General features: G+C 39.2%; 8 protein-coding genes and 1 long non-coding RNA gene across 17 annotated transcripts; 5 read left to right on the top strand and 4 right to left on the bottom strand.

Moving 5' to 3' along the window:
- Positions 1-6156: 6156 nt before the first annotated feature.
- Positions 6157-9286, bottom strand: LOC115600635 (relaxin-3-like). The gene is made up of 2 exons (XM_030469835.1): positions 8870-9286; positions 6157-6843 (listed from the first exon to the last, which is right to left on the bottom strand). Exons 1-2 carry the CDS (start codon positions 9099-9101, stop codon positions 6476-6478), a joined length of 600 nt encoding a protein of 199 aa, XP_030325695.1. The 5' UTR covers positions 9102-9286; the 3' UTR covers positions 6157-6475.
- Positions 9287-49636: 40350 nt separating this feature from the next.
- On the top strand, positions 49637-64925 carry LOC115600929 (programmed cell death 1 ligand 1-like). The gene is made up of 10 exons (XM_030470399.1): positions 49637-49863; positions 50716-50838; positions 51629-51680; positions 54052-54120; positions 54796-55149; positions 55662-55943; positions 57191-57301; positions 60346-60396; positions 61456-61521; positions 62516-64925. The coding sequence occupies exons 4-10, from the start codon at positions 54066-54068 to the stop codon at positions 62536-62538; spliced, it is 942 nt and encodes a 313-aa protein (XP_030326259.1). The 5' UTR covers positions 49637-49863; positions 50716-50838; positions 51629-51680; positions 54052-54065; the 3' UTR covers positions 62539-64925.
- A 5700-nt stretch (positions 64926-70625) lies between these two features.
- On the top strand, positions 70626-80232 carry PDCD1LG2 (programmed cell death 1 ligand 2). Its single transcript, XM_030470565.1, is given in 10 exon segments — positions 70626-70715; positions 73039-73107; positions 74438-74542; positions 74545-74796; positions 76267-76324; positions 76326-76398; positions 76400-76544; positions 77095-77235; positions 77984-78025; positions 80156-80232. Coding segments are annotated over 10 exon segments (1002 nt in total). The 5' UTR covers positions 70626-70675.
- An 18871-nt stretch (positions 80233-99103) lies between these two features.
- Positions 99104-144714, top strand: RIC1 (RIC1 homolog, RAB6A GEF complex partner 1). Of its 7 annotated transcripts, XM_030512408.2 has the most exons (27): positions 99105-99374; positions 99800-99990; positions 110327-110434; positions 113053-113129; positions 123320-123427; positions 124518-124660; positions 124903-125039; positions 125545-125636; positions 126608-126696; positions 127708-127852; positions 128356-128404; positions 129523-129675; positions 130022-130222; positions 131315-131353; positions 131618-131728; positions 132321-132410; positions 132953-133113; positions 134255-134393; positions 136232-136348; positions 137272-138000; positions 138321-138479; positions 138589-138722; positions 139753-140039; positions 140803-140997; positions 141604-141781; positions 141920-142108; positions 142514-143860. In XM_030512408.2, the coding sequence occupies exons 2-27, from the start codon at positions 99850-99852 to the stop codon at positions 142797-142799; spliced, it is 4257 nt and encodes a 1418-aa protein (XP_030368268.1). In that variant the 5' UTR covers positions 99105-99374; positions 99800-99849; the 3' UTR covers positions 142800-143860. The 7 variants fall into 7 exon arrangements, with proteins under 7 accessions (XP_030368274.1, XP_030368268.1, XP_030368267.1 ...); XM_030512407.2 differs by having other exon boundaries at positions 99105-99990; positions 142514-144714; XM_030512409.2 differs by having other exon boundaries at positions 99105-99990; positions 124906-125039.
- A 3592-nt stretch (positions 144715-148306) lies between these two features.
- On the bottom strand, positions 148307-168333 carry ERMP1 (endoplasmic reticulum metallopeptidase 1). The gene is made up of 15 exons (XM_030512415.1): positions 167991-168333; positions 166812-167113; positions 163971-164098; positions 163487-163592; positions 162459-162605; positions 161033-161125; positions 158836-159048; positions 157732-157952; positions 155147-155321; positions 154402-154592; positions 153642-153794; positions 153024-153226; positions 152242-152357; positions 151611-151774; positions 148307-150468 (listed from the first exon to the last, which is right to left on the bottom strand). Exons 1-15 carry the CDS (start codon positions 168284-168286, stop codon positions 150304-150306), a joined length of 2673 nt encoding a protein of 890 aa, XP_030368275.1. The 5' UTR covers positions 168287-168333; the 3' UTR covers positions 148307-150303.
- A 13913-nt stretch (positions 168334-182246) lies between these two features.
- Positions 182247-190148, top strand: LOC115601041 (monocarboxylate transporter 13-like). The gene is made up of 4 exons (XM_030470564.1): positions 182247-182448; positions 185989-186132; positions 187277-188083; positions 189922-190148. The coding sequence occupies exons 1-4, from the start codon at positions 182247-182249 to the stop codon at positions 190146-190148; spliced, it is 1380 nt and encodes a 459-aa protein (XP_030326424.1).
- A 5077-nt stretch (positions 190149-195225) lies between these two features.
- MLANA (melan-A) lies at positions 195226-205887 on the top strand. 3 transcript variants are annotated; one of them, XM_030470586.1, is made up of 5 exons: positions 195226-195504; positions 196362-196460; positions 199043-199139; positions 200626-200727; positions 201606-205887. In XM_030470586.1, exons 2-5 carry the CDS (start codon positions 196387-196389, stop codon positions 201672-201674), a joined length of 342 nt encoding a protein of 113 aa, XP_030326446.1. In that variant the 5' UTR covers positions 195226-195504; positions 196362-196386; the 3' UTR covers positions 201675-205887. The 3 variants fall into 3 exon arrangements, with proteins under 3 accessions (XP_030326446.1, XP_030326448.1, XP_030326447.1); XM_030470588.1 differs by lacking the exon at positions 201606-205887 and having other exon boundaries at positions 200626-200888; XM_030470587.1 differs by lacking the exon at positions 195226-195504 and having other exon boundaries at positions 196301-196460.
- Positions 205888-207245: 1358 nt separating this feature from the next.
- KIAA2026 (KIAA2026 ortholog) lies at positions 207246-262521 on the bottom strand. Its single transcript, XM_030512261.1, has 8 exons — positions 261343-262521; positions 258678-258878; positions 249971-251406; positions 240072-240148; positions 234408-234497; positions 221845-221960; positions 217935-218122; positions 207246-215765 (listed from the first exon to the last, which is right to left on the bottom strand). The coding sequence occupies exons 1-8, from the start codon at positions 261930-261932 to the stop codon at positions 212119-212121; spliced, it is 6345 nt and encodes a 2114-aa protein (XP_030368121.1). The 5' UTR covers positions 261933-262521; the 3' UTR covers positions 207246-212118.
- On the bottom strand, positions 241101-241900 carry LOC115619641. The gene is made up of 2 exons (XR_003995077.1): positions 241429-241900; positions 241101-241377 (listed from the first exon to the last, which is right to left on the bottom strand). It is a non-coding gene; the product is annotated as an uncharacterized LOC115619641 (long non-coding RNA).
- Positions 262522-264079: the final 1558 nt, after the last annotated feature.

The raw sequence follows: 264079 nt of genomic DNA, 5'->3' as shown, positions 1-264079 counted from the left end.
TTGCACCATGGCTGCAGTGAAGATTGTGGCAGGTGGCAGGTAATTAATTTTGTGTAATGCTGTCATTAAGAAAAGATAAACTAATGTGAGCTAAATTACACTTGCTAGGAAACATCAGCAAAAGCTATAGAAAGCATAGCTGATCTTCTAACCCAAACTGCAGATGACTGGAGCATGAACTAGACTTCAGGAGCTAAAGGTTGTATTTAGAACATGAACACACAGTTTGATAAATGGGTAGCTGGAATTGAGATCCCCTGCTTTTTGCATCCATACTCTTGACTAATACTCTTTTCTTAGCAGAAGAAATTAGTGATAAATGGAAAGCAGAATAGTATCTAATGCTGAAAGGTCTCTATGAGATGCAACTTAAATTTCAAATCTGTGGAGAAGCTCTAAATAAAGAATACTTACAAGGTACTGGATATGCCCCTTATTTCTCAGGACTAAGCAAAATCTTATTACTTTGCTGTACAGTCTATAATTCAAAGGCTAAAATGAAATTGATATGGGGCTATCACAGCCTCTTTATGAAGGTTTTTGGGACACCCATGTTGCAAGAGTCTGGGCAACCATGCTATTATAGGAACAATATGATATGGAGAAAAGACACTGCCTCGGAGGAGCTTTAGCCCCCTGTATGGGACTGTTGGGCCCTTGGGGACCTGTGGCTCCAGAGCTGCTCAGTCAGCATGTCCCATCTAGTGCGCTATGTTGGTAAGTGTACAGAGATTTGGAGCAGGCCAGCCAGCATTGTGACCATACTGGCAAAGGTAGAGCCTTGCTTTAGGATGGGAGGGGAGCAGTACACAAGCACCCTGTGCTGTGGGCCAGCCCAGAGGCGTATGAAAGGGAATGTGGCAGCCTAGGACCAGCATCACACAAGGGCAGGATGTGGCTGACGTGGAGCTGTTCTATGTTGAAACCGAGCTGCTACTTAGAAGCCTTAGAGTGAGGCAGGAGGGGAGGAGTAGGACAGCTCCCAGGGCTTAACTCTGCTTTTACCTGGGGCTAATAACTGGGGCTGGTCTCAGCTGATTGCGGGTGGTTGAGATGGCTCTGAGTCAAAAGCCTATTCTACGCTTGGTTTGCTTAATACGTCAAGCTTAGCAATGTCAAGTGGCTTGACATTGAAAAGAAATGTACTGTTATTTTGGTGTGCATTTTCCATTACCAACATCAGTCCCTGGAATGAGGGCCTACAATCTGCTGAGGGCCCATCAGATGCTATGTAGGAAAACACTCCTGGCATTGAATTGAGCTTTGTCATTTGAAATTGCCAGCAAGCCACTCACTAATAAATGGTTTGGGGGCAGCAACAAAAGCCACAAGCCCTTAAAAAATAAAAATGTCTGTGAAACTGGGTTGGTTTTAAACTTAAGATTCAACTATGAACCAGTTTTAAAGATTTTAAGTTTAGAATGAAAGCCTAATGATCTTTTATAAATACCTTTCCCTTAAGCAAAAAGTTTGGATCTTTCCAAATCACCCATTTATTCAAATTATCATCTTTACCTTGCTTTCCTTTGTCTATAGTATCAGATCTTCAAATTGGTGGCTGAACAGAGAGGAAGATGTCAAACATACCCTGCTTGCATCAGAAATGATGGAATGGAAAATAAAATTTTCAGTCAATCTTGGATCTTGAACTAGTGCATCTGAGGAGATAAATCTGATTATATAGACAAGAAGTCTCAAATAATTTGTTTCTTTGTATTAATAAGCAATAATAAGAATGTAATTATGTCAGATAACTTCAAAAGATACACCTGCTACCTTGTAAAAGATTCACAGAAGAAATGGAAATGTGAGAAGGACCAAAAGACAGGTTAAGTATGCCATAAGAAAAAAGGATATTATTGTACAGTTATATCAGAATTGCTGCAAATCAGACCATCTAAACAAGGACAGCAAAAAAATCCTCTTCAAGATCAAATTGTGTGATCAGTATATATTTTAGGCACATCCAATCAATTTTAGCTGGGTGGTGTGTGATTGAATGCTGCATGGTGGGAGAAAATTAACATCGTATTTCATTCCCTCTGTAATACAGCTGCTATCATATTACTGTTTTCTTAGAAAGAAAAAAAAAAAAATCCTACAAAAGTAGTTGCTATTACCGGTCTTGGTTTGCTGCTATAATCTTGTCTACAGTTCTACTGAACCTAGAGAGCTCAATTCAGCTTTAGTCTTTATACACATGTATAACAATTATTACAGAGCTTTTGTAAAACTTTATTAAGAAATTAAATATTAATAAATCTGAGACTCTAATTAGTTAAATATAACTGAGTATATATCTCAAGTGTATTACAATTCATTTAAAATTGCAGTGATTTCCCCCCCTGCAAGAACTCCAGTTAGCAACCATCTAGTGCATTATTGAAGTATATCTAACTTGAACAATGAAACAACAAAAGCTAAACAATTACATCAAGAGGAATTGAAAAGAGCTATTAAATGTGGATGCTAGGTATGTCGCCTGAGCTACATTTGACTGAGCTCTAATCAGATCCATGGGCTTTTTCTACCTTTGTCATTAAAAACTCTCAGTCAGGTCACTGTTCAAAGTGGCTTCTCCTCAGAAATACTGATCTATCAATTAAAAAGTTAAATCAAACTTACTTAACATCTAGTCCATGCACGGCAGCTTCTGCATGGGAAGTGTGGAGCTGACAAGCCTGCACATGCAGGTTCTTTCCTGTCACCTCTGGAAATAGCTTGCATCCCACTCATCTGCAACATTAGCCTAGTCACAGTTCTCAATGCTAGATGACTGGTGCAGTTGGGCTAGTCGATGACACTTGGTAAATTCAGTAAATGCTGGAGAACAGGGGAGACGCATTAGCTAGATAGATATTTTTGTTTCTTTCTGTCATGATGTGTCTTAATGCTCCTCTCTTTCCTAAAAGTGATGATTGTATCATGGTCATTCTTTCTTATGTTGCCCACTGTGCTCACATTGTCAGTCAGATCTTTTCTAGTAGTTGTAATCATGTAGTACATTCTCCTCCAGCTGTTTTCTCCATCTTCTTCAGAGTGTTTCAAAGCCTTTCCAGAATTTTCTGGGTAGTCTGTGCCCTTCTGTATTGCTTTCTCATCAAAATGATAATTGAAATTTCCCATTAGTATGAAGTTTTCAGGCTTTTGATTAGTCCTTTAGTCACCCAGAGAAAGACTAATCTCTATTATCTTCTTTATTTACAGCCTACTGTAGTCCCCTTCATGACATCAATATTGCTTTTACTGAGAAATGTTTAGTCACTCTAGCATCTGATAGCCCTTCTGGACTAAGAATAAACATGTGCATCCTTGAAATAACCTTCTGGTCTTAGCTATCTTTCCTGAACAGACCACACTTGTCTGTATGAACTATCCAACCAAACCTCTATCATGCCAATTAAGACATTATTTTGAATATGATTTAAGACATCTAGCCATTCCTGTTTCCTATCTTCTTGCATCACTGTGTAAAAAAATAGTTGCAGTGTGTACGCGTGTATATATATGATAGTATATAATGTTCAGTACATATGTTCAGTATATAATGAACAATAGCATATAATGAATATATATTTGTATATAATGAACTAAGATGCTTCTGCTTACCTCTCTCAATACCACATAAAGAAAATAAAACTTCCCAAGTCTCGAGGCAGCACAGCTTCGCTGTGCTCTGGCCCCATTGCTGGGCTGCCCTTGTGAGCAAAAGGCTTCTTTGTATCTCCTGCCTGAGCCTCTGGTGTTCCACCTATCAATCACCTTTATTTCTCATCCTCTTGCTATGTAATGCTCTGAAAAGCCTGTCTCCTTGATGATCTTCTCATAGATAGCAGGGGGCTGTGCCATGGGGGGGTTTTTTGATCCTTCAGTTATCTATTCAGGTCAACTGATTTAGTTCAGCTGTATTCTAAGTTTATGGTTAAATATAGGCTCAAAGGAAAAATTTTAGAGATTTTTAGATGCTGCAAGTCTGAAAGAAAGACTAGTTAAGCCAACCTGGGAACACCAGTAAAGGTTCACTTATGTATACTTCCATGCAAAAGGATTGTGCTATGAGCAGGACAGGTGCCTTTTTGAAGCCCAAGTCACTGTGATCAGTGAGCTTTGAATTTAGAGTAGTTACATGGCTGTGATCATAGCTGGAGTCAATATTTTAGCATACTCTCTTCTGATTGATAGTGACTTTTAGCTTTAAATATGGCCTGTGTGGCCTGGGACCCTGTGCAAGCTCAAATCCCGCTCACTGACAAATCTTGAGATGGATGCTGTTTCCCGAGTAAAGTTTTGGACAAGCATGGAACTACAATAAGAGAAAAAGCTTGTGTGTGCTTGAACACAGATTGACAAAGCTGTAGCTGCTAAGGGTCTGCCAAAAGGAGAGTCTGAGGGGGACAGAAAGAAAGTGGAAGCCATGCTTCCTCCCATAAATTTTTGAAAGATTGCCAGGAATTGTAGGGTAGTCAAAAAAAATCCTTGAAAAGTGGACATGTAGACCTTAATGAGGTTTCAATGAATAAAAAGTCCTCCCCAAAATGAGTTTATCTCTTTGAAGGTATCTCTACTCCACACCCGTAAGAGACAATGCAGACAAGCAGCTGAGGGGATACACACAAAGGTGTAGCTACACACTCTTCAGCACCGGGCTGAAAGTTTCCAAACGCAAAGCTGCGAATGCTTCTCTTTTAACTTTGGTGTATCTTTTGCAGGCTCATCCACCTGATGCAAAAGTGATACACACGCATGCACATATGGTTCTCTCTTTCATGCAGCATTCAATGAGTGTGGAAGAGACCTGGCAGACCTAGTGCTGGGACATGTACGATAAATTTGGTAATGCAGGAAGTCTGACAAGGTATGGAAAATACCAGACTTCTCCTCTGAAGCAAAAGTGGAGCAGCACTGCTACAAACCCTAAGAGGTTGGGAAAAGTTGCCTGGTTGTTTAGGTAATTTGGCACACATTGTTCCTGGTATCAGGGCTAGAAGGATCTGAAGAACATACCTTCCCACCCCCCCAAAACCAGCAGGGTGTCCTAGCTGTCATCAGCTCATACAACACAGCAGCCCCTCACTTACATTGCTGAAAGACTCCAAAACCAAGACATTTGAGCAGGACAGGAATGTTTTGCAGCTCTTTAGCTGGAAGATGAAAGCATAGTGTTCAAGGCCAGGTTGGACGGGGCTTTGAGCAACCTGGCCCAATGGAAGGTGTCCCTGCCCATGGCAGGAAAGTGTAATTAGACGATCTTTAAGGGCCCTTCCAACCCAAAGCATTCTGTGATGCTATAATAGTGAACACTCACTCTGCCCAGCCTCCACTGAATAAAATTTGACATTGTTTTAAAAAAAAATGATTGTTAGATGACTAATTATTGGAATAACAATAGTATCTTAGGAAAAGCAATACAGGGATGCAATAATAGTTTCACTAAGCAGTAGTGAAATTCAAATTTCAATCGAAGAACAATGTGCAAAAGGCAACCTGAAGAATTAAGCCAAAGGTAGCAACTGTGCAGTCTGAGCTACGAAGTGTACTTGGAGTCAACAACTGCTACAAAGCCAAGCTACCATGAATATCATGAAGGTCAAACCTCAAGTTGTCAGCAACATAGCTAGAAATACAACTTGTTACAGCTGACAAAAAAAGCCAGGAAGGCAAAAAGACTAGAAAATACAAAGATTAAACTAGCTATTTACAAATACAGCAGCAATCAGCAACTTAGAAATACACCTAAAGTAAGACCAGCACACCATAAGTACACATAGGAAGATGTCTGAGTGTAGAACAAGTTACTTGAAGCATACCCAATGCTCTTGCTCAGCAGTAGTAGGGAAGGGGGAAGTAAAGTATACAGGAATAATTAAAGTGTTATTAATTCAGCTGCTAAGCCCATTTGTGAGTAAGGAGAAATACTTTGGCTGCAAGTGGTGTATTGTGGTAAAGTTTCTAGAAAGACAGTATTGCATAAAACGATTCTGCAATTACAAGGGAATTAGAAAAGTGTGTTCAAAAGTAAACAGTAAACTCAGTAAGAATTGAGTGGAATTTCAACTGGTGAAATATACTTTCTGTACAGCTTTGTACAGTGAATCTCATTTCAAGAACCTATCTGGATGTTCTTTCAGTTGACAGAGAAAGAGAAATTCTGTAACATTGAGTATAATTACCATTTAATGAAATATTGAAGTTCTTTCTAAAATGTTACAGAGATATATTTGTAGTAAGTGTAAAGGCTCAACCTTAAAATGAAAAGACTTAGTAAAACACATAGATTAAAAGTTACTGCAGCAAACCAAAGTCACTACAATTACACTTGAACATTTATTTTTTTTTTATCTTTAAAGAAAGCCAGCAGTATTGACAAGCACACAGAGACAAACAAAATACAGCAAGCGCTTTTTTCCTCCGTACATTATTCAATCAAGTAATACTGCAATAAACATTGATTTCATGCGTAAATGGAGAGAGGATTTTAAACTCTGCATATGGCACTAATTTCAGCTTTTGTACAGCCCCATTTGCAACATATTCCTGCCAAACCCAGAGATTCACGTTTTCTTCTGGGATACCTGGCCCAAAGGTAATTGTTTGACCCCATGGGGTTTGCAATTCCTGTTCCCCCCCTCTCTTTCTTAACAGCCTCCTCTACCTGGCGAACAAATTCTTTAAAGTCATCTGCCACAGGTACATTCTCATTATTGTCATTCAAATTATACAAGTCATTAATCATCTCCCATCCAAGAGTTTGGCTGCTTCTCTGTGGCTGCTCCACTTCAGGACCCAAAATTGATTGCAGCTTCAAGTTTCCCAGTAGTTTGTTACTTGCTGGCTGTGCAGAATCTGTTTAAAGAGAAGACTTTTTTTAAGTTCAGACTGTAGGAATATCAAAAGGAGCATGTAGCGCTAAAACAGCAATAAAACCCCTTCGATTAGTAATAAGCAAAGTCCTGTTAATCTAGGAGACCTGTCAGTATTGCAGAGTCTCCACTCCACGATTTACTTACAGCTTACTTTTATGGGAATCTTAAGTTTTAAAGACTATGCTGCCTGCTAGACAGAGAGCGCACAGCTACAGCCATGCATGAGGTACAATTATCTTCTCCACTTCTCCATAGCCTATGTTTTCCACTCATTCCTTTCATTTATTAAGGGCAGAGGCTTGCAGAATTTACTCAGAAACACACTTCGTCTCACTGACTGAAGTGTTCTCAAATATCCAGCTCTACTTCCTTTCACTTCATACTGTTTCTCTTGGCTTTCCTTCCGCAAGGCAAGTGGCATTGCTTACTTCAGCTAATGTGAAGAAAAGCAACTCTTTCATTTAAGTCAAAAGGAAATCCAAAGTGTTTGTCTTGTGGTCTTAATGCTGTTAGTATGTTTTTTTGTTTCAGAAAGCTAAAAGAATGTAAGAACATCCAGTGAATGTTATATTTACATTAATGCTGCTAATTTATATGGGGAAGCTAACTTTCAGATAGAATAGCTGCCTTACTATGTACAAAAAAAGTGGTTGTAGCTACTTTACTAACTATATGGTAACTGCTATTTAGTAATCTTTCTGGGCAGGAATGACTTTGACAGCATGCAGCACAGTGGGGGCTCCTTACTGACTGATGCTCTCAAAAGCTACTGTTAATAAAAGCAGTTTGCTGGGAAAGAACACAATCCCAGCAGAGGCTATATATATGTAATTTGTTGTAATTACAAAGATAAATTTTATCTTTTGCTCCATTGGAAAAAAAAAAACAAACCACCCCAAAACCCAAGTAAAACATTCCCAAGACACCCAAAATACTGGCTTCATTAACTGCCTGAGGTCCAGTGTTACTTCATTAACACTATGCTCAAGCAAGAAAAAACCTCTTCTGTGGCACATTTTAGCCATCATTCTAATTTTCTTAAAAGTGTTATTTTCACTATTCAAAATATCAGTATCAATGAGATTTTAAATTACCCTGTTACACTGCTGTAGTTACAGAACACTGCCCAAACCCCACTTGCTTACACTTTCTGAATATATTTGACTTGGAACATGAGACTGTAAAGTTATCTGAGGTACATTTTACCCATTATCTGTTCCATCACAGATTCCTAAAGCAGTTCTTGCCGTTTGAATTGAAGCACTAGAGTCCCATCTGCCCTCCAACGTGCCAACTCTTCAACACAGAGCAGCACAAGCGACCGATAAAAGCCTCGGACTACCCCACGTCCGGCAGCGCCCCTCGCACAGCCCCGGAAGGCGAGGAGCCGCAGCTCCAGCCAGGGAGGGGAAGACTGAGCCAGGTCACCCCGGACCGAAGAGTTACCAGCGTCGGGAAGGGAGCGCAGCCACAGCGAGGGGCATTCTCTACCGCTTCCACGGGCGCATCACACTTACCTGCATGCCCAAGAAGTGTTATTTATTGTGTGCTTTTGGCTTTTTTAAGCAAAGAGCGTTGCGGGAGCCTCTGCGGCCGGCAGGGCTGCTCATCCCCGTGCACAGCAATGTCCCTGAACAGACCCAAACTTCGCGAGTTACGCGGGCTAATAACGCCCCAGCGAGTGCCCCGTCTCCTCCTCTAGATCTGGGGGTTCCTTTCCTAAGTCACGAGAGACGCCGGACAGCGCCGGGAACGAGAGCGCCAGGGACGCTCCGACCGCGGCTCGAGCGGGAGGAGCGAGAAGCGCCGCGGGGCGCTCGCCCTTGCCCGCTCCTTCCTATTGCCCCCTGTCTCCTCACAGAGCTTCCCCCGACCGAGGCGCCCCGAGGGCTACCTGCGTCCGAGAGGCTGCCGCGCCGCCCCGTCTGTCCGCCCGCCCGTCCGTCCGTCCGTCGCGGCCGCTAACCTCGCCCCGCCCCACTTCCCGCCCGCTCCTCGGTACTCACCGGTCGCGGGCGTCGGCTCCATGGCCAACGCGGATAGGCGCTTCCAGCGGGACCCGCCGCAGGTGAAGATGACGGCGCGGATGAACTCCCGCCCGCACAGCTTCATCCCGTACCCATCGGGCCCGCCCGTAGGAGACACGGCGGGCGCTGCGCCCCGGGCACGGTGCGGACCGAGCGCCGCGGCGCAGAGCAGCGCCGCCACAGCGCACAACAGCCGCAGGTTGGTCCACATGGCTCCCCTCTCCTGCCCTGCCTGCCTGCTCTGCCCGCCCGGCTCTCGCTCAGCGGCACCTGCCCGCGGCCTCGCGCCTAACCGCCGCCTGCCCCTCGTGCCGAGCGCGCTGCCGCTGCTCGCCCGCCTCCCGCCTTTTATAGGCTGAGGAGGCGCTGAGTCACCGCCCGGCCCCGCCGCGCCCCCGCCCCCGCCCGCGCCCGCGCCCCGCTCCCCGCTCCCGCCGGGCGGGACTTGTGCTCGGAACCGGCCGCGGGGCGGCCCCCGGCAGCGCTCGTGGCTCTGCCTGCTCGCTGCGCGCGGCCGCGGCGGAGGTGCGCCTCGCCCGCAGCCTCCCGGCTCGGAGCGGCTCCGTCCGGAACGTGCTCCAACCCCTGCGCTCCGGCGCCGTCCTCGGTTTTCCCGTTTGCGGTACCAGAGAACCAGGTGCCGGTGCTCTCTCCAATGGCCCTTAAAATGTAGAAAACTCGTGCTCATCAGCGTTTTCCCTATGCAGGACCTGCATAACTACTCCTACATCCAGCTTGCTTGAAGCAAAAAGACAGAGCAAATAAAGTACAATAAACTCTGTTCCGCTATTTAAGCTGTGGACAGCTGAGGTGGGTTTTAAACGCCTGAACTCCTCTCAGGCTTGTAACTCTCAGGACCCATGTTCAGTGGCACATGTGTGTTGGGATGTGGAGCTCCATGCCTGTGCGTTTCACCAGCAGCCCCCAGCAGGCGCTCACCGACAACGGTGGCATTTTTCAGTCTCTTCAAACTGAGCTGTGTTGCCTCTCAAAGTACACCTTGGCTCTGTTCCGGTTTGGGTTTGTTTGAGGTTTTTTTCAGCACAATAGGACAAGAACTGTTTGCTCTCCCCTTTTATAAACAGTCACACTGTGGAAACCAGGGAAGTTCATCTCTCTAAAAATACAATGAAGCTCATGTCTGTACATCCTTCTGCATGAGGGCTGTGCTTTCCATCTCCTGAGTACTCTCAGTGTCTACCCTCAAAACACAGTCTAGAGGGAGAGCACAAAGAAGACACAAGTCCACAGCTGAGTGTACAAAGGAGAGTGATTTGCCTAAGTGGGCAGAAAAGACATAGACTCCAGTTACCTTCTGAAGGAGGACTTGGGTGTTTTACACTGCGCTGGGTCTAGAAACAAGCCATGGAGGGCTAAGATAGTGAGCAACCTGGAAAGCTGTTTATGCTTGGGCTTTCTTTTTGGTCCAGTCTTACATGTTTCAGACAGTGGTACCACTTCAACAGTAGATGCTGACAGAAACACTAACCACCATCCAGGCTGTTAGTAGTCCTCAGAAGTGGATGCTGCTAATCTGAAATTCCTAAAGAACAAAACATTGATCTGTTTCTCCCTCAGTTGAAGTTCTGTTACAGCCAAGCTGTTCAGGGTTAATCACAACTTGCATTTTTAAAGAGAGCAGCTGCTTGATCTTGGCGTCAGGGGCTTTTTCTGAAAATATCCATCACATCAGATGAACCTACTCATGGACTGTAAGTAATCTTCTACGCAAGGGAATTATTTCCAGTGGCTGGAGGGCTGTAGTCATGTACGAGAGCACTACCAGGACTTTCAGGGCAATAAGGAGGGTGCCTCCCAAGACAGGCAGTGACTGACCCGGTGAGTTACTTAGGTTGTAAACTAATATAATTTATTTTATACCCTACTTTGATGCCCACGCCCGATATTGGATCCAGTCTTTAAAAGCAGCAAAATGTTGGATATGTCTTTCTCAGAGTTTTTACCAGAGAATTTCAAGAGAGGTCCCCAGACAGCAGGCTGATTTGTCAGTCTAGCAGGGAAACTCTTGACTCTCCTCATGCTTTAGTTTCAGTTTTAACTGGACCATCAGTTACTGTGGCACTACATCTAACTCTCCCTAAGCAAAGACAGGCATTATGATGGCCACCTTTAGGGCTTTTTTGTAAGATCCTGATTTTTGCAACTGTCTGAAGCATGTAACTTCTGACTACAGCTGCTAAATACAAACCATCAAGACACTGGAAAACAAATGGTTCAAACTGTTTTTTCTGACCTCCCCTGCTTCGTCATCAGTGCTACTGAATGTGGAAGACAAGACTTCCTGTGCTTTCCATCGTGCTTGTTGGTAGGTGATAGAGCACAAGTTGTCAAAGAGGCCTCAGAGGGAATCTCTTCTCAAGACATTCCTAATTCCTCAGGGAAGCCCACAGTGCAGCACTCTTCATCACTCTTCTTGCTGAAAAGCATCGGCTGCGAATGCTCCACTGCTAGGATTAAAGACTGCAGCAACAGGCAGTGAGTTAATGAGTTTTATTAAGGATCATATCTGAATGAGCTGGCAGTAGTTCGACATTGCTTAATGTTACTATGCTTAATGCAGTTTCACTAGTAGGGTGTATTGCTCAGTATTTTTCCTGCGGCCATATTTTAGTAACATTACCTGTGCATCTAGGGCTTTCAACTACGTCTACTGTGACTTGTTATAAAGAAACTATGTTGGTCATATAACTTTAAATCATACAGGGCATGAAAAGCCTAAGTGTCAATCTCTCAGTAATTTGTGGTGAATTTAAAACACGTCAGAGGCTAGGTTTGTTTATGTGTTCCTCATAGCTAGAAAAACTACTTATATAAAAAAAAACACATGCAGAAGAAAATAATTCAAGTAGATCAATCTGAAGTAACTATACACCTTCTTACTCTTCGTATTATAAAAAACAGACAACAGCAGAACAAAGAAATGAAATTCCATTCATGATCTGTAGGATCTTCCAGTATAGTGAGGTTTCCCTCAGGGGTCAGTGTTGGGACCGATCCTGTTCAACCATCCTTTGTTGGCGACATGGACAGTGGGACTGATGCACCCTCAGCAAGTTTGCCCATGACACCAAGCTGTGTGGTGCCACCGACACTGGAGGGAAGGGATGCCATCCAGAGGGACCTGGACAGGCTGCAGAGGTGGCCAATGCCAACCTCATGAAGTTCAACAAGGCCAAGTGCAAGGTCCTGCATCTGGGTCGGGGCAATCCCAAGCACAACTTTAGGCTGGGCAGAGGCTGTATTGAGAGCAGCCCTGAGGAGAAGGACTTGGAGGTGTTGGTTGATGAGAAGCTCAACATGACCCCACAGTGAGCGCTTGAGCCCAGAAACCAACTGTGTGCTGGGCTGCATCCAAAGGAGCGTGACCAGCAGGTCAAGGGAGGTGATCCTGCCCCTCTGCTCTGCTCTCGTGAGACCCCACCTGCAGTACTGCATCCAGCTCTGGGCCCAATGCAAGGAGCACATGGACCTGCTCAAGTGAGTCCAGAGAAGGCCACAAAGGTGCTCAGAGGTCTGGAGCACCTCTGCTGTGGAGACAGGCTGAGTCAGGCTTGTTCACTCTGGAGAAGGTTCTGGGGAGACCATGAAGCAGCTTCCAGTGCCTAAAGGGGAAAACAATAATTCTGGAGAGGGACTTTCTACAAAGGCCTGTAGTGACAGGACAAGGGAGAATGGCTTTAAACTGAAAGAGGGGAGATTTAGATTAGACGTAAGGAAGAAATTCTTCACTATGAGTGTGGTAAGACACTGGCACAGGTTACCCAGAGAAGCTCTGGCTGTCCCATCCTTGGCAGTGTTCAAGGCCAGGTTGGACAGGGGTCTAGTGGAAGCTGCTCCTTCCCATGGCAGGGGGGTTTGAACTAGGTGATCTTTAAGGTTCCTTCCAAACCATTCTGTGATTCCATGGATACATCCAGTGTACCGTCTCAAGGCAAGTACTTCAAAATTTTTAGTTTCCTAAAATAAGGTAAGAATGACTGTAAAGATGATTCTCTCCCTTGCACTAAATTTTGAATCTGTTGGCCAACAGCAATCAAAGTTTATAGAAGATACAAGATGTTTCATGAAAACAGGTGGCTAAGTAGATACCCTTTTACAGTAACTTGATAGCTTTGAATTCCTTGAATGAAAGGCTTACTCACATGTTAAATGTCAGACAATCTACACGGAAGATCAGAGGTAGAACAGAAACGAACAGACCTAATTTATCTTTTTTTTTCTCAAAGACTTTATTTCAAATTCATGCAATTCACTGCTGCAAGAACTATTTAGTTTTTAAAAGCTTCCCAAACATGAACTTAAAATATTTCTTAAGTTTGTATTGTACCAGACAGGACTCTGCAAGACATGTGAAATACCATTGCATGTATGCAATTGATGACTAAGTACCAATGTTATCCAACTATCTACTTCAGGTGACAGTGTGTTTTAGGAAGCACTTCAACTTCAAAAAGTCTATAGTTAAAAAATGAAGAAATCCTAGAATTTTTACCTAATGAATTCCAAGACTGATTAAGCAATTAAGTAATAATGCAGAAATGATCTCATTGGAACTAGATGATCTTAAGGTCCTTTCCAACTCTAACTATTCTTTGATTCTATGATTCTATGTCCATATAAGTGCTCTCCTCCTCTACTTTTAAAAGCAGTGATATGCAGTCATAGTCATGAAGTAACTTCAAAACATTTAGGAAGGGTCTGTTAAGATCCAGCTTTCCCCATTGTAAGGAAGGATTCAGAAAAGGTAAATCATCCATCCAAGGAATGAAGGAAGGGCCCAAACTGGACCCCTCCCCCCAGAAAAAAAGTGACCTTTCTTCTTTCTCAACAATAGTCATGTATCCTATCAAAACCAGATTAACAAGAGAGGTGTGGGATGGGCAGTTGTGGTTCACAAGTAGCATGCACTTTTTTGGATTCTAAAGAAGATGTATCCATAATGAGAACACAGAGAGATTAATTCTGACATCTTAATCATGACTTTTCACTTTCCTGGAAGAGTCCTGCTCTGACTGACACTGATTCAGGATACATGGCTATCAGACATTACGACCAGAAAACCCAACAGGATTATGGTGGTAAGAGCAGTGCCCTCAGGTCAGAACAAGCTCCCCCTGCAGTTATTCGCCATCTATTCCCCCGTGATTCATAAAACCAAAGACAGTTGCTGTGATATATTCAAGTAAGCCTTAGAGCTGAAGCCAGTTAGGCTTCAATGATAGAAGGGAGCAGGATGTTTCAGGTGTTTTATTTATTTCTACTAGTACAATGGGTATGATTATTACAGGCAACCTGTGCTTTAAACATCAATTTCCCTGAAGTAGACTCTGTTAAAGGTAAGCTTTCCTGCTTTCTTTCCCTGTTCTCTGAAGGAAATCATACAGTTCAACCATGCTGTACCTTGATTACCAGATATGGCCAGGCTTGGCACATGCAAGCATTTCAATACACTGGCAGTAAAATAAATACTGTGTAACAAAGAACAAGAATCTTCAAAACAGAAGCATGTATCTATTGAGGAAAAAGCAAAGCTAACAGTAAAAAATAAAGACAGTAAAGGTGACTAACCCTTAGCTTCTTGACGATCTTTGGCACATTCTATGTAGCCTGTTCAAATCCACTTCTGGGCTTGACATTAGATTGTCCTGCTTATAGCCTGTTGCTTTTCACTTATAAATTTGGTAACTTTCATTGATACTGTGTAACACTGAAATAAACTTGCTCCATTTCTGTCACTTTTTAGTGTGGAGTCTTGCAATGGATTAACACTATTGATCTACGTTTAACCTTTGGGAGAAAAAACTTTCAAATTCAGCTAGGATGGAGCAATAAATAGCTATCGTATTATCTCCTAAAACTGCTATCTGGGCCATATCTGGCTTAGCCTGCTTGCTTCCTTTAACACCACCTTTTGATCCAACACCATAGCCAGCAATCAATCACAAACACTCAGATATTAATTCCGAATTCACAGTGGATAGGATTAGGGTATTTCCTAGGATTGGTAAATAAAACAGCTGTACAGGCTACTAAAACTGATCTCTTGTAAAAATGTCTTTCATAAGATTAAAAGGAGGGTTAAAAGGCACAGGTGGAGACATACAAATAGCAAAACAAGCTGGTTTACTTGCTTTTCTTCATTGGAAGAAAGAGTATCAATAGATGACAGAGATCAAACATAAAAGGCTGTTATAACTTCCTCAAATGTCTACCTACAGCAAGGTAGACTTCAGAACTTTGAAGAGAGGTAGTTGATGATCTGTTATTTAAAGCAAACCAAAGCAGGGATACATATGTCCCAGGAACAGTACGTAATGTAGCAGCAAGTAGTGATGGATTATGTTATAGGACAGGCAGAAAATGTGAGGTGGTCCTGCGCTGCATTTTGTGAGCTCAGGGAACACGGGGAGCACCATAGGCTGAGTTGAGGCATGCCTTCCAAGACAATTAAAATCACTGCTTTAAATACTGAACAGCCAAAGCGTAGACCAAGCTACTATAACCACACAAGCTATTATAACCCATTTTATCACTCTGCACATTAAAATATATCACATTTGCAACCTGTTACAGATTTTCTGTTGCGTCATTCACATGCAGATGACAGAACCAATTACTGAATGCAGAAGTGAGGGTTCTTTCAGAAATCAATTTTACACAGCTACAGAAACTGTGCTATTAATTTCTTCTATGTTTAGAAGCTTTTGACTTGTTATCTATTCACCTGTCTTTCTGTAACAATATTCTAATTTTAGTCAACTAGTTTTCAAAAACAGAATCAGGTCATTAACTCCATCTGGAATTTCATTTTTCACTCAAGAAATTGTTAATACAGACTTAGGCTTAATTCATTATTGGATGCTTTTTGAGCATTTGTATTTCATTCCACCATTAGGCTAATGCTAGAAGAGCTTCCATCTGAAACACAAAATAATCTGTTTTAAACAAGATTTCCAATACAGAAAAATGCATTTTTGCCAAGTGTAACATCAGAACATTAAAATACACTAAAATTATATTCTCAGTATATACCATACTAAAGGCATGCCAAAAATGCCTCAGATTTCATTACTTGTAAGGCTCCTTGGATCTACCCATTACAAGAACATACATCAATAATTTTGCTTGCTGTTAGCCTAAGTTAATATTCATCTTAGTATTGAAACTCTGATTTCATGCAAACAAATTATCCTGAGTTTCAGAATGTCATGAAAAAGATTCAGGAAATAGCTACATAATTTGTTTTCTCTTTTTGAGAAATTATCTCTGCTCATACTTCAATACAGTTTTTTCTAAGAGTAAAACACACAGTTAGCAAATGACGTGTTTACTTCTGAATCTACTCTGATAACAGCTATTTATTCCAGAATTTGAAGCAGACATGGTAGTTTACTGCCTAAAGAACAGCAAATAAAAAGTGTCTTATTTGTCAAAGAAGTTGACTGTCTACTCCTGACTTCAAATTCGGCTGTGTAGCCTTAAATACATTTGAAAATTACGGTCATATATATACAAATTTGTAACTTCCAATTAACTTACTTTTGTTGATTATAGTGAGTTTGGTCAGTACCAGACATTTTCACTACAGCTGAAAGTTATTTTCAGACTCTAAATAGACATTGTAAATTCAATTATTTCACTCTAAACAAGAAAAATATACTACAGCAACAATGGATATTTTCAAGGGATACACACAATATGAAAATAATTGCTTTAGAAAGCACTGATTAAAAAGTATATATTTTGATTTTATAAAAGGTCATAATTTTCTCAAAATTTTGTTTGTCCAAAACCAGCATTACAATCACATTTCAGACACTAAGCTTTAATACCATCTTCCTATTTTCCTACACGAAGAACTTGCTCTGAGATCATGTGATTTTCTCCAGTTCTTTGTAAGTCAGCAGTCCTTTTGGCAATTCTAGCAAAAAGTGCTCTGTGTGTTCAACGTTCTCTGCCTTACCTTAAAAAAAAAGAAATTAAATACATTTCCTCACACTTACTGTGAGAAAGCAGCAGAAGTAACAACAACAACAAAAAAATCACAGCTATGTATTTTACAAACAAGCTGATGCCAGTGTAGCATTAAAGTTGTCTTCAAAGAAGTTGGATAACTGCACACGGAAGTGTTTGGTCTGACTCAAGTACCTGCCTCAGGCTGTATTTGTCTGAAAGATATTCAGCCAAAACAATCAATTGTGCTGTTATTGTTGCTGTTCCTGTAGCCCCTTTCTCCTAAAAAGCACAGTGAGTTATAGTAATGTTTCATTTATAGAGATTTATAGAGGAGGGTCATGAGGATGATCAGGGGGCTATACCACCTCCCGTATGAAGACCAGCTGAGAAAGCTGGGGCTGTACAGCCTGGAGAAGAGAAGCTGCGTGGAGACCTCACAGCAGCCTTCCAGTATCTGAAGGGGGCCTACAGGAATGCCAGAGAGGGACTCATCATCAGAAAATGTAGCGACAGGACAAGGGGTAATAGGTTCAAAGTTAAACCGGGGAAGTTCAAGTTAGATATAAGGAAGAAGTTCTTTACTGTGAGGGTGGTGAGGCACTGGAACAGGGTGCCCAAAGAAGTGGTAAATGCTCCATCCCTGGCGGTGTTCAAGGCCAGGCTGGACAGAGCCGTCGGTGACATGGTCTAGTGTGAGGTGTCCCTGCCCATGGCAGGGGGGTTGGAACTAGATGATCTTAAGGTCCTTTCCAACCCTAACTATTCTGTGAGTCTACGATTTATTATACACGTGCTTTGGAGTGGAGGCATGAGGTACAGCAAGGACTTTGCATCACCACGTGGTTTATACCAATATCATACTGTATTTGCCTAATGAGGAATCTGAGAAGAGGGTGGATCAGACCTACACATAAAAGCATATATAAGCTTTAACAAGTATCTTAGACATGCCATATTTGGGCACAATTTTTCTTCTTGTCTTAGACCTAGGCTAAAAGATAGCAGGCTACAGGCAGAAAGTGGGTAGCACAGGACTTGAAGAAGCATTTGTCAAAGAGTACTGCTCACTAAAAGATTTGCTAAGGCAGTTACCTAAGTACACAGTCTTAACAGCATAGCAGGCAAAAACTGTAGGGTGCAGAATGCTCTGGGTAAGGCTGGAATGAAAACATCTAGGACGGAGAATCCAAAAAACAAAGATACAGACTGAACATCATACATAAGTTGTGGTCTTCTGACTATGATACAAGAAAGGACGAAGATTAGGCAAAGAATGTGTTTGTTTTGACTGATGCCATTTAGTGTAATACCAACAATCTTGTTTAGCTATGCCTTAACTCCTAGCTCTATGATCATTACAGCAGTGATTTGAGCTGTATTTATGTGCAATAAACCTGACTGAATATTGTAACACAGTGAAGACTGTGGTCATTCTTTAAACCAGATCTGAATGCTGAAATCTCCAACTGCAGTTTTGGTCATACTACAGTGCTTGGGATCTCCACACATCAGTAATATCCAGCAGGATGACACTGACTACCACTCCCAGTAACAGATAATAACACAATGTCAGTCAGTTGTATCTGGCATTGATTATGGAATAGCAAGAGATCTTAGGTGACAGAGGTGTTACAGATAGTCAAATCTCTATACCTGTCACACATGTGCTAGAGCAGATTGTCCAGTCATCATCCTTCTCACATGGCTCAGGATACAGGATGTGAGCTATCTAAATCCTGGAAAAGGTAGCTAGAGTCTCATTGCTGAATGAAAAGTTCTGTGCAGTTGGAGGCTGGCTAAATAATTGTCCCCTCTTCTAACCATTTGTCTGAAAAACACCAGCAATATGTACCTGGACTGAGAGGAAAAGCAGAATGGCAAGGCCAAGAACACAGGTCCATACTGATTCTCAGTGTTCTCAGCCATTCAGAAAAGACAGTGCACCTGAGGGCTGTTCTGTAATCCTGTAATGCCCAAAAGACTCAGTTCTGATACATGATCCTGGTACACTTATGGATTTTCAACAGCAAAAGCAGAACTCAAAACAGGTATTTCCCCTTGTGTGCTCAGTTTTTGCTTTAATTAGCCCAAGCTATAAAGCAGGAAAAAAACCGCTCCAATTTCAGTGTGGGAGAACAAGCAAAGCATGAGAAAATGTTTGGATAAGTAGGCTAGAGACAGAACAAAAAGTTAACTGTAAGCAAGATCAGAGATAAAATTCCTGATGAAAGAGAAATAGAGAAACCTTCCAGTTTAAACGGATTCCAAAGAATGGAGGGCAGCAGGTGCAGGGCTGTTTGATCAAGGTGGTTCAGATACAGGAAAGATTGTGCAGCAGAGAAATAATTGCAGATTAGTTCAGGAGAAGCAGTTGACTACAAGGCTGAAGATAGGCATATCCTGGAGGAAAGAGACCAGTTAAAAAGGAATAATAAAGGGAATGGTGTATACATTCATTATTTGACCCAGAGATGAAGCATGGCTTGCACCAACAGAATACATGGGCAAGCAGAGAAGTGGCTGAGAAAGCAGTAAGGGAGTGGACACAATGATCAGCTAAGTAATAAGAACAAGCATTGTGGCTGCAGGTCAATTGTGTCATAACGCCTTCTCTTCAACTAGTTAATTTTAATCTTCAAATACAAATGAACTCCTGAACCTGATTTCCTCATAATTATGATCCTTCTTTAGATTTCCAGCTGAGATTCATCCAGACTAGTTCACTTCATTTTATTCTAGCGCTGATATTAGTAATTAGTTTAATTTCCTTCTCTTACTTTCCTTTATCCTATTCTGTAAGTAGGACCTGTAGACCCAAATACCTCATGTCTTTTTACAAGGCTAAACAAATAATCACTTTGTTTCCTCTTGCAAGGGAGCTTGGCATTCTCTAGTAATTTTAACTCTTCAATAATTTTAGATTCCTTATATAGAAACGATCCAAATGATGTAAAAACTTCCAAGGAACATACTACTGTTTTCCGGCATGAATACCTTCCTACCTGTAATCTATATTTGTACTAAGGTTGTAGAATATCCATCCCTGGAGATATTCAAAAGCTGTCTGGACATTTTCCTGGGTAATCTGCTCTAGCTGATCCTGCTTGAGGAGGGGGCTTGACCAGACAACCTCCTGAGGTCCCTTCCAACCTCAACTAGGAAATCTCACTTTATTTTTCTAGACTTTGCTTGGTTTTCACGATTTCATCACAGTACTGGATTATACTCATTCTGTGATCATCTAATACATCAATTTTTCCTCCTTTTTCTGTCGTTTCCATCTGGAGAGCTCTGACAGCAGAAATCCCTCTTAGTCTTGAGCTTCTCACTGACCTTTTTATCGAATTGAATCCTATTTTGTTATCTCAGTTCTTCAGGTCATCAGTTCTTCTTGTACTACAGTTTGTTTCTTCTCTGTTGATGACACCAATCAAGTTTGCCATCCACAGATTTCACTAGTATAACCTACTCAATTTCAAATACAGACCAAAACAGATCCAGACCAAACCCTGCTAAAGCCAAGCTTTCCTGTTTGAACACAAACCTTTGACATCTTCTCTTCACTCCAGTGCTTACCTGCCTACTAATTTCCATGTCTCTGATGCTAACTTAATATTCATATGATGCCACACCAAATGCTTTTACGAGTTTATAGTAGATCTACCACATTTCTTTTGGAAAGAGAAATGATTTTCCTGGAAAAGAAAGAGTTAGCTTAGCATATTTCATTTTATTTTATTGTCCATTTGGCTCCATAGCTTCTTTTCTCCAAAATATTTTCACAAGCCTTGCATATTGCTGAAGTTGCCCTAGAGGCTCTGAAGTCACGAAGACAACTTTTCCTATTTGGAAAGCAATAGGATACCACATTGCTCCCTTCAACCTATACAGGACCATATGGTCCTCATGAAACATATTACATACTCTTGCCATGGGGTTTGCATTAAGATACGCTCACTCTTTCTGTAATGAAAATGACCTCACTTAAAAGAAAATATCAGCAAACCCTAAATTCCAGGATTTCCTTCTGCATTGTATGTACTAATCTCCTTTTCAACACTCTGATTTCCAAGATCCACATGGTTTTATTCCCTGTGCTTAACGTATTTAGTGAGGTTTAGGAAATGTTCACAGATATATATTGCTGCATCATCTAAATATATCTGCACCTGCATGCAGCAGGAAATATCTCAGTCTAATTAATCTACAATTATTTTCAATGAAGTTCTTATATCTGGTGGCTAAGACCATGTTTTAGTATGTTTGTGTCAGTGGCAGACAGGAAAATCAAGCTAAATAAGATGACCTGTGAAGGTGACAAGCCATGGCCCAATGCTGTCTTCACTTAAAGCTAACACTCTCTTAGCATGTCTCCTTCACTAGGAATCAGAGCTAACATAAATGCACCTCCATAATCCTCAATACCCACCACTTAGTGATATCTGCCACTGACAACTGTGAGGCAAGACCCCACTTTCTAGGTCTCATGTTTCTTTTTTCCATCTTAGCAAGGCACTGTGGCAAGATGATGAGCTGATGACTGTGTTTGGTCAGGATGGTGTAAGGGCATGATTCCTGTCTGTATTCCTGTCTGCTTTTATCATCACTACCCCTTGCCAAAACAGCAACATCGGAGTGGAATATGGAAGGAAATCACTATCTGTCATTTCTCCCAAATATGCAGTGCTTACTACAGCTGTATTTATAGCTTTAGAATTCATGTACTTTGAAACAAGAGAGCAGAAATTAACAGACTTAACTGGAGGAAAGGCCATAGAAGTGGAGTGAGTACTCTTGACTGGGAAAGTATCTGATTGTAACAGAGAAGAAAAATAATATGACTTTGTCAAAATCAAGGTGAGAAAATCTATTGCAAGTTTTCTTGCAGACATTCTAAAAAGAGGTTATCTGAAAGATTAAGCTTGGTTCCGTGTGTGAACCAGACTGACCTATACACACATACTTTTAGCCTTTGCAACAGTGTCCCATAGCCCATATAAATATCATAAGGCAAATACAAAGCTTGAAGAAGCTGTTGGCAGTAAAACTCCTGGGTTCTTCTTTTTTACTGCTCTGTTAAAAAAAAAAATAATTAAAAATTATTTAGAACATTCAGCCCATCAGCACTGTTTAGGTTGACCTTGACTGTCTAGAACTTGTCTATCCTTTTACAATCTCCAATCAAAGAAGAACACGTCTTAATTTTCTCAGAAGCATTTATTTGCTGGTTGCTTTCTTGCTCAACTCTCAACTCAAGGGTATGAAAAAAAATTGCTTCAAGTGAGTTTTGAATATACCCAACAAAAATGGGATTATCCAACTTGTGTAGCATGCATGCATTCATATATCCATCCAGCCACATGCAACATGTAGCAATCAAGATATGTTTAGTTCCAAATGCATCTGAGTCCACAAAGATTGCAAAATGCATACGGTGCATTTAATCTGTACTACACACACAAAGCCACAAATATTTCCTACATTCCATCTAATCATGTTATAGTACAAGAAAAACATGCTACCAAACGGAAGTCCTGTAAGGTGAATTCTTCCCCATGCAATACAGCTTTATTAGCCAGGTTTTTCCCCCTGGGTGAGTTTCTTGATTCAAGTTTCTAGTGAACAGATTTCAGAATATGTCTACTTGTTCATTGACATATTAAAAAACCCAGGTGATGGGCTTGTTCCTCATTAATAGTTCATTAAAAATCACAATACAGACAAGAAAATAGCATAGCTTTAAGCAATCCATCTTGTTCCACACACAACTTTTATGTTACACTAAACTTCTGGTACCTCAGCTGTATAATTTTATTGTCAGCTCACATGTCTTTGCTTTTATATAAGTCCACAGCACAAACATAACCAAAACACATGTGAAAGCAGACAGAAATCAGTCACTTTGTCATTTGATCAGCCTCTCAGCAGTTACTCAGAGAACAAAAGTACCTACCTGTTATAATGCAAAATGAAGATTCGGCAATATAGAAATATAAATGTACTGTATTTATATTTTCTGTTAGGAAATTAACTTCATACCCAGCTGTTAAACCTACAGCAGCAAGTCCAAAAAATGTCCCCAGATATTTGGGAAATTCCTGTGCCCAAGCAATCTGCATGGTTGGTTGTCTCTCTCTCATCTGGTTCTGCATCAGTAGTTGCCTTTCTAGCTAAAGAAGGGAGAGAAGTTAAACAAAATTAAGTTACCCATTTATTTTAAAGACTGTGTTAATCTCTCATAAATCCAAAAGGCTAAGTGAGAAAGTTTCTTTTTTGTTCTTTTACTTCAGTTATTCATAGCTTTTGATTGAAAATGGTCTTCTCCAGTAATAACTCAGAATAGTTTATGCCAAGAAAGCATTTAGGTCAATTAGCAAATGCCTTAATACAGAATCATTCTAATGCTGCTTTTCAAGGTCAAGAAAACCAACATACCAATGTTAGGTTTTGAGAGTTCCCCAAGTCTCAGCAGCACTCGCTAGGTTAAGGTTCTCTGACCTCTGCATGTCCATGGTGATCCAATGGGTACCGTCTAGCTGCTTTCCAATTTGCTTCATTTTAATTTAACTGATAGCAATGTTACAGTCAATCTTCACATTTCTTTGCCCTTTGAAGATTTCCGTGTGATGCATCATAAAGCTAATAACTCTTTAGAAACACCGTATTTTACAAAAAATGCTCTGAAGATATCAGATCTTTTAGAGATACTGGAATACATATCAAAAGCCCATGAGAAAATACTTCTGTAACTAGAATTGAAAACAATAATTTAAAAAGTACAATCTAGACAGTATAGTCACACATCAACGTAGAACTTTCTATGGTGCACAACAATAAAAAAGTAGACTATTCCATTTTTTATTTTTTCATTTTTAATTACATGCCTCATCTAAACATACTGGTACATTTCCATTAAGTAAAGGCAAATTTGCTATTTCTTAAAATTTCCTCTCTATAGAACACCAAAAAGAACAATGGTCTTTCCTCTTTAGAGTGATGCAAAAAATAAGAATTGTGCCAAAAATAAGCAGTCTGAAACCAAAGTACAGAAGTTAGTTAACACAAGAAGAAGTCTATTTCTTCCCATGAATGTTTGTAACTTATTCTGGAGGGAAAAACAGGGTACTTGAGTTGGTATGTCTAGCCTCACTAATTGACTTGCATATGAAGTCCAACAAGGTAGAGGAAACAGAATACCATCTGCCTAAAAAACAGATATTCTAGAAAAGAACGAACAAAGAGCAAATGCAGAAAGTTCTCTTCTCATGCATCTATAAAAGTAATTAAACCTGTTCTTTTTTTCCTGCTTTGTAATTCAAGAATAATTTAAAGGATTTGTAATTACTTAAGGTTTCCACCCATTTATTCATCTCCGTTATTATTGATTTAGCCTGAACAGAACAATTTCTGGTAAATTGTTACTAATTATTTCTTCAGACTATGTTGATCTTGATATCTTATTTACAAGCTCATTCAGTACCTAGATAGGTAGAATTAATTTTTTAGACAGCATAATAAAAAAAGGACAGATCTAATTACCTGTAATTGTACACAATAGGAAAAACAACATTCACTGTAGTCTCACAATACTTCTTCATCTGTTTCACTCTCCGCAAGACTTATATTGCAATAGTTGTTCTCACAAAAAGAAAAAAATCAACAGGCTCTACCTTCCTGATAGCCGTAATTTTCAGATCTACTTTTTTTTCAGAAAAAGTAATTATATAATGGCTGACAAGCCAGTTAATAAAATATCAAAATAATTAGATTTTATTTTGTCACCTATGAGACACTTGGAAATTCTAAAGTAAACAAGCCCCATTTCTAAAGTTAATTAGCCCCATTGTGGCCCCCAATATCCTAAGCCTGGTAAATTGCTGAGGGTTGACGAGACAAGATAAAATAATGACATGTAACATCAATTGAATGGCCTCTATTTTCCCATTCAATTTGATTATGTATGTAGTTCGCACATGTGTGAAAAGTATTAAGGGATCCTTTGTTTGCTTGTCAGCACAAAAAAGGAGCCTACACTTCCAAGAGGCACAGTATTACTCTAAATGAGCTTCAATTTGAAGAAGTACATGGGGAGGAAGTGGGACAAGGATATGCTGATGAAATATAGGTCTTGCTAAAAGAAAACTTAATGGAGAAGAAGAAAAACAGATAGTTTAATATGCGTAGAGTGTAGAAAGAAGCATGGAATAAAGAAAAGCTGTAAGTTTAAATCTACAAAAGAAAACTAAATGATCCTAATATGATATTTTTAAAAACAACAATAACAAAAGAAAAAAACAACAGAAATTCCCCTCAGACAAGCTATACTTTTACAGCTCTTTAAAACTCAAGTGCTAAAAGAAAAAGGTATTACTAAGTCACAGACACTGAAGTCAAACAAATTCCTTTCTGTAGGAGCCTCTCATATCAAATTTCAGAAGCCCAAGGATACTTACATGTATATCTACAAGTAGTTTATATAAGTAACTTAGTATGAATGAAAACAACTTGTTTTGTATATTATAAACAGCAGCCAGATAACATAATCAATTTTCCATATTCTTTTCTAACCTGAAGGATCTTGCTTTTTTCTTCCACCTAAAAAAAACAACTCTCAACTTTCTACATGGTAACCCACTCAAAAATAAGGGACACACACACATATACACAGAGAAAAACGCTCATTATTCCTTTCCTCTGAGCAAAATTCTTCAATGTGGTTGTAAAATCTTACATAGATGAAACACAATACTGTATTTAAATTAATTTATTAAAAAAAGATGTGTTGCAGGGAAGCTTTAGACTGATTAATGTTAGAGATAAGCATTTTATGTGTACATAGGGAAATATAGAATAGCCAAGATGAAAAGGTTTCAGATGCACAGGAGGCAGTAAAAAGTGTATCTAGAGACATTTAGCTAAATGAGTCATTTCACTCTTGCTATTACTGAAGTTGCATGATGTTACAATGACCAGTTTACTATACAAGATGCATTTTGTCCATAAACTTACAATGTAGCACCAAGAAAGCACCATGATGCTAAGTAATCTACAGTACTGCTGCAGAGTTTTGTTTTTAAATTGAATTTTATTTATTCATAAGTTACATGCAGAAAATCTAATAACAACACACAAATATCACTAAATGAGCTCCAAAGTACCTCTGAACCTATGCAATCTTATGCCAAACCCAGAAATACCTCTTTCAAACACCAGAAATTACCTCTGTTCTGTTCTCCTTTATTCTGAAAAGATCCTAATTCTTGCTTTCTATTTCCAAGATCAGTTTTCTCCCTTGGAATAGTTTCATCTTGCCAAAACAAAAGACCGTAGTGCTGTAGCAGTAGGACAGCAAGGGGAATCTGCACAACAAAGACATTTACTCAAAATGTTCTAAGACAATTCCATACTGACTTTACCGAATTTCAAGCTTAAGAAAAAGTAACAGGAAAACTGAGCAACCATCATGGCCAAAATCATCCCAGAACATACTGTTCCATCGCACAACTTAAACTTACTGGAATAATTGTAGAAAAAAGAGTTTGCAGTATGCCTGAGCTCTTTTCTGAGAGCCACTGCGCTGCTGAGTGACATGGGTCAATATTGCCATCACGTTCCATGTGTGGGCTCCATCAAGGTGTCTCTTCAGCACAGCAGAGAACACACCTCTGGCAGACTATGACAAAGCAGACATAAGGCAGGGCACCTATCTACCCTGTGTCATCAAAGACAGCTTTAAAATGTCCAGACCTAACATCTGATCAGCTAAATAGGTTTATAAGCCATGTCTGACGCTAAAAGAGTATCTGCATTTAAATGAATTTTGGATGCTCCTAAGTTGCAAAATTAAGCACCTACATGGGGAGTCAAGCAATTCCTACAAACCTGAATCTTTCAGAATTTATAAAAATTCAGGGGCAATATCCCTGTTCTTACTCGTTTAACATACCAATCTGAATTGAACATCTTGAGCTCCAACCATTTTGAATGACCAGGACACTCTGATATGCTGACTTTACACCACAACTATTGGTAGATCATAAAGTGAAACTATTAGATTAAGATTACATTAACGTAAAGCAAGTCAGGATTTGAAAGCAGATCTATATATAGAAGGAATCCAGAGCCCACCACAAAAGAAGATTCCAAATTAGATGAAAGATAGAAAACCAGATCATGTTTGACTGTAGTTCAAATCAATATCCCATTTTCAGCTGTTAATTTCTTAGTAATTGTGTCTTATTTTCCTCCACATGTGTTCTATTGAAAATGCCAGCCACACTGGAGTAGTGAAAGGGTAGAGGATACTTTGACCTAGTAACATGCAGATTTTATGACAAAGGCCAAGTCCTGCTCCTTTGCGTCTTTGCAATGACAGTTAACATGACTTCCCATTATGGCATATCAGAAGCAAGAATTAAGAACAGTATACATTTCACTGCAAACCATAACGTCACACATAGAACTTTTTAGGTGATAAGAGAAAACAAATGTGTATGATTCAAACTTAGCAGAGATGTGCTGTAGTTTATTTAGAATAATCTCACTGGTAGGAGAAGTTGATTATTGAGGAGACAAGCCACAGATGCACATCATACGTGTTAGGTGAACAACAGTTCACCATCCAAGTGCCATGTGTTAGGGAATAAATTCATTTTGTGTCATGTTTTAGGGAATAAATTCATTTCAATTACATAAGCCTCACATCTATATCGCCATACAAACTTTAATAGGGACTATTTACATGACTGTGCCTGCATAGAAACTACAGGTAAAGGGTCACAAGTGCACATTTACCATGGGAGGAAGGGCAATTCTGTAGTTTTCTCAGCCAGGTTGCTGTGCATGGCACCAAAGAGCTGAAGTTGTGATGTGGATGCATGGGTACACATTCAAGCATGCTTTTCTAACAAATCACATGCTACAACAATGAGACCATGTATTAAAGACACATATAAAAGTACAGTTAATATAGTATTCTAAAAAACCCTAACCAAACCGATATGAATTTCTGTGAGTTTAATTCTACAATGAACAGAAGCAACTTCTTTACTGGTAATAAATATTGATTGCATAATTTTAAAATTTAAGTTTAGTTTTTCAAAATAAAATGGGTACTAGCAACAAGTCACATTTTCTATTTCGTAACATTTTCAGGAGGACTCAATCAGAAATAACTTTCCCATTTTTCTTTGAATACAGTTAGTAGTTTCTCAGCACTGTGTGAGAAACTGTAAGGGCTGATTAGCATTTGAAGTCTGACACATACAAACTGTTATAGTAAAAGGAAATCAATCTGACAAAATGAAACATGACAGATGAAGAGAGGTGAGACGGAGAGGGAAAAGGTCAGTTAGTGTGAAACTGATAATGCTAATAAACTAGTCAGTGGTAACCATCCTTATCATTTCTATTGATTAATCTTCAGACTGTCACAATGATGTCAAACCACAGAAAAGAGCATTTATACCACCATTTCATTGATTAACATCCAGTGGGAGAAAATTCTCCTCTGAAATAATTTAATCAACGTCAGTAACTTGCAAAAAAAATTAACAGTCCTCTCAGGATTATAAGCCACATCAGCACTGGTAGACAGACTAGAAATTTCTAGTACTCTTAGCTTATTTTCTCTGTTTCTTTCTACCTTTTTGTTTCATGTTCAGATGCTGTAGGAAGGAACAGATGCTACTTTGGTTTTCTATTAAGGTAAGGAACAAAGCAAAACAAGTGGGATGCAAGGTGGTGTACAAAGGCTCAACAAAAATGAAAAGCAGAGCCAGTGCAAAATGCTCTCTCTTCACTGTCCATGTGTATTAAATACAATTTCTTTTTGTGCAGGTCAAGATGTATCTGGGAACTGGAAGACACAGTAATCGCCTCCGGATAAAGCCTCTATTTTTAACCTAGTATATTTAATGGCTCTCCAGGCTGATAATGCTGTTTTCCCCAACCCCTCTGAACTGGTGGACAAGAGGAAAAAACCTAGCTTGAGAGTAGTTGTAGCGGTAAACATATTTAGAGAACTGCATTTCATGTCACCATCATTAAGACAATTATGCTGACAGCCTGGTAAACAGATATTCAGTCAGAAAAGGAATTAACCTACTTCAGAAGGAACTACCAGTCAGATAAACATACATCATCTTTGCTTAAGTTCTGAAACTCACTAAATCTAAGAGAAACATGAGAAAACCTCATAGGAGCCTTCCAATATCTGAAGGGGGCCTAAAAGGATGCCAGAGAGGGTGTCTTCATCAGGGACTGTAGTGACAGGACAAGGGGTAATGGGTTTACACTTAAACAGAGGAAGTTCAGGTTAGATATAAGGAAGAAGTTCTTTACTGTGAGGGTGGTGAGGCACTGGAACAGGGTGCCCAGAGAAGCTGTGGCTGCCCCATCTCTGGCAGCGCTCAAGGCCAGGCTGGATGGGGCCTGGAGCAATGTAGTCTAGTGTGAGGCGTTCCTGCCCATGGCAGGGATGTTGGAACTAGATGATCTTAAGATCCTTTCCAACCCAAACCATTCTATGATTCTGTGGTTCTATTTCATAGAAATCAAATTGATGGCAAATCCTTAGACTCATGTTAAAAGAACCTTCAGTTTTGTCACAGGCTAATCTTTTGCACATCTGTTAACAGGCCACGGCTACTGTACCTGTAATAGAAGTTTATTTTCACTTACAGCTTTTTAGTGATCAGAGACTTTTGAACAACTAATAACTTCTGAGTACTCTGAGGCACAATGAAAATAAGGCTTGATTTTTAAAAAATGTGACAGTCACACCCACAAAACTTGCAAATCACTTACAAAACACACACAAAAGTTAGTGTGCAGGTAGTATAGCTAAGTAACAAACTCCTTGCAGTAGAATGCACCTGGCATTTCATAAGCTGATGAAAGATTAAAGGTTTATGTGACTTGTCCTAGGTGTCATCCTTCCTAATCTATGGGCAAAACCAATAGCTGTTGCTATTTTAGCAAAAATAAATGGAAAATAGCATAGTGATACCTATGTTTACACCGCCATTGTAAGCCACCAGAGTGCAATACAGAGATGATAACTTGTAATAATTACAAGTGCCTGCTTTGTTCTATGACCAATACGCACACAAAAGTGTCACAAAATGGGCCTCTAGATTAAACAGTTAAAATAAATCAGACTTAAATGTTTTATCCTGCTGCTTCAAGGCTTGTTTCCAAATATTGTTTACATCAAGTACACAGAGCAATTAAAATTATTAGCACTGCAAGAAACTACACTCCCTAAAAAGAAAACTCAATTTTTAAAGCTTTCAACTGCAAAGACGCATTACAAAATATTTACAGGCTAAGAACTATCACTGAAAGGAAGGGATCACGCAGTATTGGCTACAAGCCTGAATGTAAACTGCACTGAAAAAAAATAAAAATCCTTTATATTCCTGTTGTCAATAAGTTACTGAATTACATGCCATTTAAAAGGAAAATAATGTCAAAACCACCTAATCCATTTTACATTTTAAGCTGTGCAAAGGAGAGGCTCAACCCAATGGACTGTAGTATGAAAGTAATATTTCTTGGCAGTAAACTTGCTTTTCCATGCTTCTGCCATGGGGCCTTTGGGCAATGCCCATGCAGCAGAGTGAAGGCGGCTGTTCTCCACCTGCATTTAATAATCTTAACAACAGAGTAAGGAAAGTTTTAAGGTACTATTATCAGTGTTTAAAATTCTCAGGAGTTTTATACAAGCTCTATAAAGACAAACCACGTCATTTGATAGCCAGTGATGTAAAAAACAGGTATTCAAGCTATAGAAATAGTAAAATAGATCAGGCCATGTAAGATGAAAAGCTGACATTCCAGTATCAAGTAATTTTGAGATCTGACTAATAACTGAATAAGCAAGTATTATTCAATTTGTTATTTCCGTCCCCCAATAATGCCTGTAGGTATGTGCCTTATGTGCCTCATAAACCTGTTTTTAGAAAAGAAATACTCAGAGCACTGAATCACAAAGACCAGAAGAACTGGCTGTAAAAAACACTGCAGTATGGAAGGATTTTATAATACCAACAAAACCTGTAAATATGGTGATTCTTCCTATCCATTTCAGATTCTGACTTGTAAGATTACTGTGGCTCTCTTTACATATGTTTTTGTTATGGAATTAAAATACGTTTTTAATCTCTTTAAGATCTCTTCATTTTTACCTTCTGGGCTCTTATGAGTTCTTCTCAATACAGTCTCCCTTCCTCCTTTTTCTTTTTTTTTTTTTTTTAATTTAGCATTCAAGAAATAGTATTTCATAGAACACAAGTAAAAGGCCATATTTTACTTTAGTGGACTTAACAGCAGAAGACTAAATAGTAGATTTGCTCTACTAAGAAGGAAGAAACTATGGAAAATTCAGAGCATGAAAGGAGACAGCTTCAGAAGGCATTTTTTTATTCGAAGTCAGTTAAATCGCCCCAGCAAACTATGTGTGTAAGGATTACACATGCAAGGATTAGCTGCAGGTGCACCCCCAAGCAAGACAAATGTTTTACCTAAGCAAGCTGCATTCACAATGATAAGTACTAGTTGCACATATTCCCCAGCAGAAAGACTGATAGAATTGATTCCACTGAACAGATTTGATTAACATTTGTCTCATTACTGGTGGAGTAATCAGTCTGGTTTGCATCTTTTGCTGGTAGTCCCTGCATGTTAGAAATAGCTATTAAAATCTAGTCTTTCTAAACCACCGCATTTACTTCTTTACAGTGATCAGGCGTTGTACACAACCTCTCAGCTAATACCAACCAAACTGGCTTCTTTCCTGCAAGACAGATTGTTCTAATCTTCCTCAGTACAGGTATCATTCATCTTGTTCTGTTCCATTTGACTCACGCAAACTAATAAGGATATAGAATTGTTACCAGAGAGCATTTATTTCCTGAATTAAGCCCAGATCACCTAAGGGTGAAAACAATTTTTCTAATGCTTCAAGACAAATGCATTAGAGATGCCGTAAGCACTACTAGTATCTTGTCAATAAAAAACAAATCTAGCTATTTCCCACCCCAAAGGAAAAAGGATGGCAGTAGTCAAGAAAGGGAAAGCTTGCTTACATTTTACTTCACATAAAAGAAAGGGAACAATTGTTTTCAGTGTTACAGAACTTAAAAAAAAGAAATCCTTTTGACTAAGTCTCAGTGAAGACTTTTGAGAGGAAAAGGTTAGGGACTTCAAAAGTTACTCAGTGCCTAAGACATTAGGAAAAATTAAATTTTTCAGGTATATCATGGAGGTGGTTGATCTTTTACTAACAAAGATAAACTGGAAAATCTGTAGATGGAAAGAATGTCATCACACAAAGTTTTACTAGGCACAGGAAGGACTCCATAGAAAGCAGCCTATGCAGAAGCATGTGTCAGTTCTCTTTCTTTTTTGATTAATGAAAGTGAGAAAGCACAAAAAGAAGTTTTATTGTTCAGAAACTCACTGGCATTTTATAATTCGCTATTCTTCCTGCCAAGAGTCAACACACAGTACACGTATGCCTTTCAACAGCCATCTCATTTTATGATCAACTGATAAATCATCAATAATATATAGACTAATAGGTTAACTGAATTTATTAAGAAAAAACCCCACAGAATCCCACAACACTGTTTGCAAATATACTTCATCTTCAAACAAAACAGAGATCATCTCCTCCTACCCTTACTTATACTTTCTTATACTCTCTTTTCCATTCCTAATTTTAGCTCGTTACTCAGAAAGCATCTTAGGATAAGGACAGGAACATGTAAAAGATACAGATCCCTATCAAGAACAAAATGAGAGGCTTATTAGGTCAATTTATCTTACCTGTGTAAGATGGAATACTCTTAAGTCTACTAATATTTTCTCTTTTCAAAAGTTTTGTTTTCTTCTCCTCTGATTTTCATTAACATTTTGTGTTTAAGTTGAATTACTAGAACAGAATGTGGCCCAGTGTCTAGCTTCTCATAAAACTCCTACTGACCTATCTTGTAATAGCATCTTTACATTCTTAATCCATTTTTAATTTAACTGAAACAAAATCTATGCATATAAAACCTTCACCTCAAATATAAATTCTTTACCAGTTTAAAACTATCTGGGGAGAGGAGGGCAGATGGGAACTGCCCCTGCACTTATTTATCAGTCAAACTGCCTGATAAATAAGTCCTCATCTCCCCCTCAAAAAATTCTCAGTATTTGCAGTAATAAAGGAAGTTCAGCAAAATGTTACGCATTAACATATCCTAAGGACAGTACTTTATATTATTCAATTCAAATCTCACAAAAAGAGTAATTTAAGGGAAGTGTACATATTTATATAAAAACCGTGTATCTTCTTAACTATGCAAGTACAAATACTGCTTGTACGTTATCTATGCTGAGTAATTTCATTTTTCATTTGAACAAATGTTTTAAATGCTTCAGCTCTCTCTTTCATTATATCCTCTTACACATGTTACCACAGAAACTTCTGTTTCTTGAAAAGTAAGAGCTTCAAAAACCACTAGGAGGATAACTAGATATGATATCAGATACTTCCCAATAAGAAACAAACTTAAAACTCCTATTGAAAGGCTTGAAGTTCTTTCTTACTTACATAAACCTTACGGTTGTTTGTACATTGAGATGAAAACCAAACACCAATAAAAAAAGCTGCATAACTGAAGTTACAACATCTTGCAATCTTTGCTAGACAAAAATCTCACTGGTAACATGATTTAATAGCATTCACAAAGAAATCAGGGTTAAGTCTTGAAAAACAGGTATTTTCTGTATTTTTTTTTTAAAATAATGTCATGGTTTTTTATGTGTTTTAGTTGCTTAGAAATTGTAGGTTGAAAAAGAGATGTTGCTAAGGAAGAAACAGTATTAAGTATAAAATAAACCTAGAAGAGTCATTACATATTAGTCAGTCCTCGGTTAAATGGACCTGCATTCTCTTCAGGTACTTCAGCTTCTGTGTTTGCGTAATCATGAGGATAAAGCTAGAAAGTACATTCAGAGGTCCTTTAAAGTTAGCCTGAATGCAGGTAGCATTAATACACATTTAGGTACCCCAATCAAGACCACCAGTGACAGATTTCATTGCCTTCTTAGTAATCCATATAATGACAGTTAAGAACTCAAAGTCTTCTAATATTTATCCCAATTATCGCTTGCTTTTGCAATGGGAAAGGCTTAATAGCTCTAGGAGTATGCATAAGAAAAGTGAGTGGATTAAAAAACCACAAGCACACACAGACTTAAAATTCATAACAGACGTTTTTAACATGAAAAATACAAATTTTTCATCCTTTCCTCATAGGTTCTAATGCTTTTATTATTCTTTCTACCATGCTCTGAACTTCTCACAGCTTGTCTGCTTATTAAAAAATGCATCGAAATATTTTTTCACAGCAAAGTCATCAGTAGTGCAAATTGAATAATTTTAGCCTTTTGTGTAATTGCAGGTAGAGCTGAAAGAACAGACGAACGCACAGAACTCTAAAGAGTTATTTTCAGAAGTAGAAATGTTGTGATTTGTAATTTGGATCAATTAAGTATTTTATTTCCAGAGGTACAGAATCTGCAAGAGTCATGTATGGTTTTGCCATTTCTGTGCTGTGTCCAAAAGAACTTTTATTTTACAGAAGAAACTGTTATATTATTTTTCATCTTTAAACAGTCAGGCTAAGCATTATTGCACTGGAGGATGAGTTTACCTAGCAATGTTTTATAGTATCTACCCAGCCTATTCAACTTATCAATTTTTACTAACTGGGGGGAAAAAATGCCTCTAGTTTTTATTTCCCTTACTATTTTGCATCACTGCTAAAGCTTCAAAAGAAGCTGTTAAAGCATGGGGGCAGGACGGGGAGAGAGGGGCACCAAACCAACACAACAAAATCCCAAAACCACTCAAAACACATCACCAAGGGGCAGCGGGGAAGGGGGCGGGGGGGAGGGCGCGGAGGCGCAGAGAGAGAATGGAGCATGAATGTATCCAATTAGGTACAGATCTGCAGAGAGGCTTCAATACCACCGGCTGGTCCTCATTAGAACAGGATAATGTTTGTGCCCATGGCTCAAAATCTATATGAAGCTGAGAGAAAAGGTCTGAAAAACAAAGAGAGGCTGGCATGGGTTTTCAGAAAAGAAGATGTAATTGCACTGCATTGTCAAAATAGAAAAATCAACCCCTTACTTTTCCAGCTTTACTTGATATTGGCATTTTTTTTCACCAAGGAGTATGGAACCTTTCCCATGACCACACAGAGAACACACAGGGAGCAAGTCTATAAACTTCCAAAGACTAACTACTGTGAAAGCAGATCTATGGCTGCTTCCTGGCTATCCGATATTACCTGGGGAGAAGAATGCACTTTACAGTCCGACATAATAAAATAGGGAGAGAAAAGGGATGGCAGGAGAAGAGGAGTGAGACTATCCAGAGATTCATATTGCAGACAGGAGGTTATAATCAAAACATTTTTATTATGGGTAAAACAAGATTTGTCAGAAGTATATCATTTCCCTAGCCTGTTTATTTTCTCAAACGTTATGTGGCTCCCATGAAAGATTAATTTGCAGGATTATCTCTGACTCCTGAATGAAATTATGCTTTCCCACAGAGAAGACTACCTTGTGTCTGATAAGGAATTCTCTTGCTGGGGAAAAAACCCCAAAACTCAACTGAACAGAACTCCAAATCACTCTGAACTGTTATCCCAAAACAACAACAAAAAATCTTGTTGGCCACAGAAATAATGATATGCTTTAAGCACTAACTAGCCTTTTTTATTTCCAGCACTTGCAGTGATTTTTGCTTCCTCCTGTATTACTTTCTCCTAAAACTTACATTTTCCAAGAATTCCAGTCCTCCAGTCTCCCACTCTTATCAGCCTGATCTACCTCTGAGAATCTGGCAGATGCAACCTGCTGCAAAGCAAGAGTTTTGTAACAAGTTTTGCTTAAATAGTGGTTATAGCTTTTTTACTGGAATTGCTGGTTTTCACTGATTTCTGTATGTGCTATTGCTGGATACATAAGACTAGGCAGTGTTGCAGAAACGCACCTCTGACTACAGCAATATATATAATAAAATCTTCAAAATATACATGAGAATGTACAATACTTTTTCAAGTATACTACTCCTACAGATAAACAGATTTTTCCTTGGTTTTTGCAATCTGATATACAGGGCACACAGAGTGCAATTCTGAATTCCCTTCCTTGTGATGTTACTTCTGTATCAGTATCATTTACAGATACCTGAGGTCTATCTAACAACTGTCAGTTAAAAGAGCAAGTCACAGCTTCTTTCAACAGATTGCTGCTGTGCATATAGTGCTCAACAGGCGTGCAGATGTCAAGTGGTAACTCGTCACAATTCCCAGTCTAGGAAGAAGCAGATTTGAAGAAATCCTATCTTATAGGATCCACAAAATACAGTGGGCCACTCTGTCACTGCTTCCATGGTGATCAGAGCACCATACAATAAGTCGGGTTAGAAGTTAGATGAGACCTCAGCAGGTCCTGCTCAGAACAGGGTCAGATATGGTCAGACCAGGTTCCACAGCTTCACTGGGCCCCTGCTCCACTGCTGGGCTGTCCTTGTGGGAGAAAAGGTTTCTCTGTATATTCAATGTGAACTGCTCCCCTCACCCTGTTTCAGTGTGTATTCACTACCTCTCACCCTCCTGCAATCCACCGCTGTGAGCACCCTGACACTGCTTTCTTGACAGCCTCCTCACAGTGGCTGGGGGTCTGCTGTTGGATCCTGCACCGCAGAAGGCATCCCTCTCCAGGCTAAGTCCAGCTCGCTTGGCCTCCTCTCAAGAACTGCTCCAGCCCTTTACCATTGTGATATTCCACTGCTAAACGTGCTGCTTTTCATCTACATTTTTCTTGAGGTGAGGGAGAATAGGGACAAAACCTGGAAGCAGTGTTTAAATGCATTTAACAAAGCACTGAACACAAGGTGAGATTCATTTTCCTCAACCCACTGGCTGGAGTATAAAGCCATCTTTGTTGGTCCTTCTGCCAGGGCACACTGCTGGTTTATGCTCTGGTTGCTGTCTTGCAGTGCTCATCCCCACTCTCTGCAGAGCTGTTCCCCAGCTGCCAGCCCCCACCTTGCACTGTTGCTGGGGGCTCTGTCTCAACAGGGACACTAGAAGGAGGTTGTCCTTAACCATGTCAGCTTTCCTCAACTCCTTAAGGCTCCAGAACTGCCTCCTATGGCATCACACCTACCAGTTCCCCGAATAAGATGAAATCTGCTCTCCCAATGTCCAGGGTCTGCACTGTGCTACTTGCCTTCCTTAGGCCCCTCAGGACCCTGATCCTTCCACCACAACTGAGACTGCCTCTGATATTACATCCCCAAATCAGTTCTCCCCCATTTGTAACAAATGCAGGTGCACTTGAGCACTAGATGACTCATCCAGCACATATTGTATCCAACAGTTATGTACTGTATTTCTGTACAGCACAGAACTATTCTGTAGTACAAAGTTAATTCAGTAAGCTTTACTCTTGTCTGTTCCTAGAATCAAATTCACTAACAGTAAACAACTAAATTTAAAATCGTAGTCTTTACTATGTCATGACCTGCTACCATGATTTTGCTTAGCACTCTAAATAACACCATATAAAGAGTATACAAGGCTGTTTTAATATCTTATTATTTAAGATGGTTTTATATTATGCACTAATCATACTGAAGCTGTCTCATCACAATAAAGTCTTTAGCAAGCTTCAAAGTATTCTCTGAAACTGCATTTAGTCAGTTTTCTATGAAGAGAACTACCTGTTGGTCAAAGAATGTCACTGTCTAGAAATAGCAAATAAAAGAAAGTTATATTTAAAATGTTCTAATCCATACTGACGAATGAATGATGAGCCACAAATATTGCTGCATTCTTAGTTGCCAGTTTCAAAAGGTGCACCATTTTCCAGGTTGCCTTGTTCATCTTGAAGTGGCTTTCTTAGTAAATAGCCACTGAAATAGCTTTTTCAAGGTAGACATTTGGGTTGTTCAAAAAAATGGCAAGGAAGGAAGGTCTAACCAGAATAGAAAGTACAGAACATAGCACTTCAACAAAAAATACATTAAATTATTGCTTTTAATTTTATTAAGAGCACCTATGTAGCTCATGAAGATAAATGAGCTATAAATAAATCTGCTACGAATGCTCTGGAACCTCCTCTTACTCATTCAGCCATGCTAAAAGCACTTAAGGCCATATGCTAGGCATGAGCTGTAGATCTGATATATTAAGTGTTTGGAAAGAATTTTGCAAGTTACACTTTGAGAAGCAGGCTCATGATAAAAACGAAGCCTCAACAAACTTCTACCATAAACAGTCTGCACTTGATACAGACTGGTATTTCATTCTGGAGCCATACCAAGACAATACAAACAACTGGCAAGTCCTTCAACATCAGGGCAAACTGACAGTTGAGTTTTTATTAGGCTTCCAAACAGCATTAAGATACAATCTGCAAGGCCACAATCCTATCTTTTCAGAGTTATCCAAAGGTTATAGAGAAAAAAACATGCACACAACTTCACAACATCTTTTAACATTCTCTTATTCTGAAGTAGTCAAGCTCATTCTAGTGCGCAGCACACATCAGAGTGACTCAAACTGACAGAGGTTCAGCATGCACCAAGGCTTGTGATCTGAAGGGGTCTTTATCAACTTCTGTCATGTTAATCACCTTCCTCTCACCTTCTGTTTTTGGAATGGTCTCCTTCCAACCTACCATGCTGCACAGAACATAGTCAATAACTGAATAGCTATGCATTGTTTCTCCATTCAGAGGACAGCATACACCCCTTTTTTCTTTCTTTTTTTTTTTTTTTTTTTTGGAGGGGGTGGGGAGACACCGGAATAAAGTAAGTGTTCTGTCCTGAAAACTGACAGCACAGAAATCCTGTTCCAAACAATTTACAGGAACTTTATGACTCCTCCTCATCTACAAGGAACAGGAGAAGCCTTCACAGATTCTGACTGTGTCACCAACACCTGCTGTGTCTTGTTCTAGATCAACCCAAAGGCTTACTAGTTTGTTTCTGAGCAGTGTCACATCATCATTGCTAGTAAAGAGGACATTCTAAGAGAAACAGTTTTCTTGGTCTGCACCATTTGGCTTGGAGTAACAACAGTACCCTATTCCCTCAACACTGTTATCATGCGGCACTCCAAAGTACATTCAGAAGCTATGAAAAGCTCCAAGAGGTTTCAATCTCACGTATTGTTTTGGGATAGATGTACATTTAAAATAAATCAGTAGTTTTCACTCTCATAGAAATGCATCATAATGCTTGAAGTGGAAGCATCTGTTTTCTTGATAAATATGACAGTTTTCAGAGGAAGATGGGAGAACTGATAGCATGCACATCTCAGTATCCCACCACATGAGAATACCTAATGCTTTAAGTTAAGCTATTTCATTCTGGTCCTAGCACAAACTAACTTCTCCAGGGATTTCTAGTTACAATTTCTGTCTAAAAGGCAATAAATCAGGCTATACTATTTTCCACAAATAGCCTGAAAGTAGTTTTTCTAACACCAGGCTCCAGACAAGTTTTATTCGGATATGGAAAAAGACAACTGACAGTCTTCCTCTTCCCTACACTTCCCTTAAGCTCAGAGCAGAGCCATTTTCTTCCATCACCTTACGACGCAAAATTTAGTCCTCCCTTGTGCCCACTGCACCTGACACAAACGCACACTTTATGCATGTTAAACAGATGCAGGTTTTCTAACATAGCTGGTATGTCTGTAAATATAGTACAAATCAGATACGATCAGGCATTTGTAGTGTTAGAAAAAAACATCTATTACGTTGACTATTATGATTGACAGAAAGAAGAAATGCAACATAGGGAGAGTTCCTAAGAGCAACTTGCAAAAATTTTGTATGCAATCTTGAAAGGGCTTTTTTGTAACTGTCCTCAAAGAAGTTTATTTATTTATATTATCCTTAGCATTTGAGATAGAACTAGAGTTGTTAGGCATCTGGGGTCAAAATGTTAGCCATTCAAAGCCCACAGCTACAAATGCTAGTCTGAATTCAAGCTGTTTCCTCATCTCTTTCATTCTGTACAGCAGAGAAGCAGATCATGAAGCAAGCCTTCATTTTAATTTCATTATCATTCTCTCAAACTGAAAATCTTCCCGTCATTTGGATTTCCAAAAATTTGGGGGTGGAAGGAGCATGTCTGCATAGGGGAAAAAAAAAAAACCCATAAATTAACTGCACACAAAACTTGTGGTTGCATCTGAGAAACATATAACCTTGCACAGACAAAAAAAAAATGTTTTTACAAACTTGTAAAAGTTGATTTTCTTGAAACAATTAAGAGCTTGACAGTATTTTATTGTATCATCTTCTCTTACACTATTTTCCTTCTTCCAGGGTCATCTCCAGAGTTCAGTTTACCCGCGATACCACCTGCACACTGCTTTGAAAACTAGAATATGCCATCTACTGGCAATTTAATAAATTGGAAGTTCATCCATCACTACTTTAAACACTTCAGATTTACCTGTATTCAATTTAAATGCAAAACTAAAGGGACAAACTCCAGCTAAGTCCTTCAGATTGTATTCCAGCATTTAGTATATAGAAAAGTTAAAGATCATAAGACACCTAACAAATCAGAAAGCTGTAACTACCACTACACTGCAAGTTCTGTTCAGCACGGATTTCTGCACCTTAGTCAAACTGGTTTTCCTTCTCTTTCTCTGATACTATTCTATGATGTATGAGAGGGAACAAACAATCCCCTATGCCCTATTTAGTCTGAAGTTCCCGTAACAATGCGCAGCTGTGTAGTGCCTTCCTAGTAACATGGAATAACTGCAATTACCTAACTGAACCTAAAGAGCGAGCTGACTCTAAGATTTTGTGTAGTGGGAAAGCTGAAGCATGTTTAAGTCATACATTTTAAGATAACACCATCCCCGTTTTAGTAACCATGCTGTTACTGATTCGCTTCAACATGTACATGTTGACTGACACTGGAGCAGCCCAGCTGTGCGTCGGCGGACTGTTCAATGCGAGTTTCCAAAACTGTATTTTTAGGGTCAGCTACCATAATAGTTTGGACAACGGGGGATAACACTACTGGGTAGTTTCCACGCCTACAACTCGTTATCAGAGAGCTCTGCGGAAGTCGCTCTATCCGGAGGCGAGGTGCTTTACGCACCCGCGCCAGCTGTGCCGGCGGGCCTCGCCGGCGCTGCCGCCCACCGGGGAGGGGAGCGCTCCCCAGCGGAAGAGGCCTGGGCCCTGCGCTGGGCCGGGCCGGGCCGGGTGACGCTGCTCCACGCCACCGCCGGACGGTGCGTTACCTGAACCGCGAGCTCACGAGCGCAGCTCCCGCCGCGCTTTCAGGCTGCCGTTCACAGGCTTCGAGTAAAACAGCCCCATGTCGACCGCCACCGCAGCACTGACGGCAGCGCGGGCCCGCCCCCCCGGGGAGGAGCCTGCCCGGCGGCAGATGGGCGGCGCGGACTGCCCCTTCGCACCGGGCACAGGGCAGCGGTCGGTTGGCCGGCGCCGGCGGAGGAGGGCGCGGCTAAAAGTCCCGGCCCCGCCCCGGCCGGTATCTAGTGCGGTGGGAGGGCGGGGCCCCCGGGCGCCCCCTGAGGGAGGGACGCGGCCGTCCCCTTCTCCTTCCGCGCCGTGAGGCGGGAGCGGGAGCGGGAGCGGGAGCGGGTGTGGGTGTGGGTGTGGGTGTGGGTGTGGGTGTGGGTGTGGGTGTGCCTGGGCACAGGCGGCTTCCCTTGTGCGCTGTGTGAGGTGGTGTCGGGTAAACCCCCTAGGCCCTGCAGCGGCCTGAAAGCAGTGCCGTTCCACCCCAGCGGCACCGCTGCCGCCTGTGCTTGCAACCGAGGAGAACCGGGGCCTTGAAACGACACAACGGGCTTCAGGCACCTTCAAAACATAAACGTTCTGCGGAGAAGTGATGGGTTTCCTGCTGGTTCTTGCAGGAATTAAGTGGGTATTAACAATGCACTGGGTGGGAAGTGCCAGTCCTGCAGTGGGATATGCGTCATCTGCACCCCGCTTTTCTTTTCCTACAGAAACCATCCCAAGAAATGTCCAGGACTTCCTCTCCACACTAAACGCATACACAGGCCCTGGCAGGTTCACAACTCGGGCATGATGCAACCAGGTACCCAGCAGAAATTGGCAAATAAAGGAATGAAATGCCTTTGACACTTAGGCTTCTTGTATTACTTTGCCTTTCATCATGTGTCAGAATGTTTTCGTGGCACCATCATCCATAATTGAAGGCTGATCTCGAAATCCAAAGAAATTAAATTTTTATAATTAAAAAAATGTTGACACGAAAATTATGCTTTGTCAGTTGGCTTTTTAAACAGCAATACAAATGCTGGATAGGATTCCCAGGATTCTTTTGGCACTGAAGAGTAACTCGTTAAAATTTCCAACTCTAGTCGATGACAACATACCTCACGTCAAACACCGCATCATAGTGGAACTTGAAATCTCTCCTTAAAACAAGAATTATTCACCTTTTTCCACAAAGAGTCTTCCAGCCCAAGATTCAAATGTAGTGAGTGTCATTTTCAAATCCTTGCGTCTGCTAGTGTCTTGGCCTGCAAGGGATTCTTGTTGTTAGTGTTAATTTATGTTCTAAACGCGTAAGTTTTTGCAAAGATTGTGAGTGTGGGGAAAAAAGCCTACGAGGAAAGCTATCTTCCCATTTTTCCTCCTTGCCTTTTTGTTACTGGCACAGCACAATTGGGAGAAAAATAAGGAAAAAACCCACATTTTTTTCTTTTCTATAGGGGAAAACTGCTGAACATTCTTACTTCAAGTCTTTTCAAGAGCCTGATTTTTTAACAATTTGAAAATGCCTGTGACTCTTCAAAGTATTTCATCTCTTGACCACACGTAGTTTTAGTTTGTAAGGAGACACAGACTTTAAACACATGATGTATTTGTTCTGATGTATTGATGTAGGATGCATTTTCAGCTCCAGAGGTTTGACAGAATGTTCCAGGTCAAACTTGTATTGTCAATTTACAGTATAAAGTGAGTGTTGATTTAACTGCTTATAGATGTAAGAACTTGCAAGGATGAAGATATCTCGCTCAGGATTCTGAATGCACTTGTGAAAGAGAGGGTTTTGCCCCCAGTCAATAGTTCTGCCGAAGGTATACATTGCTCACTTGAATAAAAATCCTTATGTAAGTCTTGGTTTGTGTAGAATACCTAGCTGTCAATTATAGGGAAGGAACACTGAAAAGCCCAGTGTTGTCAAACTTCTTAGGAAGTTGTGCATAAGGCTGTACCTAGAGTCAAAACACTCTCTGTCATAAAGATACAGTGAATGACAGCAACAGCTGAGGGAGGGGGGAAAAGGGGAGCTGACTCACAAGCTGACTCACATCGGACTAGGTGTACTTAATTCTAATTGCTTGCAGTCCAAGAAGGTAGTAAGGTTTCGTGGAAGGATAAATACATCGGAGTCTGTTAGACACACGAGGATGGGCGGTTGTGTAAAAATGTTATGAAAAACGCAGAATCACATAATAGTGGGAAGGATCTGGAAAAAAAAAAAAGAAAAAAGGTGAAGGAGGAAGAGAAAATACTACGAGAATGGATGAGGGAGTGAGAAGGTGGGGGAGGACAGAAGAAATTACAGCTGATAGATGAAATGACACACTGCTTATAACAGGCCTGTCCACACGTGAGTATAAGAATCCATCCTGCAAGTGCGCTGCTGCAGTGGTCTGTGTGATGAACGTAAAGGCGGCTCGCAGTACCCTGGGGTCTTGCCTTACTGTGACTGGTGCAGCAGAGATCCCGGAGAGAAATTTCCTGCTATACTCCAGCTCTGCGTAAGATGGCAGTGCTGCACTGGCAGTCACTGACAGGTACTCCTGTCATTAGGTTTCGTCGGAGAAAATTGTGATTGGTGGGTCTCTCACCGGTAAATTTGAAAGAATGTAATTTTCCTTCAAAGCAGGTTACCAAAGATGTCGTTCACCCCGCCCACCGAGCCCCTTGCAGACAAGCAAACTATTTTGGTCTGTCCAAATTTCTTCTTTCGTTGAGCAGAAAGCTATTTCAGGGTGCAGTAGACCTCTGTATTGCAGAGGTCTGGTTTCTGTGGAGGGGCTAACATGATGGTGCAGCAGATTTCAATAATATAAAAATAAAGAACAGGGGGTAAACTGGCTGATTGCTAGGGAAATGAGACTAGTTTACGTAGAAAGGATTAAGGATGTAAGATGTAGCAGAGAGAATAGAGGCTAGTTTTGCATAGGGTGTCAAGAGCCACTGTGGTTTATGCATGTGGAAGAGGAGCAGGTGTGAGCTACACCAGATGCAGACACTGGAAGGGAGCCCATCTGCAACAGCGGCTGCAACTATTGCCTCTGCTTGCTGATACCTGCTTGTGGCTCCAGGCATGAGCTGAACAGTCTGATTTCACTGATACTGTGAATATTCATAGCACCATGCTGCGGGACATCGCCTGTCCTGTTCCAGTTCCCACACCCTTAGCCACGTTGCTGCTCTTCATCTGAGTAGCTGTCACAGGAAATCAGAAACACCCCAGAAGAGCCACAATCAAGTCCAAAATCTCTGTCCTGCTTGGCTGATTGATACATGGTTTATGTCTTACCCCTGCATCAGTGTCTTGCTACCCCGTGTTTCAAATGCATAATGAAGAAAAAGAGCTGGGTTAAGTGGTGTTGCCAAGTCCACTTCAGTACAGTGCCCTATTCATGGTGAGCTGGCACATCATCAGCATTGCCCTTGGGAGTACAGCAGTATAAAACCTAGGCTTAGGCACAGGCTCTTGTTCCAGTACTACAGGCCATGTCCTGTTGACCACCAATCTGCCAGGTCATGATATGAAGTTAACAGAAAAGTATTAGAACATATTATATATTGCATGGTGCCAATTCAGATGTTTACAGGATAAGTTCAATGCGATTTTTACAAGACAAGAAAGAAAAAGGAGCATAGAAAAACAAACAGAAGGAATGTTTGAAAGAAAACAAGCATTCTTCCTCTTATCTTCATATCTAGTGCATTTGGATGAATCAGTTTGAATTTTATCATAATGATTTTGGTGTAAAACAATTTATTATCCACTTAAGTTTCATAATTCAGGTTAAGAAGGACACAAATCATGTTAGAGATAGCCTGTAGAATAATGTTTGGAAAGCAGGTTACATCCGTATCAGTCTGCCTGATTGATTCCGTTGAACTGGAAACATTATCTGCAAAATTAAATTCTGTAATCTATCCACATTTTCCAAAATGGATCAGCAAATGCTTATGTAATACCTTATAATTTTAAAGCTGCTGGATCAAAATAGTTAAATGGATTGAAAGAGATAAAACTCTATGCCCTAAGTTCTCAATTTCTATCAAACCAATTTCCCTCTTTTGTTATAGCATATTTATCTGAGTACCTGTCATGGCTTAAGCCCAGCCGGTAACTCAGCACCACGCAGCTGTTGCTTACCCTTTCCCCCCACCCTTGGCCGGATGGGGAGGAGAATTGAGAGTGTACTAACTAAACATGAATGACTGTAAGACTTTCTCAACCCCATGATAATTATCTGATTTGTGACAATTGCTTGATTTTACTTTCACAGTGAGTGTTCAGCAAAAAATCATATTTCTACTATCTTATGTTAATGACAAAAAGTAATTTTTGTCTGACTTGACCTTGAAGATTTTTGGTTTTTGTTTTCCTCTTAATATTCGACTTTTGAAAAAAGGAAGTGTGTGCACATATTTATTAGTGTGCTTTGAAAACCCAAGCACATACACAGAGGAAACACAAACCTTCAACTTTGACACAGCATCTTTTGTTTGCAATAAGGGAAGTCCCGATGTTATCTAATCCTCTTAGTTAACTAAAGCATTTATCATAAACTAGAAGCTTCCTCTTCATTCTGGGAACGCTTTAATAGTTGTTTGTTGTTCTTACTGGAAAGAGAATTCTGAAACCTGTTTGTGACTCTTTTGTCTGGTTTTGTGACTGTTTTATAGCTTTATTTTTGTGTATAGTACCTGGCTGAATAAGTAAGTTTGCCATTTACAAATGGCATGTGTATTACTAAATAATTTAAAGCTTTTGAAAATATGAGCTGAATTAATAGTACTAGTTACCTTCATGTTTGGCACCAGTTCCCGTGACCAGTGTGCCTCTTTTCTGAACTGCAAGGACAAAATTGGATGGGTAATTTTGATCCCTACTCGTCAAGTTCTGGACTTTTTAAAAATCAAAATCCAAATTCCGTTGTTAATTTAGGTGGTGAAATCTGCAACTGGAGAGGAACCCAGTGGATAACAATATATGGAGTAGATTTGTTTCACCCTGTGACTTCAAAGTAAAGAAGTTACTAAAGATATGTGCCACTGCTTAATAATTCCCATGAATAATGATTCCTCAGCTCATATTTGCTCACTGTGGTTCTCCATCTGGAAAGGATTCTTGTCTCACAAGCGCTTCCATGATATGATTCTCTTCTTTTCTAGAGGGATTTGATTTAGAGTTTACTAGAAAGCATTTTCTTCACTGTAATAAACTGAAGAATAGAGAAGTGTTGAACATTTAATTTTTTGTTTGTACTGTCCTTCTCATGTTGTCACATTTTCCTAGGTTTAACAGAGCCCCTAAGTATCTGATCACACTTGATACCTTTAGAGAGGTTCCCTAGTGCTTCTGCATTATTGTTATGGAGTTTGTAGAGGTTGCTGTCACCTCTTGTATGGTATATCCAGAGGTCACAGACACTGCTGCTGCTATTGCGGTGGGCTCTGATTATGCTCTAAGCCAGTCCCTGTGGATGCTACAAAGACTTCCATAGAATCAGATATGCTCTGAGGCATAGTCTAGTAGGTATCGGCTACACCTCTTAGCCCTTCTGGTGATGAAGACAGCTTCAGGTTAACTGTAGTCACTGATCTGCTGTTTGACCTGCAGTCTTTAGATCCACAAAATGACTTTATTCATATGTAGCGCTGCATATTAAATACCAAATGTGACCAATTCACATACTATATATGCTAGGTATGCTACAGAACGATGTAACCACAACTAATCCCTGTAGTCCCCGCGAACTGTTGTTACCATATAGCCCTGTGATACTTTGTCTCCAGTCCTAGTAGCAGGCGATCAGCTTTTTACTGAGTTTGCGAGGTCTCAGGGTTGAGGTTTTTCAGGCCTGCTCTATTTGAACTTTTCTTGACCTGCCTGCAGCCTGGTGTTATTTGGCTTGTGTCTGGCAGCAGTTTCGCTAAGTGATCAGTTTTCTATGGCTCTTTTATTTTATTTTACTTCTGTTACCTTTTCATGAGGCTCAGAGCAACCTGGCCTATGGAAGGTGTCCCTGCCCATGGCAGAGGGGTTGGAACTGGATGATCTTTAAGGTACCTCCCAACCTAAACCATTCTGTGATTCTACGATTTTATGACTAACGCTATTATGTGGTGTAGACACATGCAGGCTTGTTATGATAGCAAAAAATTATTAGTTTTATATATAAGGTCTGTTTCCACTTTGGCCATAAACAATACGTTAAGTGTATCTGTCATTAAGCATAGTTTAATTTCTCCTTCAGCATAGTGAGGGTAAATGCACCTGTTTATACAGTTCCATTGAGGTACTTGTTTAAAAACAGGAGAGATGTGCAGCAAAGTCAGATGTGGCCATCCAAAGCTGCTTTGCTGTGCTCCAGAAGCCATAGGAAGGGTTCAGTTGTACTATGCATAAGCTGCTTTTAGTTCCTAATAAGGAAAATGTTTGCATATTCCATTTCCATATGGAAAATGGAATCAGTGTCAATAAGTCACACATTACAGACACTCAGACTGGTCTCTAATGTCAGATTTGGAAATAAAGTGCAACTAAAACTCCACACCAATAACAGAGCAGGGCATGTATTAAGGTTGATGTAGGTATCAATCATTAAGTCAGCAGGCCAACAATAGCAACAAAGGTGGGAGGATGAACTTCTGTGTAGAAAATACATCATTTTCAACTACAACTAGTAGTTTTGCATGCGTAAATTCAGTAGTAAATTTGCAGGTAAGTGCATGAATGATGTTCGGATCATACAGCAGAACACAGTAAAGCATTCCAGCAGTTGCATTCCAAATTTAGCTCTGTCTTTTGTTTTGGAAGGTATCAGCACTCAGAGAATGGGAATAGCAGTTGGTGCTGTGATTCTGACTGAACCGAAGAGTTCTGCATTTCAGGGACACCAGGCAGATTTGACAGCCCAAGAGAGGTGAGACTGCCACAGCCTCCTGCCCACAGATCCAAACAGTAAAAGCTGAGCGTGTATTGCCCTCAGGCACATGCACACAGAACTCATGTATACATCACATTGTATACATACATATGCATAAGGCCAGCCACACAGAAGCCACAGACAGATACACAGAGCACTTGCACAAACAGCATCAACAGCTTCATCCTATTCCTCTGTCTGGCTGAGCAGGACAGAAGTCTGCTGGTGGCAGTGTATTTACCTATGTACAAGGTGAATTCCTCCTGCCACTGTGCTCAGACATTCAGACTGTGCACTAGCTGCCCTTGGATCCCAGCCTCCTAGCCTAGCTTGCAGACACATGAGCCCATGAGATCTGCAGCCCCTCTCCAGCTGCTGTACTCACTCCTTTGTGTGCATAAACATTCCCCCCTCTACCAAAACTCCCCTGCTCCCCAGGTACCAACCCCCTTGGTCTCTCCCTTAGAGAATACACACACCCACAGCTCCAGGGGGTCTCTCCCCTAGAGTTTCCCCAGACCCTGTGGTCTCTCCAGCAGCTGTCTGTGACTCCCTTGGTCTGTGCAATAGAGTCCCAGCTCCTCCTGTGATCTTGCCTTCAGAGACCCCCACCTCCTGCCTCCCATGCCACCACACATACTTACCTGCTCATCCAGCTGGATCTCTGCTTGCACTCACATACCCTCTTGATCCAGACTTTGCTTGGAGAATAAGGGCCTTTGATCCCCTGTCCCATCCCAGGGGCTGGTGCTTGGTGTCACCCAGGCCTCCACAGCTGACAGCATCCAGGCACAGGGTCCCTCTGGCCCGTGCTCCCAGTCCAGCTGCTGCCACAACAGACACAGGGGCTTCTACAGCTGAGGTTTTGCTCCAGTTGCTGGCACTGAAGTCCACTCACTTCAGTGTCTAGTTGCTGCACCATGGACGCATGAGACCTGCGACCCATGGCTTAACCCCAGCTGCTGGCAGACCCCAGGATACCTCCCCGCCCAAAAAAAAAAATAAAAAAAATAGAGTCCCTCACCCATGAATACAACCAGAAGGCAATTTAACAAGAAGAGGGGATAGATTGCACTCACTAGGTGCAGGGCATGGCCAAGTGCATCAACCGGCAACTATTTATATACAACTGGTCCTTTTTATCCACTTATCCCTCTATTATTTCAAACTTGTTCTTCCCAAAATCACTTAGATGTGTCCCTTTCCCTTTGAAACCTTTGATCCTCCCCTAAGCATCTCAGATTTCCAGCCTTTAGACACACATCTTCCTCCGCTTAAGCAGATCTCATCATGCAAGCCAAGCGAAGGATATGATTTCACACATGAAACAACCATGAACCTTTCTTTAAAAACTAAAGTGAAACAAAAATCCCTGAGAAGGAAAGCAGCCATTTGGGTTCGGTTTTGTTTCCTGAAAGTCCGCGTCTTTCGGAGTGGGAAAATGTCCCGGGAGGGCTCCCTGCCCCGCTGGGGCTGAATCGTCGGTGAAGGCGAGGTCGGGAGCAGGGCGCCGCAGCAGTTCCCGGCGCCGGAGCCGCCGACAAACCCATATCGGCTGCGGCAGGGGAAGGCCCACCACACCGGCTCCACGGGGACGACGGAGAGGGCTGAGGCGGGGCCGCCGCTCCGCAGAGCCCCATCGGCCGCCGCCGGCAGCAGCCGCCGGGAGCGGCGGTCCGCAGCTCTCCGGGGGTCCGTCAGGTAGGGGGGAGCCGGGCTGGGGGTCGGCCGGGAGGGTCTCTGCCCACCGTACTCCGCTTCCCTGTCTGTGGAAGCGAGTGCTTCGCCCCCCGGCGAGGGGGAGGCGAGCGGTCCCGGAGCTCAGCCGGCGAGGTGCTGCCGGGGGCAGGAGCTTGTCCCCGTCCCGCACGCAGCTCCTCCTGCCGTGACGGCCGGCGGCGCAGGCAGCGGCCGGAGCCCTCCCGGGAGCCTGCTCCCTGAGCGCTGCTCCAGGCATTTTGCTTAAGAGCAGCCGGTGACAGGCAGGACCGACATTTTCGTCTGGGAAATCTGTTGCAGAAGAGAGGTCAAACAAACAAAACGCGTAAATATGCATACGCGTGTGTGTGTATGCATAAAACAACCTCCAAGAACAGAAGAAAACCAAACAAACAAATAATTTGTCCTGATCTTTTATTTGCTACTAAATACTTACATGTAAAAAGTAACCATGTGACCTCAGGCAAGCAATTAAAAAGAGGAAACTAAATTCATCACATTGAAAGCTAGCTACATCAGTGGCTTCTGTGGTCTCACAGTCACTAATTTACAAATTTATTTTCAGTTTCTTTTTCTTGCTCTTTTTTTCTGAGGAAAATATCACTAAACCTATTTTTAACCACAGAAGAAATCAGTGGAAATTAATGTTCATCAGTGTCAGCTATTGCAGAAATCCACCTCCTCAACCTGCTAGGGTAGTTTCAGATTATTAGAACCTAAATGTTACATTCAACTATTTCATATACCACTGTCTCCATGTTACTCCCACATATCGAGCAGAAAGGTTAACTCTTACCAATTTTGTGTATTACGTGTTTTTGCTTCCATGACAAGTGCTGTGAGTGGGCTGCCAAGTGCAAAGAAGAAAATACTTCCTGAAAACTTTTAAGTGGTCATTTCGCAGTATTTCAACTCTTCTGAGAATGTCAACCCTTTTTTGAGATATGAGAAGATAACGTAAGTAGGTGAACTTACGCTGACACATGTTTAAAGCTGTATTTTGTGCTGTTGACTAGGTCATGCCACTGTGGTCCTCAAGTTAGTGTGAGTATATCTTTTGGCTTCTAATACTTGGGGTTTTTTTTCTGTATTCTGGAATGAGTTCTAGAATCAAGAAAAAGATAGTGCTCTTTATTTTTTGCTAAGTTAGTGCATAGGCTTAACAATTTCTCTTGCACTACACAGCAGCAGGGCAAGGGGCTTTCAGGTGCTAAAATCTTGGGGAGATAATACTATTCTTACTGGAGAAGGGTGGGCAATACTCTTCCCATTATTCCTATTTATGGCCTTTGCAGACATGAGTCAGTTGTGTAGATATTTCCAGTCATTGTTAGCAGCTGCCTGGCACTGGCTGAGATTACTACAATAGGGACCCTGAGTTTGTGTAGATGGGTGACTTCTTGCTACTGGTGTTCCAAGGACTGTTGCTCACATATATCTTTGATCAGATGACATGCTTCTTAAAATGCCTGTGACATTTTATGTACTGATTTTCCCAACATTTTTGTCTCTGGTTAAAGCGAACCACTATTAGCAATAAAGAATTTTCCGTAGTGGGGAATTTTCAAGTAATGGGAAGTGTCCTAAAGAAGTAGGTGGAGTTATATCAACATTTAAGTTCTGTCACAAGAAGTTTTTGGGCAAATAGTTCTGTTTTTCCTGCCTTATTCATTTGATTGTGAGGTAAACATATAGCAGAAATACTGAAAATCATTTTTTCCCGGTGAATATCTTTTTGCTTTTATAGAACTGTGTTTGCCATAGATGTCAGAAGCTGGCAGAAGAGAAGGGACATTGAGGTAGGTTCTGTATGAAAAATGATGAGAAGTTTGCAGCTTTGGAGAAGGTCTTTGATTGGCATCTAGGTCTTGACCTGCTTTAACCAATCTCCAGCCAGGGAATCCTTCTGCTCAGGGTGAAACGGAAGGGTCTGTAATGGTTATTGCAGTGGGTTTCTTCATGCGCATCTGGGTTTGACCTGGACCTACTATTTTTCTCTCTGAAAGTGAAAAATTTCATCAGCAGACTTTCTCAGTCTTGAGGAATTTTGTAACAGCCATGCTTCTTTTTTGTGTAGTAAGGCTTGTTTTCCTTTACAGTGGAAGAAAGCATGTGAATCAAAGTTCAGCAATTGCAGGATACAAATATGGGCCTCAGAATTGTAAAAGCTTACTTGTTGTCATGTGTCTGCCAGGAGTTAATCAGAACCTCTCTTGGAGTTCATACCGACATTCAGATTTACTGACAAAAAATGGGTAGGGGTTGCATGCGTGTGTGTGGGCATGTAGTACAAATGTGTAGTATTTGTACTACAAATAGATTGTAGCACACATGCTATTTGTTCTGAGCAGTCTCTCAGCTACAGCCTCTGCTTCAAAAAAATTAGTATTTTGGGGCTGAGCATGCTACAACTCTGGTCTTTTTGTCACGGGGAGAACAGGAAGGTATGCACTTACACCCATTAGTCTCAGTGGCTTGCTCTTCTGCAGGCTTGCCTCTAGAGTAAGCATGGTGAGAGCGCATTTGAGAGATAAGTATGCATCTACTTTGCTTGAGAAGTTTTATTTTGGAGCTTGGTTGGTGCTCTGGACTGCTTGTTACTCAGGCTGGAATCATGACGGAGGCACTCTCATGTGTACATATCTCCAGAAACTCTCAGGTGTCCACAGGATTAGGCAGCAGCTTGCTAGTGCTTTTAAGAACATCACTTGTGGCTAAGGAATGATTTGGGCACCTAACCACATTAAGAAGCCTGTGATTTAGTTATCAATGAAACAGATCTTTCACCCTGACGATCGTATTTGCATTTTTCTGTCCCTGTTAGCAGAACATCCTTTTGTAATTGCTCATGCCTGCATAAAAATGTATTAGATTGACTCTCTTTCTTAGCTCCCTGTCTTGCCTTCTGCAAAACTGCTATTGGGATCAGGAAGCAGGAATCTGAGGATAAAAGTAGCTTGCATCCAATTCTTACGAGGAGTCCAATTCCCTTAAGCCACAACAATATAAAGGTACATGTTCCTTATGATTCAGGATCATATTGTCGCTTTATTATCATCTTGAAGTTGACAACCAGAAAAAGAAAGACAAAATGTTTTACAAAAAATGGTAAGAGTCACAGTCCAGATAGAATTTCATCAGTTAGGAAGCATGATGGTTATTACAGTTGCCTAATTTCATATGCAATGCTGAAACTATGACTAGAAAACAGTTGAAAGCAATGTTTCCTTATTGTTGTGGCTGTTTGGGTACCCAAAATGAGGACTTCATGTAGATAAAGTTCTACAGGTGCCTGTCACGGAAGACTTCCATTACAGTGAGTTTGAATTTTTCTTGACAGTAATTTGAAAAATGATGGTGGTGTTTCATACTAGTATTTCTCTGACTTTATATACACACTTAGCAAGTGCCGTGGGTGTGTGAAGGTTAACTGTATGAATTGACATCAGTCAGTGTTTTACAATGTTAGAGTGTTGTGTAGGAGTATAAAATAATGTGTCAATGAAAAGGGGAAAAACTTCTGACAGAAAATTGAAATAATTCACATGTTCAGAGATAAAGCATCAGGAATTCAGGAAAACAGGTTTTGTTTCTAGGCTGACTTTGTCACTGTTTTACAAAGGCACTATTGTGTAAATACTCATAAAGTGATTCATTACCACATGAATTCTGTTCACAACACATGACTTCATGAGCCCTGTGAGAAGTACTGTGAGACCAGGAGTTATGAAACATATTGCCAGGATGTTAAAGTGAGGCAAACAGCTGGGGAAGACTCAAGTTTTACTTCTTCCACTGAACATGTACAGAAAAATCCTCCATTCTCCTCCTAGCAGGAGCAGTACTCCCTACTACAGTTTAGGGGAATAATTGGGTATTTGTGAGTACTTATTTACTAACTGACAGATAGTGATAAAGCATGTATTTTGCCATAACCAAGGACAAATGTTTAAAGCACATAAAATTAGTTGTTCTTCCTGCATATACCCACACAGGAAGCTTTCTGCCTGATCATCTACTGTAGTTAAAGGTGCAATTTTGTCATGTTTTCAGCTGGAATTCAGTGCCTTCTGTCCAGTCCCTTGTATGGAGTGACTAAAAAGTGTATTTTGCAGTGCAAATTAGAAAATGAGCAGATATTTATGTTTGTCTATTATTTTATCATTTTAGGTTCTATCAACACCATGGAAAAGCTTTTGCTTTTGTATTTATTACTATTCTACTGGCATTTCCTAAATGGTAAGAAGTTGAGTCATAAGAAGCAGTAGAACTCTCTAAGTGTGTTTCCTTTCCATGTATAAGCACAGAAATGTCAATTCCTCAGTTTTCCTTCAGGAACTAACATTTTTTTTTTTTTTTTTTCCCCTTTAATGTTTTAAATAAAAAGGTCTTAGCATGCTTTTACATTAAACTAGGTATGTGCGCTTAACATGTGCGATTTGATACAAGGCCAGGTTGAAATCCCCATTGGTGCTTCAGCATAGGCACTATTTCTGACAAGGTACCATTTGCACTACACAAAGGTTTTACTGGCACTGTCAAACTTGGGAATTGCCATGTGTTCATTAACACTGTGTGTAAAAATAATTGACATTTATACGACCAGAACATTCCCATCTAAGGCACTAATTGCCTGTTACAGTGTCCTGAAAACAACAGCTGAGGGGCTGTGCAGACATATTCAACTATTTTTAGTACAGCATCTCAGTGTGTGTGTGTGCAAAGCCGGTATCTGCAGGTAAAAATAGCCATTTTTTCCCAATCTTGGGCAAGTGCATGCAAAAATGTTTAACTTTTCTGAACAGGGCAGATACTTTTGGTCCTTAAAACATCCTATGTATATAGAAAGACATGACTTTGAAGATTAGGCCTATAATTGGAAAATTATGTTTTCTTTCAAATGTTGTTTTTCAGCTTTATTCACAGTTGAAGCTCCCCAGTCACTCTACATTGTGGAACATGGGAACAATGTGACCATGGAATGCACGTTTCCAGTGAATGGGAAATTAAAGTTTAGAGATTTAAGTGTCAGCTGGGAAAAGAAAGATGAGTTAAAGAAGCAGGTTTACGTACTTCTCAAAGGCGAGGAAGACTTCAGAAATCAGCACAGTGACTTTAAGGGAAGAATAAAATTGTTGAAAGAGAATCTGAAACTGGGACGGTCTCTCCTTCAGATCACTGATGTGAAGCTCAGAGATGCAGGGTTTTACCAATGCATTATTGGCTATGGGGGAGCCGACTACAAGACAATCAATCTGAAAGTTAAGGGTGAGTATGCTGCTGCAGGAGCTACTGATACTGTTAAAAGATTTCAGAGGAGTCCCTGAAGTAAGACAAATCTGGGTTAGCATTTAAAGAAAGTTCTCTAGAGACAGGAGCCACCTCATAGCCCTTGTGCAGCTGTATAACTTTTTAGTTTCACTGAGGTTGAATCCATATTCTGTATAGCTTGTGTTTCTGTCTAGGTTGAAACCACGTTCTGTCCATAATGACATATGAGGAATGGTGTTGCAAAACCATTTAGACAGGACAAAGACCAGAAAGCTGATGCAATTTTCTAAACAGCGTTAAAATTGTAATACATCCTGTACCTCCAGTACTATGGAGACACATAATAGTGATATTTACTTTTCCTGTTGAGTATTATTTACCAAATCCAAGCTGATGTACAGAAACTTGACTGGGGGGGCTGAGGATAAAGAAAAGGTGAAAAGGGGTCTTGCTGGCACATGCTGTCCTTCTAGCTTCCTACTAGTAATCATTTTCTTCTATTTGTTTAGCTCCCTACAGGACTATAACCCAAGGAGTGGTGAGCACAGGACACAACGAATGGAAGTTGACATGTCAGTCAGAAGGACACCCACAAGCTGAAGTGATATGGCAAAACAGAGAATATGAAGATTTGACTGATAAGGCAAACACGAGTTATGAAACTGGAAGTGACCAGCTGTATCGCGTGACGAGCACTCTTACCATCAAAAGTAGAATTGATGAGATTTTTTACTGTATATTCTGGAATAAAGAGCTGCAAGAAAATACATCTGCTATTTTACACATAACAGGTAACATTTCTAGATTTCATTTGTGGTAATACACTTCATGTCATTTTGTCCCAGCTAAATCAGCCATGGTTTCTTTCTCTGTCCTATCTAGTTTTCAAAAGGCTAAAAAGAAATAGCTATGTTATTAAGTTTTGCTACTAGTGTACACTTACACTATAATAGCATGTTCATGATGCATGTGTGGAAAGAGTTCAAGGATAGGAATTCTGCGTGACCTACAGTTATGTGAAAATTGAGTCTGAGTGTTAAAAAAGGTCTATTATTTCAAAAGCATATAGCTTAGAGCCTTGAAACCCTCCCGTATAAACACACCTTCCAAGAATGTTCTGTATTGCTGATAACTGTCAAATGAATTTGAACAATATTGTCTTTTCCTGCCACCAGAGCCTTTGTTTTGAACAAATTTACATTTCACAAGTTTTACACAGACTTTTTTTTCCCCCTGATGAAGTCTGGATTGAAGGAAGATGCATGAATGGAGATGACCAATACAATTTCTCATTGGACTTTTTAACTGGGCATCACCCCTACTGCTTTTGCTTTTGGTTACTCTTTTAGTTTCTGCATTGTACCCTGATATGTTTGCACAAGCTTTCAACCAGATAGAAAACCTGATCCAACCGAAAAACAGTATTTCTTTTTATCTGACTGTAACTTGGTCAGTTCATTTCCCTGGTCCTGTTCACATGCAGTTTTAAAGACGCCTGTGCTGGCACACTTTTTGGTATTGGCAAGGGGTGGAAACTGGTAGCTGAGACTGAGAAAGCCAAGTCACCCTTTCAATAAGTGGTGAGCAGGCAAGTTTAGTTTTAACAAGAAATGCCTCTGGGATTCAAGAAGACCACTTGTCTTTTGCACTCAGAGCTTTATGACGTGAAAGAGACTCTGTTCTCTTTCTCAGTCAGCTCCTTCCTGCAGTCCTGACAGGAAACTAAGCTAGATGTAACACTTTGTACCTTGGTGACATACAGGATTCTTGGTAGGAATCAAAGGCGCTATCACATGGAATGCAGGAAACAAATATTACTATTAATATTAATAATTAATTAATATTAAAATGTTCTGTTTTTATCTTAATTGGGATGAAAAATGATGAAGTGTACCATCACATCCCACCTTAGACACAATCTAAAACACTGTTATCATGTCCAAACTGCTCATAGCAAAAATAATATCGTGAAAGTGAAAGGAAAAGTGAGAAGTTTATGCAAGTACGTAATACCTTCCCCTACTTGTTTTTCTTGAAGATTCAGCTGATGCTGTTCTGTGGACTGAGAGCAGACGGTTTGTTGGGGCATTTCTCATTATGACTGCTTTCTCTGGATCAGTGCCTCTATTTATGCTCTGCATAAGAAAAGGTATTCAAATTATTTATTTAGTGTATCTCAGCTATTATCAATCTCTTCTGTTAATTCATCCTTGCAGAGGTGGGATAAGATAATAAAAGTCTTCCTTAGATCTTCACCCTGAAACCACTAGATATTTTTTTTATCACATTGTCTATTTCTTTATCTTACTTTGTTAAATACTAGTAAATTAGCAGAGTGGATCAGGGTGTCACCTCCTCACAAACAACTTACCCATGCATCTCTATTAATTTTTGTTATCATAATGATGCAGAATAATAAGATTGGTGTCTAATCTATTCAAACATCAAAGCACAGCTTATGCACGTGCTGGAAATGGAAGTTTCATACAATCATAGAATGGTTTGGGTTGGAAGGGACCTTAAGGATCATCTAGTTCCAAGCCCTCTGCCGTGGGCAGGGACACCTTCCTTGGGGCAGACTACTTTGCCCCAAGCACCGTCCAGCCTGGCCTTGAACACTGCCTGGAATGGGGCATCCACACCTTCTCTGGGCAACCTTTGCCACTGTCTCACTGCCCTCATAGTGAAGAATGTTTTCCTAATGTCTAATCTAAACCTCCTCTCCACTACATGCCCTCTCCAGATTTCTCCTAGGTCCCCTTTAGGCACTGGAAGCTGCTCTAAGGTCTCCTCAGAGCCTTTTCTTCTCCAGGCTGAACAAGCCCAACTCTCTCAGCCTGTCTCTACAGCAGAGGGGCTCCAGCCCTCTGATTATCTTTGTGGCCTCCCTAGCCTCACTTGAGCAGGTCCACATCCCTCTTGTGTCGGGAACCCCAGAGCACAGTACTGCAGGTGTGGTTTCACGAGAGCAGAGTAGAAGGGGGAGAATGATCTCCTTTGACCTGTTGGTCACGTTCGTTTTGATGGAGCAGACAGGACATTGGAGTTTTTTTTGTATGTGTGGGTTTTTTGTTTGGTTTTGTTTGTTTGTTTGCTTGGTTTTTCCTGCATTCTCTAAGAAATTTGACTGATTTGTGAGTGCACTTTTTTTAAAGTGATCTACTTGTTATGAATTTCATGTATATCTTCATTTTCGTTAAAATGCCATAAAAATGGTGGACTACATACGAAGTGGCATGTTCAAGGTTTTGAGTCTGAAAGATTTTTTTTTCACTACAGGGAATATTCCCACTGTGGCTTCATACCATTTGATTCATTTCCTTGTGAAGTATTGAGCTTTTTCAGTTCTGACTTGAACTGGACATTTTCAGTATCACAGTGTGCTGAAGAGCTAAAGCATTGGTGGTAATTCATTTTCACTTGCTAGCTAACCAAAGAAAAAACCTAGAGAAATAATTTTTAGGGTATCTGAGCATGAAAAGAATATGATTTGCCTTCAAATTAAAGAAAAAGGTTTTGAAACATGTTACTTAACTTGAAATAAATACTCTTAAATTTATTTTTTTTGTTTGGGTTGGTTGGTTTTTGTTTGTTTGTTTGGAGTTTTTTGTTGTTGTTTTATTTTCTTGGAGGGAAGGTAGGTGTGTTTAAGGATTTTATATTTGGGGTTATTTTTCACTCTTCATTTTAACAGATATGAGAAAGACATGCATATCTCAGATCATCCATAGGATTAATTTGATGATGTCAAAATGAAAGTGGTTTTGCCAAAGGTTCTGGTTTTGGCCAGAACTTTTGCTCTGTATAACAGATTTCTGGATTATTTTTTTTTTTTTTAAATGATGCATAACTGCTAATTTTCTCCTGAACAGCTTTTTGAATTTTTGTTTGTCAAGTTGTCTGCAGAGAAAAAGCACAAGAGGCATTGAAGCTGTTACAGTAACTTAGTATTATAACATCTTACTGGCATGACTCTGTAAATTATTACCAGAAATGCCCCAAAAACCAGAACAAGATAGTTGACTAAATGCTCCTCTTGAAATTCATGAATCTTATAGGTGTAAATGCACATAGCAGACATAAAACTAAGCTGTAACTGGTGCAAAAGTAGTTGTACTGTCTTTTCAAGTGATATCTCAAAAGCTTCCACACTAAGAGAGGTTCACTTTCTGGGGTGGCATAGCAGAACTTTTGGTTTTCCTATCTGCCATCTCTCTGTTCAACAATGAAAAAAAGAAACAGCCCTAATTTCTGGCTGGAAATTACACAAAACCATCTATAAGCAAACTCTACACTGAGTATGTTCATGTTCAGTTTCCATAAAATAAATACAAGATAGAACTAAATATGGATATTCAGTGTTTTGGTCACAAACTCATCTCCTTTATTGGTGCTGTGGAAATGTGTCCTGGGAGAAGTGCTCATAAGCTTAACAGGCTTGCAAGTGATATTAACAGGCTGTGGAAGGCCTGTAGATAACCCTGCGTGTAGAAGAATACAATTGTCCTAAGATCATGGTACGAATAGGAGCAGAACATGAAAGTGGAAGAAAGGACAGCAAAATCTTTGACTTCTCAGAAGATTCCCACTGGGGATTTCAGTGAGGGTCAGAAGTTTCCTAGGTTGCCTGAGTAATATTTATTGTTGGTGTGTATATATACATGATTATGTATATACATGTCATGATGTATATGATTGTCACAATTACGTTATATATCTGTGCATGTCGAATGATAAGCTGATTCAGAAGTTAAGCAACAGGTTTTTGTTTTAAAACCCAAGCTGTCCTATATGACTGGACAAGTGACTTTTCAGGAACAGAACCTCCCCGAAATACGGGCTTTTTCCTCCCTCAAAAAGCACAGAGGAGGTGATCTCATTCTTGTTCCCTGTTGCCCAATCCGTTCAAATTCTGGGTGAATATATACCATGGAAAACCATTTGAACAAATATTTTCCAGTGATGTTAGTGTATCAATGGAGTTCTAACTTCAGAACAATGAAAGGAAATTGGAAAGGAAACTGATAAGCTGGGGGCACTGGAGAATATATGTTAGTCTTTGAAAGAATTGAGTGTTTTGGAACCAGTGATTACACTAAGCTAAGTGTGCCCTTCCCATCAGTGTGGTTAAATCCCCATTATATCAAAAAGAAGTATTTTGTTTTCATTTTGATAATTCTTATTTTCTTTCAGCTAGAGTAAATAAGGACCACAGAACACCTGTGGCTAATTCAGCAACAGCAGGTATGTTCATATGACATAAATCCAGCTCACTGTGATTCTTGTGCAAATAATTGCTTGAGAATTGACTGTGTAAATGGTGTCAACCTAATGCAATTTATATTCAACTTTTGCTTTGCTTTCTACTTTTAATTTGTAACTATAAATTCAACTATAAATTACAGTTGAAGAATGGCTTTTCATTACTATGTTAACCTCTTGAAAGGAAAATGTAAAATAAAAGCATACTTGTTCCAGGAGTAGATGCAGTCCTGGTATGCACAAGAAAAGGACAGAGCAGTGTGCTGTGTTTTGGAAAGCCTGTGATAGAATGGGACATGCTACCTGGAATGTGTACCGCAGGACGGCAGCACATCCTGGTGTGCAGACTCTATGCTGCAATTTGAGCCACAGTGGCATCATTCTATGTTTTCACACTATGCATTGTAGTATGCATTTGGGGGTCTTTGTCAAAACACTGAGGACAGAGGGTTTGGTTGTGTTCAAACACAGGAAGAAGCTTTAGCTTCCTTAACAGTTTACTTTTCCTCACGTTGAGATACTGATGGATTTGCTGAAAGCAAAACTCTGTGAATGGTTGGTACCACCATGACAGTGAGAAATGGAGGAAGGGGTGCAGACAGTTAATATTTACAGGGGGAGAGAAGAAACTAAAATCATTTAGGCTCCTCTAATGATGGCTCGTGGCTGGTTGTTTGGAGTTATTTTGTTGGGGGTTTTGGGGGGGTGTTGTTTGTTTGGTTGGTTGTTTTGGGGGGCTTGTTTGTTTTGTTTTTTTGTTTTAAATTTGTTTAATGGTTTTATTGGGAGACCACTTCAAATTAAACTGCTGTGTGAAAGTTAGCTCATACTGGCAGTTGGGGGCTTTCCTAAGAAAACCTCTCTTGAGAATACTTGCCCAAAATGGACACAACATCTAGTGTTAGTCTTTTCTCCTGATCTGTATTTAAGCCACATAGTTCCTGGATGGCCTGAGATCGCAGCTTTTAACTAAGATTTATTACCACATGGAAACTTCAAGCTATGCTGACTGTTACCTGTATGTATGTCTTTTGTTTAAAGAGCTGCCAAAAGACAAGGATACACATGACTACAGAGATGCTTCTTTTGAAGGAAAAGAGTTAAAATGTAAGTATAAATAATAAAGGGGAAAATAGTAGTAAACTGCACACAGCATAAATCATCCATGGTCATCAGAGCCTTGATTAATGGCTGGTTTGTTTAGTCACTTGTTTCAACAGATAGAGCTTTCATGAGAAGTACAGCCTCTCATTAGCTGCCTTACAAAATTGCTATCATAACTCATTGTATACTGGGAGTTATATCAAATAAATAATTTTAAAAAGAAAAGCCATGTGAAGGAAAATGTGATGTAGAGATATATAACAATCCAAATGAGTCTTTTCTCTAGCTCACGTTTTTGCTACAGAAACGGTTGTGCCAGCACAACTGAAGCAGTGATGACAGCAATAGGGAGAGAGAACTTAACCCATCATGGCCACTTAACCAAGTCTCAAGCCATGAGATTCTGTCTCAGCAAAGCATGAGTGAGATAAATGACCAAATCTGTGAAATCTCTGAAACATACTGTGGTATGGAACATAAGGGTGAAGTTATTGAGGTTTCTCTTTCATGTTCTTGCTGACTTCTAAAGCACTTACATTAATTGCATCCTGAATCCTTTCCTGCTACACTTAACTGTAGTAAACATACATAAAGGTAAGCCTGCTGGTCCTGCAGGTGTAGATCTCCAAGTCAAAGACTTAGGGCCCAGGGATATGCTGCTAGGGATACCAACAGACAGATAGAGCACTGAATGTACCTGGAAAACTTGAAAAGAAGATTTTAAACAACAGGGGACCTGAGCCACAGCAATTTCACTGTATTTCCTAGAGAGCACTTCCCACTAGTGTGTTTGAACTAGCACTTTATCTACTCCCATGATGATACTCTTTTTCTATTTGACCTTTTAATTAATTTAATTTTAGATCTTTAATTTTGACAATGAAGGAAAAATTTTTAGTACCTCCAAACTCTAGGAAAGAGTCCCAATGCCATGAAGTATTCTGTGATTTCACCATTTTGTAATTTGCTATTTTTCATATAATTCTTACTTTTACAGATATGCAAATTGAGAAGACCTAAAGAAAGTAGGTGAAGATCTCTTCCTCTGTGGTGAAAGTTTGACAGCTCAGATGTCCTGTGTTCTGTCTATTAAGGGGGATATTAATTTTTTGGTTTTATTCTGTAATGGCAATCTTCTTTTGTATTAACTCAGTTATTGTCATGTAAAAAGTCCTTGGAGTTTCTGCTTTCTCAAGTTCATGCACTTTTAGTTAAAAATATCTCTAAGGTAAAGCACTTTATGTCTATGATCATAATGAATTTAATATTTAGTTCTTGAATAGGGCTGCTTCTGGTCTTTTTTGGTTTATTTGTTTTGTTTTGGCTCCCTTCTTCCCTCACCTCCCCAACTTCCCAACATGCTTTTTGAGGCCACAGTCTGGGTGTCGCTGAAGGTGATCGCCAATTTTTATTTATTCCTGGAGTGCAAGAATGGCTTCGGAAATATAAGGGCAATTTGTAGAAAAAGCATTGACTTTCAGCAACACACAAATGTAGTTTCATATCATCACATAAATAATTCCCCTTCCAGACAACCTCTTCATTTTCTACTTCCTCTTTGAGACTGCAACAGCTACTTGCATATTAAAGTAAAAGTGAAAAGTCTGCTCCTTTTAATTATTATCAGCCTTTGCAAGGCAGTGCTACTAGTGCATGCTTAGTTTCATGAAACAAAAGCTGATGTCTTCACCAAGCTCCATGGACAGCAGGAACTGTTACATTTATATTTTCCCAGCAGGAGAAAAGGTAAGTTTCTATTGACAGTGCTGTATATCAGATGAGTAAAGTAATGAAATAAAGTAATATAAATATTTTTTTAAATTCCATATCTGAACCTTACCATCCACAATGCCAGTGCTTGGATTCCTGAGTGGTTGACAGGAAGCTCGAAATTTTGCTACTCCATTAGACAAGCAGGTTGTGTGGCGGATAACATGATGTAAAAAGCTGTACTTTATATTTCTCTGATATGCAAACCAGAACTTGTCTGATCTAGTTTTAGTAATATTACAAATAAGGCTTTTAGAATAAGCTAAATCTCTGGGCTTCATTTTTATGAATATAGGGAGACAGGCTCATAAGCTCTTCCTCCATGAGTAATTTACACAATTACTCATGTGCATCATTGCACGAGTGCCATGAGTTGTTTTGCACAATTAGTTTCCGCTTATGACAGAGGGGGAATACACACTAACTGAAAATATGACATATTTAGGTAATGAGAACTAGGTAAAAGGAAATCCTTTCTATCCTAACAGAAGAAATGTAGTTAAGCACCATATTTATAATAAGATTTTTTCCATCAGTTAACCATTTTTATATGCTACTTTAGAGTTTCTGGGTATCTGGAAAATGAAATCCAGCAGGAAACTAGAACAGACTCTGCTTCAGCAGGGTGCATTTTGCTTCTTAATGGCCACGCACTCTTAGATGCCAGAAAGTACTCAGAAAAGTCTGGTTCATGTGCACAGTCTAAACTGACTTACTGGTATTTGAGTTCAGGACTCATTTATTTGAAAACTGTAGTTATGAACCAGTCTGGTGGACTGTTTTGTGATGTGATATTTAATTTTGTAGAACATGAATGCTATTACTAAATAAAATTACATTAAAGAATAATAAGAAATATAGAATCATTGCTATTGACCTGCAGGGCTTTTCATGGAGCAGCCTGCAGGGTGCTTTTCCCTTTTGGCCAAAAGAGTAACTTCAGTGTTCTTGATTGACATGTACCAACAGTGCATCATCCAAGCACAGGCTAACCAGCAAAATGGTTAACAGTGGAATTACTGCTTTTGTGGATGTTACCGGTGGGACTTCTGGTTTTGCAGCACCTTCTCCCCAGTTCTCTGTTTCCTTCTCTATATTTCTCTGGTCCTGCCATCTAGAGGATTGTCCCAGCGAGGTACCTGTCAGGATTCATGAGATGCCCAAAGCAGGTCACTGACTCTTGGGTGGTTGCACTGAGCTTTTTGCCTCCATGTCGTATGGAGCATATGAAGAAAACCTACTGTAGCCAGAGCTGGCTCAGAATGATAAGAAGATGGTGATGGTGACTGTGAAGTAGCTTTGGGCTACTTTTTCTCTCAGGTGGGAAGTGATCAAGGAACTCTTTAATCTTCCTTCCAGAAGCCTCAATACGTGCAGGGAAACTAGACACCTAGGTGCAGGGGAGGTAGAGATTCCTCAACAAACAAGTAAGGAAGTTGAGGACAGCGTTAGGCAAAAAAAGGGCTAATCAGAAGAGAAGAACATAACAATCAACAAAACAAGGCTTCCCGCAGGACTTTATGCAGGTGGAGAGTCTCCCTTGGACACTGGTATTCTGCAAAGGCATTTGCTGGGAATCACCATGACTCCATCTGGGACATCCATCTTTTACAATGTCTCTAGTAGTGGGTTATCTCCCGCCTTTCCCACTTCAAAATGCCTATGGGCTCTGCATGACTTGCACATAATTCACATTTTTCTGCCTTTTTCTTTATTGTACTATTAACAAATCCTTTAAAAAATGTTATTAATTGCAAGGTGGGTTTGCATAGATACTTTTCCCTGAATAGGCTATTTGTCTTCGCGTGGAAGGCCACAAAGCAGACAAGGCCTTTAAGAGTTGGTGGCAGGTGGAGGGTGAAGATGGAGTTAAGAGAAACATAGGCATAAGAATTAGTCAGGAAGAAGCACCCTAGGAAGATTCAATTTCCCCACTCTCACATCCTTACAAAAAGAGCACTGATCATAGAAACATAGATTCCTGCCATGTTTTCCTCTTTGCTTTTACTGAAAGTGTTACAGGCAAACTCGATTTTAATTGTAAATCATATGTCAAGCTCAACTCCGGCCCTATGGGCCTTTCTCTCTCCTTTGAGTGTTCAGTCATTCAAACCATTGACTTCTGACAGCTGAATTCAAAGAATATATATTTTAAAGAATGCTTTGAATAAACTTGTTTGGATGCATGTTCTCAGCAATGCAGAACCCTGAACTCGAGTACATTCAGCATGAAACATCAAAATTAAACTGGAACTGCTCAAAAATTTCTGAGTAACTTGGTGATTTCCTCTTACGACAGTTGTTTTGTGACATAAAGCCTGAAAAGGTCAGCCTAAAAGCTGTGCTATCTGTTCATGTTTTAAACTGATCATGAGTTGCATACTTTCTGCTATCATGAAAATAGGATAGAGCTACTTTCTAAAAAATTGAAAATCATAGCTGCTATATGAACTTGATTCTTCCAATGACTACATAAAGATCTGATGCGAGTATAATGCTGCTAAAATGCAATTTGACATTTACTGTATTTCTGACTGATGGATTGCAGATTTTTTTCCTATATTCTTAAGATTTGCCTAAATAAAGTTTATTTTCAAGTGATTTGTAAGGAATGGACTCTGATTCTGAACCAGAGATTGGATAAATCCCACATTCTAAAACACAGGTCCATACAACTTCAGATATAAACAAAGAATAAAGAGTTTTAGAAACTGAACCTATCTTGCAACTAAATCTGTCATAGGCAAAGGCAGAGAGGAATGGTGGTAGCAAGCCTCTTCAGCTTATGCATTGGGATGTTGCTGTTTATAAATTTTTCATTCTGAATGAAGAGTTGTGTAGGGAAAGAAATCTGTATATATATGTGTTTATATGATCTTGCTTATCTACCTGCAGATGGTAGGTTGTTTTGATTGCACAGCAAGTAGGGGGACTTTCACCTTCTGCATTCCCCGGAGGAGCACAGGCTAGGAAGAGGAGAGTTTCTTGTGCTTCTCTGAAAAATCTTTCTTTCTGTAAAAGCTGGAGATATGAAAAAATTTGCAGTGTACCAAGTCAACGTGTTAGCTTGCTTTGTTTAATGCTGTTGCTAAGAGCGGAAAGGCATGTGTTCTGTAGAATACACAGCTGCATTTTAAATGTAATTGCATTTTCTGTAACAGAATTTCAACCCAATCTTACCCTAACATCTTTGGAAAAAAATATTCAAATTATTATAAATTATTGGATTTGACATTGAACAACAACAAACAAAAAGGCAGTGAAAAAGATACAACAGGTGACAAACAATGCAGGGAAGTGAAAAGTCACAGCAGGAGTGAGCAAAGAAGTGATAAATGGTATTTCTTCACCTTAAAGCTGAAGCAAGACAGAAAGCAAGCTGAAATTGTGCAAATAGCCTGTCATAGGTGATGTGAACATCAGTTATAAAGCCATGGACCTAGCAGCAGATGGACTGTGAGGTGGACAACAAGTGACCGCAATAAGGATGCAGCAGCAGAGAAAGAACAGCAAGTGAGAAGGTGTGTGGGTGAGGTGCGTTGGGGAGAATGGGGGCAGAAGACTACATCCACAGAACATACTGAGACAGGTCTGAGAAACAGACTTCGAACAAATGTTAATATGCATGCATAGCTAATACGCGTGTGGCCATCCAGCCACTTCTTTATCCACCGAGTGGTCCATCCATCAAGTTCATGTCTCTCCAGTTCAGAGACAAGGATGTTGTGTGGGACAGAGTCAAACGCTTTGCACAAGTCCAGGTAGATGACATCAACTGCTTTGCTCCTGTCTATCAGTTCTGCAGCCCCATCCTAAAAGGCCACGAAGTTGGTCAGGTATGATTTGCCCTTAGTGAAGCCATGTTGGCTGTCACCAACCACCTCATTGTTTTTCATGTGCCTTAGCATGCTTTCCAGGAGAATCTGCTCCAAGATTTTGCCAGGCGCAGAGGTGAGACTGACTGGTCTGTAGTTCCCTGGGTCTTCTTGAAAGTGGGAGTTATTTTCCCCTTCTTGAAAGTGGGAGTTATATTTCCCTTTTTCCAGTTGTCGGGAACTCACCTGAGTGCCATGATTTTTCAAATATGATGGACAGTGGCTCAGCAACTTCATCCACCAGCTCCTTCAGGACCCGCGGATGGATTTCATCAGGTCCCATGGACTTGTGCACATCCAGGTTCTTGAGATGGTCTCGAACCTGATCCTCTCCTACAATGGGCCTAAGGTCTTCATTCTCACAGTCCCTGCATCTGCCTTCCAATGTGGGACAGGATTTGGCTATTCTCAGCAGGACTCCCAGTGCTGTTCAGCTGATAGAAGGAGACGTGTTGGAACTTGTCGGTCGTAAACCATGGGAGGAATAAGATAAGGATAAAAGCTTGGCTGAGAAAGAATGGCCCAGTGTCTATTTATCAACCACGGGTTGGAAAGGTTGAGGGAGAAGGGAGTAGCCGACCTTGATGAAGAGGAGCTAACTCTTTGTGTAAGAAAAGATGTTGCTGGAGGAAGGTAAATGCTTGATTAATAGTTTGTCTTATGTTAGCTAGCCAATCAGTGTGTGCCTTCTGTAAAAGATAGACCAATCAGTATGAGACACGCTAGGTAGAGACAAGTATAAATGTATATGGATAACTGTAATAAAACGACATCTTGCTTGCATCAAGCTGCGTCCCGTCTCTCAATCGCGGCATTCCAAGACTTGGGTGGTGTGGTCAGAGCATTTGCTAATGAAGACTGAGGCAAAGAAGTCATTGAGAACCTCAGCCTTCTCCAAACCCAGGGTAGCCAGTTCTCCCGTTTCCTTCTAGACAGACTAGACATTATCCCTAGCCTGTCTCTTGTTAGCGGCATACCTATAGAAGACCTTCCTGTTATCTCTGACATCCCTGGCCAGACGCAGTTCTAACTGGGCCTTAGCTTTCCTGACCTGATCCCTACTTTCCCGGACTACATTCCTGTATTCTTCCCAGGCTGCCTGTCCTCATTTCCACCTCCTATAAACTTCTTTTCTCCTTCTAAGATTTCTCAGCAGCTCCTTATCCATCCATGGAGGCCTCCTGGCCCTCTTGACCCTTTTCCTTCTCGGGATGCATTGCTCCTGAGCTTGTAGCAGGTGATCCTTGAATATCGCCCAGCAGCCTTGGGCCCCCCTGCCCTCTAGGACTGTATCCCATGAAACCTTACTAAGCAGGTTCCTGCAGAGGCCAAAGTCTGCTCTCTTGAAGTCCAGGGCAGCGAGCTTGCTGCATGCTCTTCTCACTGTCCTGAGGATCTTGAACTCAACCATCTCGTGATCACTAGAGCCAAGGCTGCCCTGGAGCATCACGTTTCCAACCAGTCCCTCCCTGATGGTGAGTACGAGGTCAAGAATGACACCTCTCCTCATCGGCTCCTCTATTACTTGCAAGAGGAAGTTGTCTTCCACATAATCGAGGAACCTCCTGGATTGCTTGTGCCGGGCCGTACCGTCCCTCCAACAGATGTCAGGATGGTTGAAGTCCCCCATGAGGACCAGGACCTGCGAGCGTGAGGCTGCTCCTATCTGTCTGTAGAGCGCTTCATCCACAGAGTCCTCTTGATCAGGCGGCCTGGAACAGATCCCCACCGTAATGTTCCCCGTTGCTGTTTTCCCTTTGATCCTGACCCACAAACACTCTGTTACCTTATCACCCGTCCCCAGACAGAGTTCCATACTCTCCAGCCTATCACTGACATAAATATCAACTCCCCCGCCCCATCTGCCGGGCCTGTCTTTTCTAAAGAGCCTGTAATCTTCCATTCCAACACTCCAGTCATAGGAGCCATCCCACCATGTTTCTGTGATTCCAACAATGTCATATCCCTGTAGACATGTACACATCTCTAATTTCTCTTGTTTATTCCCCATACTATGGGTGTTTGTAATAGAGGCAAATAGTAATTTGTATAGAGGTAAATGCTAACGTGCTTACTGTTCTTAATCATCCAGTAAATGGAATACAAATATGTTAAAAGATGAAACAATGTTTCCAGGAGAGGGTTATGAATGATTTGTTAGAGTATAAGTCCCTGGAGTGTGGTTGTGTTCGTTTAGTGGACAGCATAAAGAAGATTCATCAGGCACAGGATCCTTTGTTATACTTTGTTGGCAGCAATCATAGAATGGTTTGGGTTGGAAGAAACCTTTAATGGTTATCTAGTCCAAGCCCCCTGCAATAAGCAGGGCAATTATAGCAAGGCTACTAACCAAAGGTAGTGCCTGAGGGTTTTGTGCTAAGCTCTTATATTAAGTTGCTCCTTTTATTTAAGAAAAGCACTATGATCTTTCAGATACATGAATGAAAGGAATGGAATTGAATTCACAATTCACATTATTCAGACTCGGTTTCAATCTTCATTACCAAGGAGTAGATTGCAAAATATTCTGTCATTCCCATGTTCCTTTGCTTACAAAGCTTCTTGCAAACTCTTCAATATTGCCAGCTTTGTGATATTTGTCACTAACCAAAGTCAAATCTGTCCTAACACTTCTGGCCAGATTGGTGCCAGCCTACCTCATCAACTCACTGTGGTTCACAACATGGGTGTTTCCCAAACGTAAGATCCAGCAGCCATAACAATAAAAGAGATCTATACAAAGCACAGCTACTTAAAAGAAGTATCCCAGCTTTTGCTCAAGAGCTCCATGGTTTAAGCATATAGGAGAGTTTGATGTTCCCCCTTTGCCATCACTCTTGCCTCCATAGACCATCTTTATAACACACAGCTACATTAAGACAAGCATGTTTCATTTCTGTCTGTAGAACTGAATGAAGTTTATACTTCATATTGAAAATTGAATAATATGTTGAAAACAATATTGTGGCCTGGAGCATACAGCTTCTGCCGTTTGGAAAGGGAATGCTGACTCTAAATTTTCTAAGGGAACAAAAATTATCCTTCTCAATCCTTAGCAGGGGAATTTTGGGCAACTCCTTGAAATTTCATGTGAACTGGGCATTCCACTGGCCAAAAATTACTTTTTTTTTCTTTTGAGTGTGGGTATGTGAGCTGGGGCCAGGACTGAAGTCATAGACATGATAAATTCAATCAAACGGAGGAAAACTACATAGTGTTGTTTTGACCTTTGGAGGAATTTTACCAACTTATTATCATTGCCTTCTGGATTTTACTCAGCATTCACTAAGAAACCTTATCAGAATATGTTCCTTTAGGGCCAGATAAAGCCAAGTATGGGTATCAGTACTTTCAGTAAAAAATCTGTATAAAAAGAGAAAATAATATTCTTCACTTTTTCCATTCATATTGTCATGCCTTTGTTTTCATTGTTCCCATACAGGTTTTTAGTCTTGGGCCCTACATCCTTATTGGAACTATTATAACTCATAAAAAGCCATGATGGTTTTTAGATGTCTGATCCTATGGTTTTCACCACCTCAACCCTCAAAGGTTTGCTCAGCTTCATTTTCATAATCACACAGCACTGTGTAAAAACTTGCTTTTTTCTCCTGCAGGTTGGTCTGGGAAATTAATTTACTGACAGGATCTGAATTGCTGTTGAAATGTCAGGCTTCTTCCTCATTGTCAGAGCCAAAGGACCAAGTTGCATGGGTAGATTGCACCCAGGCTATGCAATATGTCCGCTAGTAAGATCATGGTAATAGAGAAGGATGGTTTCTAATACAGATCCTTGCAGATAGATCCTTGATCATTCTAATTCAGATCCTTGCTGATCCCCACAAGTATTCCACTACTCTGCATTCAGCATCACAAGCAAAAATGTTTCTCTGTTTGGGTTTTTCTATTTATTTATGGTATGTGTAATGCTCTTCTCACACTAAACTATCTGGTCAGGCAAGATTTACTCTTATTTGATATTTAATAATTATGATTGCTCTCTGCTGGGATTTTGATTATGCTTCCCCTTCTTTTTGCGCTATCCGTTTACTCTGACTAATCTGTATATTTTAAAAAGCCCCATTCCCTACATTATGCGAGATGTACTCTGAGCTATAAAAAGAGAGCAGATCACCTCAAATATCCCACGAGGCTGATCCAGACGTCTAAACATTAATATGAGATACTGTTCCACTCTTTGTTCAGTTCTCTCCTCTATGTCCACCTGCTTCTAGGTGGGCTGTGTGGAGAAGTGAGCATAGCAGGAGACTGGGGATGGTAAATTTCTCTATAGTATTAATCATGAAACACTGTGGTGGCTACATAATGAGTGAAATTTAACCCAGCTGTCAGGGCAGTGCTGGATCTTTGTTTCTGCATCCAGGAAATGGAGATACTGATGCTGATATTGTTTATTAGCTGCTTTCTCATACAGCTAAAATAATTGTAATTTGTCACCCACTAAGAAGTGGTAACTCAGTGCCCTGATAAAAGTAATTATTTTTCATTTATATGTAATAAGTCTGCTTACTGTAGTTTGCATATCCACCGTTACGGTGTCATAAAGGTCATCTTTAGCTGTGACATTAAAAGGTTAAGGTCTAAATTTCCATGAAACGTCCTCTAATTCTGTCTGCTAAATTTGCTAAGGCTTGCACCTGATTTTCTGAGGTACTGAGAGCCCAAAGGTGGAAGAAGTCAGAGAAATGCAGTACCTGTGAAAATCAGAGCCAGAATGTGTCAAGCTGACCTGCAAGTGAATGGGGAAGTAAAATTAAAAACCCTCTCCAGCAAGCCTAGCTCTGGGGAAGTCTAAAATTGCTCCTTCTCTTCTTTACTTCCTTATGTTTATTTCTGGATCTACTTCACTAATTTTTCAGATTATACTATATGTTAGCATGCTTTCTTTGAAGTAATTATTCCTTCTTTTCTGTTATCTCATTGGATATTTTTGTCGGGATTTTTTTGTGGTCGTGTTGTGGTTTTGGTGTTCTGTTTTTTGTTTTTTGGTTGGGTTTTTTTGTTTGTTTGTTTTCTGTTTTTTGGGTTTTTTTTTAATTTTCAGTTATGATCTGTATACAAAAGTCCAAACAATAGTTTGCTAGTTACTGGAACAGGAAGATACTCACTCTGAAACTGGGCTTTCTTTTGCATTATTTCAGGGCTGCTGGATTACTGTCAGTAATACAAGGTTCTCTGTACATGCCAGGCACTGTCATGTGCAAAGTGAAAGAATTAGCAGCAGTAAGTTTTCATATCCCCATATAACCCACTCTGAAGCAAACCTTGATTTACCCATCCTGAGATTTCCAGTACCTCACACTGAGTTCCAGGTACCTGCTGGTCTTGAGGTTAAAGAACTCAGACAATAAATATCCTCAAAAAAGTACGCAAAACAGAGTTGAAACAAAATCAGTATCACATTAGTAGTATCACAAACTAGCTCAGGTGTTAGTGCAGGCAGTTAAAAAAGTCTGCTCGTGCATGTTTATGAAGCTCTCCTGCATGCGAGATACCACCTGCAATTGATTTTATTATTCACGGGTACAATTTCAGTGTGAAGTTGTTGTAAAAGCTCTGTCCTGTCAGACTATTTAAGACCGCCTGCAAGCTATAGATCCTGAAAGCCTCATGGATGAAGTTCTGGGAATGTTTTGTCTCCCTTCCTTGACACAGGCCAGTGGTTCATATTCCATGCATGTGCATGGGTTGTTTTAATTGGGATTTTCCTTGTTTCCAGTGGTAGCCTAGCATCTGTTTTTATTTTTGCTGGTTTTCAACCGTGATGGGTTTTGAACGCTAGCATGGCTCTAGTCCACCTCCGCAGAAGAAGGCAGCTGTTGGAAGTTCTGATGCAATCCTACTTGTGTTTCAGATCCACCTGAGAAAACATTCCACACCCTCATGGTGATGCTCCTGAAAACACAACTCTCTATGGTTTCAGGTGAGAGAGAAACTGCCTTTCAATTCCACCAGCAGAAACAATGCAGCAAATACCACTACACCCCCAATACATGGGCTTCAGCACCTCCAGCGACACTTGCATGAACAACCAGTGATGTCTGGAGCCTCTGCTTTGCAACATCTTACAGAAGGCAGTGTGTGCTAATTGACCACAGGACAGGTGTCCGTCACTTTCCACTTCTTTAAAGCACAGTGTGTTGACAGCTGGGGTGTCCAGCATTAGCAGGCATCACTGTGGGAGGGAAGATGACAAAGCAGCCTACGCCAGTTGTAAAGAAGGACAACTTCAGTGTGAGGCAGAGTGAAGTAAACCCATCGGTAATCTCCTGCACATGTCTGCAGCAGGAGCAGCTTGGCTAAAACCTAAACTTTAGCTAAAGGCCATAAAAGGGGGTTGGCATTTTTCATATTATTTTTGCCCTCATTAGGGTTGTATTAAAGTGAATAAACAACCATTGCTAAAAGGAACTGAAGCTTTCCCTGCAAGTATTTTACAAACATATGAAATATAAAGAATGCATAAACAGTTGTATAAACTTCCGTTTTGAATGTCACTATCAACACTTCCACGTGATTCTGAATTAAACCTACTAATGTATGGTACATCCAGTATAGAAAGTAGTTACAAGGTATACTAAATGACGTACCATAACAAACTCTGCTTGATCAAGCACACTAAAATGGCAAACTATTCATAACAATATGAATTTCAGATTTGGTGAATAGCTAAAAAGATTGGTTTTAAATACTTTCCTTAATACTGTTGCATGTATCTGAGCAGATGCATGGGATCAGTGGTACTCACATGGTCCCAGGCTTCCGAGGCCTCAGGAAGACTGTAATTGCTACACAGCAATTCTTCCAAGTTACATGTGTTTATCCAGTGCAGCTTTGTTCACAGGTGTTATACTGGATTTTCTCTTTGTAAAGCATAAGAAACTAGATTTACTATTTCCACAATTAACAGTTGCTTTTACTAGAATTTTAAGATGTATATAAGGTACAATCATAGTTTCACAGAAGTGCTCCCTGTGTAATCACTGGTTCAGCCTTAAGTTATTTCTAAAATGTGAAAAAGATCCTTGCTCATTTCGTCCTTGTCTTTCAGACTCTGTAATCAATACAGAATATAGATGATTACTACTGATGTGGTAAACATGTTAGCATGAGTAGGAACCAAAAATACTTCAAATTTTTAGTCAAGATAGAATCATACACCTGGATACATGACACCTTTTTTGCCCAAATTTAAAGAAAATCAGAACATATTTTAATACAACAAATGAAATTGTTTTCTTTTCCTGCTGTAGCTTTATTTACAGTTGAAGTTCCTTAACAGTTATATGTTATAAAGTATGGGAGCAACGTGACCATGGAATGCAGACTGCCTGTGAATGGCTTGTTAAACCTAGGACTTCTGTTGTTTGGGAGCGAAAAAGGCAGGGTCAGTCAAAATCAAAAGAGGCGTACACACTCTGCAATGGAAAAGCATTCCCTCCATTCCAGCATCATGATTTCATAGGAAGAGCAGCATTTCTGCACCGTGAACTGAAACTGAAATGAGCTATCCTTCAGATCACCACTGTGAAGATCACAGATGCAGGATCATACCTCTGTCTCACCGACTAGCAGGATGTGGACTACAAGTATATTACTTTGAAAGTAAAAGGTTAGTGGCTGAACAGAATGCAAATACATATTACTTGAGATGTCTCCACTAAAATCCTGCAAGCTTGTAGAAATTGATTCATTTGGAGGAATTTGTTGCTAATTTTCTCACCAAGAGCCTGTGCTCAGCCCCCATGTGAACGAAAGCCGTTGTCTTAGTGTGGGCTAGCCTTCATCCGACAGCGAGCTGAGCCTCTCTGGGAGCAGCCTGTGCCAGAGAGGGAGAGTAACTTCACCCCTGCTCCTTCTCCCCATACCTTCTTTTCCCGTGCCTCCACCCCACCTCTCATCAGGCCCCCTGCCCTCTTGGGCCACCCCGGCCCTTCCCAAAGGTTTCTCAGACATGCTTTAATTTACTGACAAGCCCTGCTGCAACTACTCAAGCCCTTGGGAATTCCCCAACTAACTGCAGCTTCCAGAGCAAGGACATGTGATTTTCTGTGTTCATCAAAGCAAAATGGATATTATTAATAAAGGCCTACATTTCTGAAGAGCATGATAGAGCAGTCATTTGAAAGGCCTCTGGTGTTTCCCATTAACTGCAGTATGTCCGTGTGATATAAAGGTGGCAGTCATTTCCTTCCCAGGCAGTTAAATAATGAGCTTTGTTAAATGCAACAATGGATCCAGCCATTTTTAAGACCCACACTGGTTCATCTGAATGGTCCTCACAGAAATTCTAAGTATTCGTTTTGTTCTAATATGATTAAAATGTCACACTTGTTTATAAGCTATGGTAAAAAAAGCATCAAAACCAGCCTTTTACTTGAAATAGATATTCAAAAAGTGAAAATAGAGTCCCATGAGACTTCACTTGTTTCCTCTGTATTGATAAATACTAAATTCAGTGTCAACTGCTGCCTTGTATAAAGTATAAGTTCTGTCACTGTAGGCATGAGAAGGATTGAGTAATGAATAATAAATTGTTCTACAAAACATCCTTCATTTCAAGTAAGCGTACCTCAGATACACTCATAAACAACATATGGCACTAAAGGGAAGGAGGGAAAGTGAAGTGGGAAGGTGACTATTGTATAAAGTAATCTCACTCAACTTCATAGAATCATCGTAGAATCGTTCAGGTTGGAAGGGACCTTAAAGATCACTAGTTCCAACCTCCCTGCCATGGGCAGGGACACCTTCCACTAGACCAGGTTACTCCACGCCCTGTCCACCCTGGCCTTGAATGCTGGCAGGGATCGGGCAGCCACTGCTTCTCTGGGCAACCTGTGTGAGTGTCTCACCACTCTCATGGTGAAGAATTTCTTCATATCTAATCTAAATCTCCCCTCTGCTAGTTTAAAGCCGTTTCCCCTTGCCCTGTCACTACAGGCCCTTGTAAAAAGTCCCTCTCCAGACTTTTTATAGGTCTCCTTTAGGCACTGGAAGATGCTCTAAGGTCTCCCTGGTTTCCTCTTCTCCAGGCCGAACAAGTCCAACTCTCTCAGCCTGTCACTTCTTCATATGCAACCATCCTACAAGAGAATAAACACTCAACTAATGAGAAAACCAGATGAAGACAAGTTTGTTTCTATCAAAAGCCTTTCCTCTGGCAGATGTTTTCTGGCAAAATGAGAAGAACTTCAATATCAGTGTTTCTGCAAAATACCACCTATACGCTGAACGCAGACGGCCTCTATGATGTCACCAGCATCCTGGCATTCACACCAAATATGAGAGAGAACTACAGCTGCGTGTTCTGGAATAAAGAACTGAATGGAGAAACTTCATTTCACATTTCCACTTTGGGTTTGTATCACCTTGAACTTGTACAAGACAGAGAGTATTTGAACGTACATCATGTCCTGTGACCCATTCCTGGAATTCAGTTCTAGAAAGCAATGTATTATTGATGCCCTGAAAAAGAAGCAAGTCAGTATTATTTACACCTTTGAAGCCTCAGCTAGCTTGCACTCTAACAAGCTAGTCTATCATTTTTCTGTATATTTAAATTTTACTGTAGCTCCATTATTTGACTGCCAGTGCAGAGGAAGTGCTTTAATCTGCACAGGTGTCTTCCCTTATCTAGACTCCTAGTTAATTGTTCTTCTAATGGGATACCGATAAATCGCAGTAGTGTTCACTCAAATGCCATCCGAATGCGAGATTTGACTCATTTTTTATAAAGATTCTCACAGTAATATTGGAGAATAAAGTATTCATAAAATGAGTGTAAAACACTATGCTGAAAAATTTTAAGAATCTTTTGTTCAGTCAGAGCAAAACTCTGCAGAATGAGAACATAGATGATGCCTGTTTTGCAAGTTACAAATTTACTTTCTTGTTGTGTTTTTGACAGCTTTAGTGAGTCCACAATATAGCGGACAAAAATCCCTGATCTTCTTTATCATCCCCACGTGTGTGATGGTAGCTGTCTTTCCCTCTGCACTAATAATATTTCAAAAGAGAAAATCATTCAAGAATAGTCAACCCCAAAAAGGTACATTTTATTTCAGATAGTGGATCTTTTCACTTATTCTTTACTTTTCCTGCAAACAACTTTTTGGAAATATTTGTACCTTTAGGCACACTTGTGTGACTTGGGTCATACTTTATTTCTAAATGCGCTCTGGTCTAAAATGACATCTTGGATCATTTGAGTTCGGTTTTATTTTCCTCAGCTTGTTACTTTTGTAAGACAAGGTATAGGGGAAGATAAATTTTTTTAATCTGACCAGCTACTATTCTGTAAAGAACACAAACAAGCTTTGGCTTGAGTAAAGAGGGCTGAAAAAACTTAGTTTGAATGGTGGTTTTCTTCATGGCTACAAGGACATTGTAGCTACAGCATATGATAGAGAACTTTTATTTCTGATCTCCATTAAGCCTCTATAACTAAAATGGTATGCTGTACTGGGCTATTACAAACAGTGTTTCTTTCCTTGTTTGCAAGTGCATTAGTGGAAAAGTAATAAAGGAAACAGGCTATTATTCTAGTCTTTTCTTACAGATGAATAGGCTCCAATAAACTCAGACAAATGTATTTATTGTCATGAAATGAAATGAAAGTCTTTGCTCTTAATGACTTTAGAATTTGATTCAAAATCTGTAAACGAAAAGAACTGTAGAGAAGTTGGTATGAGTTAAAAATAGACTTACATGTGTTCAAAGCTCATTTTAATCTAAGATTTTTTCTTTCAAATATAGAAATGTTTAAGCTAAATTTGTACATATTTACATTTAACAGAATGGGAAAAGAAAACTGAACACTAACCTGAAAGATGAGAACAGTATGTCATAGGGTTTTCTATATTTATACTTACAGCTTTTTCTTTCTTACAGCTAAAATCTTTATAAATCTGTAGACGGAAACTTAAATAATGTCACATCACAATAGAGGCTGGTTTTGAATTTAAATATGAATTTTCTTCATTTTTCTAAAAATGCAGTATCTAATGCTAGGATTTTCTTACAGGTGATGCAAAAATCTAAAAATGTTTGTTCCCTTTCACTGAGGTAGAGATAGCTTGCATACATAGCTTGGTATACACCTCTGTATACTAACTGCAGTTCTAGTAGCCTTGGCTGAGTAGGATACACACAGAAAGCTGGCTGTTTCTGTGGCAATAGTCTGTTACTCTTTTGGCTCAGGCCACAGTTTTTAACAACAAATAAAATGACACCTCATTAATCTGCAATATTACATCATCCACTGGGGCAATTCTCTTCTTATGAGTACGTGATTTTCCTAGACATCCAGGAATTTTTATATTGCAGAGGGAAGGTAATGCCTAGAAAAGCATCAGATACATACAACTGTCCTGTTCTAAAACTGAATTGAAAAAAAGAAACCACCACAGAAAACTATAATGCAACATGATAAGAAAGCCCCTAAAACACCTACTTATATAAACCAGTTTTGTTACCTAAGGTCTGATAGGTTAATGTATTGTCAGCAGAGAGGCTGGGGCCAGTGTTAGGTACACTGGTATTCAGCTGTCAGGTAGACCCTTACACAGCGTATTGAGGCCAGCCCCGAAGCTGCCTGATGTGCTTCAGGAATATGAAAGATTCTCTCTCAAGGAGCAAAACTGGAGCAAAACTGTGATGCAGCTGACTAAGCAGCCTAAAGAAACAATACATAGCAGTTTCTGGACACATAGGCAACTTTTAAGGACAGGATTTACTTGAAAATCCACCTGTGTTTCTCTCTGCTAAAAAAAAATACACCAAGAAGTCGCCAGCTTAAAACATAACTTCCATGGGTGAAATGAAAACTAGGGATTGGATGGAGAGCGCATGAATTCACCGATTCCCATAGCATCTCAGATTGTAGTGTTTGCTTCTTAAGTGTAGCTGTCCAATCCACTGCCATCAGAAGATGTTACAGTCAAAACGACACTTTCATAAAAACACTTTCACCTTTCAGAAGCCAGCCCTTGCTGCAATCAAAGTTCCCTTCTCATTTTCACATGATGGTGTGAAACTTCAGTGGAAATATGCCATGTGCAAATGAACAAAAGCCCAAAGCAATCAGTAATCTGGACAACAGTGCTGGTGCATGTCTGGACATAATTCCAGTGCTATTTGCCTGAGCTTAGTGTAGCTTCCCATGGCTTTTTGTACTCCTGTTGGAGAATTTTTCACTTTGAAGGCCCTAGCCTCCTCTGCGCTGAAATGCCTCCTCTATTACTGAAATGAAGAAATTAAAGGAGAGGTGACTGCTTTTTGTGGTTTTGTTTTACTTCTTCATTTTAATGATCGAAAATGAACTTAGTGCATGTTGCTTGCATAAAGAAGCAACATGTAGTAAGTCATATGACAAACACTTCCGTTTCTCAGCATCATATATTTTTAAGAAACACTGGAAAGAACCTTTTTTCCATGATGAGTAGACAGTTGAACATAAAAGCCACAGATACTTTACCAGAGATCCTTGGAAATGACCCACATGGCCCTGGTTACAGGAACAATGATTGTTCATGTTATCATCTTAACTTATAGCTCAAGCTGTATCAGCACTGGAGACGTAGGACATTTGACCTCACCACTGAAGTCCCAGTTCTGCAAACTTTTATTCAGATGCACAGATTTTACTGACAAGCATTTCCCTGGATGCTATCTAACCAGATTTCAGTTTTGTTGTCTCATTTACATGGCTGATAGTCAGTGATAGCTTTGATGCAATAGAAAATTCAGAATTTGGACCACAGATTAGACAGAGAGAGAGAATTCTTCCCTCTGAAAAGATTGCAATAGCATGTCTGTAATTACTGGCAGTGTTGAGGAGCCACTGTAACTTCAGCATGGCAGAGAAAAGCTTGCATAAAATGAAAATAGGGCTTTCTCTCTTTACAATCAGGCTATTCATTTGCTTAGTTTATTTTTAAAATAATACTATTCCATTTTCTTTCTTTAAGGAGATGATTTTAACTCTCAAACTGAGGCTTTATACTTGTCAACTGTCAAAGCCTCAAAAGACAGTGTGAGTCCTTGAAAACTCTTCATCTCACATGCCATAATTTGCACTTTGTATCTGGTTTTGGGAACTTCAAAGGAAAGTTACAGCACTTTAGCTTTAAGATGAACAGTGAACTCATGGGGATTTATTGGCACTGCAGCAATGGAAAGCTATGCGTCTACAGATCTTGAAGTTACTGAGAATTATGCTGTCATGAAATGTGGTTTACCATTGTGCAGAGGTTATCTGAGTGCCTCTGATACACTTTGCTTTTGGGCTTATTGTTGCCCAAGGAACTTTTGTGTCCCACCACACTCATAGTGAAGAATTTCTTCCTTATGTCTAATCTAAATCTCCCCTCTTTCAGTTTAAAGCCATTCTCCCTTGTCCTGTCATTACAGGCCCTTTTAAAAAGTCCCTCTCCAGAATTATTGTTGTCCACTTGAGGCACTGGAAGCTGCTTCACGGTCTCCCCGTAGCCTTCTCCAGACTGAACAAGCCCAACTCTCTCAGCCTGTCTCCACAGCAGAAGTGCTCCAGGCCCCTGATCATCTTTGTTGCCTCCTCTGGACTCGCTCGAGCAGGTCCACGTCCTCCTTGTGTTGGGGGCCCCAGAGCTGGATGCAGTACTGCAGGTGGGGTCTCATGAGAGCAGAGCAGAGGGGCAGGATCACCTCCCCTGACCTGCTGGTCACGCTCCTTTGGATGCAGCCCAGCACACAGTTGGTTTCTGGGCTCAAGCGCTCACTGTGGGGTCATGTTGAGCTTCTCATTAACCAACATCCCCAAGTCCTTCTCCTCAGGGCTGCTCTCAATACAGTCTCTGCCCAGCCTATATTTGTGCCTGGGATTGCCCTGACCCACATGCAGGACCTTGCACTTCACTTTGTTGAGCTTCATGAGGCTGGCATTGGCCACCTCTGCAGCTTGTCCAGGTCCCTCTGGATGGCATCCCTTCTCTCCAGTGTCGATGGCACCACACAGCTTGGTGTCATCGGCAAACTTGCTGAGGGTGCATCAGTCCCACTGTCCATGTTGCTGACAAAGATGTTGAACAGTGCCAGTCCTAACACCGTCCCCTGAGGAACACCACTCGTCACTGACCTCCACTTGCACTCTTTAAGCGTGACCATCCATCCAGTTCCTCATCCACCATGCATCACACCCATACCGCTCCAGTTTAGAGACAAGGATGTTGTCTGGGACCGTATAAAATGCTTTGCACTAGTCCAGGTAGATAGTGTCAGTCATTCTTCCCTTACCAACCAGTGCCATGGCCCCATCGTAGAAGGCCACCAAATATGTCAGGCACAGTTTACCCACAATGAAGCCATGTTGGCTGTCACCAATCACCCCTTATTGTCCATGTACCTTAGCATAGTTTCCAGGAGAATCTGCTCCATGACGTTGCCAGGCACTGAGGTGAGACTGACTGACCTGTAGTTTCTGGGTTTTCCTTTCATCCACACAGGCCTTCTGGTGTTCCTGTCTGACTTCCTCTTTGTTGGGATGCATCGCTCCTGAGCTTGTAGGAGGTGATTCTTGAATATTATGTCATAGGAAAGCATTTTAATGCACAGTCTACGTGAATCCCCGCTAAGTAAGTCAGGTAAAAAGCCATGAACTGTGATGCTATGCTACAGTTGAACTGATTACTCAATAGAATTATCTTTAGAAGGAATTTGGAAGCAAAAGTGAAAATGAAGCTCAGACACTGTTTATTTTTCAACCGTATTTGTAACTTTTTTCAGAGGAAAAGATGAGTCTTTTCCACGCCAGGCACTCATCTGGTTTACTTCCTGTTACTGGAATGCCTAAAAATGGCTCAGTCAACTCCAGATATGCTGCTTGCAGGGCGTAGCTTCTACAGTACCAGTTTTCAAAAAACACCAAACAGGAAACAACCTTGCATCGTAGATATTCATCATGTAGTTAGTCAAGGACACTGGGTAGGATTTGTATTATTGTTTTCAAAGAACACTGGCTCTGGTCAGCTGTGTTTTCTCCCAGGATAGAGGTAACAAGATTGAAGAAAGGTGTTCACATGGAAACTACTTTTGTCATTATCTTACTCTTGGAAGAGTGCTATCTTTTTCACGGAAAAATATCCTGTCAGTAATGTTAAGGTTTTCTTTATAGCACTTGCTCTGGATTTAGATCGGAGCTGCTTCTCCAGTGCCACGTCGCAGCGATTTGGACCTACTGTGCTGCTATGAGGCCAGAAAGACAGCATTCACACCCTCTTCTGTTTCACCCGGAGAGCCAATTTTAAACAGCAGGGCTGCTGTTGATTTTAGTTGTGGAAGAAAAAACATGATCTCTCTCTGTCATCACCTCTACTTTAATACCTATGTATATAAATATACATTTGTAGCCACTGGATTCAGCTGAGACAAATCTGCACCAGACTTGCTATGTCCTTGCTGACATGGCAAATCAGGTAGATGTCAGAGAATCAGAAGCAGCTTCTTGAGGCATTGGTTAGCTTGAGGCAAGCTTGCTGTAGCAAGATGCAACAGCAGCGTGGGGTCTGCACTGGCTTGCACCATCTAGCAATACTTAAAGGTCAGTACATAAGGTCAAGCAATTTCTCCCCATGCCAGATTTGTACTTCACGGGGAGCTATGAGCCCCTTCTATCAGCCATGGTGAAAAATCGGACTGTGTGCCTGGAAGGAATTAATTTTACATTTTTCTACTTCTTTTTTTCATGTAATCATGAAACAGAAGTAATTAAAACTGAATTTATGTGGATGAACACAAATAGGACATCACAGCCTTCGACATCAGATTATAGTAGTTATTGTTCTTTACTGAATTGAAAGTCATCCTGATGCTATCTTATGCTGCTGAGTAAATGTTGCCTTGGCATGGGCAGGGAAGAAGAGGTGTGGGCAGTACTTCCTGCCCATTTTATAGGCATAGCAAACACTGCTTTGCTTTCCCTTTTAACGGTCTGTACACCGAAAGGTTTCACATGGCACCTGCAGGCAGAGGCAGCTCAGCTTTGCACAATAATCCCATGGCCTAGCCACTCCATTTTGTATGAAAGGAGCAATGGGACTACTTACTGCAACAACCACAAGAGTACCTAGAAATGTATCTTGGTTTATAAGTTTCTACTTTTACCACCTATCACTTATAAACTACAATTAAAATAAATCAGGATGATTGATTGTCACATCTTAGTGTGCAAAAGTTAGCTTGTCAGCACCTTGGCCAGTCTACATGTGTCTATGAATTCATGCATGAGTTGTTCTTTACTGTAAACCATTGAGCATGTGATAGGTGTGTGATATTATGAGTCTCTCTTCTTTCTGCTTCAGCTAATGTTTTATATGCTGTTATCTTGAAACAGCTGAAGTAAGAGTTTCAGATACAGATAAACTGCCTGTAAAATGTTTGAAGGGTTTGGTTGGTTTTTTTAACAGTTTTGAAGCTTACAGTGAGTCAAGAGCTGATATTGTTAGATCATAAAATATTAAATATTTTTAGATGTAACACAAAGATTAGTTTGTAGGGATTGACTTTAAAACTTACTTACACTCTCAACTGGCATTTTAGAGTGGCATGGTGAATACCCTGCATGCCCGTTATCTTTTCTGACATGTACTTCCTCTATTCATCTCCCTGTGTTTGTCCCAATTAGAACATCACAAGCAATAGCCTGTTGGTGTACTGTAGAAAGGTAAGGATTCAGTTGAAGTTAGCTTGTTTACTCACAACCCTCTTTCCTTAATGGGCTTTTCCAAGTGAGAAGTGAAACTTCTTTCATGCAAAGTCTGTATTTACATAAGGAAATAAAACAACCAATATGCAGTAGAAATTTGAAGAGTGGGTTTAAGTGCATTCCCTACACACACGTGTTTTTCAAACAGTGGGGCAAGATGATTACATGAGTATCAGCTGGTGAAGACAGGGCCTCCTGTGGTGAGGGGTGGAATCTCTCTCGTCAGAAATTTAGAGTTCCAGTTGCAAGGTAAATGTTGCTAGCATGTTGTGCTACTGGATGACTGCATTTGCATATGAAATCCAACCTTTTTTTCAGATGAGATAATGAATATACTCTTTCGAGATCTAAAATAGACAACTGTCATCCCAACAATGCTCCAGCTTGCTAACAGTTACACCAAAATTCAAAGCTGACAAATGGTGAAATAACTTTTTCTACTTTGTATTCTCTGAATGGTAAAGTAAAAGCTGGCAGAAAAAGCAGACAAATATCGGAGAAGAGACATACACACCTAACAATGTCACTGAGAACAGAGAAGCTTTTGGTGGGAAAAGGGAAAGGAGAAGATGAACAATTTTTGTTTCAAGAGGGACCCAGAATTTTTGTGAGAATAGTAAAGTCAGATGAAGCCCTGTGGGCTCAAAGAATTTTCTGGTTCATAGAAAAAGCCATGAACTGCTTAGGGATGCTTCTGTACATCTCCAAAATACTGCAACCCTAGTCCATGGAGCTCTTCGACTGGTAAGAAAACAGGCAGCAAAACAGCTGTAAATTTATTGAGCAAAGGCAACATATTCAGACCTCCACACAAAGGCTTTGATTTTCTCTGTGTTTGACATGCACATACATCATGCTCCTAAAGAGTTATTAAGTAAAATGTAAACCACAGAATGTAGACCTTGTGAGACACTGGGGAAGATGTCAGAGATAGAGCCTGCTTCCAGACTAGTTAAATGCTCAAAGCCAGGAGCAGAATCTGCTTCAGCAAACTTAGAGACAGAGAATCTGGTGAATTCCCAGCTGAGAAGCTTATTTACATGAGAGTCTAAATTTCACAGAGCTGGATGAAGATTAGTATATGCTGTGAATGGAAACTTTTTCCACCTTCCCATACATTCTGCTGATGACAGATTTAACAGTTTAACTTCAGAAGAGACCACTGGATCAGTTGTTTTAATTGCCATTATGTTACGATTTATGAAGAATTCTTCAGACTCTCTATAACAAGCCTCAAACTTCTTCTCTACAAAGCTGTTCAGTTTTCCAAAGCTGAAAATGTGTATGACAGGTGCTACAAGAGAACAGATTAGAGCCCCAGTCATCGCCACTGGGAGGAAATGATTAGCAAAATTACCTAGACAGATGGACTCACAGTCCCATGTAGAGAAGGCCCACGATTTTCTCAAGTCGAAAGTCATCAACCTATGCATCTTCTCTGCATTAAGTCTTAAAATAAGTTGTGAATCCTTTGTTGATCTGCATTATTTTTCAGCTTCATTCTTTAATTGATCTGCCTCAGGTACCCTGTCAGTTACTGCAGCACAACTTAGCTCCAGCTCTGGGCTACACGTAACACTTGCTCCTTGACATGTTATTTCAGAACAAGATCTTAACTGAGATAGTTAAGCTTTCTGTTTCCGAGCCCGTTTCCTGCATAGTTGTAGTATTTAAGTACTCCTGGATTTTGCCTGCCTGCCTGCCTGAGAGGGAAGACAGTGTTGCTGTTAAGAAAAGTATCTCACTTAGGCTATTGAATGAATTGTCCACCAGGATGGAAAGGATTTATTTAAATGTCAATAGTGGCATAGAAACAAAGGTATAAAATTGGCACTCTGCTAAATGCAATGTTGAGATTAGGCTGCCTGAGAGCTTTAAGGTAGGGAGGTTCAGAAGCAGCTTTTCAGTGAAAGTAGTAGAGAAAAACCCAGACTTATTTCCAGCTAGAGTTCTGTTAGTTTATGGAAGGGATTTATGGCTTGGGTCTTCTGACATCAGGGTTCTGGACATGGTAAATCATGAGACCTTCTCCGATTCTGCACTCCTGTCTGAAAGATCACAGAAATCCTTTTTACTACATGATGAGGTCTATACCTGTGAGGGCACCAGCTTTCCTGGAGTTACAATTTTTGAGACACTGTTTCCCACATATTAAGTGTTGCCTATATTAATTTTGCTTCATAATCCCCTCAAATAAACAGCTATCCACTACTGAGTTCCTACTCAGAGATTCGACTGCTTAGGCCTATATATTAAAAAAAAAAAAAAGAGAAAAAAAGTCTGTTTTAATAAAAAAGTTTTGCCCTTCGTGGCTGACCAGACACTTGTTAAAATCTGGGGTCTTCCCAGGAGAACAACATATGCACTCTTTCGCTATACATCGAAAGCTTACTTGTCATGAGAAACTGACCTTATCTTGCAGCATCATGAAGTAAATGCTTTACCAGAGGGGCCTGCTGCAGGTTTAGAAACCAGAAGCCTCACAGCAGGAATAAGGAACAAGGTAAACCACTCTTCAGTCCTACCTGGCAACCGCTGCGATTCATGTGTAGGTAGATGCTCAGGCTTGCTCCATGCCAGCCTTTCACTTCATAGCTGTCTAACAGTGGGAGCACTCGTACAGGGCACAGGTATAAGTTACTGCCCAGCCTGCTGCTCCCATTGTGCAGGCACTGCCCAGCTAACAGAAGCACAACATGGCAGAATTGGGCTTTGTGCCATGGTATGTTGTGTGAAGAGTAGCTACAAAAGCATTGAAACAAATTGTTTCAATGCCAAGTCTGCAGGGGCAAAAGTGACACAACCTGGTTTAAACCCCTTCTTGTGACTATGAATGTCCCTGAACCTCTTTAGATGGTTAATTAAATCAAAAAACTCACAGGGAGCTAAGAAACAAAACTGGAGCGAGCTAGGGAATCCAGCTTGTATTTTCAGCCTAATTCTTTGAAATTTTCCACTTTGGTAGATTTAAGTTGAACTTTTCTTTTTATTAGTGTTTTAACTGTCTTTTAAAGGTTCACATTTCTTCATGAAAAGAGAGGTTCCTCCACCGGCTTTTTGTTGAGACAACAGGATAAGGTTGTGCTTGTTTTCCTCCAAAACCTGGTAACTGGAGATCTCAGTGCTGCAAGCTGCTTTGTATAAGCAGATGTGATATGTTTACACAAGCCCGCTGAAGTACAGCAGATTGTACCACAGCAAATATACTTGAATGCAGGGAAGCACTTACTGCTTCCATAAAGTGTCTATCCAAACAGCAGGCCATAGACCCCAGCATCACAGTCACATGTTTATTTGAACTTGTAACTTTGGAAACAGTTGCTGTAAAAAGCAGCAGCAAAATAACTGAAAAAGTAGGAGTAACTGCTTTCGGACTCAGACAACTCTCTCTCAGAAGGAACAAGGCGGCCTATTTTGACCCCTTTTTCTATCCTGGCTATAAGTTCACTTAAGAAGACTAACAAAAGGGACTACTTTTTTGTACTGAATTTTGCTATTTGTCAACTGATCTGTTTCATAAGAAGCACAGAAATTCCCAAGAAAGGAATTTAATTAGCTGACTTCATGGTTTTGTAAGCCAGCAAAGCATCAACACAGTTATCTCCTGAGAACCGGTGAGTGTTTTCCAAGCATGTATAAACACCCTCGTATTATTTTATTGATGGAGAAGGCAATCACGTGTCTTAATAAAAGCAGACTGAAGGACATCAGAGGAACAAAAGCCAAACCTCTTGAGGTTTCACCACCAATCCCATATACCTAGTTTTACCCTCCCTGCAAGGCAAACCAAGTGTCAGTGAGCTGCAAGAGCAGGGCTGCCTCGAGGAGCTACAAACCAGGAGTTCCAGGGCAACCTCGGCACCATGCCCTCACCAGTGTGGCACAGCCCCATGATGCCTAAGCAGGAGCAGGGCTGGTGGCACAATCTCTCAACAACTCCTCACCAGCCAAGGTGATGGGCCAGGTCCAAGACCCACCCAGGGTTATCAGGTTAGGCACACTCAGCCAGGCCTGGAGAGAGGACAATCTACAGCAGGGGCCATGGTTCAGCCAGGAAAAAGCAGTTAAGTCAGGACATCAGTGGACAGGGCTGGGCACAGACCTACCTACAGCTCAGCTCAGGCAAGGCTTGGGTGACTGGACATGAGCATAAAGGGGGCTTCTGAGCCCATGGGCAGATGGGCGGTCACTGATAAGACTGGCCAGGGCAGCTAAAGCCTCCTGTTGCACACAGCCCCCTGGCAATGAGGAGTCTGTTGCCTTCTGTAAAATATCCTGTGTTCATTATTACTGCTTTTAATAGCAATCATTTTTGTACAAGAGCAGGACATCTCCTGTGACTGCTATTCTTAGAGCAGACACTTCCGCAGTATCTGTGCTTCTGCTTTAACTGTTGTGTTTAACTGCAGCCCTGCATGTTGCTATTTTTAAATACTACATGATTTTTTTTTTGCAATGGGGAAGCACAGATGCAGAGAGCTATATATCATACTCAACTATAACTGTCTATTAGCAAAGATTTTAAGTCAGTTAACTTCCAGTTGCTCTTCTTTGCTAAGCAGCACAATTTTTGTTCCTTGGGAAAGCAGGGATAGTCTAAGTTCCAAGCAAAGGTATGCAAACTGAGCAGAAATGCAGCCAACTCAATCCCTATACCCACTCAAATGGACTTTCCTCCCAGAAAATAGGAAAGTAATCAGGAAACAAAAGTTGTCCACTTTCTCTGCAGTTAAGTTTCACTGAGCTGACCACAATGCTGCGTATCTCAAGTCAGATGGACTGGTTACATGCTTTAGTGACCTGTTCACTTTTCTCTTTTTCAAAACAAACTTGGTTAAATCCAATGAGATGCCATCTCAGGGCTGTTTCCAACATCTTCGCAGCACAACTTTCCTACTTCTCACAACACAGCAGACCAGAAGATTGGTACGGCTAATAAAGCAATAGTGATAGAGACCTTCCTTGCACTAGTTCTGGCTTTACTGAACAACCATGCTCAGGCAAGGCATTTTAACTTAAAGAGAGCGTTATGCAAAGTATCACTGTATGGAGGCAAGTGATTTTCAGTTGAATAAATCATCATCTCAAGTGGACAGAAAGGCCTAATACCAAACAGAGTAATGGGGAATTATAATCAAGACCTCATAAGAAGATCCCATCATTTACAGAAAAAACCCCACAAAAAAAACAACAAAACACAAAAAACATGGCAAAATGCAAGAACAAAGCAAGTACTATTAAACAAAGACAATGACAAGTGGTGACTATGATACTTCTCCCTTTCCCCCCCACAAAACAGGCAATAGGCTGCTAAAAAATTGAAGAATGTTTTACCATACAGCCCTGAGGATGTGAAAAGAGAATAGTTTCATAGCTAAGCAAACTGTGTTGCTATTCAGTTATTTAACCCCTGTCATGGCTGTTGAGCACGTAACCCTGGCATACTGTGAGTCTCAAACGGAAACAGGATTTCAATGGGGGTGTCTAATCAGGAACTTGTTAGCAAATTGGTAAAGGTTTCTTTGTATGCTGGAATAATGATATTCAGTCCTATTTTCTGTCTGGTTCTTCTCCTCGCCCCATGCTGTCCTCTGCATATTTCATATCTCAAACTTCTCCTGAGCTGTATGTGCCAAGAGCCACAGAAAAAGCAAAAGTAAAACGACAACGCATTTGTTAACATTTTTACCTACATTACATCAACTGAGTCATAGTACCACTGTCTGCCTGATGTCTCCAACAATCCCATTTTGCTGCTAAGTCTCCAAAGGCTTTATTTTACAAAGACAGAGGTGTGAGCATTTTATGCTATCTGACTAAGGTGCTATTTCAGGTCAAACTACAAATTCTATCAGACAAGCTGTCTGATGCCCAAGCACTGTGCTCTGTCCAGGGATGTTGAGGGTGTGTGAGGGTTGTTTCTGAACGCCATGAGAACAACAGCTCAAGTTGCTTCTTGTGGGAAACATTGAGGGAAAACAAAAATACCACTGACAGATGTTTTCTTCTAAATTTCCACCCCCCCCCCCCAAAAGATTATTTGCTCTGCATTAGCATCATGTATGCGTTTTGTAACAGAGAGACTTGGAATCCAGCTCTAGTGTTCTTACAGTTTTAATGACACCTAGCCCTTGTCAAACAGGCATAACAGTGGCAACTTCCATTGCTATTGACATGATGGAAGCTTATATTCTTGCCTGTCATTTACATGTTCAAACACGAAATTGCTAAGTGGTTCCACTTATTTTGTTAATAATGAAATTATAATGTCCTGGGTTTGGTGCAAAATCCTTTATTTCTGTACCACCTGCATATCTGTACCTCTTGCATTCTTCTGCTGGCATAAGTTCAGCTCCTTAATTGATATTTTCATGTCACTTTTGGGAACTTCGCTTCAGACCTCTACAGCTATATTTGCAACACAGCGCAGGACTCTGCCTGTAACATGGGCATCTTATTCTGCTGTCTCAGCAAGTGGTATAATATTTTGAAATCCAGCTCTTAGTGGGAGTATGAAGGAAGGAGGGATGAAATGTCACTATTTCAAGGACTGCTACAAAACTTGGGGAAGAGGAACACAAGACAGAAGCCTCACAAGGCCAAGAGTATCACATGATTCATAGATTTTGCAGTGTTTCACCCTCATCTCTTCTGTGCACGATTACCACCTAAACACAAACCACACTCACATAAGCATGGATGTGCAGGTGGCCTGATCCAGTTCCTCCTCTGGCTGGTCTGTCTTTAAGTCAATAGTGAAACACATGCATGACCTCACTCATATCTTACATGTACATTCACATTTGCAGTCCTTTTCAGGTCACGTACAATAATTTTCCACATCCTGTTCACTGAGCTTAACCCTGGGTCAGCTCCTAGTCAGCAGCCTGCAATCCTGAGGCGTTTGATCATTCTTTTTGCCTTTGGTGCCCTTTTTGAAATGAAAGGGTGAGAACAGCCACAGTGTTCAAGAGACAAGAACACCTTGAACTTACAGACCAATAAAATATTGGTCTTATTACAATTAGTAAAGTAATACTGAGCTGACATTTGTTAGGGCCATCAATGATTAAAAAAGTGTCAGTATTGTAGCCCTGGTTTAGGAATGCTAAAACACTTAAAAACATGCTTTGTTAATTTTCAAAGTGTGAATAAAAAATACTCCTCTTTACAGCAGGGCACACTGAAAGTCCTAAAGTGTTTAATGGATTTAATTACCATTGAAGCCAGTGTGAGTCACTGAGGCACTTCAAGAACATGCTTGCTAAACTAGAGCCTTCTGACTAAACATCTTGCTGCATCTTTTGGATTTTCAGTCACAGAGATTATTCCAGTACGCTCAGGGTTGGCCAGCAATTTTTGTTGACCTACATAAATAAACAGAAAAATAATTCTTACTATGGAAGTATAGTATTCTTAACAAAACCTAGTAATCATTTTTGATAAGACTGTAAATACGCCAGTCACTGTGAGACCTGTGTTTCCCAGGATTGTTTAAGAACAATTGGTGCTACCTTTCATCACACAATTCCAAAAGGATGATTAAAGGAAACATTTCTGCCTGTGCATGTCCTTATTTTGCATTAATTTTCCTTTATTTACTATAAGCATTAAGACAAGTCATAAAGTAGTATTCAAGCTGAAAAACTGGCACCCAATGATACATAACATGCTTACCAAACAAGTGTCAGTGTACAGAATTTTCTTTTGTTCTGTCAGCATTCCAGCCACTTTGCTTTCTACTCAGTAGTTTTGTGGGTATGGTCTACAAAAGCTGAAATGCTTCTCTTCTTTTTTATTAAGATAGTATCACTGAAATCAAGTGCTTTGATTACATTTAAGAAAACATCTATTTAACTCTATCAAGGAACTACTGAAAGGTTGTCATGGTTTAGTGACCAAAAAAATGTGACTACTGGAGTGTACTCTAAAAGAGAAGTTCATACAGCACTTCCCCTTTTATTCTGCTGTTTTGATGCTATCACATTTACATCTCCAGGAGAACAAGCTCTACAGCTCCACATGGTGTTTTGTCTGCTTACAAACGTCAAACCTCTAAACAAGCCACAGGATAGTTCTGAGATTTTTCTAAATATGGATAGTCAACCAACCCTCTGTAACTTTTCTAATGCATTCTTCTTCAATGGGTTTATTTTTCTGATATGTTATTTAATACCTGTCAGGTCCATCTAAGAATGTAACTAACAATATGCACCCTTTTTGTGTGCTTGTGTATTACCAGCTAGTTCTGACATTGCATTTTTGCCCCTTCAGATCTTCAGCTGAACTAACTAAGTACAAGCTCCTGCTTGACAAACAACTTGGAATCTGTCTCCTTAACTAATTTACACATATAATGGTTTGGTGAGGCACATATTATTAGCAGGATTGTAACAACAAAGACTTAGGTGGCTTCCTAGAGACCACACAGATTTCCCTGCATGGTTTCAGACCAGCAGTTAGAACTCTTGGCATGTAGTTGTCCTCACTGCTCTGAGCCTCCTGACTGGGAAACATGTTTTGTTTGATGTGCAAGAGAGAGGCATGAAGAAGAGCAATTTACCCATAAATACAGTAACGAAAAGGCTCTACTTTATGCTGTTGACATTCTTGCATTGAATGGGATGATTTTGGATGAGCAATCTGTGTTCATGTAATTTACCAAGCGATAAATGGTTTCCGAGTTTTATCCTGCAACTGGAAACTATTTTAAGGCACAATAGATAAATCATCACAAGTAGAAAAAAATCAAAGTTTGAAAATAACTTCTTTTACATTGGTCTTCAACAGGAAACAGCTCAAAATATGATGCCTTCTCTAACAGTGACAATTTCAGTTGTACTTGCAGCTGTATATCAGCTGTATTTGGGACAGCTCTACTGCAGTATCAACTTGGCTAAACCTGACACAGGGCCCCTATAAAACAGTTGATCAGTGTTGTCACTGATCACAAAGAACTAAAAACTGAACTGATCACCATTTCTTTCAGATACAGCCAGGTCAGAATAGACAAAGATGAGCTCCTAAGGGGAAGAGAGATGGAAACTGGAATTCCTGTTTCCCAGGATGTTGTATGGTTGAAGCATACAAACTGATAGGAAACCAGGCCCTTGAAACAAGCATGTAATTTGTTTGCATAGCACCTTGTGGATGTTCACTTACAGCACTTCGTGTTTGTTTCCAAGCAGCGTGGGAATAAAATTCTAAAGTTCAGATGATGTTCTGTTAGCAAAATATTTAAAAATAACTAGCTCAACCAGTACAAATATGTAATCAAAAGAAGAGTGGAGTTGCTCTCTCTTGGTTACCACGTAAAAGCCTGCAGAGGGCACTGCTCTAATGCTACAGGTACCTTAACATGCTGTCAGAGGTTACTAATGCATCTCAGCCCAGACAAGTGCCTACAACGAAGAGACACAGAAGATGAAACTAAGGTTAATATCCACTAATCATATACAAGAAAGTCCCTGGTTTCTTCTTTCATTTTGTTCCTTGTATATGCTCAAGAGTATACGTGCAAATGTGTTTTGCATCTTGACACCTTCAAGTCAGGATCCTGCTTCTTGGATAGAGATGGTGTCCCATGCTGCAGATGACGTCCAATACCCTACCAGATCAGACTCTTATCTCCAACATGTATGTTCTCCTTCAACCTCTACAGATTGAAGATATTCTTCTTCAAACTCAACAACGGAGTCAGGGTGTGATCTGTTAGAGATAATACTGTATCCGTAACACTTGTGTTATGCACAACATGTATCAATGTAATATGTATGGCAATATAATTCAACGCCACTTTCACAAGTTTCAGATGATACAATACAGCAAATGTTCACAAAATTACTAGAAACACCTAGTAAACCCAAATACTTAAATTTATAAAATACTATGAGACTAGGTCATCCTATCTACCAATGATTCCATAGGCAAGAGCTCCTATCTCTGCTACTGTTTTGCCCGGAATTCCCACATCCACTTAATAAAGTGTAACTGTTCTGTGTACACTATCCTTCATGTAGAGGCTGTTAACTGGTGAAAACATGCAGCCATCACCCCCAAAAAGTTTAATTACTTCCTTTCCACACATGACAGCTTGTACAGTTCTATGGTCAGTTTGTGAATAGAAAATGTTCTTCCAGAGCTAGTTTAAACTGAGTAAGATGTTAAGAAATGCATACCAGAGTAATTTAGCTCCTTCTACAACCCCCATTTCTTCTTGAAAGGATATATATATATATGTACCCTCTTTACTAATCAGAGGTGATCTAATCCAGTTAAATGATCTGCAGTTCATAATGTTGGTGCTTTCCTTAAGTGGCTGCATAATGTGTTCCAGAATCTAGAAGAATAAACAGACTTCCTAAAGCCAAGACTTTAAAAATGATCCATGATTCTCGATGTTTCAGCTTCCTACTATCAAATATCAAACACCTTCAATGAAGGCAATTCTCCAGACACATTCAGAACCCTCAACAGCTTTTGGTAAAGTCATTGTGTGCACAAAGCAAACACTTCAGTTATAGGCTACTCACGAAACTAAGAGTATATTCAGCAGTTAATGAACTCCAGACGATGAAGTCTGACAGAAGATAACGTATTTCTGAGGATATTTTCACTGAGGTAGAAGAATCTAAAAAAGAATAACCTCCTGCCAAATTTACAGCAGTTACAAAAAAGAAACTGGAGTTCTCGGGGTTTTTTCTTTATCAGTTTTATTCCAAAGAACCCAAACCTTCTGCAAATATTCCAGTAGCTATGTTAAATCTGATAGCCCATTTTCTGGCACATGTATTTACTGATGCTGACAATGATTAATCCAGTAAGTGATATGGGTTGCTTTCAGAACTTTCAGATCTTTTTCTCCCTTCATATTTGGCTTTATAGATTGTGTTTGGCTGTCAGTGTCTGACACAAGAGCTCTGCTTTGATTTTCCTTTCTATTTTCTCAGAGACAAGTAAACATAAGAAAGTAGTTTTGTCTCAAATTTATTTGATTTCTACCCTAACTATAACTACAACTTTATTGTGATATTTGTACCCATATATATTTCTGCTGCAAAATTCACTAGCAAATTTATTTACTTGCAAATTTTAGGCTTGTGTTCTTAATGCTTAGTGAAAACCACTTCTGAATAACATACACTTTTCCAAAATTCAGAATAAAAATAAGCCAGTTGTTGAGTTCATGCACTGAAAAAAACACAGAAACATTATTGCAAAACTCTATTGCAAAACTCAGGAAACTGAGTTCTAACGCTACTGGTTACACAAACTGTCCAGTGAGAAACTGAAAAAAATACTGTGGGACTGCTGTGAAACAACATACCAATACAAAACAGATCGTGAGTATATACAGGTAATTAGGGAATGATCTCAAGCCAGTAATCATAATTACATAATGTTATAAATTATCAAATGATAAATAATGTTGCCAAATGATTTTGTGTCCATCTCTGAATAACTGATTGCTAAGAAAATCAGGTGGAATGTATCCAATTAATTTTACTACTTGCACTTTTTTTTGCTCAGAATTAGTTTTTTAGCTACTTAATCATAGCACGACACAAAATCAAAAAAAAAAAAAAAAAAAATTGAAAGGAAATGTGTATATACGTAATGATTAATCCAAAAGAACTATACTGGCCTATTCCAGGATGATTGTTCTATGTGGTAAAATGACAGAGTCTAGTTATTGCAAGTAAGTATTGTCCCAGTACTTTGGGTCATACACTGTATATAAACACAGAATGCTGACTGTGATTTTGCAGTAACAATAGAACAAACTATTCTTCCCCTTCCTTCTAACAGTCTCTTCACAGGGATACTCTTTCCACCTCTCTTGGCTAAACTCAGAAAATGTCTGTAATAACCAGAGTGATTTTCCTCTGTGTTTTATTGAAACTCACAGCTTTGCAGCTGACTAGCCGTAGCATTTAATCCACTATCTGTTTGGTGAGGGGTTTTTTAGTTCGTTTGTTTTTTCCTTTTAAAATATGTAAGATCTTCCTGTGGTGTTACAGAAAATCACTTCTACTGCTTTTTATTTTTATTTCCGATATTATTTTGACACTTCTTTAGAGTTCATCTTTAAGGACAGTAACAATCATCATAATCTGCACACTGAAATCACACCTGGATGGTCTATAGCAAACTGAGTTGAATACTTGCCCTGTCTTGTTCTGTTTATGTGGCTCTGTTTTTAACGAAAAAGTACATTTTGGCTGGTCAAAAGATGACTAAGTAAAACAGGCAGTTTATATAACAGGCTAAGCTGTGGTAATCTTCACACTTCAGTAGCAGAAATCTACGGTTACATAACCAGTTCTAAAAAGTCAAGATGATTTGATGTTTTGATGTACATAACACAGATGCTTCTACATTGTCACAGACGTTCTGTGGTTTATATGACATACTGCCTGCATCCGTAAGCAGCATGGCAAAAAATTCATGCCACTGACTATGAGCATGCCCCACTAACAGTCTTTCTGGAAGGTTTTTGGTTTGGCTTTGAGCTATGCTGCTGGTTGTGACAATAGTGGGATTTCACATACAAGGACGGAACCTCCATACTTGTTCATGCAACAGCTGCAGTATAACACCAGTTGGGAGCTAGCTGTACAATCTAAATGACAGTTCATGGCAATAGCTGCGAATTGATGCCAGGAGTCTTAACAGTGGCAACTGTGAAGAGTATCTACCCTCTTGCAACATTTTCATCCTGGATCTTCTGCCACCAGCAGTCCTCGTTCCTTCCTTTCACTAGCCTGCTAATACTAAGACTTAAGTATCTAGGCTTACAATATTCCAATGTCCCTGGAGGTTCCCACGGCGCTGCATGAGCTCTTCCTTTCCAGGACACAGCTGTCTCAAGAGTCCAGATTCCAAAACAACATGACTGTCACCGAGCACGCAGCTGCAAGCAAGCCTTATCTTCAGCTAGGTGAACTTGATGACAACTGACAACTGGATCTCTGTGCATAAAGGCCTTTCACAATCCTGTTGAGCTTTGTTATCATAGCCTCGCTGCTATGTCCTGTAACTGAGCCTTGGTAGTCACTGCCAGATCTGTTAAGAAACTCTGTGAGCTTGGTCCCCTCCATGCATTTCATTTCTACACAACTTTTGAGTCCTAGGGTATACGAGTTAGATTCTAATACCACCACATTGAGAAACATGCTTATGTTTTTATACTCAAGTACAAACATGATTAAAAAAGTCTATTATTACCAAATTACCATTCTAGGCATCTGAGTATGTTCTTGATTTAGCCCAAAAAAAGGTATCAAAAGTGACAGTTCAGATCATATTCATATAACTGGTGTGAGGATTTTGATAGTTACACTCTTAACAAAACACTGCACCATCATGATTTCTAATTTTAAATATGTGCCTCATGCCTCTCCACTAAGAAAGCAACAATAGCAGCAATGCAAACATTACAAAGATGTTGGTCTCTTTACTTTGCACAATGTAGACACACAACAAAGTCCTACAGCGTAGTTGCTATTAACAGCAGCAGCTGTTTCCTTCATTAATGCTACTCTCAGCACACAACCTGACATTGTTCTGCAGGAACAGCATGAGCTGGAAGCACGTTTGTCTGTTATGCTTACACGTGTTAAGATGCTGTAGCATCGACACGCAGGTCCCTTGCTAATTGGATTTCATGGATTTTCCTGAGAAATTTCATCAAGTAAGAGGAACTTGGCAAAATGTAATTGAGCTGAAAGAAGGATGATTCTAAAAGTCATACCTGTTCTTCAGAATATATTTTGTGCTATTTCTTTTGTACTATCAGGAAGAGGACTTAATGAGATGGTGCCACACTAAGTATCATTTCCATCTCCTAATTTAGAAGGCTAGCTAGAAAAAAAATCAAGCCAAAAGAGAAGCACCTATAGTAAAGAGGGTATTTGTAACAGAAGCACTAACTGGTATCTATCTGAGAGCAGGAAATTTGATGGTAGGGCATTTCCAAGTTGCCCACTTAAAAGTCTAGGGTACAAAATACCTTGGTATTTTGCTCCTTTAATACAATTTTTTTCCAAGGCATATTATGGTTTTGTTTGGAGCCTGACATATACATTCTTACAACTCACTTCTGTGTTTACATTCAAATGGAAATATTTCAGATGGAATGTGGTATTTATACAGTAAGAACAATTTATTACGAAAAAGATATTACAAGAGAGCAGGCCTTTGGTGTGGGGACAGACCATGTTATTTGAAGGGAACTGGGCCACTTGCATGCAGCAAGACCTGTTTTAAGACAGCTCAATCCAGAGGAACTCCTCTAATAAGCAGTGCTGCATGACCGGTTCAGTAAGCTTTCTGGTTATTTCTACAGCAGCTACTCTTTCAAACACAGACACTGCCCTTGCAATGGTGTAGACATCTACCTTTGGTTCTGTTCCACTTCCTTCTACTTTTCAATTACCAGAGGAGACTAAAAAGCTCATTCACCACCTCCAAACCTATAGCTTTAGCTTCTTTTTTTCATCCTTCACACCTCAGGCTCCTGCTCTCTCCTTAATGTGTGAGAAACAGCATCTGGGCACCCTGCTGCACCTGCAGCTGTTCCCTGCGCCTGTGCTCACCTCATCCCCACAACACCGCCTCAACGGCAATATCCATGTGGCGACTCCCCGGACCCTCTCACTTACACTTGCCTCCACCACCTACAGCAGTCCTCCCCTGCACCTCTCTATCACCAAGGCACCCCTACACCTCCAAGGTAGCAGCCTGGGTGCGAAAGGGATCTATTTCGCGCAGAGGCTCCGCAGCACTAAGCCGGGGAGCACGCCCTGGCCTCGCAGCGTTGCGAGGCGTGAGCAGCCCACCGGCCGGCGGCTGCAGCAGGCGGCCGAGCCTCACCCGAGCACCACAGCCCGCTCGGAACAGGCTTTCACCGCCCCACGGACCCGGCCCGCACACCGCGCGCGAACCCCGATGGCGCAGGCCCCACAGGGCCGCCACAAGCCCCGTCCCGGCGGGGCGGGACACGACGCTGTCCCGCTGTCCCCCCGCCCCACGGCCCCGCCGCGCATGCGCACACCGCCACCGGCCCCGCCGCGACCGGCGGCCGGCACATCTGCGCGCTTGCGCAGAACAGCCCTCCCCGCGAAGCTCCTCTTCCGCGCATGTGTAAGAGCTGCCCCCGCCCGCTCCCGCCCCGGCCCCGGCGGCGCAGCGCGTCTTCCCGCTCGGAACCTTGACACGGAGTCTCTCGGGGCCGGGAGCCTCGGGCGCCGCTGACGTCACTTCCGAGCGGTCCCGCCGCCGGGGCCAATGGGCGGCTGTGCGCGCGGCCCCGCCCCGGCCCAGCCCCGTCGCTCGCCGCGGGGCCGCTGTCGCGCTTGGGGCCGGGGTGCTCAGGCGCCGTAGCGGAGGAGGAGGAGGGGGGGAGATGGCGACGGGGGCCTCGGCCGCGACAGCGACGCGGAGAGCGGGTGGGCGAGTCACCCGCGGGAGGGAGGAGCCTCCGCTGCAGCCGCCGCAGCTCCCGAGGGCCTGCTCGGAGCAGTGACCGGCCGCTTCCCCCGCCGCCTCCCTCAGGCTGCGGCCCGCTTGGCTCTCGCCCCACCCCGGACTTGCCTACACCTCTGCCCTCGGCGGCTGCGGCGCTCCCCGCGTCCGCAAGGGAGCACCGGCAGCGGCTGGGGGCGACGGCCCATAGCCCCCAGCGGCGGGGAGGCCTTAGTCGCCCCCCTCCCGGGCGGCCGTGGTGACCCGGGGGGTCCCGTCGCTTTGCCAGTGATTATGCGTGGTCGGCTCCGGGCTGCTGGTCAGAGCCCTTCGCGCGAAGGCCGTCGAGCGGCTGGCGAGCCCTCCTACTTCTCTCCTTCGGCTGATGTCCCCTCTGTCCCTCGGCTAGGCTAGAGCAAGCTGAGACCCCGCTTCTCGGGAAAAGGGAAATCTACAGCCATGTATTTCCTCAGCGGCTGGCCCAAGAGGCTGTTGTGTCCTCTGGAGTCCCTGGAGCAACCTCTTCACATCCAGACGGATCCCCAGAGAGCTTTCTTCGCAGTGTTATCCCCATCACAGCTAAGCATCTGGTACTGCAGAGTAAGTATTCATCCTCCTGTTAGCCTTCAGACCCAGCTCTCCCAGCTGAAAAGCCCCCTTCTTTTTTTCTCTGTAAAAAGAGAAGGGGTTGTAACATTTGGGACTGAAGCTTATAGAATACTTCGTTATTTGTGAATCAGAGTGGTTAAGCCACAGTGTTTACTCATAGCAATGTAGCGTAAAGAAAATACATAAGATCAATCAACTTTGGAGTTAACACCGGTTATTCCTGAAAATCTAATCAACTTTTTTATTTTATTTTATTTTGACTGTAAATTGCGCTTAAGCTAAATATAGAGTGTTTGTAGCAATGCTTATTTTGCAAATATGTTTCATGTTGTCTGCTTTCATATGTTGTATGTTTTATATAAAAGAACATATGAATGTAGGAGGTATGAAGCTTTTTATAACACACAGAACAGACTATAACATTCGGTGTAATGGTATAGCACAGAAGTTCAGAAACTTTTCTTTTCATGAAAAGTTGAAAAGTGTCATGGTCTTAAACAGAGTAAGTGCTATAGCTTTATATGGAAGTTGCTGAGCCAGTAACATCCAGTTTGAGACCAAATGAACAATTGACATTAAGTGCCTTGCTTTTGATTCACTTTGAATTAATGTGGTAACAGAAATGTTGTTTGTCAGTTTGATTTGGTGCAGTCAATGAAACAGCCGTGATACTGACTTTAAATTTTGATGCTGGATCCTTTTAAACAGCACCTAGATTAGACCCTAAGTCTGTCTATAACTATCTCCAACTCCAGATAATTTATAGAGTTCATCTCAGATTACAGGAGAAAACTATCAATCCATTTTTAGAAAGCTGATACTGGAAGGTGTCAAATGACAGTAATAGCCGTAAAATCTTGTTCTAAGTTATGCTGAGTTTTCATCACTTTACCATATGTTGAGCTCTGCTTGGCTGTTCATGAGTTCGTGGGTGGGGTGCTGATGCTGTGTTTTTTAACCTATACAAGCATCCAACTAGGACATACCAGCCCAGTAAATATGCTGGGTGAACGTCATCACGTGGTCTGTGTTTTCATAGGTTTGTGGCACACGGTATAGATAAAGTGTATGCTCTCCTGGCTTTTGCCAGTTGTTAAACCCACGGGGGTAGTCCATCAACAGATCACAGCTGCTCATCTTTTCCAGGAATATACATAAAAAACCCAACAGGCTTGTAGAATACTTCTAAACATGTGCCCTATTGTCTACAATGTAGTTTACTTTCTGGTCTGTTCCTGAGCGTGGTGTTCATTAACTTACATGCTTGGACTTGTTTTCAAGTATTAAATGTTGTATAACTGGGTACAGACAGAGCATGAAAAGAATGTGCTTGATGCAGAAAAGTTTAGCAAACTTACAGGCCATTATTTAAAAAAAAAAAAACATTTTAATTCAGTATGTAAAGGGTGCTTTTGAGGAAGGTGCTGACTTTGTCAGGATTGGTCACGGCCTGGTCTTAGAGTAAAAATTGTGTTACAATCTCACCACCTCTGTGGGCATCCAGCTATTAGAAAATTCCTCTAAGACAAAGGTTTCTGTTAAGGGCATTTTTAAGACAATCTCTTGTATTATTTTTATAACTATAGCTGAGGTTTTGGGTGGGGATTTTTTGTTTGTTTTGTTGCTTTTTGGTTTTGGTATTTGCTTATTTTGAAGGTGAAACTTTTATAAAACATACTAGAATTACTACATTCTATGTTTTCATTTGTCAGAAGTATCTTTGGAACAAGGCTGAGTTCTGGTCAGGTTGAACTGATTCAACTTCGTTAAATAGAAAACCCTTCAGGCTAATGTTCTTTTTAAGACTTATTATTATCTCAAATATAAGAGGTTTCATGTAAGAATGAGGTGATGATTCTGGTGAAGTTGTGTTTTGAATTTTTTCAAAAACGGGGCTCTTTAAAATACTTCCAGGTGTCTGAATTTATGTATGTGTATTTTTCAGGTGAAGTGGTAATGTTTAAAGCTCCTCTTCACCTACTGTGTGCTAAAAACTAATGGAACTAAACAAAGTTTATCCAGAATATGGATTGTTTTGTGGTTTGGAAACAATATAGGTATTACGACTAGAAACTGTGGTAAATGGTGTAGGTAAGAACAGCTAGAATTCTGTTAGTGGTTTAGAGCCAAAAAGTCCTTGAATATTTTACGTGTTATTTTGGATTGTGGTTAGAAGAGACTATTTGTCAGTGATGAATGTTTCTAATCATGTGCCAGTACTGGTGAAAGATTTTTTGAGCATGCACCCCCAATATGTGTTCATTTATTTATAAAATATATGCAAAGGCTACTGTACTAGTATGCATATTATCAAGCATACACAACATAGAAATTAAATAAATAGAGTAGGATAGAATAATTTCAGTTGGGAGCGGCTTACAATGATCATCTAGCCCAGCTGCCTGACCAAGTCAGGGCTGACCAAACATTAAAGCATGTTATTAAGGGCATTGTCCAAATGCCCCTTAAATGCTGGCAGGCTCAGGGCATCAACCACCTCTTTAGGAATCTTGTTCCAGTGTTTGAAAATTAATTAAAAAAAAAAAAAAAAAAAAGGTAAGGTTGAAATAAACACATTTTTTAAAATTTTTATTTATTGATGGTGTAAGAAATATTTTCTTGCACCCCAATGGATTGTCTTCAATGCATCCCACTTTGGAGACTACTGTTCCAAGTGTTTCTCTTAAATCAGAAGACATTTTGGCACAGGTATCTCAGAAGATTCTTTGACGCTAGTGAAACTGTTCGCATTGACAGCATTCGAATGTTTGTCAATGTTGTCAATTATGGTGATGTTATGTACTTGGATGCTTGAAATGAGAAACTTCAGTTCGTGTAACAAACTTTCTGAAATGCTAGAATGATATAATTGATGTTTAGTAGATTAACTGGGAAACTAAAGGTGAGGTTTCACGAGGCAGCTATGATCTTTCCTGCTTGCACTTGTGTTTTAGCAGCTCTCATGATGGACAAGTGGTGGCTTTCACAGGGTTGTTCAGCTTGCTGAACAAATAGAAGCCTATTTTTCTGCTCATGAAGGGATCAAAGGAGCATTGTAGTTGGCTTGTTGAAATTGTTATTCATTTAACACTACTAGTGTTTATTTTTAAATTGGTTTGGTTATCTCATGAAATAAGAGCATGAGGCAGTACAGAGATTTCTAGATATTCACTCACAGGGCTCTAGATATTAAAGGAAGATGTATGCAACTGAGGAAGGAGGTGTGATAGGTGAGTGGAGTTCCCCGTGTAAGTGTTGAAGAGTGAATTGTGTGCAACAAGAATGGTCTGATGATGTAATTGTATGTGTAAATATAGTTCATAATTTCCTTTCTCTAATATTAAAAAACTTGTGGCAATGACAGGAATAATGACAGGCCTTGAATATTTAATGAAAACTCCTGGAGGATGTTGGACTATCTGCTATGACTCTGCCAGTCAAAACCTGTTTTGTAAGCTCTTTGAAGCCAAGAGTAGGTTGCTCCAACTACTCATTGTGAGGAGCATTTCTTAATTACCTAAGTGCTTATCAGCTTATGATTTGCACTTAGCTTACCCTTGTTTTTAAACTTCCTGGTTTGGTGATTTTTTGGTTTTTTTTGTTTTTTTTTTGTGATGATCTGATGCTGAATCAGATCACCTAGATGAACTATAAGCTTACAGGAAAGGTTGCATTTCAGAAAATCACATTGTCAAATACTCTGTGTTCACTCTAAATGCTGAATAAGTCTATATAAACAGAGCTCTCATAACTCACTCTTTCATGCATTTCAGTCTTTAGCTATTGGAGTTGAACTTGGTACATGCTATAAATCTAAGCATACACGTTACTTAAATAGGACGAAACAGGGGACTGTTCTTCTGATAAAGAAGGGGTCTCCGTAACCTGGAATTTTAGCATGGTATAAATGGAGTAACTTGTGACACCAATGCTTATAGTTCATAGGATATATGAATAAATATACAAAAAAGCAGTTTTTAAGCAGGCCGTTAAAAAAAAAAAAAAAGTTTTCACCGTGTATTCAGGATCATGCTTTCATCTCAGAACCGTAAGCAGAATAATTACTGAATTATTCTATATGGCCTTTTCCTAGATAGGGTTAGATATAATCTCTGTAGCATTTTTATCTAGAGTTTGATTGGAAAATGGACAACAGAAGACTTGATAATGACATAAGTGGTTTTGTATTGTGAATGATATAACACGGATAGCATCAGTGCAAACTGAGATGTCTTCACTCTTCTGCTGTGTTTTTTCCTTAGTAATTTAATCCCTGAGATACAACCTCTTACTGATATCCATCAGACATTTGTCTGAGAAGGCCATTTCTTTTTATATGTCGATAGTAGTTGTTCTGTTGCTTCTGTTATAAAGATGTATTTGTGGTTACATAATTAGAGAAGTGAGAAATACCTGTTAGACTGATAGATTTATCATTTGAATGTAGAATTCTCATGGGAATATTTAGTATTCAGTAGGCCTGAACTAGGTTTTTGGTGTCTCCTGTATTAACATAAAATAGATGACCTCTGAAGGACTTCTCAGAATTACTTGCATGAAGAGAAAACCATCCTCAGTTATGAGTTCTGATTGTCCAGTTAGTTGTACATAGCAGAGTTGTTTGCCACTATGAGACCAGAGATGAAGTTAGAGGTTCTCATCACATGCACTTCCACTTAATCCAAATTTAAGCACTTAGCAATTCATGGGGCTGAGGAGTAGCAAGAATATGTAGAATATGTTCTTTCTTATTGGCATTGTTTCTGAGCAGCAGGTTAACTGAAAACTTTCACATGGGAGAGGTAGTGATTGACAATTCTGATGCACTTTGTTTTTTTTGGACTCTTTTCACAGTAGCTTATATGGACCACTGTACTGGGAGCTGTGCTGTGTCTGTTGGGTGGATACTCTGCTGATTCTAAGCTTTCCATCTGCCCTTAAAACCGAATTAAAGGTGTTACATTGTTATAATTAAGCTTGCTGTTAGGAATTCTTTTAACACTGTCTTGTATCTCTGCTACTGACAAAATGGGGTTTTGCGTTGGTGGGGTTGTTTTTTTGTGTTTTTTCTTTGGTTTTTTTTCTTTTTTCTTTTTTCTTTTTTTTCTCTTCTGGTCCTTACAAATACGTTTTCCCCTTCCTTATGCATATATGCTTTTCTCCATCTAAGCTTTCTGGTTTATTAGTTTGTAAACCTATAAAGCTTCAGCCTTTTAAGTGGAGCACAGACTATCTAATGATGAAATAAAGTGTATCAGGCTTTTGTTCTATTTTCTCTCAGCCTTTGTCACTTAGATCATAAGCTCATCAGAACAGCTTGTTTTTGATTCTTGTCTTGTGCCTACAGCCTAATGAAGCATTGAAGCATATGTCTTATAAAACTAAACAGAACATTTGTGGTTTTGAAAGAAATTGCCTCTTGATTCTAAATGAGATTAATTTTTCATGTCTAGAATACTAAATTGCTAGGGAGTGAGAGTATTTGGATTTTAACAGTTTTCTACAGCCATACAGGCTAGTGTATTGGTTAAATTAAAAAACCCAAACCCATACATAATACCATGTCGTCAGCTGCTAATATTGTTGCATGCTCTCAACAAATACAGTAAGCTTCTTCCTGGACATAATATTTGTGAAAGACAGTTAGTTTTCCAGATATTCAGTCTCTGAAAGCTATAATTAAATGTAAAAAATTCCTTGGAAAATAAGTTAATAATAGTGAATTGGTGGCATTAAAGATGAGAATCCTTTAAAAGAGAGAAGAAAGTATTAAGGATTGTGAAATTTAATTGGGTTTAAAATTCAAGTTACTTTAGATTTTTAGTTAAAATAGAGCAAAACAAAAAATGGAGTTCAGAGTTGAATATGTTGGCTATGCGTAGGCTAGACAAAACATTCAGAACTCGATGTTCTTGTGTATTATTTGCGCAGACATAGTGGGATTCAGTGCAACTTTATCAGTATTTAAAAAAGTAATTTAACTTTTTGCACTATGTAAGAATTTGAGTTCGACTGTATCAGCTGCTTGATGTATCATTATCAGAATTTAGGCAAGGATATGTTTTTGCTGTTTATATTCAATGCAGATATAATAACTGTTTTGTTTTGCATAAAAATTATGAGCGTGCTGGTGTCTTACTGGAACTAAATTAATACACCTAAAAAAATCATAGTTTTAGTAATTTTTTGGGTGACTGGAGATGTCAGTATTTCTGTATTGCTATCTTTCCTTCTGGGTCAAGTGAATTAATGGTAAGACAGCAACTAAAAATAAAGGAGTGCTAAGAAGTTTCAGTGTCTGAATGCATACATGCTGTTAGGTGTTTGCTTCTCAAACTTTGTCTAGTAGTTTTCCATTGTATATGGTGACCTACTTAACTTGTTAAATCCACTAAATGCGCAGTTTATCCTTAACCTGCAGCAGTCAAACCACAGAACCCAAACTAAGGAAAACTCAAATTTTCATTATTTTATATTCTGTCAAACAGTCAATGGTTGTACCTCTCTCCAATTGGTTAATGTATCCTTTCTTCAAAGCCCTTTAAACATCCCAATTAGGACAGACACTTGCTCATAGGAGAGCAGCTGTTCAAGTCTGTACTACTTGTCCTGTTTGAAAATGACCTGTTCAGAGCAACATTCACATTTTAGTTTAGGGTTCAAATGTCTACTTGATTTGCATTTTACATCAAATGTAGTAGAATGTGTTTAGAGAACTGAAGTGGTAATATCTCATGTCTAAGCTTGCTGGGAGAATTTGCTGCAGGGTTTATATATCTTGATAGATTTCTTCATAAAAACTAGTTTCTATGGTTCAGTGTTCTGAGACTACTTACGCTGCTCATAGTTACTGCTTTAAAAAGAGAAGTTGGGAAGATGTATTTGATCAGGTAGAGTTAAGTAAAATAGTATAAATTCTAAGTTATTGGGTTTACTGTTCTGTGTTGTTTTGTGGTTGTTTGCCTATGTATTTTGTCTTGATGCTGGTGTGTAGCTCATCTGTCATAGAGGAACGTCCAAAGGAATTCTTAATGTACAACAATTGATAAAGAAATGAAAGTGAGTTTTAAAGTAGTTTTAGTTAGGTGTCTTTGCTCATGAAACGAGCTTGCTACCTTACTGTTTTATAAATAGTGCAATTCCTATTGGTATTTTTGGTCATTGGTCTTCCAAAACACATTTGTTTTCAGCTGTCTCTTGCAAATGTCATCATGATCTCACATAGGTTAAAAAAAAAAAAGGCATGTTTAATGCTAGAAAGACATTGTTGAGAAACACAAAGGTTTCTGAGTAAGAGCTCCTGTGGAAAGGGCTCTTGTGAAGCCAAGGCAGTTGAATGATGTTTAAGAAGGGAAGAAGATAAAGTGTGTTGAACTGCAGGAACATGAAGGTCTGTTTGGGTATTTTTGGTAGCATTGACTAGAGCACTGGAGGATTTGTTTACACTTTGGTAATGATACAGCTCTATTCTTTTTAAAGTTATCTTTCTTTCCCCCCCCATTGTTGTTATCTTGTGAGCATTCAGCTCTGCTGTTCTCTGTCTGTTTTGTCTGACTCTACATGCCTTTTGAGAGGCAAAATCAAAATATATTGAAATGCTAGATTTTCTCTGCAGAAGATTGTAAAATGCCGGATAAGCTTCTTATCTATTTTGGGAAGCTTTTGCTAGTTTTAAGTCGCAATTTGAGTGAAGACTTGCTTACTCAGCTCTTTCTTCCTTAGTGTTTTGTTCTTTCTTCCTTAAGAACTGAAGGTGGTTTCTTCTGTAGTTGTGTAAAAATGTATGTGTGATAGCTTGCTCTGCTTGGGGCAAATAATTAAAATTAGGCTGATATACTCCTGTTTATAGAACATACTCCTGTGCCATTAAACATCTTTGGTCACTTGAGACGTAATAACTTCAGATGTAAAATTACTATTTCTCTCTGTTGTATGAGCAAAGCAGGATATCGAACTGCCCTTTTAGCTTTGTGACCCTAGTAGCGTTTCACAGTTTAGTGGGAAGCTTGTAAACAGGGGGATAAAGTTTATATGTTAGGGTTTTCCTCACAGATGAAATAATGCTTTTGAGTTGTGGAGTATGTGGAGATAAATTGTATCAGTGAAACATTTATGGTTTAACCATTAACTAGGTAGCCTTTGACCTATTGAATTAGAAATGGGTCTGATTTCTAATGAGAAAGTTTTCTAATAAAAGTTTAGAAAAGAAAAGTTTAGAAAAGAAAGTTTTCTAATAAAAACTTTAATTACAAAAAGGTAAAAATGATTGCTCACACTCTTAATGTTTACTCTTTTAGTCCTCATCTGTAAGGCACAAAATAAGATTAGTTTAAGAAATCCATTTGTATGAATTTTATATCTGCTATGTATGCAGAACGTTCCTCCAGGTTCTGAAGTGTAATAGCAGCTTGCCTGTGAACAAATGTCACAAGAACATTGCAGTATAAATACTGTCATCATGTTCTGTAAAAGCAGTAATATAGCAAGAAAATTGTTGTGCATTAATGAGCTTCTAAAACGTTTTTTTGCCTGCTGTGAAAATGCTTGAACCATGGAAGTGCTTTACAATCGGTCTCCAAATCTAAAACTAGTGATGCAGATTACCAAGATTGTACTGTCACAGGGCACTTTTTCCTCTGTATATCTAAGGCAATTAAGGTGGGTCTAGCAAAGTAGTGAAAGGCTATGTAGTTCATGAGAACAATCAATAAGAATCTGTTAAGAATAATTAGTTACTTATTTAATGTTAGATAGTTCGATTTGCAAATGTCTGCGAAGGAAGCTACATGAATTGAAAAAGAGGGGAGATTCAGGCTGGACTTGAGGAAGAAATTCTTTACAATGAGGGTGGTAAAACACTGGCACAGGTTGCCCAGAGAGGTGGTGGATGCACCATCCCTGGAGACATTCAAGGCCAGGCTGGATGTGGTTCTGGGCAACCTGATCTAATTCAAGATGTCCCTGCTCATCAGAGGGGGGTTGGACTAGATGGCCTTTGAAGGTCCCTTCTGACCCTACCTATTCTATAAATAGTTTTTAAAGATTAGTTTTGCTTGTTATACTTTTCAATATAAATTTTAATTTTTTTTTTTGGTAATTCATTTCTATGTGGGTGTGAAATTTAAGTAATAATGCTGTTTACAGGATGCAAAGTGGTCCTAGTGATGGATGACAAGCTTTACCAAGTGGTTTAATGATTACTTTCAGTAGAAAGAGTGATTCCTGTTCAGCCTGTTGGTTCCCTTCCAGGAACTGGAGAAGTGTGCTCAGTTTGCTGCTACAACTCTAAAAGAAAACCTGTCACTCATAAAGTTAGGGAGAGCACCTATTATGAAGATGAGGAGAAACTTCTTAGAAGGAAAACTGTGTCTGGTTTAAATTTATCTGAAAGCTGAGGAAATAAAGTTGTCATCTAATACAATATGCACATATTTCTCCATCCCCACCTCCGAATGGTGGAGAGTAGCAGAAGGAGCAATACCTATCTAAGCTGAAAGAGCAAGAATGAACAAACAGTTCTATAATATATTTAAGGAGGAAGAATGGTTCAAAGTATGGGAGCAAGGAAGGGTAATTTTCCATTAGGTTTTTATGTCACAATTCTCAGCTGCTTTTGTGAAAGGGAGTGAATGCTTAGTGCCTATGGTAGCTTTTTCTGGTCTTCATGACCTTAAAGCTCTTCTTCATTCCTAGGAGGAAAGATGCTAATTGAGTGCATCTCATCATACCAAAAATCTTTTCATCAAACTGTAGAGGTGGATTTTCTGCACAGTTTCTGGCAGTATGTTCTTGAAGAGATACAAATCAGATTTCCTGATTATGATTCTGTTAAATCCAGTGGCCCATGCATTTAGTAGCATCTTAGCAAATGGATTGAACCAAATACTCTGTAGAATATTTCATCCTAGTTAATTTGACAGTTGTTTGCATTATGGAAGTCTGTGTGAGTTGCTTCTGTTCACTTTGAGCATCAGTCACCCTTCATCTAACTTGAAACTACTTCTGTCTTTCTATACGACTGTTCTGTTGTCTCTCCTTTCTGGTCAAATGAAGTATTTTATTTGAATGTCCTGGGTTTGAAAGAGTGAGATTAGGAATGACAGTGTGGCAGGAGTTCTGCATAAACTCCCTTTTAAAGCACCATTGTGTGATGCATTGTCAAACATGCACTAATTTTTTAACCTCCCTTCTCAAGGGGAACTGGTTGTTGCTGTTAAGGGTGCATAGTTGTTTACAGTGTCACAGTATAACAGACATCCCATCCTTCTAGAGATGAGATGTAATTTTTCCTTTTTTTTTTTTTTTTTTTTTTTTTTTTCCCCTCCAGCCCAGTGTATTAATCGTAAGCTACAAGGAACTGTCAAAAGCAGCTTCTCAGTTTGGACCTTATGAACAAGCAGAATGGCGGCCTGACAGCACCATGATAGCGGTTTCAGTAAGTAGGGTTTTTACTTCTTACTCTGGTTAAACTATAGCAAATAAAGTTTCATACTACCAATTTTTGTGCTTATACAAACTTGCAAATTGTATATACACTTAAATGATATTTATCTTGTGAAAACATGTAATACTACTAAGTGTTGAGGTGTTTTTTGATAGAAGCTTCCTTTAGTAGTTTTCGTTCATTTTTCCCCTGAAGAATGAACTGCAGTTCTTTGTATTAAACTTTAGATGAATTGTTGGGGGTGATCCAGCATCTCACTACTTCAGTAATCTGATCATGAAGAATAAGGGAATTGAAAGACCTGTGAATGAAAGAAATAGTTGAGAGTTAGATGAAGTATATATATTTAGCTTGATAAAGAGGATATACATATGTTTCAGAAAGGTGGGTCTTAAGAGAATGAAACTGTGGCTTTATTAAGGTGCAGTGTCTTCTGGTGATAAAAATTGCAAGGCATTGAAAACACAGAAACAAGGGCAGTGATAGATGATATAGACTCTTCTTTTAAGAGTCTTAAAGGTAAAGATAAGAACTTATCTCACAATGGAAATAAAATCTGTACTGAAGGCAAACTTTGGTGTAGCACATAAGGCTTTATAAAATACCCCAGTTAGCTTTAATGGTATGCAGTTAAGCAAACCTGAGCAGTTCTCACACTGTCATCATCCCCTAGCAATTCTAACTTATTTTGCTACTAGTATCCTCTATTGATAAAGTTTTGGCACATTTTTTTAAACTAATCATCTTCCCCCCCACCCCGATATTTTGTAGTTTCTTCTCTCATATTGCTGCATTTGTAGTTTTTCCAGTGTTACTGGTAAATATTTAGTTTCTTGTCTGTATTACAAGGTAGCTAATTCTCATAGTTAAACAAACTAGTGAATTGGGTCAAGATGCTTGAATATACAGAAATATACAAGGCATTTTAGTCTTTCCCCTGCTACAGGCAGCCCTCTGATACAGGCTGCTCTTCAGTGTGCATTCCCATAGCTAAGGCAGAGCTTTGTTAAACATCATAGCGTATGAGAAACGATGTAGTGAAATCCCTTGCACGGTACTCTACGCTTTTGACTGTCAGAGATGAGAACGATCAGGGAACGGATTACAGTTATGGTTACTTTAGTAAGTTTCATTGCAAAACAGACATTTCTAAAGCAATGTAGAAACCTGAGTGAACTAATACAATCAATTTGCAGGAAGCATATGGTTGAATGCTTCTGCATTTTATGCAGCTCTTTGTGGAATTTGAGGTTCTATTTAGGAATGAACCTGTAACAATAGCAACTTTGTGCTTTGAATAGTGTTCAGCAAGGCCCTTTGTCCTTTAACACCAGTATAAAGATACTTCACAGTATTGTTTTACCTTTCCTTCCAGGATAAGATAACTTACAGGTTAAATATTTAATGATGTAATGGAAAGAACCTGTAAAGATGTTAGAAATGAATGCATTTCTTTACCACATAATACCTGAACATGGTATTACTGCACATAGAAAAGCTTCCATTTATTTCAGCCTGTCTGAAGCTCACAATTATGGTTTGGATTTTATTCTTGCACAAGAAAGATACTCACTTTGAATGAGAATAATTGTGTTTCTTGGACTTTGAAGCCAAAACACAAATTTCTTTTAATGATAAAGCAAAACATTTGACTGTGGAAAAACATGGCATCAGTAAACTCATAAACTAAGCTAGCAAGAGTCTTACTTTTTCCTTTATTCAAAGAAAAGGAAGCCAACATTGCAAAGCAATGCGAAACCATTTATTTCAGTGCTTCTTGCCTCCAGTAATAGTGCTTTGGGTACATGCCCAGCACACAGTAAAATGATTGGATGGAAAACCGTTTAACCAAAATTCATTTCATGATTTCCCTGAAGAATAAATTTGTGCTTTAAACAAATCATACTTCTTTGAACAACTAACCTGATCATCTGCCTCTCCTGTGCTTATACAAACACTGGATCAGCTTCTAGTCATGACTGGAACATCTGATAACTAAATGATTTGTATTTGTTCTCTGAATAGTCTTATAGTTTGAAGTCAGTCTTCCAGAATGACAGAATGACTTGGGATTGAGTTATAGTAGAAGATTTTGAAAAGGTGGTGTGGTATCTAAAGACACTGCATGACATAATGATTTTTTCAAAACTACCTGGGTGACCAACACTGAGAGGCAATGCCTAGCTGCTTTGCAGTCTGTAGTGTCCATATGTGTTGAAGCACCTGGAGGTGTTGTTCTGGAGGCTTGCTACCTTCTATTACATGGTTTCTGTATTAATTCTCTTAGTTGGTGGGAATTAGGTGCCCAGGTTCTAAATATCTGGTGTATCTGTCTGGTTTTATGTATTTACGTTAATCAAAGGAAAATTTCTGAAGGATGCACACAGCAGCAGAGGTGTTTTTCCATTTTTCTACTGAGCGATCTATTCAGTGGACTTAGTATGGATTTTACCTAGAATAAATTTCAACACAGGTTTATAATGTATCTGAAACTTGATGTGAGTATATATTTGTGTATGATATGAGACATACATAGAAATTGTAAAAGTCCATAGATTTTACTCATGCAGATAGACAAGCTACATATCTTATAAGTTTTTCTCTTTCAGACTGCAAATGGATATATCTTATTTTTTGAAATCCCATCAACAAGAGACAAGTATCTTTATGAGCCCATGTATCCCAAGTAAGTGTTTTAAACTTTATTTGCATCCCTGGTGTGGAAAAAAAAAATACAACTAGAGAAGTCCTAAGCAAATTTTATCATAAAAAAAAAAATGTATGTTTTGAAAATTCATGAGTACATGAAGCATCATTCCTATGAGTTAGAGATAGTTCAGAGGAGAAGTTGGTCTAATTGGTTTGCTGTCCACTGATTAGATTCCTCAGGTCCATTTTACAAGCTCTCAAAATCATAAGTAGCAGGGTTGAAGTTGTCTAATTTTGTAATTTGAGGTAGTCTGTTGAATTAATGATCTGTAACAAGCTTGTGTAATTCCTTTTGAGTAACTCAATTGAATAAGTCATGTTTCTTAGGAACTATTAGGGCGCAATTTTTTAAAAAATTCCTCTCTGCCGTCCAACTTTGTAATAACTTAAGAGATTTTTTAAATAGATGGGGAATAAATTCTTAATATTTTGGAAAGAATATGAATCATTTTTTGGTAAGAATATATAAGTATTTTAGCTGCAGTGTGTTATGTTGTCATTATCATATTTTTTTTATTGCGAAGGTCAGAATACATTTTATGTATTAAAATGTGACTCTGTATCGGATGTATTTGTGGTTGACTTAGTTGACTTTGGATTTGGTGGAATTGAGAAATACTTAGCTCAAATTAAAACATCAAGGGGTGTATTTGTGCTTGTCTATGTGTGTTTAGGTAGTCAGAATCTGTAGTCACTGATCGAACCAAATTTGTCCACAGGAATAATGAAACATTCTTGATTTCTCATTGGCTAGAAACTGTGTTTGTTTTGTTTTGTTTTGTTTTTTTTTCCTGCCCCAATGTATCTCTCTAGATATACCTTCATTATTATGATAATGCTAGTCAATTTAAGCTTTTTCATATTCATAAAAAGAATTAGTTGATTGGTAGGTATTTTCGAGTGGACATGTATGAGGAGTTTTGGATAACCTGTGATGTAACCTCACATAAGAGGAAAACATTCTGATGATTTTTTTTTTTTTTTTTTAAACTATAACTGTTGAACCATGAACATTTAAAAAAAATTAAATCAGGTCTTCATGAGCATTTAAATTTTAAACCTCTATTCTTTTAACAAGTGTGTACAGGAAGAAATGACTCGGCAGGTGGTAAATGATTTCAAAGTGAATTCTTGCTTCACTGAGTGGAAAATTTTTTGTATTACTGCTATAATGCATCATTTTGCCTCTGAAGTAGCCCTCAAAGCTCTGGAACTAAATGGAATTTACTGTTACAACTTGCCTGTTTTCAAAGAATTTAAGACTAATGCAGACAAGTTTACTTGCCTTTTCTGAAATCTGACTAGCATTTTTCGAACTGATTTTTAACATCTGAGTTACTGTTACTTCACCCTCTTGAAATAAAAGGAATAGTATATTTTTAGCTGTACATAATGCAAAAGAATAAACAATAGTTTGTGGTATATTCTTGTTCTGTTTGGAAAGTTGGTGGGGTTTTATTATTTGAAAAAATGAAAATACATGGAAAGATGTACAAAATATACAGTACTAACTAAAAAGAAGCTTTGGAAAGTTGGTTTAGGCATGCCATGTGTAAGAAAGTTAGAAAATATCTATCAGGCAGTTAGTGACTAACCAGTCTAACTTTTGTATAAAACATTGGTAATTAATTTGTGTTGTCAACCATGAAAAAGTCTTTGTTAGCTGTGTGTGGAATGGCCAGGATTTTAAGATATATTTGTATAGCCCAAAAGGATATAATGCTGATTCTGTGGATGACTAAACAAGGTGTTTGTTCCTAGAGTGTTCATGGTAGGTTGCTCACAATCTAAGATTAATGCATATGCTTAACTTTTAAGAAGATGGATGATCTCGCTGAATTTACTGGGTTTCCTAGTCTGTCCTTATTTAGCCCTCAAGTTTGAAAAAATACATAAAATTACTGCTGTTTGGGTCATCCTAGATGAAAAGAAAGATACAAGCATCTGTGTGTGAAATATGCCTGCTGTGATAAACATTAAATTATTCCGTAAGCTATTGTAATGAACTCTTTTGGTGCAGATGCAGTGTACTGACTTTAGGCAGTTACACTGATTTGCTTTGTAGATCAAAAAATTCTTCCCAAACAAGAAGCCAAACCAAAATAAAGAGACAGACAGACTGAACCAAATACCCAGAATTGAAACTTTTAAGTTTCCTCTGGCGTGTGTTCATTTTCCAAAGACATTACTTCACTGAAATGCTTGGATTTCATTTCTTCTGGACTGAAAAATACCAAATAAATTTTGTTAACTCTGAAGCCATTAAAAAAAATCAGTGAAAGGTCTCAGATGTGACTTGCCTTGTGTTGAAAGGAGACATAGTACTGTTTTCTCTCACTGTAACAGTTTGTTCTTGGCTCCTTGCTCTATGTTGGCAGCAGTAATTATGCACCTGTGTTTTAAGTAAAGTAAGGTTGCTAACACAATGGAGAAACTAAATCTGCTGATCTCCTGCCCTTCCCTGTTCCCTCCGCTGGATTCCAGTAGCTTAGCTTGTAAGTTGGCATATAATAAAAGGCTAGCATTAGAAAATAGTGACCTTGAAGTAGCACTGAGTAGCAGCACTGGGAAATTCAAACACATGGAGTGACTGCTCAGTGATATTCGTGATAATTCTTGTGTGATAGTTCATTATAAAGCAGTTCCTCCCAACATTGTAACTTTCATGCAGATATTAATTACAACTTGTCCAGCTCTGTTTTATGTGGTTGCTTACCTGTGTTAGACAAAGTGATCGAGAGGGTGGTGGTTTTTTCAGAGTATAAAGATACAAGGCTGTTCTTGCATTAGTGGTGTGATGGGGCAGCTGCTTGAAACAAGTTAGTAAAAATAATGAAAGGGATGGGCAACAGGTTCAAAAGTGGGTCTCCACACTTTGCGTATTTGAGATAAAGGTTGTTTTTTTTGTTTACCGTTCTTCTCTTTGGACACCTCCACAACATTCCAGAAAGTTAAGAGATGTAGAATATCATCAGTTGTGGAGTTTGAGTTTTGGTATAGGGTTGGTTGGTTTGTTTGTTTGTTTTGAATAGCTAGTGAGCACACTTCTGTCAGTGCTTGTAAACATCCAGTCTTATTCTACTTTTCAAAATTATTGACTAATTTTTAATATTGATGAACTGCCCATATCTACTGACTTTTTGTAAGCAGAATGAAACCTGTTCTCGACTATTATTTCTTTAAATAGTAATGTCCAGTTATAACAGAAACATAACATGTCAATGTGGTGACTACAAAAATACAAATCTCTTACTGCAACTACAGATTGAACAGAATTCTAAGAGTGCAAGTCAGCATAATGAGGTGGTTGTGCAACTGGGAGTGCACGCCAGTAGCGTCCTCAGCTCCACCAAAATCCTGGTGCAAGATTTTCTAGTTTAGTCAGTATCCTGAAGTTGAACTTGCAGCTTGGTTTGATCTTATACAAATGAAAACATTGAGAAAGGTTGTGTTTAAATTCTCCTGTCAGCCTAGCTGTCATTTAAATGAAATGTTTATATTTTACTGTAAGTAAAAAAAGCTTGTCAGAGAAGCAGGTGATAAGGTATATGATAGACATCCACTTTCTTGACTTCAGTTATTTTTGCAGTCTTCCAGATTGGGACTTTATATCTGTGGTAAAGTTACAGCTTTACATGGTATTGATATTTTTTAAATAACTGCTTTAAAATTTGCTTGATAATGTTTTAGCCTTAATTTGAATAAAAAAGACCAAAAAAACTTGCTGAAAATAAAAATCACTTCTGGTTTGTCCAGATGGGAGAGAGTTGTTTGTGGAGGAAAAGTACAGTCCTTCCAGGAAAGTACAGTCCTTCCAGTTTATAGTTGATACTACACAGATTTATTACTATATATGGCTGTTGAGCAAGATGGTCTAAAAGAGTTTGCCTGTATTTGATCTGTTAACAGAAGTATTCTAGCATACAGTTATTGCGTAAACTGTAATTACACTTGCAAAAGCTTTCTGTGATACAGCTTGAACAAAATACCTCAAAGTGAAGGGTCAAAAAAAAAAAAAAGGCATGGCAAGTGACAGAAACACTTTAGCTGTTTGTAACTCAACATACATTTAGGGTGTATCTAATCACAGTATGGTTTGGTTGGGTTGGTTTTGGTTTTTCGTTTGTTTATTTGGTTGTGGAGTTTTTTTGTTTGTTTTGTTTTTGTGTTAATTTTTTTGTTTTGGGGTTTTTGGTTTTTTTGTTTCTGTTTTACAAAATTGAGAATATATGAAATACTTTAAGGTGGGTGAGTGGGAAATTCTTCTTAAACGCTAGTTATTTTATACCTATGGAGTTTTAATCGGTTTAAAATGTAGCTGTGTAGATATGATAAGGGTTAATGGAACTGACCTTTTCAGCATTATGCACGTTTTATGTAAAATCTATTATTAAATTAATATCATAAAACAAGTGCTCGTCTCATGAGCACAGCATTCTGTCATGAATTCTGAGTATTTATTTATAAATTTCTGTTTTTTGATTTTTTTAATTTTATTTTTACTTTTGCTGGAGTCAATTAATAGTTTTTGTTAAAATCATAGTACTTCAGGAGTGTTACGAGTTGCAGTTGTTCCACTGAAGGAAATATTTCTGGCTTTGTTGATACTTGGCCAGGAATTGCTACTCTGTTCTTGGAGTGAGCAGATGTTCATGCTCAATGAAAACCTAAAGTATCCTGCTTAATTTGTTAGTCTAAAACCAGGAAAAGATGCAGTAATTCTGTTTTCTGTTTGTTTTGTGCCCTTTTTTAAATTGAGACAGGATAGTCTGCAGCTTCATTTCAGCCCTTAAGACTTTCCTCCAGTTCAGAGCAGACTTGGAAGAGAATCAGTAGTGGCCATTAGCCTACATTCTGGGATACTTTCCTGCAGTGAGCACAAGTACAAAGTCCTGCTTCAATCAGTCTAATTTTACCTCCATATTACTAAAGTCATTACAAGGTAAAACATGAAGAAAATGTGCATATGGAAAGATAATAGAATGGTAAAATAATCATCTTCATCTGTGATACACTTACAAGAAGTGGCAGTGCATATACAAGTAAATTTGTAGCTTTGTAAGCTGTGGCAAGGTACTCTATTGTTTTTTGAGGAGTTTCCAAAGGAATTTGTACAGGTATTCCTTTGTTTTACAGTGAAGAGATATGTAACACCATCACAGTAGAGGATTCCCTGTACTGAACTGGGGACTTATTTCTGTCTAAGAGCTTTGGCAAGGACAGAGACTTGAGATTTCTCACTTGAAGAGACAGTGTGTGGTGACTTAATGCTGAGGATATTTTTGCCTTTGAAAAAGACAAAACCCAAAGAACTTTACATGGCTGATAAACTAAACATGATAATTGGTGATTCTTTTGCCTCAGTTTTCTTCATATCCTCAAGTGGAGCTTGTGTTTGGGAGGTGGAGTTCGGGGAAGTGATAAGAAAGTTGTGTAAATTTAGAATGAGACCGCAATGCTGGAGGTTAAGTACCTGAAAATGCTTTAATTTTAGGTTGTTTTTTTTTTCCTAATCGGTATGGGCACATCGACAAGCTAGTGTTTATATGCTGTTTAACAATGCTGTGTTGTTGTTTGTATGTATGGTTACTGTATTCATGTCTTACTCTTTTTGGCCCTTTTCAAAGCTTTTTCCTTTTCAATAGCAAGGTGGTTTGTAGGTGCCATAAATTACCTCATCAGTAATCAGGATTTTTTCCTGATTCAGCAGACTTAAGATTAGTACGTACACAAGTTTTGAACTTCAAACTTTGCAAGGGTAACTGATGAGGTGTACAGTTAATTAACTTACTAAATAATCTTTGTTTGGAATTAAGCTTGTGCTAAGCTTTAACACTGTGGTTTTCCCTGTAAGTAGTAGTTGGCATTTGGTGGAAAATCTGTTTTTAAAACTAGATTAGTTGTAGAATTTGTAAACCATTATGGCACTTGCTAGCCCTTGATGTGGTTCAGGAGGTTTAAAATGTCATCAAGAAATCTTTGCAACTGGAATAGTAATTCAGTAAACCATTTAGCTTTTTTACATAAATAGTTGATTAAGAGGCTAGCTAGTTATTTCTACTCTCAAACCACAGAAACCTGTTATTACTCAATTGGGTAGAAAAGGCTGTACTAAGAGTTACTTTTCTAAACCCTTACTCATTCTTCATAGTTGTTTTCATAGACTCTCTTTAAATATTTGCCCAGCTCTTGCCAATCTGTGTGCATATAGCTCTGGATCCAGCTGGACATATTTCATCTTCACCTGGTGGCTGCCTGCGGCGTATTTGGGGTGAGAAGACAATGGTAGTTGGGTGGAAATCAGAGCTCATATTCTAACTTGGCTTACTGGTTTGAGAACCATTCCTTAAAAGCGTGGTGGGCAGGAAATAGTGAAGAATCACATGTTCAGAGGCTCTTTGAAGCAGATATTAAAAAAAAGTCCTCAGATGTACAGACAGTTGACTAACTGAAGTCTTCACAGGAATCGTTTTAAAATGGTTGATAAGCATTGTGTAATTGTGCTAATGCAACAGTAATGGCGGCTGTCAGCTTTTTGCTTTTGTGCCTTCAAGGAAAGCAACTCGGAGTTCTTGGGGGTGTAAATTCATTAGAAACAACTGTTTGCCCTGTGCTTCTCATCTATAATGCTCTTAATAGTTGAAATATCAAGGTGTTGGGATCTTTTCCCCTTGTTACCAAAAGACACTATTTCAGCAGCAAAAGTTAAGAATATTATCATAGTCCCAGAGTAATTTAAAAATATTTTACCTTGTTTGTGTAAATTATTTGCTCTAAAGATATTTGTTGGCTGTGAAAGCATCTATGAACTTTTCTAAACTATTATACAGACATACCAGCTACCTGTATTACTATGATTGCCCCAGATAGAAACTTAAAAATAGCATTAGATTAAGATTTATCTCTTAGAATTCTCCAGTATATAAATATATAAGAAATATATATGAATTCTTCAGTAATAAGCAGAAAACTGTACATTATTTTGAAAAATTAAGCATTATTTTGAAATTCTCAGAACAGACTAAAATAGATGATTAAATATTTTAATTACAAATTATGAAGAAGTCCTTAAATACATCCTTTCAGATTCTGCTGTGATTAACTTCGTTAAGTGTTTCTTAGTTGCTTCTGTTAGCAATGACTGAGTTTGGTAATGATATTTCTGAGTGAGTTTTGACTGTGGATCATGCTGCATCACTTAACCACTGTGCATGTAGTGGAGGACCTGAGTGCAGAACTGCTCAGCCAGAAAAAATAGCTGTCTGGTGTCCTGTTTCTTCCCTGAACCTCCCCCCACCCCGGATAACACACTCACAGGAAATTCTTCCCACCTGTGCAGCAGAGGCTAGCTGACTACGCTTTGGCATGGTGCTGCCTCTTACTTGAATTTAGGTGTGTTGTTTGGTGGGAGGGGGGTTTAGTGTGGGGTGGTTTTTTTTTTTTGTTGTTTGGTTGGTTTCTTTTATTGGGGGGGTTTTAAATACTCTTCTCCATTTTCTTATTGTTGCATCTTGCATCATAGTTTGAACTTACAGTTTTTTCTAACAGAATCAGTGTTACTTCCAGAACCAGTTCTTCCCTTGTAAGAAGATCAAATGATTACCAAAAAAAAAAAAAAAAAAAAATTACTTCATGCTAAGAATTTTGACAATTCACTTATTTATAGGCTCCTCTTTCATTTTGGGGAAATCAGGTTAGACCTAATCAGCAGAGAGTTGGAGAAAGAGGGCAAGCTGTTAAGGTGGACTTACATTTACCACTCTCATTACCTATATTCATGAGATACAGTTATGAAGGCTTTCAACACATGAAAGACATTTTGTTACACCTTATAGTGCTCTGTTTTGTGTGAACAAGCATATCAGTAATGACATGCTAAATATGGAACAGAGAATGAACTGGTGATTTTAAAAGTACACCTTGGTCTTCAATGCCAGATATGGAACCTCCCCATAAACTTTGTATTCTACCTTTCAAAACCAGCCTGGCACTCCTAATCTTGCCATGACTGGGACTTTCTTGGATCGCAAATGTACTGGGAGATATTTCTCAGTGCTGCATGTTAGGAGATTTTATTCACAGTCTTAGTTACAGTAACAGATGCTGTGTGAATAGAAGTAATTATATTTGTTTTGACATGCAGCTGGTTGGTCATTGGAATGTGTCTGTTTCAATTCTTGTGTAAAAGTGAGTTACTTGAAGTTTGTCTACAAGGGTAGCAGATGCTGATGTGGCAACCCAGGCCAAACATTCTTTCCTGCTTTCATCAGCAGTGTACATTCTTCGTTTAAAGGTCAAAGTAACTTAACTAGTAAGGCTGACTCACACAGATGTGAGCTCTGTGAATGCAGAGTACTTTTGATTGTGCTCCATTCACACCTATAGTAAGGGTTTCTTTTTGAATTGACGAACTTGATGTAGTCACAGGCAATGAATTAAAATATCGACATTTTGGGAGTTTCAGTCATGATGATGGTGCCTCAGTGCAAAAAAAGGTAGTCTCTGCAGATGGCAACAAATTTGCTGAAACTAGCTCATGAAACTGAAAATATTCAAATATTCTTGTAAACTGTTGTTATCAAACGTGTCAAAAGAAAAAGAAGCCTGCCCACATGGAGACTTGAAAATTCTCTTCCAGAAAAAGATGTCTTTTAAACCATGTTGTTCTCATTCTGGCTTTACAGGTTGTGCTGTGGGGAAACACTGTGTTTATACTTGGTTATGTATCTCAGTCAGTTGCAACAGGCATGGTACATAGTGTGTTATTTGTACATAGACATGACACAACCCATTTGCGCTCAGTTTTCATTGTTTTCTTACAAGATTCAGTTTTACAGCTTGATTCCAGAGTCATTTGATCTTGCGATACTTTCTGGAAGCATACCATCTGGATATTTAGGTCTACGTGGGTTGAAAGACATGTCTCCAAGCACCTGGGGCTTTGCAAGTGTTTCTTGAACCCCTAGGTTGCGATTCTGCATTGCAGGTAGTGAAGGAATTAATCCTGTATGGTTTTTTTTTTTTTTTTTTTAACCTGTGAAATTCCTGACTCTAAAAAATACCAGGCCAAATCAGGTGGATTTGGCTTCATGAACTTTTAAGAAGTGCAGCCTCATTTACTGTTTAAAAAAACCCAACAACCCGCAGTGCTAGTCTTAGTCACCTTTTTATTTCAGGCCTCCTGTCAGTCCACAAGAGCTAGCTTACGTGAAGGCCTATTCTTTCCCAAGACAGCCATATTTTGTAATTACCAACCATTTTACTAATTTAATGTTTATATAGGTTACCCTCTGTGGATGGTAGATTAACTAACCTTACAATATTTTTTCTCATCTTTTGCTACAATCTTTCATGGCCGCCATGGCTTTGTTCTGGAAAGATGGTACTCCTTCCATCTGCTAACTGCATAATGTCAAAGGTTACCTTGGGCCTACCTTAGCTAGCATGTATCTTTGTTCTTGCTGCATAAGAAAAGGTGAAAGAATAGCAGATATTGAATTTGTGTTTTGCTATAAAACGGTAATGTGTTGTGGTCTGTTTGAAGGAAGAGAATCAGTGCTCCATCATCTCTTTTCTTAGTAGGTCTTAGGTTTATTGTTGATTTGCTATAGGGACATATATTCTTAAGAATTATTATAATGTGTACATGTTGGGTTATGCATGCTGAATTAATAGTATAAATATTGATCTGGGGAAAGGAACTGAAAAAACATGAACGTTTTACAGTTTATAATATCTGTAATGTACCTTGGTAAAGAATGAATTGGAGATCCTTAAAAATTCAATACCTATTTAATTAACAGAAACAGTTGAATACCATTTTTATTGTACCAGAATTTGCATTCATACATATAACTTATTAACATGGGCTACACAGCTATCGTTTTGCTCATTCTCTGTTCGTTGTCTTATTTTACATACATACTCTTTATAGGCGTATAGGATAATACTGGCAGACTAAATTTTTTGCTCTAAAACTACGTCTTAGATATCAAGTGCTGCCTGTGGCAGGTTGTGCATGAATGCTTGGCATGTGTGTGTGTATATATATATGTATGTATGTATATGGGGGGTGTGGGATGCAACCATGGGACTGTAAGTCTGTTGCTCTTGTCTTTTTTTGAGGGACATCTTGTCTCCAGTGCAGTATTTCTCTTTTTATTTTAGAGGAAGCCCGCATCTGAAGGGAACCCCACACTATAAGGAAGAACAATGTGCTCCTTCATTAAGTCTAGAAATGAAGAAAGTGCTGGACTTGCAAGCCTCTATCACAAGGTATGCTCTCTAGTAACATCTTAAGAATTTTTCTGCATGTAGAGGTTACTTGTTAAAAAATGATGGGGAAACTGGATGGAATAAACTTCTAGTAAAATTTTAGACCTATTAATACTAGGGACTAATAGTTACTAATAGTAAGTGTAAGGAGGTGAGAAAGTAAATTGCTATGTAAGAATTCTATCTGTGCTTGTCTATACTGGTATTTTATATGTGCTATATACAAATATTCATTATGTTACTATAAATGAGTTTGTACTTGGGCTCAAAGTATGGATTAGAGATTTCATGGAGACGCAAGTACATAAGGGCAAAACTGTATGTAGCATTTCAGCATTTCTCCAGCTGCCTGCAGAGAGTCCTATTTGTCCTGGAAAAACTTTTTGTTTACCTGTTCCTTTTTTTTTTGTGGTGATTTCCCTTCCTTGTAAGTAAGCTTTGTACGTGCTAAATACGTGTGTGTGAAAAGTTGGTGAAACCTTATAGCGTTGGGGTAGAGTGGAAGAGTAACAAAATGCAATATGAGAAGAGGCCTCATAGGAGAAAATTGATGTATATGCTGGAAAAAGCTTTCCTGAGAAGCTGCAGGTTTTTACCTGCACGCAGATAGATTAACAGTAGTTTTCAGAATTTTAGAGATGTTTGGGGAAGGAGTTAGGAAAGGTCTAATTTTTGCTTCATTAACGATCTTAGACCATGGGTAAGAAAGTGTTGTGAATTATTTACAGCCTAGGCAATATCGGTAATTTTCTAGGACAGGTGAAGTTGGTAGTAATGGCAGTCTTGTGTTAGTCAAAAGTATTAAAACGATCTTCAGCAGTTCATGTACCAGTTCAACAATTACTCAACAATACAGACCTGTTCATGAACTCTGGTTCCTGGAGGGAAATAGAAATGCATACTATATTTTGTCAGCTTGGTACCTTCACTGTCTAGAGGACTTAGGTGCTTGGTTTGAAACTTACTTGATGTAACTTCTTAATGTAGTTGCTGATACAGTATGGAGTATGGTGTTTGTTACATTAATTGATTTTTCTGTGACATTGGTAGGAGATGCAGTTTTTTAGAGAATGACAAATACATTTGTTAGTTTGCAGTCCATGTTAGAAGATCTACTTATTGCTACTGCTGATGGATTTCTCCATCTTGTTCATTGGGATGGTATGACCAATGGAAGGAAGGCCATCAATCTGTGTACAGTTCCATTTTCTGTGGACCTGCAGTCTTCTCGAGGTAGGTTTTGGGGAGTTTTATTGCTTGTGATAGTTAACTATTGGTGAAATACTGTCTGATAGGAAATATTGAAATATTATCTCTGTTCTCAAGCAGAGATGAGAAAAGCCTTTTGTAAATGTGAACAAAATAGCCTTTTTAATGATTTTTTTTTTTTCTGTGAAGTAATAAGTAAACAAGTGAAAAGTCTAGGTTTGCAATATCACTGTGTTCACATTTTTAGATTACTGGTGTTTTCTCAGCAGGTTCATTTTTGGGCTTTGAAGATGTTTATATCAGAGATATGGAATACTGTGCTACGCTTGATGGTTTTGCTGTTGTTTTTAATGATGGCAGAGTTGGTTTCATTACACCAATGTCAAGTAGATTAACTGCTGAGGTATATTTCCTTTACTATTTCTATCACGTACTGTGTATTAAATGTGTTTTTCCTGGGTGTCTGCATTTCACTTAGCTTTCTACTTTAAATTCTGTTCAGCTGCAAAGAAATTAAAATTTAGCAGCTGCTTAAGGATAGCATATGACAAGACTGTATTTCATACCATATTTTGAACTGGATTGTTCTAGCACTAGTCCCTGTCTATGGGAGAGCATAATTGAAAGTAAATTCAATTTTTGTTTATTGCTTCAAAAGGTCATTATAGTTCTTAGATCTTCTTATTATTTCTGCGACAGAATGCCTGTTGTTAGTTAGAAGTGGGCTGGTAAGAAGTGTTTTCTCCTATGGCAAAGTATCATAGGTGCTGTTTCTACCTTTGAGCCACAATCAAGTCTAATTTTTCTCATAGTGACAAGCATACTTCAGGATTTGTTTTAGATTAACCTTTTCCAAGCGTTGTTTAACCAAAAAAAAAAATAAAATCTGTGGATTCCGTTCTTTACAGCAGCTCCATGGTGTTTGGGCACAAGATGTGATTGATGGAACTTGCGTGGCAGTAAATAACAAATACAGGCTAATGGCATTTGGATGTGCCAAGTAAGTTTTGTAAGTCTGGATCGATCGGGGGAAAAAATTATTTCATTGTCAAGCTTAAATACCACTGTCTTCTTACCAAGTTGTATTGCAAGAGCTGTAAAGATGAAAATGATCAGTCTTTCTAGAGATTGTATAATCTGCTGTGTCAAGAAGGTAGGAGGGGAGAGGAAAGAAATTATTGTCTGCCTGAACTGCAGTTGAAACTGACGCTTGCTGTTCACATTTGTAAAAAAATAAAAAGGTGGCTGGACCAATGGTGAGGTTTGGAACGTGCTGCTGTCCCAGTTAATCTCACAGCAGGATTATAAAGTCAGTTTTAAGCAGTTAATCGTAATAATAATGGGCAAGAATCAGCATTTCCACACCCAGCTGAGAAAATGCTCTGTGGAGTGTTGATTTGGTCAGGAAAAATGTTGCCTGTTTGAATAACTGTGAGTATTTATAAATTAAATGTTGCAAAAGTGCCTTTAGTTGCACTGTTTTGTTTTCTGCTCCTCAGGATAGTTCCTTCTGTATAACACTGCTTTAACTAGTCTAGAGTGCAGCTTTTTTTGGTTTTGTTTTGTGTTGGTGTTTGAAACAAAATAGTTACTGTAATTCATTGATCTTAGTATGCATTTGTATTCTCCTGATGAAACTTTAGCACTGAGTGAATACTGACCTTTCTCATTGACTGTCTTGCAGCTGGAAGCCATAAATATATGTGGATTGTGTGTGCATCTGTATTTTCAGAGAATGAAATAGTCTTAGTGCATTGGTTATTTCAGGGCTGGTGTTTTGGGTCCTCCACTGCCTCCTGGAAAGTATCTTAAAAAGTTGCTTCATAACGTTCTTTGAGTGTTACTTGACACAATGTTTCTGTTCTAGATAAATTTGGTATTGGTGAGAAAAAAAGCAGCTTTTATTAATCTCTTGAAAATGATGAGAAATCCAAATGGGCTGTAGTCTAAAGCATGTGTAATCTCTTCCAGCGGCTCTGTGCAAGTTTATACGATAGATACCACCACTGGCGCCATGCAGTTTTCTCATAAATTGGAGCTGACACCAAAACAATATCCTGGTGAGTTACTTTCATTGCTAGAATTTTCCAGCTGGTCTTAGGGTATTAAAGAATATTTTTATCCTTGGCTAGATAACAACTATTTGTTGTTTGCATTATCACTGATGGGGTTAGTATTTACTCTTGCATGTCTGTAGTAATTTATTCTTGTGCATTTATTCTTTCAGCTGCCTGGATTTAACTGACTTTTGGATGCGTTCCATATGTGAGGGTCTGGGGTTGGGTTTTTGTTTTGGTTTGGGATTGTTATTTTTTCTAGATTTGAATTTGAGTTAGCAGTTTACAAGCAGTGCTGCTTCTTGTTCATTTTTAAACGGTGCACATCTTAGTAGTTCCCACGTGTAGTCTTAACATTATGTTTCTGTTACTCACCTGAGAAAATGAGAGGTTATTGTCAAAACTGATAATGAATATAACAGAGGTTGGAATTAACTTGAAACAGTTGCCATATAGGGTACAGAAAAAAATTGAGTAATCAAGCACCCTGCCTAAACTGCAGAACAAAACCTCAGTGGAATTTTTTCATGTAATAATGATGAGTATTACAGGCTTGCGAGTCAGGAACATATGAAGTGGGTAAATTGCATCCTCAACTGAAAATATGTGTGCCTGTTAGGTTTCAACAGAAAATTCAAATTTGTAAATAACGGAGTTTTACAGTTGTGCTAAGTGCCAAAGGAAAAGGCTTCAAGGGTGAATAGAAAATCTTCTCTTGTCCTAAAAACCATTTTACTAGAATTACAATTCTAGAATTGTGTCATAGCACAGTTTATTTCTGGCCTGTTTTTACGTATTCTTAATTTCCTATGAAACCAAGCATGGAAAGGAAATGAGAATTCTTCATTGCTGCCTATTCGTTTTGAGATGGTTAGTTTGATGAATCCAGCAAAAAAGTTAATAGAAAAATGAAATACTTATTTCCATATATTTTCGTTTCTACTCTTATGGTGAAAGCAGTTCAAGGGCATTTAATTTTTTTTCACGTTATTTTATTGTCTGGTTTTTAAACAGATATTTGGAATAAAACAGGACCTGTTAAACTAATCAGATGGTCACCCGATAGCTGTGTTGTAATGGTGACCTGGGAATGTGGAGGCTTGTCGTTATGGAGTGTTTTTGGTGCTCAACTTATCTGTACTTTAGGAGGTGATTTTGCGTGAGTATCTTTAATGAAATTGTAACATGTTTTATTAGAAACCTTTTTTTCTAATCAGTAGCTGCTAATGAGAAACTAATTCACTGAATTAGCTTTTAAAAATCCTTTTCCATTATAATTCCTTAGCTATTGGAATAGTTGAATAATATTTAGGAGGGGGTCATTTGAATATAAATAAAATGTATTTTCTTTTGCAGTCACCTTTTTGGCTGTAAAAGCAAATTACCCTAAAGATAGGGTTTAGCAGGCAAATACTAAAATTCCTTCAGTGCTAGTATATATTTGCTGAAAATGTGCTGACATCCAGAGATCACAATTCAAACAGTTAATGCAGTTGTCAGATGTCTAGCATAGCCTTTTATGCAATGTCATATATCAGATAGCCTTTATAGTTTCAAGTGACATTCAGTATAGAACCATATGACAGTACAAAGATAGCGAGATAATTTCTTATTTTGATTAATTTATTTCCAAACTCAAACTTGTTCTGTTCTGGTTTTAAGGTATCAGTCTGATGGTGCCAAAAAGGACCCTCTAAAGATCAGTTCTATGGTAAATATGAACGTAAAAATACTGTAATAGGATGGCTACTAATTTTTTAAATTTTTAGTAAAACATTTTCAGAAAATCAAACTGGCTTTCTTTAGCTTTATTACTTTTAAAGAGTAAGATGCCTTTACTACACTTCACAAAAATGTTGTATTGAAGGAAGAGGAAAAAAGGGACAGTTGATTTTCCCCCACGTCCCCCCTTTCCCACATGTATATGCCTGATCATGAAGTGTGCATGACATGCCTTTTCTTGGCTTTGCTTTTGATACTAACAATCAACACTTTTGGTTTTCCTTTATCTCTCTCTTTTCTTTTTTTCTTTCTTTCTTTGTTTTTTTTTAATTTGGTGCTGTATTTCAGAATACAGCCAGACACAGAACAACACTAAGTGTAAACTTACTTACTTCCCTAAAATTACGAGCTTGCCTTTGGCGTTGAAGTAGCTTAACTCAGAATATGAATTCAAGAGAAACTTAATTGCTGTTTTAATACAAAATAGTTAATAAGAAATCCTGCTCGTTTGTCAAATCAGAAGATGTGATAACTATCAATCACAATCTTCAAGGCCTCTTGTGGTTAATTTTGTACAATAATTTTAAAACATTAGATTTTTTTTTTATGTGTAGCCTAGTTGCTATGAAGATAGCCAGTTTTAAACTGGAATCCCAAGTGGAGATATATATATTTGCAAGGACAGTACAATGTACCTTTTAAAACCCCAGAGATTTAAATTCTGGTATTATTGAATTTAATGAAAAACCACCAATGTGACTTTGGGGATAAGGATCTTTTCATACCTGATTCTGAATTATGGACTTTTAGTTCCTTAAGCTGCAAACTAAGCAGTCTTAATTACTCGTATGGATGTCTCGTAGTTACTTTTCATTTAATCAATATTTTTAATATAAAAAAGAAAATAATTTAAGATGGATTCTTAGTGGATTTTACTGCTATGGATTATTTGTGATTCCTATGATACCTTTGAGAACACTGAAAAGTGGTTTTTTACCAGTCGTGTCAATCATAAGATCAGTTACAGTAAGTTTCTGTAATTCTTGTTTTCTGAGAATATGTAGTGCTGGGTTTGGGTTTTTATTATTGTTACTCTTTTATATTCAGACTTGGGGATCAGAAGGGTATCATCTGTGGGTTATTGACGGGAATTCTTCTTCGAACATGAAGCTTGAAAGAGATACATATAATGAAGCCCGCCAATTTGGTATTCTGCAGTTTCATTTCATCAAGAGTGCTCTCACTGTTAATCCTTGTATGGTAAGTTTTTGATAAATATATCTTTATTTTAGAGCATATTTCCAGTTCTCAGGTGACCTCTGAGTTACTCTCTTAGCAGGTTTTAAGTCTATTTTGCAGCCATTAGACTGGTCTTCATTTTTTATCATAGAGCCTTTAAAATGATGCTTTGAAAATATTGCTATGCAATACTGTAACATAAAAGCTACTAGTACATTGTGATACAAAAACTGAGAACTGCCTTAAAGCTTATTTTTCATATTGTTTATATAGAACCTGTTATTATATCAGTCATGTGTTTTACTTTGTTTTCTGTACATGGAGTTCAAGGTTGCTTTTGTTTTCTTGTTGTTTTGTTTTAATGTAGAGTAACCAGGAACAAGTCCTTCTTCAAGGAGAAGATCGCTTGTATTTGAACTGCGGAGATGCAACACAGGCTCAGAGTCCCAGAAACACTTCACACTCTGAACATAAGCCTACCAGGGAAAGAGGCCCATATTCAGATGGCAGTTTAGATTCTCAGGGTTTAAGCACTTTACTAGGACATAGGCATTGGCACGTTGTACAGGTAATTGTTGCTGGTTGCCCATATGTGCTCTCTGCGTGTGAGAGTTTATAGGACTGGAATTTGCAGCTGATCTCATCATTCTCTGGCACTAGTTTCCTTTAGTATGAGGTCATTGAGTTTCCTCTTGGGTTTCTCCTGGTACAGCTTTTTGTTATTGGCAAATGGTAAAGGAATGTCAGCCATCTCAGCCTTGTGGCATGGAGTTTGTATCCTAGCCAATAATAAAAAAAAAATTCTAAATGTCTTTTTAACTTCAGGAAGTAGTTAAATTACTTTCCTATGCTTTGAAAGGGAGAATAAGTGCAATATGCAAGAAATCCTTTAGGGATTTGTTCTGCTGTTTTTGCAGATTGCTTTAAGAATATTCAACTGATGAATACAGACTTTGGCTGTATTTTCAAGCAGTCTTAGGTGGCATCTGTTTAAGCATGTAGTTAAAACTTCACAATATCAAGCTTGCAGAGAAGATGATATTTCTAAGGGCAGTAATGGGACAGATTTTGTTTTCTCTGTAATACAGAGGAAGAATTAAACAACTTTTAATCTGTAATTCTAGTGTGTGCTCCATGCTTGAATTGGCACGTATTTTTCTAAACAGAGGATTCTAAAAGGTCCCAAGATTTTGTGTTTTACATGGTAAATGAATCAGTATTATTAAATAGAATTTGATTCTAGGCATATATGTCAGGTTCTAGATGTTGTTGAATTTCCTCTTCAGCTGGCTAGGTAGCTGAAGCTGGCTTAGGAGGGGGAAATCCTCATTCTGCGTAGGAGTAAAACTGACACAATTGGAATTACTTTGGGGAGCAACATACCCATGAGAACAGCCAGTGTTTGGGTAATGAGAACACCTGCCTGCCTTGTGTCAGACCAAGGGCAAGACGGAAGTAATTGTATTTAAAAAAGAAATCGCAACATTAAAAATGTTGAAGCCAGTGTTGTGGCAAAACATGCACATATTGCAGATTCCTTTAGAACATTATAACTCATCACTATTTTAATGGTTCTTATGGTATAGATATGCTTAATGCTTTTAATGGTATAGTTATGTGGCTTTCATTTTCTCTTTTGTTTTCTTTTTTATTTACTTAGATTCATAGTACGTATCTGGAGAGCAACTGGCCTATAAGGGTGAGTTATTTTAAGAATATGTTCTTGGTTCTTTAAAAGTATTGGGTTTTTATAACTGTCACTTAGGGTTGGATGAGTGTTGAAAGATGAAATCATTATTTTAAATTACATAAGAATATATGTTGGGCAGTAAAGTAGAAAACAGGCACATACTTTACAGGTTTTGACTTTGACATTATATTGCCTTGTAGTGATGTACTTGGATAGGATATATAATTTAAATAAGTTCTATCATGAGGTTCTGGCTTTTTTTCTCTTCTACAGTTTTCAGCGATTGACAAGCTTGGACAGAATGTAGCTGTTGTTGGCAAGTTTGGTTTTGCACATTACTCTTTACTCACCAAAAAATGGAAGCTGTTTGGAAACATTACACAGGTCAGTGGTTATGGTACTTTATTCAGGTTGGTTTTGTTGTAAAGTGACTCTTGGAGAAAATTCAAAAATATATTTTTTCACATAAGCAACCTGTAGACACACTTGGGATTAGGGATGCTGGTTTTGCATGTGTCTTTCATAAAATGCCAGAAGCACTTATGTTGTGGCTTTGGCACAATAATATGTGTCTGATTATTAAAAAGTTTCTGAATCTGAGTGTGTATAGGCAGCCACTCCCATGTGTCTTACCTGAATGTTTGTGTGAGACATAGCTTTGCGTGCCAAGCTTTTTAATTCTGGACAGGAGCAGAAAGCTAATTTGAGAGAGTTCAAGGATGCCAGTAGCATAAGGAACTGTGGAGCTGTGTTTTGTAAGATAATGTTCGTCCTTCATGTATTATTCTTCAGTACTTTGGTTTTTTTTTTTTTTTTTCAAACAACAGAACTTCATATACATAGATTGCCTTGCCATTATCTGTAAAGCTTATAGCTCATGTATGGCTTTCAGAAATAACCCATAGAATGTACATCTGTATCTGTAAGTATATAAAAATAAATATATGTATAGATGTAATTTGCTTGCTTTTTTCAGGAGCAAAATATGATGGTAACAGGTGGCTTAGCATGGTGGAATGACTTCATTGTTCTTGCATGTTACAATTTAAATGATCATCAGGAAGAGGTAAGTATTTTTCTTCAAAGTAAAATAATCATGTTTAGAATATCTGAGGTGTTCTGTGCTAGTATTATAAATGTGAAATGTAGATACATAGGTGGCTTTTGGTCACGTTCAGAAGTTATTCATTAATATGTAAATAATTTTCTGCGGACTACCATGAATCTACTCATTGTTCTGAAAACTTTGTGATGTTTTTGCATGTTACCGTTTCAAGGTATCTAGTTACAGTTTTCTGCGACACTTTTGTAAGATTTAAAATTAGATGGGCAGAAAAGCTGTGCTTACTCTTTGCTTTTTAAAACTAATGAATAAAACTCCTTCCTTATGATTGTTATTCATTACTTCAGTTTTGGCTCTACTGTTCTTTAACCACCTTGGATGCAATAATATAATGCAATGGACAAAACATTTGATAAAAACCTTATAATGTGTCTTGCTAGAAATCCTGACACTCATTCTGCAAAATGAAAGTAATTGAACATGGAATTATTTATTAGTCTGTGGGTAAACAGAACCTGTATTCAAACTACTCCTTTTTCTTATAGCTGAGAATCTACCTGCGAACATCCAATCTTGACAATGCATTTGCGCACATCACCAAAGTGCACGCAGACACCTTACTACTGAGTGTCTTCCGGGACATGGTAATATTGTTCAGAGCAGATTGTTCCATTTGCCTTTACAGTATTGAGAGAAGGCCTGAAGGGTGAGTGTGAGTATTAAAATGCTTTAAAGTCACTGATACAAGTGATATACTGGTAAATCTGTTGTGACTAAAGTCTTATAATATAAAGTTGTTTGATGGCTTGTGGAGTCAGATTTTTAAAATACAGAGGGGTAAGTGTTACCCATGTGCACAAGTGATAGTTCATGAGTGTTGTCACTTGCATGCCTACAGATACGCACGTTAGCTTTGGAGATAGTGACTGAGATACGCATGTTTCCAGCTGTCTGTACAAATATGTCCTAGCTGATAGGAACTTGAAAGCTGAATGTAAATAGAAGAAAAAAGGTCCTAAAAGGCACCGACATATTTGAATATTTGTAATTAGAAATGTTTACAACATTAGAAGTGGGAACGGGTGAGGGTGGTGGTGGAGTAGCAAAGATAAAGAGAGAAAAAGTTCAGTCTGTGATGTGGTTGTGGGGAGCTATTTTGGGGCAAAAGTAGCAGCAATGTAAGAGCCAGATACTTTCAGACAGTTAAGATTAGAGATCTAAAGGAGGAGATTCCCAGGTAGTTGTTTGAAGTGCCAAAGCAGGTTATTTTTCTTACAGTTATGGGATCTTCATTTCAGCAAGAAGGGACCTTTTCTTTTAACAGAAAGCAAACTGTTGATCCACTTCAGAGTAAAATATTTTCAATGCTTTTCGAAGAAAACTCCTAGAAAATTCTCCTCCTGAAATTGTCTTTTTGAAGGGTGAATAGAGTCTCACTCTGAAGTATCTGAAGGTGTCTTCTGTACGCTCATAGCTGTATTCCCCAGAACTATCAAGATAAAGTAGCCCAGTTTAGGTTTATTTGGTAACTTTATGTATAGTAGATATGTGAGCCTGTGGGATTCCTGGTTAAAGGAAGGTCATTGCTCCATCCCTGGCAATGTTCAAGGCCAGGTTGCACAGAGCCTTGGGTGGCATGATCTAGTGTGAGGCTTCCCTGCTCATGGCAGGGGGGTTAGAACTATATGATCTTAAAGTCCTTTCCAACCCAAACCATTCTATGATTCTGTGATTTTGGTCTGCAGAGTAAACTGTTTGCTGAGGTTAAGTTGCTTATTTTCATTAGATTTACTTCAAGATATTAATTTTATGTTAAAATTGCTAAGCGTAGTAATCTTTCTTTTCAGTCTTAACCCTACTGCCAGTATCCAAGTTCTTCAAGAAGTGTCTATGTCTCGGTATATTCCTCATCCTTTTCTTGTAGTGTCTGTTACATTGACGTCAGTGAGGACAGAGACTGGCATCACCTTGAAGATGCCTCAGCAGGTAACAGTGCTCAAAATTAAAAGAATTGGTGCCTGGAATTTTTACCTTAATCCTCAAAGGTTACCTAGCTGATAAACGAATCATACATAGATCAGTGGTTCTTCTATGTGGTAAAATGCAGAACATGTTTTTTCTGATGCTTGTTGTACAGACATTTTATGTGTGAATTGAGGGTGGGGGTGTGTAGAAATAAACCCCAAACTCTTACTTAGTCATATCTTATTTTATCATCTTGTAAAGTTTGGGTCCGAATCTTGTAAGACAAACTAAATTTAACTGTGTCAAGGCTATGTATCTCTATTGTGTATCAAAAGTTGAACACCAGAATAATCCATGGCATTAGGATGTGACTTGCTTGCAGCAGAGGGTCCATTACTCAAGGAGAAGCAGAGGAAAGGAGAAAAAAAACCAAACAAAAAAAACCCGAACAACTCTATAAGGTTACTTCTAGTCAATTTCTTGCTGCACTAAAATTAAGTAAGAAAATCTCTCCCACTAGTTATCTCAGGAGATAGGCCAACAGCTGAACAATGACTAAGGCGTGAAGGTGAAGCCCTGTCCAAACTCCAAAAATTATTCAGGCCACTGAAATCACAGTGCAAAGACAACTTGCATTTTTTTTCTCTCTATAATGTAAGCAAATTAAGCCAAACTATTTAAGTAGCTGCAGTATGAAGTGTATTTTTAATCAGAGCAGCTGCCTTAAGATAGTTAGGAAGTTGCATTGTCTGTGAGGCAGACCTGTAGACATTTTGAAGGTGCATATTTTTCTCCATATACCAAAGACACTGGCAGATAGGAAAGCAATGGCAAGATGTAGAATTTGAAGTTTTGTGCTTCCTTCCTTGAGTTCAGTCTCATTTAGTGTCCCACAATGCTGAATATGTTTTCTGAAACTTATATAGGATCTTAGACAAGTGCATAAAAGGCGACATGCTTGTGGTTTTCTGGTCCATCTTGCAGTGAGACAGTGTCCTTATTCCTGAACTACCTGGCCTATAGTGTTTCCTAATTTTGAGAAAAAGCGGCTGAACTAGTAGCATTTTAAACTTAGCTTCAGACTGAAAAAAATATTACCCCTTTTATTTCTAAGAGCCTAGATCCTCAGACTTTGTCAATGCTCTTGATCAAAGAGAAGTATTAATTTTAACAATGAATATGACACTGCACTGTAGACAAAGCAATGTGTCTGACTTAGCAAAGTGTGTCAGTCTGCAGTGTTGTTTCCTGTTAGTGATCTTAACCGCTGGTGCTGCACAGGCCCTCTACCCAGGTGTTTTAAAATTAAACTTCATAATACAGTATGGTATTAGCTTCCGTGACTTGGTTTAAAATTAACATGAAACAACTGTCAGATAAATCTTTAAAAAGAATACTTTTCTTTCTTGAAAGTTCTAGGTGCTGTGCAAGTGTGGCTACGCTCTTTTTGGCTCAACTCTGTGGCTTTTGTACCAGTGTTAGTCTTCGGAGTCAGATACTGGCAATCATAGTGGTGATACTGATAAGAATACAGAGCTTTATTTTTCTTAAAATACTGATGGCTTGCCCATGCCAAGATACATAGTTAGAAAAAGTCCATATCTAATAAACACATTCAGTAAGTCTAGTGAACAATAAACCTTCCATTATTTACTCTATTGCACAAGAGCTATATAAATTAATCTGTAGGTAATTAGTTCTACTTGATTTTTCTGAGTCCTTCCGCACTGAATTTGGTGTAATCATGTCTGTATGGCAGTACAGTTAATTTACTCTGTTTATTCTGGGGTTTTGTCGTGGTTATGTGTGAAATAATGCATTCAAAAAGCTTAAGTTGCATAATACTTTTTCATTTTTAGGCTTGTGAGGCTGAAAGCATTATGCTGAACTTAGCAGGACAACTCATCATGTTGCAAAGGGATCGATCTGGACCCCAGATACGAGATAAGGATAATAATCCTAATCAAAGGAAGCATGTGAGTAAATATTTGTGGAATACTGCATATGGCTTCAAAGATGTCAGTCAGTAGAGAAGTTGTGGGAGAGAGTGGTCCAGACATGAAGAAGAGAGGTCTATAATGCAAGGCAGAGTTTACCTTTACAGGCTGAATTATTAGCTGGGAGTAAATCACTACTCCTGCGATTTGTTTTTTTCTCTAAGAATCTGAAGTGTGAGTACTTAACTGTGTGCGTGTTGAACTGAAGTATATACTATTTGTATTGCAGTGAAAGATAGGAGTTCTAAGCACAAAGGTCCCGTGCAAAATTTGGTATGCAGTAATGACATAAAATCTCCAATCTGTCTAAAGTTGTTCTGTATGTTTATGGAACGTTAAAATTTTTTTGCAGAGTGTGTTTACAAAGTTCCTAAACCCAACAATAATAGAAATCAGTGACTAAATTTTTCAAATTTTCTGTGCTGAAGAACAACAGTTTTACATTAAATAAGTACTTCGTGAGAGTGAAATCTGAAAAGTGTATATGAAGAGTTGTTTGCAGCTCAAACACTAGCAAATTTGATGTTTGTAGGACTTTCGTCAGTTCTAGATTGGACTCTTGAGTGAACTGAAGAAGCAGAGAGTAGGTTTTTATTTTCTTCCCTTATTCTTACTCCTCTAGCTTCCTGGCCAAGTATAAGGAGCTTAAAAAAATGAAAGAATTGTCTTTTGAGTTAATGCAAGTGTAAGTGGTGTTTTCCCAGGTGCTAGGGTGCAGTTAGGGATAAGCCCATTTGTTTCTTCTTTGTATGAAGAATAACAAAGAATAACATGTTGAAAGAGAGCAGTTCTTACCTGGAAAAATAAAGAGTTCTTAGGAAGATGGTTTAAAAAAAAAAAAAAGGAGGAATAATGAATTCTGAGGTTTTTTGTTTGGTTTTTTTTTTTCCCCCCCCAAATAGCTGCCTTTTTGTGCTCCAGTTGTCCTAGCCCAGTCTGTTGAAAATGTGTGGACTACTTCCAGGATCAACAAGCAGAAACGCCACTTACTGGAGGCTCTGTGGCTCAGCTGTGGTGGGGCAGGTATGAAAGTCTGGCTTCCCCTATTTCCCAGAGATCATCGAAAGCCGCATTCCTTCCTGTCAAGACGGATCATGCTGCCTTTCCACATCAATATATACCCACTGGCTGTTTTGTTTGAAGATGCCTTGGTTCTTGGTGCTGTTAATGACACTGTGCTCTATGACTGTTTATACACTCAAACCAGTGCTAGAGAACACTTAGAGGTTCTCTTTCCTTTCTCTGTTGTTGAGAGGACCTCTCAGATCTACCTCCATCACATTTTACGCCAGCTCTTGGTTAGGAACCTTGGTGAACAAGCCTTGCTTTTGGCCCACTCCTGTGCCACATTACCATACTTTCCTCACGTACTAGAACTGATGCTTCATGAAGTGCTGGAAGAAGAAGCTACCTCGCGGGAACCCATTCCCGACCCTCTGCTTCCCACTGTGGCGAAGTTCATTACAGAGTTCCCCCTATTCCTGCAGACAGTTGTTCATTGTGCTAGGAAGACGGAATATGCCCTGTGGAATTACCTTTTTGCTGCTGTTGGGAACCCGAAGGACTTATTTGAAGAGTGCTTAATGGCCCAGGACTTGGACACAGCTGCCTCTTATCTTATTATTCTACAGGTAATGATACCTCATACATTGCAAAAGAGGTGATATTTACCAATGTTATAATGTTTAAAAACTTGTCATAACAAAGTTGTGCGTGTTAGATTTTTAATTTAACAATTTTTTGTTAAGATTGTCCAGTTATGAAAGGGGGGGAGGGTATCATGCAAAGTAAGTAGTTAGTTTACTATCATAAAAAGGAAAATAATAGCATGAAATTTGCCGCTTCTAATCTCTGGTATACTCAAAAGTGATATGGTGTGGCTTGACTTAATAGGACTTCTGTTGCATGATGGCAAAAAGCAAATGACTGAATTATGCTTTGTTACTTGCAGAATATGGAAGTTCCAGCAGTTAGCCGACAACATGCTACTCTCCTATTTAACACTGCCTTAGAGCAGGGAAAGTGGGATCTTTGTCGTCATATGATCAGATTTCTTAAAGCCATTGGCTCTGGGGAAACAGAGACACCTCCAGCAACACCAACTACTCAGGTTTGTGATGAGAATAGTAAATACTGGGTATCAAGCCTTGTTTGATTCATCTTGTGTCATATAGCATGCTTGCTCATTTGACTCCATATTTGGTTTTTCTTGGTTTTAGGAACCTAGTTCAAGTAGTGGCTTCGAGTTCTTCAGACATCGCAGCATTAGTTTGTCCCAGTCTGCAGAGAATCTCCATAGCAAATTTAATTTGACAAAAACACTGAGTATGCCCTCTGGCCCATCTGGAAAAAGGTAATTGGTGGTAATGTCCTCTTCTTCCCCGCTTTGTTAGTTACTGTATTCTCTTACTAATTTGAGTTACAGAAGTACTTTATATAATAGACTTGTCATAGGCTCCCTCCACATCCTTCTGCGTTTGTCTTTTCCCAACTTTCGTAATGTCTGTGTCTCTCTCGTGAGTTCTTGGGAGAATATATTCTCACATATGTCATTATGTGTGTGTGTGTGTTTGTCTGTATATATACACGTGCACACTTACATAGATATTGCCGACTAAAAGCCTCGGAATCCCCTGGATGAACATGTAGTAATTTAAGTAGTTAGTAAGACTGCATGCTTTATATTTGAAGAGTCTGTTTTGCTGAAAGATACATCTTGAAGAGCTCACAGTGCTGCACCATTATAGTATACACTGCAGTGTCATAGCATGCATATCTTGATCTAGCAGTGTGTTGCTGAGCCATAAATAGAGTCTTTTACACTTTGGAGTGAATCCCTTTTAAACTGCTGTATACAGAATTCATATTGATTGGTATTAATTTTCAGAAGCAGCTCTTAGCTGGGATTCATTATTATCTTGGGTTTGGCTTTTTTCCCTCATGTAAGACCTTCAAAATGATCTTAGTACAAATTCAAATGCTTTTATTTAGTAATTTTCCCTAGAGAATACTGTCTTAAAAGTGTTGCTAGGAAGGGTTCTAGACTAGTACTTGACTTGCTCTCTAAACTTGTTTCTCAGAAGTTACTTTGTGATGACATCTACATTCTTTCACTCCTTTTTTACTCTTTTTCTGCGCTGCTAGTAGTTTAATACTCTAAGGACACTGCTGCTGTTGTAACTTCCTTCCCTTATTTCATTTACCTGTTGAAGCAGTGGGATCATTCAAAGAACATACATAGCAAGGAATGGTGGAAACTGCGTTTGTTGGTATATAGAAAGCTCCCACTGTTACTCTGGTCGCTTGATGTACTGTGGTTGTGGCCAACGGCCACAACTCTGTTTAATCAGTCTTAATGTCACTGCTGTCTGATCTGTCTACAGGTGGAGTAAAGACAGTGACTGTGCTGAGAACATGTATATTGACATGATGCTCTGGCGGCATGCTCGGCGTCTGCTAGAAGAAATCAAGCTGAAAGACCTCGGTTGCTTTGCTGCACAGTTAGGCTTTGAGCTGATTGGCTGGCTGTGCAAGGAGCGAGCCAGAGCTGCCCGTGTGGAGGATTTTGTGTTTGCTTTGAAAAAGCTCCACAAGGATTTCCTCTGGCCTTTGCCAGTCATACCAGCTTCATCCATTAATTCACCTTTCAAGAACGGAAAGTACAAGACAGGTGCTGTAATCTGAGTTGATTTGGACTAGGTTTCCCTCTTGCAGTCCTACACCCATCAGTCCGAATCTGTCCTTCCTCATTTCCTAAGCCAAGCAAAGAACAGGCTGAGGCTTGCCACCTGCACAGTTTTCTCACACAGGGTGTGTTTTTTGAAGGGATTCTGTTTAGCACAGGCAGTATCTCTTGTGTAGTCTGATTACTATTTTGGTTTCTTGCTTTCTCAGGTGCACTGAATTGGGTATCACTTGTGCAGATGTTGAGTTGAACATGGATATTGCTCTTTTTATACCAACATTCTTATGTAGTCTCTAGATGAGGTTTTGATTAACTTCTTTAAAAAAAGTAGTGTTTCTCACATTTGAAATTCTTTATGTTAAAGGTGAGAATTTTGAGGACTTCTGTAAACCTTCTTTGTATTACTAATATCTCAGTTCACTAGTTTATCTTCTAGGGCTTGATACTGGCTGCCAAGTCTTCCTTTTTGTTACTATCCTTCCAAGGATAGTAACAGCTCCATTATTTAGTTCTATTAATGCTAATGCTTTATCAACTGGTATTTCTTTTATGCCACTGCTGAATAGAAAAGCTCATCAGAAATTCTTAAAATACCTGCTTGTTGCATTCTTTTACTTTTGGTCACCCCCCAGCAAACTAATTGAATATTGACTTAGATACAAGTTTTAGCTTCCTGAAATACCTGGAGAGAACTTTCCAAATTTCCTTTTTGATTACATGACTTTTCTTTGGTGGATTCTTTTTTTAGGTGTAGGGGAGCAGCTGCTAAAATCTCAGTCTGTGGACACCTTTGTAAACATGGAAACGGACACAGGGGTTTCAAACACACCTCGGAGTCGCAGCTGGCTTGGCGCTATCGGCTCCTCTCAGAGAGACATTGACACTGTTTCATCCCATGGACCACACATGCAAGATGCATTCCTTTCTCCTTTGCTAAGTAAAGGTTAGTCACTCGTTCTTCTGTCTGCTTATTGCAGAAATGCACCTGGAAGTACACACTTTTATTTTGCTATTTGCACCCAACCGCTGTATTGTTGCTTCTTAACTGCTGATAACCATAATTTGGGGAGGGAGGGGAGGAGAGAGAGGGAGGAAAAGAGAGGGGAAAGAGGACTTGTTAAAAAGTGAATTGATTTTTATTTTTTTTATTTTTTTTTTTTAACAACAGAAAGATAATGCCCATGTTATACATCTTTAAGCACTTGAACTAGAATATAAAATTGGTACTTGCTTAAGTTCATGTCTGTGGTGGTAACTTGAAATTTAGTAATTTTACAGTCTGGGAAGAGTGTTTGTAAGTTTTTTAGCTTTGTCTCTTGCAAAGTTGACACTGTTCTAAAGCATGAACTCTGTGCTTCTGGATTTCTTTAGAAAGATACTAGATACATTCTTTATTGAGGAAGCTGAGGAAATTATAGTCCCATATAGTTTTCTTCTTTCCTACATTTTTGTTTAAATAGTCAGTTTCTGTAGGAAGTAGTTAGAAATTTTGAGTCTTATTAAAGGAAGTAGTTTCTTTTTCCCTTACATTTCTGAGTGTCTTTCATAGGTGATGAATGCAGCATTGGTTCAGCAACGGACCTGACTGAAACAAGTTCTATGGTAGATGGTGACTGGACCATGGTGGATGAAAACTTCTCTGGTCTAAGTTTAACTCAGTCAGAGCTTGAACATCTCTCTCTAGAACTGGCTAGTAAAGGGCCACACAAGTCACAGGTCCAGCTGAGGTAAGTAACGTAATTTTTGCCTTTGAAACTTAAAACTACTAGTATGCAGCATTAGGAGAAAGCACTGTCTACAGAATCATACTGGGATTTTTGTATTCAGGTTGGAAAAAGTAGTAAGTAGATTGTTTTCCCATGTAGGTACTTGCTACATATCTTCATGGAAGCAGGATGTCTGGATTGGTGTGTTATCATAGGCCTTATCCTCAGAGAATCATCAGTGATCAACCAGGTTTTCAGTGTAATGCAATCCTCTGATATTGATGGAGAAATCTGTCAGAATATCAAGACTGGCCTATATGCTGTTGACAAATGGGCTTCTACAGATTGGTAAGTGTTACTTTCCACCTTCATTTTCATTCCACTTGCAGATAACTCAGAATTGGGTTTTTTAGGAAAGTAATGATCTCAGCCCTAGCTGAAACAATTATTTAAAAGCACTTTTGCAAAAAATTTCAGAGTAGTCACTTATTACGGTTGTGATCAAACTGGAATGAAAAAAAAGGGAAAAAAAAAAAAAAAATCAACCAAATCCAGACCAACCAACCGCCTCAACTTCTGTTACTTGGTTACGGTTGCCTTTTTGCTACTCTTACTATATTAAAAAAATGAAAGTTTCTGTACAGGAAGGACCAATTTATATTAACGTCTCCCAAGAAAAGCTGCTTTTCAGGCATATGACTGAAGTACTATTTTTTAAATCACTCATGGTATTCTGTACCATTATTTTCCTAGCCCTGGGTACAAGCCATTTCTAAATATCATCAAACCACAGATCCAGAAACTAAGTGAAATAGTAGAAGAGCAAGTACAGCCTGAAGCTTTTCAGCCAGTGAATGCTTCTAAGGTTACTGAACAAGTGAACCCCAGAGCTGAGGAAAGCAGGACTTCATCTAGCCACGGCACTAATCCTCAGAGTGATGCTGGCAACATCAGTGCAAGCAGGCATGAAGAGGACAAGTCTAAGACAGAGGCTGAGGATTCATTCCAAGAAGGCAGTTATGACTGTATTGTGTCTTAAATGGAAGATGAACAACTTCCCAAGCATCAGGGCTGAAAGGAAGCAAACCAGCTCTTAGACATGCTTCCATGTTTTAGATTTGAACTTTCTTCTTTTTTCTTTCTTTCTTTTTTTTTCTATATTTCAAATCTTTGAAATCTTCAGTGGGGATAACTCGGCAGCAGTTTCATCTGATAATTTCAAAAGGAGTCAAGATTTTTTTTTTTCTTAATGCAATCTTCAGACTGCAACTTTAAGTTTTGATACTTAATAGTGCTGAGAGACAGCGAATACATATGGAGACAGGTTCAGCTAATATTCATCAGTACCTTTACATCACCAACACATGTTCTGGAGAAACTACTTATCTCTTGCTTGAGTTTAAAAGGTAAAGGGGATTAAATTTAAAAACTCTTACCCTTTGCAACTTGCCTGCCTAAGAAATGTCTGATCATTGCAGTTCATATTGGTTTGATATTGATATTTTGTATTAAAGGACTGTAAAATATATTGTATGTTTTTGTGAATACTCTTGTACAAATACTCAAGGTTGTACCATATTTGAAGGTACCTATATGTACTGTGCATGTTTCTAGATGACTAGTAAAGTTAAAGCAGAGTTGCACTTCTTTCTGGGTGAGGCATACTTTACTGACCTAACATTGACACAAGGTGGCTCTCCTGTTTTTAGTCCCACTTACAGATCTTGTGGTTGGATTTAAGGGATTGGTGAAGGTTATTTATTTAATTGTAAATTCTTTTCTGAAAAAGTTTTTTAATGTAAATAATCATCATATACTCTTGCTATGGAAATTAAGTTTAACAGCTCATACTTAAACATTTTTCAAACATTTTATAGTATGCATACTTGTAACTAAGACATATTTAACTTTCATACAGTGCTATGGAAAGCTGGCTGCAGAAGTCTGTTGCTTTGAGGTACTTATTTTTTCTAGCTGCTGTCCCTATGTAATAACTACCTGTAACAGTATTAATTTAGATATTAGCTTGTTTGTACTGTGCAATCTGAACAAAAATGCAACATTACTCATTTTATACAAAATAAACTAGTTTATTTTTTATAACATCACTTGATTACCAACATGGACCAAACTAGTCATCATAGAATAGTTACAGCATCTATTGCTTTTCTAGTGTAGTTACTAAATGCACATCCATTTAAACTTTGAAAATCAAGAATATTCACAATTAAGTTTAAAATAAATTGTGGTTTTATCTTTATTTCCTTTGTAGATAAGATCAAGTGCTTTAAAATGTACAAATATTAAAATGTTGCTTTAGAATGGCTTAACTAAGCCGATACAACCAGTACAAGTGCAATAACTACAAGTATTACTTGGAAAGCTGGAGATTTTAGTGAGCACAGCTTGAACTTCCGTTTAAGAGTTGAACTAACATTGAAGCTATAGGGAAGAGATCTGGTTCAGGAGTCCCAGCATTAAGCTTAGTCTGCATTGTAGCTACTGGTTACAGATAATGACTATCATACTTACATGCCTGTTGTGAACCATCATCAAAAATCCATTATTGTTTTAAGGGGATACTTAATGCTTTTTTATGATAAAAAAAACCTGCTTAAACTATGTTAAAAGAAATAAAAACTGTGCTTCAAGTTAATATTTTTCTGTGGTTCTGTGGTAATGATGTAAGCGAAGCCCATCCTGATCAGCCTTCTGCTGTTCAGGTTTTGGATCTGTACAAGTAAAACCATACATTAACTGATATACCAACATTAATATTAGTATCTTACTACTGTGCTAGTTGTTTAGCAGTTAAATCTTTTTAGTTGCAAAATTTTGGAAGTTTGTACTTCTTTAGTAGTAATTCTCTATGCAATCTATCTGATGTGCTAATTTTGTATTTCAATTTCACTGCTGTTATACCTGTAATTAAAGGACAAATGTATTCAACTTTACTTGAAGTTACTCCTGTGGCAAATAACTATTTCTAACTTCAAGCCATTGATAATAAGTTACCAGAATTCAAGTATGTTGTCTCAGAGAAACAAAGCTCTGAAAGAAACTACCTGATGAATCTTGTTTTAGTTTGCCACACTGTACCCCTATGGCCTGTTTAACAGGATCAAGGTAACAAGCTTCTAAGTTAAAAATTTCCTTATTAGTGCATCTTTGAAGTTACATCCACGTATTGTTTTTAAAGAGGTGTGTCTGGTTTAGATGGCAGGGGTGTAGTAGCAAGCTGGGGGCTGCAGGGGTAGCCTCAGTGCATAGAGCACGTGTCAGACATGGCCAGTTCCAACAGAGCCACCATGGGCCACAGCTGAGCCCGTCAGCCAACCTGGTATTGCTCTGCAATACACTTACCAAGGGGTATAAAAAAAATGCTGTGCAGCAGCTGTGAGAGATCAGTGAGGAACAGGAGGAGCTCCAGGCACTGGAGCGGAGATCCTCTGGTGCCTGTGGACCTGTACAAGTAAACACATGCAGTAACTGACAGACTAACATTCTGAGTATTGATGTCTTGCTTCTGTTGTTTAGCAGTTAAATCTTTTTAGACCATGGTGAGCAGGCTGTCCCCCTGCATCCCACTGTGAAGCACCTTGGAGCAGATAGCCATGCTACAGCCTGTGGCAGGCACCACAACAGGGCAGCTGAAGGAAGGTGCAGCCCAGGGAGAGTCCATGCAGGAGCAGTCTGGCAGGAACTGCAGCCTATGGCAGACCAATGGTGGAGAAGTCTGTTTCTGAAGAGCTACCCCATCCAAAGGAGGATCCACGCTGGAGCAGTTCACAAGAGACTATGTCCCATGGGAGGGGCCCCATGCTGGAGCAGCAAAACAGTGTGAGGACGAAGGAGCAACAGAGAGAAACTGGTATGGACTGACCATCCTAACTGACCATCCCTAATCTCTCTGCACCATGGTGGAAGAGGAGGCAGAAGAGTGAAGTTGAGTCTGAGAAGATAGGGGAGGTTGGGGTTTTTTTCTTCCTTTGTCGCTATCCTCCTCTATTTTTAATTGGCAATAAATTAAATTAATTTTCCCCAAGGCCAGTTTAGTTTGCCTTTAAGGGTAACTGGTGACTAATCTCCCTGACTGAATCCATGAGCTTTTTTATCTTATCTTCTCCTCCTGGCCTGCTGAGGAGAGGGCTTGAGAGTGCAGTTTGGTGGCACCTGGTAGCCAGTGAAGGTTAACCTATGACAATAGGTTTATTCATCTACAACTGTGCACTATTACCACAACCTAATTGTCCATTTAACGAGTTGAGAGTCAACGTTTTCTATGGAATTCCAAATCCCTATCTCTCCTCTCACTTTGCTTATGTTTGTTAACTTTTGTTATGGGTAACTTATTGAGGGTGGTAAGATGGCTTCAACTGAAGGAAGGAGAGTCCCCAAGAGAGAGAAAAAAAGAGGCCACAGACCCCAGTTACTGTCTCATTGAGCTGAAGACTGTTAAAATGACCTAGTGTGCAGCCAGATGAATGCCAGCTTAGGGTGAGTGGCAAAAATAGTCCCAGTGCTTAAACACAGAAAAGGGAGGAACTTTCTCACAACACTCTGAAAGATACAACTTGCTCTTGCTGAGTTTTCTATTCATCCTGTACCACCTGAAGCAAGTAAACTCAAAGGAGTTTCCTACCAGAGAGCTCTTAGGAGAGACCTTACAAAATCCCCCAACCGGAGGCTGAAGCTAGTTGAACAGTTCAGACATCAGGCACCTAACCCCACTTTCATAACTGTTTTCAAATTGTTTCTATCAAAAATGGAAACACCCTACACAGAAAAAACCAACCTTCCTGAATAAACTTTGCATAGGCAGCTTCCTAGGACAGTTAGTTAAACCCAGATGTACCTATTGGGCTTCAGGCTTGTATGTTTCCAGGTCTCGGATCAGGCTTGACGGAGCTATTCCCTTCTTGACAAACTAGTGCTAGCTTTCTAGATTGATTAAGAGCTTTCTGAAACTGCCTTTTTTAAACTGTCTTGTTAATGGCCAGTGATTGACACCCTGCTTGAAATACAGGTAGCAGTAACTAAATCTCCCTAAATTGGATTATACTTCCTGCTCGAGCTTTATCCTTGGCATGTCCTCAAGGTTTGACAGAACCACGGAGTGTTGTAGCCCAACAGATCCTCTTCTGCAGTGAAAAGGGAAGCCTAACTAATTTCTAGGACTAATTTATCCTTCGAGACTGAAAGACTTCCGTGAAGACTGAGAATCCATGTTCTATCCATGTTCTGTCTTCAAAACAGAAGTCACACTTAGGCAACTTCACACTAATCACCCAGTTTTGTGACAGGGTTACTGACCTTGCATGGCTTTTTAACCATTCTTCACTAAGACTGCATATCAAGTTCTAAAATGGGTCATCCTGCAGCCTCCTTCCGGATTATCATCAAGAATTAGATTAAGTTTAGCTCTCAAGGGAAGAAAAGAAAACCCAACAAAACCCAACAATATATTGAACAGCATTACCATGCGGGCAAACCCTTCAGCAGCTCTGTCCAATGCTACAGTTGGCTCTGTATGGACTTGTTAGATCTTGTCTATTTGATTAATGTTTTTCCAACAGGCTTGCAACCCAACCTAGATTGAACAGACAGTTAAAAGACAGGCCTTGCTAACACAGAACAGCTCCACTCAGCTCAACAGTATGTATGTCACCTTGCCTGTAATAGCTGAAATTCTCCCAACACTTTCTTCAAATGCATACATCTACTTGACAGGCAATCTGAAGGTATGGTGACACTCTAATGCTGCATTTGGTTGTATAACCACGACATGTTCAGGCCTCCTTTGCAACCACATGCTTAAATTGATAAAATGCTTATTTCCGAAGTCCTTTTCCTACAGATATGTAATAAGAGTACTATGTATGTTACTACAGAACATAATAGATTCTCAAAGCCATCAAAAGTCAGGGAAGAACTCTAGCATTAGGGAAGAGTAGAGGAATTTAGAAAAGGCTGTGCATGTAGATAGGTTTAGATAAATGGAGGGGAATTCCAATCAACTAGCTGCTTACTGCCCCCATTAAGAATAAAGACTTTCTTTACTCCTGTACCCTCCTATCTTCTATCATTAGAACTACCAGCTGCTTGCTGTTTTTGTTTCACAGAGTATGACACATAATAGAAACTACAGTAGCAGAAGACTAATCTTGTGCTGAATGGGGAAGCAGATGGACACTGAAACAGAAAAGTTTTCCACCTGGTTTTTCTGCCTTTGATAACCAATAAATTTGCTCTCAAGTATCAGTTTTGCAAAGAATACTTAGCTTTGCTACCAGCAACTGTTCCATACCACATCCTGTTTCAAGAACCACCCTCTTCTCTTCCACCCTCAGCCAGGGTCCTCATTTTAACCTTTCTCAGGTAATTTTGACATTCTTCAGCCATGCATATCTTCCATGCAGCGCTAACTCTTAGCTGTCTAACTCAAGCATCACTTAACATTATTGCTACCCAAAGCTTAAATAAAACATTAATGGAATGAATAAAACTGAATCAAATACACCTTTAGTCCTTTAGTTAGAATGAAAATCAAGTTTCATTCATTAAGTTTCACTTTTATTTACGGAGACAGAAATTTTCAACAAACTCATAATTAAATTACTTAATAAGGGTTAAATCCTGAGTTAACAAAAGTTATTGCTTCACTGAAGTTTCAGAAGTTGCTAACAGGCATTTTATATTTTTGGCTCCCAGTACGATTTCTTCAGACAGCACTTCTTCCATTAAATCAGATGCAAAACACCAAACTCACAACTGAGGAAGGCAGTAATTACCAGTGCAACTTTAGTTAACTAGCTGTGCATCAGCTAGAGTACAGTACAAAACATTTGTTGAGATTCAAGACACAAGAGTCATGAACTAAAACTCCGTCTTTCAATAACAAAAAAAAAAGTGTAATATAGGGATTGTAGTTTCAAATTGGATACAATCAAGTGAGTGATGATTAATGCACATGTTAATGCAGAAAGACCCACTGGTTTTCAGACACTGATGACCAGTTCATTATGATTACAGTAATTAAACCTCTTACCCTAGTCCATGAGTCAGCTGACAGTCTGTCTTTGTGAATGTACCTTGCAACAAATGAAACTGGTTCTTGCCACTACCATACATAACTACAGAACATTTTGAAGGAAAATACCTGGTCAGGGAGCGGCTGTCCACCAAAGCTCACACAAATTAGTGTCACAGTTTTCTTTCACATGCCCTGCAAGCTTCCCAGTACTAGCATGCTTTTACTCACAATGATGATGCATGCACAAAATCTGCTTTGCATGCAATTTGGCAATACTCATGAGATAGATGAACAAAATACTGATCTGAGTAATTTTTAGTGCAGTATTGATGTCTCATATAGTTTGGAAAAAAGCATGAACAAGTTTCTTCAGATACAGAGAGTTCTTTTTGAATTTCAGAAACTAACATTAACTGCACTCAAAAAGACCTGGGAGTACAAAACAGAGAGACTCTAAATCACTCAGTCATTTATAAAACCCATCATGTGGAAATAATACAAGCACAAACCAAAGATATTAGATATCTTTTTAAAGATTACTCTTCTAGGTATTTTTCTTTATGGAAAGCAAGCCTTATTTTAAGAAACAGTTAAATGTATTAGCAAAGTGCAATCTGTCTGTTATCAAAAGTCTTTCCAGAGGAGATGATACCAAATATTAGCCAGTTGTGGTAAGTTAGAAGATAACTTGAAATTTAGAGTAGATTAATTGTAAGACATCTACATAAAGGAGCGGGGACTTAGCACTCTCACATACAAGAGAGCAAGTCATGCTTTTACGCTGATACTGAAAGATCCCAACAGGAACTACAGGATGACAGGTGAAACTTACCAAGTTCTAACACTGAAGAGACAGGCAAGAGGATAGGAACTAGTTTTTAACAGAAAGGTATTATTTGAAAAGATAATCTAGATAAATAATAACCACATTCCATCATAACACCGATTTTCTGCATTGTGTATTTGCCAAGGACTGGAAATGCAATCCACACAAGCATCATAGCTTTCAGTGACTTCATCCAGTGACAAAAGTAATGTTTAGGACTTTGCCATCTCTGCCCCCACCCCATGTGGACAAACATCTTTTAGCTGAAGGTCTTGCTTTAATGGGATGGATAGGATTGGTAGGTAACAGTCCCCACATGTGCGTGAACTACGACATATTTTACATGACATCAAAATAATTCCATGAGGCTCTTTCATTACGATTGCCACCATATTGTGCTAACATTACCTCCTCAACTGCAGTTTTCATTTTAAGAAACCCACTAGCCAAACTGCCATTTCAGTGGAAGAACCAAGGTGAACCGTATTCACATTGACACAAAATATCACTATATCCCCAAGACAGCAGTAGTCTTTAAATAGTCAAACTGCCAAAGAAACACTATTTGTCGCCAAAGTACTTTAAATTCTTGTGAAAGTCTCTGGCATCTTCTTAGAAAGTGTTTGCTGCAACAGCATTCTGCACCAGAGAGATTACCCTATTAGCACTGCGTTACTGTCAACATTAAAAGACAAACAGGTCGTAAGTGCAGGACCAACCAGAAGAAAACGTCCAGTTTGGAAACCTTTCCAGTAAGGCATGGAGTTGAGGGGACTTTTGATCTTCCCCAAAAAAGTAATGTGCTGCTATGGCGAGGGAGACTATTCCATCAGAATGTTTTTCTGGGGCCTGAAAGTGAGAAAAGAACAACACAGTCCTTATCATTATTTCTGGCTTTTAAACACAGGACCAATACAGATGTACTTTCTACAGGCTTTGTATGCAACAGACTATATATCTATCTATTCAACAGACTTTATCCTGCAGCTCTTTGTCCTTTATGTTAGAACACTTATCTTCAAACATACCATGATGAGTTCAATCTGAATTGAACTTGCAACTAGGTATTTAGATAACAGTGCCTTTGACATGTTATGTATCTCGCACATCTTCTAACTTCAACATTTGTAGCTGTTGGTTTTGCTGACAAATCAAGACACGGACTCCAGCATAGTCTATATACCGATATTTCTATTGTGAATCCTTAGGATGAAAAGCCTGCTCTGCCTAGCTTTGCTACTATCAATCTTGCATAGCGTGTCACGCTGCAGATTCCTGTCTGCCTTTATTGAGTATCCTCAGAGTATTATTTGGTGAATCATTTAGACTGCCTGTTCCAGGAAGGAACAAGGGACTTTCTGAATTTTCAAAGATTCCTGTAGTATTTACTCAAGGAATAGGACACTGTTAAACCTATAATAAGAAACCATACAGCACTGTGAAAAGGTCTTTGCTGGAGCGCCGCAGTTGATGGGAGGACTATTGTAAATCCCACTGGAACAGCAATGCTGGTAGCCTTGCTTCCAATTGAAAATAATATAAAAGAAAATCTACAAAACAAAGCTATTAAAGGTCTTCAGCTTCAAGACAGGTGAGTTTCCCACCAAACACTCCCTGTAATTTCCCAAAACTGAGCAAACAGAATACATGAAAAAGAAACTATTCACAATAGGAAAAATAACTCTCAAATAACACTAAGAGATAAAACTTAAAGAACTATGAGGTTGAGATCAGAGAAATCCAAACTTATGACCTAAGACATGAACATATTTTCCCTTTGGCTGTTTGGCAAGTTAGGAGACTAAGCATCAAAAATATGTGTGAGCCGATATGTAAAGTTCAGGGACAAAGTAAATGAGGAAAGCTATAGAGTTAGGATCTATCAAACACAGCTTAAGACAGTTCTTATTACATTTTTCACCTAAGAATGAAGCGAAGGGGACACCAGCGCAGAGCAGAGGCTTGCCAGTTCCCAGCAGCAGCGTACTCACCATCAGCTCTACCCAGAAGTGCCATGGTGTAGCCTGCAGCCCGTGGGAGTAAAACACAAAGTAGTCTCCTCCTATGCTAGCAACCGGCACACCGTCCCCGAGAGACCAGGTGGACAGAGTTGAGCCCTCGTGTGGCCGAACATACAGAGACATGTGACTGGGACCTGCAGGGACATGGGTATGTATCTAGATGTATCAACAGGTAGAGGCAGAATAACCATCTATTTTCCTATATAGTAGCATGTTATCTGCGTATTACTACTTGTGTCTCCCAAAACATGATAAAACTGTCTTCTCTACTGAAGAAGCTTAAATTATTTAGAAGCAGTGAGATAAGTGAGATGATCATATAGGAGAGGCACAGAGCTATAAAACGACTAAGAAAGGACTTGCTGTAAAAAGATCAAGGGCTTACTCAAAATAGACAAGGTTATCAGTGTCCCAGATAACAACTGCAACACAACACCCAGAGCTTCTAGTGTGTTATGAAACTGCATTAATTCATGCTAATCTCACAAAGCTTACTATCTTGGGAATGGCACTGGAACCTGCAGTCTTGGAGTCAAAACCAGATTTATTACAGGCATGAAAAATAAAACCAAATCCCAAACCAGAAGTTTCAGTCTCTCACCAGATACTTCAAAGCTTAACCTCACGGAGTTCTGGGGCATCAGCTCCCTGGACAGAACTTTAAAGTGAACTGGGCTTCTCAGAATAATTTCTGGAGCAGGAAGGTACCAGTTTTTCCTGTGTTTAAAAATAAGTGTTAAGTTTTTGTATAATACAGCTGACTGTGCTGTTACTAAATGAAATATTCAAAAGCTACTGATTCTAGCAGAAGGCAGGTAAAATCAGCAGCTTGTGGCTGGCAGATACTGGAAGGGTACATTAATAGAAAAATAGTAACCAGTGTGCTCATTCACTACTTTTGTACACCTTAATTTACAGAACAATAAAATAAAGAGTATTTGCATCTTCAAACTGCTACATTTTGTTCACAAGATTCTTGGGCTATGAGAAATAGTCACAGCAGCTAGTTTTCCTCTGTGGAGACCAGCTATTCCAGACTTCCTCTGCAGTCAGCTGAGGTGAAGGGAGGAAGAAGGGAAGAGACATACATATGCCTACTCTGAACTGCCCTTTAGAAGCCCCATCCTTCACCTTTTTCTCCGCTGGTGCTGACACTGATTTTCCATACATCAACTTTTCCAGCTCCTGCAGCAGACTAGCAATCTCCTTCCAGAGATTCTGGCAGAAGACACTGCACCTAGACAGAAGTTTGTCTTCTGAAGTGGAATGATTATTTACTTTTATACCAAGATTAGTCTTACTTTTCTTACATAAGTGAGATTGCATAAATGACCAATTGTGCTTTGGTAGTAAGTGCTCAAGTGACGCAGTGTTCACACCAACCGGAACATGAAATGCACTGGTAGAATCCAAGGAAGGCCACAGAAAGGTGCCTGCTCCTCACATGGAGTTCTAATGGTGTCATTGATTTCAGGTACATGGGGAGTTATGTGAGATATGCCATTATAATCAAATCCATTAATCCATATACCAGAGTCACTTTTAACCACATTTCCATCTAGATCATGAAATCTTCTGCTTGTGTGCTAGAAGACAAAAACAAAAAAAACAAACACAAAAACAGAAAGATGATGGAGCATGTGCAGCTCTCAAGAGTCAGAAGTGATTCTGAATTATCCTCTATGTCAATCCTTAAGGCTTACTCCATTTTCAGTATGCACTAAACATGTATCTGAGTATTTATGATTATATAGAGAGAACTACTCAGATGAAAGAAACATACCATAAACCACCTACATTCAGAAGAGACTGTGCCTGTACGTATTTGCTCACGTTCCATCGAGTTTGCTTTTTAAATTATCATTGCTTACTCAACTCTCCCACTTAAAACCCCCTATAAAAGGCCCTGCTCTTCTGACACAGATGAACTAAACACAGAGATTGAACAATGGAAACATTAGCAACCAACAGAGGCAATGCAATATTCAAGGCTTTTCTTACCTGTAGAAAGACTCGCTTAGGCCTTGGATTAGCTGCATCAGAACTGTAAGGAAAGAAGATTCCACTACAAACGAGAATCAGAGTGACTACAAACACAGCAGTTAAAGTTATTAGCGTCGTTTTTGTGCTTTTGACAAGGTAAATGAAGTTAATCTAGAGAATAAAAAGACAGACCAGTTATAAAACTGCAAGACTTAAGAAATAAGACACTATTTGTATAATCTAAAATCCAATTATGGAACTGAAAGAATATTAAAAAGATATCACTGCAAGTACTACCTGACACAAGACACTTCTTTGTAATCTTAGTATTGACAACCAAAACGAATAAAGTGAGTACTTCCCCGAGCCTTCAAAAATTTCCTATTTTTGAAAACATTTGCCAACAAAAACCTAGAACCTTTGTACCAGCACAGCAGAAAAAAAGAATGCTGAGATTTATTTTTTTTAAGTGTAGTGAATGTATTGTTCAGCCACACACTATACTTCACATAAAAATAATGCCTTAAATATGCATTAAATTGCATATTTTACAACAATATTTACTACATCATTATAGAGAAGATAGATACATTTTTGTAACCCCTGCCTCAATGACTTTTCTTTGACTAACACAAAACATGGAATCTTTGACATATTTCCTGTAAGTTTCCTGTAACATTTAAGATATTGCCAAATTACTGTTAACTTCAAATACTAACTTAGAAAAACTCTAGAAAAAATTTTAAAGTTTTGAACAACATTTACAAGTTCTACTTACAAAATAGGATGACAGAATCATAGTCATGACCACAATAAATCCTGCCAACACCACATCAGGTAGAATTTCTGAACCGCTTCGTCCCATGATAGGTGTAAACATTTCAAACACAGTCCAACTTAGATACATCATGTACACATAGGGAACAAACATTCCCAGCATGTACATTGTGACAAACTTCATTGTGGCACCTATAGGGTACAGGGGAAAAAAAAAAAAAAAACAAAACAAAAAACAAAGAACCCATCAAAGCTTGAAAGGACATAAACCTGCAGCTTTACCAATATACCCACCCATACACTGCTGCAAGGCCCAGTATACAACACTGGTCATCCTCCCTGACATGGATGTGGAAAGAGGATCTCATTTTGCACAGCCAATGCCAACGTAACTCTTCCAAAAACACCATAAAACTACAAAAACCAAAATAAACAGGTGTTCTGTCCCAAACAATGTTTGAATATTACAGTATTTTCTAACAATCTTTACTGTTCCTCAAAGTATGCGATCACTTACTAATAACCCCACACAGGGTTGTTCTTTTCAGCCTGACACACAGGATGTTTTTCAGTGTATTTTTCAGAAAGAACTGTCTTTAGTTCAAGAACACTTCTTTTTGTTACAAAAATGTCACACAGTTACTTTTTGAATATTCAAATTCAAGTTTGGGATTTCTTTTGCTTAAATAGTGCCCTTTCGAAGACAGAGGTTTCGAAATACAACCTCCTCCCCTCAGAACTCATACCTTTTTGGCTGAATTCTTTATGGATCATCAGCTTAGCAAGTAAAGGAAATGCTACCCATAATGTACAAACGAATGCAGAACAAAGGCCCATCTGAGTAATCACAGCCAATGCTATAGACCAGATCATCAGTGAGGTGTCGAAAAAAAGATCTCCCAGGTACTGCTCATTCATATTCTGTAACAAAAAAAGCAGATTACTTATTACTGAGCATATTCTATGTATCACATCTCATGAGAAAACATATAAAAATCCTTCTATCTTGTATATCATGGAATTACAGAATGGTTAGGGTTGGAAGGATCCTTAAAGACCACCTAATTCCAACCCCCCTGCCATGGGCAGGGACACCTCCCACCAGACCAGGTTGTTCAAAGCCCCATCCAACCTGGCCTTGAACATTGCCAGGGACGGGGCAGCCACAGCTTCTCTGGGCAACTTGTGCCAGCGCCTCAGCCCCCTCACAGGGAAGATTTTTATCTCCACTCTCTTGGTTTAAAGCCATTTCCCCTTGTCCTGCCACTACATGCCCTTGTAAAAAGTCCCTCTCCAGATTTCTTGTAGGCTCCTTTAGGTACTGGAAGCTCTCTACGGTCTCCACAAAGCCTTGTCTTCTCCAGGCTGAACACGACGACACACAACCCCTCAGAACAATGTAATTGTTTTCCTTGGCTAAAATAATTTTGACAAGCATCATCTCACCATTCTGTTACCACTCAGAGCTACCCATGACAGTATATTTTTTTTTTTTTTTAAATCTATTCTGGCGCACCTTGAAAAAGAGATTACATGGGCTGGGGTAGAGGAAGGAGAGAATGTACAATTGACAATACCAAGAAGATGGAAGGTTGATGTTTCAGGTTCCCAGGGCCTTTTTATAAAAAGCGTTAGTTATTTGTGAAGCATATAGAAAAGTTACGTAGTACTTATGTGTGAAAAAAGTATCCATATCTCCTGAGGTTCTAAACATGGGTTCTAACAGCAACTGTTTATACGCTTCTTAGACAAGCACTGTTATCACTGCACAAATATGTGTGTGGTGCCTTTATATGTCATGCCACAGCTACCACTTCAGAAATCTGCTTTTTAAACATATTATGTGTTTTGAAGAAAAGATGTGCATGGATCAGACAATAGCAGATACATTTTCAAAACAGAAGGAATTTTAACTGTCAGAAATCTGGTTTGGTTTTGTGTTGTTGTTTTGGGGGTTTTTTCTTTTTGTTTTGTTTTTTTAAGTTACGTTAGAAATGCTGCAGTGTTTGCAGTGCAAGATTCTTTATTGTGAATCCTGCTAGTAGCAATAAGGACTGCTTGCATGAACAAGCTATCAGAAAGCACCTAGTTCAGTTTCGGGCTTGGGGGTGTGGGGAACATGACTATAGCCAAACCTATTTCAAAACAAAAAGCTTATTAATTCACAAGTTCTTGAGCCTCTGACAGAAAACACCCAGGCATTGCTTGTGATAGCCAAGTAAGAGATTAGCTTCAAAAATTTTTTATGCAACTCTTAAGTACAATGTAAGTTAAAGAGGCAGCATGTGTATGGTGTACTGCAAGCTACAGCATGCAGGAAAATTAAGAGACTCATGATATCAAGTTGGATGATCTGCTGATCAGACAATTAGCAGGCAAGAAGTAGATCCAGAGCCTGGAGCAACTGAACAGTTAGCAAAAGTATACTCTCCTGTCAGTTCTTCCAAAAGACTGGAAAATGGTAACACTGCATCTATTTTATAAATGGCTGATCTTTTCCACAGAAGGACACCACCACATACATATGTTTGTTAAGCTACACATACAAGCTAACACTCCCCTTCCCCAAACAATTAAAAAACCCCACTTCCAGATAAGGACATGATGCATCCACCCAGAAGCTGCAATACAATCAAATTTCAGTAAGTTCTTAAAACTTCTTCAAATACTTCCATGAAGCTAGATTTGACTGACAGCTTTCCTCAATTTCCTTGCCCAAAGCTTATACACATGGTTGAGAAGACAAGTAACAGCAAGCTGAATGATTAAATATTACTGCCCCTAAAACCTAAACCTAACAGGCTCAAGTAGCTGACTTCTGCTCTGGAAGACCATCATCTGTCAGGTACCCTCTTGTGTTGGGGCCCCAGAGCTGGACGCAGTACTGCAGGTGGGGTCTTTATGAGAGGGGAGAAAAGGGGCAGAATCACCTCCCTTGACCTGCTGGTCATGAACGAAAACACTGAAAGATATCAAAAAACCTAAGTTCTCCAACTGTTGTTTTGCTCTCGTATCACTGAAATCACGGCAGGAAGTGAAGGTGCAGATAAGGAAAGAAGCAGTGCCTTATAATGGATTATGCTAGGTTTTTGACTTTTTTCCTTAAGCAGCTCCTAAATGTCATTAACAAGGAGAAAGCCTTAAATCATGAAGCTCTTAACTCTCTGATTCAGCAGAACAATCCCTATGCTTAGACGAAGCAGTTATTACAGCAACATTTCTGTCCGATACAGAAAACCTTTTGCATCCTTTTTAATCAACTCAAAAATTAAGTCTTCCATAGATGACACACTACATTACCCTTCAACATTAGCAACAAAGTCAAGCCTACCTTGTAGAAGAACTTCTTGGCTAGTGTATGCACAAGAATGAGATTAGCTGCAGCTGCAGTGCCATACAGAAACACAGAAACATAGAAATGTGTGTACCAAGAAAGAGACCGTCCAATGACAGAGACAAACACTGCCACTATAAGGACTGTCACCAGTGTGCAGATCCAACTTATCAGTGTTAAGCCAAATGCAGTAAAGAATTTCTTCAGGGTATGAATAGCTATGAAGAAGAAAACAGAAGTTTCAACAGTTATGTATTCTACTGCAGACTATCATCAAGACTGTAGTTATTCCACAGTATAATTGCTTTAATGACAAGACAAAAATAAACCTGCATGAGGAGTCCACTCTGAAGATTTCTCAACAACAGTCTAAATTATTTCGCCGATTTCTTTGCAAGTCTTTTTGAAGTCTTCCTCACTGCAAGATTTATTCTCTGACTAGTAGTGTATTATGTGGATTACCATGTTCCCAAATCTAAAAATTTCTCTAGAGAACCAGCTGATCCACTCTGCCAGTTTTAAAATCTCTAAACCAAAATAAAATCGGAGTTGTTTTTGTTGTAGCTTTTTCTTACTTGAAAAATGTTTGCTGGATTTTGTGGGGTGGTGTTGGAGGTTGTGTTTTGGTTACGTTTTATTTTTCTTTAGCAGGTATGTTCCTACACATACCTGAAAAGGTATAACTAGAAGATTTCAGTTGGTTTATATCCTTTATTAAGCTTTGTTATCTTTTTCCCCAATTGTTCTTTTCTCATTTGCTTCTGCCTACAGATGTGTGCTAAAGAAACATGATTCTGAAGCCCTCCCTGTGCCAACAGAATTTCTACAGATAGTAAGTTTTTTTCATTTTCAGATCTTTCATAGGATTCTATTTTAATCTTCAGGAAAGGGTAAGAGACATGATTCGTAAGTGCTAGACATCACAGACCCTCATAATCATTCACAGTTGAGAAATGTAAATACAAAGAAACTCCTATGGCATGCTGCACACCTGAAGTTTATTTCTGAAGTTCACCTGAACACTTCTCCATCTACTGATCGTTATTCATTAAAGAGTAATAGGATTGATTTTTAATTTTTTCTCCCAAGAACTAGACTTACCTCTGGTTTTGGGCTGTATTACTTTCTTGCTTAGATAAAAAAAAGCAATAACTGCTGTAATATAGTTCATGATAGTGCCAACACGAGCAGGATAAGCCAGGACAAATAAGCCAAGTACATCAAAGAACACAACATTTCCATGTCGATACTCAAAGGATTTAGCCAACTTATCTGATGTTGCTAGGTATTTCAGGACAGCTAGAATATTGTCACCTATTAAAAAAGCAAATACACAACATATCAGGGGTGACGAATTAGCACACACCATTTTTTATATGTAAGCATTCTTAACGAAAAAACAGAACTGTACTGAAATATCCTCGATGACATGAGTATACAACTGACTATTGTGAAATAGGTATTCAATGGTAGGCACAGCATAGTATTTTCATGAGCTGATCTATACAGCTAAAATAAGTATACTTGGGAAGCTTCATGTATTGAACGCTGCTGCAATGAAAGGCGCAGTGACGCTTTCAGCCCTTGAGTAACAGAATCATAGAATACTTAGGGTTGGAAAGGACCTTAAGATCATCTAGTTCCAAACCCGCTGCCATGGGTAGGGATGCCTCACACTAAACTGTGTCACCTAAGACTCCATCCAACCTGTCCTTAAACACTGCCAGCGATGGAGCTTTTACCACTTCTTTGGGCAACCCATTCCAGTGCCTCATCACCCTCACAGTAAAGAACTTCTTCCTTCTATCTGCATCTCCCTGTTTGAGTTTGAACCCGTTACCCCTTGTCCTATCACTACAGTCCCTGACGAAGAGTCCCTTTCCGGCATCCTTGTAGGCCCTCTTCAGATACTGGAAGGCTGCTATGAGGTCTCCACACAGCCTTCTCTTCTCCAGGCTGAACAGCCCCAACTTTCTCAGCCTGTCTTCATACAGGAGGTGCTCCAGCCCCCTTATCATCCTCATGGCCCTCCTCTGGACTCGCTCCAACAGCTCCATGTCCTTCTTATGTTGAGGACACCAGAACTGAACACAATACTCCAAGTGAGGTCTCACAAGAGCAGAAGGGCAGGATCACCTCCTTTGACCTGCTGGTCACACTTCTTTTGATGCAGCCCAGGATACAGTTGGCTTTCTTGAGGTCTGAAATTAAGCACTGGACTTCACGGTTAACCCATAGAGGAATTTACAATTTCCCAATCTTCCTCCTCTTCTCCTTGCCATTAGCAATCCCTCCATGTTTCAATGACTATTAATTACCTGCCTTGCTTTCCCTAGATGACTGTAAGATAGGAAACAAGGAGGTTTCCTTTGTAGGAAACAAGGTACCGAACAACTTTTTGTTTCCCACAGTACAGCAAAAACACGTACTTAAATGAGAACAGTAGTGTTTCTTTATTTTCATTTTGCTTCTACTTGACCTGTAAAAGTGCTTATTGGCTGAAAAGTTTGTCTTTTTTTTTTTTCTCCTCAGCTGTGACACATTAAGCAAGAGATGTTACATGTGACCACCATGATCAAATGGTAAAATCATCTTTCAAAAAGGAATTTAGAAAAGTTACTTTCTGTCTTGCAACTTGCACTTCAAGAAAACGTTTAAAACTCTTACTCATGCTGGAGATCTAAGCTGACTTCTGTATAAGCTTAAAGAGCGAAATGGTCAAAGTCCCAGAGGCACTTAGGATTTCATTAGTTTTCCTGGGAAACTAGAGGTCTTGCTGTAATTTTCTTTACTGCAGTCTGTCAAATAGCCTGCTATGAGCATGACCCGTTAGCAGCAAATAGTCCTGTTTATCAACAGTCCGTGTGCTACCACTTGAGTTTGACTGAGATCCATTCATCAAGAAAAACCCGTGTTGGCAGATCAAGTCTCTATGCCCCCAACTTAACCATAAGCTTCCCACGATGAACATTAACCAATAAGGGGACTTACTGAGAGAAAAGGAACGCAGACCACTGAACAATCAGGTATCAATAACTAGATTTTAACCTTCATTAGATTCCACAGTTACTCTCAAAACAACATTACTGGATGCTGAAAAAGTTTATCTTCCTAAATTGAGCAAACATATATCCTTTGTATTTTAAAGACACGTATTCAGTTAATTCTTTGTTCTTTAGAATATGTCTAGCATGTTCTAAATGTGTAATTAAAACCATGAATTTCTTGCGGTGGTAGTCTCATAGCAAAATGAAAAAGCAGCAAGTTTAGTAAATGACCAAATTCTTGAAATACCAACCTGCTCTCTGAATGGAATCTGCTAAAATTCTGTCTGATGTGTCATATTCTGTATGATAAATGTAGCCATTTTCAATAAAAGCCAAATCTATTCCTACAGAGACAGAAAAAGCATATGTGAAATTATGTAAGCTAAAACCTCAAAACAAACATGTGAAAGCCTCAGATATATTTTAAGCAAAATGTTGTGCTACTTTGCAGCCCACTCACTATCCTTGAAGATAAACAAAATAGTCTGCTTTGCAGAAGGAAGACTAATTGGGATTCCGTGTGTATTTAAAAAAGGACACTTTAAAAGCATTTTAAAATATCTGTCCTTTCTAATGTACTGTTTACCGATGTCATGCAAATCAAACTGATCTTCACTGAGAAACACAAGAATTACTAATCATCTCAGCTTCAGAGAATATGACCAAGGTGATTCCAAACATTTACTAGTAAAACATCAATAGGGATACATGCTGAAAAGTAATAAAAAGCAGCACTGTGGAGCTATAGAAACATCTTCCCAAAATACCACGTGTGTTATTTTTATTTCCCATTTGTAAGCAGCTTTTCAAATAGCCAGTCTGAAAATTCTTAAATTACCGAAAAAGATAATTACTTAATTTGTATTAATTACTTAATTTGTATTCGTTTAGAAAAAAACAGATGTCAGTGAGAATTCATTTACTATTTATGATCCAGGTATAATTCTGAACAAACAAAACCTCATTGTACAAAATCAGCTACTGTATTTTCAGGCTAAAAGCGTACTTTGGAACAGTTCATGCCAACAGTTCATGCATATTCTTTGGAACAGAATATGCCAGCAAGTTTTGTTCTAAGAATCATTTCAGAGATATCACTGACAACTGAAGTCAACAACCTGTGCCAGACAGCAAGGATTTACAGAAGTTTACATTCCCTTGAATTGTGTTTGCACTGTGTTCTCCACATTTTCTTCCACTGATAATTCTCTGTAGAATTGATAGCAAACTATAAACAGGTTAGCAAAGCTAAAAAACTGCTGTCCTGTGCTTGATTATGACCAAATAAAAGTTATGAAAATGCACCCATTACTAAGTCAGTATCTCTAAAAGAGATGATTTTGGTTTATCCATTATGTACAAACATTTAATTCCCACAAGCAGGTTATTAGCTTCATCACCAAAATGTTTCTAAACAGAATGTTTGATAGCATACTGTTAACTCCTGGAAACTTTCTGGAAAACAGCAATCTCCAAAAAAGATCCTTTAACAACCTGCACAACGAAACAAATCTAAAGGCTCTTGCCTTAGAACATAAGCAACAAAATTTGCTCCCAAACTGAAAGACAAATCAAATTTGTGGACCTCCACATAGTGAACTGCAGAACAGCCTTCTTGTTATAAAATTAAAATAAATGATTGCATAATGCACATTGACATGTCTTTTGGTAAGATACCTGGAATGTTGCCAAAGTCCCTGTAGATACGGAAGTCTGTATCTGCTGGAATAATACCACTCTGAAATACTTCCTGTGCTACCACAGAGGCAAATGGATGTTTGGCTGCAACTACGTATGCTTGTACCAACCAAGGATTCTCAGGTCCTAACAAAAGATGAGCAGAAAGTTTACAACAAATACTTATCAAACTCCAGTTAAGATATGTATCTTTACGGTAACAGGTATGTAATGCAAAGGAAATCACTAGTTTCAAAATGCTGCTGCTCCACGGGTGATAAACTAAGTGAATTTGTGTTGGCTGAATTACTCAAACTTGAGAGAAATAATTAGTTACACTTGGGGGAAAAAAAAAATAAACCCAACACTGATGCCTTGACCATTCAGTGGCAGAGTAGATGAGCCATCTCCCAAAAAAGTCCCAGTATGAAGAAGACATAATCTTTAGCAGTTTCCAATTTATCATCCATGTATCACACCTCAAAATTGTTGTTTAGAGAAAAGTCTCTGCACAAAAGCATTCCTGCAAGTAAACATTTAAGCAGCTCCAGCAGTAGAAGGAAGTCTGCAGTCCAGCTAGGGTGGAGCAGAAGTTAAATGCAGCCTGCAAAACACAGTTCTGCTGCATCCTGGGCAGCAGATGGAGTTCTAACGCCAACACCTCCCTGCAAAGATTTTGAAAGAACTGCTGTGAAAATGAAATAAAGCATATGAAAGCATGTGTATGCAAGATATACGAGATATCCAAATCTCTTTTCCTCCTTATTACCTAGATGTAAAAGGGAAATACACCTTCTGTAATTCAGTTCTACGCAGGCTTCCCACCGACTAGGCAACTTCTGTGGCAGTGCTTTAGCCTACACACATCTAAAGATGGAGAGCAAATTATTCGCTACACAGGGTTGGGAAAGAGGCACAGAGGTTCTCCCATCTTTTGCTTATGAGTCACTTTCAATACTCCTTCTAATCTATATTGTTTATTATCAAATTATCCTAGTATAGAAAGTAGACATAATGCAAGCTCATACCTGTTTGAAAAACAAGTTCTCTTCCTCCTACACCTGCTGCCTCCAGGTTAATAAAAGCTCTAATTGACTTGGCCCACTCATGTTGTGTAATGAAGCCGTGACTAGCCTTGATGGGAAAACAAAATTAAAAAATACAGGTCAAATATCTTTCAGACCAGCCTAAGTGTTATTTTCTATCACGTATGATCATAACTCATGATTGGAGAAGGCATATCACTTACAACACAGATGCAGAAAATCCAAGTCCTCTAATTAAGCTAATATGGTCAACATTATTAATCTAAACACATTTTTCCCTTTGAAATCAAATATATTTTCCTCAGAATGTTAAGAATGTTAATGTTAACTAATGCAACTAGTTAAATGGCATTTAACTATTATTTCAACAGATTAAATACAAGCCATACCTGCAGTTACTCTTTCCTTTGTGAGAGTCTTAATATACAGCTTTGATGTATATTTTATAATTCCGGCATATTCTCACCTGCAAAATATTTTCTTCTGCACCATTGAATAAGAATATGACAGCATGTTGCAGGGGCTCTGATGATTTTGAAAGTATGTTAAGTATTTCAAGCATCACCGCACAGCTAACAGCATCATCACTGGCACCTTAAAATAATCAGAATAATATGGCTTATAACAAACACACAGAACTGCAACAAAGACAAGAGTATACGAAAGCTTTATGCTCTCTTAGTCACTTAATCTGAGGTACACTTATGTCAAACTTTAGTATATTTTCTGCTACTGCTTGTAACCTGTGTTTATACTAGTTAAAAGCAACAGCAGAAAGAAAAATAATGTTCAGAAGTTGAGCAGATCCAGTATTATTGTTCAAGAAAAGCAGACTAACCAGGTCACTGAGCAAGCAAAGTGATCACTGGCTATTTTTCTAAGAACAATACGAATAAACAAGGGCACAGTTTTCACTTACAGCATACTAAAATTTTGAAAAAAAAAAAAAAAAAACCCACACAAAGCATCCCGCTAAAGCATCCAAGTGGACAAAACCTCCAAGTAATGTAAGGCCAAGGTTGCAAAATAAAGCAAAGGAAACACCAGAATTCACACCTTTAAAACATTCTTAAAATGCAAATATACATTATAATATAGTATTTTCACTACCAGATGTTTTCCACCATCCTTCTTTCTTCGCAGAAAATGCCTTTTGCTCCGAGCTCAGTAGTCTGTTCCTCATGCAACACTACTCTAAACTTACTCTCACTTCCTCACACTTCCCATGCCCCACCATTTTTTTAATCTTGATTAAGCATCCATGTTTTATCCAAGGTATCCTCATTTCCCTCGCTTTGCTGCAAGCTGTACCATCTCCCTATACCACTCTAATCCACAAAATCTGGGAGCAAACAGAGAAATTTAACTTCATTCCTTCAGGCCGGGGTGCATATATGATGCCAACATGCACTGAGATGTCAGTGACACTCTGTGCAGGCTGCAGTGTGCTATTTGGCCAGACTTATTAGCTGCTAACTCTTTGATTTACTCAAAAAAGGAGCTTTTCCAAAGCTTGTAACTTGGCAAAATTCAGACATACCTGTCCCTTCCGTAAAAAGATCAGATTCCTGATACAAACACAAATCTCAGCCTAAACTTTAGCCTTAGCTTATTGTACAGAGGTGATTTAGAATAAATACATAAACCAAAAATCTTTACTATTTTGTATGCATAAGCATCACCATTAGATTACGTTTTACTATCTGATTTTCAAATACACTGATCACTGAGTCCTGCTGATTGTGGTTAAATAACTCATTTTTTGCAATGAAAAAAACTGTAGGCAAATAGCTTACAAAAATACAGGAGAATAGAAAACAAAACGTTCTTGCTTATGTTATGGGCACTAAGAAAATGAAAGACAGAGCAGTTCCTCATTGTTGTGGTGAAGGGTGAGGCTGCTTTGCAATTAGGGGCAAGCATACAGGCTGATTTCTAGCTCCTCCATGAGTTTCTGTATAATCCTATACAAAATACTAGTACTTTTTGGCACCTTTGTGCAAGGTTGGTGAAGTGTTTTACTGTCTGAGTAACTGTGAAGAAAGTAACTGATGTAGACATAAGCCTGTTTTACAACCCTCAGAAACACATACACAATTTACATGGGGCATCGATTTAACGACAGTTTCAATAATCATTGTATTATGCTTGTGCAATATTCTTTCTAAGTCTAAGCAGCCACTTTTAGACTACAAATACAGTAATTAGCATCTCTGTGGTTCGTAAATCTTAGAGTGTGTGTAACAACAATGCAGTTATTAAGCTTACTTTGGAAACTCGTCTCACCTACATATGACCAAGGAGAAAAGGAAGTTCTGCATATTATTTCTTGACAAAAAAAGGCACAAAGAGTAGGGAGAAGGCATTGTTTCTCTAGCTAATAATTGTTTTCTCAGTAACAAAGACTACTTGCATGTGCTAAAGAACAAAAGGTTTACCTGTCAAAATAATATATCGCGGGGTGTAAATGAAGAAACTTCAGTACAAGCAGTACTGTTGGTGACTGAACTCTACAATAACAGGCACACACCCGTGGCTGAGTGTTACAACAAATGTTTTCATGTGGTTCTCAGTTCCCTACCTTCCTGGTACCGTTAAAACCATGTATTATAAAGCTGTTTACACCCTTGCTGCAATAATATTTAACATGATTAGATTTATAAAATGCAGAGGGATAAGTGTAAGAGAGTAAGCAACAGTGAAAGTAGTGGCGAGATGTAGACACTACCAAGGCAACAGAACCTTAATCTTTTATCGCTAAAAAGTCTTTTGAGACAGAAGCTTTGAATGCAAAAATTAAAAAAGTCTTAAGGGTATCACACAAAAAATTTGAGATAAAGAGATAAAGTATGATAGCAGCAAAGTGAGGAGTAAACACAGATTGGTTAGTGGGGGTGGGAAAAGCCTGTGGCACAAACCATCCTTTGAAAGCAAAACCAGGATTAAATCAGTACAGAAGTACGGAAAGATGAAAGACCTGAACAACAGGTGGAAGCAGCACATGAACTACATGCATAAGCAGGGAATTATAAGAAAGGTAGATATAACCAAACTTTCTAGAAGTCTAAATATAGTTAGAATGCAAATCTGTAATTTGCTGCCTCCCATAAAGTGAGAGTAAAATCCTTACTTTAACAGAACCAAGATGTCACTCTAAATATTGAATCTCACTGATATCAAGCAGACTAGTTGACACATGCAGTATTCTAGCATGTGGCTTATAAGGCTACTTGATAGGAGAAGACAGCAAGCCAAGCTCTGTGGCTCATGTAATGTACAGAAATGCAGAATGAACATGTGGACCTACCCGGGGTATTTGGTACGGAATCAAAGTGACAATTGGATAACACTGCATGCTCAGCTCCATTTCGGGGTTCCAGCTTCACTACGACATTGGTTATGTTTGCATAGTAACTAGTAAAGCCTCCTAAAAAGTCAATGCTGAAGGAGCCTGTGGGCCTCTGTATGTCTACAGATATCTTGTGAGCATCTGTGCTTTCTCTTTCTATTGCCCTAATTTGTTCTAAGAGGTAGTTAACTGCAAGAACTTCATTTTCTGGACTTCCAACTGTTCTGGGCCCAATTGCTGTTATGTTGTCAAGATATCCCCTGTAAGAAATAAATTACACATTCAGCATCAACATGTTCAACATTTGGTATGTGACTTATCTACAACGGTAACATTTTTGGACATAGTTCTATTTCAAAACTCACAGTACATGGAAGAGACTAAAGACAACTAGAAAGCAATGCAGTTGAGATGCTAAAGATCATTATGGTAATGGCCATATAGTACCAACCTTTACTGAGGGCTCCTCACCCTATCTATCATGATGTTAAACCAAGCCACTGGTTTTCTTGGTTTGCACATACCAACCCCAAAAGAAATAAAAGGGTGAATGCAGAAGCTAAAGATTTTCTCTTTAGCAAGGTTCTGCATATGCATACCTGCTCTTCCCTGGATGTCTGAATAAGCACACACCAGCTAAAAATCTGCAAAGAAGCTTTCCCAGACACCAAGTACTTTATAACAGTACCAGAATTAAACTATGTAGGATGCATTGCTTGACGGGCCGAAAATAGCACCCTTAAGAGGCAGCCAACACGAGAGCTGGCACCCTTGCAGTATTTTTACCTACTTTCCACAAGCGCCCCACCTCTCGCCAGGGCAGTGAAAGACACACGCACTCCGCAAGTGACACGACCCGCAACTGATGGGAAAGGCCCGCACCGGCTCGGCCGGCCGCAGGACTCCCCGAGCACACCCGCTGCACCCACACTAAGGACCGGACGCTGCAAACCAGGGCTCGTCCGCGCGCCCACCCGGAGCCAGCGCCCGGCCGCCGCTGCGAGCCTCCCGCCGGCGCACAGCAAACGGCAGCCGCAGCCACCGCCAGTCGCCCTCAGGCTAACCCGGGCGGACTCTGCCCCGCGGCCGGCGTGGCACGGGGAAGCCGCGCCGCCCTCCGCCGCCCGCCCGCCGTACCTGGCGCGGGGGGCGCTGAAGTCGCGGGGCCCGGCGGCGGGCGGCTGGCACAGCAGCCGCCGGTGCGAGACGTGCACCAGCGCCCGCAGCCCCAGCAGGTACAGCAGCACCAGCGACGCCCCGCGCGCCTCGGCCAGCGCCAGCCGCCGCGGCCCTCCACGCTTCTTCCCGGCCATATCGCGGCCGCCGTCCTCCCGCGGCGGCGAGCGGCGGCGGTCCCGGTCGCGGTGGCCGCCGGTCGCGCGAAGCCGCCACACAGTCGCCGCCGCGCCGCGCTCCATGGGCCACGCGCTCATACCCGGCTGCCGGCGCCGGCCCCGACGAGCAGACGGGCGGTACGGACGCCGACGAGGGTCAAAACCCGCCCCGGCCCCTCCTCGGCGGGGCACGGCGGGACGGGGGGCGGGGCCCTGTCACCGTCTCCCCGCGCAGGCGGTTGGGGTGTCGGTGGTGGTATCTTCTCGGTTTTCAGGCCCGGGCGTGCGTGCCCCGGCTGGGGAGCCCTCCGCGGCGGTTGCCGGTGGAGGGTGCGCGCCCGGTAGCGGTGGAGCGGTCTGTCCTGCCGCACAGCACCCGGGCGAGCAGCGGCCTGACCCTGCGCCTGAGCCAGGGTCACCCCAGCTTTGCGGCAGCACGCAAAGGTGTACGGGCGTTCGTGTCTTCATGGCGTTTTGTTAAAGCTTGCTTTATTAACACTAAAGCGCAGGGGAGAGCCTGCACAAGTAACTGTGGTGTCAGCGGGGGAGCGCTAGGGAGCACCAGAACCCCCCCACCACAGATGGAGCCGCGCAGACATGAAGTCAGGGCGCCGGCGGCGTGCGGGGTTGCTGTTTCCACGCACTGCATTTTGGCATTTGGCAGCTGCAGCGCTGCCCTGGCTGGAGCCGAGGTAGCCCCGGGTGAAGCGCAGGAGCGTCTGGACGTGCCAGTGAACAGCAGCTTCCCGTGAAGCCATGCCAACGAGAGCACCCCTGGGGGTGGGGGCCTGAGCCGTGACACAGACCATCACCCCTGCGGCACTCCGCTTGCTTCTCCCTGCTGGAGCATTCTTGTTCCTGCTGCCCTGGTGCCTTCCAGTGATGGGGCAGAGCTATTTGATGGTCATTTTTCCTATCTTTACCATGCTGCTTTGCAATGTACCTGGCTACTCCTGAGTATATCCTAAAAGATATATATATATTGTTTCTAGTGCTCTGTGGCATAATCTGGAAACAAAATACGTAATGACATGATCCAGAAAATACTGTTTCAGTATATCCAGTTTTGCAGATAAACACGGAATGTTGCCTCTTCCTGCCTCTATCTTGCCACATGAAAGCTTCCTAACAGGAGCGGCAATACTCTTTGGCATGAAGAAGCCTGAAGGAGTGGTGCATGAAAATGTGATGACTACGCTCTCTGCACAGCTCAGGTTTTTTTAGTAAATTTCCATATTCTGGCTTAGTGAGTTTTCTCTTTTGCTTCACTGCACCCTCAGTACAGGCAAGATTACTGCTTAAAATTTATGATTTACAACTCCAGATTATGCTACTACACTTACTACAGCTGTAAAAGAATTTAATCCTTAATGGCCTTTTCTCTTTCATTCTTTGAGCAACATTTGAACATTATAAGCCCCTCAGTTAAGGAAAAAAACTGACTACTGATTTTTTGTGACAGTCACACTCTGCAGGTCAAAACCATTTTTACTATTCTGTCAATTCAAAATTCAGAAGTAATTTTCTGCTCTAGATCAGAAGGATTTCTGATGTTTGGAATACTGACAGCACTTTTATCATCTGTTCTGAGCACTGCATTTGAGAGGGTGCTGTGTGATGTGAATTAAGCTGGTAGTATAGACATGTTTTGACAAGACTGGAACATCAGAGTTAAATACATCAAGAAATACAGTGCCCTGTATTGCTCTGTTAGTCTGGAATGACCGATTTAAAGTAATTGGATCTGATTTCCAAACAAATGATTCAGCATAGGTCAGTTTGACTTTATGTGAAGAAGGCTGATGCTTAACCTAGTATCTTGCAATCCATACTGCCTCATTTTGTCATTTAACCACGAAGGGAAATCCCTTCTTCACTGAGCATGACTTACACTTGTAAACTATGTTTTACACAGAAAAAGTGAAAATCCAGTCTCCCATCCGCAGGGATTATGGGCCTGCTTAATTTTAGCAGGATAACATTCTGGCTTAACAGATAAATACAGATGTGAATGTTTTATAGATTAAGGCCACTGTCAGCAATTTAGGGTAAGAGAATTAGGACACTGTCTTCAGAAAAGTATTTAGTTTTGATTAAAAATAAACGATGATGAAACATCCATCAGATGATCGGTAAATTGTTCCCATGGTCACCTTTCTCATTCGATATGATTTATGTGTGGTACTCATTTCTTAGCTTCAGTTTTCCATCCGTTGAATCCTCTTATACCATTGACTGATAATCGAAAATCCCTTTGTTACAAGACTTTTGGTCCACTGAAGGTGTTAATATATCATGATCAAGACTTCTCTTACATTCATTTTCAATCTTGAGCTTCATAAACTGTTATTTTTCCAGACCTTTCACCCTCCCACTAACTGTTCTCTGGTGATGTCCAGTTTTTCAGTAACTTCTCTGCATCGCTGAACCAAAAGGAGAAGTGGTATTCCAGCACCACACCAGTGCCAAACACAAAGGTAAAATAATCACTACCCTGTAGGGAGGCAGAGCAATTTGTTTGCTTTAACATAAGCCTGCCGCCACAGTTTTGAAGTGTCAGTTTTGTCAACTGTCTTGTGAATCTGTTTCTGTCACTACAGCATGTTCCAGCCATCCACTCAGTGTCCCATAGCTTCTCTGACAGGCAGGATCTTCCAGACCAGCTTTCAGGGAAATTGAAACTCGGCAGGAAACAGGAAACCCTGTGAGGAGGAGAAACCAGATTTTACATCCTGAGTTTCCAGGGCCTATTGTGTCAACCTTTCCTAGTGACAGCTGTGGGTATGGAAAAATATAGCTTCCCTGCACTGGAGCCAGTGTTGGATCATAAACCTACCAGTTACCTCACTCCTATAGCTAATGTTGTAACTGGAAGCTCATACTAAATCAATTTTCAAGGTTGTTTTTTTTTGTCATTACTACTCACAGTCCAGTCCCCATTCCTTTAACTATGGCCTGCCTCTGACTCTGTATACTGCAAGCTTGAAATGTTTGCCTTGCAAACTTGTCGAGCATTCAGTATTGCTCTGAACCAACAGGTGTCCTTCTTTGTTATCTGTAGCTGTCCTACTCTGAAAAATGAAACCAGGAAGAATACTGTAAGAACTCAGTGCAAGAATCCACCTTTGTGAAAACACACAGCAGTTCTGCATAGCTTATGTTTATTTCAGATATAAGCAGCTCTTCCCTTTGAGAATGCTCCTGCATAGGCACTCTTCATGCTGTCAAGGAAGTTTGCATTTCTTCTTCTTAGTCTTTACTGTCTCACATCATCACATAACTCCACAATACAGCATTTAGCCATGGATGGCATTGTGTATGGTAGTCCAGTTTAAGAAAATGCCACAGACAGTCTAATGAGCTTATCTCGCTTGATGTCTGTACTCCCAGCAGAACCCTTGTAAAAATCTTTCCCAGACATCAACCAGAGGACATTTAGGGCTCATTCAGCCAAGTCTGTCTGTCTAGTCCTCAGTATCCAAGGACAGAAGATACGTCATCAGCACTCCAAGAACTGGGCATTTCCCCTGTCATCCGATAATTAAAGCAGAATGATTAAATCCTGGTCACTCATTTCAGAACTAGAAGTGGAAGAACACCCTCAGATTCTAAATTGATAGGGCACAGACAAACCATTGTGTGCATCAGCACTGTAATTCATGATTTGTTCTGATAAGCTTACGCTGTGCTTTTCTGTCTTCCCTCTGTAGCAGTACTCATTTTCTGTGCTCCTTCTCTTTCTCACCCTGTTATTTTGTAATGGGAGCTGTAATCACAACTGATAATAACATGGAGAAGATTAATTGATTATTGCTTGTCAAAAAACAAAACAACCTTTCTTCAGATAGACATGCACACCTGTCTGTCCTGGGTTCAGCTATAGCAGTCATTTTTCTCCTTCTTAGTAGCTGGTGCAGTGCTGTGTTTTTTAACTTTCAGCCTGGGAACAACGCTGATAACACCGATGTTTTCAGTTGTTGCTAAGTAACGTTTATTCCAACCAAGGACTTTCTCAGTCTCATGCTTTGCCAGGGAGGAGGGGAAGGCAGGAGGAAGCAGAGACAGGACACCTGACCCAAACTAGCCAAAGGGGTATTCCATACCACAGCACGTCATGCCCAGTATATAAACCGGGGGGAGTTACCTGGAAAGCCCAGATCACTGCTTGGATCGGGCTGGGTATCGGTCGGCAGGTGGTGAGCAATTGTATCCTCTCCCCTTGTTATTTCCCTTATCATTATTGTCATTGGTGGTAGCAGTAGTGGTTTTGTATTATACCTTAGTTGTGGGACTGCTCTTATCTCAACCCGTGGGAGTTACATTCTTTCGATTCTCCTCCCCATCCCTCCGGGAGCGGGGGGAGGAAGAAGGAGGGGAGTGAGCGAGCGGCTGCGTGGTTCTGAGTTACCAGCTGGGCTCAAAACACAACACCGTCACAGCCAATTCAGGCCTTATGAGCTTTAAGAGCATCCAGCTCTTTCCTGCGGATGCTCTACTTCTTTTTCCATGCAGGCTCAGCATTCCTTTTGATTCAAAGGGAGGCCAGGGCTTGATGTTGCCCAGTAGAGAGGAGAGGGGAGTGATGTGTGCTGTGATTTCAGGACAGAAGGCTTTTTCTTCCTTTGTGCCCAGCCTGGAAAGGTTCAGTCAAACTTACAATAATTTGTGAAGCTGATAATAGGATAATTGGAATCCAGTCCAAATGTAAGCCATTTATTTTTCCTTTATATCTTAACTATCTCACCTTGCACAGACTGACAACTTCTGCCAAACCATAATCAATCACTTGATTTCTACCTCTTCTCTAGCTCTTTGGATATCTGCCAGCTGTCACTGCCAGCCATCCTATCTCCACAAAATGCAAGCACAGCAATTACTTCCTTCATCAGCCTAACAAAGTTATGCAACCAAGTCACCTCCCTGGTTCTCCTTCTTTAATCAGCTCAAGATCAATCGATTTTTTTTTCCTTGAAGACCTCAAGTCTCCCCACACTTACCTACATTTCATACCCGGTTTGGTTTAGCATCCTGTGTCAGCTGTTTTGGCAGTAATGTCAGCCTGTTTATGTCTTCCATAATAGTCTTCCAATCCTTTCTTGTGCTAACATCTCTCCTACACATGATCCTTACACAATTCTTGTTCAGGCTACCCATATTACATCAGCAATCATTTAACACCACAAACCAAAGATACAGTCATTTTGATTTAGTCATGTTGATAAATATTCTCCTGGTTGAGAAATCATGTAATCTGGCAATATTTTATCTTGCCTTACTATCTGTTTGTATAATGCTCTCAAAAAGCTTTAGAGCGTGTATGTGATAAGAGCTAGTAGTTCCAGATGGAGAGGCAAGCATGATCACCACCAAGGACTGCTGAGTTTAGGAGGCATGGTTTCGAAAGCTGTCTGCCGTTTTGCCTGAGCCCAGCTGACTGCTAGAAGACTTTGCCAGGCTCTGTGTGTTTTTATGGCAGGCTGGTCTTTTACATTTGTGCAGTTATTTAATTATTAACTAAATTCCAGAGACTTGTTTCCCACATCTTATATATACTACAATAATAATAAACGGCCAATAGGTAGCTATCTTGTATCTTCTTCAAAAGCAGCCCTGAGAAGCACTGAGAAATTAGTGAAAAAATTCTCTGGTGGTGAAGGCGCTGAAATAACTTGGAACCATTTACAGCAGCAGAGAACACAGTCACTAACTTCAGGTTTGAGATTATTGAGAAAAAGGCATTTCAAAAAGCATGTGTAGCCAGCCTCTGTTTAAAACATTGCCAATTTTGATCTGCAAGCCTGAAAGTAAAAGCCAAGAGCCAGCTAACTTGTGAATGATTAAATAATTCTTTATGACTTGGCTGGATGGAATTTAAGCATAATCTCTTCTTAAACGTGAATCACTGTTATTTTCTGAAGTACAGATGTTCCAGGCAGATTCTCGTTTTAGTTCTCACCAAATAATTCGTGTAGCAGTGTGCCTATGAACATATTTTGTGCTTACTCAAGCACTTAAAGTTGAAGCTAGCCAGTGGACTTAGTGAAAGCTGAGCTGACAAATTAAATCTGAACAGAAGTGACTCTTCTTGCCACCTGGAATAGACTGTTTTCTCCAGTGTATGAGTAGAAACCTGAAAGCTCTCGTTAGAGTATTCTAAAATGCTTGAATGCTAAACAGGGAATAATGTAAGTAGCATTCACAGAAGTGTGGTCTACATTTTTTTTTTTTCTTATTAAGGAGAAATGAGGGAGGCTTAGAATTAATTTTGAAATGTAAAATGTGGAGAAAAACAATAGATGATTAGGGAGAAGTACTGTACAAAGATGCAAGTGTAGCATAAAGATTACATACATTGACAGAAAATTGTGAAAATAATATTTTAGCTTGATCAGCTGAGCAAAAGCTGTTATGGTAGTAGTTCATAATAGTAGTTCTGGATAACCCAAACTGAATCATACAACTAAAGATTAAATGCATGTAGTAGAAAGGACTGTAGAAAGCGTACTATCAATAAGACCATTCTGTTTTTAAGCCACAGTCATGACAGGCCATGACATTTTTCCTTTGCACACATTCGCCAATAATTTCAATACCCATGGCAGGGGGGTTGGAATTAGATGATCTTAAGGTCCTTTCCAACCCTAACTATTCTATGATTCTATGATAATGAATATAATATTAAAACCTAATCTGATGGACTGATGGGTTATCCCACACAGTACTGGAATAATGAAAAATTCTTCAAGAATAACAAACTTAAAATCATGAAGTCTTTCCAGGGATCTTTATGAGAAAGAATACTGCCCTTGTCCTATATATTTTACCAGACACAAGAAAAAACTTCGAGGTTGTTAACATTTAATGGCTTCTTCTCAACTGACTTCTGACTTAATGTCTGATTCCTAAGTGCTAACACATCTCATGCATTTAAAATTAATACAAAAAAAAAAAAGGGTGCAAACTATTAATGGAAGTCTTGTAATTTTGATTACATGGCATGTCCTTATTTAGTAGTTCCTAGGATTGGCAGTTACAAGCAACCATTTTTTCGTCATTCACCAGGCTGTCCATTATACCTCATTTTTGACACTGCAGTATTTTCGGAAGCTCAGTGCAACTGGCAAAACAGTCTTCAGAACCTCCCGCCGGCGTGCAGTGGGCTTATGAAGAATTGTCTTTTGCTTTCCTTTGAGAGGCACAGGAAAATGACAGAAGGCCAAAGTCATAAGCCACAGCAAGGAAAATTCAAATTAGATATTAGGGGAAAAAGCCACAATGAGAGTGGTACAACACCGGCACAGGTTGTCCAGGGAGGCTTCATCTCTGCTGTGATCAGCGAAATCTGTTTGGATTCCTGTTTGTCTCCATCTGGTTTACTGCTCTAACTATGTATGAAATGTAGTCTTGTTTGTCACTGTTGCTGTCACATGCATCTCTGTCTTGGACAATATAGCTTAGTGTCTTCCATCTATGCACATACAATTGTTACATAGTTTATTTTTTTAACAGTGGGGTTGCAGAAGGTTACACAGGCTTATGGAGTTAGGAGGGAAAGTAAGCCTGTAAAAGAACCAGACCTACCAATCCAGTTTATATACATCAGGGTATAAGAAAATTTGGCATAGAGACATCTTTCCTCTCGCGGCCTCCCAGGTTTCTCAGAAGCTGTGCAGCAGCATAGCACATAACTCCCTCCAGCATGGGGAGGAAGGAAGAAGGCAGACATGAGCAGTGTCACTGCTGACAAGTTACCCTGAACCTTTGTCTTAAAGTACGTCCACAACTCAGTTACCATTCCTCATTGATACCACCACAGTCACCTACCTTTGCTTTTCCATAAGACAGAGTTTTTAGGCTCACAGCTCTACAGGGTGTGTGAATATAGTAATTGTGCTACAATTGCCACGTGTATTTCTCCTCTGGATTAAGCGGCCCCATCTGCCAACTTTTGTTCCTGGCCTTTTTTTTTTTTTTTTTTTGCCTTCTGCATTGTGAAGGCACACAATGAATTTCTCTGAACTGAAGAACTGCCCCAGCATAGTGTTTGCCCAGCTGGGTCAGTTTATCCGTCTCGTTCGGTGCATAAAAGGCCACATGGTATCAGGAAAGTGAAGAAGGGATGGCAGCAACTTTTCTGTCATCAGTGCACACTTAAATACACTTCAGAAACTACCCCATAATTTTTCTTTGCCATGCTTTTATTTCTCCAGCCCTACAAAGCAGCCATAGAGAATCCTCCCAGTGAAAGAAAATTAGGATGTCATCACAGAAACCTGCTGACTTCCCACTGCAGTAATGCCAAAAAATGACATACGTCTGTTTCTTAGTTATGTAGGTCAACTACCAGTCCATACATTCCTACTTCCCCTTAGCACACACGAACTGCACAGATTACAGATCAAGTCATCAGGTAAGATCACAAGCATTAAAATAAAAAGATTACAAGAAAGTGACAAGCTACTGCGACAACGCACCCTCCCCCCCAACATTTACAATAGCAAGCTGTAGCCATCACAATCTTAACAAAAGGCAAAGTGTTAGGAAACATAGAATCAGTTACAATCAACTAGCAGTGAAAGCTGGGAGATAAAACGTTTACAAGATCCAGTGGTATATAAGGGATTGGGGGCCTTCAAAAAACACAAATCACACAACAAAGGCACTGCTCTGTGCTGGTGAAAGATTCCAGCCATCCCTGTTGCAGACTTGGGACCTGGAGAGCATATTCAAACTTCCTATTATTTCTGTAGTTGCTGTAGGCTATGTGATGGCTCAGCTGTGACAACATCTTCCCAACAACACTATCATAGAGAAGCCACAAAAGAATTTCATATTTGAACAAACATTGGCAGTAACTGCCCCAGAACACCAGGGAGTTTGAGGTTGGCTGACACATCTGAACTTTCTGGTTGGCCCAGCAGTTGAGTTCAATAAAAACTGTGGGCAGCAGTCCAAATCTAGTACAAGTACAGTGGAGGTATATTATAAAATTTGCCTGCCTTCTGCTGTTGTTCCCCCCAGCCATCCCTGATTTTGCTTTCTCTAATGTCTAGTCAGGACAAAACTTTGTTTTTCTGAATGTAGGTGGAGTCAAATGACTTTTGGGGAGGGGAGGAGAGGAATCTTATAAAATCTGTCAGCTTACACATCGTGACTGAGACAGATTGGTTTGTTCAGATAGACTGTGCATACAAGGTACAATGAGTAAGATGACCTGGTGGTTTGCAGCACAGTTAAAAAACTCACATACAACTGGAAGGTGAAAGAAGAGCTTCATATCCCATACAAGCCTGGGTTACCTGAGTAAGGTAATTTCTTCATGCAATACTTTATTTTTGTTACTTCAAACTGGTTGCTCTGAGCATTCAGCCCCTCTTTTCCATCCTGATATGCTTTGTCAGTAATTTGTATTACAGATCATATCCATTAGACTGGCTCTTACTAAATGATGTTGATGAAGTTTGAAAGGAGGATTTTATTAGGAGCTCCCCTTGAGTTTGTGTCTGAAGACCATTAATTAGCATGACTCTTGTATTTGAAGCATGAGAGCATCAGCAGGGACAGTCTGTTAGATGAAGACCAGGTTTGTCTGAGTGGGACGAACCTGTTCCATGGCTATGTACCAAGGTACATGTGTAAAAGAAGTTTCAGCATAAACTGTAATTTATCTCCATGTTTCTTTCCATCTTTCTTCTAATACAACAATTAAAACAAGATTATATTGGTTAATCTGTTGTCAATTTGTTAAAGATCTACTTTGTATTTAGTTTTATGTAGTTGATTTTGCTGCATAGTTCCTTCGTCAAGGAAAGTGAAGGATCAGACAAAGTCTAGTTGGTGATCCAGTCCCAATATCAGCCTTTGGTAGAAGTAGCTTTTTGCCTTTGTGCATATCAAGTGTGTTTTGCTTCTTTTTTTTTTTTTTTTTTTCCCCCTCGGTGAGTCCAATTCCAAGGTAGAGTATCGTGCTTGTAGTGGAAACCCAAGCCAAACCCCCACTAACAAGTCACCTTTCTTCCTCTAAGGTGGAAAAACTCAATACTTGGTTTTGTCTTCTTGGGGAAACTGTTTCTGCAAAATGCTAAGTATCACCAGCTCGCAGGGAGTCCACTCAGCCTCTAAGAGAGTGTTATCTGGGAAGCCTTATGTATGAGTTGCATGAAAACAAGAAGACGAGGATTCATGACAACAAGTCTTCTATTGATTCCACCATGAAGTTATTCTTCAGTGTGCAGCAAATGTATTAAACTCATTTGCTCTTCTGTAAAAAAGCAAATTGGAACATGGAACACGGAACAGAAGATAAGCAAGTAATGCAACTACCAGTCTTCACAAGTTTATATGGCGCCCTAAAATACAAGCTGTCAGATAAGCTTCATAGAATTTACTTTTATTATTGGCTGGTAAGCCTTCCAACATTGACATGAATAAAGCAGAACTAGCTTGGAGAACTTGAAAGCAGGGATAGAGGAACACCACCAGTGCCACAAAAAGTGCCTTTGTAGCTTGTGTAGAAAGTGCAAGGATAAAGGGTGCACTTTTGCCTGCATGTTCTTGCTGGCAAATTTTGCCGTAAGGGGAATGATACTGCTGGCAGAGCTGTCTGCTCTTATTAATGCACACACCAATCGCAGATGACAGCATTGTGGCTTTTCTAGTTGAAACCTCTGTCTCAAAGGGCCTCCATTCCAGCTGCCGTGGGAAAGCTTGGAGGTCGGAGGCAGTGGGGTGCTAGGCAGAATGCTAATGCTTCTAGGCATGGCTTTACATTCTTTGCGGGATCTTGTGTGTGGTCAAGCACAACAGGAAGGGCAATATCCCTACAGGTTTTTCCTTCTTTCTTTTAAAGGTTAGTTTCAGGGGCAAGGGGAGAAAGTAAAGATACCAATACCTTACCATTTACTACTATTCCTAGCTAAGAGCAAAAAGAGATCCTGGGTGTTTTTCAGTTTAGGTTTTGTGGGGGTTTTTTTCTCAATTACATGTTTATAGCAAACTTTCACTTGCAAGTGAATGACAGAAGAAAGCAGAGCATGGTGTCAGAAGCATATCCACCCATTGCAAGTTCTGTGCTTTCTGCTCTGTTCCAGCAGTTCCCTACAGTATGTAGCTGCGCTGCTTTCAAATCTGTAGGGCTCCTGGGAAATAACCTCATTAATTAATCACATAACTGAGACAAGTAATTTCATTTTGGAGTTGCAAGTAATACTGTGATCATTAAAAGAGACTGGAGGCTGAGTTCTGGGCTGTGACATGAAACATGTATTTGTGGTCAGGAAAAAGACATTTAAGTCTTGTGAGTGGTAGGGCCTGATTTATACTCCTACTAGGGAAGATTTTGTCTAATGAAAGGTGCTGGGTGGTGTCAGGAAGCAGTAGATTTTATCATGCCTGCTTAGTCTGGGTGCTGCCTTGTAAGTAGCAGGATTTTTTCTATCTGTCTTGTGGCAGAAATCATAATCCTTTGCCCAGGCATGTCCATGCAGAGTGTAGCAGTAGCAGTATCACTCTGCCTAGGCAGGCTTATTAAGCCCGAGTGTTGCATCCTTTTTTATGTTCTTCATTGCTTCAAAACAAATTATGACCATGCCACTTGAGCCCAGCAATATCAGAAGACATGGCTGTTGCTTGATCTAGCTTCTATATTTTCTTACAGTATATGAGCACTAATACAAGTATTAATGTTTTCAACCTCACAAAATTAATGAATTTTGAAAGTGTTAGCTGCATTTGACAATGGAGAAAACAGAGGCAAATGAGATCAAACAACTTTCTCAAAGTCACCCAGAAACTGGAGGAATGAAAACCAGATTCCTTCATATAAACATCAACCACAAGGCAGTCTGTCTCTTGTGGCTGAATTTCAAGATTTTCAGAATGCTGTCTGAGACCTTGTGCAACTGATAAACCTGTCTGGCTATGTGTCTCATGCAAATATGTCCAGTGCCACATGTTAGTCTGGAGTTTGAGCCAGACACAGCAGCAGAATTATCTTGCTTCTGATGCCTACAAGGCTCTGATGGCTTCTTTCCCCCACACTGCTGTAGTGTTTTAGGTCCTCCTGGCATCAGGTACCCCAGTGGAGCAATCATGGGACTAGTGCCTGCTGCTTTGTACCGGATGGTTTCTAATGCTGTGGATTCCCTTAATTCTCCCCTTTTCCACCTGCATACAGGGAAGGGAATTTTAAGTATAGTACATCTTTAGCTGTCTTTAACTCGCGTTCTCCGTCTTAGAACAAAACTGCTTCCAATCTTTTTTGATCTCCTGCATTTTGTACAACATGCTAGTTCAGAATTTAGGGCCCATGAAGAAACAAGACAAGAGTAGGAATGTTTCCTTCCATCAGCCAGATCCTACATCCTCTGTGTACTGCATGCTTACTCTGAGTTTGTCACAGAACTTCTAAGGGGAAATACACTCTCAGTTTTGCATTTAGTAATATGTGCTTGCCTATTTAGATGCCTTCATAAGGAAGCATGTGCCCCATTTAGGCAAAAACGCTTTGTAGTGCTGGAACCGTGAATGTAAATGCTCAAATGTTGAGGACCCTAAATTTGTAAACAGTGTTCCTTGCAAATTGCTTTATGAAAATGGCTATATTGGATCAGGCCAAAAGGGGATGTTTAAGATTAAGACTAGACTAAGCATAAAGTGATAATTCCCAGTTTCTGACTTCTTGCAGCTTGGAGACTTCCTGAGCCAGGGACCAATTTTAACCATTTGGTAATCCTCAATAGTTTTATACGGCACAGATTTATCTAATATTTCCATGTAAAGTTTTAGTATCCATAGTGTTACATGGCAGGGAGGTCCAAAGTTTCATAGTGTACAGGTAGTGTTCAGACATCCCGTACCATATCTAGTACTGGTTGCCTAATACATGCCTCAGAGACCTCAGAGACTGTAACATTCAGTTTCACGCTGAATACAATTTTTGAGATTACACACATCCTGTTTACACTGGAACTACTAAGAAATTATTGTCATGGTTCTGAATTAGAGCGTGGCTTACAGCAACAGCAAGAGTTAGTATTACATTTATATATTCGCACTCTTTATTCAAAGTTGCCACATGGGATTTTAGAGACAAAGTACAAACAGAAAAAACAGGTTTGCAGTATACCTGGAACTTGTTCAATGATTAAATAGAGCATCAGGGTTGAGAGAAACCCATAGTCAGTAACTTCAACTTGAGTTCTTCTGTTTTTAAATATCATTTTGGTATTTGCCGAACGGAAAGTGAAATCCTTCTTTGAAAGGCTGCTGTTTCAGGAACGGAAAGTCCCCTAGGTTTAGACTTCCAGATAAGTGAAGTAGTTTCCATTTATTTCCATTTATATAGATACTCAGAAGATTGAAACTGACAGATTTCCTGCCCTCTTCAGGTTAGGAATCTTATTTTTCTACCTCTTGTTCTCTCACACTAGTGATATCATGCAAAGGAGCAGCTTAGCAAATATAATTATGCTTTATCCATGCCCACAATTATGACAAAACTCTAATGGGTACTAACAACTGCCTTGATGGCTTTAAAGTTTGTGAAGTTTATTGCAATGTCCAGAAAATGTTAGAAAGTGTGGTATCCTGTCAGGCATTTAATTTTCTAATTGATTACAATAATATATTGGTTTGAAAAGTGAGTGGGATAAGGTTCCTGAAGGTGTTAGAATTGGTAAGACCCTAGGCCTGTTTTTGAAAATCTTAGTGTCTGCATAATCTCTTATCCCACAGTCTTCTCTCCTATATTCATATCTGTATGCTGCTTTCTTTCTTCCCTCCTTACCTGAATATTTTTCCTTTCTTAAATTTCTTTACTTCTTTGTTTTACTTTCTAATCTGCCTTCTGTCTCCTGGGGCATGTTTCCCACGTAATATTTTCAGTCACTGAAATGCATATTGCATTTTCCTTGGTAATGACTTCTGCAATCTGGAATCTTGTAATTAATTTCTGTAACACTGGTTCTACTACTAATTTGCAGATTTCAAAATCCTCACTCACCACCATCACTACCACCCCAGCAAAATATCCTAAGAGAAGATCCAAGAATTAGAAAAGATGCAGGCCAAAACCAGCAATCCACCAGATGGTGGCTATGGATGGGTTGTGGTAGCATCAGCCTTCACAGTGATGGGCCTCACTGTTGCTGTCCTTAAGACTTTTGGTCTGTTCTTTGTTGAAATCCAGCAGCACTTTGATGAACTTGCAAGTACAACTTCCTGGATCACATCGGTAGCTATTACCATCTTTCATTTAGGAGGTAGGTAGAAGTGATCCTCTAGCACTTTATTTTAATGTCATGACTACTCAAGAAATTTTGAAGAGTTTCCTTAGGAAAACCCACAAAATCAAAATACGTAAGGACAATACCTCCTCCTTCTGCCTCTACAGAAAATTGGCATTTGCTTCCTCTCATAAAAATGTATCCATGCCTCAGACATGAAAGGGGTTAATGAGGACTCTGTATATACACAGGAACCTGATTGCCTTAAAGAAGTTCCTGTACATACACTCATGATTCAGTTTTTCTACAGGCTTTAAATCAAACTTATTGGAGATAATCCTCAGAACTGCAAAGCTTGTTGAATCAAGCTCTTAAACCAGTTTTTGCAAGTTCACTGATCTCACAGCAACTGTCACTTTTTCAAAGTGCTTTAAGACATAAGGACTGTGACCCTGCCTAGCAGATAAGTGATTTGCTACAAAAATGGTGACTCTCAGTACTGCTTTCCTACTCTTCTCCTTTTTGTCTTCACCAAGGTCCCACTTCCTTCCAGAACCACCAGTTCTGGCTCTCCTTTCCTCCCCTTAGAATGATTCTAAGTCATTGATCTAACAGAAAACTCATTGAGTTAAAAAAAAATAAAAATCAGTTCATTCATAGCATAAGGAAGACAAGACCATACAAGGAGAGAGTAAGGGAAGTGAAGGTGAACTATCCAGTCAAAGGCAATGAGCTATGGAGTCAGTGTGGATCCCCTCACCAAATGAAGCAGAGAAAAATATCAAACATACTGCATTTGACTCTTAATTTAGTTGTTTACAGAGTCATTTGTGCCCTTGTAAACTGGAGGATCCTTCACCGCATGGTGAGGATTCCAAACGCGTGCAGGCCTGAGCTGTACAGAATTTGTGAAGTCTGCTCGGCATACTTTCATGTAGATACATACTTGCAATAGGTAAGTATCCTTACATAATAAATGCTATAATAATTTTGTTTGTGAAGATGCTTCATTGCATATACACTTTATAATTACATGCATCCTACTCATTTCACACCTATCAGTATTATTGCTTGTAATTGCAGTACTTGCAGAGACCATGGGAAACTCATCTTTCTTTGAAAAATGTATTCAGAAGAGCGAAAGAGTTAATTAAAAGTCAAAGTAATAAACTAAATCAACTCATGGCTTGAAAAGATTTTGTCACTTCCATAAACTGATATCCTTGATTTGCTGTATTAGAGCTTGATTCATTCTGACAGAAATAGTTCATTACAAATAATGAAAAAACTAATTTTCACCTACTTTGCAGACTACAGAAATGAATAAATAGGAATCTATTGATTTGGTTTAAAAATGAGACTTATCACAGACTTACTGCTATATTATTTTGTCATATGAACTTAATGACAAAAAAAGCCAACAGAGGAGGATAAAAGAATTCAAAGTCCTGTTTTGTTTTAATATATGTTTACATTATATAGGAATGTATCAAGGATAAGGCATATGAAATAATAATAATAACAGCATCAACAACAACCAACTATAAGCCAGCAAAATTGTATTTGCCTAGCCAGGTGTAAGGTAATTTTCCTTATCTTCTCCTGCCTTTGCTTCATTTATAGGGATCAGAAGACTTTCTGCTGAAGATCATCTGAGCCCCCAGTTCTTTGAGCATCTTTCCTGTCATGGCTTAGTCTTTCTTAATATGTTCCTCTGGGAAACCTTCAGTGTCATTTGGCTCGGTATGAAGGAGGATCAGTGAATTACTAATTTTTCCCATTTGGATCCTTTCAACAGCAGCTCTGTGTCTTGTGTGGAAGGATAGCACATGCTTCTACTTTTGGGGTTTGCACCAGCAACAGGCTGTTCAATTTACCACAGCAATGATTCTCCCCATCACACACATAGGCCTTCTCTTGACACTGATGTACATCTCCCATCACCTTTGTCTTTGCACTGCAATTATCACTCCTTTCCATTTTTTGTAAGTTTTCTGTGTATTGCCCTTTATTCTTTCAGACGCTGGACCCTACCTATCTTCTCCATTTCCAGTTCATTGTCTAGCTTCTTTATTCCTACTGCTATCCCATGTTCAATTTCTGCCTATTTCTTCTTCTCATGATGTATTTTAAAAATTGCTCTTTGGTAGTATTTCTGCTCCACCTACAGATCTTTCTCCTGTCTTTAGGATCTTCCATTGATCTCTCTTGTTATTCTGAGTCTACTTTTCTTTTGTTCATCATATATGTATGTTTATCCAACTGTATATGCTTTATCCTGGCTCATCCCTTCCACTACATCTTACAGACCATGAATTCCAGTATACTTTTGATATCTTTACCAAATCGCTGTATTTTAGCTGTAAATGCTGATGAGACACATTTGGGGTTTGTATAACTTCTGCCAGCTACCTGTTATCAGACAGCGTCCTGCAGATTTTGCAGACATTAATATCTCTCTGCCAGGTTTATTTCACTTGTCCGAGCTACCAAATTCTCTTCATTCTTATCTTACTTAGCAGAGGTGAATGTACAACAACCTGCCTCTACAAATGACTACAAAACCTCTCTTGCTGACTGCCTTTTCTTCATTGTCTTCGCACTTACTTCAGTTTATAAGCGTGGTCCTTTTTATCTGAATTTTATCTTATCCTCGAACTCCAATATCCAGAATGTTAATGAACTGCAGGGAGCTGACTGTGCAGCACAAAACCCCGCCGAGAACTGGTACTGTCAGGTGTCACTTGGGATCCCTCTAGTGGCCATGGAAAACATCTCATACTTGGGGTTTGAAATTATCCCTGCAGAACAGAGCGCCTTTCCGTGATGGCCTTGATCTTAACTCTGTTTCACTGATGGAAAATAGCCAGGCAGTACAACTGATCCTTAAATAACCAAAAAATATCGCTACGTTTCAGGTGCAGACAGTGCGTAGACACCAGTGCTTTGGTGTTTGGAGTTACTGTACCAGGTCACATCTGTACCTGGTGCTAATTTGCCTTCATGTGTTGAGGTGTTCCTGCAGTCTGCTGAGAGAAACCACCACTGAAATAAAAATTTAAACAACTAAATATTACCTCAATATAAACCTCAATTTTTTGTCCTTGATAAAACATTTGCAACTTTGTGAACAGATGATTTTTCAATGCTCTAGAAGATAAAGTTTTCTCCAGAAAATTTTCATGCCAGCCATATCAATAATACACTATCAATAATGATTTTTTTTAATAGATTAACTTAGAGATTCTTATGACAGGGGTATAAGTTTCTGCTAAAACACTACACAAACTTCTGTCATGTTGATAGTTGTATCCTTACACGAAATTCAGCAGAACTGTTCTGCAATGAAGGCACTGAAATGCTCTTTCCCTTTAAAAAGTCCACATACTTTGAATATTTTAAAATCTCTGCGATAGGGACAGTCATTTCCCTATCAGCAAGGATCCAATTTTAAAGTCTTGATTGACCACCCCTGTCCGCTCTCTCCTCCAGAAGTTTTATTGGATTATTCAGTCCTATTGATTAGCCTAATGTTCCTAACGTGTTTATCTTTCTCCTATTTTGCTGCTGATCCAGCCCCTGTTGCCAGCTCACTATGTGCGCGATACACCCATCGGGCAGTTGTGATCACTGGAGGACTCCTGGCTTTTTCGGGAATGGCACTGGGATTTCTTGGACTCAATATGGTCTGGATGTATGCAACGACTGGCTTCCTACAGGGTATGACTTTATGGCTCTATGAATTTCTTTCACCAGCAACTCAGAGCCCTCATTTGAGAGTACTAGCAGTAGGAGTTTTAAAATCTGATTTCTATTTTGATTTTATGAGCGACTAGAACAAATATCCCCCCTTAAAGGTAATTTCCTTCAATGTCCCACTCTGGAAAGAAGAATCTGCACTAGAAACCTGCAATGGCAAAGAAGGTGAATAATTAGATGCTAGTAATTTTCACCTGCAAATTATATGCAACTAGAAAATTAAAAAGTGTTTTATTTTTTACTTAGAGCCAAGAATTCTGTGAAGGTTTAAAGAACCTAAAGAGTGGTGAAGTACATGGAAACACAGAGATCCCAAATTTTTTACTTTCTATCAAATAATCTATGTTTTGTACACAGCCCTAAGCTTTCAGTTGATTCCAATCCTTTCTTTTCTATAGGTAAAAACAGGCCAGAAAGTTGTATCCAACAGCTAGCAGATTTTCCTGGAACAGGAAGCAAAGCTGGCCGGCAATAAAATAAACCATTCCCAGTTCCATGCTGGATGCCTGAGAAAATGTCTGGAATTTGAGCCCTTTGGCAGTCCTGGGCTGCCAAATAGTTTCTAGGGAGCCATTAAAATCACTGTAAGTTAGAGCATGTTTGAAGCATGCTCAAAGCAGTTGGGCAAGAAAATGAAGAACAAATGGAGGTAACACACCAGCTTCCTTCACATCCTTCCTCACTTTCTGCACTGAATACAGCTCAGCTTAACTCAGTGATCTGATCTAGTACCAGCCTTAATGAGGACAGCACAGACACTCTGAGATCCATCTAGTTTCAATGACATGGCTGTGTGATTTCTCATCCAGTGGCAAACTTGTCAAACCAATGTTGCTTGGGGTTTTTTCATAGTAAGAATTTAGTAGTGTATACCTCATACTCCTGCTTTTTGTTTGAGTGTACAACGTATTCTTGCAGAACACACACCACAAATAGGCTCTTACAAACATTTCAGCTGAGCTCATGCTCCTGCTAAGAGTAAAGTTGCTTTTCTTTTACCAGTTTTTAACTTTGCAAATCTAGGAGCATTGCTTGATTTAATTTCCACCTTCACAAAATACCTCAACAGTGTCTAACTGCTGCTATTTGTATTGGTGTTTTTCAGGGCTTGGGATTTCCTTTTCATGGATACCAGCCATTAGCATTGTGAGCCATTATTTCTCCAAGAAAAGAGCTTTGGCCAGTGCTATTGCCAGTGCTGGAGAATGTGTCTTTGCATTCACGTTTGGGCCATTTTTCCAGTGGTTGATAAGTCAATATGGATGGAAAGGTGCCCTCTTGATCATAGGTGGCATCCAACTCAATATCTGTGTCTGTGGAGTACTGATGCGACCCCTGGCAAGCAGCTGCCTCCTTGAGGCTAGACATTATGAAACCGAGAGACCACCTGGCAATGGTGAATCTAGGATAGACAAAGAAGATAAGTCTCCCATCACACGCAAAACCTTCAACTGGATGCTTGTGAGGCAACCGGAGTTTGTACTTTATGCCATTTTTGGCATATTAGCTGCTTTGAGTTTTTTTATTCCTCCCTTATTTTTAGTTCCGCTTAGCTACAGCCTGGGAATAGATGACTCATGGACTGCATCGCTGCTATCCATTTTAGCTGTAGTGGACTTTGCAGGCAGACTGCTATGTGGCTGGTATGCCAATCTCCATGTTACCAAAACTGTTCATTTGCTGACAGTGACAATTACACTGATCAGTACTTCCCTGATGCTGTTGCCACTGGCTAACAATTACCTGTCCTTGGCAGTATTCACTGGCTTCTATGGATTCTTCTTTGGTACAACAGCCGCCATTCATATTACAGTGCTAGCAGATGTTGTAGGCATGCCAGATTTTGACAGTGCTCTAGGGCTTTTCATGCTTATTCGAAGCACTGGAGGTTTTGTGGGGTCTCCTCTTGCTGGTAAGTTAAGATGATACTCTGCCAAATACAGTTTACAAGAAGAAAGGGGAATGGTGACCCAAACTGAAAAAATCTGTATCTGGACCCAAATTACCCCCTTTTTTAGCTCAGGAGTATGTGGACCAAGAAGTATATAAAAATAAAGAGTCAGTTTAACTCCTCTCCAAAATATCTTGCTCCCCTCTTCTCTGTGATTTTAGAGATACCTGTTCAACATGAAAGCAGGGAAAAATGGCAGGGTTCATATGGTGGTGGTCCTGCTTTCTAAACCCCACAGAATCCCATTTAGTGGACTCCCACTGTCTTGTTATGAAAGTGTAACTCTGGGACAAGCAGCAGATCCATACTTTCAGAGAAGAAACTGAAATTTGAAACTAATGATGTGGCATAAATGCCGGTATTGTTGGGAGGGTTTCTACAGAAGGTCAAATCGAACAGCTTGAAACATTAGGCTATGTGAGCCTCAAGGAAAATATTCACAAAGATGCCCGCTGTTTTCAGGCAGCATTTGAGCTAACCAATATAATAAATGGGGGAGGCAGCACATAAAAACAGTGGGAAGAGAAAACAGACAATGAGAGAGCACATGGATTTATGGGCTGGCAATGAGACAAAATCATCTTGGAAAAATGCAAGACAAACAAGCTGCAAGCTGCAGAGAATTTACAAAGTGATGTGGCAGGAAAATTACCAGTGTGACTTTTAAAATGTGGATCTGAGTCCTCATCTAAAGACCACTGTTCATGCACTACAGTGACTTTTGTGGTTATGACACCACTAATAGGTTGAAAATGGGTTAGACTGAATGCTGGAACATTTTAAGTCACTTTTGAAAATACATGAACCAGGAAGATTTATAGAGAATTTGAGTCAGAACAGTATCAGAAGTATGCTGGGAAGATATGAATAAAATACAAAGGTAACAAGACATTTATGTAATGCCTGGTCACTAGTTTGCGACCCCTTTGTGTGTATATAGTAAGCTAAAAAGAAAGTGTGGAAGAGGAGGGAATCCTAAATGCTCCTTGAGCTCTCCTCCCCTACTTTAAAAGTAAAGTCTAAATTATTTGGATCCAGAGCTCCTTTGCCTAACAGGACTGATGCTAGACTGGAGTGGGGGCTAGGAAATGCACTAAATGTGGACAAACTTCCCAATGGGAGACCAAGCAAGCGGCTTTCATGAGCCCACAAATGAACCTGCCATCATAGCCACAGAGCAGTCAATTCCAGTACATATACTGCTGCAGTACTGCTAGTATACTACTGTTTTTTCCAGTATGGTGCACAATGGCATTAGGTATTTTGGTTGGCTTAAAACTACCTAAAACACAAAGTCTTTTTATAAACATCTGTGACTCTTTGTAAAATGATGAACAGGAAAGCCCATAATGCTTCAGGTAACCTCTCCAACTGTGTCTTCAGCAGATGCCTCTCTGTTCCTTCTTTAAACTCTTTCATGCTGTACGGTTATGATTCCAAATTACAGCAACTGATGACAGCTACACCACAGAACATGGGGTTACTCAGATACAGAGCTGCATGATTTGATTTTTTCTACCTTTATCGTCTGCTGTGGTTTAGGTTGGAAAATGCTTCAAACTGCGTAACGTTTTGTTTTGGTAGCAGTTCACATATGCAAAATAAATGAGATGTGAGTTGTGTTCAAATTTTAAAATGCTATAATGGGGCGATGTTCCATGCACTCCTGATGTAGAAAGCTGCAAGACAGGTGTGTAGTCAGCATACTCTCTTTGTGAGACGATATGTTCACACTGCTGAGATAATTCACATTAGCCTGCTTTCTATCAATCATATTGCTCTCATTTGTTTCTTTCCAGTTCTGATTGTGGACATCGCTGGAGATTACAGAGCAGGCTTCTACATGGCAGGAGCAACTCTTGTCATATCAGCTGGATTTTTAGTTACTTTAGATCAGCTCCAACAGAGAAAAGAAAGAGGGAACCAGACTAATACTAAACAAGAAAACTCAACATTACCCTATTCTACCCTCCGTCTCCTGAAACTTCAAAACAAAAGGTATCAAGAACATGACGTAGTGGTGTGACTCTATCGGATATCTTACAGCATTTCAGGAGATATGGAACTGTTTTCTTCAAACTCAATATTAATAGGATTTATAAAATGATGGAAGTTTTGGATCAGAATGTTTGAAACTGAGGAAGAAAATCTTTAGCTTACAAGCAAACCACACCAGTAACCATTATCATATTACTTTGATGTTGGAGTTGCATTTTGACTATACAAGTCCTCAACACAGTCCCCCAGGGCTACGATAAGCAAACTAGGGAAACTGTGTCTAAATGAATTTACCATGACACATGTATGCAGCAGGTAGAAACCCCAAATGCAGACTGCAGCCATAACTATCAAATAGAAAGAGGCGTCATCAGCACAGGTGTTCAGTGTAGGGAAGTAGTGTTCAGTACTTTCATTAAACAAGTTAGATGTGAAAGCAAGAGCACATGAATATATGTTCGAGCTAAAGGCAGGTACTCTACAGAGCAGAGCTGGAATCTGATGAAGAAGTAAACCTGATAAGTGGGGAAAGTTACATGAATAATAGAAGTATCAGAAGTAAAAACCAATATATACAGACATAAAGTGGAAAAGGATTGATGAAAAACAGAGGAAGACCTAAGGCTACAGTGGACTTCAAACCAAGTAAGAATCCCATATGCAACCCTGTATTAATAATAGTAAATATCTTCCTGTGCTATTGTAAGATAAAGAAGATAATGGTGCTTTCAAGGCTTCAGCTGGAAGAAGTACATAACTTGCAAAGAATTAAGCACAAGAATGAGAAGGGTTAAGAAAACAGCCTAAAGAAAAAGTGTAACGAAGTTTGTCTGGTTTAGAAGACAAAGGTTGTACAGAGGATGAGAACAGCCTTCAAATACATAATAGATTGAGATAAAGAAGACAACTCCTTTCTTTGTCATGGCAATGAGTAATTGATAGATTTTGCAGCAAAGCAGAGTTGTGTAATGGGGGAAGAAACTTCATTGTAGCCTGTTAAGCATAGAAACAGACTATAGCGAGAATATGAAAACAGAGGTGTTAGAAAATAGATATGAGGGAGAATCTAAATATATTCAATTGTGCTTCAGAACAGTAGGATGGCCTAGAAGACTTCCTGAGGCCCTCTTTAGTCCCACATTTCACTATCCTCAGACTCTTTGAGCAAATATTCGATTGATAAGAATCAAAAAAGTATGTATCCAAAAAACAGTGTTGTGGTTCATTTTATTTTATCAGGGGGAAGAGAGAATGTGGAAGAAGAGAGGAAAGGCTGGGTCATATTTAAAAAAAAACAGTAAAAGGAAAAAACCATAGCTCTTAAAAGCTTTCCAACTATTACAAATACCATAGCTGCCTTAGCTAGGAACTTCAGAAATTTTTACCATTGAAACACTTTAACCTGTGAAGTCAAATTTAATGTAACTCACACATCTAAAAAAATTTTTTCTTGTCTCATAAAAGTACCAATTATTTAAAAAATTTAATTTAACTTTCAGGAAAATCACTGAACCACTAATAAATCAACTAACTGTGAGGGTTTGATTGTGGAACACACGTTGGAAGGGACACAACTGGGTGGGCAAATTCTTGTAGCAAGGCCCTGAAATTTCTGATAAAACATTTTTCAATCATGTCAATTGAAAAAGTTAGATTCTTCTAGTAAGTATTATTCTCCAGTCTTCTGCAGTGTTCCAATATTTTAAATGACTTCATTTTCTAAAACGAAAGGAAGGGGAATTGTTGGAGGGTGAGGAAATGGAAAGGTGTTAAATAGATGCAGCTTCCACCTCTGAGTTTGTGTTAAAATTCTTTACAAGAATTATTTACAAGCCCTGCCACCGATTTCTGTATTTTGTTATGCCCTGACATCTGACACAGTCCGTAAACAAGGCTGGTGGCATCCTGGGCTGTGTGAACAGGAGCACATACAGCAGATCAAGGGAGGTGATTATTCTTCTCTGCTCCAAAGCTGTGCCACCATTTTGGGATACCAAGTACAGCTGATGGCTATGTATCTGTTTAGTAGCACAGAAGTACCACCTAGTGTTAGTATTAATTCACCTCCCCAGGTCCCCACCAGTCTGAACAGGCTACTGTGACCCTGTGAAAGGAGACATGAAAAGTCATTCTTTCATTCCTTTTTGCTAAATGGAACTGGTCATGTGGACACTCTGTCAGCTGATGACTATGTATCTGTTTAATAGCACAGAAAAAGTCCTAGTGTTCATATTAATTTTGGGACTGCTTTTACTTCAGCTGTAGCAGCAATATTCCAGGTTAAATTTCACTGGACTATTGCTGTAGGAATTACTTGGAAAGGGCTGTTTTGTTCCAAGCTAATGATGTAGTCAGTGTTGCCTATATTCACTTTCCTCAAAGAGCTTCTGAGATGGCCTTAGAGACCTAAATCAGCAGCTCACCTGCAAGGAGTTTCTCACCCTAAACCAGTTAGCCACTCACTGGACTAAACAGGACTGTGAGGCTTTAGAAAGCACCATCATTCTCTTGAATCCAGGTATGGCCTCCTTAAATTACATGCAAGGAAAGTCATAACTCTGCCTCACCTTGATAGTGCCCAACTGCATCTAAAAGGTTCCCACCCATGGTTGGTTATCTTTCATCTCCTGGAAATAGTGCCATAAATCTGAACAATCCCCTGGCCTCAGAACCTGCAGTCAACCACGGACAAAGTAGCAGCAAAGAAAAACACTGCCGGAAAACTACCCAATCCTTTTTCTTTGGAAAAACAAGATGCAGGAACACAGGCACCATTGCATTCATTGCATCCTTTCGGCATAGCTACTAGAGTATTAAGACTACCACTCCTTCTTTACTGTACTTTGTTCAGAGATGAAGCAGAGGGAGATGGGTCTGACACTAAGGAGCACAGTTTCACTTAGAAATCACTTGAGGGGGAACTTAGTTTCATGAACCAGGCTTTCAGGATGATAACATCTTAATGGTGTCTGTGCAAGGCAGTCCATAGGATAACATATTGCTTCCTGGAGGTGCCTACAGTTGAGGTAGCAGCAACTTGAGGAATAGCTTCTTCTCAAAAAGCTCTAAATCAGGCATCTAGTGGAACTGGTCAGCCCTGGAAGCCAGATAATACCTACTTTAAAGTACATCACCAAACCATGGAGATATGAGGATCTTCAGCACCGACTGAAAGCATACAGTATTATTCACGCTTACAATACTCTGTTAGTGTTAATGTAGATTTACCACTGAAATACTTGAGAGTTTCCAGTGAAATATCTATAAAACTCAAAATTAAAGCACTGACAGAGCTAGCAGTACTGCCTTGGAGAAATAAGATTTTGTAAAAAAACCCGATATCAGGACCAGGACATGGTGCTTCACCTCCTCATCCATCCAATTCTTCAATAGAATCATTGTGTATTTACATACCAGATGGCACCACATATCCATGAAAAAGTTGTTCTTTTTTCTCCTTCCTTGTTATACTATTAACAAGAGATTCATTCAGAACACAAAATACTCAGTCAAATATCAAATATTGACATTTTGCCCCCATCTCTGCCAGTGCTGGAGGCAAGGAAGGGGGAGAGACTGATCTTGGTATCACATCTATTTTCTGTAGGTCTCAGGTTTGATTCTGACAAGAACAAAAGTACCCATCATCCTCTCCCAGAAGTGAAGCTTTTCTTCAGGAAAACACATGATTTGATGATAAGCACGATTAGATTTTCAGAGTATTGCCTGGGAACTTAATAAACTTGATGGCATACACTTACTGTTTTACACACATGGGTATCTACAGAAACTTTCTCTGCATCTCTTTCACTTTCGAAACTCCTGTTGAGTTCATCTGGGATAATATAAGAGAAACAATGAGCCATTTGGTCAAATGAGTGAGTTTATGCTCCTTACTAATGTTCATTATTCTTCCTCCCCTTATTTTTCCCTCTGCAAAAAATGTGTTGTTTCAAACTTTAATGGGCCTAGCAAAAACAATTAGATCTTTCTGATGTTAATCACACAGTGACTGAGGTTGAAAGGGCTGTCTGCAGGCCATGCCATCCAACGCCCTTGCTCCAGCATGATCAATTGGATCCCATTGCTCAGCACCATGTCCAGGCGGCTTTTGAGTATCTCAGAGGCAGGAGACTCTCCAACCTCTCTGGGCAACCTCTGCCAGGGCTCACTTGCCCCCATGGTAAAAAAGTGCCTCCAGATGTTCAGAGGGCACCTCCTGTGTTTCAGTTTGCACCCACTGCCTCTGGTCCTGTCACTGCCACCCTTGGCACCACCATGGAAAAATGTCCAAAACCAGATCAAATTTTTACCATAACTAGGCAAAGAATAGAAGCAGAAAAATGGTCTGGCTCTTCCCAGCCCTGCAGTAGCTAAGAACATTGATGTTAAGACTTTTCATTTGATTTCCTAGGGAAATGGTTGTTGATCTCTCACACTATCTGTTCTTTCTGTAAACTTTTGAATGTGCCAGCCATTTTCAACCACATTTAGAGCCAGGTTCACAGCTTCAAAGGTAAGTGAAAACTTCAAAGTTTTAAGTTTGAGTCCTTTAAACGTAAAAAAACCCCAAAAGTGGCAGGAAGTTAATGGTTAATTGGGACAAATGACAAGCATAACATGGCTCCTTTTTTTTTTTTTTTTTTTTTTTAATTTGGCAGTAACTAACACAGCACCCAGACCTCTGAATTAATCATAGCCTGCCTTTTCTTGCCTGGTATTGTAAATGGAATTACACATTTAATGAGCACAGGCAATTCATGCAAGTCCATAGGAAACTAGGCTTCGTTAGTACTGAAGCCCATGGGACAGACTCTCTTTTTGTTGCAGCAGCTGCTTTGCAGTAAGAATTAAATTGTACTTGCCTTAATCTAAACTCTTCTATCATGGAATAACAGCATCCGTCTACAAGTTCTGCTCCAACTATACTGGTTTCCACAGTGTTAAATGGTGCAGAAAGTGTGCATAAACAGAACTATAGTTAAACACGTGTGAAATCACCACCCCTCTGCCACAAAATAATCATCCCTAAATCAGAACATGTTTGAATTTAGAAATAGTCAACCCACTCTACCAGCTTGTACTGATTAGGCAGGTAAAATGGTGTTGACCCATTTCTTAGAGGATATGTAATAAATGAAGAAATAACAAACTTTTTGAGCTGCTTATCAGGAGGGAAGGATGCAGGCTGTAGGAAAAAAAAAGAAAAGTTGTCTCCTTGCCTCTTTCATGCTAATTAATGCATTCAGAAGCTGTACTGAGAGGAATTTAAACTCGTGATAGTCATAAGAGAACAGATCAAAGAAGTAAAAACCAGACCAAGTCAAGGAGAAGAAAGCTGCACATGCCTTTCAGTTAACAGGCAGAATACACGTCTGAAGGAGGTAAGATTTGTATTTTCTTATTCTATGCAAAATTTTCTGTGTTACTTCAAAACTGTGCTTCAGAAGAGATATAACTGTCTCTAACTGAATTCTGAAAATGTTCTGTTTCCCATATATTTTATACACTTCAATACACTTTTTATACTTCACCTGCGTAAGATAGGTAGATTAGCTGAATACTATCAAGTAGCATCTGTTCCGCTCTTTAAATGACAGAAAAATTATTTGTGGATTTCTTCTTCACTGTTTGACCAATTAGATTTTTAATTGTTCAGACATTTAGCTGGATGATTATTCCCTTAAGACTGGAAATTAAGATTATAATACAAATTCCCTACACATCTAACTATAAATTGTCAACAGACATAAATTAGAAAAATCATCTGAAAATGAACAGGTCGCTGACTGTTTATGCTGGTTGAAGACATGGCCCTTGAGCATTTACAGGCAATAACAGAAATAAAGAAGCTTCTAAGGATAATATTAGTTTTTCTTCCTCTGAATAGTTTTTCTTATCCAAGTAAATTGCCTTTCTTTCTATATTCCTGAGAGATTTTACTTCAGAAGTTGGCCATCACTTATTACCTAAAGCAACCATGCCAAGTTCTTCTCTGTTGCATTTAGGTGCAAATGTCCTGATGTTAGTGGAGCTACTCAAACATAGACTATAGTTATGGTTCTGAGTTTTGACTTAAATTGGAAGAGTTGCATATGTAGATGGATCTACTTGATTGTGAGGATATCCAATTGTCCTGCCTCCCTAAAATGCTCCCATTAAAACAAAAAAGTTGATAATAATATGCTTTGAAGATAACAAAGCATTTATTACACTGAGGCACTGTATTTCTACCTTGCAGGCTTGAGCAGGACCAAGCTCACAACATGCCCAGAAGAAACCACCATACAGATGGCAACTTTTTCAGAGGGAAAGGACGTGGCTATCTTGCAGCAGAAGAGTAAGCATAAAGCAAAACCTATATTAGCATGTAAGCTGGTGATAAACATTTACATTGAAAGAATTGTACAAAATAGTATCTGAAAAAGTCACTGTTGAATGTAGACGGAGTGTGTTTTATCTATCCTGTTATGTTTGTCATTGCAGAATCAATAAGAGCCCTCAAAGATTAAGAAAAATCAGAATTGCAGACTTCAAGAATTTAGAGTTTGATCATATGATGATAAGTCATTATCCTCTATAATAAAATTACCAGGTTTATTGAGGCTTATTTTGAGGCTTATTTAGAATTTTCTTTTGAGGCTGTTGCAAGGTGATCTTTTCACTAAGTTTTGTCTCCAGATCCATATACCTCTCTTCAGGACCTCAAAGGGACATTGTTTCACCCTAAAGCATCATGTAAGTGAAAAGCCCAGAGAAATGGAAAAATATCATCAAAAAGCAGATGGAGACATCAATGCCATACAAATGTGACTCTCAGTAAACTAAGTGGGTGAGACTCCACTTAAGCAGAACTAATTCAAGCTAATATTTTGTTGGTTTTGCTGACAATAAAATATGTTTGGTCTTGGTTTATTAGACACACTGTCCTATTGGTGATATATTGTTACTTTAGATAAGTATTTCAAATGTGCCTGGGATATGTCTATGTGAAATGTGCTTCTGCTACTGGCTCAGTGGCCCCCAAACTTGTGACTTGTGCCACACACATACAGCAAGATACTTGTTTCTCCATGTTCATCCCTGGGCAGAGAGAATAAACAAAGGGGAAGGCTCTCTCATAGTCCTTCCAGAGCAGTTCAGTTCTCCAAAAGCTGGCTGCTGATGTCTTAACACTTGAAACTAAGCATGCTCATTTCTAACTGCTATGAATTCCAGTGACTGCAATTGTAAGCAGTTTTTCTAGGTATGTGATGGAAAAGTGACTCTTCTTCCAGTACCAAAAGGAGCATTCCAGATAAAAGCACAGATTCCTAATAGCACAGCTGCAACTTTCACCGGAATTGCAAGAAATTGCATACACGCTTTTTATACTAGCCTCTTGAACAGGTGAGGAAGGAGTTAGATGGCAAACACAGTTAGAATCACCAGATCCAGAAATGAGATACATTCTGGGGAGGGGATACAGGCTAATGGACAGCTAAATCTACACAGCACATGAAAAGCAGAAAGTTTGCATATGTAGAATGTAGGAACGGCAGCAGTTGCTTGGAGAAGTAGTCCCTCCAAGTTTTAACTGTGCGGGGGACAGGAACAAAACCAGTGGAGACATCCTGTAAATTTGAAGATCAGCTGCAACACAGCTGCACCAGGAAACAAGTCAATGCCATAAGCTGTATTCTTGGGTTAAACAGATCAACACAAAGTCTTGAAAGGGCAGGAGCAACTTGCAAGATTCAGGTACTTGTGAAAAAGAAAATCCCTTTGGCTCCATGGGGCTTCACGCTTCAAACAGCAGTCAGGCAGTTCAGACAAAGAAACAGCCTGTTCTGCCATTTGAATCTGTTTGCATCTTCTTTCAGGCTTCTTGGGTCACAATGAATTGCTCCTTCACGAGACTCTGAGTCACTGCAAATGATAGCAAATAGGTATAAATGGTCTCTGATAAGTCTCATACCCAGGTCCTCAGTCCCAGTGGAAAAGCCTGGCAAAAAAAAAAATCCCTGCAGGGCAACTGGACAGATGATATATAAAAGTGTGTTAGAATGTGTTTGTCCTGACTTATGTGGTCATTTTTTTTCCTGTCCTCTGTTCCCTTTAAGCATTTTGCAGACTTTTCTGTTCCTGAACAGTTGAAGAACAAATAACATGGGGACTGAATTCCATATGTCTTACAAGGGAGGATACTAACACAGGAGGAGGGGGGTTTTGTGACTAGGAAACTTGCAATTTGTCAGCTTGTTTTCTGACAGATAGTGAAACTGTGCTGTGCTACTTCTCTCATGTCCCTGATAAGCAGTGGGAAGGATGTCTTACAGCAGAGTTTGCAAAGCCTAAGTAAGTTCCCTAAAATGACCCAGTGACACTGATACTTTGTCTAGTATGTCATGGAACAAGAACTGAAGAATTATAGAGCTCTATGAATAATCCAAGGTTTCTTACTCTGGTTTTGAGGTTATGTAGTGTTTCATGTATCCAAAAAATCCTTCTGTCACCAGCAGTTGTTGCAATATGATGCAATTAGGGTACATTTCTCAATACTTGCTGCCCAGAGAAACGTAACAAATGAACATGAGCTGTGCCTTTGCAGGTGTGGCATTTATTAATTTCACATTCTCTTCCAATATTGCAGTGCAGGGATTGTTTTTAGAAGCAGTAGCCACTGGTAGATTATTATCTTCGAACCAGTGTATTCATCTTTTTTAAAATGCTTAAGAACTTAGCAGACAATTTAACTAACTGCTTAGTCTACAGAGACTGGCTGAAGTTATTGATACTTCATCTGTTTTCTGAGGTAAATAATGCTCCATGCCTTTCTCTGATAAAAGGGTACTGATACAAACTACAAACTTGCTCCCCTCATTCTTGCTCCCAGATGAATGCACCTACTTCTGGTGTCATTTTGTTTTGCTTTCCCAACAGAGCCCTGGGTATTGGACTCTCCATTTTGGTGCTGGCAATTTTACTTATCTTTGGCTGCTGGTATTACAAAAGACGTAGTGGCTACAAAAGTCTACGGGTAAGCATGGCAGCTGGCGTTCTAGTATGCTATGTATGTAACATATTATCAATATTTACATTACGTAAGTGCCAAGAACATTGAATCTGTAATAGGACATCATTTTCTCAGGCAATATATACACTGATATATACACAGGTAAAATGGCACAATGTGAAACACAGCTTGCCCTGAAGAACTTGCCAATCAGGCAAAGGGGTAAGAGGAAGCAGGAGCAGAGGGAGATGAAACCAGTTGCCCAACTTTGCCCAACACAGTGGGTGGATGATTATATTATTATATTTAATACTTAAACAAAACCAAGATGTTTTCTGTGTATTTTCATTTAAATAAAAATAACATATTCACTACTCATAAGACTTACCCCTAAATAAGGACAGATATATTTAGAGTAAATCTGGGAAGCAAAGAAGAAAAATAACTGTTACAAGTAAGTAAATACTACGTTATTGTATGGGCGATGCATGATTATTTGTATAAAAGTTGAATTGCAATTTTAATATACAAAAAAGCAGGGCAGGTTTGAGGTTTGCTTTCTAAACGCTACTAAAAAAAATCTACTTTGTGTCCTCTTAAAATATATTAAAAAAGGTACAATCCTTCCTGTAACTTCTGTTATTAGAAGTCTCGAAACTTTATCTTTGAAGTTCTGCTCTCTCTACTATGAAAGAGTGGACACTTTTAATCTAAGTTGAAAGCTTTATCCAATTATATGTTTTACAGTAAATATATTTTATTCTAATAGTTTGGAAAAAATGTGACTATGTGGAATTAAAAATCATACCTCTCATTTAAGTCAACAAACCCATTTCCTTGCTGTTTCTGATAACTTTGTCTTGTTACCTTTCCAGTGATCTATCCTATACATGTATCAACTGGCAGAATACATAAAACCTAAATTTTCAAAATGAAATGTTGCAAAAATGAAGGTAATGCTCAAAAAAACTCTTCAAAAAGCAAACCAGAATTCTTTCATGCCTGCTTTGTACATCATGGCAAAAAGGACAATCTATTTTTTAATTCCTTCTCTTCGCAAATCACAGCTTCCTGGTTTTGAAAATCAAATTTTTGTTAGGCTTTTTGGCCAGGGGAGAACTGGTACAGAATCTATACAAAAGAAATGGTGGAAAAATAGAAAAGAAAAAGGTTGGAAATGAATGAAAGAAATGGGTGGGATAAAAGAGGTGGCATTCAGGTATGTGAGAAGGTCAGTTCCTACAACAACCCTGGACCTGAAATGTTTGATCCTCATTTTTCTGGCAATATAATTGGATAATACAGGAGAGACAGTATGTCTCAGTGGAGACAGGAAGAATAGCTAGCTAGATAACCTCTCTTACTTGGTGGCACTATGCCTAGCCCTAATACTTCATTTTAATTCCTAGTGTAAATGTGCTGTCAAGTATTAAACGATGCATATTTTTCTCCAACTTCATATTTTCTTCTTTCTTTTCATCTTCCCCATATTTCCTTATGATTGTCACAGAGCAAAAGCTCTGGTGTGGGCACAATACGAACTGTGGTAGGTGAAGGAACAACACTGGACTGCAAAATGGCTCTGCAGGAGTACAGAAACTTGAATTCTGTGGTAAGTTGCAACTCACAGTTGCATTTACTCACAACACAGTAAAACATGGTGAGACAATCTTGGTAAACACTTGATGATTTCTTTCTTGGGGTGTGCTCTCTGTATTAGGTTTTCAGTGCCCCTACATTAACTTTAAAAGTACTATTTTGCACTATTTTTTTACTGGGAAAAGCGTGTTTTAAATCTACTATTGAAAATTCTTCTTTTAAAAAGTCTCTTCTTTCCCCTGGCTTTATTCTTAAGTTGTATGATCATTATGCAATCTATTAGAACGCTGTAACACCTCAATGCTGAAATGCACTGAATAGACAAAAACTTCCCTAGCAGATGTTTCATTTGGCATTCTGACAAACAACAAATGGACTATTTCTGGTATCCTATACCTTGACAAGGATTGTCAGGGAACATTATCAAGCTTCAAGGTTTTAGCTCCTCTAATCATTATGGAAAGATGAACATTCAAACCCATAATTTTAAAAAAGTTAGAGTAACTTAATTGATAAATATATATATCAAGTTAAGGGTGTTTTTTATAGTTTTAGAATAGAGAGAAGGCTAATGTACAACCAATTTTAAATAAGCTGCCCGAATTGTTACCATTTGAAATAAGACAATGTACCTATATCACAACTCTTAAAGAAACGCTTCAATATTGGCTTGAATTTTTAACTAAAAAAAGAAAAAAAAAAAAGATTCTTTCAGATTCCTGTCCTTTTAACATTGGAAATTTTCTCTTTGGATGAATGATACAAACAAAATTAATTTAATTATTTTTTTGAATGAAAACCAAAGAGCATATCAGCAAAAACTAACCTTGTAATTTTCTTGTACCTCAATTATTTTTTCAGTCTTTCACACACACATTTTCCTTACCACAGGTACCTGATGCTCCACCAGCTTATGACAAAATTACTGCAGATCACTCACCTCCACCTTATTCACCATGATAACAGGAGATCTTAAACTCTAAACATACTGATTCAATTTCTTCATGCTCCCTCTTAGTTTTCTGCACACGCTTAACTTTCTTAAGGCTAAAATAATTTAAAAAAATTCACATGCTTTCACTAGCAGTTGCTGGAATTTTTGCTTCTTAGTTTACAGAACTGGTTCTTGAAAAGCCTCAATAAATCTGAATGTGCTGCTGGTTTAAGTTTTTCATTTCCTGTCATCAGATAATACACTGTACTTAAGTCTGGGGATCTTGCATCCTTCATAGATCTACCAAGAGTAAGTATATACCATGGAGTATCAACCAGAATAGAAAGTGTTGGCACCTTTGTTTTCATCTTCCTGCTTATTCTCTAAACTATTCCCTGGAACGTAATGTACAAGAATCTGTCATAAAGTAGACAAAACCATTTGATTACATGTCCTGTGACAAAGACCAACCATTTTCCCTACCAGCAGTTCTTCCATTAACTGGCAAAAAGTGACTGTGTTTTACAGCAGGCTTTTACCTCACATCACTTGTTTATGTACTTGTAATGAAATAATTCCTCACAAAACATGATCCAGGCAATCCAGAAATTTCTATTTAGAGTCCATGTTATGTTATACCGGTCACTGGGTATAGTGATGATGACCTTTAGTTTCCTTCTGGCAGTCTTGTAAGAAAGCAAAAGAACTTCTCAGATGCAGAGCTTTATGTGTCATCTGTTTCTAATGGGATGAAACAAATATAAGAAAACGTGTGAAGCCCCTGTTCCTTGAAGAATACAGGAGACAGCAGACTCCAAGATATACTTTCAGGTTGACAGAACACTAGCAGTAATAGTAAACAAATAATTGTGATACACACAAATTAGGCTACGTACATTTGGCAGCTATTGTGTACTTAGCCTGTTTTGTTATTGTTTACTTGTCAGATTATTACTTAAGATTATATGCTGATCAACACATTTATACACAAGACCTGGTATCTCACAGCAGGAGGCAGCTAAAACTGAACATTTGTTAAAATGAAAAGTAGTTACAGAAGAAAACTATTTTCATAAAACAATTATCTGCTATTAGTAAAAAATCCAGTTGTCATCAAATATGCAAACACAAACACTTTAAAACAAACAAAAAAATTAAATACAAGGGAGACTTACTTGCCTTACACAAACTCCATGTATGGTGATAAATAATAAGACACAGGTTTTTGGAAATGTTTCTTTTTTAATGAAAGTGTTTCTATAGATTAGTAATATTAGATACTTGTTAGACGGTAATAAATAGCTAATTTCTGTGAAAGGTCATAATAAATATATCTGGTTTTATCAGTTTAGTTGCTATTTGTATTTAGAAATTTGTATTTAGAAATATGTGTCATTTCCAACATACACCTTTAAGGAAAAACTTCTGTGGACTTCTTTAGTGGCAAGAAGAAAAATACACAGGAAAATATACAAAATGCCAGCTTATAACTAGTCAGCTTCAGAGATGTAGAACACAATGGCTGACTATTTTTTTGCAGATTTTGTAAGCTAAAGCTCGAGGCTAATGATGTTTAGCAACTGTGTACTCTGCAATTCTATCCTGGGGCAACATCTTTTCAAAAGACTGCGTGGTGCTACAGTTGAATCCAGCTGACATACACATTCATGGCTGAGAAAAAAAGTAATTTCTATAAAAATTAATTACTATAAAGAAGTGAAGTGCTTAGAGTTCAAATAGTTTTACTTGATCCCACACATTTTTCAGTGTGGGATCAAGTATCAGCATTAAGTATGTTATCAGCCATTTCAGAAGCTCATGAGGAAGTTAACACTGACCAAGTAGAAATATTAATTTAGTTCCAGAACTATATAAGGCCAAATTGTTAGAATTGGTCAGCAGCCAGAGCTGAAACTGTTGAACTCTGACATTAATTTATAGATACTTAAAGGAAAGGTAAGCTCTCTTGGAAACCTATCCTGGTTTCAGTCTTCCCATTTTTCCTCCCTGTGAAAGCAGTATTCTTTATTTATAGACACAGTTAGACAGTGGTCTCAGATTTTAATTTGCACATAGAAAAAAGAGTAAGAAATAGAGGTTCATAGAATTCTATATTTGAGAGGTGGAAGCTTCATCAGTTACGCTAAACACCCTCACAGATTCCATTTTCCAAACCTAACTCTACGCCGAACGAGGGTGCACTGGAGAGGCTGACTGCTGATCCATTAAAAAACACTAACAGAGGACAAGTCAGAATCTGAAAGCCAGAGACTTGTAGTTGCCAAAGATGCATGCTGCAAGAACAGGCTACATTACAATTACCTTCGGTATTACACTCAATCACACCGCAATTCACTAAAGACAAGCTAAAACTTTCTAGGATGTCTGTCCCTTTAAGAAGAAAGAGAAACTTTGCAACTACCACACATGGCGAATGTAGTATAGAGTTCTCAAATTTCCAGGAAAGGCTGTCCTATTAGACAGTCATATGCCCCGAGAGTAACAAATGGTCACCAAAATTTAGATTTATAATTTCTCTCGTGTGGTCATGTATGTATAGAAAGAGTGTAAAAGTCAAAGATCTCCTGCTCCTCCTTTTTTACCCGCTTTCCAACCAGGCTGCTATAAGATGCCTTGTATTACAACTATAATTCTCAACAAACATGGTATTTGTGCTTTATTTTCTTCCACCAAATGAGAAAATGAAGAAACCCATGGGCAGTTTGAGTTCTCCTCAACTCAAGGAGATTGATTTAGGAGATGGAATGGTGATGGGATGCTGAAGAAGTGAGGTGGCTGGTCATAGCTGGGAATGAAGCTCTGCTTGCTACTGGTCTACATTAAATGGCTTCCATCAGAAAAGTAGTCACAGTGTTATCAAAGTTTATCTGTACAACAGGAGCTTGTATATAACAACATCTATAGCTATGCATGCAACCATCACATAGATACAATGAACAACTTGGAAACAAGGCATGTATTTCATTAATACAGCGTGTTTTGGTCAAATTGGTAAATTACAATGGCAGCAGGAGTTGCATTGTCTGTTTTTGGATTCCTGGTATGATCCTGCTGGATCATACCTGGAATGATGATTAGATGATGAATAGATGATCCATCATCTACTTCCTGATGAGGTTACAAGTCCCAATGTAGGTCTTAAAAGACTCCAGAATATTGGTCAGCCATCCCAGCCATTGCACAAAGATAAAATGCAGCTGGCGCTGATGAGTGCAGTATTTCTGGCATTCTAAACCATGTAGCAAAACACTCATGGGGCCAAGAGCCAGAGGGTATATACTGCATACATCAGAGGGCTATGGTAAAAAAAAGTACCAGTGACTTTCCGCAGGAAGCACTTGGTTTATTGGAGTCTCACCAATCCAGTGTAACAGGACTGGCATATGCAGCTGGTCGCCAAGACAATCCAGTGACATTGACCTCAGCAGTCTCTTGTGGTTTAATACCTGCTGCAGTTGGGAATGTAGATACATCATCTTGGACTCAAAAAGTGTATTAGTATTAACCATATTGCTTGTAATTTTTCAGTTAAAACATTATGAGTATATTTTGATTCATATTTACGTCTAATATTGGTAAAATATCCATTATTTTGCCGGTGTATGTCCATGTACCTACATGACTTAAGAATATTTTCTTGCCTTTAAAAGCAAGCTTATTTTCACTTCTTACATAAAGAAAGCGGTTAACGAAATCCTCTGTGCTTTGGAGAAGTAGTGTTTTCTCGTGTACTTTTCTGCTGACTACATATTAAACTGTGCAACAAAACTGAAAGGCTGTTGTATGTTCACGCCATTTCATTGAACATATTTTGTTGCCCATTAAATCTGAAAAGTGCTTGCAAGTCTCCAGCGTTGTCTTTTGGCCACATACCAGCACTGAACTTTACATACAGTAATAAAGGTAAACTAGCAGCAGGGGAGATTTTAAAAATGTTTCTACAGCTACTATTTACACAACCCATCCATGCTGACCGCTAAAAACCAGCCCTTGTGCACCTTGTGGAACTGACCCTCCGTATTCTGTATCCTTACTCAATCCTTCAATTTTCTCTTGATTTCCTTTCCCCACAAAATCCTTGGCTCAAGGGCAGGCTGGTTTCTAATGAACAGAAAGAACTGTTAGTTCCCTTGCTCTTCAAGACGTTTTATCCACATAGGTTCTACTCTTGGGCCAATAAAAAAGACCACATTTTTGAGGGTAGCAGTGTTCATAAATGCCTTGTGCTCATGGGAATATGAATGACAGACGCGTGTCCATGTCATCCTCATCCTCCCTGACCTGTGTCTCAAATCTACTTATCAAAAGAAAACCAGAGCCTACTGAGCCGTATTTTACCAGGAAAAAAAGGAGGAGAATGTGTCAAGAATTCAATATGCCAACACCATTGACAACAAAGCTACAAACCACTACTACTGTCTTCTCCAGTTCCCCAAAAAAACTTTTGCCATGTGACAGCAGTAAATTCCACTTTTGCTGGAGTCACATGGGCCAGTCCTTGCAAGGAATTTTAAGGTATCAGATGCCTATCTTGTATAAATTACTCCTTTTTTTGTATCTCCAGAAATCTCTCCCTGAACGTTTCTGGTGTTGATACAGTCTTACATTTGTAATCCCCAGGATATGCAGCCCACATGCTCTACACCTCATTTTTTGCCCTCACCAAGAGGAAGGACAAAAACAGTACTTCAGAGTCAATTCCTCACTCGAAACTTACACTTTTTAGCAGGATTCATGCACCTCTCCTACCACAACTTGAACTGGAGAAGCAATTTTATGCTTTTATGTCCATTTTTCTCTTTTTTTTTCTGCTCTGCTTCTCTGAATTACTGCTCACCTTTTTCCAGTACCAAAATCCCTGGCTGCGGAATCTGTTCTTTCATGCCACAGACAAGTCCAGGCTGAGTTCACACGATTATTCTGGAATTACTGTTGGAGGCTATGTACACATACCGGTAAGATGCATTCACACTTGTTCTATTTCTTGTTCTTTTTGCTAAGCATTCTCTACTGGCCACCACAGTGAGATAAAGTCACAGGTGCAGCTTATACAAAGACTGGACTGCTGTACCAGCTGTATCAATCACTTGCATTCCAGCCACCAAACTAAGGAACTCACTTCCAATATGGGCTATTTTTTAACAAAAGGTTAGTTTTTGCATCAATTTCTTGGGCCATTGAAGGAGGAAAACACTTTCAGACTGGTTTCCCCCACCTGAAAGTGTTTGCCTATTAAAGGTTCTTCTAAAATCACCTTGCAGAAAAGCACTCTACAAGCAAGAGCAGTGTTTTGAAGGCAGTTGAACTGTAGAATACTGGCCAGACAAGCCTCAAACAAACTATTGTAATTTTAGTATTGCCATGTTGCTGATATGAATTGGTTTTTCATAAATAAATGTAAGCAATTCCTCCTCCTCAGTTAAAACTGAATATGCTAAAAATACCTACCTTTTATACATCGTTAATTGATTCTATCCTAATTCCACTATTTTCTTATTATAACCAAGACACCCTGTGATACATAATACTACCCAATCACAAATCCCTCTCTGATATTCTATTTTACTGCTTCATGTGATTAAAAACAAGGGAGTGAAGAATGATTCTACAAATACCAGTACATTTTGTGGACAGAATCTCAACATACCTGCTGGTACTAAGTGCCCATGAGCTATAGATAGTCTGATCTTTTGAAAAAAGAAGACATGTTTATCAAGACCTTAAAGTTTGTTTTATGACAAACTGTAGTTTCAAGGAAAATATTTAAAATAGAACATAATCTGTGTCATGTTTGCAAAAGTGGCCTCCTCAACAACTCACCATTTTTTGTGTGCCAATGTGTTTAAAATGATCATGCACCTAACATACAGAATTAAAGCTTGTACTCTATGCACAAAAATAATGAGAAATACAATCATGTTCAAAATCATTACAGCAGTTTGTCTTTTTACATTTCCCAGAGAGGCAAAGTAAATAAAAGTAGGAACTGTACAGAGGGAAGAACAGTGCCACACTTACACTGGTTTCAATAATCTGGTTTAAAGATCAGGTCTTTAGAGCCATGATATTCTGGTATAGTCTTACAGGATGGATTGAATTTACTTTTATACTTCTGTGAATTTGGTTTACAATTGTTATTTCTACGAAAAAGTTAGTACAAGGCTAAATCATAGTCAGAACCCCACCCCCCAAAATTGAAATAATTCTTACGAGGGAATAATCATCACCACACTGCTGAATAGATTCATAGTGATTTTAGAACATACATTATTCTGATCCCACATCTCATGGATATAGTAAAACTGAAAAAGGTACAAACAGCAATGACAGTAACTGATTATTTCCATATAAGAAATAATTGATGATGTCTCTTTACTCCAGAAAAGACACAACCAACATGGCAAAGGTCTACATAGGCCACATGGAAAAATGAGAAAGGAGCAAAGGCTTATTGTATCTTAAAGTACAAATATTATTTATGCCAAATAAAACTAGCAGGTGCCAGGTTCAGAAACAAACAGGTTTATTTACACATCGTGAAAAGCTCTTTGTCAGACGAGGCTGTGGATGGTAATAGTTTATCTGTGTTCAAGAAGAATTCTAGAAAATATTGGTCAATTTAATAACAAATATACACCGAGGGCTATTAAATTGAAAAAAAAAATCACAGCTGTCTGAGGAAGACTGGCTCACAGATTAGTAGATACTAGAAGAATATTCAGGCCTTTTATTATGCTCTTCCAGACTGCGACTGTTGACTGCTTCAAGAGACATGATGGGAGGACAGATGGACCTGTAGTCTGATATGGTATTACTAATCTTGAGCCAGTAAACTCACTTTAGGTGCAGCTTACAGAGAACAGGATACATGAATTTAAGCTTTTGTGAGCACCTTCTGCTGTTCTTTTTAAAGGAAACAGCCTCGTCATAACAAACATTCATATTTAATAGAAATTACTAATTTACTTTAAAATCAATTTGGGCTACTAAAATTCTGCAGTACTACAAAATATAAGCAAAACCAGCTATGAAACAAACTGTAATGAGGCTATGGACTCCCTTCAAATGCCAGCTTTTAGTAATTTTCTGACCTACATATATGAGGCAAATAGTAAGTTTCTCTTCTCTTGCTTGTCAGGAGAATTTCTGATTCATTTTTCCCATTGTACTCTTTTTTTATGTTGGTGAAATCGGAGTGGGTTTGAATGACTTGACAGTAACACTTGGTTTGAACAGGTACTTCTATGAATCCTGATAATTTGTGAAGCCTAATTGTGCCTAGTATAGGGCAGAGGCAGAATCCCTAGAAGAAAATGGCAGCACACACATGGGTTTGAACAGTGAGGCAAAATGAATGTCATTTTCCACTCAAAGCAAAGTGATACTATTGTGCAGAATATGTCCATTTAGGTAAACATCAAAGATATTTTTTTCATTTTCATCAAAGACAGCTTTTTCATTCTGGACTATAACCTACTTTTTTCAGTTTTTTGTGCTATAGGTAGCACTATATATTTGGTCCAGAGAACAAAAGATACATAGCAAATTGCCAACGGCTATTTACTTTCATTTGAAAGAAATTCTTACTCTGAGCAACATTTATATTATCGGAGAAGAATGATGGGAAGAGGAATTTTATTCAGAAAATTGACTAAAATTTGTTTTTACAAAATAATGAATCATGCAAACTCATTACATAGCAGTCTCAAGCCTTTTTCCAATAGAATTTGGAATCTGAACATGTGTCCAGTAGAGAATAAAAGTCCATGAAATTCTAATCAAACTGAATCAAACTTTGCATGATGCAAAGTTTATGACTCCCAAATTATAAAATACTTATAAAGCAATTACAAAATATTATCATACTAATTCAGAAAATCTCTAAGAAATCATTCAGGCAAGTAGCTTGAGTTCCAAGTTCCTCCGTTAAGCTTTTCTAACTTTTCTCTTTATTAGAGTTAATTATAGCATAAAACTTTCTACTACATTAGCACACAGAAAAATGTCATGCAAGAGTTTCTTCTCCAGGCTGCCTGCAACAGTAGAACCTAATCTTAAGCTTTCCAAACAATGCAGACATTCGCCCGACAACAAAGAGAAATAAAAATTAAAAAGGAAAAACAGCCATTGTAAGAGAAGAGAAAAATCCAGGAAAGTCAGTCCCAAGGTTCGACCAGTGAAACGGAAATAAAATGTGTTGCTGGTATATATGGTTTTAGAGTATGTAAAATGTCAAAGGAAGAAATTGCCATTCTCTGCCATCTTCCTCTGTTGGAAAAGTCACCTGCAATATTCAACTGCAAAATGCAGTCAGATTTAAAAAGCCTTAATACTGTAAACTCTGGCAGGCAGGCAGCACTTACTGCTAGGCATCGTCAAAATTGATTACCTTTAATGAGAAATAGGCAGCTTTTTCCAAAATAAAATCAAACCTTCTGCCTCCCTAAAACTGACAGCTTCCATCTTTCCTAACCCTGAGATAAGATGGAGATTGCTGAGAGGCAACTTCCCAATTCAAAGTTTCTAGTTACTGCAGAAAGGAAAGGCACCTACGGAACGCACAAGCCTTTCTTCCCCCCGCTTCCACAGAATTCTAGTTAACTAGTTACCAGATTACTTTTCAGAACAAAATGAATGGAAGCTACCTTCCCTTCAATAATCCCAATAGAGGGATTAAGCTGTGGTCTCATTTTTCCACCCAAGATCCAAACAGCCAAGCTGTATAGCAAATGGGGAAGGGAAGGAGAAAACTCAACAGGATGACGAGCAAAGCTGAAGCTTCATCTTGATGAAAATCAGTCTAAGAATGCTGCTAAGTAAAGGTATGTAAGCTTTTATCCCCCTTTAAAGTCATAGCTATTTAAAAGGCAACTAACATTCATGAGGAGTTCTGAAATCTTCCCTCCTAGTGTCTAAAAAAAGAAAAAACACAAAAAAATCCTACACATACAAAGTGTTCAGACTGAGACTGGATCTTTCAAGCAACTAACAGAGACTATGACTTTAGATTTTAATACAACACTTCTAAAATCATCATCTTCCATAAAATAAGAGCTCCTACATAGGCAGCTAAGTCAGTATATGCTAAATCTCAAAAGAAACAAAAAAACTTTTCTATTTCCATGAACACTGCAGCAGGCAGCTGTGAACTCAGCTGACCTGCAGAAAATAACCCAAGGGTTTTAACAGATCAAAAGCTGAACCTAAGCCAACAAATATTGAATACAGTGCATAAATGGGAAGATTTATGTAATATGTGAATTATTCCCACTCAAAGCACTAGTAAGGCCTCCTTTAATACTGTGTGATGTTTTAGCAGTATCCTTGCAGACAGAACAATTGAAAGCTAAACAAAAAAAATTTACAAATCTAGAAAGTGTGACTGGTGAAAAAACTGGACAGTTTGTTATGACTAGATGGAAGCTTACAGAGCGTTTACAGCTACCAGACACCTGGAAATGCATACAGGACTGTAAAAAAGAGAACAATGAACATATCTGTAAGCTTTATGACAAAACATGGTAGTCCTCAACTGCAACCAGTGCGATTTAAGACTGGTGTCTCGGAAACGATTTCTAGCCTTACCACATCACTGAAGATTTTACACAATATGATGAAACATTTATTAAGAATGAATGAAGTATGGGTTATATCCTGCCCTGTGTTGGGAAGATCAAGATGGCCTTCCTTCCAGCTCCTATTAAATCATGTGAGATGTAAACCACAAAGAAGAGCAGAAGAGATTAAATAACTTCATTCTACTATATTCCAACAGCTGAGATGCACCTGCATTAAGCAGGACAATGTATATATGTATTCTGCCGTGATGCAATAGATACACACATTTTTAAACTATTGCCAACACAAAGCAGTACAGCAACTTGATTTATTATATGCAGATTCTTCCGCATTGTTGCTAAACAGTACACTGGTCCAAAATTACTAAAATACTTAAAAAACTATACATATGTAAACAAAACATAAATAAGACAGCAGAGTTCTTTGTACATATAGTTTAGTACAGATTGTTAGGAATTTATGAATATGTACAATTCTATACCATAGATTGCATTTTTACAATGCATAAATATTTTTTTACAGAAACAAAAAATAAATTTGACAAATAAAAAGGAGATATATACTGTCATAAACACTGGCAAACAGTCCATACTGTAAGATGGAGCATGTGCAAAAGGCTAGGTTTCTCCAAACTAAGATGTTTAATGAATTCATTACTTGTTTCTGACCTTTTTACTAAAGAACTCTGAAAATTTCCAACAAACTAAAACTTTTCTTCTTAATCCCCACAGGTAAACAGGAAAGAACAGTAATCTCAAGTAATTTTTAGTAAATCAACTGTTTCAAACAACATAAGAAATTATTCAATAGTTACAACTTTCAAAGTCAGAAGAATCCCCAAAATTTCAAAGTGGCTCATTTTCGATAAATTCAGGATGCAGCTTTGTCAGGTTTATCAAGGCAAGATGACTGAGATGCAGGGAAGACAGTGGTAGGATTTTTGCTTGTGGATACAGCAATAGGAAGCAATGCTGAAGACATGGAAGAAACTTTTGATGATGGAGTATTTATAGCATTCAAAATGGCTCCCTCTGGACTGACCAACAGTTTTTTGACAGAAGTGTCTAAGTGAAGCACCGAAGTATTGCTTGGTAAATGAGAGTTTGGCAGATGAATGGCAGAAACCACAGAAGATGTAGCTACTACATTGACAGGAGATTTTATCATGGAAGACACAGATGGTGTCGCTGCAGAAAATGGAGTACATGAGTTAGCTGGAGTACTAAATATCTGAGGTGTTGCATGTACGATGGGTAAAGGATCTGCAGACCCAAAAGAGTTCACAATTTTTGTGGAGCTTTTCAAAGAATGTTTTGATATCTGCCAACTTAATGGATTACTTGGCGCTAGCATGATTTTCGCAGTTACTGGATTAACAACTGGTACATCTTGAGCCTCTTGACCATGGCTAATAGTTAAAGGAGGAGTCTGTTTTGTATTACAAGAGAGAAGAAGAACATGGCTGCCAGCTCCAAGGCCTTGCGGTGGAACAACAAAACGAGTACCATTAATCATTATTTGAGTTCCAGGTGCCAAAGGCATACAGGTGTTAATGACTATTTTCTGTTGAATGCAAGGTTCATACAACTGACTTCCTGCCTTGCTTGTTACAGTTGGTGAAGCTGCAGACATATGAATGGTGGAAGCACAAGTGTAAGCATGACTTTGTTTCTCTGTACTGGGAGGCACCTGCTGGCACTGTAGGGAAGAAAAACTGGGAAAACTAATGACTTTACCTGTATTTTGTGATGGAGGGGGCAACACACTCTGAGGTTTGTGAATACCTGCGTTACTTGGCATAGCAGCTGAAACTCCTGATGACTGAAACTGAAGCAGTGTGGGCAACTGGCTTTTTGGTACTGGAGGAGGAGCTGGAACCGCTGCCAACTGAGGAACTGTACAGAACACTCTGGGGGGGGTGGCTATAGATCCAGGCAAGCTAATGACTGGAAACTGCAAAGCAGATGCTAGGTTTTGAGGAGATACTGTTGGTTGTGTTGCTGAAATCAGCACAGATGAAGCAAGATGTCCTGTTTTCACAGTTGATATACCCAGAGTATTTCCAATATTTGATGTACACAGTCGATTACTCAGAACTGGCCTTATTCTCAAGGGATCATTTCCACCAACCAAGACAGTGGGCCGTGTCCCAGAAGAAGTCCTACTTGATGTTACTGAAACAGATTCTACACATGCATTTGCTGTTGTTACTGTAAGAGCATTTTCAGCTTTTGTTGCAACACATACAGATTCAGTAACTGACACAGCACTTTGACTCACAAAACTTGGAACAGGAACCACAGTATTACTACTTGTCAAGGATAGCACCAAGCCCATGCTCTTTTTGTCTTCTCCCTTAGAAATGGCAGAGTGAAATATATTCACTGGTGGAGCCTGTTGTGCATTGCCTTTGGTATTTACAATGGTTTGACCTATATTAAGTCCAATTTTCACATCTTTTACTTGAGCAATAGTTGGTGATGAATTTATTCTTATTGGTGCTCCTACTGTAGATGGGATCAGAACCAACTGTGGTTGCTCTGTGGCACTAACAAAGGTTTTGTTTAGGGAAGAAGGAAGGTTATGTTTCAATGACTCAGCAACTAGATTGGTGGCTGATGGGCCATTAGCAATTTGCGTGTTAATGAAAACAAACTTTGGAGCATTAACACCAGTAGATGCTGGAGAGGGTATAATACTGACTCCTGATGCCCCACAGGGTGATAAGATAGGTGGATTTGTGACTAATGTAAGTTTCTGGACTGGCATACCACTGATTAAATCTCCAGTGGTTGCTGAAATAGACTCAGATTGTGTAACAGGATTTGTTTTAGTTTTAGTATTGCCTTGTTGCAGCACAGAAGAATTTGGAGTTACAACAGTGTTATTCTCTCCAATGCTAGTCACACTAACAGGGCTGTTTGGAGTTGCTGACATCGAATTGCTGGCTAATGAAATGGAGGACAAAGAAGGAGAGGACACACAGCTAGAGTTCTCTATTACTTGCCCCAAAGTGCATCCAACAGCAGGCTGGTGTAATGTGAATTTCATATTCTTCTCCACTGCCTGGGTAAAATCAGCTGGGAAAGCTGGAATGTTAACAGAAGCAGCTGTTGAGGGAACAAATTCAGGAAGAGATGATTGTCCAGTATGTGGGAGACCAGACACAGTTGTTGCTACAGATGGAAGAGCTGAGCATGATAATGCTGTGGTTTTTGGCACAAGAAAGGTCTGAAGTTGAGGTGCATAAGTGAAAATTGAACTAGAAGATAAACTACTAGGTGAAATCTGGTCTGGGTTTGTTCGCACTTTAACAATTCCTGTGTTTCCACCTCGTGTTGTGACCAGAATAGATTGTGATTCTCTTACACACACAGTCTTCAGCTCTTGCCTAGTTTCAAAGGAGTCAGTTGTCTGCTGAGGGGCAAGACTATAACAGGCAGAAGCAGTGCTTGTAGACCCACTTAGTGCTGTTGCTGATATCAAAGACTGGCTAGCTGTTGAAAGAGTAGGTGAAGTCAAACACACAGGGGATGTGGCAACTGAAACTGTAGTCTTGATTTTGTCAGTTTCAGCTTGGCTCACCTTAACTGCTGATGATAATAAGTTACTTGCTGAAGTTACAGCAGTCAGTGGTTGTGTAGTGTTCATGGGACCAGTTGTTTGTGACAAGTGGGTAATATTCTTATTAAGAATTGTACTAGGTGACCGACTGCTAGCATTTGCAGGTCCTGTCACCAGAACAGGTGTTAAAGAAACACTGACATTTGATATTTCTGGTGAAGTTGTACAGTGCAGCTTAGATGATTTTTGCTGTAGTGACTGAGTGTCCTTGGACACAATTTTTCCCTCCTTCTGCTGAATAAGAAAATTCTTAGGTAAAATAAGAACTTGTTGCATGACTTTTTCTCCAGTTTTAGGGTCCATCACAGGTTGCATTTGAATTTTCACAGAGCTGTTCTGGAGATCTATTGGTACACAATGGACATTTGGCATTTTGTATACCATTTGTAAAGGAGTCTTTGAACTAGTTTGGCAGGGCAATGCTGGTTTTATCAGTGATGATTCCAAAGGTGGTGAAACTGTCTTTTCAGAAGTAGACACACTTATGCCTGCAGGAGGTGACAGTTGATTTGTTAAGGTCACTTTGTTCCCAGTATTCTTGGCAAGCAAGGCCTGGATGGGTTTGGTCCCTTTCAGAAAGTTTGATACTGATGTTGTAGGATCTGTCAAGGAAAATGATTCTGGATTTGACTCTTCGAATTGTTTCAGCTCAGTCAAACAACTATCTGGCTGCAGGCTACTTTCTGAAATCTGGACCGCAGCCTCATTAGTGCTCAGCTTAGCTTTCTTTCTTGGTGAAAGCTCATTAGTGCTTTGATCCAGACAGCTATTTTGCTTTGACTGTCGTTTAATACATTTGGGCAGTGTCTTCTGTATTTCTTTGGAAGTTGATTCTTTTTTCAGAATTCTGTTTTTTCCTGCAGGTAAATTCATCTCCAATAGTTTCATTTCATCTGCAAGGATATTAAAACATAAACTATGTTTTACATGTTTGTGACTGATTATCTCTATATAACAATTACACAGTGTCTAGTTAAGGCAAAATGCTAGTTTGCAAGTGTAAGGATATGTGGGAAAAAGAATGCCTATTTCTTTGAGAGCATCTGGTCAAGAACCTTTTTCAATGCAAAAAGACGGTAATAAAGAAAGGAGGAAGTAATAAACAACATGCAAGGACATAAACCTGACCAGTGTGGGAGATAGTGAGGAAAACCAAACGTAGTCATTCAAAGTAATTGATGAAGGCATATGAGAGTGTGAGAATGCTTATTCCAGCAAAGTTATCTTGAGGAAAAAAGGAAGACACCAGAAAAAAAATTTACAGAGACACAGATCTAACAAAACATCCATGGAGATAATGACAAGAATCAACCCCACCAATCACACCAATTGATGGGCTATCAAGAAATTGCAGGTGCCCCTTCCAGGAAGATCAACCTGGACTTTACAACAGATGTGACTCTCCAGGGTAGATCTTGGACACTGGGCTGGAAAGGGTGAGGTAATCAGTAGAGCTATACAAACCCACGAAGGGATGTGCAGCAGAAAGGGGAGGTGCAAGGACAGACCAAGAAGTGCAAACTATGTGCCTGGTGCCAGCTGCTGGGGGATGTCTGTGTCTTTCCCAAATCCAGTGTACGTGGGGGCAGTGTGTGTAATTGACTGGCAAACTTCAAGACAGATTAGCTGGTGAACAGATAGGGCTGGGGTCTGGGCATATCAGGTGGAGTTCTAAGTGTGAGGTGCCTGTGGGACAAAGGCGTGGGTGCCACATGTTTCATACCAAACATCAAGCATCACCAGCCAGTGAGCGGTGGATACATGAAGTGCTCAAGAGGGCCCAGGATGCAGGCAGGGGTGCTGGGTGGACAGAAGGGCTGTGCATTGAGGTGTTGCCAAGGTTTTGGCAGCGCAGGGTTGCAGGAGAGACCTCTGTGAGGAGAGGCCAGGAGCTGTCCCATGCCAGACACAGCTGGCTCCAAAAGAGATCCACTGTAGGCCATAAGTGAGCCTGTCAGCCAAGCCGGTGATGCCTCATGGAAAATGCTGCGCTGGAGTGTGACAAAGAGCTGTTAAGAAAAAAATGTAAGAGAAACAACCCTGCAGACACTAAGGTCAGTGGAGAAGAGGGGAAAGATGTGTTCCAGGCACTGGAACAGATGCCCCTGTAACCTGTGAAGACCCTGGTGAAGCACGTTGACCACCTCTCATGGAGGACCATGCTGTAGCAGATATCTACACTGCAGCCTGTTGAGGACCCTATTCCACAGCAGGTGAATATGCCCTGAAGGAAGCTGCAGCCCACTGAAAGCCCACAGTAGAGCAGGCTTCTGACAGGACCTGTGGCTTATGCGGCACCCACACTGGAGCAGTCTTATCCTGAAGGACTGTAGGCTGTGGAGAGGACCCATTCTGGAGTAGTTCATGAAGGACTGTATCCTATGGGAAGGACCCCACACTGGAGCAGGGTAAAAGTGTGAGGAAGGAGCAGCAGAGACAAAATGTTATGAACTTACCTCAACCCCCAATCCCCAACCTGCCTATGTCACTTGACAGAGAAGGTAGCAGAATTGGGAATGAAGTTGAGGCTAGAAGAAGGTGGAGATGGGGGTGCAGTGAGGTGGAAGAAGATGTTTCAGTTTTTGTCTTTGTTTCTCACCATCCTACTCTATTTTTAATTAGTAATAAATCAAATTATTTTTCTCTAAGTGAGTCTGTTTTGCTTGTGACAGTAACTGGTGAGTGATCTCCCTGTATGTATCTTGACCCAAGTGTTCTCCAATCTTACTTTCTCTCTCTGTCCTGTTGAGGAAGGGGCTGACAGAGTAGCTTGGGTGGGCATCTGGCAGCCAGCAAAGTCAACTCATCATAACGTAAATTTCGAGCGCGCCTACTATGTTATTACTGAAATAATTAAGCACAAAAATGGCAACAACCTGCATTAATCAGAATTTTCATCATGGTCATATCTGGCCTCTTCTAGTCTACATTTGTCAGACAGACAACACGAGCAATTTCAATATTATCACAGTAGTAGGTAAGGTAAAAAGTAGGACAAACTTACACGGAAAAATAAAGCTCCTGAATCAAGTTCAAGCTATAAAATTCCAGTAAATGCTTACCATTGTCAGGGTGATCTTTTTTGGAAACTTCCACATGTTCTGCAGACTCTGAAGATTTACCACACACTACTGCAAATGAATCTTTGCCAGAATCAACTTCACTTTCATCATTACTCCACGATTCTCTGTTAAATTTATCATGGTCTGGATGTCTTTTAAAGTCATCATAGTCCTTCTTCAATCTAGATCTTGAAAATAAAAAAAAAACCCCTAACCTAAGTAAAGAACTACACTGATTTTAATTATTCTTTTTTTTTATTTGTATTTGCTGCCACACAAAAAAGAGTTAGCATAAAAATGCCTGTGTCCTGCAAAAATTTCAGGGTAGCTCTATCTGCAAGTCTCCAAAACCCAGAAAAAGTGAAGTGACAATAACATTCCTTCCCTCACCAAAGCTGAATTCTATGGAATCTTGTAACAATAGGCCAAAAGATACTGTTCTTACTGTCATAAGGGTTAGATCCCTTATGACTAAATTCTATTCCACACAAGAATTCCATAGAAGAATAAAATAACAATAGGCCAAAAGAAAAATATGACCATCACTGTTTTATTGCATTCATCTTCTATTTTTTCCTTCATCTTGCATTGTGACAAACGAATCTGTATGGACTTGTGTATTAACTGTAATAAATATACTCTTTTCTCTGAAGGCAACCCCAAATACAGAATTAAGTAAGTCTTGTATTTCCTACATGCATCACGCTTTTGGCCCAGCTATGGGACCATAAGGAAACTTTCTCTTTTAAGTAAACTTTCTTATCTCTGGGGCATTAGTACAGCTGCTACTGTCATTCCCATAGGCTCACACTCCACCAAAGAATGGACGCATGACAAATATACAGCTGCTTTACTCACTTGAACACCATTCAGAAACACAGCCATTTACCTTGATTTTCCTAACCAGCTATATATTTCCATTGTCCCTTCTTCTAAACTATTGTTTAGGTGAGATCTAGGGAGTATTTTAAAATACAGTGAACTACAGGATTCAGCTAGTGGCCAACATAGTATCTAGGAAGATTACTTAGTGAATGAATAAATACATTGTACCAATTAGCACCCTGTGAGGAATAGAATTTAGTCTGGATCTAACTCATATGACAGTAAGAATATCTTAAATCTACCCATTCTTAAGTGTTAAAATAAAGTTGTTTGCACTGAGTGCAGCAATGGCCAGCTGCTATCTAAGGAATTGAGAGGAACGAGCCAAGCATGAAGCCCATGGCAGCTGGGGTAGAACTAGGTGACCCTAAGGTCCTTTCCAACCCTAACCATTCTATGATTCTATGAATTCACAGCTGGCAGGGCATGAGCCTCACCAGCCAGGATGCCATCCCACTGCCCCTGAATGAAGAAGCAGGGCAGCCCTAGAGGTGGTAACTGAGTTTGACCAAGAGCCCAGATCAGCAGGCAAGTTCCTGGTGCTGAGGCAGGTCTGAAGTCAAGCTGGGAAGTCAATTCACAGTTTTAGATCAGGATCAAGTCCAGAGATAGCTGTGAGGGTCAGGACCTGGTCGAGTGATTTCTGGGCAGGTCCACAGTGATGATACAGGCCCAAGGTCAGTTTGAGGGTCAATCCAGATCAGCAGGACCTGTGGCCAGGCAGGTAACTGCTGTAGCTGAGCAGGAAACTGGTATTCCTATGGCACAGGCTGAAGGCTGCAGAATGACCTGAAATGGGGATCCTAGGCCATGGGCATGTGATGTGGATGGAGGCCTAGGTGAAGCTGGTTAGGGTCTGTAAGACCTAACAGTTTACTCACAGCTTTGACACTCTCACAGAGAGAAGACAACCTTGAAGTCTGTATGACTCTGTCATGAGGATTTTGAGCTTGAAGTCGAGATGTGGAAGAACTACAGAAGGACACTAGGGAACTACTAAAGCTTCTGGATGGGAATTTCTTTTTTCTTTTGAGGAACTTCTGCTGTGGGCCTAGTGAACAAATGTGATCAATGGACACAAGTAACCTTTCCTTTTAAACCTTGCTGCTACTCAAATACCATTCAACATTATACTCTGTCATAATTTTGAAGACACCAGAGGACCTGTCAGAAGGGAAATAAAAAAAATGGATCCTGATCATAAAAACTGCTCATACTAATTGAAAATAACAGAAAAGTAAGGAAGGTAAACTCCAGATTCTTATTCCATATGAGGTTTTGCACAGAAGGCAGGAGCTCTGCCAAGCCTTCGACAACCTAGAAGGCCAACACTGTCATTCAGTTAGTAGATGTTAGTATCTGGTTGAGACACCCCACAGACACCGCAACTGCAGTCAGACTTGTGGTGGTGCTGCTGTTCATACCAGCATAAGCAATCTTTACTCAACTGCTTTTTTCTTTTCACATGATACCTTTATGCACCTCTGTAACTGGTGCTACAGAGCTGCCTAGCAGCTGCATAATGAACCAGACCAAGACACTGATCTAGTCTTCCTCCACTCAACTCTCTTTCCTCCCTACAATTTGTAGAGATTGTTTTTCAGCTGGAGCTGTTCCCTGGTACACTATGTGTCTGTCCAAACAGCTGTCGTATGAAATGTCTGTCCAAACAGTTATGTTATGAAATACATCAGCTAGCATTGCTGAATAAACTAGGGTTACATCTTAAAACATATATTGTGACAAATATGAGTTAAATTAGTCTCAGAAATTATCCTCCACTCGAAATGCATGCTTCTCTAGCTACCAGCACACATAGATGCAAGACCTCAGCCACCCAATTCCAGGCTAAAATATACTCACGTTAGGCACACCTCATATACACTATTTCTACACACTTTATATGACAGTTCTACTTCTGTATTCTGTAACAAACAAGAACTTACACTGGGCACTAAACAACTTCACAGCAGAATTTACATAAATGACAAAAGTGGGAACCCCATATAGTGGAAACAGTAATACTATTAGAAAGGATTTCAATCTGCCACATTTCTAAAAGGAGTTTGAACTGCTGTGAACAGGAAGAAATAAACAGCTAAGGAAAATGAACTGAAACTCAAATGGAAAGGAATAGAAAAAAGCAAAAATTGTACTTTAGTCCATTATTTAAAGCAAAATGTTCAACAACATCCTAAATTCCAAATAAGGATTTTAATTCATGCATGATATCAATGGAATGAACTACTTAGGAACCAATTCTCAGTAGTTCTATGTTTACTGTTGTTGGTGCTATGTTGTTGGGTTTTATAAACATAATACCTTTTACGCTTTACAGATGAAATTCTGCACCATGTAACTGTGTAAGTTGCTTCCTTCACACTCAAAATTTAAGCACTGCTTGGGGATGGGCTGGGTATTGGTTAGCAGGTGGTGAGCAATTGTATTGTGCATCACTTGTGTTTTCTGACCTTTTTTTTTTTCATGCTGTTGTTGTTCCCTATTATTGGTGTTGTTATTGTTGGTATTATTTTTACTATCACTATATTTTACTTTAATTATTAAACTCTTGTCTCAACCCGGGGGTTTTACATTCTTTGGATTCTCCTCCCCATCCTGCCCAGGGAGGGGAAGTTGGGGGTGAGAGGGAGGCTGCGTGGTACTTAGTGACTGGCTGGATTGAAACCATGACAGATGCCCTGGTCTAGTTTTCTAGACCCAGGTTTTCAGCACCTCTTAACCAAATAAATAGCAATATATATCCTAACTCAATTGCGACACAACTATTGATAGGCACAATTAAGCATTTTAGGGGAAAAAATATTAGTCAACTATGGAGACAGTAAGTCTGGAACATAAAATAATTCTTCCAAATAAAGTACTGCCAGCACTGCTCTCCTCAAAGTATTTTCATTTAATTTATTTCAGAAGCCAACTTATTGATTAGCTTTTAAAAGGAGAATTCTTATGTTTTCTACCCCATACACTCTTGTTAAAAAAAAAAAAGAAAAGAGCAGCTGATTACCTGTTTCTTTGAAATGCTTTCATTAGCTTTGGTTCCCATGGTAACAGTTCATTAAGCAGTCGTAACAATGTACCATGCAATTCTTTTACTGCTTGCTTCCTGTGGTACCATCTTCCCTGCAAACATAAATGCCATTTATTTATCATTACATTAGACCTGAACCTTGTTATATTTTATTAGTACTACAATCATCCTGTATACCAATACAGCATATGAAGAAAACAGCTGGAAGAAAATATTAGTAAGTTTTACAGTTTAGCTTTAACCTATGTAAGACTTCTACTTTTTTATACTACAGATAATGTCCTAGTTAAAAAAGAAATACTGCAAGGATGTTCACTTTTTACAGGTGAAACTTAAAATTTAAGCATAATCCTACAAACATACCACATGTTTAAAATTACCTAAATGAGTAACTAACACAGGTTAAGGAAACCAACCATGTATGCATACTGTTAACAGAGATAAAACTTCTACAGAAAAGTCTTACCATAATCTCATTTAACATAAGTGATATAATTTATATTATTGTCATTATTTGCAAAAACAATTTACTACAATTTTCAGGGATAAAAACCACACAGTTTTTGCATTATATTTTGTATTTTATTTGAAGTTCTATATAAAGGCTTTAAGAAAAGTTTTGCAAATTGGTAATTTATAAAGTAACAGACTATGCAGTAGAAACCAGTTTTCCAACATGAAAGATTTACGCTTTTAACTCAAATGTATAATTAAAAATTATTTTCTTTTCCAAACTGATACATGTAATCTTATGATCCTCAATGAAGAATTCCTGTTTTCATAAATCTGGAAAGGCTGAATGTGGATAAAAGACATTCTGAAGTGGCAACTACCATGTATATACATACATACAGCACAACCATGGTGGCCATAATACTGCAAAGTACATCTCTTAACGCTCCTAGATACTCCTTATTTTTTTTCCCCCCATTACTTTTTTCTCCAGTTTATTACATAAAAGACTGAACAATTAATATATACATAACAGCTACAAAAAGAGAAGTGGTATACTCTAGTACTTCTCCCAATTTACTAATTCTGTGCATTTTACATAAATGAGGATTTTATCTCTTGACTTCTCAGAAAGGATATAAGACAATGAAGAGACTTGTTTTCCAAGAAAAAGCAGCAAGACTTGGGAACTTATTTATTTTGGTAGAGCACATATCCTTCACAGCTTCCTGTGGTCCAAGAAATGCAGAGCAGGAAAAGCTGGATGAAGCTTGACACGGCTGCCTTTCAGCAGTCTGCAATAATGATTTTCTTTTGGAGTAACTCCTTTCTATACATTTCAGCAGATCTCTCCAATGTACAGCAAGATCAATCAGGCTGAATGCTTGTTTGAAGAACAGGTATCTATTTTTTATGGATAATAATTTACATGTTACATAACAAAATTAATTCCTACTCTTTTCATTCTTTAATTAAAATTACAAAAGCGAGGATTTTGAGTAGGAAATTATGCCAAATTACCACTTAATGGTTAGTATTGAGCACATAAGACAAGCCAGCAAACTGTACTCATCTCCTTTATTTTCAGCCAGTCACATTTGCAGAGGTAAATGCACTGCCCCATAAAACCTCATACTGAGCACTGCAACAGAAAACAGCATTTGTATATACTGTGGCCTACCAGAGCATTTGATATCACATCCTAATGTTAGCACTCAACAGAATTAATTGCTAACATATGAAAGAATATTATGTATACAGCTTTATCTTTCTTGTAAGACACACAAAACATTTCAGTTTCAGAAGGATGAATTTATATACTACAAAGTTTTAGTTGATTGTAACAAAACAAAAATCAAAATGGCAAAAATAAACAATGTCACCACTATCAGAATACAGAAATGCTGTATGTAAGACTACATACAGCGTTTGATATAGCAAAAAATGAGATGTGTGAAAGCACAGTATGAAGATACAACAAATTATTACATGTAAAGAACAACAAAAAATTACTGATTTATGAGATTCTTCTTTAAATCAGGCTAAGATCTTGGCTTAAGTAGAAAAAAGAGTACTTATAAACCAGATATCAGCTGATCACTGAATAAACTTTGAAGTGATAACTGTATCATGCATTGAATAATGACATGCAGAAGGTTTAGACAACAGCAGACCTCAAGACATTACTGCCTTCATTAACACTTCCCAGAAGAACAAATACAAGTCACTTGTCTTTTTGTTTACAAAAAATGAACAAAAAACCCTAACCATTCCTCTGTCCCCTGAATTTTAGAGCTGTTTTTTAACAAAAATAGTGTCCTCTGGATATAACCTCTGGAAAACTCCGTACCTGCTTCAAAATATCTTTAATACAAATATTACTGCAACATAATTTTTAGAAAATGTAAGTGAATTATTTCCCATTATCCCAATTACTCATTTTTTCTTACTGGGTTTTAGGAGTTGACAAAAAACCTGTTAGTGAAAGCAGACACAAAACTGAGCCATGAACAGAATTTTCTTTCCTTGGAAATAGCGGGACACAGAACAAATATACTCCCAAAAAGACTGGGGGAAAAAACATTTTTATGTTTCATATTATTATGGTTCAGTTGGTTTTCTGTGCAAACATGTAAGATTTCTGCAAAGCCCAGATGTTAAACAGATGATCTGCTATTATTCGTTAAATATTAGAATAGTAAAAAGGGACATAAAAAATGTCGATAACCTTAAGACACATCAGTACAAATTCTAGCATTAACTTTCTTCTGCAATTTCATTCTCTAACACAGTCTTGCGTAGGGAAAAAAAAGCAAATCAATAATTGATAAAGCTATGACTTAACTCCCAACCTCAGCATAACATAGCTGCCTACTAATTTCTACAGATAATACACTTGCCTTTACGAATGTCTGTGCGGCAAACTCTTCTCAGTAACACCAAGCAGCAACAAACTGATGATTAGGAGGTTCAGGTTGGACATTTCCATCAGAAACATATGGCATTGGAACAGGCTGCACAGAGGAGCTGTTGAAACTCCTTTTTTCTTTCTTGTTTTCACAACTGGGCCAGTCAGGTCATGGATGACTTAATGCAGCACTGACAATAGTCCTGCTTCAAGGTGGGGAGACCTCCAAATATCCCTTTCAACCACTGACTGCAGGGTTCCTTGTGATGAAAGATAAAGCGCCTCTGAGTAACTCAGGTGTGCACCCAGTTATGTTCTTATGTGGTCTGTAATTCATTATACCAGTACAACTGCTTCTATACTTTGGATCTGGCTTCCAGAATTTAGGTTGAAAAAGACCTTTAAGACTATTAAGTCCGAACCTGTAACTTAGCACTGCCAAGTCCACCACTAAACCACATCCCTAAGCGCACATCAACGACATCTTTTAAATACCTCCACGGATGGTCACTCATGAGCAGCCTGTTCTAATGCTTGGCAACCCTTTCTGTGAAGACATTTTTCCTACCATCCAATCTAAATCTCCCTTGGTGCAGCTTGCGGCCATTTCCTGTTGTTCTATTGCTTGTTACTTGGGAGAAGAGACCAACACCCACCTCAGTACAACCTCCTTTCAGGTAGTTGTAGAAAGTGGTAAGGTCTCCCAAGCCTTGTTTTCTCCAGACTAAACAACCCCAGTTCTCTCAGCCGTTCCTCATCAGACTTGTGCTCCAGACCCTTCACCAGCTCTGCTGCTCTTCTCTGGACCTGCTCCAGCACCTCAATGTCTCTCTTGTAGTGATCGGCCCAGAACTAAACACAGTATTTGCGGTGTGGCCTCACCAGTGCGAGTACAGGGGGATGATCACTGCCCTGGCCCTGCTGGCCACACGACTGCTAACACAGGCCAGGATGCTGTTGGCTTCCTGGCTGCCTGGGCACAAGCTGGCTCATGTTCAGCTCTGCCAATCAGCACCCCCAGGTCCTTTTCCACCGAGCAGCTTTCCAGCCACTCTTCCCCAACCCTGTAGCATTGCACGGGGTTGTTGTGGTCCAAGTGTAGAACCAGGCACTTTGCCTTGTTGAACCTCATACTGCTGGCCACAGCCCATCGATCCAGCCTGTCCAGATCCCTCTGCAGAGCCTTCATACCCTCCAGCAGATCAACACTCACACCCAGGTTCGTGATGTCTGCAAACTTACTGAGGGTGCCCTCGTCCATATCATTGATAAAGATATTAAACAGAACTTAGTACCATCTTGTTCCAGGTAGTGACAAATAAAACACTATTTTCTTCTGTAAATACAATATAAGGAATTAAGAACAGAACAAAAAAGGATAAAGGTTTAGAGAGCGAACAACTATAACATATGACTTTCAGCTGTGTTAAGTTACAACTAGATTTTAAAAATGCAAACACAATGAGAATACATTTTAGAGATGTGAGGAATGTTTCCATATAAACTCTAAGAGACATTCAACACATTCTCAACTGAGAGCTTACCTTTTAAAGTAAGGTTTCTGACATCCAGAGCAGCCAGGAAATGCTGACTCCACTCTCTGTGATGCCCCAACATACACAATTCTGGCATACTCATCATGGAACCCCAAAGCAGACTGGAGCCAGGATACGGATATATGGGGTAAGGACTGAACTTTATAGGGGAGTTTTTGTTTTTAAATAAGCACACACACACAACCACAATATTATGCAGTTTTATAAGATTTTCTTTAATCTTTATTTTATATTCCAGGGACATAAAATAAAGAAAGTTAAAAATCTTATAAAACCATGCAATATTGTTGAAAAGGGGTGGTGGTGGAGGGAGAAAACTTACCTTACCCTTAATACGCCTGCTCCATTCTGCAGCGGGGTTCTGTGGTATGTGTGACATCACCAGTCTAGCATTTTCTAGTGATGTCACACAGAGAGGGAGTTGGTGATCTGCAGCTGCTTTGGACATCAGATACCTAAAGAAAAGAGATCGATAACTTGTTCAATTCAGATACGTTCTTACTAACCAATTTATCGGTCAAATACAAGAATTTGAGACACTCTAATGGCAGTTTTGACTGAGTAACAGTCCTGATAAGATTATGTGTTCATACTATACAAAATCATCTATAATTGAAAGTGTTTTCATTTTGAAAATGCTTAGAGTTATCTTCTACAGTAAAAGTTCCCAAAAGACAGTATCTTGTGTTTTACCTTCAGCAACATCATTCTACATACTATAAATACCTATCAACAACTAATGTCTGATGTTATTTGAAGACTAAGACTGTATTCCTCCTGAATACAGTCAGGAGGAATGACCTGCAGTAAATGATAAATTCACTTACGACATCTCTTAAGCAACATTATCTTTGAGCATTTACTAGCAACTAATGGAAAAATACCTTTTACCAGGCATCAAACTTTTTTTTTAAAAGCTTTTATCCAGCTTGCACGGATAATCTGCACCTAGATATCTGGTCACATGAACCTATATGCTAAAAAGGTTATCTCATACTCTTATTAAACATTGCAAACAAATGAAGTAAAAAACCAACCCAACTGAACAGTAAATTTCGTGCTATTGATAGTATCTTTACCTCATGACTTAGCTCATTACTATGAAATGACTTTTCATTCAGACATGTAGACATGTGTTCTAATTTTCTTTAGGCAAAATTACCACACGATCATCATTGTGTTGATTAATCTACTGCATTTATTTTAAGGATATAAAACACAAAAACATAGAAGGAAGTTTATGGTCAGCATGATCTTACTACTTTTTTGAACCTCAGATCAGTGAAATTATCCAGCACTGAATTGTCACATTTTACTCTTCATTAGAAAAATTTCAAGATATTAACTTACAGTTCTGTAACTCATGAAGAAACTGGATGTTACAAAAAATGCTGTGTCTTTTAAGCTGTTATGATTCTTACTTATATCCCTTCCATATTGTTAAATTTTCTTAACTCTGGATATACAAATATTTCTCTATTCTTCAGCTGAATATCTTAAAATCAGCTGGTTTTATTACACCTGTGTGCTGACAGGAAAGCTTTGAATATTATTTTCAAAATAATATACTAACTGACATAGCACTGTGAAATGTTCTCAGTATACAGTAGTTTATTGAGATTATCTATGACAGAAATGCCCCAGATTAAATGTATGAGTATGCATTAATATCTTCAATACAGAATCCACATTTCCACGTTTTATCTGTAGAAAGGTATATGATAAAATTTGCTTAAGGAAAAGTTTCTTAGCAAACATCTATTGGAGGGCTAGCCACACAAGCAAAGGCATGAAAAATCACGGAAAGCTAAAACATATTGTGAACAAAATAGAAAATACAGAAAGAAAAAGTGATACTGGAAGAGCTAAGAAAAATGGAAGACTGGGTCAAAAATATTGAAAGCTAATGAGATAGGTGAGAAATACCAGAGAAGAAAAAGTAAGTATTGTGGAGAATATTTCAAAAATTGAAGCATAAACCTGGTATTATTCATTCATATTATACAATGAAAGAGCTGACTGCATTTCCAAAAGCTCAGTCTCTCCTCAGAAGTACAGGAAACTGTACAGATGTGAATGTGTAAAATTCAGATTCAAAATTCAACATTTTGGGCTCATTTGGTTTTTAAAAGATGCAGGCAAGCCAGAGAAAAGCAATGAGACTATTTAAGTACAAATCAAGTTTTTGGGACAAAGAATGGAAAAAAAGAATATGTTAGATACATTACAGATGAAGATGCACAGAAACACAGAACGTAAGCTGAAATTTAAAGAAAATGTTTCAGCTGCAAGACTTCAAGTAGGTCTATTAAAATTCTGTTCTCCTAAATATTTACTGGAATAAGGATCTCTTCACTTGCAGCTTAAACCTGCACATGTGTATGCAAACACAGATTTCTCAGACTATAATATTATGTTTGCATGTACATTTACGTAAATACAGTAATGCAGACGAAAACAAGTATAACTGAAAACTCCTCACATGCAAAAACCTGAAGCATAGTACATATTCCACTGGAGAGGGGAGGAAGAGGCTAGGAGGAGGGAGGAATGGGGAGAAGTAAGCTCACCTCCTGCTAATAAGTGGATTAGATTTAACCCAGTTATTAAGTTTCCACCAGGCCCAAATGAAAATACATAGGAAGTTTTTCCACTTTATTGTTTGTAAAGTTGAGGTCTGATTAACTAAAATACTAGTAAAAGCCCTTATCTATTTTTATGGTTACGTGAACTTCTGCTGAGCATTCCTGTGAAGTCCCTGTACAGTCTTGTCTAAACACATTTTCCCATCAAATATTTTCGACCATATAGCAGTATTTCCCATTTTGTTACTGTACACAGAAGAAATAAACTTCTGTTTAGCAAATTATGCCATTTTGCATTATTTTTGCCACATATTAAAATCTCTTTAAATGAAGTGTAGCAAATCAATAAAAACCCAGAAAACAATCTCTTGTCTTCCCATGATGAACATGAACTTCCACTTCCTATGAACAAATTTAACAGCAGCCTGTTTGGAGTTTCAAAAAACCTCTAACCAGACACAGAAAACACTACGTTCCATTCTGCCCCAATGTATTCTTGTGGATAGCCTCAATATCCTACAGATGAAAATATGTCTTTGAATCTTCAGGTGCACTACAAAATACATATTTCTGCAGGTGACATGGATTTAGAGGTGCAGAAAATCTCAGTTTACTTTCAGCCCTTCTGACTCACCTCCCTGATATAGACAAAAACATTCATGTGTCTTGGGAAGTACAACTGCCTAATTAAGACCTTCAGGAACAAAATTAGAAGATGGCAGAACCCAAAACCTTTATAAAGAAGGTTTTAATCTTTTTTGCTATGAAGTCAGGAACATCAGTGTGTTACAGACCTCTGAAAAACAACAGAATCTTCAGTACATTTTCTCCAAACTCTTATTAGCCGTGAACCTGGCTGGTGTCTTAACTAATTCTCCTTCACCTCACTTTCTCCTAGTCTAGTCTCCTTCTCAGGAAGGTACTGCCCTTCATCCATTTTAACCTTGTCAACCTAAGTGTAAGAATCCTGGGCACCAGCTTCCTTTCTGACTCCCCCGACAGTTATGCACTTACCAATCAGATTTGCAGGGAATAATTCAAATCCAATGGCGCTACCAACGTAAATACTTGCATTTCAGTAAACAAGGAATCTTTCAATGTTTATGTTCTCTCCAAGATACTCTATGCTTCAACATAATCAAGACAGGGTCTAGAATTAAGCATCCTTGTCAAAACCCAGTTCATTTTACAATAAACATGCATACTACAAAGTTAGCTTGCAAAATGACATCTGCAAAAAAGCCAGAAGTTCACTAGTTGATAGAAGTATCCACAATCCCATCAGTTTCCTAGTACACAATGGCAAGAAAAGGATTTAAAAAACAATAACAAAAAAATTAACTTCTGCTATGATATGCAATAGTTAAATACATAAAATTGATCTACAGAATAGCTGCACAGTTTCATGCAAAAACCCAATGACTTCAGATCACACAAGAAATTAAAGGCAGTAAAAGAGATTTCCATTCCCTCTGCAACTCCCACTGATTTTACCTGACACAGGAGACAACAAGGAAAAATGTGATCCAAAATGATAGAAAGTGATAATTGTTATCTTGTGTACTGATCAGGATAGAAAGTGCTACTTTACTACCTCTTCTCACAGAAGAAATTTCACATAGTGCATAGAAGCCTTTACGTACCTTAAATATATTGGCAAAATGATTCACTAGTACATACGTTTGTCAAAATTATTTTTCATCAATACTGCTGCAAGTAGATTTTTAAGTGGAATGAGGCTACTTTGCATGTCTTGATCAATTTGCTAGAACTAGCAAATTTCTAAGAGCCCACCTTCAGTTGAACTTCGACGCTTACGTATGCAGTCTAAATTTTCAGCAAACATGAGGTAAAAATACAATAAAATCTCAATAGAATTTTTAGCCAGTATGTTCTACTTCAGATTTCTATTTGTCTACTGACTCCTAACTTTCCCCACATTTGACCTATGTCAGTATTAGCAAGAAAACAGATATCAATTTTACTAGAAATGAATTCTTGTTATGGTAACTTCTGTGGGGATTTCTTCTATTAAGTCCATTTTTACTCTACTTTTTAATCACACTGCTTTACAGGATCTCACTTCACATGTTCTAAGGAACGTACCAAAGCTAGAAGACATTCTAGCTTAGTCATTCCTCAGGGAAGCACCCTCCACCTTTTCACTAGACAATGCATAGAGCATTAGACTCAAGTCCCTTTTCTGCACCTCCCTCTTTCTGACTTCCAGTCAGGCACTGAGTTAGCTAGTTAAACTGATTAAGTTATCCTCTCTCTCTCTCTCTCTCTCAATGTAGTAGGTAGTAAGGAGAGGAACTGTTTAGTAGCTGAAGGGATAGACTTTTTAGAGCACCCCTTCTTGCAGTATCACGTAAAACTTCACTGGCCACAAAATGGCACTTTTTGTGTCAGAAGCAGCCCCACTTTCTTGTGCCCCCAGATGCTCATTCCTGCCCTTACAAGACTCCTCAAACTGTGACAGAACACAAGCAAAGATATTTGTGCAACTGCATGATAAATTTCACTAGAAAACTGATCTGCGTACAAATATCTCAGCAGGAGCAAAAGTGGTTAAGTTTATCACAGACTAACCATGCAGCTGAAAAAAGAATTTTGCTACTTTCTCTCATGGGGTGGCACAGAAAACATCAGCTGCCAGAGACACAGAGAGTAGGAATGATTTATTTGGCAGCAATTTTGGCTTATGTCAGTTGAAAACATATACGAAATTGCAGATCTGCTTCAGAACTACAGCTGGAGTTCAAGAGTGAAGCAGTACAGGAAGAGAGAATACTAAGACTGAATTGAACTTCTGTTTAAATAACTGAGGTAAAAATTCATTTTCCTTTCCAAACAGTTATGGCAAACTGGCGCAAAGCAAATCTCATCGATGTTGCAAAATCACCAGTCATCAAGCAAAAGCACAAGACTTTTTAAATGGAAAAATACTACTCATAGCTAATTCAAAAGACAATACAGGTGTTCAAAAGAGTACAGAACCAAACTGTTTTAATCAACCAGCGAAAATCCTTTCCAACAGGCTTATTATTTCATTATTGTAGACTAAACTGGTAGTAATGCCTGCACTTAAAATTACCCATGGCTTTCAATTACATAACCCTGTTCTAATTTGCCTTTGACTTGCCAAACAAAACTTTTTTGGGCTAAAAATCTCTCAGGTCATTTTTTGGCTCAAGCTGATGTTCTGAAAAGTGTCAGATACAACCAGTCCAACTACCTACAAAAAATGCAGGAAAACAGTATGTTTACTCATGTTAAAGAAGTCTTACAGCTCAGCTTTTTCATTACAGCCTCCAGTACTTCCAAGTTCTGGAGAAGGAATTCCTTTTATGTACTCTAGAATGGCCTCCTAGGAAACAAAGGGCAGTTAGGACTAAGAAAAAGGTTATACTTTAAAGTCTTCATATAATTAGACAGCAGTATTTCTAATATGTGTTAGTATTTAACATCTGCCTTAAAGCTTGCCTCAAGGGTTTCTCTCAGTAGCATGTGCAAACTACTACTGAAAATGCAATTACCAAGCAGGTTAGTCACCAAGAGATTCCTACGAGTTCATGTAGCTCACCACTGCAATCAAAGATCAATAAAGTTACCATGAAGTAGTAAGAACATCATCACCTTCAGGTCAAAACAAGAAAGTCATCCATGAACAGCATCAAAACGAATACTATCAAGTTTTCATATTAGGTAAATTTCCATGACCAAATTAGAACGTTTTACTTAGTAGACTAGGCACTTCAGACAAGCTGAAACAAACTCTTATTCTGGATGCTTCTGAAACTGCCACTGTCATTTATGTCTGAGCTGAAGAATGAAATTCTGATTTCCTCCATTTTTTAGGGTATATAACCTAGTTACACATGCTATTAAGACATCGAAATTAAATTGTAATGAATTCCCTTGCAAAGTAAAACCTCATTTTAGCATATCAAGTTTACTAATTATTCATCTAATTTAACATCTATCTGTATTTTTAAAAGGGAATATGAAGTTTGCCTGATTATTATTTTTTAAAAATCAATGCTTCACGTTACTGTTTCCTTATAATCACTTCAGTAATAAATCATAGCCTTTTTAATTTACACAAAATTTCTAACCACACAAGTGTTTAGAGACCCACAATCCTGATCTATAGAAACACACAAAGATTGTCCTTACCTCACAGCTTCTGAATGCTGAATGAGTTGTATCTTAAGTCCCCTGTACTTAAGTGGTTTTTTTTAAGACGGTGCAATTAGAACTAAACATAGTATTCCTGCTGAAGTCATGCAACTTATTTACATAATGACATTATCAGATTTCAGTCGAAAGAGCAATTATGACATATTTAGCATTTGTCTACCCTTGAAGAAGTCTTGTTGGTACGGTTTTACTAGCAGACTAAAAGTCTCACCTATACTAACATTACTGATATGCTGATGCGTACTCTCATTTCTGGCATTTTCTTCTACTGTTGACATAGCTCTTCTGATAATCTCTTGACAATCTTACCATACAACCAATTTGCAATTTGGCAACTACAAAATAATTTCAAATTAAGTCTAGTTTTATTCCTATGGATATTTTAACAACTATTATGCTAACCGCCTGCACTGAACAGGGTCCTAATCTATTTTGCTTCTCACCTACCACATCTCTGACCCCTATTTAAATAATTTAAGAAAACACTGTTTCTGCATGAGCTAAAGACACTCACAGAAATCAGCCACCTAATGACTAAGGTATAGAAAAAGCAACATTTTTAACTACTACTGTTCATAGAAATGCCACAGAAATGCCTACCAAAGGTTTAATAAACGAAACTGCAATGAAAGAAAATATAATTTGGCTGTAGAGGGCCATTTAAATGAGCACTATTCAGATATTTGAAACCATCCACCATCTTGATGAGAATCACTGCCTCCTACAAAATCCCGAATGTGTTGGGTTCTCTTGTCTAACTGTTATTCATTTGAGGTTTTCAGCTGCATAGACTGAATGATCCAGTGTACATTGGTAAAATTTGTATCTCAAACTGGTATCAAAGGCCAGATAACATGCTTCCCTGTATAACCCACTTGAATAAAAATTCAACAAAGCCAATTTGAATAACTTACTTGCAAACAAAAGCAGTTAGGAATCCTAATAAGCAACATAAGAGTCAGCTCACAAGAAGATTTATCAGCACTGCATAAGGAGATATGAGAACTCTATCCTGTAATTACTTTTTGGGTAAGAGATTGTCCTCAGGGAAGAATGATTAGATGTTTATTAGAAATTAACTGCTCCTTCTAAGGTATTACCACTATCCACATATTATTTTGGCAGTGAAAAGTGTTAACACAGTTATTAAATTTACTTATAGAAGAACATTTTGCACAGAGCACTATATACAGAAAAGATTAACATTAGAGTCTCCAGGTATCAATCTTATGAGGCTTCATGCAGTTACTGAACAGGCAGTTCAGTTGATCAGCCACAGCAAACAACTGGCACCGTTTTATACCCATACAAGAGAAAGCTTTTAATGTCACATACCGATTTCTTTTTAATGTCCTCCAGATCTCTGAGTTCATTCTCAATCTTTGTGATTAATTCCCTGAGTTCATCAAGATTAGTGCAAATAAGCTAAAAAACAAATGAACACAAACACTTGGTAATGTGGGACTTGGAAAATGTACAATGAAGTTCAATAAAATCTAAAAGCACATGTTATTACTTAGTGCCACCATTTGGTTTTCATTTTCTTACAGTACTTCTAAATGTTAAAAAAAAAAAAAAAAGGAAAAAAGACGATTTTATGAAAGGAAGAAAATCTAGTAAGAAAATCATTCTTCAGACATAAACCATCTCTGCCTGTAAGTTTCCATTTCAAAATATAGGTATTTCTTAAAACTCCTGTGAATGACAACTGCCGAATTTGTCTCAAGTATAGTAAAGAGCTGGAACAGGTTTAAGTACCAAACAACTCCCTGGTGAATTAAAGTACACTAGGTTTGGACTACACATAATTACACTTGTTACAGTTTCTTCCTGAACATATCTTTATGTGCTCACATGGAGTATAACCTAGCCATGCCTGTCAAATCTACCTACCTATGTTTTGAAAAAGTATTATATTCTTCTTATTCCTGTCTTTAGAAATTGCTTTTTACATTTTCCCTTTTAGAATATAGATATTATTTGCTTGAAGATTTGTCAAACAAAAGTAATCTGTATGTTTGGCTTACCGTCATTTAGGGCAAATAAAGACTTAACAGGTTCTTTCAGGTTACGGTGCGTTAAGACCTGCTTGTTTTTAAACACCCTGAGGTGGAAATGTTTTCATTAATACTGAAAACATGTTGAAATAGTTTCAGAAAATCAAATCCAAGCAGAAAAACAAAGCAGCAAACCCACAAAAATTCTTTCATCATACAACTATTATTTTTTTCTCCAAGTCAGGCATTCATAACAATGTATTTTTACTTTAACTACACATGCAGTTTTAGATTTGCAGTAATATTTTAAAAACTTAATTTTACTATTAAAACACAGAACTGACACTTTTAGCAAAACACATAAATGTCAGAAATGCCTAACCTATACATGCCTGTTATTATTTTCATAATCCTTTTATATTACATAACTCGTAAGTTATTTTCCACAGTTTATAGTGTTCCACATGAGTTAAGAGAGAAACCTTTTGGAAGTTAATGTAACATACACTGTCTACAGCAGGACAGTGCCAAATCTTAATTCATTTGCCATTTCTCTCTTAACACAAAAAATAGTATTACTATGTGTAACTCTACTAGGTTCAACATACGTGTTTGTCCTGCAGTTAAAGAAGTTCCAAATACATAAGATGTAAACTGGAAGTCAAATACTGGCTTTTATTTTTCCATCTGGCCTGCAAAGAAATCTATGATACTGTATTAATACACAAAAAGGTGCAAGTTAGTCACATGAGGCCATTGACAAAAGTCAATAAAAGCATGGATAAAGATTTTCCCTACGCAATTACAATCTACTCCTTTGACTATGTAACTGATAATTCAGTTTTTATATTTTATCACTGCTTTTTATTTTCTCCTGTGAGATATGTTTAATTCAGTGTACCATGGATCAAAAATCAAGCAGAACTATGAACCAAAAAAGATGCTGTCGTCATGTGCTAGAAGTGGGTGAATTTCTCTCTGGGAACTCACTTCTAGAAAGGCAAGAGTCTGCAAGGAGAAGGGTGATTTCACTGTTGTTAGTTCAGTGCTGTCCTGGAAATACCAACTCCATCTTTGACTCTACCACAAAAAGCTCCTATATGTCATCACACAATTAATGTGGCCAAACTTCTCACACGTCCCAGTCCCGTTTCTCATTTTCAGAACACTCACATGAGACGTAAGGATCAGATTTGCAAAACTGTTAAGTGTGTACCAATCCAAACTACGTAATTGTGAAAAACAATGCAAACATATGAAGTTTTGTTGTCTTGGGGCTGGGGGTGACTATGAAAAATAATGAAATCTTTAAGTCCCAATTTTCATCACCAGAGGTGTACATTTGAAGCTAACATCTGTGTGTCAATTACACGCTCGTAAAACAAGGAAGGTATCAGCAGCTCAGCTTAGACGATTTATTGTCAGATGAGTTTAGTATCCGAAATACTCCAATCCTGTACTGCAAACCCCTATAAAAAAGTTCAAGAAGAAATCTCTATTTCTTCATTCACAGTGGGATTTGAGATGAGGTACGAAAGTTGTACACTCATTGAGAGGAAGTTATTTCTGAAACTTCTGTCACTTGGTTAACATTTCCCATCTTACAGGATGAAGCCCGCATTTTGAAGGAAAGATGAGAAGAACAGTAATAAAAAAGTGTAGTGTATTTTGTATGATAATTCTAATATGGAATCTAGCTGCTATTTCTCATAATGAGATTCAATGTTTTAGTGTTCTTTGTTCATGCTTGTTAACTGACTGAATTTAGCAATTCAATTTTCTAAATTGCCTTTCTAAATTGTTTTGTATGTCTTAAGAGGTAATTTAACATCAAGGCAAAAAGAAAGGTATTAATGTTACAAACTAATCATTCTGTCACATTCTGATACCTCACTTGTAGTTTCACATACTGCTCTTGAAGAACATGCCTTCTTATCATTTATCATGAGAAAAAGAATCCGAGCAGGAAAATGTTTCCTTCATGAGTTACCAAGGGCAGTGAAAGATTAGTCCCTATTCTCTAGAACACTACATGGTAGCTCAAAGATTCAGGGTGTAAATATTTCCATTAATGTACAAGTCATGGAAATAGTTGTGTATATACTAATATATATATATACTACAATACAGATTTTTTCACATCAGGCACAGTATTTTCTACACATGGGCTTAATTTTCATAGACAATAAGAATCCTGTTTTTCAACAGAATACAACGGAAGCTTCAGGTATTCAGTATTCCAGTTGACTTTAAAATTCAGTGTTCAGTCTTTCTGTTAAGCTACAATTTCAAATCTCAGTAACCTCAAAGACCCTCACTGACTCCCAGAACTACAAGGAGGAAAGACAGGAAGCCTCCCCTGACTTCTGTAAGAAAAGACAAGGGGATCAAGCTCTATTCTAGCTTGTGACTCTCCCATGATTCATTCCTCAAAATTTATAAATGAACTACTTATCATTATAAAAACAAATCTAATCTGTGGATCAAGTCATAAATACAAACCTAGTGTAGTCCCCAGATCACTGATGCGCCATACTTGCCCCCTTAACTTCGGCCAATCTTTTATAGCATAATTTTTACACACTCCAGTGCGGTCTCATGCTTAACTTCAGGTTATCTGTGTAATGATTCTAATTTATACTTTATTTCCTATGAACCTCTCTTTTATTGGTGCCATCTCCATGTGGTAAATGTCCAGATAGCTCCTTTAGAGATTTAATACAAACCATAGCTGACAAAAATGGAACTGTTAAGAACACAGTTAAACAGAAAACATGAAGTTAGACCAGCTGCTTAAAATGTGCACATTTCTTTTTTCCCTAATTATAGTACAGGTAGGTTTCTAGAGGTACATGAGGGAAGACTGAGACAAAGCACTTGTTACCAATCCTAAACTTTGTAACTGGAAAAGAAACCTAAAAACCCCCACATTAGCATCCCTTCTATACAGCAATATACTAACTGTCATTTCTTTAAAACATTAATGAACAGTAGTAATGATAAGCTTGTAACTCATAGTGCCTTTTAAAAGGAAATAGGCAACGGCCAACTAACTCCTATTCTTTAAAGATGTAAACTCACTTCTCGAATAATTTTCAAGATATGAAAAATAGGACATGGTTTTTTACGTCTTTTTAATTGGCAGAGAATTTAATTTGCATCTCCTTATTTTTTGTTTGGTTTTGGTTTGTTTGCTTTGTGGTGTTGAGGTTTTGTTCTATTTTTAAAGCAACCTTGAGCTAAGAAATTAGTATAAGGCCTGAAATCACATACAAAGGAGTGGGTTTTTTTGGTTAATAATGTACTTTAACATGTAACTTAGATCACTGCACATATTAAAAGATTTATTAATAATAATTTTATCAGCTTTAATATCAAGTTATGATTTTCAGGTAAAGGATCTACACTTAATTACAGGATCTAGTCTTACAAAATAAAGTGCTCTATGGTTTTGGTCATTTTTTTTAATAACATTTGTAGGCTGCAGGCACATAGAACATCTTACAAACTTTCTTTTATTTACTTTCTTTCCAAAAGAATGGATGTTTAGATATGAATAGCAATATTCTTACGGTTATACTCTCCCTGGCGTACTTCAGGGGCCTGCATACACTCAAGCTCTCTTACCAAATATTTAAAAAATAAACTCTCACCTTCAAACAAGGTTATATAATTTCATAAGGCTTAGCCATTCATGTATGTGGAGCAGAGTATCTTCAAGCATACTTTACTAGGCTCTAAAAGTCTTAGTAGTATTCTGAATATATTTCAATATTTGCAGATACTTCTAGCAGTCATGCCTGCCCTCTTGACAAAGCCAGGTTAAATTGTTAAAAATTTCCCTAAGAGTATTCAATTGCTCATACTAATCAGTTTTAGCTCCACCTAAACCAGATATAATGCCTAGCTTTGACCAAAAGAGACAGAATTATTTCATTACATTTTATTTAACATTTTACATAGGTAACTATAATAGTGTTAATTTTACAGTTAGATGTACAGATTACCTTGGTTAGATAGAAAGTTGGGCTAAGTTTTAGATAATATTTTAGACAGACTAACTAAATACAGCAGTTTAATACTATAAAAAAAAATTCCTAACCTAACCATGGCATGCAGGTGTGCTGAGAAAAATAAAATTTTTAGACACTGTGCCTGCTTTCTGGAGCTGCTAGGAAATATTTTAGTTCCTAGCATTAGAATATAGATAAAAATCAGTGTATACTTAAATATTAGTCCTTTGTTAACACTGACTGTTACTAGTCAATTTTATCACTAGAAATTCTGCTAGCTCCAGCTGAAACACATAATCATCATCTGTGTGAGGCTATTACAGAACAGTCATGATTTAATGTGGGTCTATGTCTCAGAATAGCACAGATAGCTTTGTGAAAAAAATTTATATCCAAAGGAGAACTTCAATCCAAGCATGCATGCATGCATAAATTGTGACTTTGAACTCAACTACTGTAACACTTCCATCACAGTACCATAAAATCACATTATCATAGTTAGCACTCTTTTCTTAGTGCTCCCTGGTCTAAAAGTCATGTGCAGATAAGGGCTAAAAGTTGCAAACAAGATGAGTCCAGAAGCTACCAATTTTTTGCAAGCCCTTCTAGTAAACCGAGCTAGATTTCAATTCAAGGCCCACAGTGTCACACCTCATACAAAGAACAAGTAATTTTATCCCAGAAAATTACATCCACTGTAAAAATTCCATTAATAACTCCTAATTTTACAGGTTTTGTCCTGTAACAGATGTATCTGGGATCTTAAACAGTACTGTGAAACGGTGTCTATGCTGCACATAATGAAAACTGCCAAAGCTTTCTCTATCAAGAAAAAGTGAAATGCACTTTAAATACACAATCAGATTAAAAAATTTGAACTAGAAGAAGGAAATTCATTAGGATTTCCAGGGTCTCTACCAGAAACTAAAGGATTTATTTTACAGACATTCAGATTTTAAGTGCTTAAAATGAAAATTAGAATAATTTACCTGAAATTCTGGTATGGTAGACTTTGTGACACCTTTCCTCTTCTTTGTGATTGCTTTTTTAGATACCGATTTTTTCCCTTGTAAGATTAAAAGAGAAAAGCTTCATAATGCTGCTTGTTATTAATAAACCAAATTACATATAGACCTGAAGGTTAAACTATAACTAAGAAATGGCTTATGGTAAGTAATGTAAACATGATGAATCATAACTAAACCCAGTAAAAGCAAACATTAAACAAGTATCTGTGTAGGATAGTCTTTTAAGGGGAAAAGAAAAAAAGAAAAAAAAAAAAGAACAAAAAAGAACAGATCTGTTAAAATGCCCATAATATACTAAAAATTTAAGTCATAAAAGAAACATTTACACCACTGTTCCGAAAGCCATGAAATTCAGATGTTATGCCACAAGCTTAAGAAATATAGCATCTTACCTGCAAGATTTGTTCTCTGACACTGTAAAATGAACCACACATCTGTATCTTATAGCAGAAAATACCCTCAAAGCACTGGCAATATTCAGAAATCTCTCAATGAACAGTCTTACGTTACCAAAGAAATCAGATTAATGATTTGGTTTTTCTGGCTGTGGAAAAATCTAACATTTTAAAAGGAAGCAAACTCCTTCCTATAACGCCCTTCACAACCACTGTGCTACATAAGAATATGGAGGTAACTAAAAACCTCCTTGAAGGTAAGGCAAGTGCTTTACTGCCTATAGTATCAGGGTTCACAAGTCACATACACTTAAATCAAGTAGCTATGTCACCAAGCCATATATGCAAGATAATGGAGTTTCTCATACGGTTATTCTACATTAACATGGTAAATTGAAAAAAGCCCATACTCTAAGATTACTGACACTCAAACTTCTATAGTTTAGGAGTCCTAAACTATAAAGAACCTTAAAAAACCAAAACCAAAACCAAATCAAAACAAAACAAAAAAGAAAAACCCCATATAAAATATGTAGAGTTTGTTGTCAGATAGAATCATTACAGGCACTTGGTAATAACACAAACACAGGCAAACTTGGTATTTGTATTTTATTTATGAAGACATTGGCAGGAATTGCATTTAGTTTTTTCCTAATACATACTTGCTTATGTGTGCAAATGCATACATACATACACACGGCCCTATTCACAGATGCCTAGCATCTCTATTTTCAGTTTATTACAGCATCCTATTTTCAGTTTATTACACTGTGAGCTTCCTGAACACCTTACCTGAATCTGAAATAAAACACACTCAAGAGGCAGAACACAGGGCTCGATGGCACGGTCCTAGGACCACAGAAGGTAAGGACCTAGATTAGAAACTCTACATAATTAAATGATTTAAAAACAAATAAACCAACCTAGATTTGAAACTCCACATACTGAACGCACACTAAAGTTCTAAAAGCCCTCAACTAACAAATACAAACCCTCACAGGCTTCACATTACAGAACAAGCGATAAAACAGAGAAGCACATTTATTAGAATAATGACCCAAACATTTTAACAATGGGAAAAAAAAGTCAGCATTTTTGTTACATATTTTATGAATCCAGCTGCATTGAAAACATAATTGCTACTACTGCAAACAGTACTATCTCCTTAACAAACCAAAGACATCTAATATAAGCTTTCTTGGCAAACTGACTCAAAAAGAAATCTCATCATATGGTGATTCCTCGTTACAGCCTGCAAAAGAATGTTATCTGGCAAGAATGCGAAGGGATAAAAATGTAGGGCAGCTAGACTGTCTTGTTTATTTACAAAAAAAGATCTGAATATGATTAAACTGAAAATTTTCATTTTACTTGAGTATTTTCAACACAGAATCATAGAATCAAATAGGCTGGAAAAGACCTTTAAGATCATCCAGTCCAACCTTTACCCCAGGACTGCCCAGACCACCACTAAACCATGTCACTAAGGGCCTCATCTACTCGTTTCACAAACGCTTCCAGGGACAGTGATTCCACCACGTTCCTGGGAAGCCTTTTCCAATGCCTGACCACCTTTTCATGAAGAAATTTTTCCTAACATCCAGTCTAAACTTCGCCTGGAGCAGCTTGAGGCCATTACTTCTTGTCCTATCACTTCTGCTTGGGAAGAGATCTCCTTTCTCCATCCTCCGTTCAGGTAGTTGTAGAGAGCGATATCGTCCCCCGATTCTTCTCTTCTCCAGACTAAACAACCCCAGTTCTCTCAGCTGTTCCTCATCAGACTTGTGCTCCAGACCCTTCATCAGCTTCACGGCCCTTCTCTGGACCCGCTCCAGCACTTCAATATCTCTCTTGTAATGAGGGGCCCAGAACTGAACACAGGATTCAAGGTGCAGCCTCACCAGTGCCGAGTACAGGGGGATGGTCACTGCCCTGGCCCTGCTGGCCATGCTATTGCTGACACAGGCCAGGATGTTGTTGGCCTTCTTGGCTGCCTGGGCACAAGGTGGCTCATGTTCAGCTCTGTCAATCAGCACCTCCAGGTCCTTTCCCACCAAGCAGCTTTCCAGCCACTCTTCCCCAACCCTGTAGCATTGCATGGGGTTGTTGTGGCCCAAATGCAGGAACCACCACTTTGCCTTGTTGAACTTCATACTGCTGGCCACAGCTGATAGATCCAGTCTGTCCAGATCCCTCTGCAGAGACTTCCTATCCTCCAGCAGATCAATACTCCCACCCAACTTGCTGTTGTCTGCAAGTTTACTGAGGGTGTACTTGATTCCCTGATCCAGCTCATCAGTGAAAGTACTAAACAACACAGGCCCTAATACTAAGCCCTGAGGGATGCCACTAGTGACTGGTCACCAACTAGATGTGATAGCATTTACCACCATTCTTTGGGCTCAGCCATCCCGCCACTTTCCAACCCAGTGAAGAATCCACCTACCCAGGCCATGAGCAGCCAGTTTCTCCTGGAGAATGCTGTGGGAGAGTGCCAAATGCTTTACTAAGCTCCAAGCAGCCAATGCCCACAGCCTTCCCCTCATCAACCAGGCGGGTCACCTTATTGTAAAAGATCAGATTGGCCAAGCAGGACCTGCCCTTCATGAACTCACGCCGACTGGACCTGATCCCTCCGTTTTCCCACATGTGCTGCGTGATCACACTCAGGATGACCTGCTCCCTGACCTTCCCTGGCACTGAGGTCAGGCTGACAGGCCTTCTATAGAAAAGCCGGTTGGAAGGAACATCCTGAGGTCACCTAGTCTGATTCCTCGTTTCAAAGCAGGTCTGCCACAAATACCAGATCAGGTCAGATGTAACTTGAAGAACTGTAAAGATGGAAATCTAGTTTCTGAGCCACTGTTCCCCTTCCACCTCTGAGAATTTTTGTACTGAAATTACTTTATTGGCTTGTCTATATATAGAACTCTTGTTAAGTAGTTTATAAATTATGGCAAGTAAAAACAAGGGATCAAGAGGTAACAAGCAAGGGTGTGTTGAATTTGAACAGGTGACCTGAAGAGATCATGCATATAAGCTTCCATACCAGAAATACTTTTTTCTTTATTATTTCTTAGGTGTGTTTTCCTAACTCTGATTGCTCTTAGTCAGCAACTAAGTATATTTGTACATTCAGCTTGCTCTGAAAGGTATCATTTGCTGTGATTCAAAATTCATCTAGCTGCTGTCAGAAACACTACTTCACTTCCTGAAGTAATTTAAGCCATTTTAAATAGTCTCTTTACCTAAGATTACAGGTAAGGGAGCTCTTGCAGACCTGCGTGGAGTGGTCTGAGAAGTTGTCATTCACAGCTGATGTCTGTCCAACCCCTTAGTGATTTTACCCTCCACACAAAATCTATGCCCACCTCAGCCTGGCCGCTGAAGCTGAATAACTGCTCTGTGGTGGCATGGATGAAGTGTTTGCATGGTTATGCTACATGTGACAAGGCCAGTAACTGGTGGAGGTTGACACCCCTTACCATTTCTTTTGTTTCTGCTGAATGTGTCAGCTTTTGGCCTGAGAATTTAAACTAGCAGATTGTGATAGATTTTTATTTTGGAAATCTGATCCTTGGTTAATTTTATCCAAAGATTTTTCTGCTTAAAGGTAAGTGAATTGGAATAAAACCAAATCCAGATCTACAGATCTTTCACACTTATTCCTTTTAAATAACCACCACTGGAAAACTTCTGTTCTAAGATTCCTTGGAAATCAACATTCTACTAGCCAGAAGTCCCTTAGCCAGCTTTGAGAAAATTCTTAGATGTTATTTAAGTTCAGCAGGTCCAGAAGATGTCTGGCCACCGTAGGTTTTCCTTTCAAGCCAAAACAAATTCCACAGATGCAATCACTGAATAGATGTGCAGGCTTAAAAAGGCAACATAAAAACTAGGGCCCAACACTAGTTATGAGCATCCAAAAATGCACTAGGGAGATCAGATGCAACTAAAACAGAAGCCATCTCAAGTTGGTCTTGCCATCTAAGGGTGAAGATGAAAGAATAAATAAATGATATTTCAGATCTCTTCTAGTCCTATTTTAGACACGTAGAAATGTAGACAAATAAAGCACTAAGCCACAAAAATGCTCTTGGCATTTGTAAATTACCTCGGCAAGGACAATACAACCCATTTGTAAGTTATCATAACTTAGATAATTTTGACTTGAAAACAGGAACATTTTTACAGACCTAGTAAAACTTTATTAGGAACTATGATATTTGAGTTCTTGTGGCTCTTCCTTGAAGAAAAGAAGTAACATCAACTCATGCTTTGAATTACACAGTGAAAATATAGAGCAATTTCTAATAAAAATTGATTTTAATAATAATTCTAAATAAAAATGTAATTTCTACTGCATATGCAGTAGAGCCCCATTCACGAGATGGGGAAACAGATGCTTCTGACATCAAACACTGAATCAGTACTATTTGCCATGATAAAATAAAGTTAAGTTAGCCCCCTCCAACTGCAAGAATTCCTATTTTCTCATGACATTCTAGCAGCAACTCCACTCAAATGTTCTCAAATTGAAAAGCTGGCCCTATAGCTTCCAGTTCACAAATCTGTAAGACACATTTCATGCCTTGCAAAGATTTGGCAACTACTGAGCATCTCCTGTTTTCTCCGTATCCTGCTAATCTTCTCTCCTGCTTCTAACAGTTCCTCTTTTAGAAAATGTAACATGCAATAATCTGGAAAATGAAGCATTACTAGCGACTTTTGAAGGTTCCACACTGCCACAGAATATGCTTTCATATAGTCAAAACAGCAAAGCAGATCTGAACAAGTGCATCAGTAAAGCTGATTTACAGAACAATGTAAGTAAACCCAATAAAACCTCAGTGATAAATGTTTCTAAAGATACTGACATTGCAGCTTAATGTATTAAATACATTGTTACAACTTGGTAGAATACCTCATTTAATGTTTTCAACACGGCTACCAGGCTGTTTGTTCCACACCTAGAGGCTAGGCAACACTACAGCGAAGTTTCTGCAACTCTGAAGACAAAAGTGAAGATTAAACTCCCAAGCACAGTACATCAGACACTACAAACCTGCTGCTAGGCTGCTAAATTCATTTCTTCACATTCAAACAACTCTTGATTTCACACACAAAATGCATAAAATATACTGTGAAACAGAATTCGAGCAGGCGGACTGCTATGAATCTGTCAGAGCAGAAGTACAGGATATAGAATTTACACCAAGGTTCTTCTAAAGGTGTGTGCTATATTAGCGTTTGCTACACCAATTGGAATAAAAGAGATTCAACTTACACTCACTTCAACCTCTGCTTCAGGACATCACAGTTATTTCAAGCAGCCTCTGGCCATTTGAAACAGTCCTCCTATTTTCTCAACCCTACGGATGTTCTGAATTTCATCCAATCCCTGTTTCAAGCATGCAACCACAGAATTCTCAAACTTTTGTACCATACCTTGGACTTCAATATTTGTTGTACTCCATGATTTACTTCAGCATAGCTGTCTTAGTCCAGATCCAACAAGACCCTCACCATTGTCACAATCTAATTCAAGGATTTATAGCCTAATTTATCTAACACTTAAAATGAATGTGTAGCATGCAAGCTGTTTACAGAATTACTTTCTCTGATTCTGTCTTTTCATTATACTCAGTACTCTCAATAACTGGCACAGTATGCTGCCACATAACCATGACCTTGTTTCAAAGTCACAGATTGACAGTGATTGCAACTTCCTTTTCATAACTTGTAAGAAATGCTCATTGATGTGGCTGTGTTCTCCAGTCAGTTTTCTCAAAATAGTTATGGGAAGTTTTCGGCTAAAAGACCTACACAATCAGTCTATATCCATGAACAGTATCTTTTGGGTACCTCTGCTACACCAATCAGGAATGTGCAAATCATCTGAACAGAAACATGAACTGTGACTAAAAGTAACATTTAGCTGCCTTAAAGAACCAACAGCCAAACTTGTTAAAAAAACCAGGAAAGGTACTCAGTTTTATATTCCTAAGGCTCTCTTCCACCTCCTGTACTTTTAAAGAACATTTTAAAGAGTGATTACAGCTATGATCAGATTTAAATCAAATGTTTTTGTGAATTCAGAACAAGTTTTACCAAATCTCTCTTTTCTACATTATAAGGGTATCTTTTAGCAGAAGATAAAATTCCAGAAGAGCTTTGAGAAATATTACTTACCTTTAAACATTAGAAAACATTACAAAATAGTAAGGTATTGGTATGAATTCAATCCAATCCTGTCCATTTCAGCCTAACAGCTACAGGACTAACAGACTTAAGAAGCATAGGAAAAAAAGCTCTTTCTTGTAATAGTGCAATGTCTTCGGAAAATTTTCTCCAGTGATGTCAAAGTCTGCAGTGAAACAGTAGTCAGAATAAGATGGAAAATGCCTCAACATATTAAGAGACAAAGGACAAGAGAGTACCAAAAGAAACAGGACCTTTCATATCATGCCCAGGACAATGTCTGGGCACCTGCAGATGAAAAGGAATGTTTTATGCCCTCCACCTGAATGGAAAACACACCATCTGAGCATGACTAGCATAGACTATCAGATCCATCAGATCAAGTAATTAGAGACACAGGAGAAATAAAAGTGGAGAATCATAGGAACTTCCATAATTTCTCACAGAACAGACACACACGATGTCTCCATGTGCAGACGGGTTTGCAAAACTGTGCAAACACCAACAGAATAGCTGCCAGAAAATTGTTACTCTTCTCCGGATTTCCACCTGCACTGACACATCTCATTCCTGTCTAAAACCAACTGAAAGGGAGTAATGCTGTATCTGCAGTGTTCTCTGATGAAAATATGAATAATTAAAACCAAGTTGAGATGATTAATGGCATCTGGTACTGGTCTAGAGCTATAGATACATATTCCTAACAAAACAACACACTAATTATTTTCAATATTAAATTACATCTGGTAATGTTAAGCTTCTTATGACACAATATGGAACAGGAAAAAATAGAGGTTCCTGGCATTCTACTGTTGAATTTACTATTCAGTCATGTAAAACATACAAATCAAAAATGAAATAATTACTGTTTCAATTCTCACGTTTTTAGTGGTATGGAACACTAGCTTGTGTTCCATAAAATGTTTTTGAAACATATTTGGTTCATAAAATACATTCTAATAAAGCTCAGCATAAAGCACAAAGGACAATAATTGTATAAATAATCTCCATCATTATGCTGTATCAGATCAGCACTACATGAGACTTAGTACTAAGATACTACAAAATCCAAACTTTTTTTAGCACTTCAGACAACAAAGCAAACTTATTGCAAGAAATTGAGATCCCATAATAGATATACAGATCAATATATGCAAACTGAGATAATGAAAAGCCAGGGATTTCTGTTTTCACTTCAGTATCAATGCACCATCTGCAAGATACAAAAGGGAAACTGACTGAAGGAAATTTCTTTCTTAAGTTTTATTAATGAGCTTAATTTCCACTGCGTCAATTAAAAGACAGGAATGTCAAACCAGAAGAACTGCCTGTATTTAGGTATGGTGATTAAGCATATTACAAGTAAGCACTACAGTTTCCACTAACTCTGCCGGATTAGGGCAGGGACCTATTCAAGACCAAAAATTCTTTACCGTTACAGACTAAAAATTAGAAATTAGAAATATGAGAATTTTCACTGAGATTACAGGATATATTTTTATCCTAAATACAATCATTCTGTGATAGGTGTTCATAATGCATTTCTGTAAGAAAAAAGTTTAAACTCACATTGCCAGTATTTACAGTTCTTCTAAGAGCACTTTAAAATTTGTCTCTTCATCTTTAAAAACAAAAACACAGCTTTTAGCTATAAAAATCTCCTAACATGCTATTAAGTATATCAAGATGGAGGCAAACAGGCAACTTTTTTTAACTTTTGGGTTTTCTTATGACACGTGAGAAAAGCCATTATCACAGTGAATACCATCTCTATTAACTTCAAAGGCTACTTTCAAATACTGTTTTGAGAACAGTGGTTCAAAACAAAAATCTATTAAAAAATGACACATGCTGTTCTATAAGCATTGCTTCATCTATTGGAAGTACATTTTTAGGCATGTGTTGTAAAATGATTACAACGAAGACTAAGGCCAACTTTAACTACTTTCACAGAAAAAAAAAAAAGTCACTTGTTCCCTTTTTTTTTTTTTTCCCCCGTAATAGTTCTATAAACTAGAGAGCCCTTATTTTAAATTTAGGTTATTATTCATTTTGTGGTTGTTTGGTTTTAAGAATGGAAACAGTGACACATTTGGAGAGCTAACAGTCACAAAAGTGAATGTAAAATATATTACTTTTGTTGAATACTACATCTATGAACTTCAACTGTAACTCTTAAGATTTATATTTAGATGTGGGCATTGAAAATTTTTGGAGGGAGGAATTTGGGATTTATATGGTAAGACAGTTCTTTGGGTATTCTGCACAAATATTTGGGATCTAAATGTTACTTCTTTTCTTAAAATCCCATTCGGTTTCTAGGTAAAACGCACTGGCATCAGATCTCTGAATTCCCTTACCTTTTAGAAAACATTTTGTTACAGAGATGTTTGGTTTTGGCTCTCTGCTTTTAACTGAAATCCAGTATTTACCTGTCAATCTATACTGTTCTGAAAATAAGCCTGTTGCTTTGAAAAACCTAACGTTTGAAGCAGTCTGCTAAAATCTAGCACAGATAGCTTAGCCCATGAATCAACAAGATAGCAGACCAAGCTTTACAGTGCTTCACATGACATTCATATGACATATACCTGACAATTGGAACTGACTTAAGGACTTCTAACCTCACTCTTCTAAAAATGTTTTAAAATTTTCCAGTGAGCTAACTGAAATGTGGATCATGTATCACCTACCTGAAACATTTAACTAGATGCTGCCTACATCTGTAATGAAAATGCCATTTGCATAAATTCTGTATCTCAGTTGTTGGACTAAGCAGAAATTTGATCAGGCCTGCAGTCAAAGCAGTACTATTTGGTGACCTAAGACTGCACAGTTCCAGTAGGAATGATTTTAGATTCATGATGTCATGTAATTACTCTTGTGTTTCTTTGTAATTTATATAAACTAACATTATCAGAAAAGGGAGAAATATTTCCACAATTGCTGTAAGACAGCACAAAACAACTTTCAGCTACACTATCTGATGCTAACCAGTCAGTCAGATTAATTTTCCTAAATACTTTTGTAACGAACTCTTCCAATGAGTTATGCTCTCTAAAGATACATTCTGCAAATGAATCATGGTTTAATCAGTTGATGAGTCTATTTTACGTGCTTGTGTTATTGCAATGGGAAACTTTCACACTATCAGAAAAATTTAATCCAATAAGGCTGTCCTGTTTCACAAAATAAAACACAGACTAATCAACTAAAAAAATCAGTATCCTCCTAAATTTACTACAGGTAAAAATGTCAACTTACCAGATTTGTGCTTCTTGTGTTTTGCTTTCTTTTTAATTATAAACAACTTGTTCTGGATCTCAGTTTTGTAAGATTTGAATGGATGAAGATGAATCTCACGCTTTCTTTGCAAGTCATCAAGTTTCCTCTGTAGATTTTCATTTAGAATATCCTTCAACTTCTTTTTTTTCTTTTTCTTCTTTTTTGCCCGCAACTTATTTAGTTTCTCATTATTTCGCAGTGAGTTCTCTAGCATTGTTTCTTTAGCAGATTCCTGGTAATTTATGTCCTGGTTGTCATTACGAGTGCCATTGACATGCATTTGGCAAGCTTTCAGTGTGTTCTCCTTGAATGGACTGATCTCAGCTTTTACTCTAGCCATGTCAGAAAAACTCTGGCCATTCTCCACAGCCTTTATTTCTCCTGAACTAAGGTGACCACCTATACCAGCAATCTCTCCTGAACTACTCAAACTCCCCAAGTTCTCTTTATAGCAACCAGTCTTTTTGATGTCACAGAATCTTGAGGGCTTGATTTCACAGTTAATCTTCATCTCCTCTGTAGTGACTCTAAAGCTATCTGAATGTGTTTTTTTTTCTGGACAGCTAAGAACGGAATCCATACCCTTCTCTGCTTCTGCCTTGGAATGATGTAGCAGCTCTTCTCCGCCACCAGAACTGACCTCCCCATTGCTTTTGCTTACATGTTCATGTTTTACTTTTTCCAGTTTAATACGTGACACTTTCCTAACTTTGATGGGAGGAGATGGGAATTCAGGAGCCTGAAAAGGCTTTTGTTTGTAAATCCGAACATCCGCACCACAGAACTGTGGAAAATGAACATATGCATTCTCCAAGTAGTCATAACCAAGAATTACTTCTCTGCATTCATGTATAGGCTGACCTAGCACTGCATCCTGAACATCCTTCTGTGTTTCATACACAAAATCACAGAGACCTTTCAGCAGCCACACTTTTTGGTAGAATGGTAGCTCATGAAATGGTTTTGATTCCAAGGGATTAACTTCTCCAAGGACTTTGAAAAACTGAGGACACAATCCAAGTTTTTCTGCAGAGCTATTAGGATTGTCAGTCTGCCCTACAACAGTATACCAGTGTCGTACTTTCTGTCTTAGTGCTGCTTCCCAAGTCCTGTACGAAAGCGTAGGCCTGCGATGTAACGTAGATCTGCGATGAGGAGGACTTAACAAAGAAGTCATTATTTTAGATAAAAAAGCATTACACTGAGGCATCAGAAGACAACGTTCCAATTCATAGAATACTATTTCCGGTAAATTTAAAATCTGTTGTGCTAAACAAAGAAAATGACCAATAGCTGGAATCTCCCACATTGTCTCCATCCTTGTAGGTGCTGCTTGAGCTAAAAGTGACTGTTCCCATTCTTCTATTTCTTTCTGACTAGCTTCTTCTGCTTCTTTTCTTTCTTGCTCTCTCAGCCTATTAAAAGAAAGTTTATGAAAATTAAGGAATCAGGAGAACAAAAAGAAACTGGAGAGAAAAAAGACGAGAACCACAGCATGACAAACATACTTATCCTGAAGTAATAAATAACACAATACAATTCAGTTTGTCTTACTTTGCATTACACAATGCACCACTGCAACAAAATGGGAAATTATTACAGCCTTTTACTTCTTCCACCACTAATTTAAAAACAGAAAAAGGTAAGAAAATATCTGGCAGATACCAACAGTTCGGGTGGTTTATATACTTTTTTAAAAAATGTATTCTTTTCCCCAATCCACTTTTGGCAGGATTAAGTATTTCCAATAAATATCCATATAAAAATATCTGAAAACAAATTCCAGGTAAGTCTTGATCTCAAATGGTTGCCCTGTGGCTTATGTCACTTACCTTGTAACTAACTCCCTTCCTCAGTGGTGTCTAACAAGTGCACTGTCTAACTGTTAAGTGCTTCATTCACATATAAAAGCCATTCTCCCTCCCACCCATAGGCGTGTTACTAGTTGACTTGCAATGGTGGACAAAAAGGAAACAAATACTAGAATGCATGAAGAATGTGATGGAAAATAACACCAGAAATAAAATGTCGTTAATAAATGGTTTGCCCTCACCTGAAAAACTGTATTCAGTTCTGGTCCCCCTATCTAAAAAAAGGATAGAGCAGAAATAGTGGGTATTCAGAGAAAGAGGTTATCAGTAATCAGAGGCCTGTAAAAACTTCTGAAAGAGCTGGAACTCCACACATAACACTAGCAAGAAGAAACATGACAGCAATATACAAAAGTAATATGACAGAGTGGGAACTTCTATTTACTTTTATTTGTAAATTCATCATGAAATTTAAAGGCAACAAATTTAAGAGGAAAAAATGCTTCCACTTCAGATAATCAATTACGCATAGCTTACCATCTAACTTAGTAGGACACAGGATATGTTAATTTAGTTCCAAAGTGAAAAATAGGACATCTGCATGAATCATAAGAATATCAAGGTTTACCAGTAACAGGAGGGATTCTTCTTTAATGCCTCAATGGTAAACTAACATCTTTGTCTCAAGGCATAATCAGATTCCAAAAGGTAGAATTAGGATACAGCTGTACTTATAGGAAATTTTTTCTAGAGCTCATTCAAAGCTTCTCATATATTTTTCTCATATTATTTCCTCTGAAGCGTTTGTCACTGACCACAGTTAGAAACAAACACCTGCGTGTATCACTAATGTGACCTGTTGCTGGAATTTACGTTTCCAGACTTCTAACCTCCAATTATATCTCTACGTATAGAAGTAGCAAATAAATGTCATGTATCCATTCAAAGTATCAATGCTTTCCAAATTCAGCCAAAGAATAACGGTATATTAAAATCTTTTGACAACATGAAGCTAATAGTGGCTTCTAGCATTAAGAATGTATATTTGAAGCATTAACTATATATCTCCATGCAAAAAATGTGACAAACCTAGCTTAGACCACAGTTTAGTATGGATGCAGGAGAAATATGCCATGAACACAGACTTCAAATTTGCATCCTCTGTGTATGCAAAATGGCATATAATACAGTAAGATTCTCTGAATCTTTTATCTTACATAATTCAAATAAATGTCAAGGTATTTATTACCATAATTTGAATAGAAATGTTTAATACCACATATATGCAACCTTGCTTTTATGTACCTATCAAATGCAGAAAAGCAGATTCATGTAAAACATAAAATGTAAAAGCAAACTGATCAGTAAATTCTCAACTGCACTCTCTCAGTGCAGCACTAATTTTACTGTATAATGGATGAGATCTCAAGACAAAATCCCACTCTGCAGCACTAATTTAAAAACATTCAATGAATGTGGTTTAACAACAAAAGCCCATTTGCCATTCCAGATGAATAAACCAGTATATTCAACAATACTACTTGTATAGATAAAGCGAACATTTTTTTTATTCTGATTTTTGTTCTATTTCCGTGTGTTAATACTGCATTAATTCGCACATAAACAAAAAAAAACCAAAAAAACCAAAAAACCAAAAAAAACTTACAAGTGGGACAGAGGAAGAAACTATACCAAGTAAAAATAAATTTCAAAGCACTCTCGTATCCCATTCCCTCCTCCCTCTTAACTATAAAACATATTTTCAAATAACCTGCTGCCCCCAAAAGGTGTGAGTACTATTCAAGTAGTATGGAAATATGCTTAAATATGAATAGACAGTTAGATGGAACATTTGTAGAAACAATCAAGTCAGCATCACTTAATAAAAACACAGGTTGTAGATCTAAAAATACCATCTTTGCAAGCAGTTTCAACTTATAAATTAGTAATTTAAATAAATGTAAAATTCTAAATGTGCTTCATAAAATGACAATCATTATACTATTTTAGAAATCTTTCTTAAAAGAAAACCATATCTTGTTCCACTTGCAAAAAGTGTGCCTTTTTTTAAAAAAGCTATCATTTTATCACAGTATCTGTAGTCATTCCATTCTCAGCAGACATTCAAGAGAAAATGTAAGTAATTGCACACTTCCACATCTTCCTTATTGAGGTCTTCCTACCAGCTGCCTATCTTGTGGAGGACATAGCTTTTTCCTGGGGTGTTTTTTGGAGTTCTTTTTTGAAAGGGAGGAGGAGGAGGATGAAGTGGGGAGAGGAGGTGCAGCAAGGGAGAAGGTGCGGAGGGCAGAGAGGGAGAGAGAGGGAGAGAGAGGGAGAGAGAGGGAGAGAGAGGGAGAGAGAGGGAGAGAGAGGGAGAGAGAGGGAGAGAGAGGGAGAGAGAGGGAGAGAGAGGGAGAGAGAGGGAGAGAGAGGGAGAGAGAGGGAGAGAGAGGGAGAGAGAGGGAGAGAGAGGGAGAGAAGCATTTGATATTTAGGAGGACAAATAACCTTACACTGAGAAATTCTCTGGACAAACATATTTGGCTTTTATGCTGACAGCAATTGTAAAAAACCCTCTGTTCATACTTTTATTTACATTTATCAGGAACACGTTTGCAGGCACACATTTTGTTTACAATAATAACACGAAACTATTACAAGGTTTAAGGTCAAGCTGACATTTCCAGACCAACAAAGGACAAACATACTCCGAAAAAAAGTCTGCAGCAGTGGATAAAACCTGACCTTAAAACTCAGCAGACATGCCCAAGTAGAGATATCGCCTAGAACAGAGTCCAGACAACTCCTCACTTATCATTTTCTCTCTTTAGTCAGCAGACACATATAGCCAGCTAACTCCTCCTCACTTGCAACAAGAGATTTCACTGGGAGGGCAGAGGAGACAAATACTAGACGGTACATTCCTCCCTCGCCCCCCAGTTGCCACTTCTAAACCACTATAGCATTGAGTAATTTTTCATAGGTAAATGGTATGGTATTGGAACTTTGATGACAAGGTATAGAGAACTGCTTTAATTCTACAATACTTGTTTCTACAAACTTTCTTTTTAAAAACATACTAGAAAGCTAAGTATAAAAATAGCAATATTATGCATTATCCTAATTTGATCAAGATTTGATGGTCAGAAGAATTAAATTTGGAGATGCCCCTGTGACCTTAATTCTTTATCTGTACTGTCTTACATCATATTATGACATACTTTTTTTACATACATTTTTCCATAGGACACAGTTCATTCCATGGTCACATCCTTGTAAAAGGCTAGACTGACTGTATAAGCATACCTTATTCCACAATTTCCTAATTTAAATGACTAACAGCCAGAATTGAATTCTTTAAATGTTTCAATAAACATGTCTGAAACTTATCCCAGAGTCAAGTTTTCAGAGATGGTAAAGACATAGTTCTGCCTAGCATAATTTTCAACAAATCAAAGTTGTACAGACAGTTCATTCCCATTGAAATAAACTAGTTAATTACCTGGCATTCACTGGTGGTTTAAAAAATTTCAGTAGGAAACTACCTCTATGTCTATAAATGCCTCTGAAAAGAGAAGCACTTCCAATTATATAATAATTCCACCATTATTTATTGTTAACTAATATGGAAGTTAGTATGTCAGCATGTTACTTAATTAACATGTAATCAAGCAGCTGAGTAGAACTTCATGGAAACGTAACTGACAATTGAAATAAGATATTCAATATTCTGATAATTGGAACAACTGAAGGAAAGGAAAACTTATAATAAGATTGACAAGAAAAGTAAATCAGATGTCCTTATATATGTAGACTTGGGGCGGGGGGGAAGTACTGCTGCTGCTGTCAGAAACTATCAGCTGCAAAATAGTGAAATCAGCTTTGCAAAGACATCTTCCCAATTTTTACATGTTGAGTCTACCATGATAAACGTATTAGTTAGGGGAGGTTATAAACATTAAAGAAAGAAAAAATTGAAATAGATTATGCAAGGCATAGACAAACTGCAAGAAAAGAAGAACTTTCTACAAATATCTATATAACAAAAAAAAAAAACCAAACGCAAACAAACGAAAAAAACAAACCACCACAAAAAAAATCCACCCCAAAAGGATTTGGAATAGGATTTCCATTAAGTTGATTAAAGGAATGAAAATAAAAATCACACCTCGAAGTATTCTTCCAAAATACACAGCTTCATAAAAGCTTGTAAAATCAATTTCAACATTTGGGGGGGGGGGAGGGGGGAGGGAGGGGAATAATCGCAAACTATTTTAAAGATTTCATTTACTGCATTTCTTTCTATTCATCATAAGATGGCAGTGCCTTACAAGAGCATCTACATATCTCGAGTGAAGGATTAGATATCAACTTGGACTTCAACAGGCAATTCCTTTAGGTATGTGGCTAAGTTTTGCAGAAAGGCACTTTTATTTGCAACCTTACTTATCTGGGGCTGAAAGTACGTAACTCCTACTCAGGTGGCTAAACAGTCTAAACTAAGATAATTACTAGCTAGAAAGTAAGTGTATGCTGAGCGGCCAGCTGGATGGCTAGGAAGTGAGCATTTTTTTGTGTTCCTGATAACTCATCTGCAAATTGTGTAAAAAGCAGGTGCTGCCTATCCAAACACAACTGATTTGCCAACACACAGGCAAGTTACACTACAACACTGCACACAATTTTATGGGGAAAAACAGCAGCAGTGAAAGAGCAGAAAGAAGGCAAAGCTCAGTACAGCAGAATTTAAAATCCTGAACAGTTTACAGACTCATTTGATGTGACCATCCCAGTCACTCATAACTACACCCTGACACAGGATAGCCTATATTATAGCAACAGATCTGGACACTCATTCTTTGACAACTCTGATGAAAGACCAACTAAAACAATCAAAAAAAACAATCACTAAAATAATATGTATCCAGCAAAGTAGTGCTTTAGTTCTATGAATACAGTTTACAGCATCAATTCTACTGGGATACATTAAAATAGGAATTCTGCATTAACATTTTCTGGCCTGAAAAAGATGAAAACAATTGTTCCGAATCGCATATTTTTACTTTAATTTTCCTTGCTGATTTAATACAAGATTTAAACAGGTATAAATGTAATTTCAGTTCAGCGAACTTCATTTTTGTTACAAAAAATGAAGAGTGAGTAAAAGCCAAATTCAGTAATGAAATTGCGTATCTGCCAAAAGACCAGAAGGACAGCACTGTGCACTGTTTTGAAAGCTGCAATACATTTTTGAATAAAAATAGCATCCCATCTTAGTTTTGCAAGTATATGCATTCATATATAAAACCCTTTGAAAATGTGTATGTGCTGTATGATACGATCTTCACTGGCAATGTATTACTAAGTAGGCCTCCCAATTTCCAAGCTTTCTTCATAAAATACCTCTACAATGTACTTCTGGAACATCTGCACTGTGGTGAATTGGCAAACAATTGGTATAGAAAGGTTCAAGTTACTTCCAAAAACATGGTGAATCCCACTAGGAAATCAGAAAAGAAGGTATCTGAAGCATAATTATCTGAGGAGATCAACAGAATCGAAGAAATATTCAACCAGCTACCTGCTGACACGTTTTTATTGCTTCCTAATGAGTTCAAAATTTCAGGGCATAAAGACACAAGCTGGTTGTGATCTTCTGCTAATGTGTAGCATCAACGACCGGGGGTATCCTTTGCACATGATCTGGGACTTTTGAGTATATCCAGATAGATGCATTTAACTGTTAATTACAACAGTTTTGCAGGAACATGCTTAAAACAGACATATGAAAGCAAAATTTTTATTTCATCAGGTAATATGTTCTATTGACTCTCTAGGTGAATTAAAATGTAATCAAAATGTCTTTTTTCGTAACTGTTATGAAGTTCAAGAGATCCAGAACACAGAACTGAAGACAAATAAAGAGAATTTTACGAGAGAAACAACAACCCTAATGATTTTTGATTTTTTGCAAAGTATGAGGTGGTAATATGAATCAAAATTCACTCATTTCTACAGAAAAATAACTGGTTAACACTCAAGTCAGCCAAAACTGCATGTCTTCAAATCTGCTGAAAATGAAGACTACCTGCAAAGTGACAGTGAACTGGTTATACACAGGAAAATTCTACAAAACTGTAAACTTTGAAAAAAAGCTGATAATATTTAGCTTCATAAAACTAATAGTCTTACCATCATGCTCCATATTCAGACACAGTCCCTAAGCTACTGTTAAAGTATACACGCTTACAAGCTTTGCTGTCCTCAAATTGAAACATATCACAATGAACATTAAACACTGCCTGGAATTAGCTACCTCCTAAATTTATGAAAATCTCAAAATCCCAGAGTTTATTACACATATTCTAAATTTACTACTGAGAGATAAATGCCACATCAGTGAGATAATAAGAGTGGCACTGGCAGAGGTAATTTGCTTCTGGCTATCAGTGAGGGAAGCAGTGAGAAGGCAACAGACAAAATCACAGAATTAGACTGTAATTAAGCATTCTGGTAGTTTTTAATCTAGTTGTTGCATGGAAAAGAGTCCAAGAAGAGATATGATACACCATGACTGACGTAACAGGAAATTGCTGCAGGTTCTTTCAGTTACTATTAGAAGTGTCATAATCCTAAAATAACAGCAGTTTATTTTAAAGTTTATATGACTTTAGAAATTTTTCAAGAATGTGGTAAATCAAAAACTAATCTCTTGCTTTGTGGATATCCTGTATTGAAGTCCTAGTCATGAACTCAAGACAAAGAGCACTACAATATTTATTTACCTAGAAAAGCCTTAAGGAGCTAGTCCCTGTAGAGAACTAGAAAGACATAATTATTTAAAACTGAAACAAAACAGTTCTTCCTATTACCTCTTTTCCTCTTTTGCTCTCAGGTGTTCCTCTTGTCTTAGCACCTGAACCATCACAGACTCAAACATGCCTGTTGACAAGCCTACTAAATTGCGAGGCATGGAACGACGTCTTGTTGAAATGCATGCTGTTCCTTTCTCATCTTCCAGCCCATAGCATCCTCTAGATGTTACAGCTATTGAAGTTTTCTCTCTCAAATGCCTAGAAGAGCAAGCCAGTTCACAATTACAATTTCCCTTATCAACAGCACTTCGGTGCCCACACTATCAAACAAATATCAAGCATATTTACTCAGAAAAAAAGCAGTTACTTTTCACCTGCCATTTTTTCCACTTTGGAGGTTTCTTTAGAAATCTAAAAAATTAAAATCAACATGCTAACATGAGGTATATTTTCACATCTGTTAAAAACGGTGGATCTTTACCTCAAGTAACTAAATATTATTTGGAGATTGAACTCCCTATATTAATCCATAAAAATTTGGAAAGAAAATATTTCCACAAGACTTGAGATAAGAAACTATCATTTTTAGAAGACACCTAAAAATACTGGGCGGGGCGGGGGGGGAAGTGCACTTGTTGGTTTGGGTCAGGGGGACTGTGTGTTTAACAGCAGTTTAGCTAAAAGTTAAAAAAGATCAAAAAGCAGAACACTATAAATTTGCCTGTAAAGTTATATCTTACACTGTTTCAAAGTACTCTAGCAAAACTGGTATGAGAAGTAACACTCCATCACACCTCTGAAAACATCGGGGGGGGGGGAAAAGTCCAACCTCCATGCAAAAGCAACCTCCATTCGAATGTGATTTTCTATGGTTTGCAATATCTGAGAGTCATGCAACCAACCCTGAGTCACATGACGGAGCTCACTGAGCTAAATACTGCCCTAATGAAACAAGAATGATTATTTCAAGAAGTAGTTCTTGAATTTCATTTTACTAACAAAATTAGTTCTGTTAAACACTTTAAACAAATCTGTCTGAACAAAAATTGTAAAAGAATTTTGAGGTTTCTAGATTCCATAATTCTTTTTATATCTAGTTCTTAGAAACTTTCACCAAGCTAGTGTACACAGACAAAAAATATTTACAAATCTCTGAAGAGTTAATATAAGAGAAATTCAGGATTGCTCTTTGCCTGTTTAATATTTCTTAATATTTATTTGAACAAAGACTGCATTTGTGAAAGAATGACAACAACTGAATTTAGTAAATACATATATTGACTACCTAAATTGACTTCACTTTCTTATGGAGTTTCCAATAAAAAGGCATTGAGCGTTCTTAGGTCTCACTGAATCCTGAGTAGGCATCTGAGTAGGCATCTAATGAGTAGGCATCTAATTCAACAAAGAGGCCTCCACAAATTGCTTATCAATTCCATACAGTTGAGATGCTACAGTCAACACAACATACAGAAGTGAACTTGGCACAAATCTTCAGGCTGCATTTGGATAGCTATCTAGCAGTAACTCTCTTAAGCCAGGAATTCTGACTTTTTCTTTAAATCAAGTTTTACTCAAGCAAACTAGTAACATTCATGCTCTGTTAGGTTCAGCTTCACCCCTTCTAGTCTCAAACTGTACCAGAACTGTTGTTATGCAAAAGCAGTTTCAAATATAGTGTTGCTACACCAACACTGAATACATTCATGCTGGGTTATTGAGTTGGCACCACACTCCTCAAGCACTCCTACCACACAAGCAAGGTCCTGTTTACCAGCTGGCAGCCAATGCTCTGTGTCACTAGCAAGTTTAAGGTTGATGGACATGCACAGCTTTATGCATTTCCCAATACTGTTCCTTCTTCACCTTCACCCTTTGTCAAAAAATTCTGTCAGGTTCTACATGCAAACTACTATGTCTCTCAGACGACTGGTGGACCTTTCATTGTAAGAAGCCATCATGGTTTTCCGAATATGACTAAACTAAGCCTATGTCAAACTCCTGAGAAAGCGTTATTTCAGTCACGATTTAAACTGGACTTTCTCTGATACACCTTGACAGGTTTCCGTGCTTGAGCTGCTTTGGCTGATAAACAAGTTCCTGCCAGGGGCTTGTAGTTAAACATACCACGATTTCCATTTTGCCATTTAAGACTATAAAATGACAAGCGTTACCTTTCATTTCATGATTATTAAAAAAAAAAAAAAAAAAAAAGACCTGTTATTTCAAAGCAGATACTTTGGCTCAAGAATTTATTCCTACTTATTTTGAAGGCATTGAAAATTGCAGACTGTAAAAATCACAATTTTGAAGACCCAGATGCTTATGCAAAGTTTAGGTTAGTTTCACTTGCTTTTGACAGAACAAAACAAAGAAAGGAGCATTTGACATCTTGTCTAAACAAGTCTGCCTCCAGTTCTTTAAAAGGCTTCTATCAGAAGCCTTTCTTTCAGAAAACCTTAGCCAGGAAATGCTGAGCCCTTTTCCATATTTTGGTATTTTTGGGTTTGGAATCTCCAAAGCAAATTGAATTGTATTTGAATAGTTCCCAGTAGGAAACATTCCTCTTTGTGCAAGCATTGAGAGTTCGAGTGTTTTATTGTGGGTTTTTTTTTTTTTTAACCCATGCAAACGGTATTTTTTACATAAAGAAACACACCCTCCTTACTTACTTTATGTAAACAGCACCCGGCGTGGTCCCTTTTGAGCTTTTTACACCTACCGTGACAGCAGCGCCAGCTTCTGCTCCAGCATCATCTCCAGCTTCTGGGCCTGTTTGGAGAGCCAGTGATCTACACCATGCAGCCGGTAACAAGTCTCCAACATTAGCCGGAAGTCACCCACGAAATCTGCTATCCCCGTGTACTGCCCGCTGGAAAATTTTTCTTCCATCTTCAACAACCACATTCCAGCTGGCGACTGCTGAAAGGAGTGACTGCTGTTACGACTGGAGAGGGAGCCAGCTCCTTCTTCCCTGATGGATGCCTGATCCACAAGGGGCTTCAAAAACGGTGCTGTCAGAGGCCGGTACTTCTCTAGGAGAAACTCACGCAAGATGCGGTATCCCTGCTGCAGCTCGGGATTCAGGCTCTGCTCCCAGGAGCAGCCGCCGCTCTTCCCTCCCTCATCGTCTCCCTCCTTGTCCGGCTCCTCCTCCCCGCACCGAAGGCGGCTAGCCGCCGGCCGATCCGCCAAGAGGTCTCCAGCCGCGGCGCCCGCGGGCTCTGCCGAGTCCATGTCTCCCACCCCGCTCACGCACGGGGCCTCGCCGGCTCCGGGGGGGCTGCCGGCGCGGAGCCGGCTCTTCAGCATCACTTAGGGACCGCCGCGCTCCCCCTCACCCAGCCGGCGAATCGACATCGGGCTCACCTATGCACAGAGACACGATTCAGTCCCTCGCCACGCTCCTCCGCGACGGCCTCAGCCCTGCCCCCAACTGCGCGGCGAAGGCGGGCCGCGGCAGCCGGGGAGGAGGCAGCTGCCGGCCGCCGGCTCGGCCCGCCTCTCCCTGGCGCCTGCCTCCCTGGGCCTCCCGCGGGCGCGCCCGGGCCTGTGTGCGGCGCCGGCCGCCCGGCCGGGGACCGCGCCCTCGCCTGCAGGGACCGCCTCCCGCGGTGCACACCGGCGCATCCCGCCCCCGGCCTCCTCCCCGCCCGCGTCCCCCCCCCCCCCCGCCGTGACGGGGCCTCCCTCCTCCACTCGCCCGCGGCCTCCTGCTGAAGGGAGGCTCAGCGGTCGGGCGGGCGGTGCCGCGTCTGGGCTGGCGGCTCGCGGCCCGCTCGTGTCTGCGCGGCGGATGCTCCGCTCCCGGCCTCGCCTCGCCGCGCCGCGCGGCCCGGCGGCGGCGGCGGCCGGCGCTGGCACCGGGGCCGCCTAACGGCCGGCGGGAGGCGGGAGGGGGGAGGGGAGAGCGGGGCGAGAAAAAGGGACGCAGCGCCTCACCTAGCGCGCGTGCGCCCGAGCGGCCGCGGCGGCGGCGGGGCTGCGGCGCCAGGTGAGCTGGCGTCATCAGAGCGCGCCTGGCGCGGCGCGGGGGGGGAGGCTGGGGGCGCATGCGCTGTGCCGGGCTGGGGCCGTGCTGCCGTGGCCGCGGCTGTAGCGGTGTGTGGGTTGGGCTCGACTGGGCTCGGCGCGGGGCGGGCGCGGGCGCGTCGCGACAGCCATCGGCTTCGCTAGAGCATGAACAGCCCTTGGGTCGTGTGCGGTGATGAGAGAGTCCGTCTGGGGACAGCCGTGTAGCGGTTTTCCCGCACGTTAAAGGTGTTCCATTAAAAACGTTCAGCGGTTAACGTGAGGAAGTATGCGAAAGCACTCGGTTATACCGCCTGAAGCACTTACCGAGGAGTTAGGGGTTTGTGAGGAGAAGGTATGAAACTGCGCTGAACCACCCTGGGGGTGCAGCTGCGGTCCTTCCAGATTTGCCCTTAAGCACCCTCCAGTCCTGCTGACCCCGACGACGACATACGGAGGAGCGTTGCCTGGGCTCCAGGGGACGCCACAGTAGTAGTAAGCGCCTGGGGGACAGTAGTTTGTGTGCCAAGTTTTGAGTTCATCCCCTCAATATGTATAAGTCAAAAGCTTAGGGCACGTTGCTAAGAGAGGATTGAGGGTGCAGGGGGACGGACGGGATGACAGGGGAAGACACAAGGGTTTTTTGCTCAAGCCTTTAATTCTGCAGGGGCGTTCTCCTCCATTCTGCAAGGTAACTTTCTGCAGAGAGGACTCTGGAGGCCCTGCGCATGACAACATCTTGATAGGAACAAATCAGACTTTGCAACATAGAGGTTTAGAACCACTCCCCTGTTGTTACTGCACTTCCTCATTCTAGGGACACTGGGAAATTTCCATCTCCTTCGTTTCCGTTTGGTCACAGTCAGCTTTCATAAATGGTTCTGTCCAGCTGCTCTTGTGGAAGGAGCCTGAGCAGAGGCCGTGGGCACGGTAACACTCAGGTGCTATGCTTCCCCTGCAGGCTGTGCCTGCAGGACAGATGTTTGGGACCCACAAGGTTAGCAAAAGCCCCCTGTAGCCCCATTTCCCAACCCCAGTCTACAAGGCCCCAGTACAGCCTATGCAAAAAGGTTGATCCCTGAGGTCCTGCCATCTCTCCTGATCACTTACTGATGTTGCAGCTACCTGGTTTTATCCTCCAAAATCCCCTCTTGAACTGCAGACTCCAAAGATGTGATGTTGGACACCTCGGCATGCAAGATGTCGTATTGGAGCAGGAGGCTGCAGCATGCTTCCACATTGGAGGGAGGGGATCCTGCCTGGAGGGCCATTGTGCATTTGAGACCTCAGTGGTCCATACAACAGAGTGTAGCCACAGACAGGGTGACCTGCAGGCCTGTTTTGTGCTGTAGCTATCCCATGGCCACAGGATAAACTCAGCCAGCTCACTGTTAGAGGAGTAGTGGACAGCTCCCATCTTGTACTGGCAACTACACCACTCCATGGTG

This window comes from Strigops habroptila, chromosome Z, assembly GCF_004027225.2.
Source record: "Strigops habroptila isolate Jane chromosome Z, bStrHab1.2.pri, whole genome shotgun sequence".
Classification (NCBI taxonomy): domain Eukaryota; kingdom Metazoa; phylum Chordata; class Aves; order Psittaciformes; family Psittacidae; genus Strigops; species Strigops habroptila.
Note: the sequence above shows the minus strand (reverse complement) of the source record. Positions and strands in the feature narration are given on the sequence as shown.

What these genes read in the sequence shown, in the direction of transcription:
- LOC115600929 (XM_030470399.1), top strand. Translation starts at nt 54,066, where the DNA reads ATGGAAAAGCTTTTGCTTTTGTATTTATTACTATTCTACTGGCATTTC. An exon ending in AATCAATCTGAAAGTTAAGG is followed by an intron (nt 55,150 to 55,661) that starts GTGAGTATGCTG and finishes CTATTTGTTTAG; the next exon opens with CTCCCTACAGGACTATAACC. An exon ending in TGCTATTTTACACATAACAG is followed by an intron (nt 55,944 to 57,190) that starts GTAACATTTCTA and finishes TTTTTCTTGAAG; the next exon opens with ATTCAGCTGATGCTGTTCTG.
- LOC115600635 (XM_030469835.1), bottom strand. Translation starts at nt 9,101, where the DNA reads ATGTGGACCAACCTGCGGCTGTTGTGCGCTGTGGCGGCGCTGCTCTGC. An exon ending in GGAGCCGACGCCCGCGACCG is followed by an intron (nt 6,844 to 8,869) that starts GTGAGTACCGAG and finishes CTCTTTAAACAG; the next exon opens with ATTCTGCACAGCCAGCAAGT.
- KIAA2026 (XM_030512261.1), bottom strand. Translation starts at nt 261,932, where the DNA reads ATGCTGAAGAGCCGGCTCCGCGCCGGCAGCCCCCCCGGAGCCGGCGAG. An exon ending in AGAGCAAAAGAGGAAAAGAG is followed by an intron (nt 251,407 to 258,677) that starts GTAATAGGAAGA and finishes TTCTTTTAATAG; the next exon opens with GCTGAGAGAGCAAGAAAGAA. An exon ending in AAAAGATCACCCTGACAATG is followed by an intron (nt 215,766 to 217,934) that starts GTAAGCATTTAC and finishes ATATCCTTGCAG; the next exon opens with ATGAAATGAAACTATTGGAG.
- RIC1 (XM_030512407.2), top strand. Translation starts at nt 99,850, where the DNA reads ATGTATTTCCTCAGCGGCTGGCCCAAGAGGCTGTTGTGTCCTCTGGAG. An exon ending in TTGCAAGCCTCTATCACAAG is followed by an intron (nt 123,428 to 124,517) that starts GTATGCTCTCTA and finishes TACATTTGTTAG; the next exon opens with TTTGCAGTCCATGTTAGAAG. An exon ending in AAGTCACAGGTCCAGCTGAG is followed by an intron (nt 141,782 to 141,919) that starts GTAAGTAACGTA and finishes TTTCCCATGTAG; the next exon opens with GTACTTGCTACATATCTTCA.
- ERMP1 (XM_030512415.1), bottom strand. Translation starts at nt 168,286, where the DNA reads ATGAGCGCGTGGCCCATGGAGCGCGGCGCGGCGGCGACTGTGTGGCGG. An exon ending in CAGAAGAAAATATTTTGCAG is followed by an intron (nt 163,593 to 163,970) that starts GTGAGAATATGC and finishes TTTCCCATCAAG; the next exon opens with GCTAGTCACGGCTTCATTAC. An exon ending in AGATTCCATTCAGAGAGCAG is followed by an intron (nt 159,049 to 161,032) that starts GTTGGTATTTCA and finishes CTTTTTTAATAG; the next exon opens with GTGACAATATTCTAGCTGTC.
- MLANA (XM_030470586.1), top strand. Translation starts at nt 196,387, where the DNA reads ATGCCCAGAAGAAACCACCATACAGATGGCAACTTTTTCAGAGGGAAA. An exon ending in GTGGCTACAAAAGTCTACGG is followed by an intron (nt 199,140 to 200,625) that starts GTAAGCATGGCA and finishes TGATTGTCACAG; the next exon opens with AGCAAAAGCTCTGGTGTGGG. An exon ending in ACAGAAACTTGAATTCTGTG is followed by an intron (nt 200,728 to 201,605) that starts GTAAGTTGCAAC and finishes TCCTTACCACAG; the next exon opens with GTACCTGATGCTCCACCAGC.
- LOC115601041 (XM_030470564.1), top strand. Translation starts at nt 182,247, where the DNA reads ATGCAGGCCAAAACCAGCAATCCACCAGATGGTGGCTATGGATGGGTT. An exon ending in TACCATCTTTCATTTAGGAG is followed by an intron (nt 182,449 to 185,988) that starts GTAGGTAGAAGT and finishes CTGCTGATCCAG; the next exon opens with CCCCTGTTGCCAGCTCACTA. An exon ending in AACGACTGGCTTCCTACAGG is followed by an intron (nt 186,133 to 187,276) that starts GTATGACTTTAT and finishes GGTGTTTTTCAG; the next exon opens with GGCTTGGGATTTCCTTTTCA.